The 288358-nt window shown below is 43.1% G+C and overlaps 1 protein-coding gene across 1 annotated transcript; it reads right to left on the minus strand.

The window, feature by feature from the left end:
• Positions 1–7244: 7244 nt before the first annotated feature.
• On the minus strand, positions 7245–191612 carry vat1l (vesicle amine transport 1-like). Its single transcript, XM_072279203.1, has 9 exons — positions 191317–191612; positions 170277–170406; positions 167504–167719; positions 110807–110949; positions 107168–107271; positions 106972–107027; positions 100830–101024; positions 21801–21884; positions 7245–8083 (listed from the first exon to the last, which is right to left on the minus strand). Exons 1-9 carry the CDS (start codon positions 191523–191525, stop codon positions 7985–7987), a joined length of 1236 nt encoding a protein of 411 aa, XP_072135304.1. The 5' UTR covers positions 191526–191612; the 3' UTR covers positions 7245–7984.
• Positions 191613–288358: the final 96746 nt, after the last annotated feature.

Raw genomic sequence — 288358 nt, forward strand, 5'->3', positions numbered from 1 at the left:
AGTCACAGTGGTCGGGTCTCTGGCACTGAGTCTGCTCTGTGACTCAGAAGGGAAGGGGGAGAACAGGCGTGCTCTGGTGATAAGGGGTTTTTAGTTAGGGATGGACAGGAGGTACTGTCGGCAAGAACAAGATTCCCGAATGGCATGTTGCTTCCCGGGATATCAAAGACCTAGTCCTCAGCATTCTTCAGTGTTAGGGTGACCAGCCAGAAGTCATGGTTCATGTAGGAACCAATGGCATAGGTAGGACGAGTAATAAGGTTCTGCAGAGGGAGTTCAGGGAGTTAGGTGCTAAGTTAAAGGGCAGGATCTCCTGGGTTGTGATCTCAGGATTGCTACCCATGCCACGTGCTAGTGAGAACTGAATTAGGAAGGTTATACAGTTTAATAGGTGGCTAAGGAGTTGGTGTAGAAAGGTGGGCATAAGGTGTTTGGATCTTTGGCTCTCTTCCAGGGAAGGTGAAACCTGTACAGAAGGGATGGTTTGCACTTGAACTGGAGGGGTCTAATATCTTAGCGGGAAGGTTTGTTAATGTTGCACGATGGGGTTTGAAACTAGATTTGCAAAGGGGATGAGAACCAGATTGCCAGAATAGTTCGTGAGATGGTTGTTGAGGCAGATGTTAGTAAGACCTCTGACAAAGTTATGAAGCAAAAGGTTGAGCATGATGCGACTACTATCCTATGCTGCGTATATTTCAATGCAAGAAGTATCATAGGAAAGCTGAATGATAGTGCTGAAGATGAGGTAGCTGGTTTACAAACAGAGGCAATGTGTAGTGAGGCTTCATTGTGACAAGCACAGAAACAGATCGGGCACTATGACCCGGGAAAAGAACCTACTCATTCACGTATAGACAGAGGAGGTGATTATCACACACCTTGGTTACAGTCAGGTTGACCTACAAACACCCAAGCGAATGAGTGTATAACCTGAGCTAAAATGTAGCAATAAATGAATCTGAACATCCCAACATTATCCTACAAAAGCATTTTAAAACATCAACAATAAATAGTGCTGGCCAGTCGGAATGCTGGGAGCAAGCCATCGACCAGGACCCCTCCCAGGAGCGCTACAGTATTGTATTTTTATTTACAAATTAGTTGTTTGTCAGTCCTTATTTAGATAATGAATAGTTTTTGTAAATTCGATTGTATTCTCTATTCCTTCTGTGAATGCCTGTCAGAGAATGAATCTCTAGGCAGTATATGGTAATATACATTCTGGAGTCTTTCCCCTTCCTTTTCAGTCCTGAAGAATGGTCTCAGCCCAAAACATTGACTGTTTGTTTATTTCCATAGATGCTGCCTGACCTGCTGATTTCCTCCAATGTTTGGTAATATATACTCACTTTGATAATAAATTTACTTTAAACTTTGCACGTGGACCAGTCCACATGTGACTCGGGATTCACGGACGTGGTTCTGACTCAGAACCACCACCCTGAAGTGATTCAGTGGGCCATTCAGTTGCGCCAAACGTCTGAGACAAGTGCCAGTGGTACATCCCACTGTACTCCCATGGTTCGAAAGGACAGCTCATCAGTGTCTTCCAAATAGTATCCTGTACCCAACATATCAATTCATTTACTGCTTCCAGAGAATATCAAATATTCATTAGCAAGAGTCACAGAACTTGATAGTGTGCCACTCCACCAGGTTCAGGAACGGCTACTTTCCTATAATCATGCCAGGCAGCATCTATGAAAAAGAGTAAACAGTCGACGTTTCAGGCTGAGACCATTCATCATGTTCTGATCATTTCTGTAGTTGCTGCCTGACCTGCTGAGTTCCTCCAGCATTTTGTGTGTGTTGCTTGGATTTCCAATGTCCACAGATTTTCTCATGTTTGAGTTCCTACAACGGTCATGTTGTTGAACCGACCTGAAAACCCCCAAGCGTAGCCCAGCAGTGGAACCTCTGGCACTACCATGGACCTGTCTCCAATTATGTTTTTGTTTGCAATAATGCTGTTTGGCACTGTTTCTCCACACTGTCTTGTAGTGAACACTGACAGTAAGTGAGCAGTTAACAGTTACCACCCTTCAACCATCAGCCTCCTGAACCAGTGTGCCTAACTTCACTCACCTCAACTCAGAACTGATTCCACAACCTATGGACTCTCGTCCAACAACTCTATGGCTTATGTTCTCAGTGTTATTTATGTATAATTTGTTATTGGTAGTAGTTGTACAATTTGCTTTTTGTATTGATGCAAAAAGCCTACCTGGACTCCATTTTGTCACCCATAGTTCAGTCCCTCCCCACCTACATCCGGGATACATCCCATGCCCTCATACATACATCCCCTGTAGTTTGTGGAATCAGTTCAGTGTTGAGATGAGTGAAGATATCAACACAGGCCCAGGAACGTGTTCGTCTGAAATGCACTTTCTCTGTAGCTTTTATACTTTATTTGCATTTTTTATTCTTTTACTTCAAAGCACAGTGCAATGATTTGATCTGTAGGGACAGCATGCAAGGCAAGCTTTTTATTCTACCTTGGTACATGTGAGAATTATAAACCAATACCAAAGCAATCTCCCGAAGAGCAGGAACAGCATTCATGTTTCCTCTCCAGCTTATCCAGAAAAGGTTTGAAGGGCAGTGACGTTGACGCAGAGCCCAGCCCCTCAGTGACCAGTGACAGTAGGACCTTGGACTGTTTAAATAAAAACCTACTGGAAGAACTCAGTGGGTCGATCAGCAGCTGTGGTTTATGGTGGCGATGGAGGGAGGGGGTGAGAGAAAGAACATGATGAGATAAGACCATAGACAAAGGAGCAAATTAGGCCATTCAGCCCATTGAATCTGCTCCACAATTCCATCATCACTGATTTATTACCCTGCTCAACATCATACTTCTGGCTTCTCCTTCTGAACTTTGACTCCCTAACTAATCAAGAACCCAGTTATGACCCAAAGCATCAACATTTCTTTTATCCCCACAGTTGCTGCTGGACACATTGATCACCCATCAGGTTGTTTCTTGCTCCAGTTTCGAGGATCCACAGTCTTCCACGTCTCCCTTAGACTGAGATCCTCGCCAATAGTGTCTTTGCAATGATCCTTCTTGTCTCAACAATCGTGTGTCAAATGTGTGTGAAGCATTGGCTGATGTACTTGCCGCACTGTCTGTTATTGTGCTTGTCGCAATAAAACCGGCAGCTGAGATATTCAAGCCCTTTTTGTCTGTCATCATGGACCGAATGCTTGTCACACTGGTGTCAGGAGTGGGATTACAAATTTACAGCAAGATTGAAGAGCTATAACGTTGGATGGAGTGCCTTAAGACCCAGGGGATATTCCGCAGTGTGCCTCTCCACCCCCCCCCCCCGCACCCCCGGACCAGGTCCCTGAAGACAGGATGCTGACCTGAGGGAGAACCTGGGAATTCACCATCATGCCTTCCCAGGGAATCCCGATGGGGTGAGTATACCCAGGAAACCCAACCTAGGGGACACGGCGGAGCACATCACCTGCCTCCCTCACAGCCTGCGCCGGGGAACCCAAGACAAAACAGCCATGGGAGGAAGGGCATTGTGGCAGGCACTACCAATGCCGCCAGAGAAAGCAGAGGAACAATGGGCCCCATCTATTAACATCATCTGGTCCACCCTGCAGCTCCCAGATACAATGGTACCAGCCAGCTGGAGCCTTACCTGGCGCAGGTCCAACTTGCCACGTGGCACAACGGGTGGAGCCCCACCGAGACAGCGGTACACGTTGCACGGCACAAGAGGGGGATGTCCTACTACCTAACGCTGGCTGAGCAGCGTGACTGCAGGGCCCTCGTAGCAATGCTGGAGCGGCACTTCAAGCAGAGGCCATCAGAGGAAGCAATGAGGAAAGAACTGAGTAGCGGGAGGCGCTGTGTGGGAGAAAACCTGGGGGCTCTCGCAACAGATCTCCACCATTGTGCTTAGCTTGACTACCCCCAGTTCCCTCCCGTGGCCCAGGAACAGCTTGCCCTCCATGCCTTTGTAGAGATGCTGACACCAGAGCACCCTTCGGCAGCACGTTCGCCTGACATCACCAGCATCGCAGGCTGAGATGGAGAGGGCAGAAGCAAGTATGGCCTCCCAAGACGTTTCAGTGTCACCCCGCAAGCCGCGAGCCGGGCTTGTGTTAACGAGGCAGAGGAGGAGGTTGAGAGACAGGCCTGACCAGCGTTGTGCCGACCCCGCCATGTGCCACAGAGCAATCTCTGCTACGGGTGAGGTGAGGCAGGCCAAGTGGCTCAGGACTGTCCAGCACCAGTGCCACATCACATCCCAGCGCAGCCATCGGGAAATGCAAAGCAGCAGCACCACCCAGGACCTCTCCGTTGTCGCGTCTCTGGGTGGGCCATTTGGATGAAGAGAAGGCTTACCACGTGAATGGTGTGGTGGGCCAGCCAACCCGCCTGGGTGGACGATGACGGCTGTCCAACTGGCGATGGTCGCCGGTGACTGTGTGGTGGTGAGATGGAAGAGGAGGCTGCGCATCGCAGTGGGGAGAAAGCACAGTGGAGCATGAGGTGTGACTGGCTGACATCAGGGAGTCCTGCATTACCGGCGGGACCTGGGGACAACACTCTACCTCGGCACTGAAGCCGTGGCTCTCCAACAACCACCGCTGGTATTAAAATGGCCCACCACAGTGCAGCACAGCGCCCCAGCGCAACGCAGCAGAACCAGGGGCAAGTGGCAGCCGGTGGCGAGGTAGACCTCCCCACCATTGACCAGCAGCCGCGCAGCGAGCAGGTGAGCGATCCCATGCTGGCCTGAATGAGGAGATGGCTGCCGGCCTGGGGAGCAGGTCTCCACACTCTGCTCCGAGAGACTAAAGCCTTGTACGCTCAGTGGGGCACGCTGCAGGCACATGATGCGTTGCTGTTCGGTGGTGGCAGCTTCCTGGCTGGTTCCCCGGTCTCCGCACCACAGTGCAATGGTCGGTGCATGGGCTCATGGGGGCTGGCCGTTTCAGGGTTGCAAAGACTTTGGGCAAGCTGTGTGAATGCTTCTTTTGGCCTCGGTGCAGGCAGGCTGTGGATTTGTTCGTGCACTGCTGAAATGCTTCCATGTCCCAGAAGGGCTCGTCTAGGGTGCCAATGCATCAGTACCTGCTGGAGCATGTAGGGGTGGACATCTTAGGCCCATTCCTCTGCACTGATGTTGGGAACTGGCCATGAATTACTTCACAAAGTGTCCAAAGGTGTACGCAGTCACAGACCAGAGCACAACCACCACCCATGAGGGACTCATGGGGGAGTTCTTCTGAGGAATTCCACAGGGACCAGGGGCACAACTTCGAGGCGCAGGTGTTTGGCGAGGTCTGTAGGCGTCTGGGAGTTACCAAAACACAGACCAGTCACAAACTGTTAGGCTGGTGAAGCACAGTAACCAGTCCCTGGCTACTCAGCTTGCCATCCTCATTAGCCAGCACCTGCCACAATTGGGATCGCAGTTGTGGGCATACCGGGCAGCAGTTCAGGAGAGCTCCAGGAGCGTGCCGGCTGTGCTCACGTTCAGGCGGGAGCTGCGCACGCTGGTGGATCTGGTGCTTAGTCCGTTCCCCCCCCCCCCCACCCCCCGAGCCAGAGATTCCTTGGGAGGCTGAGTTGGAGAACAGGCTCATGATGCTTGCAGCCAGGGACAGGACTTGACTGTGGGGGACGAGTGTGGGTCTATTGCCCCATCGGAAGAAGGGACTATCCCCCAGGCTGGGAAACCACCGGAAGGGGCTGGTGGAGGTGCTCGACCGCATCTCCGATGTGGCATACTGGGTGTGGTCGCCTTCTGTTACTTAGCGAAAGAAGTGCAGAAGATCTCAGGAGAATTAGCATCGTCATTATGTGCCATGCCATATGATGTGGGCGATCATGGCCTGTCCATGACCATGATTGTTCTTGGCAAATTTTTCTGCAGAAGTGGTTTGTTATTGCCTTCTTCCGGGCAGTGTCTTTACAAGATGGGTGACCCCAGCCATTATCAATACTCTTCAGGGACTATCCGTGGTTGCACCACCTGCTCCCGTGACTTCATGTGGCCCTGATCAGGGTGGGGGGGGGGTGGTGCTAAGCGGGTGCTACACCTTGTCCAAGGATACAGGTTTGCAGAGGAAAGGAGCGGCTTACACCTCCTTTGGGAGAGACATATGTCCACCCTGCCACTCAGGAGAATATGATAGTCAAAAAAGGTGAAGAGAGCATGGGGAACAAACCTAGATAAATGGGCGGCAATTTATGCTGAGTCTGAGGAGAGGGAAGTGGAGTGGGTGTAAGGTTGATGTTCTGTCATCATACTGTTGAAAGTTCGAGATGAACAGGTTGGATGAGGCAAAGAAATGAAGGAACAGAGATGAAAACAAAAGGGAAGATGCATTAGGTATTTTATTTCAGGTTATTTGTAACATTTCCCTCTGGCAATTTCAGATAATAACTGTGTGTTTCCTACATATAAATCCTCCACATTGGCATTTTGCTTCTTTATCTCTTCTTCTAGCTCCGTCTCAGTTATGAGCAGCAAGCAGGTTATATTAACTTGAAGAAAGTACAACTAAACCACTGTTCTTTCCTGGATTGAAGATCGGATAGCAGCGGTGATACAGTACTGTGCAAAGGTTTTAGGTACATTTATATAGCTAGGGTGCCTAAGACCTTTGCACACTACTGTATTTGTCAAAGTGGAATGGAGAGCGAGTTTGTAAATCTGGCGGGAGCAAATGATGTTGGGAACGGTGAGGATGAAGCACTGCGGGAGATGTGTGGGACAGGTGGCAGAGAAGGAATGCCAGGGGTGGGTGAGGCAGCATGGCTGCAGCCACACACAGCCTTGCAGCACCGGGCAAGGGATTTGGTTCTCTCTGGTGTTTCCTGCCCTCTCACCTTGCCCTCTCTCTCTTTTCCAAACACGATTCCCCTCTCCCTGAACCCTTCCCACTCTCAGTCCACAATAGAGACCCATATCAGAATCAGGTTTATCATCACTCATGTATATAATGAAATTTGTTTTTTTGCAGCAGCAGCAGTACAGTGCAATACATGAAGTTACTAGAGTATTGTGCAAAGGTCTTAGGCACCCTAGCTACATAATAAGACTGTTGCACTGTACTGCATAAGAATACTTATGGTCTCATAGAAGGAAGAAGAACATATAAGAAATAAGAGCAGGACTGGGCCATCTGGCCTGTCTCATATAGTACTTGCCAGTCACTTAAATCACCTCTGTAGAAAATCAAGTCGTCACTTTACTAGAGTTCAATTGCTAATTATTATTTTTTATTTTTTTGTCATTTTATGTAAACAATGTTTGATAGGCACAATATAACAAAAGCACTAATGCGACAAATACAACAAATGAACAAATTTAGACCTCCATTCACGTTATTTAGGCTCTGGAGCTGACATATAGACCTGCACTGTTTTCTCTTCCTCGATAAAGCAAGTTGAGAAGCGAATTCCTGTCACGTGTACTGGTAAAAGTTGCATGTCCGGAAATATTTAGTGCTGACTTACTGAACAGTTGCTGGTCAGTGTATATAGGAATAAATACAGGCACCAATAGGTTAACAGAATCATGCACAAGAAACTAAGAAAGAGAAAAGAAAAAAAGGTACTTGAGTGTAATAATGGGGACACAATAAAGACTGGAATAAATTCACAAAGAAAGGACAATTCCCGCTTTAAAATAAGTAGAAACATAACACTATGAATTTCTTGTTCGGAGGATCTTAACACAGAATGTTGGTCGTTAATACTGCAGTGGAAAGGATATGGCACTTTAGTAATTCAGGTCACTATGATTCAGCTTGTAGCTTGGCTGATTGCAGACGAACACAAATAAGCACAGTACGACAGCATTCGTTCGCTGGCGCATCAGGGACACTTCCTCAAATCATTCCTTCCTCCAGCGACCAACTGAAAAGAAATTAAACCACTTTGGGGTTGGGGGGTGTGGGAGGGGTTTCTCTTGGCCCTGCACCGGTCACCTCGGCCCGCTCCTTACTGGATGAAGGGCATGCGCTCCTTGTTGCCGTTGTCTCCCTCGTGATCTTCCTCCTCCTCACCCGCTTCACTTGTCTCCGTGCTGTCACTTGCCATCTGGAAGCAAGAAGAAGAGATTGTTTGTCCGTGCACAGTGAATCAGAATCAGGTTTATTATCACAGACATATGTCATGAAATTATTGCTTTTGGCAGCATTTCAGCACAGTATGTAAAAACCACAATAAGAAAGTAGATAGATCAATAAATAAATAGTGCAAAAACAGTAAAATAGTGAAGCTGTGTTCATCGGTTCATGGACCATTCAGAATCTGATGGTGGAAGGGAAGAAATGGTTTCTAAAACATTGTATGTGCATTGGTTGAGTTTTCTTTTATGAAGAGAACATTTATGATCTGATGTGTTGGAATTAGAGCCAATTGGATCTTATGAAAGAAACAGGATGGGTATTCGGGGGATGTTAATCTGCAGCACTGTGGGAAAGACGAGGAACTATCTTCAATAAATTGCTCTGCTTAGGGCTAGAATGCATTCAGTAGGTTCAGTGGCTCCTTTCTGTGCAATAATAATTCTGCTCTAGCTTAAAAGGCAATGAACAGCTTCCATTCTCTTTGCTGAACCTTCAACATTCTCATTTTAACAAGAACTTGCATTTATATAGCACACTTAAGTGTGGCAGAAACACTTCAAGGTGTTGATAGAAGGGTTATCAAAGAAAGGACAATCATCGCACAACTACAGAAAGAAATGTTCGGGGAGCTGAGCAAATCTCTGTTGAAGCAGCAGGTTTTAATTAGCAACAAAGAAATAAAGATTAGTGAAGGTATTCCAAAGCTGCGGGCCCCGGGTTTTGAAGGCATGGCCGTTACTGATGGAGCGATTCAAGGAGAATCCAAAGGGCAAACCTGGGGAAGTACAAAGTGTTGGGTGGCTGAAGGAGATGGCAGAGTTAGGGACCTGTATACAAGGATGAAAATGTCAAAACCTGACACAATGCCTGACTAGAACAGAGCCGAACTCAAGGAACACAGGAGGGATGGGTGTTGGGATCCTAGTGCATGTCGGGCTGATAAGAAGAGCTGGGCCCAATAGCGTGTCCAAAACTGCATGTCGCCCACGTCAATCTATGTCAATAGATTGTCTCTAATCTAAGACTCTGGATTAAATTATTACTTCGCAGTAAATAACTTTTCTTCCTGAATCTCTACACTTCTCCAGTTCCATAACACACCTACACTTCCAGTCTTTTACTCTCTACATTGCCATCAGTCATCACTCTACCTGCCATTGCCCTGAGCTCTGGAATTCCCTCTTTCATCCTTCTGCCTCATGCTGACTCCACAGACCTGCACCTTTGACCAAGGTTTTGGTCACTGACACGTGCCTCAATGGCAGGTCTTGTCTGATCACACTCACTCAACACTCCTTGGGACATTTTAGAAGTGCAATATAAATGTGTGTTTTAAGAATAAACAGCTTTACAGCCAGCTAGTTGTGCTGGCTGTAAAAAAATAAAAAATCCCTTTAGAACAGAGATAAGGAGTATTTCTTCAGCCAGACGGTGGCAGATCTGTGAAATTCGTTGCCGCAAATAGCTGTTGAATCATTGAATATGTCTAAAGAGGAGGTTGCTAGGATCTTGATTAGTATAGACATCAGAGGTTACAGGGAGAAAGCACAAGAATGGGGGTGAGAGGGAAAATAAATCAGCCTTAACGGATGGGCAGAGCAGACTTGATAGGCTGAACAACCTGATTCTGCTCCTATGTCTTATGGTCTGATGGAACAGAGACAGATTGAGGTGAGTATGCTCAATTGAGGTATCACTGTTGGCATGGTCTGGTTAGGGCCAGCATGAGATCCTAAATAATCCCATATAGCTGGGATTAAGCTTTGGCAATAAGATGTCCAATATCTACTTCACTATAGTCCTTCCTAAGACTATACCCCATCCTTCTCACTACTTTTCTTTTTCAATGTCTAGTTCCTATGTCTGCTCAAATCGTAACTTTTTCTCTGTGAGGCTGTGCACCCAGAGATCAAACGAGAACACAACAAGCATCAACCCAGAAGCAATATACAAGCTTCTGCAGTGAAATGAAAGAAATTCTTCAATTAAATCAACCATGAAGAAATGGTGTAATTATATATTAACAATATGAAATCACTTTTGTTCTGGTTAATTCAGCTTCATTTGAATCATTGCTATTATTACAAAATAATATAAGTTTATGAATAATGAGAGGAAACTAAAGTATAAAATGCCTGAGGCTCCCATGCAAATGTTGTGAAATGAACCTTATGAGGGATAGGACATGGGACTTTGTAAAGAAAATAAACTTAAATTAAATTTGTTTGCTTGTCAGGTGTAACACTTCTCTCTCCCTTCTTAGAGAGAGAGAGACTGAAATGTTGAACTGTTGGGTGAACAATGGTCTTTGATGGACTGCAGATCAAGGTCTCTCTTTGGGGGCTTTGCTTATGCTTGCATGGTGGGTCTTGGGGGTGCTATGCTTTCTGCTGGAATGGAGGTAAGGATTGATGCTTTTGCAGCAGCTTGTGTGTGGGAGCAGAGAGGGGTCTTTGGGGTTCTTACATTTTTTCTGTCATTCATTCTTTGGGGTTTTTCTTCAGTTTCGTGGATGTCTGCTGAGAGTAAGAATTTCAGGGTTCATATTGTAACGTTGTCTGATATTAAATGGAACCATTGGGACCTTATATTTCATTTCCAATTAGTTATTCATCGGGAACAGTTATCAGGGCTAGCATTTCGTAGCTCCCTTTAGTTATATGCAGCATGGTAGACTAGCCAGGATGGTACTGACCATGATCCTGATGTCTGGTTCTGTCTGTGTGGAGTCTGCAGGTTCTGCCTGTGACCAGGTGGGTTTCCTCTGGCTGCCTCTCACACACCAAAGACTTGTGGGTTGGTGGGTTAATTAGCAGCAGTGAGTTGCCCCTCGTTTGTAGGGGAGAGGTAGAATCTGGAGGGAGTTGCTGGGAATGAGGACGGCACAGATTCCAGGTAAAATCTATGGGGAATGTAGCAGATGGATCAAAATGGCTTCCTGGGAATATGGTAAGCAGTACGACCAGCAGCATCGTTTTACTACAAAGGTTCCCAACCTTTTTTTTTACACCACGGGCTCCAACCATTAACCAATGGACCCCGGGTTGGAAACTCCTGTCCTAGAGAGTAACTGGTAGTCACCCTCAGCACTGAGAGTCTGGAGTCACACGCAGACTACACCAGTCAAGGACAGCGAATCAATCAATTGGTTTCTAACAACAACCGGATGACCCCGATGACCTTTGTTATTGACACTGAAAGGACTGATTGGCTCAGTTTATTTAATTGATTATCAAGTATCTAAGCTGCTACGGTGATATTCAAACCTACACATCAAGATCATAATTACAGCGGGCAGTACGGTAGTGTAGCGGTTAGCAAAAAGCTATTAGAGCACCAACAATGGGGGTTCAATACCACTACTGTCTGTAAAGAGTTTGTATCTTCTCCTCATGACCTCTGGGTGCTCCGGTTTCTGCCCACAGTCCAAAGACATGTGACTTAGTAGGTCAATTGGCCACATAGAACATAGAATATTACAGGCCCCTTGGCCCATGATGTTGTACAGATTTCTTAACCTACTGATCAATATAAACCTTCCTTGCTACATAGACCTCCATTTTGGAGTCATAGAGTCATTGAACACTACAGAAACAGGCTCTTTGGCCCATCTAGTCCCCTCAAAATTTTGTATGCCTCCATCAGATCTCCCCTCTGTCTTCTAAATTGTAGGGATTAAGGTCCTAACCTATTCAACTTTTATGTGTGTTGCAAGGTCCTAATCTATTCAACTTTTCCCTATAGTTTAGATCCTCCAGTCCTGGCAAAGTCCTTGTAAATTTTCTCTGCACTCTTTCAATCTTATTTACATCTTTCCCGTAGGCAGGGGACCAAAACTGCACACAATATTCCAAATTGGGCCTCACCAACGTCTTATACAATCTTAGTATAACGTGCTAACTCCTGTATCCAGTACGTTGATTTATGAAGGCCAATGGGCCAAAAGCTTCCTTTATCACCCTTTATACCTGTGACGGCACTTTCAAGGAATTACGGATCTGTATTCCTAGATCTCTCTGCTCTACCGCACTCCTCAGTGCCTACCATTCATTGTGTAAGACTTACACTGGTCAGTTCTCCCATAATGCAATACATTACACTTGTCTGCATTAAATTCCATCTGGTATTTTTCAGCCCATTTTTCCAACTGGTCCAGATCCCACTTGCAAGCGTTGATGGTTTTCCTCGCTGTCCACTACACCCCCTGTCTTAGTGACATTTGTAAACTTTGCTGCTGCAGTTTGCTCCATTATCATCCAGATCACTGATATAGATGACAAACAGCAACAGACTCTATAGCACACCACTAGTCACGGGCCTCCAGTCCGAGAGGCAACAATCTACTACCACACTCTGGTTTCTCCTGTGAAGACAATGTCTAACCCAATTTAAGACCTCATCTTGAATGCCAAAAGATTTAACTTTCTTGACCAACCTCCCATGCAGGGATCTGTAGATAACACCCACCGCCTTGTCTTCATTAACTTTCCTGGTAACTTCCGAAAAACACTATAAGATTGATTAGACACTGCCTACCACACACAAAGCCCTATCCGGACTATCCCTAATCCCTCCCTGTCTATCTAAATACTTATATATCTGGTCTCCTACAATTCCTTCCAATAACTTTCCCACTACTGATGCCAGCCTTACCTGCCTATAGATTCCTGGCTTAACTTAATAGCCTTTCTTAAAAAGAGGGACAATGTTAGCTATCTTTCAGTCCTCTGGTACCTTGCCTGTCACTCAGGATGACTTAAGTACCTCCGCTAGGGCCTCTGCAATGTCTGCACTTGCCTCCCACAAGATCCGAGGGATTACCTTGTAAGGCCCTGGGGATTTATCCACCTGAGTTGCCTCAAGACAGCAAACTCCTCCTCCTCCTCTGTAATCTAAAATCACTTCTACTCTGCCTCACTTCTATAGACTCTGTGTCCATCTCCCAAGTAAATAGAGATGAAAATAATTCATTAAAGATCTCCCCCATCACTTTTGGCTCCATTGATAGATGACCATTCTGATTTTCCAAAGGACCAATTTTGTCCCTAACTATCCTTTTGCTCTTAATATACCTGTAGGATCCCCTTATGGTTCTCCTTCACCCTCTCTCACAAAAAAAATAGGACAAACCAAAGACTAACACTGACAAGACCACATAATTATAACATATAGTTACAGCAGTGCAAAGCAATACCATAATTTGATAAAGAGCGGACCATGGGCATGGTAAAAAAAAAAAAGTTTCAAAGTTCCGATCGACTCCCGATAGTCCCCGATAGCAGGCAGCAGAAGGGAGAAACTCCCTGCCATAAACCTCCAGGTGCCGACAACTGCCAATGCGTTGGAAGCACTCGACCACAGCTGACTCTGAGTCCGTCCGAAAACTTCGAGCCTCCGACCAGCGCTCCGACACCGAACACCACCTCTGCCGAGCACTTCGACCCCACCGCGGCCGCCGAGCAACAAGCAAAGCTGAGGACTCGGGGCCTTCTCCTCCGGAGATTCTGGAACACACAGTAGCAGCGGCAACGAAAAGGCATTTCAAAAGTTTCTCCAGATGTTCCTCCGTTCTCTCATGTCTGTCTCCATCAAATCAGGATTGTGCATGGCACCCTACTTGACAGATTACAGATATCATTCACTGGAGTGGCTGCTGTGCGCTGCGTTGCGCCGCCATTTTCTCCTCCTCCTCCAGATGTATACGTTAAAATGTTTCTCGCCATTTTGAATGTTTCCTTGCTATTCTGAAGGTTTTGCAACTTGGCCCCAGAGAAACGCTGTATCTACGTATGGTTTGAATGATAATTAAACTTGATTTGATTTGATTTTGAGTAGCAATCCTAAGATCACAACACTGGAAGTCCTGTCCTTTAACTTAGCACCTTAACTACATGACCTCACATTGCAGGACCTCGTCACCCTATATCATTGGTACCAATGTGGACCATGACTTCTAGCTACCCAACCCACCCCCCAGCCACTTTAGAATGCTGTGGACTCAATCTGAGATGTCCTTGACCCTGCTACCCAGGAGGCAACACACTATCTGTGAAGCTCCCATCAATCAACCCCCTGAACCTCCCGAATATTCAGGGTTCACCTGATTTCAGCTCCAGCTCTAAATAAATAAATAGTCAGCATCAAGAGAGAAATGAATGATTGTGACCCAGATATGAATCTAATTATCACAACATGAAATTAATTAACTATCTGCATAGTGCAATACCATAAGACCATAATACCATAAAATATAGGAGCAGAATTAGGCCATTTGGCCCATTGAGTCTGCTCCGCCATTTCATCAAGGCTGATCCAATTTCCTCTCAGCCCCAATCTCCTGCCTTCTCCCCATATCCCTTCATGCACTGACCAATCAAGAATCTATCAACCTCTGCCTTAAATACACACAAACTTTGCCTCCACAGCTGTCTGTGGCAATCTCTCCTCATTTCTATTCTAAAAGGATGCCACTCTGTTCTGAGGCTGTGTCCCCTGGTCTTAGACTCTCCCACTGTAGGAAACATCTTCTCCACATCCACTCTACCAAGGCCTTTAACCATTTGATAGGTTTCAATAGGACACCCCTCATTCTTCTGAATTTCGGTGAATACAGGCCCAGAGCCATCAAACACTCTTCGTATGATAAAACCATTCAATCCTGGTATTATTTTTGTGAACCTCCTTTGAACTCTCTACAGTTTCAGCACATCTTTTCTAAGATAAGCATCCCAAAACTACTCACAATACTCCAAGTGAGGCCTCACCTGTGCTTTATAAAGTCTCAACATTACACCCTTGCTTTTATAGTTTAGTCCTTTCAAAATAAGTACTAACATTGCATTTACCTTCCTCACTACAGACCTCAACTTGTAAATTAACTTTTATGGAATCCAGAGCACGGACTCCCAAATCCTCTTGCACATCGTTTTTTTGTATTTTCTCTCCATTTAGAAAATAGTCAGCCCTTTCATTTCTTCTCCCAAAGTGCATGACCATACACTTTCCAACACTGTATTCCATCTGCCATTTCTTTGCCAATTCTCCTAATCTGTCTAAGTCCTTCTGTAGCCTCTCTACTTCCTCAAAACTCCCTGTCCCTCCACCTATCTTCATATCGTCTGTAAACTTTGCAACAAAGCCATCAATTCCATCACCAAATCATTGACATATAATGTAAAAAGAATTGGTCCTAACACAGACCACTGTGGAACATCACTAGTCACTGGGTGCTGACCAAAAAATGCTCCCTTTATTCCCACTCTTTGCCACCTGCCAATCAGCCACTGCTTTATCCATACTAGAATCTCTCTTGTATCACCATGGGCTCCTAGCTTGTTGAGCAGCCTCATGTGTAGCACCTTGTCAAAGGCCTTCTGAAAATCCTAGTACACAACATCAACTGAATCTCCTTCGTTTATGCTGCTTGTTATTTCTTCAAAGAATTCCAACTGATTTGTCAGGCAAGATTTCCCTTAAGGAAATCGTGCTGATTTGCCCCTATTTTTTCATGTGCCTCCAAGTACCCTGAGACCACATTCTTAATAATGGACTCCAACATCTTTCCAACCACTGAGGTCAGCCTAAGTGACTATAGTTTCCTTTCTTCTGCCTCTATCCCTTCTTGAAGAGTGGACTGACATTTGCAATTTTCCAGTCTTCCAGAACCATTCCAGAATCTAGCGATTCTTGAAAGATCATTACTAATGCCCCCACGAACTCTTCAGCCACCTGGGGTGTACACCATCTGGTCCAGGTGACTTACCTACCTTTCGAATTTTCGATTTTCCCTATCCTTCTCTCTAGTTATGGTAATTTCACACATTTCACGCCTTCTGACTCCTAGAACTTCAGTGAAGACTGACGCAAAATACTTATTCACACTGTCCATCATTTTGTTTCCCTCATTACTACCTCTCCAGCATCATTTCCCAGTGGTCTGATATCCATTCTTGCCTCTCTTTTACACTAATGTATCTGCAGAAACTTTTTGTATCCTCTTTAATATTACTGGTTAGCTTTTTTTCTAATTCCATCCTTACCTTCTTAATGATTGTTTTTGTTGATTTCTGTTCATTATTAAAAGTTTCCCAATCTTCTAACTTTCCACTAATTTTTGTTCTATTATATGTCCTCTCTTTGGCTTTTATGGTAGCTTTGACTTCTCTTGTTAGCCATGGTTGTGCTATCTTCTTCCTCTTTGGGATGTACATACCCTGTGCCTTCAGAATTGCTTCCAGAAATTCAAAACTATTGTTGTTCTGCCATCATCCCTGCCAGTGTTCTTTTCCAATCAATTCTGGCTAATCCTCTCTCATGTCTCTGTAATTACCTTTACTCCACTGTATATACTGACACATCTGACTTAGCTTCTCATTCTCAAATTGCAGGGCAAAGTCGATCACGTTATGATCACTTTACTCCAAGGGTTTTTTTTTACCTTAAGCTCTCCAATCAATTCTGGTTCATTGCACAACACCCAATCCAGAATAGCTGATCCCCTAGTGGGCTCAACCATGAGCAGCTCTAAAAAGCAATCTCATAGGCACTCTAGAAATTCCCCTTCCAGCACCAACTTGATTTTCCCAATCTACCTGCATATTGAAGTCCCCCATGACTATTGTAACTTTGCCCTTTTGGCATACATGTTCCATCTTCCATTGCAATTTGTGGGCCACATCCTTACTACTGTTTGGGGGTTCGTATATAACTTTCATCAGGATCATTTTACCCTTGTAGTTTGTTACTTCTATCCACAGTGATTCAACACTTTCTGACCCTATGTTGCCTCTTTCTAATGATTTCATTTCATTTTTTATCAACAGAGCAACACTGCTCCATCTGCCTTCCTGCCTGTCCTTTTGATACAATGTGTATCCTTGGACTTTGAGCTCCCAGCTATAATCTTCTTTCAGCCATGATTCAGTGATGCCTACAACATCATACCTGCCAATCTGCAACTGTGCTGCAAGTTCATCTACCTTATTCCACGTACTGCACGCATTCAAATATAACACTTTCAGTCCTGTATTCTTCCTTTAAATTTTGTCCGCCTTTTACATTGCAACTCATCTTATTGACTGCAATTTTGCCCTGTCAACAGCCTCTCCTCACTGAACATTGCCTCTGTTTTTAAACCAGTTGCCTCATCTTCAGCACTATTATCTGCCTTTCCTACGATACCTCTTGAATTGAAATATAGGCAACTCAGGAGACTAATCGCACCATGCACAACCTTTTGACTTCTAACTTTGAAGTCTTATGAACACCTGCCTCCACAAATTCTCCACTAACTCTTCTGGCACCTTGGTTCCCATCCCCCTGCAAGCCTAGTTTAAACCCCGCCATGCAGCAATAACAAACCTTCCCGCTAGGATATTAGACCCCTCCAGTTCAGGTGCAAACCTTCCCTTTTGTAATGGTCCCACCTTTCCTGGAAGAGAGCCCAATGATCCAAAAATCTTATGCCTTCCCTCCTACACCAACTCTTTAGCCATGTATTAAACTGTATAAACTTCCTAGTTCTAGCCTCACTACCATGTGGCATGGGTAGCAATCCTGAGATCACAGCACGGGAGATCCTGTCCTTTAACTTAGCACCTAACTCCCTGAACTGCTTATGCAGAGCCTCGTGCTTTGTCCTACCCATGACATTGATACCTATGACTTCTGGCTGTACACCCTCCCACTTAATAGTGCTGAGGACTCGATTTGAGATACCCCAGACCCTGGCACCTAGGAGGCAACATGCCATCTGGGAATCTCGATCTTGCACACAGAACCTCCTGTCCACTCCCCTACCTAATGAACCCCTATCACCACAGCTCGCCTCTTCTTCCCCATTCCCTTCTGAGTCACAGAGACAGGCTCAGTGCCAAAGACCCGATCGCTGAGACTTTCCTCTTTTGGGTTAAACCCCCGCCCCTAACAGTATGAAAAGTGATACACCTGTGTTGTTGAGGGGGATGGCCACAAAGGTACTCTGCATTGACTTCCAACCCCTTTCCCCTTCCTGACTGTCACCCAGCCTCCTCAGTCTTACACCTCAGGTGTAACTATCTCTCTATACGTCCTATCTATCACCCCCTCCACCTCCCGAATGATCTGGAGTTCACCCAGTTTCACCTCCAACCCCTTAACGCAGATTGTTAGAAGCTGCAGCTGGATGCACTTCTCGCAGTTGTAGTCATCAGGGATACTGGAGGTCTTCCTGCCTTCCCACATCCCTCAAGAGGTGCATTCCACTATCCTGCCTGGCATCTTTACTGTCCTAGCTGAGCAGATATGAATACATCATTATATCTCTCTGTAGTTTATTTATCTGTTGGATGTGATGATACAGATAAAGAGGAGAGGAGGTTCTGCTACTAAGACTGGGGAGTTATTGCTGATTTCTAATTGCTTCCCTGAAGATACTTCCGTAAGATAATGGCCATAGGAGTAGAATTAGCCCATCCATCCCCATTGAATCTGCTCACAATTCAATTCCAGAATTTATTTAGTTAGGTGGTAGCAGGATTTCAACTTGGCACTGAAAATCAAATCAAATCAAATCAAGTCTTAATTATCATTCAAACCATGTATTGATACAGTTGAATGAGGCAGTGTTCCTCTGGAGCCATGGTTTATAACATACATTCAAAATAGCGAGAGAAAAGCATATATCATTATGCAAGAAAACATATGTATAATCCCTGTTCCAGAGCAACATGTCCCTGAGTACAGCACTGACGGGACAGGCCAGCTCCCAACCGAGCATGGACACCATGCTACACCACCAACAGTGCCTTCTCAGCTGGACTGCAGCAGCAGACAAGCCTGAGGCTTGAGGCCTAGTCCTTGCTACAACTGAGGCCACGCTGCTGCCTCATTGCCAGTCTCCCACCAAACAAGGGAAACAGACGTGTGGCATCTCACATTACTAATGTTCAACACGAGCTCGCGATTGCAAGAGAAACGTCCAAGGCAGTCACTTATGGTTACAATGTATGCTCTTGTCGCGCACCAACTCCGATGTCTCCAAGTATCAGGCAGCAGCACAGTCTGCACTCAGTTCAGCTCTACTGAACCCCTTCTGGCCTCTTTGCAGGTTCTCCTTCTCCAGCCTGTCCACTAGCTTCTCCTTCTCCAAACCAAGCGCTGACTTCTCTTTCTTTGAACTGAGGGCCAACTTCTCCCTCTCTAACGCCAAGCGCTGGCTTCTGAAGGAGATGTAATGATATAGCCTGTGTCTTTAAGGCCCTCCGTTGGTCGGGCCGACCATGGATGTTGCGTCCCAGCTGTCTATATGATACGAAAACCAGAGCAGTACAACATGGAGAGCAAGCTGCAGGCTCCCCCTCTACATACGGCTGATGAATCCAGAGGACTAGCAGAGACCGATACAGTTTGGCACCAGCATTGTCACAGGAGATACCAGTCAGCGTTGAACTCAATATAAGGGACTCCAGCTCCAGATTTTTTCTTGGGATTTACTCCTGAATTTTCCATGGGTTTCACTTCCGTGTGAGTGGGTATAGCCGCAAGGTGGCTGAGGTTTGAGAACGAAGTTTTCTTTCTCCTCAATGAGCTGCCAGCCATGGATGATGAGATCCATCTGCATGAAGAGACTGGTTTTAAGGTGCCAGTAACCCTCTTTTGCCCCTTCTCCATAAGATGTAGGAGCAGAATTAGGCCAGTTCAACCACAGAGTCTGCTTCACCATTCCATCAAGGCTGATTTATTATTCCTCACAACACCAAGTCTCCTACCTCCTTCCCATAACCTTTGAAGTCCTGCCTATTCAAGAATCTATCAACCTCTGCTTTAAATACACCCAAAGACTTAGCTTCCACAGCCATCTATGGCCATGACTTCCAGATTCACACCCTCTGGCTAAAGTAATTTCCTCCTATCTCTGGTGAAAATGGACATCCCTTTATTCTGTGGATATGCCCTCAGGTCCTAGACTCCCCCACTTTCCATATCTACTCTATTTTGGCCTTTTAATATTCAATGTTTCAATGAGATACCCCCTCAATCTTCTAAACTCCAGAGGGTACAGGCCCAGAGCCATCAAATGCTCCTCATACCATATGTTAACCCTTTCATTCCCAGAATCATTCTCGTGAACCTCCTCTGGACACTCTCCAATGCCAGCACATCTCTTCTTAGATTAGGAACCCAAAGCTGCTTACAATAATTCAACTGTGGTCTGGCCGATCAAGATGGTACGCTTCCAAATCTCGTCAAACCATTTCACTTACTCTATATGCTTGCTCTTTTTGTCCTGATTGTGCTTCAGTAACTGTTGGGGCCTGTGACGTGCAGTTTGGAATTCCATTGAATGTTCTCGCACTCTGCTGTCCCCAGGGAGGACAGAGAACATAAGCTGCCTCGTGGAGAAGGCCAGAGACAAGGCATGGGGGCCATAATCCACTCCATTTCAAAGCAACAAAGAAGATAGAAGTATCAAGGCAAATGCGGAAGAGGTCAGTGGTCATTCTCCGGTGGTCGACAGCCAAGTCAGCACAGCACTTGGACTCAGTGCTCAGACTCAACATGGCATTCACTCTTCATGCAGGGTCTGAGTTTGTGTGGCCACTCCACTCGATAGTGATGGGAGGATGTTTTCAAAATTCTGAGATTTATCTGATTATTGGACTGTAGTTTATTTTGGTTTGCTACAGTTCTCTGTGTTTTCTTTCTTGTTGCCGATTAGCGGGTAGGCAATGTGTTATTTTTTGTATGAGGGAGGGGTTGGGGACTTGCGATCTGATGTTCTTGTTGGTGTTTTACTGTGTGGGCAACCTGTTAGTTTTTGTGTGTGAGAGGGGTTGGGGGTTTGATGCTATTGCCACCGGGTTTTTTTGTGAGGATGGGGTTTGGGATTTGATGTTCAAGCTGCTGTTTTCCAGAAGGGTTATCTGTTAGTTTTTGTGCAAGGGAGGGGGTTGGGCATTTGGGGTTTGATGTTCCAGCTGCGGTTTTCTGTGTGGACAATCTGTTAGTTTTTTGTGCAAGGAAAAGGGTAGGGGGTTTGGGGTTTGTAAGTTTTGTTTCATTTTCTTTTATGTGCGGGTGGGGGGGTTGATGTCTTTTCTTTCAACACCTCCAATGGTTTTTCTGTATTTCATGGCTATCCGGAGAAGACGGATCTCAAAGTTGCACTATACATGCATACTTTGACAATAAAATGAACCTTTGAAACTTTGACCAATACCTTATAAAGCCTCTTGAGAGTTGTTCAAAAGGTTCAAAGGGACATTTATTATCAAAGTATGTATGTTGTACAATCCTAGGATTTGTCTTCTCCAGTCAGCCACAAAACAAAGAAAAAGCATGAATGTGTTCAAAGAAAAACATCAACCACCCTCCCACATCACACACAAATAAAAACAAATAACACAAATGATAAAATGAAAATCAAACCCTCTCTCCCATGTGAAAAAAAAATGCATAAGCAGCTCTGTACTTATCCATGTAAGGGAAGAACATTCCATCTCACATCTTGTAGTTGGTGGTAATGCACACAAATTTAGTTGCTTTCATTACCTAACGAGCTTACAATATGAAAGTTACTTTATCAGTATATTGGAATTAATCAACTCTTGTCAATAATTAAATGCTGATATGCTTATTGATTTTCCAGTTGCTTAGTATAACGTTGTCATTTTGACTTGAAGCTTTTAGAAACAAGAATCACTCACCAGTGGTGTTGGTGTTTTCTCGACATCCAGGATAAGTTTCCCTATGTTTCCTCTGTCATGGATTCTCTGCATAGCTTCCTTCACCTGCAAAACATGGATGGACCTGTGAGTCAGCATTAGAAATTGAATGCAGCGTTAGTGTTGTGTATGTGGCCATTTACACAACAATATCATGAATAAAAACGTTGGAGACTGGAGCTACGTTAACAGGGTTCTTTACTAACTGAAACCAAACTGAACACACACGTACAGATCAATACGCGCCTAGTAGTGCATGCTCAATACTATGTATTAGTACAACATAAAGTAGTCCTATATTATACAGTAGGTTATATGGTACACTTAGGAACTTCAGACACTCGATTCATTATCATACATCTCAAGGGACAAATGCTAGCATCAGCTCATCTCCAGCTAATTAATGTTCTACTGCACTATGCAGGGGAAAAACTTAGTTACCATGTCAGTTATGAAATAAACTATTTTGTTTATTTGTAAGAGGACAACCAGAGACTTCTTTTCCCAGGACAGAAATGGATAAAACAAGGGGGCATAACTTTAAGGTGATTGGGGGAAAGTATAGGGTCGATAACAGAGGTAAGCTTTTTTACAGAGAGTGATGCGTGCATCGAACATGCTCCAGAGGTTATGGTAGAGGCAGGTGCATTAGGGATATTTAAGAGACTCAGAAAGGCACATGGATGATTGAAAAATGGAGGGCTATGGAGCAGGTAAGATTAGATTGATCTTAGAATTAGTTAAAAGGTCAGCATGACTTCCGTTGTCTATCTTGGAAGCATTGGGAGTATATATGGCGGAATCAACAAGGATCAACAAGGCCAGAGTGGTTTTCAACATCTTTAGGGAAGTGTGGACATGCAAAGTCATAGCAAGGAAAACCAAAATCAGAATCTTCAACTCAAATGTTAAAACAGTGCTCTTATATGGCTCTGAAATCTGGAGAACAAAGAAGACACTACAAAAACTACAGGCTTTTATCAACCATTGCCTGAGAAGGATCCTAAACATCAGATGGACCGACAAAGCAACCATCCAGTTACTGTGAGAAAACACCAAGCAGGGATCCATAGAGATACAAATATGCAAACGGAAATGGAGGTGGATTGGCCACACCTTGAGAAAGCCAACCAACAAAATCTCCAGGCAGGCATTAAAATGGAATCTCCAAGGAAAGAGGAAAAAGGAACATCCAAAGAACACACGGAGGAGAGGCGTTGAGGCGGAAATTAGACAATGGGACACTCTTGGTTCATCCTTGAGTAATTGGCTCAGACCAGAGGACGATGGAGATGGGAGGTCATCAATGGCCAAAGGATATCCACTAGAAGCTAAGAGCCAACAGCAACAACAACATTGTGAGTCGAACAGACTGTACTGTGCTGCAATGTTCAATGTTCTATGCTCTGTAACAGCTTACATTCATAGAGTGCCTTTCATTTAACTGCAGCTGATGCTATCACTGTCCTGTCTGAGATGCTGTCAATGGAAGTTTATAAACCAAGACTCCACCTAATCTGTTTGAAGGAGATAAATCAATCCAAGATATCACCTTGAAGGAAAGCAGGGGAATTCTCCCTGGTGTCCTGACCAACAGTTATCCTTCAGTAATTATGATCCATGAATAGACTAATGTTTGATCATTGTTATACTTCAGTGGGATTTTGCTGTGTAAATGCTATTTACCAAGTGTGTTATATAGCAGCAGGTCTAGAGTTCAGAAAGCACTGCATCGGCTAGACAGAGTCTGGAGGTATGCTGAGTCTGCTTGTTGTGCAACAAATTGTTATTCATACTTTCTTCAGTTTTTTTTTCACCCCAGCTTTCCTCAAAGTGCTGAACAAGCAATAAATACACTCCATGGCCACAATGTAATATGTGGTTATTTGAGTTGTTGCCATCTTCCTGTCAGCTTGAAGCAGTCTGGCCATTCTCCTCTGACCTCTCTCATTAACAAGGTATTTTCATCTACGGATCGCACCGCTCTCTGTAAACTCTAGAGACTGTTGTGAGTGAAAATCCCAGGAGGTCAGCAGTTTCTGAGATTCTCAAACCATCCCAACCAGCACCAGAATCAGAATCAGGTTTATTATCACCGGCATGTGATGTGAAATTTGTTAACTTAGCAGCAGCAGTTCAATGCAATACATAATATAGAAGAAAAATAATAATAACAATGATAAATAAGTAAATCAATTACAGTAGATTGAATAGATTAAAAATTGTGCAAAAAAACAGAAATACTATATATATAAAGAAAGTGAGGTAGTGTCCAAGGGTTCAATGTACATATAGGAATCAGTTGGCAGAGGGGAAGAAACTGTCCCTGAATCACTGAGTGTGTGCCTTCAGGCTTCTGTACCTCCTACCTGATGGTAACAGTGAGAAAAGGCTCCTTTTCATTGACTACAGCTCTGCCTTTAATACTATCATTCCAAATAAACTGATTCCTAAGCTCCGGAACCTGGGCCTTAGCACTCAGATCTGCAGCTGGATCTTCAACTTCCTCACAGACAGGACCCAGGCTGTAAAAATAGGGGACAAGCTCTCCTCTACAATCACTCTGAGCACTGGTGCCCCACAAGGCTGTGTACTCAGCCCCCTGCTGTACTCACTGTACACCCATGATTGTGTAGCAAAGTTTCCATCAAACTCAATATATAAGTTTGCTGATGACACAATAATTGTAGGCCGTATCTCAGGTAATGACGAGTTTGAGTACAGAGAGGAAATTAAGAACCTGGTGGCATGGTACAAAGACAATAACCTATCCCTCAACGTCAGCAAGACGAAGGAATTGGTTGCTGACTTCAGAAGGAGTAGCGGACCGCACAACCCAATTTACATCGGTGGTGCGCAAGTGGAACAGTTCAAAAGCTTTAAGTTCATAAATGACCTGATTTGGTCCAACCAAGCAGAGTTCACTGCCAAGAAGGCCCACCAGCACCTTTACTTCCTGAGAAAACTAAAATAATTTGGCCTGTCCCCTAAAACCCTCACTAATTTTTATAGATGCTCCGTAGAAAGCATTCTTCTAGGGTGCATTACAACCTGGTATGGAAGTTGTCCTGTCCAAGACCGAAAGAAGCTGCAGAAGATCGTGAACGCGGCGCAGCACATCACACAAACCAATCTTCTGTCCGTGGACTCACTTTACACCGCACGCTGTCGGAGCAGTGCTGCCAGGATAATCAAGGACATGACCCACCCAGCCAACACACTTTTCGTCCCTCTTCCCTCCGGGAGAAGGCTTAGGACCTTGAAGACTCGTACGGCCAGATTTGGGAACAGCTTCTTTTCAACTGTGATAAGAATGCTGAACGGATCCTGACCCGGATCTGGGCCATACCCTCCAAATATCCAGACCTGCCTCTCGGTTTTTTTGCACTACCTTACTTTCCATTTTATATTTATGATTTATAATTTAAATTTTAATATTTACTAATTGTTACTATTTTAAATATTTTTAATATTTAATATTTGTAATCCAGGGAGTGGGAAGCGCAGAATCAAATATCGCTGTGATGATTGTGTATTCTAGTAGGAATTGTTTGGCGACAATAAAGTATAAAGTATAAAAGGGCATGCCCTGGGTGCTGGAGGTCCTCAGTAATGGACATTGCTTTTCTGAGACACCGTTTCAAGACACCGCTCCTTGAAGATGTCCTGGGTACCTTGGAGGCTAGTACCCAAGATGGAGCCGACTAAATTTACAGCTCTCTGCAGATTCTTTCGGTCTTGCACTGCAGCTCTCCCCCCCCCCCCCCCCCCCACAGTGATGCAGCCTGTCAGAATGCTCTCCGTGGTACATCTATAGAAGTTTTTGAGCGTACCTATTGACATACCAAACCATATCCTAATGAAGTATAGCCACTGTGTTGTCTTCTTTATAACTGCACCGATATGTTGGGACCAGGTTAGATCCTCAGGGATCTTGACACCCAGGAACTTGAAGCTGCTCACTCTCCCCACTTCTGATCCCTCAATGAGGATTGGTATGTGTTCCTTTGTCTTTCCCTTCCTGAAGTCCACAATCGGCTCTGTCGTCTTATTGACGTTGAGTGCCAGGTTGTTGCTGCAGCACCACTCCACTAGTTGGCATCTCTTGCTCCTGTACGCCCTCTTGTTACCACTGGAGATTCTACCAACAATGGCAAATTTACAGATGGTATTTGAACTATGCCTAGCCACACAATAATGGGTATATAGAGAGTAGAGCAATGGGCTAAGCACACACCCCTGAGGTGCACCAGTGTTGATCATCAGTGAGGAGGAGATGTTATCACCAATCTGCACAGATTGTGGTCTTGCGGTTAGGAAGTCAAGGATCCAATTGCAGAGGGAGGTACTGCAACTTCTCAATCAGGATTGTGGAAATGATGGTCAATTATAATAAACCTGATTCTAAGAAAGAAAACTAGTTTACCATTCACAGGAACGAGAATACATCCAGCTTCTGAATTCAATGATATAATAGGAGCTCATTTGTATGTACCGGTGTCCATAAGTTGAGTATCCATAACTCAGGGATGGCCTGTATCCTGAGTGGGTCAGTCAAGCCTTCACAGCCCCAAGTGATGTCATGATTAAACCTATATGTTACAGGAGAGGGGGAAGAAAAGTCTCCAACTCTTCGTTCTGATCCTTGCCAGAGACCATAAAATGAAGTCCTTTATAAATCCAGTTTACTTTTCATTTGATATTGGGTATGGAACAGGAATTTCATGCCATCTTCCTTTTCATTCTGTCAAAATTCAGCTCTACCAACAACAAGCAAGCAACAACCTGTGTTGGTTCTTTAGAACCCTGTAGCTGGCACATTTTGTGGAGAGCCCTTCAAATGCTGGCACATTCCCAGAGACCACTTGTCCTAACTTTTGAAGGACAGTGTTGGTTATTCAGCATCATTACTGTTGTGGTTACAGCTTGAAAGGATTATAGAGGCGGCACAGAATGAAGGTTCAGAGCACAATCGTTCTTACAGCACTGGTATGAATGGACCATTGATCTGGAGGTATGTGTTCGATTCTGAAGACACATTTAGATTTCAAGATTCAAATTTATTTATCAAATGTACATTGAAAGAAACAGTGAAATGTGTTGCTTGCATTAACAACCAAACTTAAATTTAAATTTAATACAAGATTTATTCGCAAAACTTGAATTTAAATTTACATATTTAAATAAATATGGTATTAAAAGTTTGAGACTGCATTGATGGGAACTTTCAGAAAACTCCTCCGGTCCTCTGATGTCTTTCAAAGACAACTCTTCCTCTCTCTACTAGACCAAAGGGCGGAGAAGGAAAATTAGGCCATTCGACCCATCATGTACACTGAACCATTCCATCATGCCTGATTTGTTACACTCTCAACCCCATTCTCCTGCCTTCTCCCTGTGACCTTTGACACCTTTACAAATTAAGAAATCCAGCTTGGCCTGCAGGTGACATCATACTTGGAGCAAAGTGGCTAAATTTCAGTCATAAACACGAGAAAGTCTGCAGATGCAGGAAATCCAAAGCAACACACACAAAACACTGGAGGAACTCAGCAGGTCAGGCAGCATCTATGGAAAAGGGGAAGCAGTTGACAATTCAGAAGAAGGATCTCGGCCCAAAATGTCAACTTCTTATTCATTTCAGAGATGCTGCCTGACCTGCTGAGTTCCCCCAGCATTTTGTTTGTGGTGCTTTGATTTTTAATTATCTCTTCAATCAATAAAGGATTTTCAATGCAATCTCAAGAATAGCTCCCACATCCTATGAATGAATAAACAGCTTGTTTCATCACATCCACTCCAGTTCTTTGGTTGAGCTCTCCAGTCCCAAAACTCTGATTACATCTTTTCCCTTGAAACTATATAAAAGGAAATCCATCAACTACCCCCATGTCCTGCTACTCAAAAATAGAGCATAGAACATAGAATATTACAGCACAGTACAGGACTCTACAATCAATCTAGTTCTTCCCTCCCACATAGCCCAAACAGTACAAAACAATTCTTTTATTGCAGAGCAGACAGCCTTGAGGCAGTAAAATCTCTTCAGAAACACTGGTGAAATGTTCTGATTTTTCGCAATTGATTGCCTGTATATGTGATACATGAACCTCAGCTTAACTTTAATTGATGCGTAAGGCAGGAAGCGTACAGAATCAGTTAATCAATCTCTTGCCCAACATCACCCTCAACTCACTCTCTTAACCGTAGCACCAGAAATGATCAAATTGGTTTCTTGGCAGCTTAGGTTAAAAATCAAGTTTTCTAAAGTTTGGATTTCTTGGTTTTCATTAATTTAAATCCTGACTGAAATGTTTAGCCTCAATTGGACAGATTCTGTCATTGATGGATGCGAGATTACAGTCCAGAGATGGATGTGATACTGTTCCACTCTCAGTCTCACAGTGAAGACTGCTCAGTAATACTAATGGAGAGGAGGTTCAAAGATAAAAGTAAATTTATTATCAAAGGACCATATACAACCTTGGACAATTACAGCAACTACAAGAAACACAATAGAATCAAGAAAAGACCACACTCAACAGAACAGACAGGTACCACAGGTTCCACACCACCAGGCTGAGGTTCAGAAACCGTTATTACTCTCCAAGCATCAGGATCCTGAAGCAGCATGGATAACTTCACTCACCCCAACACCAAACTGAATCCACAACCTTGAGACTCACGTTATTTTACACATTGGTTGTTTGTCAGTATTTGCTCATATATAGTTGTCCATAAACTCTATTGTTTTTCTTTATTTTTCTGTACATGTCTGCAGGAAAATAAATCTCAAGGTTGTGTATACTAATATTTGATAATAAATTTATTTTAAATTTATGACCAGTGCATGTTTCCAGAGATAGACATAGACCCACTCTTTCACATTCAGAACTTAGAAACATACAAAACCTACAGCACAATACAGGCCCTTTGGCCCACAAAATTATGCAAAATATGTCCCTACCTTAGAAATTACTAGGCTTACCCATAGCTCTCTATTTTTCTAAGCTCCATGTACCTATCTAAAAGTCTCTTAAAAGACCGTACTGTATCTGCCTCCACCACAGTTGCTGGCAGCCCATTCCACGCACTCACCACTCTTTGAGTAAAAAACTTACCCCTGACATCTCCTGTGCATCTACTCCCCAGCACCTTAAACCTGTGTCCTCTTGTGGCAACCATTTCAGCCCTGACTATCCACACAATCAATGCCTCTCATCATCTTAAACACCTCTATCAGGTCACCTCTCATCCTCCGTCACTCCAAGGAGAAAAGGCCAAGTTCACTCAACTTATTCTCATAAGGCATGCTCCCCAATCCAGGCAACATACTTCTAAATCTTCTCTGCACCCTTTCTATGGCTTTCACATCCTTCCTGTAGTGAGGCGACCAGAACTGAGCACAGTACTCCAAGTGGGGTCTGATCAGGGTCTTATATAGCTGCAACATTACCTCTTGGCTCCTAAACTTAATCCCACGATTAATGAAGGCCAATACAGTGTATGCCTTCTTAACCACAGAATGAACCTGCGCAGGTGTTTTGAGCATCCTATGGACTCAGACCCCAAGATCCTTCTGATCCTCCACACTGTCAAGAGTCTTACCATTAATACTATATTCTGCTATCATATTTGAGCTACCAAAATGAACCACTTCACACTTATCTGGGTTGAACTCCATCTGCCACTTCTCAGCCCAGTTTTGCATCCTATCAATGTCCCGTTGTAACCTCTGACAGCCCTCCACACTATCTACAACACCTCCAACCTTACTAACCCATCCCTCCACTTCCTCATCCAGGTCATTTATAAAAATCACAAAGAGTAAGGGTCCTAGAACAGATCCCGGAGACACTCCACTGGTCACCGACCTCCATGCAGCATATGACCCATCTACATCTACACTTTGCCTTCTGTGGGCAAGCCAGTTCTGGATACACAAAGCAACGTCCCCTTGGATCCCATGCCTCCTTACTTTCTCAATAAGCCTACGATCCTTACTTTCTCAATATGGCCATAACTTACTACGATGACACTACAGGAAAGTTGTACATAAGGTTGAAAGAGTACAAAGAAAATTGACAAAGATGTTGCCGGGTCTCGAGGACCTGAGTTATAAGGAAAGATTGAATATGTTAGGACTTTATTCCTTGGAAAATAGAAGATTGAGAGGAGATTGAATATGCAAAATTATGCGGGGTATAGACAGGGTAAATGCAAGCAGGCTTTTTCCATGAAGGTTGGGTGGGACTGCAACTAGAAGTCATGGGTTAAGGGTGAAAGGTGAAAAGTTTAAGGGGAACGAGGATTCAAACTTTCATTCAGAGGTTTATGAGAGAGTGGATTGAGCTGCCAGCACAAGTGGTGCATGCGAACTTGATTTCAACATTTAAAAGAAGTTTCGATAGGTACATGGATGGTCAGGGTATGGAGGGTTATGGTCCTGGTGCAGGTCAATGGAATAGACAGTTTAAATGGTTCAGCATGGACTAGATGAGCCGAAGGGCCTGGTTCAATGCTGTATTTTCCTATGACTCTATTACCACTGTCTAATCCAGCCACCATCAACATACTAGGAGTCACCACTTACTGAAGCAGCTACATTACTACTGTGGTTCCAGCAGCAAATAGGAAAGATTACAAATTAGCTTTATTTCTCACGTGCACATCAAAACAGCAAAACGTACGGTGAAAAGCATTGTTTGTATCCAGGACCAGCACTGTCTGAGGATGTGCTGGGGCAGCCTGCAAGTTTTGCCATGCTTCTGGCATCAACATAGCATAGCCATAACTTACTAACCTGGACATCTTTGGAATACGGGCAGAAGCTGGAGCACCTGGAGGAAAACCATGTGGTCATAGAGTGTACAAACTCCTTACAGACATCTGGCTTTGAAATGTGTTATACTAACCACTGCACTGCCATGCTTCCCTCTAGGAGATCAGGTACGTGGCAGTGAGCGACTCATCTCTTGACACACATTCAAGGCACAGGTAAGGAACGTGATGGATTATCGTCCACTTGTTCGGAAAACTGAAATTCTAACAATACTCAAGACCATCCAGGGCAGGACAATCCCTTCACTCCTACACCATTCAGTGTGAGAACATTTACTCCCTCCACTTAGACACACCATGACCTTGCTGTGCACTGTTTACGAAATCTACAGTAGTTATCAACAGAAGTAGCAGCTCTCAGAGTTATGACTTCAACATCAGTCACAGCAACGGCATCACGTGTATGGGAGCACCATCAGCCTGCAGGTTCCTATGCAAGTCACCCATCATTCTGCCCAGAAGCTGAAAGTCCCATATCACTAGGTTCAAGAACAGCCCCTTCTCTTCAACCACTCAGTTCTTGTACCAAACTGTACAACCCTCATCACTAAGTTAGGATACAAATACTACAATGCACTACAATGGACCTTCTCCAGCATAACAGTCAGTGTAATGCTTTACAGCACCGGCAATCCGGGTTCAGTTCACTCCACTGCCCATAAGGAGTTTGTGCTTTCTCCCCGTGACCGTGTGGGTTTCCTCCATTTGCTCCGGTTTCCTCCTGCTTTCCAAAGACTTACGGGTTGTGGGCATAGACGCAAGAGGTATTGCAAATGCTGGACATCTAGAGAAATACACACAACGTGCTGGAGGAGTTCAGCAGGTCAGGCAGCATCTATGGTTGGGAACAGACAGTTAACACTTCAGACTGAGACCCTTCAGCAGGACTGTGGACATGCTATGTTGGCACTGGAAGCGTGGTGACGCTTGCTGGCTACCGCCAGCACCTCCTCAGACTGTGTTGGTCAATGACGCAAACGACACATTTCACTGTATGTTCCAATGTGGCAAATAAAGCTGACATTTAATATTTAATCTTTCATTGTGATCTTTCTTGCACAATTTTGTTTAACTTACTAATTTATATTTTGAATGTTGAGTTTCTGGTGCTCTGTGCCTCTGATGTTACTGCAGATATGTTTTTCATTACAGCTGTGCAAATATTTACTTGTGCATATGACAATAGCGTCAATTTTGACTTTGAAAATAGGTCATCCGTCACTCATTATCATTGGGTCTAAATACTTGGACATCCACCCAAATGGTGGTACGACAGCAGCTCCTTTACCAGAAAGAATGCAGCAGTTCAAGAAGGTGATTCACACTACCTTCTCAAGAACAACTGTGAGGTCAATTAATGCTGGGCTCATTAGTGAGATCTCAAAATACTGAATAGGGGTTTCTTCTTCAATGTGTTGAGTTTTCCTACTGGTTCGTTCATCATCTCCTGATTAATCCATGGGTCTTGTACTCTGAGCTAAGCACATAGAACATTGAACACTATGACACGATATATGGCTAGAGTGCCTAAGACTTTGGCACAGTCAACGTGGAGTGGAGAGCAAGTTTGTACGTCAAGGGCAAAATATGTTGGGAATGGTGAGAATGGAGTGCCACGGGATGGGTGTGGCACAGGAGGTAGAGAATGAGTGCCATGAACAGGTGGTGGCGTAAGTGTAGACACATCCAGCCCTGAGATACCAGGCAAGATAATTTGATTCCAAATAATTAGTTATTGATCATTATAGAATGTTTCTTTGGTGCTTCCTGCTCCCTCCCCTCTCCCTTCCCCCTTTCCCAACCGTGATTATCTTCTCCCTGTCTCAGAAAACTCTCCCTGAAACACTCTCAGTCCACAGTAGAGAAACATATCAGAGTCAGGTTTATAATCACTCACATCCAGTATGTCATGACATTTTTTTTTGTGGCAGCAGTGCAGTGTAATACATAAAACTACTACAGTACCGTGCAAACATCCAAGGTACCCCAGCTATATATATGTGCCCAAGACTTTTGCATAGTACTCTGCATTGGAACATACTTTGAAATGCATCATTTACCAACAAATTAAATCAGCGAGGATTGTGCTGGTCTGCCATGCTTATTGCATCAACAGACCATGTCCACAACTCAATAACCCTAACCTGTACACCTTTGGAATAATCAAATGAGACCGGACCACCCAGATGAAACCCATGGGTCATGGGAAGAACATGCAGACTTCTTACAGACAGCAGAGAGAATTGAAACTAGATTGGTAGTGCCATAAAGCAATACCTTAACCACTTATTATAGTCAAGAATGATACGATGATATCTTTGAAGGTTGGGTAGGAAAATAAGTTGCCCACATTCCCCCAGAAAAGGGAGCTAACTCAAGGGCCACAGACCTACATTCATTTCTAAGACTTCCTCTCTTTTACTTTATATCCAAGCTTTGTTTCATTCACAAACTGCAGGTCCTTATAATTCTTCAGACCAGATCATTATGGTTTAGCTAAAAGAGAAGTGTTCCTAATATGACACAATATTCACACTAAAATAAACAAATCTGTTGTGCTGTAGTTGAACTCAAACTATTGTGGATAGCTTTTTGTCGCCTTGCTGTAGAAAAGATACAATTAAGCTGGAAAGAGTGCAGAGGAAATTTACAAGATGTTGCAAGGCTTTAACAGGCTGCAGTATGAGACACAGGAGCAGAATTAGACCATTCAGGATTCAATTCCTGCCACTGTCTGTAAGGAAGTCGTATATGCTCCCTGTGGCTGCGTGGTTCTCCTCTCGGTACTCCGGTTTCCTTCCACATTCCAAAAGATGTTCAGGGTAGGGTTGGTGAATTGTAGGCACGCTAAATTGGAGACGGAAGCATAGCAACACCCACAGACTACCCTCAATACAAATTCAGTCTTTGTTGGTTGTTGATGCAAAAAATGCATTCCACTGAATGTAATGATGTTTTGATGTTCATGTGACAAATAAAGATATTCCTTAATCTTTTAATTTTTAAACTTTAGTTTGGGCCATCTAGTCTGCTAGCCTAATGGAAAGACCATAAGACCCTAAGACCATAAGACAGAAGAGCAGAGCTAGGCAATTCGGCCCATTGAGTCTGCTCTGCTATTTCATCAATTTTCCTCTCAGCCCCAATCTCCTGCCTTCTCTCTGTATCCCTTCATGCTCTGACCAATCAACAACCTATCAACCTGTGCCTGAAATATACATAAAGAGTTGGCATCCACAGCTGCCTGTGGCAAAGAATTCCACAGATTCACCACTCTGTAGCTAAAAAAAATTCCTCCTCATCTTCATTCTAAAAGGACACTCCTCTATTCTAAGACTGTGTCCTCTGGTTTTAGACTCTCCCACCTTTGGGAATATCCTCTCCGCATCCACTCTATCCAAGCCTTTCACCATTCAAAAGGATTCAATGCGGTCACCCCTCATCCTTCTGAATTCTAGTGAGTACAGACCCAGAGCCATCAAACAATCTTCATATGACAAGGCATTCAATTTTATGAAAGAGGTTGAGCAATTTGGGACTGTATTCACTGGAGTGTAGGAGGTTGGAGGTGATCTTATTGAAATGTATAAAATCACAAGGGGCATAAAAATGGTGAATGTACTCAGTCTTTTTTCCCAGATTTGGGGAATTTAGAACTGGAGGTTTAAAGTTGAGAGGGGAGGGATTTAACAGGAACCTGAGGGGCAACATCTAAAAGACAGATGAATAGATAGGAAAGGTTTAGAGCATGGGTTTCCAACCTTTTTTTATGCCATGGACCAATACCATTCAGGAAGGGGTCCATGAACCCCAGGTTGGGAATCCATAGTTTAGAGGTATAGGGGCCAAACATGGGCAAATGGAACTAGAATGGATAGAAAACTTGGACCTGTGGTCTGAAGGTCCTGTTTCCACTTTGTATAACTCTATGGCTCAAAGCCATTAGGATGAAAATGAACATTGCAAGTCACAAGAGTAAGCTGAATTATCCCATCTTTTGGTAAACCATTATTTGAGAAATCTCTAATATTGGTCAGAGAGTTTGCTGATAATGAGCTATCTAATATTCAAGTGACCCAGTTTATTTAGTGAGCAAGGTGACTGGCAAGGCAGCAATAAATGAAGCAGGGATAATCATTAATGAAGTCATTAATTAAAGGGCTTTAAGCAGTATCCAATTATCTAAGCTTCAGGCAAACGTGTGGTGAGGGGACTCTCCCAATCCCCAGTTAGATAAACTGTTGTGAGTTCTATTGTATGCTAAATACAAAATAACATTTTATTAACCTAAACAATTAACCTACTGTTCCTAACACACAATCAGGGGATTCTTGGGATAGGACTATCAAAAATTTCTGGATTTTTGGAGTATTACTGCAAACAGAGCATTTGAAATGTAAATAGGGAAATGCAACAAGAGGGGCAGAGAGTTAATGATCTCAGGAGTTAATTAATATCACCACCACAGCCAAGTATCCATCAAGTCTGACAAAAGGTACTTTCATATTTGGCAAAGAAAAGACAACTCCTGCACAAGGATCTACTTCCTCTCATGTCTCCATGTGCCATTTCTCCACTCATATCTGCAACTGATCTACAGTGCATAAGGTGAGTTGAGCTTCTTTATGCAGAGGAGATACTCTCATATAGAAGGCTGAATTTGCTAGCTTATATGTCATACAGTGAAATTTTTCCCTCCCCCTCTTCTTCTATTCCCCACTCTGGTCTATCATCTCTTCTCACCTGTCACCTCCTCCTGCATCCACTCCTCCTTCCCTTTCTCCTATGTTGCACTCTTCTATCAGATGCTTTCCTCCCCGGCCCTTTATGTTTCCAACCCACCTGGCTTCATCTATCCGCTTCCCCTCCCCCCAATTTTTTTATTCTGGCATCTTCCCCCTTCCTTTCCAGTCGCAAAATGTGAACTGTTCTTTATTTCCATGGATGCTGAGTTCCTCCAGCATTTTGTGTGTGGTGCTTTGGATTTCCAGCATCCGCTCACTTTCTTGTGTTTATGTTATACAGCGAGATCAAAGTTCAAAGTACATTTATTATCAAAGTATATCAAAGTATCAAGGTAGCTTTGGGCCCCTTACGGGTGTGCTGACATTGGAGAGGGTTCAAAGGAGGTTCACAAAAATGATTCCTGAATTGAAAAGTTTGCCATTTGAGGAGAACTTGACTGCTCTGGGCCTCTATTCACTGTAATTAAGAATAATGAGGAGTGACCGCATTGAAACCTATTGAATGCTGAAAGGCCTCGATAGATATGAGGGATATGAGGAGAAGGCAGGAGCTTGGGGCTGAGAGGGAAAATAGATCAGCCATGATGAAATGGCGGAGCAGATTTGATGGGCCAAATGGCCTAATTCGGCTCCTATATCTTATCATCTTATGGTCTTATATGTCACCATATACAACCCTGAGATTAATTTTCTTGTGGGCATACACAATAAATCCATACTGGAGAGAGGAACATTCATTTTCAATTTCACCTGTTCTTGGAGGAGAATTTAAGCAAACAGATGGTTGTGTTTCATCATTTTCTTACCAAAATGTTCTAAAGTTATGTTTGAGATGCTTTTCAGACCACATTTAGAGTTATGTGAACAGTCCCATTTCTAAGAAAGGGTATTCTGACATTGAAAAGGATCCAGAGGATGTTAATGAGAATGATTTGAGGAATGAAAAGGTTACAAATGAGGAGTGTTTATGAGTCTGGGCCTTTAAAAGAAATGAAGGGGGATCTCATTTAAACCTCCTGAATATTGGGAGAGTCTAGGACCAGAGGACTCAGTCTCGGAATAGAAGGATTCCCTTTTAGAAAGAAATTAGGAGGAATTTCTTTAGGCAGAGGGCAGTGAATCACATTGCCACGGGTGGCTGTGGAGGGCCATTCAATGGGTATATTTAAAGTGGATGTTGATAGGTTCTTAATTAGTAAGGGCTTCAAAGGCTATGGAGAGAGGGTAGAAGAATGGGGTTGAGAAGAAAAATAAATTGGTCACAACCAAAAGGTGGACCAGAGTTGACGGCCCAAATGGCCTCATTCTGTTCCTACGTATAAAGGTATTATATTTTTTTAGATAGGCACGTAAACATGCGGGGATGCAGAAATATGGATCATGTGCGGGGAGAAGGGATTAGTTTCATTTGGTATCATGTTCAGCACAGACATTGAAAGACAAAGGCAAACACGAGGAAATCTGGAGATGCTGGAAATTCAAGCAACACACATCAAAGTTGCTGGTGAACGCAGCAGACCAGGCAGCATCTCTAGGAAGAGGTACAGTCGATGTTTCGGGCTGAGACCCTTCGTCAGGACTAACTGAAAGAAGAGCTAGTAAGAGATTTGAAAGTGGGAGGTGGAGGGGGAGATCCGAAATGATAGGAGAAGACATGAGGGGGAGGGATGGAGCCAAGAGCTGGACAGTTGATTGGCAAAAGGGATATGAGAGGATCATAGGACAGGAGGCCCAGGGAGAAAGAAAAGGGGGGGGGGGAACCCAGAGGATGGGCAAGGGGTATAGTGAGAGGGACAGAGGAAGAAAAAGGAGAGAGAGAAAAAGAATGTGTGTATATAAATAAATAACAGATGGGGTACGAGGGGGAGGTGGGGCATTAGCAGAAATTTGAGAAGTCAATGTTCATGCCATCAGGTTGGAGGCTACCCAGACGGAATATAAGGTGTTGTTCCTCCAACCTGAGTGTGGCCTGGTTCTGTGCTCTGCTGCTCTGTGTTCAACGTAAAATCATGTGACAACAATAAACCATTCTACCACTGGCCAGGGGCAATTCCCAGTTATCATTTAACCTATCAAACCCCATGACTTTGGCCTATAGGGGAAAACTGGAGCAAATGGAGGAAACCCACATGGTCACAGGGAGAACACGGAAACTCCACAAGGACAGCACCGAAGGTTAGGATTGAACCCAAATTGTTCCAGCTGTCAGTTTTACTGCTGTCACATGGTTCTGCCCTCAACCTGGGGTCCATGGACTCCTTGCTTAATGATATTGGCCTATGGCTTAGAAAAGGATGCGAACCCCTGCCCTAGAGAAAGGGATGTTCGGCATTCCATCAGAATCAGAAACAGGGTTAATATCACTGGCATGTGTCATGAAATTTGTTGTTTTGCGGCTGCAGTACATTGCAATACATAGTAGTAAAAGAAATCTAAATTACAATGAGTATATATAAAATAAATTAATTAAATAAGCAGTGCCAAAGGGAGGGGAAAACAAAATACTGAGGAAATGTTTATGGTTTCATTGTCCATTCAGAAATCCGATGGTGGAGGGGAAGAAGCTGTTCCTGAAACATTGAGTGTCTAACCTCAGGCTCCTGTACCTCCTCCTTGAAGGTAGTAATGAGAAGGGGGCATGTCCTGGGCAAGGCCTGTTCAGCAGAGTGCAACGGGTGGCATAATGGTGTAGCGGTTAGCATAATGCTTTACAGTGCTAGTGACCTGGGTTCGCCACCCACCACCGTCTGTAAGGAAGTTGTACGTTCTCACTGTGACCGTGTGGTTTCCTCCAACATTCCAGAGAAATATGGATTAGTAGGTTAATTGGTCACATTGGTGTAAGTGGACAGCAGAGGCTCATTGAGCTATTCTCTAAATAAATCAACACTGGTGCACATCAGGGATGTGTGCTTAGCCCACTACTCTACTCTCTGTACACCCATGACCGTGTGGTTAGGCTCAAATGTCATCTATAAGTTTGCTAACGATATAACTATTACTGGCAGAATTTCAGATGGTGATGAGAGGGCATACAGGAGCGAGATTGATCAGCTAGTTGAGTGGTGTCACAGCAACAACCTTGCACTCAAAGTCAGTAAGATCAAAGAACTGATTGTGGACTTCAGAGAGGGTAAGACGAGGGAACACACACCAGTCCTCATAGAAGGATCAGAAGTGGAAAGAGTGAGTGAATTCAAGTTCCTTGGTGTCAACATCTCTGAGGATCTATCCTGAACCCAACATATCGATGCAGCTACAGAGAAGGCCCGAGAGCAGTTATATTTCATTAGTGTTTTGAGGAGATTTAGTATGTCACCAAAGACACTCAAATTTCTACAGTTGTACCATGGAGAGCACTCTAACAGGCTACATCACTGTCTGGTATGGCGGGGGGGTGAGGGGTGTTGGTGTATTCTGGACAGGATCGAAATGTGCTGTTGAGAGTTGTAAACTGAGCTTCATCACAAGCATAAACCTGTATAGTATCCGGAACATCTTCAATGAGCAATGCCTCAAAAATGCGGCATTCGTCACTAAGTACCCCTTCACCCAAGACATACCCTCTTCTCATTGCTGCCATCAGGACGGAGGTATATAAGCACATATTCAATGATTCAGGAGCACCTTCTTCCCCACTGCCATCAGATTTTTGAATGGCCACTGAACCCATGAACACTACCCCACTATGTTTTTGCACTAATTTAGTTTAACTATTTAATATACACATACTTACTGTAATTCACAGTTATTTCCCAATTATTATGTATTGCATTGTACAGCTGCCGCAAAGACAACAGATTTCATGAAATATACCAGTGACATTAAACTTGATTCTGATTCTGAAGTAAATAACCCAATATTGACAGCCCAGCAGAAGATCCTTGAAAGAACTCAGCTCACAGCCACTCTGCACTGAAAACAACTAAACAGGAGCCTTTCAGTTTCTGGATATTTGACAGATTATTTCATGCTGCCTTATGAATATTATTACTTGAGACAGATGAGTTATTACACTACTCCAGCAGTCTAATTGCTTCTCGGAAAACAATGTGAGGATTAGCTCTGCTGCATGCTAAGTGAATATTACATTCACAGGAGCAACTTTTCCATTTCACTAATCCTGTAAACAATGGCAAATCTCATAAATCCACATTCTTTCACAGGACACGGAGGCAACGGAAACCTGAACTTTGTGATACATTTCCGGCAGAGATAAAGGGATCGAGGATCAACTTTATTCACCATGGACAGTTACATATCTGAGGAATTTGCTGTGGTGTGCTGTTGCGACATGCTACAGGAAGCAATACTCAACAATTATATATAAAAAAAATAAAAGAATTCTATAAAATAAATTACAGCATGGAACAGGCCCTTCTGGCACAACGCCCCTTGACCCACCTATTTAACCCTAACCTAATCACAGGACAATTTACAATGACCAACTAACCTACCAACCGGTATGTCTTTGGACTGTGGGAGGAAACCAGAGCACCAGAGGAAACTCTCACAGTCATCGGGAGAATGTACAAACTCCGTACAGATGGCACTGGAATTGAACTCTGAACTCCGAATGCCCCGAGTATAATAGCGTTGCGCAGACCGCTATGCTACTGCACAAGTACCGATATGGAATAACTGTGCAAAATACATTAATACTAGTATGTAGTTATAATGTAAATAGCATTATATAAAAGAGGCTTAAAGTGTTTACAGTGCAGTGCAGGGGGTGGGGGGCTAACTAGAATGATTGATCAGATAAATTGCCTGGGGGAGAAACGTTTAAGCATGAAGTTTTTGTTTTAATTGTCCTTTAGTGCCTTCCAGAAGGGAGTTCTTGGAAAAGGCTGTTTGCTAGGTGGGTGGTGTCCGCATTCATGTTTCCTACCCAGTTCTTTATCCTGGAAGCGTACAGCAGAGAAAGAATTGCTGGTTTTAAAAAGAAATCATTCAGCATATTAATCTGTTCCTGGCACTGTACTCAATGCCAGCTTTGAATGTTTTGCACATTGTGAAGCTAGGGGTCTTGGCAGTTGGTAGCTGACATTTGGAAGTTTTGCAATTGCTCCCACGAGAAAAGCTAAATTTGAAAGGAAAGTTGCCGGCAGTTGACAAAGTCCCAGATGGGAGACAAATCCAAAAGTCTCGGGCCCATGGGATTTGCAGCAAATTGGCAAAGTGGATTCATGATTGGCTTGACAATGGGAGAAAGCAGGTGATGGTAGAGAGTGATGTATTGTAGATGTATGCCTGTGTCTAGTAGATTGTATAGAGTAAGGGTGCTGGCCCTTACTCTTTGTCATGTACTGTGAATGATATGCATTAGGGTTTAGGAGAAATGATCACAAAATGTTGATGTGCAGCTGAAAGACCTCACTAATACCTCTACTTCCACAGAAGTAAAAGAAAATTGACTCATACCACTTTTTAGTGATGTACCATAAATAGGATTTTATTTGGATGCATAACGGCTTGGTACGGCAACTGCCCTGCATGTGACCGCAAGAAACTGCACAGAGTTGTGAGCACAGCTCAGCGCATCACGAAAACCAGCCTCCCATCTATGGACTCTGTCTATATCTCACTCACTACTTCAGTAAAGCAGGCAGTACAAGCAAAGTCCTAGACCTCACCCACTCCAGGCGGTCTCCCTTTTTCCTTCTCCCCTCCCCAATCGGGCAGAAGATACAAAAGCCTGAAAGGGTAGCTTCTGTCTCGTTTTTACAAGACAATCTACTCCATTATGATCTTGTACCTCATTGTTTACCTGCACTGCACTTTCTCTATAGCTGTTACATTTTATTCTGCATTCTGTTATTGTTTTACCTTGTTCCACCTCAATGCACCGTGTGGTGATTTGATCTGTTTGAACAGCATGCAAGATATGTAAACTTTTTGAGAGACTGCGCCTGTCTGCAAATGGAGTAGCAGCAATCTTGTGTTGCTCTTGGCTTTGTCTCTCTCCCCCTAGTTTAAACTTCGAATTTAAAATGTTTATTTGCTGATTTTTGAGGGGGAACAATATGTCTATGAGAAGTGGGAAGAACTTGTCTGAACCTAGTGATAAAGGTAATGGGAAAGGAAAGATGCCAAAGAAAAGATTTGATGAAATGCCACCATGGGCTGAAGATATTGTTCGGACACCGAATGCAATTAAAGATCAGAATGGGCCAATTAAAGGCCAACTGGAAAAGAATAGTAATGTAATGAAGTCATTTTTGGGAAAACTTAAAGACTTGGAAACTCAAATCATTACACACGAAGAGGAATTGAAGATAACTAAGCAAAAGTTGTTTGAAGCTACAACCCGTTTGGAAAGATATCAAAATAAGATTATAGACCTGGAAACTAGGTCTCGCCGAAGGAATATACGAATTGTTGGGCTGCAAGAAGGAGCTGAAGATGGAGATTTGACTGCTTACTTTGGAAAGCTTTTTCATACTTTACTTCCTACCATAGTATCACAGCCGCCTGCTATAGAAAGAGCACACAGAGCTTTTACTTCGAAATTTAAAGATCCAAATAAACCAAGATCTGTTTTGGTTTGTTTTCATCATTTTAAAATTAAAGATCAAATAATGCAACAGGCAAGAAAACAGAGAGTTTTTAAGGAATCTGAGCTCCATTTTTATGAAGATTATCCGAGGGAGGTAATGGAACAAAGATCAAGATTTGCTCTGGTAGTGAAACAGGCATTTGATAAGAAACTGTTTCCTTCTTTGCGTGACCCGACAAGAATTAAAGTATTTCCTCCTAACTCTCCTCGTACATTTTTTGATCCAAAAGCCACACTGGACTTTGTTCAAACTATACCAGCCACCGCCACCAATGCCGCTACCGAATGAACTATCTGAAAGGTTGTTTGGTTATCTGTATATTATTCGCATTTCGGAAAGAAGATATATGAAGGTTACTCGGATATTCCATTGAGAGACTCATAAAAGAAGATAAGGAGATTTGTTCATTATTGCATATTATTGGTTTTCTTTTGGAAAGAAGATCTATGGTTCAAGTTTGACTGTTTTTGTTACTCGGACATTCGACTGAGAAAAGAAGATAAAGTGATTTGTTTCTTTAACCTAATATCTGGTTTGATTTTTTTTTGTTTCTTTCTTAATTAACTAATTGGTAGTTTTTTTCCCCACTAATGGGGCTTCTTTTTATATATATATATATTTGGGAGGGTTTAATTACTTATGGTATTATGGTAAATAATGTTTTTTTTTCCTTGAGACATTGTAAGTGTTGTTTACTTCGATGTACTTGTGTTATTTTTGAATAATATAATAATAAAAAGATTTGAAAAGAAAGAAAGATATATAAACTTTTCAGTATATCTTAGTATATGCGCCAATAGTAAACCAATACCAATTTCAAACAACAAGAAGATTGGTGGAGTTTTTGACAGTTTTGCAAGTGCTGTCTTTGTGGTGTTTTCATGTTCTCCCTGTGATCTCATGGGTTTCCTCTGGGTGCTCTGGTTTCCTCCCATATGAACATGGGAACATGAGGGGAAACTTACTCTCTCAGTGGGTTGTGAGAGTGTGGAATGAGCTGCCAGTGCAAGTGGTGCATGCCAGCTCAATTTCAACATTTAAGAGAAGTTTGGATAGGTACAGTACATGGATGGCAGGGGTATGGAGGGCTATGGTCTGAGTGCAGGTTAATGGGAGTAGGCAGTTTCAATGGTTCAGCATGGACTAGATGGGCCAAAGGGCCTGTTTCTGTGCTGTACTTTTCTATGACTCCATTCCAAAGATGTAGGTTAATTATCCATTGTAACCTGCCATTCACTTCAATGAGATTCTCGGTGTCTTGTGTTCAAACATAAAGGATAAGGAAAGATTCTTCTTCAGTTACTTCATTTTAGTAATTTTAATTATAATTTTTTGAAGTATTTTAATTAACAAAGACGACAAAAAATTAAAAACTTAATTTTAGCAGTTTCCTACGTCTTTTAACATCAGAGGCATTTGAATATAGTTAAAATTTGAGCAAAGGCAAAACTCTGCTGTAGTCTGATGTCAAGTGTGTACAGGGAGTGGGGCCTGGAAGTACATCACCTGAGGCTGTGCCCTGCTGAGACGTCACCACTGATTCGAAGGTGAAGGAGGCTAATGAGGTTGCCTCTTGGCATCCATACCAATCAGATTCATAGAGAGACAGCACCAACACAAGCCCTCCGGGAACTAGAACCACATGGCTGCGTACTTTGCTCCCTGCTCTACTCACTATACGTCTTTAACTGTGTGGCTAAGCACAGCTCTGAAACCATATTCAACTCTCTGATGACATCTCTGTTGTCGGCCGAATCAATGGTGGTGATGATTCAGCATACAGGAGGGAGATTGGAAATTTTGCTCCTCATAACAACAACCTCTCATTCAATGCCAGAAAGACCAAGGAACTGATCGTAGACTTCAGGAGAGAGAAACCAGGGATCCATGAGCCATCAGAGGATGAGAGGTGGAGAGGGTTAGCAACTTTAAATTCCTGCCTGCTACTATTTCAGAGGATCTCTCTTGGACCCAGCCCTAAATGCAATTGCGAAGAAAGCACACCAGTGCACTTACCTCCTTAGGAGTCTGTGTAGATTCAGCATGACATATAAAACTTTGACGAACTTCTATAGATGAGTAGTGGAGAGTATATTGTCTGACTGCATCAATGCCTTTGAACAGAAAATCCTACAAAAAGTGGAGGGTTTGGCCCAGCACATCACAGATAAAGCTTTCCCGACCATTGCACACATCTACATGAAATGCTGACTTAAGAAAGCAGCATCCATCATCAGAGATTCCCACTGCCTAGGCAATGCTTTTTTCTCACTGCTGCCATCAGGAAGAGGTACAAGAGCCTCAGGAAATGCACCACCAAGTTCAAGAACAGTTACCACACCTCAACCATCAAGCTCTTGAACAAAGGGGATAACTACACTGACTTGCAACCAATGATCTCACTTCAAGGACTCTTTACCTTGATATCACATAGTCTCATTATTTATTACTATTTGGAGTCGCATAGTTTATTGTCTTCTGCACTCTGGTTGATCTTTCTTTGATCCCGTTATAGTTACTATTCTACAGATTTTCAGAGTATGCCCACAAGAAAATGAATCTCAGGGGTGTATATCCTGACATATATGCACTTTCACAGTAAAATTTACTTTGAACTTTGAACTTTTAGAGCTAGATGTCTAATGATAAAGGTGAAAGGTGAAGCACTTAAGGAGATCTTGAGGGGGTAATCCTTCATTCAGAGGGTGGTGCAAGTGTAAAATGAGCTTCCTGAGGAAGTGGTGGATATGGGTTCAATTGCAAGAGAAGTTTGAATAAGTAGATGGATGGCAGGGTTATGGCGGGCTATGGTCCAGGTGGGGGTGGATGGGACTAGGTAAAAGAACAGTTTGGCATGGACTTGATGGGCCAAAAGGACTGTTTCTGTGTTTTTGTGCTCTATGACTCTTTGACTAGATGACCAATCCCACACTGATCCCATTTTTTATTCTCCCTATATTCTCCCCAACACTGTCCCCCAGATCCTGCAACTCACCTGAACACCAGCAACAATTTAAAGTGGCCACCAACCTGGACATATTTAAGACATGGGAGGAGAGCAGAGCACTCATTATAACAAGGACCCACATCAGAGAGCAGCCGAGGTCAGGATCAAACCCAGTCTCTGGTGCTGCAAGTCATCAGCTCTACCAACTGCACCACTGTGACCTCCCGATTGGTGCAGGAGGACAAAGCCCAGGAAGATCTGGCTCATCTGGAAACGGGCGACACAGTAGCATAGTGCTTTAAAGTGCTAGCAATCCAGGTTCAATTCCTGCCATCTGCAAAGAGTTTGTACATTTTCCCCATGACCATGTGGGTTTCCTCAGGGTGCTCCGGTTTTTCTCCCACATCCCAAAGACGTACAGGTTAAGGTTAGTAAGTTGCGGGCATGCTATGCTGGCTTTAGAAGTATAGCAACGTTTGTAGGCTTCCCCAACCACCAGCCCCGGCACATCCTTGGACTGTGTTGGGCATGGGTGCAAAATGATGAATTTGATATAAATGTGACAAATAAAGCTAATCTTAATGTACCTAGCTTAATGGATAATGCCCTTACTGTATGCCTTGCTACCACACCATGCAAATAGAGTAACTGTTCTGCTGAGTTTACGCTACATGTCACAGTGCTATAGATGCACTAATACTTCCATCTATCAAAACTGCCTACTTCACTCAATGCTAAATTTGGTTCAGTGTTTATTCTAGTCAACCTAAACAATATTTGCCAAACACTTTTAACAGGAAGGTTACGGCCTTTTGAGTGTAAAGCCAGAAGTATCATTACTGGGAGAAGTAATGATGGGGTTGGATTGTGGTGACTATTCTATTTTGAGAACAAATGCGTTTAGCTCGGAGCTGCCTGGGTGCCTGCTGTATGCAGGCATAATCCAAAATAAAGGAACCCAATTAGCGATTACATTTCCATAACAGAGACAACTTTCCTCTGTAATTATAGAAATTACTACGGTCCTTTCCCAGGCACTTTTTATCACAGGCACTACAAGGCTAAAGCTCCACTGCTCAGTTATATTGAACATTTTGAATCATTGCGAGATGGATAGCAAAGTCAGAAAGTTGATACATTCTCAACACCAAAACAAAAATGGCTCGAAGAAGGAAAGCAGGAGGTTGCAACTGGGGTCTAGGAGGAACACCACCAATATTCAGAGCATACTTAAGAGGGACATTGGAATGCCTAAGCAAAGATGAACCACAGCAAGACTTCCCTTCTCTGGAATAGGTTTAAGAGTGAGACCAATGGATGTTCAGCCTTTAAGGGCATTGGTCAGACTACACTTGGAGTATTATCAGCAGCTTTGGGCCGCTTATCTAAGAAAGGATGCATTGGCATTAAAGAGGATCCAGAGGCAGTTCATGAGAATCTAGGGAATGAAAGGGTTAATTTATAAGGACAGTTTGATGGCTCGGGGCTTGTTCTTACTAGAGTTGAGGATGAGAGGGGTTCTCATTGAAACCTATCAAATATTGAAAGGCCTAGATAGAATGGACGTGGAAAGGATGTTTCCTGTAATGGGATAGTCTAGGTCCAGAGGACACAGCCTTAGAATAGGCATCCCCTTAGAACAGGGATGAGGAGGAAGTTCTTTAGCCAGAGAGTAGTCAATCTGTGGAATTTATTGCCACCGATGACGGTGGAGGCCAAGTCATTTGGTATATTAAAAGTGGAGTTTGATAGGCTCTTGATTTGTCAGGGTGTCAAAGGTTATGGGGAGAAAGCAGGAGAATGGAGCTGAGAGGGAAAATAAATCAGCCATGATGGAATGGTGGAGAAGATTCAACAGGCCAAATGGCCCAAATCTGTTTTTGTGCCTTATCTTCTCAATGACGGTGAGATTCTGCCCCTCACCTGTACACTGGAGCTGACCTGTAGCATACTGAACTGCACTCCTTGGGGATGTGGGCGGAAATTGAAGCATAATGTGTAACCTGTATATAGACAGCACCAGAGGTTAGGGTCAAACCATGGTCACTAGAGCTCAGAAGCAACAACTCTACCAGCTGCCCCATTGAGCCATCCTAATTCTGTAAATCAATCTAACTGCAGCAATGAACCATCTGCTGAAGAGACTCAGCCAGTCAACCAGCATCCGTGGGTAGAAGGGAACAAATGTCATTTAGGCTCAAATCTTTCCATCAGTCCTGATGCAGCATTTCAACCTAAAATGTCGACAGTTCCTTTCCCCCCCACAGATGCTGCTCAACTAACTGAGCTCCTCCAACACCTATAGCCTCAATCTACTTTCCTGTTTTATCCCTGCAGCCCCTGATTCTCTTATACGACCATTAGACAGAGAAGCAAAATTCAAACACTTGGCCCATCGAGTCTGTTCTACCATTCCATCATGGCTAATTTATTATCCCTCGCAACCCTGTACCTCAAACCTACTTTCTACATGTCATACTTTCCCCAGAAGGGAACTCAAATGTTCCACAAATCTTCAACCCTGCGCACTGCACCATTTCTTCAGCCACACATTCATCTGCCATATCACCAAATTCTTACCCTCCTCACTGGTACATGGCATAGGCAGGAATCCAGAGATTACCACCTTTGAAGTTCTGCTTTTCTGCTTTCTACTTAACTCACTGCATGATCTCTTTAGGACCTCTCCCTTTTCTTACTTACAGTACTTTGCAAAAATCTTAGGCACATATACTGTATATAGCTAGGTGCCTCAGAATTTTGCACAATACTGTATTTGTCAAGGTGGAGCGGAAAGAGAGTTTGTAAATCTGGCAGGAGCAAAGGATGTTGGGAATGGTGAGACTGGAGTGCCGTGGGAGAAGTATGGAACAGGTGGCAGAGAAGGTGTACCAGGGGTAGGGTGTGAGATGGATACAAACACCCCAGCTCTGAAACACCAGGCAAGGTCATTTGATTCCAAACAATTGGTTTATTGATCATTACAGAATATCTCTCTGGTGTTTCCCACTCCCTCCCCTCTCCCTTCCCCCTTTTCCCAACCATGATTCCCCTCTCCCTGCCCCCTTCCCACTCCCAGTACACAATAGAGACCCATATCAGAATCAAGTTTATCATCATTAACATATGTCATGATTTTGTTTTGTGGCAGCATTACAGTGCAATACATAAAATTACTAGAGTCATGTGTAAAGGTTTTAGGTGCCTTGGCTTTATATATGTGTGTGTAAGTCTTTTGGACAGTACTGTATGTTGTTCATACCACAATATCTGGCTGCCTCACCCTCCCAATTTAGAATGCTCTGGACCTGACCTAAGAGGTCCCTGAGCCAGCCTCAGTGCCAGAGACCTTGTCACTATTTTTTTTTTGCTGGTAGGTTGTCCCTTCCAACACTATTGAAAGTGGGATACTTGCTATTGAGGGGAATGGTACAGGGGTACTCTCCACTATCTATCTAACCCTGTCACAACCAGGGATTGTTTTTGAACAAAAAAGTAAAGATTATTTTTCAGTTAGTACATGGATTGTATTTTCTCGATGTAACTTCACATTACACTCAGTGACAACTCCTGACAGTCACCTGGCTACCTGCCTCCTGCAATTTAGGTGGGACTCCTCCCTGTAGCTCCTATCTATCAAATCCTCATTCCTCTGAATGATCCGTATCTGAAAGATAAAAATTACCTTTTTTTTAATCACATGTACATTGAAATATCGAAACATACAGTGAAAGGCATCTTTTGCATCGGCAGCCAACACGGTCCAAATATCTGCTTGGAGCAACCCACAAGTGTTGCTTGCTTCCAGCATCAACGTAGCATGGCCACAATTTACAAACCATAACCCGTAATCTTAGGAATGTAGGAGGAAACCAGAGCATCTGGTAGGAACCCACGTGGTCACAGGGTGAACTTACCAACTTCTTACAGACAGTGGCAGGAATTGAACCCCAGTCGCTAACCTGTGATTCTGTAAAGTGTTACATTCACTGCTATGCTACCGTGCCTCATGAATGACATGCAAAACAAAGTTTATCTCTGTACCTTAGAACTTACGACAATAATAAACCAATTACCAACTGTACCTCAGTGAAATTGCCTTATTTCTATTTATTTATTGAGATGCAGTGCAGAATAGGCCCTTCTGGCCCTACGAGCCACGCCATCCAGCAATCCCCGATTTAATCTGAGCCTAATCACGGGACAATTTACACTGATTAATTAACCTATAAACCGCCTCATCTTTGGACAGTGGGAGGAAGCTGGAGTACCTCACACGTCATGGGGAGAATGTAGAAGTAACTTACAGACAGCGATGAGAATTGAACCCAGGTCATTTGTACTATAGGCGGGAGGAGAGGATAGCGGCGCGATGCAGCGCATGCAGCTCTCTGGTGAAATGATATTGTATCTGTTAAATAGGGGCAGTGGACAATTCTAATTTGATGGAGACAGACCTGAGAAGCACAGAGGAACATCTGGAGAAATTTCTGAAATGCCCGGTTCACTGCCGCTGCTACTGTGCGATCGAGAATCTCCGGAGGGAAGGCCCCAAAATCCCCGGCATTGCCTGCTGCTGGCTACCAAGGCTGGGGTCGAAGCGTTCGGCAGAGATGGTGCTCGGTACTCAGTGTCGGAGAGCTGATCAGAGCTCGAAGTTTTCGGACGACTCAGAGTCGGACTGTGGTCAGGCATGGCAGGAAGAGTTTTCTTCCTTCTCCCGTCTGCGTGAGATGTGGAACTTTCGAGAGACTTCAAACTTTTTTGCTGTGCCGTGGCCTGTTCTTCATCAAATTATGGTATTGTTGCATTGTTGTAACTATATGTTATAATTATGTGGTTTTTATCAGTTTTTCAGTCTTGGTCTGGCCTGTGTTTCTGTGATATCACACTGGAGGAATATTGTATCATTTCTTAATGCATGCATTACTAAATGACAATAAAAGAGGACTGCGTGTTCTCATAGTCTAATCTAATCACTTTCTACTGTGCCGCCCCATTTTTCTAAATGTTATTTTTCTAAACCTCAGAATAAAGACTGTAGTAGTGGACAGTCTCTCCTGAGCCGGCCCATCCACTGGCAACCTTAGGCCTTCCTTCCTCTTCTCCTGACAATTATTTCCAAGCTATTTCGTCTGGGAAGTTTTCCCTTTAACGCCGGTTCCTCTCTATGAGTAATCTTGATGAAAGTCTGTTGGTTGCAGCGACGATCAAAGCATTGCACTTTGCTACTGTCCTGTGCCCACAGGCAGCAATGCATAAGCCAATTATTCCTGACAAATCCACCTGACATTGCGCACTTGGAATGACGCACGGCATTGCTGCTTCTGACTTGATGATTCTGTTGCCTTAAATCAGAGGGTGTGAGCAAAAGACTTCTGTTCCCTTGAATGCAAATGATTAAGTGGTAAGCTTATTGAGGTATTTAGGGAGCTGACAGGGTAGATTGAGAGAAGCCATTTCGTAAATACAGACTAAATGTGTGCAAATGATCAGCGATGGACGTTTCATTTGCCAGTGGAAAATGAATTCAGTAAAATGATAATAAGAGCCCTGCACCCTCTCTACCTCATTGTTAATATAAAAGCTTAAGAATCTAAACAGGAATGAACCAGTTAATCCCTCCAGTTTCTACTGCCTTTCAATAAGCATTATGGCTGATCCATCCCTGGTCTCAACACTATCTGTCCCAGGCTTCTCGATTCCATTGCACATAGACAGTAAAAGAATACAGGCCCTTTGGTCTGCATATGGAGCTAAACTAATTAGAAAGTAGCTAACATTGTTAAACTGGTCCTTTCTGTCTAGGTAAAAATGATCGAAGTCCAAAGTAAATTTATTATCATAGTACGTATATATAACCATGTTTATTCATTTGTTTATTGAGTAGCCCCTTCCAGCCCTTCAAGCCAAGCTGCTCAGCCATCCCCTGATTTATCCCTAGCTTAATCATGGGACAGTTTATAGTGACTAATTAACCTACGAACTGTGGGAGGAAACCAGAGCACCCGGAGGAAACCTATGCAGTCGGGGGAGAACGTACAAACTCCTTACAGGCAGCGGTGGGAATTGAGCCCCGTTCGCCAATACTGTAAGGCATTGTGCTAACCACTAACTCCCAGAGGCTGCAGCCACTGCACCAATTCGGCGTTGATGCGAGTGAAGCCAGACCAGAGGCCCAATGCCTGTAGGCCATAGCCACGGAGCCAGGTTCAGTGCCAATGATAAGGCTTCACAATCTACTTCACTATAGCTGTCCTTGGACCTTGTTGTATGCCTGCACTGCACTTTCTCTTTAATTCCGTCTTCAGATTTCTGAACAGGCCAGGAACACTACCTCACTTTTTACTCTCTTTTTGCACTACTTTTGTTTATATTCCTTATATTAAAAAAAAAGCATATAGTGATGTGCAGAGGTCTTAGGCACATATGTATAGCTAGGGTGCCTAAGACTTTTGCACAGTCCTGTATTTCTCAAAGGGGAGCAGAGAGAGAATACGTGAATCTGGCGGGAGGCTGAAGTACCGTGGGTTGGGTGTGGCACAGGTGGCAGGGAAGGAGTGCCAGGGGAAGGTGGGGGAGGGGCAACAGTGCAGACACACCCAGCCCTGAGACACCAGGCAATTAAGTTAATTCCAATCAATTGGTTTATTAATCATTACAGAATGTCTCACTGGTGCTTCCCGCTCCCTCTCCTCTCCATTCCCTCTCCTTTCCTCTTTTCCCCAACCATAATTTCCCTCTCTGCCCCCTTCCCACTCTCAGTCCACAGTAGAATATATCAGAAATCAGGTTTATCATCACCCACATATGTCATGAAATTTGATATTGTTTTGTGTTACCAGTGCAATGCATGAAATTACTACAGTACTGTGTAAAAGTCTTGTGCCTAAGTCTTTTGCACAGAACTGTATAGCAATTCTTCTATGCATTGCACTGTACTTATGCATCAAAACAAAAAATTTCATAACATACGTCAGTGATACTAAACCTGATTTTTATTCTGATTGTAACACTTTATTCTCGCATCATTTTCCCTTGTGTTACAGGTTGACCCTCACTAATCTGGCACCATTGGGATCTGAGGAGTGCCGGATTAGTGAAAATGCCAAATTACAGAAGAATCACATTAAGCAATAGCTAACCTTCACTAATCCGGCACCATTGGGACCTGAGAAGTGCCAGATTAGTGAAAATGCCAAATTACAGAAGGATCACATTAAGCATAATCAGTGCCGGATTATTGAAGGAACCGAATTACAGGTAGTCGGATTAGTGAAGGTCGACCTGTACCTCAATGCACTGACGTGGTGAAATGCAAGACAAAGATTTTCACAACTCTGTACAAACCAATTTACAAATCAAGTATTGATAAGATCACATTTAAAGAAGCTTTGGAAACTACTCTGTGAAATGACCATATGACCATAAAATATAGAAGCAGCATCAGGCCATTTGACCCATCGAGTCTGGTCCGACATTTCATCATAGCTGACCAATTTCCCTCTCAGCCCCAATCTCCTGCCTTCTCTCCATATCCCTTTATGACGACTAATCAAAAATCAATCAACCTCTGCCTTTATTATACCCAATAACTTGACCTCCACAGCAACCCATGGCAATTAATCCCACAGATTCAACATTCAAAAGCAGAAGCAGGGAAGAGAACTGCAAGATTTATTTATTTATTTATTTATAGAGATACAGTGTGGAATAGGCCCTTCTGGCCCCTCAAGCTACGCTGCCCAGCCACCTGCCGATGTAAATCTAGCCTAACTGTGGGACAATTTACAATGACCAAATAACCTACTACCCAGTTTGCCTTTGGACTGCAGGAGGAAACCAGAGCACCCGGAGAAAAACCACACAGTCACGGGGAGAACATTCAAACTTCTTACAGGCAGCTGCAGGAATTGAACCCGAGTCTCCTGTACTGTAAAGCATTATGCTAACCTCTACGCTACCGCATCACCCCATGGTTTACAACGATCATATCAAAACTCTGTAGGTATCAGAATCAGATTTAATATCACTGGCTTATGTCACAAAATTATAGAAAAGTAAGAAAAAATTAGGTCTTTTTTGATTTGACAAAGGACTCATGAGGGGTGATCCAATGAAGATCTTCAAAGTTATCGATGCTCTGAGTAGGTTAGGCAACATCTACGGAAAAGGAGTTAATATTTTGGGTCAAAGACCAAATGATGATGTTAGTTTGTTAGTTTAAAGTTGCAAGGAGTGTTGGGAAGGAATCGATAGGATAAAGGGAACACCCCTGATAGGGTGAGGCCAGTGTGGCCAGAATGACTGGGAACAGACTGGTTAAGAGAATAGTGAGAGAAGTTAGGAAGACTATGTAAAAGTTGTGAAGTGTGGGTCAGAATTGTTGCTGAAACCTCATGCTGTGTGACACCTCTCTGCCCCTTTATAAGGGAGAAAGAGAGTCTGTGGCATGTCAAATTGGTTGGGTGAATGATTAGTTTTTCTGTTCTGCAGATCATGGTCTTTCTTGGGAGCTTTAAGAACATAAGAACAAAGGAAATAGGAGCAGGAGTAGGCCCATCTGGCCCGTCGAGCCTGCCCTGCCATTCAATAATATCATGGCTGATCTGGCCATGGACTCATCTCCACCTACCTGCCTTTTCCCCATAACCCTTAATTCCCCTACTATGCAAATATCTATCCAACCTTGCCTCAAATATATTTACTGAGGTAGTTTCCACTGCTTCATTGGCAGAGAATTCCACAGATTCACCACTCTCTGGGAAAAGCAGTTCCTCCTCATATTCATCCTAAATCTACTACCCCGAATCTTGACGCTATGCCCCTTTGCTATTGCTTGCTTGGTGGGTGGAGGATGCCGATGCTTTTTTGCTGAAGTAAGTGGGGAGGGGGAGGGTTGATGCTTTGTTGGTGTGTGCGTGTGGGGGGGGGGAGAAGGGGGTTTTGGGGTTATATCATTTTTACTGTCACTCATTCTTTGGGGTACTCTTCTGTTTTCATGGATGTCTGTGAAGATCAAGAATTTCAGGTTGTATATTGTATACGTTCTCTGATATTAAATGGAACTATTGAACAATTGAAACCTGAACTTAAAAAGAAATGTGCATAATGCAGAGAACAAAACAAAGTAAGTATTATAACATTACTACAGAACTATCAGCTTCTAATATAAAGAGAAAGACTGAATTATCTGAAAGCATTAAATTTGATATTGAGTCTGGAAGGCTGCAACATTCCCAGATGGAAGGTGAAAAGCTGTTCCTCAAGCCTACATTGGGCCTGACAGACAACCACAAACAGACAGGTCAGAGTGGAACTGGGATGAAGAATTTTTACTGCAATTTTCCAGCCTTTGCAGCTTATTTTCATTTTCGATCTTTTAAATTTGTGAAGGTATTTGAAAGCTTTGTAGAGGAAGAATATTTCCACTTGTGAAGGAAATTGTAACAATAGGCTATCAACATAAGACATAGGGAATTCAGCAAAAACCTCTTTACCCAAAGAATGTGGAATAGACTGAAAGAAAGTGGTTAAGGTGAATATTATAGACGCATGTAATAGGGGGCTGCATGAGGGAGGAGGTGAATAGGAGTTTGTAGATTTACATGAGAATGACAACAGCAATGACCATCAACAAATCCTGCAAACAGTAATCATGTTTCACTCAACTCCCTCAGTTCCAGTAGGTGCAAGTATCATATAAACACTTTACTACAAAAACTGGGAAATATCTGACCTTAAACCATTGTAATCGTACAAGAAGAAGGTTGTCCTTGCTTTGGACCCAGCCAGACTGATGAACAAGTTGAAGATGGATGGGTGTTCACTCTGTTATGGAGGAAGATTGGGTGGGTTGGTTGCATTGACCTATCAGAAGTACCAATTGCAAATGTATTCCATTATCAAGGACCCCCATCATCCAGGCCATGCTCTTTTACCATTGCTGCATCAGGAAGGAGTCATAGGAATCTTAGGTCCTACATCACCTGATTCAAAGTTCAAAGTAATTTTATAATCTAAGTACATATATGTCCCCATCTGGGCTGGATACCTTCTGTGGATTCACCCACCTGATGGCTGCTCTCATGTCAGCCTCAGAGACTGAATTCACAGGGTTATCAGGAGCTATGGGAGTTTGTGAAGGTTCCTCCATGTTTTGATGGTCAAAGGAAGCACAGAAGGCAGTGAGATTATCTGAAAGTAAAGCCTTATTCAGGAATAGTTATCAGGCTCCTGAACCAATATGGGTAGCTTAACGCATCTCAACAATGAATTGATTCTACAACTTATGGACTCACTTTCAAGGGCTCTACTATGCAAGTTCTTAATAATATTTATTTATTTTGTATTTACACATCCTTGGCTTCTTTTGCATATTGGTTGTTTTTCAACTTTTTGTGTAGTTTTTCATTAATTTGACTGTATTTCTTTGTTCTACTGTGTTTTCCCACAAGAAAATGAATCTCAAGATAGTACTGTATGCAGTGATATATATATACTTTGATAGTAAATTTACTTCGAAATTTATTGTCAGATACCACCAGCAATAACTTGGATTCACATGATGCTGTTATATTACAGCCTTAAGGTATCCAACCTAAAGAAGATGGATGAGGAAGTTAGTTTGACAAAGCAATTTTGGGGTGGCATGGTACCTTATCAATTAGCGTAACACTACTGCAGTGCCAGTAACTGGGATTCAATTCCACTGTTGTCTGTAAGGAGTTTATGCATTTTCCCTGTGACCACATGGGTTTCCTCTGGATGCTTCAATTTCCTCCCACATTCCAAAGACATATGGGTTAGAAGGTTATTAGGTTACATGAGTAAGTTAGGCCAGAAGGGCCTATTACTGCATTCTATCTCTAAATAACTAACATTTAAAAGGGAAATGAGAGAAAGACATAAATTCCAAAGAATGAAGGCTCGAATTCTAAAGGCCTGGCTTCTAGTGGTAATGTGATGGAACTATAGTGGGGTATAATCAGGGCTAGATTTGAGGATCGGAAGGCTACACAGTTGAAACTCACCCCAACCTGAAGGCAGAATACAGGGTTAATGCCAGGATTCTTGGCAGTGTGGAGGAACAGAGAGATCATGGTGTCAACATCCATAGATCACTCAAAGTTGTCACGCAAGTTGATAACCTTGTTAAGAAGGCACATGGTGTGTTGGCCTTCATTAATCAGAGGAATGAGTTCAAAAGCCACAAGGTAATGTTATAGCTCCATAAACCTTGGTTAGACCACACTTGAAATATTGTGTTCATATCTGGTCACCTCACTATTGGAAGGACATAAAGGCTTCAGAGAGAGTGCAGAGGAAATTTAGCAGGATGCCACCTGGACCAAAGGGCATGTCTTATAATGATAGGTTGAGTGAGCTAGGCCCTTCCTCCTTTGAGTGAAAGAGAACGAGAGGTAACTTGATAAATATGTTCAAGATGATAAGAGGCACAGATAGAGAGGACAGCCAGTGACTTTTTCCTAGAGTGGGAATGGCTAATATAAGGGATATATTTATGGTGATTGGAGAAAAGTATAGGAGGGATGTCAGAGGAAGGTTTGTTACGCAGAGAGAAATGAGTGTGTGGAATGCCCTACCAAGAGCGGTGGCAAAAACAAATACATTAGGGGCATTTCAGAAACTCTCAGATTGGTGCGTGGGTGAGAGGAAATTGGAGGACTGTGTGGGAGGGAAGAATTAGATTGATCTTAGAGTCGGTCAGCACAACATCGTGGGCCAAAGAGCCTGCGCTGTGCTATAATATTCTATGATCTATTTTCAATGCTATGTTGAGGGTCAGGAGATAACTGGGACTAGAACAGTATGTGAGCTTGAGATATGTCAATACAGAGTAAGTGCAGAGAATGCAAAGAGACAAAATCACAGGCACATCTCCATTACAATCAATCAGCAATGAAATAAAATCATTAAGATGCTGATTGTAATTGATAATGAAGGAGGAGGATGTGCACCTCTTGAGCTAAATTACTTGATTCTGCATTGTGAATTCTGTGCCCTGCTTCAAAAATGATCACACACGCCTTAAGATACAGAGAAAAAATTTTGCTGGTTTGTCCTCAGAAGCAGTCAATGGGTTAGTGCAAGAAAGGCGAATAATGGCCTCTTCCCAGAGAGAAAGAAGAATCCTGGTGTCATGGAAACTGTTGTCATGGAGTCGCTGATGTTCATGCATTGAGCTCATCTGGATACAAAACAAGACCATTAAATGGTGGAGGTAGATGTTTTAATATTTCCCCAACTTGTAATCACTTCACAAATAAAATGTAAAGCATAATTTAAGAAAATAAGGTACAAGATTGAATTTGCCCATAACACTGGAATTCCCTCCCTATATCTCTCCACCTAATTCACCTTAAGATCTTTTCCTTAGTAAGCAGTAAGTGAGTATTCAACACCAGCCCCTCCCCCACTTCTTCCTCCACTAATATCTCCTATGTTGGTGATTTTTGTCTGATTATACATCTGTTAGCGGCCCAAGAACAGTTCGCTGGTCAAAGGCACTTCACAGTATTGTGCTGCTGGAGAAGGAAACAAGAAATAAAACCCAATCATTAAAAAGTAGCAGCAAAAATCACACTCAGTGGCCACTTCTTTATGTATCTCCTGTACCTAATAAAGTGGCCACTGAGGGTTTATTCATGGTCTTCTGCTGTTGTAGACCATCTACTTTAAAGTTCAATGTGTTGTGCATTCAGAGATGCTCCTGCACACCACTGTTGTAATGTGCGGTTATTTGAGTTACTGTCAACTTCCTGCCAGTTTGAACCAGTCTGGCCACTCTCCTCCGAGAAGAATTAGTCTACTTTTGTATATTGGTTGTTTGTCAGTCTTTATGTGAAGTTTTTCATTGATGCTATTTTATTTCTTTGTTCTACTGTAAATGCTCGCAAGAAAATGAATCTCAAGGTAGTACATGGTGACATATACGTACTTTTATAATAAATTTATTTTGACCTTTGAGATTTTATTACAAGACATCCATGTGTCCTTTCAGTCAAATAATCATTTTACACCTATCTGAGAACGTTAGATGTTGGATGGGAGAGTAGATTTGGAGCACCTGATCAGCTGTAATCATGGAGCTGGGCTATCAAGGCCAACTTCACATTGGGAGTTAGTCTCAATGTAAAATTTTGTCACATTAAGTGCAGAAATTTTGTCATATTACTCCCATCTAGTATCAGCAATGTTACTGATCAAAAACAATCTTAAACTAAGGTCCTATCTATGCACATTGTTCGATTCTGTAAGCTACACTTTGAGTTTTGTGTTCAGCTCTGGTTGCCTCATTCCAGGAAGGATGTGGAAGCCTCACAGAGGGTGCAGAGGAAATTTACCAGGACGCTGTTTTCAATTACAGGAAAGATTGAACAATCCCTTTGGAAAGAAGAAGAACGAGAGGAGACTTGATAGAGGTGTATAAGACGATAAGAGGCACAGACAGAGAGGAAAGACAGGGACTTTTTGCCAGGGTGACAATTGCTAATAAGAGGGCATTGTGTTAAAAAACCTACCTCTGACATTCCACGCCCCCGCATATTCTTCTCCATTCTCCTAATAATTACCACCCCCCCCGGTCATACATTCTATGCACCTACCACCCTGTTTAAATACTTACCCCTGACACTCCCCTTATGCTTTTCTACACAGTGGTGGGTGCATGGAATGCACTACCAGGAATTGGTGATAGTGGAAGCTACATTAGGGATATTTAAGATTCTCTTAGATAGGCACATGGATGATAGGAAAATGGAGGGCTATGTAGGAAGGAAGGGTTAGATTGATCTTTTATTTATTGAGATACAGTGTGAAATAGGCTCTTCCAGCCTTTTGAGCTGCACTGTGCAGCAACCCCCAATTGAATCCTAGCCTAATCACAGGACACTTTTACAATGACCAGTTAACCTACCAGCCAGTACATCTTTGGACTGGGAGGAAATGGGAGCACCCGGAGGAAACACACATGGTCACGGGGAGAACGTACAAAACTCTTTCTGAGCAGCGGCAGGAATTGAACCCGGGTCATTGATACTGCAAAGCATTGCATTAACCACTACACTAACGCGCCGCCCCATTTGGAGTAGGTTGAAAGGTCTCCACAACATTGTGGGCTGAATGGCCTGTACTGTGCTGTACTTGTGATGAGAGTCCTTGACAAGGATGGCTCGGACCCACGTGCTGGAGTATCTGAAGTGAGGATCGAGACATGGTATCAAACCGGATCGAAATGAGCACAAAACAAACGCAAGACGAAATCACTAGTAAGGCCTACGATCGAGCACTGAACCTATGTTCAGATGTTCCTTAAACACTCAATTCTTGGTGACCAAAACACGATCATCAATTAATGAAAATATTCTAAACACTTAAAGAGGCCGCACCAGCTATCCGTACTCCTGGAGATTAAAACATTTAAATCTCAGAAGCCAGGGTGGTTGGGAGCATTTCGTAACAGTATTAGACAAAAAAGACTGTAAGGCGTAGGAGCAGAATCAGTGGGAAGAACAGGAGAGGCATTCTGTAGTGATCAATACACCAATTGTTTGAAATCAAATGACCTTGCCTGGTGATTCAGGGCTGGGTGAGTCTGCCCACAAGATTGTAAGACGTAGGAGCGGAATTAGAGGGAAGCACCAGAGGATATTCTGTAATAATCAATAACTAGACTATTCAGCCCATCGAGTTTGCTCCATTATTCCATCATAGCTCCCTCTAAAGAACATACTGTTCTATGTTCATACTGTGCACCCGTGGCTGACAAGAGAAATTAGGGATAGTATCAATTCCAAGGAAGAAGCATACAAATTAGCCAGAGAAAGTGGCTCACCTGAGGACTGGGAGAAATTCAGAGTTCAGCAGAGGAGGATAAAGGGCTTAATTAGGAAGGGGAAAGAAGATTATGAGAGAAAACTGGCAGGGAACATAAAAACGGACTGTAAAAGCTTTTATAGATATGTAAAAAGGAAAAGACTGGTAAAGACAAATGTAGGTCCCCTGCAGACAGAAACGGGTGAATTGATTATGGGGAGCAAGGACATGGCAGACCAATTGAATAATTACTTTGGTTCTGTCTTCACTAAGGAGGACATAAATAATCTTCCAGAAATAGTAGGGGACAGAGGGTCCAGTGAGATGGAGGAACTGAGCGAAATACATGTTAGTAGGGAAGTGGTGTTAGGTAAATTGAAGGGATTGAAGGCAGATAAATCCCCAGGGCCAGATGGTCTGCATCCTAGAGTGCTTAAGGAAGTAGCCCAAGAAATAGTGGATGCATTAGTGATAATTTTTCAAAACTCGTTAGATTCTGGACTAGTTCCTGAAGATTGGAGGGTGGCTAATGTAACTCCACTTTTTAAAAAAGGAGGGAGAGAGAAACCGGGGAATTATAGACCGGTTAGCCGAACGTCGGTGGTGGGGAAACTGCTGGAGTCAGTTATCAAGGATGTGATAACAGCACATTTGGAAAGCGGTGAAATGATCGGACAAAGTCAGCATGGATTTGTGAAAGGAAAATCATGTCTGACGAATCTCATAGAATTTTTTGAGGATGTAACTAGTAGAGTGGATAGGGGAGAACCAGTGGATGTGGTATATTTGGATTTTCAAAAGGCTTTTGACAAGGTCCCACACAGGAGATTAGTGTGCAAACTTAAAGCACACGGTATTGGGGGTAAGGTATTGGTGTGGGTGGAGAGTTGGTTAGCAGACAGGAAGCAAAGAGTGGGAATAAACGGGACCTTTTCAGAATGGCAGGCGGTGACTAGTGGGGTACCGCAAGGCTCAGTGCTGGGACCCCAGTTGTTTACAATATATATTAATGACTTGGATGAGGGAATTAAATGCAGCATCTCCAAGTTTGCGGATGACACGAAGCTGGGTGGCAGTGTTAGCTGTGAGGAGAATGCTAAGAGGATGCAGGGTGACTTGGATAGGTTGGGTGAGTGGGCAAGTTCATGGCAGATGCAATTTAATGTGGATAAATGTGAAGTTATCCACTTTGGTGGCAAAAATAGGAAAACAGATTATTATCTGAATGGTGGCCGATTAGGAAAAAGGGAGGTGCAACGAGACCTGGGTGTCATTATACACCAGTCATTGAAAGTGGGCATGCAGGTACAGCAGACGGTGAAAAAGGCGAATGGTATGCTGGCATTTATAGCGAGAGGATTGGAGTACAGGAGCAGGGAGGTACTACTGCAGTTGTACAAGGCCTTGGTGAGACCACACCTGGAGTATTGTGTGCAGTTTTGGTCCCCTAATCTGAGGAAGGACATCCTTGCCATAGAGGGAGTACAAAGAAGGTTCACCAGATTGATTCCTGGGATGGCAGGACTTTCATATGAAGAAAGACTGGATGATCTGGGCTTGTACTCGTTGGAATTTAGAAGATTGAGGGGGGATCTGATTGAAACGTATAAGATCCTAAAGGGATTGGACAGGCTAGATGCAGGAAGATTGTTCCCGATGTTGGGGAAGTCCAGAACGAGGGGCCACAGTTTGAGGATAGAGGGGAAGCCTTTTAGGACCGAGATTAGGGAAAACTTCTTCACACAGAGAGTGGTGAATCTGTGGAATTCTCTGCCACAGGAAGCAGTTGAGGCCAGTTCATTGGCTATATTTAAGAGGGAGTTAGATATGGCCCTTGTGGCTACGGGGGTCAGGGGGTATGGAGGGAAGGCTGGGGCGGAGTTCTGAGTTGGATGATCAGCCATGATCATAATGAATGGCGGTGCAGGCTCGAAGGGCCAAATGGCCTACTCCTGCACCTATTTTCTATGTTTCTATGATAGGACTATTGCTCTAATAAGAGCTCTCCCTCTCTATTATTTATCTCCTGATCATGACGGATGATACATTGCATTTATGGGAGCTTGCTAATGTGCATTCTGGTTAGCATGTTTCCAACATCAGAACATTCATTATTTAGATTGATATATATCATTGGCTGTTAAGTACTTCTGGATGTCCTGTATTGTGATAATTATTATGAAATGCAAATCTTTTGCTTCATTTTTATTCTTTGCTTTGATCTGGGCAGACCAAAGGTTCTGAGCTAAAGGAAGGATGAAGATTGATTGGAATGAGTGGGAACAAGGCTGACCAGTTGATGAGTAATTAAAGAGCAAAACTCATTTCAGTGGAGTGGAATAAAGCCCATTTCTCTCCATTAATGAAACGTCATTTTCAGAACAGCTGTGCACTCTGCAGATCTCATTTGCGTGTCATCAACGACAGAGAAAGGCTTATATTTTGTTTAACAAGGAACTACACTCAGTGGCCACTTTATTAGGTACACCAGTACACCAGTTAATGCAAATATCTATTCAGCCAATCATGTGATAGCAACTCAACGCATAAGAGAATGCAGACATGATCAAGAGGTTCAGATGTTACTCAAAACTAACATTGTTATCTAAATGACTTTGACAATGGAATGATGTCGGTGCCAGATGGGTAGTTTGAGTACCTCAGAAACGGCTGATCTCCTCCAATTTTCACGCACAACAGTCTCTGCGTTTACAAAGAATGGTGTGAGAAACAAAAGTAAATCAGTAGGCAACAGTTCTGTGGGCGAAAGCACCTTGTTTATGAGAAAGGTCAGAGAGAATGGCCAGATGCGTTCAAACTGACTGGAGGGCAACAGTAACCTCAGTACCGTGCCTCCTGTACCTAATAAAGTGGCCGCTGAGTGGAGTTACTTATTTCAGAATCAGAATCAGATTTAATATCACTGACATAAAGTACAGTGCAGAAGTCATGGACACATATAGTATATAGCTAGTGTGCCTAAAGTGTTTGCACACTACTGTATTCGTCAACCTGGAGCGAAGAGTGAGTTTGTAAATCTGGTGGGAGAAAAGGATGTTGGGAATGGCGAGGGTGGAGAGGCACAGGTGACAGAGAAAGAGTGCCGGGTGGGTGGGGGGGTGTGGCAGGTGGAAGTGGCCCTGGTGCAAACACACCCAGCCCTGAGGCACCAGGCAAGCTCATGTGATTCCAAACAATTGGTTTATTGATCACTACAGAATGTCTCTCTGGTGCTTCCCGCTCCCTCCTCTCTCCCTTCCCCTTTTCCCAACCATGATTCCCCTCTCCATACCCCCTTCCCACTTTCAGTCCACAATAGAGACCCATATCAGAATCAGGTTTATCATCACGCACATTTGTCATGAAATTAGTTTTTTTGTGTGGCAGCAGTACAGTGCAATTACTACTGTACTGTGCAAAAGTCTTAGGCACCCTAGCTATATGTATGAGCTTAAGACTTTTGAACAGCATTATTTGCCATGAAATTTGTTGCTTTCATATATATATATAAAATGTGTGGGCATGTGGCCAAGTAGTTAAGGCATTCGACTAGTGACCTGAAGGTCATGAGTTCGAGCCCCAGGCGAGGCAGCGTGTTGTGTCCTTGAGCAAGGCACTTAACCACACAGTGGTCTGCGACAACACTAGTGCCAAGCTGTATCAGCCCTAGTGCCCTTCCCTGGGACAACATCGGTGTCGTGGAGGGGAGACTTGCAGCATGGGCAACTGTGCGATGCCTTTACGGTTTGGCGTTCAATCGCGGCATCCCCTCTAAGGAGTCAGTACATCCTCCCCATGGAATGGGTGGGTTTTCCCTGGGTGCTCCAGTTTTTTATATATATATATATATAAAAAGAATAGTGCAAAAAGAGAGCAAAAGTAGTGACAGAGTTCATGGATTGGTTGATTGTCCATTCAGAAATCTGATGGACCTACTTATATTTTGTTCAACAAGGAAATATGTTTCTTTTAGGACAAAACCTAAGCTTGTTGGTAAAAGTGAAGCTAGCCAGGTAATAAGTTTTCAGACCCAAGAAAATGATGTTAAGTGGCAGTAGGAACTTTGTGTTTTATTTTTAACACAGAGAAAATAATGGAAAGTGCTGTCAATAGCATTTGTAAAAAAACTTTCATCTTGTGATACTGTAAAATGCTTTGAAGTCAATAAATGCAGCCACTGTTAGGGGTAATAGCAGACAACTACAAAGAAAGCACCCACAATGAGCGATGTAACATCATTCAGATTATCTGTTTTTAGAGATCCAGGGATAAATACCATGATGTATGACATTAAAGAGAAAATCCCCCTCTAACAGTGAGGTGAATCTTTTGCATCAACTGATGAGAGCAAATAATGATTCAAAATGTAACCAGACAGTGCACCAGGTCTGTATTACACTATCACAAGGAAATGTGCAGATGCTGGAATTTCAAGCAACACACATAAAAGTTGCTGGTGAACGCAGCAGGCCAGGCAGCATCTATAGGAAGAGGTACAGTCGATGTTTCGGGCCGAGACCCTTCGTCAGGACTAACAGTTAGTATATATATTAGTAAATATATTACACTGTATCTACATGTTGTGCATAAATCCAAACAGAGACAATCAGAATCCATGTGCTCCAAGGCTGATTGCAGGTATTTATGTCACGACAGAGTTACTGGAATAAAATAGAGATAAAACAATGCTATAATGTGAAAGGGGCGAAGGGGTGGGGAGAGAGTAAGAGGAAGAGAGAGGGGACATGTAGGGAGAGACAGAGAGAGAGAAAGGGAAAGAGGAGACAAAGAGCAAGGGAGAGAATACTAGACAGAGAGAAAGAAAGAGGGGAGATGGAGAGAGAGACACACAGAGAGACTTAGAGAGAGAAGGGAAGGGGAGAGAGGGGAGGTAAGAAAAAAACGAGAGAAAGAGCAGGACACTGAGAGTGAGGGAGACATGGTAAGAGCAGACTGTATCCGTGCGATTCTTTTGCAAAAGGCAGCAGACTTGCTTATATTTTCATGATTTTTATCATGCAATCCCTCTTTTACATAAAACATTAAAGGCTATAATACCAGGATAGTGCCAATGCTTCACTCTCCATGACACTCATTAGCAGAGCTCTGACAGTTTAAGTCAAGCCCTGTCCTTTCGAATTATTGATGAAAACTTAACTCAAAGAGATTCACAAGTGCTCCCACACAGGAATACTGAATTTCTTTATCTTCTGAAGGTTGAATATATTCCCGTTCTGCCTGAAAACCAAAGCCTGCATCAGAAAATAAGGAGCAGGAGCCGGAGCAGGCCATTTGCTCCCTTGGCGCTACCTCATCACTGAACGAGACCATGACTGATTTGGCCCCTGGATTCAGTTCCACTTCCTCAGTTGATCTCCAGGATCTAAAAATCTTGCTCCCTTTGCCTTAAATGTGTTCAGTGATGTTGCAGTCATTGCTCCACCGAGCCAAGAGTTCCAAAGATCCAAAAAGGAAACAGATTTTTCATCAGCTCAGTTCTACACACCTCCCCCTCACCTTGTTCCAGATTGTCTGACTGGGGAAAAATCCTCAAGATAGGTCCCCAGTTAAATCCCCTCAGAAGCTTTCGTCTAAATGAGATCATCTCATGTCTCGAACCCCAGCTAGTTAAGACCTGGGAGATGTGCAGTTTTAGATGTACAGGTATGTGTGTGCATTAATAATAATAGTTGTACAGTATTTATTTTAATATCAGAACAGAATTGGAACTAGCTTGAATATTATTCATGATAAAGTATTAATATTTAGAACAGGACAACAGAGTACAGGCACTTCTGCCCACAATGTTGGGCCAACCCTTTAACCTACTCCAAGATCAATCTAACCATTCCCTGCCACACAGCCCCTCATTTTTCTTTCATCCATGTGCCTATGCAAGAGTCTCTAAAATGTCCCGAATGTATCTGCCTCTACCAATACCCCGGCAGTGTGTTCCACACACCTACCACTCTCTCTGTAAAAAACCTACCTCCGACATACCCCCTATACTTCCCTCCATTCACCTTAAAGGGTGCTGTGGTAGCGTAGCAGTAAGTGCGATGCCTTTACGGTTTGGAGTTCAATCGCGGCATCCTCTCTAAGGAGTCAGTACGTCCTCCCTGTGGAATAGGTGGGTTTTCCCTGGGTGCTCCAGTTTTCCCCCACAGTCCAAAGATCTACCAAGTAGGTTCATTGGTCCCATGATTAGGTTAGGGTTAAATTGTTCTGTCAGTACTCCCATGTAGAGCCGCTTGTTTCCATCTCTACATGGGAGTGTGCCATTCCTCCACACCTGAGTTCAGTCTTTGCCAGTGTTCTCCATGACAGAAGATGTTGAAGGAAGATAATCAGGAACAAAAAGGGCTACCAGTGCTGGACTCTGCTGAGTAAAGAGGTGATAATGGGATCCATGCAGCACACACAAAATGCTGGAGGAACTCAGCAGGCCAGGCAGCATCTATGGAAAAGAGTACAGTCAAAGTTTCAGGCCTTGACCCTTCAGCACCATTACGGGAGAGATGCATGGCAGATGGAAACAGAAACAGATAGTGGAGGAGAGGTGGACAATGGGAGTGAGTGAATGATGTGTGCAGTGGGTGGGTAGAACCAGAAGGGAGAAGGAGACAAAGACAGATGTTCACGTTCCTTTTCGGGCTCACATGAGATAGCCAGCCAGTAGACTACTCTTCAAAATGGAGAGTTGGAAGCCAGAACTTATTACACTCTGGAGAAGTGTTTTGAGTACAGTTAATCCCTAGAATAAAATTGCCTTGAAACCTTGACACATTGTCTAATGAGCTGTCAGACTTTAGGTTAAATTATGAATGAATGCAGCTCTTTAAAAGAAAAATATTAATACTCGTTAGTTCAGAGTTGTTAAAACTGTTAATACTAATCTACAAGCAAAGGACGTGCTCTCTTACTTGTATCATACACTGGATGATATCTCGCTAGGAAACTCTTATATTACAATAATGACTATACTTCAAAAATTAGAAGAACTCTCTACCCTGCTTTGTCATTCAGTAAAATTATAACTGATTTACCTCCAGTTTTTTGCCTACCCCACCTTCATTCTTGGTTTTTCATACAATCCAACTATCTGCCTCAGTAAATACACTTAATGACTCAGACTGTACAACCGAAGAGAATTTGAAAGATTAAAACTGAGGGAAGAAAAGCCTCCTCCTTACTGACTAAATAGGTGATTCTAATTATGAGATTATTTTTAGTTCCAAATGCCTCTTCAAAGGAAACATCCTGTCAGCATCCACCTCTTCAGTTACTCTCAGAATCATGCATGCTTCAAAAAGATCACCGTCCATTCTTACAAAATCCACAAAATTGACATTTTGTTTATTCCTTCCTCAAAGAACACATCCTTCTTCCCAGGCACATGTTCCCAAGAACTTCACTGGCGAATAAGCATTCAAAGGATGTGAACAAGGGCTTACACCAATGGAAGTTGTCAGAATTGTTGGATATTCATTTAAGTTTAAGAACAGAAGAACTGGATGGAATCAACACAGCAGTTTATGGCATAGTGATTGAGTTGGGGCGAGTGTTGGTGTGGGGTGGGAAAGTGTGAAGGCGTGGAGATGGGAGTGAGTGGTTAACATGGAGATAGGAATGGATATTCGAGGCATGATGGGGAAAGAGAGCGGGTAGGTATTAGCACTGAGAACTATTGTGGGTGGTCAGCCCGGAGACTGGAGTTGGTGGTTGAAGTGGGGACAGTTGGTTAGTTGTGTGGGTGCATGTTTGGAGTGGTAGTGGAGCAGAAGTGACTAAAGATAAAGGTTAGCTTTGTTTGTCACATATACATCAAAACATCAAAGAGCATTGTTTGCGTGAACGGCCAATGCTGTCTGAGGAAGTTCTGGGGGAAGTATATCCATGCTTCCGGCATCAACATAGCATACCACATCTAACCTGCACATCTCTGGACGGTGGGAGGAAACTAGAACACCAGGAGGAAACCCAAGCGGTCACTGAGACACGTACAGACCGTAGCTGGATTTGAATGCTGGTCTCTGACGCTGTAAGGCGTTACACTAACCTCTGCCTTACTGTGTCACCCCATGAGTGCTTCAGGTTGGAATGAATGTTGAACTGGAGATCAGAGTAGTGTTTGACATTGAATGGGTAGGTGGTTGAGTTCAGGGCAGAAACTATTTGGGATAAGGTTGCGAATGGGTATTCGAGCGCATCTGAAATTGGGAAGACACAACTCTCAGTGGAGGAATCTGTCCAAGAGGGAGCTGCATTACGAGAGAACAATCTCTTCTGTGCCACAGTGAACAAGCAGCAGCTGCAAAAGGAGAGACTGTACAACCGTAAGACCCAACCGCTGACCACAGCCACCACTTACTCTTGCCCACACTGCACCAGAATATGTGGATCCTGGATCAGCCTCTACAGCCACCAGAGGATCCACCAGTAGACAACCCCTCAGGAGAACATCATACTGGCCACAGGTGTTCACACTACGACTAGAGTGTACGAGGGGCAATTGATATGTTCGTGGCCTAAGGTAGAAGGAGTCAATTTTGGAAAACCTAGCACATTTATTTTTCAACATAGTCCCCTCTCCTACACACTTAGTCCAGTGGTCGTGGAGCATACGGATCTTGGACCTCCAGACAGTGTCCACAGATGGGTAATTGATAAGTTCGTGGCCCACGGTAGAAGGAGCTGAGTTATACAGCTGTCGTTATATGCACATACAGGTCAACTCTTTGAGTGATTATGCAGAAAGTTTGAAGTTAATAACTCCTCTCCTTCTACCTAGGCCACAAACTTATCAATCACCCCTGATGAGGACACTTCCTGGAGTTCCAAGATCTGTATGCTCCACGACCACTGGACTAATTGTGTAAATTCAGTAGGAGACTATGTTGAAAAATAAATGTGCTAGGTTTTCTAAAATTGACTCCTTCTACCTTTGGCCATGAACTTATCAATCACCCCTCGTATGTGGGGGTGGGGGTGTCTCACAGCCTGTCTGTTTCACAGCACTTCCATTGACATTCAGAAGCCAAATGCAATAATGGACAGTTTAACTTACACTCAGTGGCTACTTTATTAGATACACCTGTACACCTGCTCATAATATCTAATCGGCCAAGCATGCCGCAGCAACTCAATGCATGAAAACATGCAGAAATGGTCAAAAGGTTCACTTGTTGTTCAGACTAACCATCAGAATGGGGAAGACATGTGATCTAAGTGGAATGGTTTTTAGTATTTCAGAAACTGCTGACCTCCTGGGATTTTCAAGCACACAGTCTGAGAATTTACAGAGATTGGTATGAAAAACAAAAAAAAACATCCAGGCAGAAGCAGTTCTGTAGGCAAAGATGCCTTATTAATTAAAACGGTCAGAGGAGAATGGCCAGACTGTTTCAGCTGATAGGAATGTGACAGTAACTTAAATAATTACGTGTTACAACAGTGTTTTGTAAAAGAATGCATAATACATCAAACCTTGAAGTAGATGGGCTACAGCTGCAGAAGACCATGAGTGTACATTCAGTGGCCACTTTATTAGGTACAGGGGGTATCTAATAAAGTGGCTACTGCTTGTAGTTACCAGCAGTTAACATTAAATATTACTCCCTGTTAATGCTTAGTGAAAATATAGATGTTCTCTGATTTGTACGGAAGCCTTGAAGCTTATAATTCCTTCAGCTCTTAAAGATAGTGGAATCAAAGGTTATGGGGAGAAGGCAGGAACTGGATACTGATTGTGGATGATCACCCATGATCACAGTGAATGGTGGTGCTGGCTCAAAGGGCTGAATGGCCTACTCCTGCACCTATTGTCTATTGTCACTCTGTCAACTTGCAACTGAATGTGATTGTGTTAACATAACAATTTTTCATTCATTCAGTGTTTTCTGGCAAAAATTTCAACAATTATTTCAGCATCACTTGACTGAATTTGCCCATGAACATCGAATGAGAATAACTGTTCTGGAGACCATCAGTATTACCTGCAACTTCCTGACCAATCAAGATTATCTACTGAACTCCAAATCAATGAGGCTAATTCACAAGGTGCAGGCTTGTGTGTTCATTCACTCATTTAGAGTTAGAGCACATACTGAGGAGAACAATCACAGGGTGGTTTGGACATTTAGGATTCAGATGCAGAGACAATTATTGACCGAGAATCAGCAGAATTTTCCAAAGCAGAAGACAGATTGATGGATTTTTGAACAGGAACAGAACCTGGGGATATGGGGATTAAGCAGCTGATTGGATTTGCAGCAAAGCAGCATTCATGATCTTTCTGAATGGTGAAAACAAGACATTGAATGCACTAATCCCACTCCCATTTCCTTAGGCTGGATTTTCTGCCCAGCTGATACTGAGGATATCTGTGTGGTGTCTGCGTGTTCTACCAGTGACCCTGTGGGCTTACCTGAGCTGCTACATCCTCCCTGTAGGCAGGTTAACTGGCCGATGCACACCCAGGGGCCACTTAATTCAGTACACCTGTACACCAGCTCATTAATGCAAATACCTAATCAGTGAATCATGTGGCAGCAACTCAATACATAAATGCATACAGACATGGTAAAGAGGCTCAGTTGTTGTTCAGAACAAACATCAGAATGGGGAAGAAATATGATCAAAGTGACTTTGACCGCAGAATGATTGTTGATGCCTTACGGCACAGTTTGACTAGCTCAGAAACTGCTGATCTCCTGTGATATTCACACGCAACAGTCTCCAGTTTACAGAGGATGGTGTGATAAACAAAAAAAAAAACTCCAGTGAGCAGCAATTCTGGAGACAAAAACACCTTGTAAATCTGAGAGGTCAGAGTGAGAATGGCCAGATTGGTTCAAGCTATCATGAAGCAGACAGTAATTCAGATAACCACCCATGGCAACAGTGGTGTGCAGAACAACATCTCTGAATGCACTTAGTGTTGAACCTTTACGTGGCAGGGCTAAAGAAGCAGTAGACCGCACAGGATCCACTCCTTTACCTAATAAAATGGCCTCCGAATGTCTGCATATAGCAACTAATTGTACATTGTATTTAATGGAATTGCTTTATATTTAAATTCATTGCATTTTTTTTGTTTTTATTGTGTTCTTTATGCTTATTGTGTTTTTTAATGCTGCATCAGAAACAGAGTTGCAATCATTTTGTTCTCCTTTTTACTCATGTACTGAGGAATGACCATAAGCAATCTTGTCAGTAATACCACAAGAATATCAGATATACTGTGGGAGCAGAATTAAACACCACTTGGCCCATTGAGTCTGCTCTGCCATTCAAATATGGCTGATTTTATTTTGCTTCATCCCTATTCTCTTTCCTTCTCCTCATAACCCTAAATGGCCTCGCCAATGAAGAACCTATCCATCACTACCTTAAATATTTAGGCTCCACATCCAGTACCTTCTGCGGCAACAAATTCTACAGTCTACAGATTCTCCACTTTTTGGCTGAAGAATTTCCTCCTCATTTCAGCTCTAAAGGGGTGTGTCTTTATTCTGAAGCTGCCCTCTCATATCCTAGCGTCTCCAACTCAAAGTTCAAAAATTCAAAGTAAATTTATTATCAAAGTACATACAGTATACGTCACCATATACAACCCTGAAATTAATTTTCCTGTGGGCATACTCAGCAAATCTATGGTGTTCTCTTACTAACTCTTCCTTCAGTTAGTCCTGACGAAGGGTCTCGGCCTGAAACGTCGACTGTACCTCTTCCTAGAGATGCTGCCTGGCCTGCTGCGTTCACCAGCAACTTTGATGTGCGTTGTAACTATAACAGGATCAATGAAAGATCATCCAGAGTGCAGAAAATAACAAACTCTACAAATGCAAATATAAATAAATATCAATAAATATTGAGGACATGAGATAATTAAATAAAGAGTCCTTAAAATTAGATTATTAGTTGTGGGAATATTTCAATGATGGAGCAAGTAAGTGTAGTTATCCCCTTTTACTCAAAAGTCATAGAAAAGTACAGCACATACACAGGCACTTTGGCCCATCTAGTCCATGCCTAAACTGTTTAAATAGCCTGATGGTTGAGGGGCAAAAACCGCACTTTAGGAGTCATAATATCTATATTTCATTAGGAGTCATTATGTCTATATTTCTTTAGCAGTTTGAGGAAATTTGGTATATTACCAAATACATGCAACTTTCTAAAGAGAGCTTTCTAACTAGCTGCATCACCATCTGGTATGGAGGGAGGGGCACTGGTCAGGATTGAAATGAGTTGCAGAAAGTTGTAAATTTAGCTAGTTTCATCATAGGCACTAACCTCCCTAGCATCCAGGACAACTTCAAGGAGTGGTGCCTCCAAAAGATGACAGCCATCATTAATGACCCCCATCACCCCGGACATGCCCTCTTCTCATTGCTACCATTGGGGAGGAGTATAGGAGCCTGAAGAAAAAGCTTCTTCCCCTCTGCCATCGGATTATATACTGCTACTGCGCAATCATGACATATGCCAGCGATATTAAACCTGATTCAGATTCTGGTCATGGAAACATCCTCATCCAACCAGAACCAAGCAGGTCCCATCCACCACCAACTCTCCTCTGAATGGTGGAACTTGTCCTCACTCTCAGTAAATTCTCCTTCGGCTCCTCCCACTTCCTTCCAACAAAAAGGGTAGCCAGCTATGCCTAGCTTTTTGTTGGCTACATGGAACAGTCTATGTTCCAAGCCTACACTGGTATCACTCCACAACATTTCCTAGGCTACGTCGACAACTAGATTGGTGCTGCTTCTTGCACCCATGTGGAGCTCATTGACTTCATCAACTTTGCCTCCCACTCTTCCCTCAGATTTACCTGGTCCATCTCCGACACCTCCCTCCCCTTTCCCGATCTCTCTCTGTCTCTATCTTTGGAGACAGTATATCTACCGATATCCTTTATAAACCCACCACTCTCCAAGCTAACTGCAATATACCTCTTCCCACCCTGGGTCTTGTAAAACTGCCATCCCCTTCTTTCAATTCCTGTCTCTGCCGCATCTGCTCCCAGGATGAGGCTTTTCATTCCAGAAGTAAGGAATAGTCCTCTTTCTTCAAAGAAACGGGTTTCCCTTCCTCCACCATCAATGCTCCCCATCAACCCCATCACTTGTATTTTGTGCATGTCTGCGCTCACTACATCCTCCTGCCATCCCATCACCCTCCGTGTCCAGCATGTAATTCTCCGTAACTTCCACCATCCCCAATGGGATCTCACCACCAAGCACATCCTTTCCTCCCCCCACTTTCTTTTTCTGCAGGGATCGCTCCCTAAGCAACTCCTTTGTCCATTCGTCCCTGCACTTCCTCCCTCACTACGATTTAGGGCCCCAAACAGTCCTTCCAGATGAGACGACACTTCACCTGTGAGTCTGTTGGGGTCATATACTGTGTTCGGTGCTCATCGTGTGGCCTCCTGTATATTGGTGAGTCCCAACATAGATTGGGAGACCGTTTTGCCGAGCACTTGCGCTATGTCCACCAGAAGAAACGGGATCTCCCAGTGGCCAACCATTTTAATTCCACTTCCCATTCCTATTCCAACATATCAGTCCATGGTCTCCTCTACTGCCGGGTTGAGGCCACACTCAGATTGGAGGAGCAGCATCTTTATTCCGGCTGGGTAGCCTCCAACCTGCTGGCATGAACATTGATTTCTCAAACTTCATTGAACCCCCCCCCCACCCCCTTCACCATTCCCCAATCCCATCTCCCTCTCACCTTATTTCCTTACCTCCCTCTGGTACTCCTCCTTCTTCCCTTTCTTCCAGATTCCAATCAGATTTCCCCTTCTCCAGCCTTCTCTTTCACTAATCAACTTCCCAGCTCTTTACATCACCTGTCCCCGCTCTCAGATTCATATATCACCTACTACCTTGTATTTCTTTATCCCTGCCCCCCCCCCCACTTTCTTACTCTGAATTCTAATCTTTTTTCTCTAGTCCTGATGAAGGGTCTCTTGTTGACGCCCGAAGCATCAACTGTACTCTTTTCCATTGATGCTGCTTGGCCTGCTGAGTTCCTCCAGCATTTTGTGTGTGTTGCTTTGGATTTCCAGCATCTGCAGATTTTCTCTTGTTTGTGATTGAACATCCTCTCCAATATCTGCTCTATCTAGGCCTTTTAATATTTGGTAGGCTTCAATGAGATTCATTATCATCCTCTGATCTGCACTGAGTACAGGCCCAGAGCCATCAATCTCACCTCATAAAGTATGTTTATGAAATGCAAATAGTTCATACAAGGAGAAGTGAAAATGGTATTGATTATGGTTAAAAGGATATGCCAAGTATATCAGCCAACATTTCACACACATTTGACACACTATTGCTGAGAACAGAAAGATCTTTGCAAAGGCACTGTGGGCAAGGATCTCATCTAAGGGAGAAGGGACCATGGAACCCATAAAATGGGACAAGAAACAAAATGATGGATGATCAATGTGTCCAGCAGCAACTGTGGGGATAAAAGAAATGTTGGTGTTTTGGGTCATAACTAGGTTCTTGATTAGTCAGGGTGTTAAAGTTTATAAGGAGAAGCCAGAAATATGGTGTTGAGCAGGGTAATAAATCAGTCATGATGGAATTGTGGAGCATCTTCAATGGGCTGAATGGCCTAATTTGCTCCTTTGTCTATGGTCTTATCTCATCATGTTCTTTCTCTCACCCCCTCCCTCCATCACAAACCAGAGCTACTGCTCGACCCACTGAGTTCTTCCAGGAGATTTTTATTTAAACAGTCCAAGGCCCTACTGTCACTGGTCACTGAGGGGCTGGGCTCTGTGTCAACGTCACTGCCTTTCAAACCTTTTCTGGATAAGCTTGAGAGGAAACATGAATGCTGTTCCTGCTCTTCGGGAGATTGCTTTGGTATTGGTTTATAATTCTCACGTGTACCAAGATAGAATAAAAAGCTTGCCTTGCATGCTGTCCCTACAGATCAAATCATTGCACTGTGCTTTGAAGTAAAGCAATAAAGAAATGCAAATAAAGTATAAAAGCTACAGAGAAAGTGCATTTCTGACAAACACGTTCCTGGGCCTGTGTTGATATCTTCACTCATCTCAACACTGAACTGATTCCACAAACCACAAACACACATCAAAGTTCCTGGTGAACACAGCAGGCCAGGCAGCATCTCTAGGAAGAGGTACAGTCGACGTTTCGGGCCGAGACGCTTCGTCAGGACTCTTTACAACTCCTGTTCTCGGTATTACCGTTCAATCGTCATGCTCTTCAACCAACGTGGATAATTTCACACATCTCAACACTGAACTGTTTCCACAAACTACAGGTTCACTTTCAAGGACTCTTTACAATTCCTGTTCTCATTATTATTTATTTACTTAATTCCACAATTCGTCTTCTTTTGTTCATTGGTCAGTCTTTGTGTGTTGCTTTTCATTGATTCTACTGTATTTCTTTATTTTCCTGTAAATACCTGCAGGAAAATGAATTTCAAGGTGGTATAGTGCTGTGCAAAAGTCATACATATTGCTCGGCTGCTGAAGACTTTTGCACAGTCACTGTATTTGTCAACATGGTGCGGAGAGCGAGTTTGTCAATCTGGCAGGAGCAAAGGATGCTGGGAATAGGCGAGGGCAGAGCACAGTAAGAGGAACGTGGGTCAGGTGGCAGAGAGGGAGAGGCAGAGGTTGGGGGTGGGGGGGGGGGGTCGCACGGGTGCAGACACTTCCAAACCTGAGACACCAGGCAAGGTTATTTGATTCCAAATATTTTTTTTATTGGTCATTACAGAAAGTCTCTCTGTTGCTTCCCACTCCCTCCCCTCTCCCTTTCCCTTTTCCCAACCATGATTCCCCTCTCCCTGCCCCTTTCCCACGCTCAGTCCACAGTAGAAACCCATATCAGAATCAGGTTTATCATCACTCACATACGTCATTAATTTTGTGGGTTTTGTTTGCAGCAGTACAGTGCAATACATAAAATAACTACAGTACTTTGAAAAAGTCTTAGGCACCCTAGCTACTGTATATATGTGTGCCTGAGACTTTTGCACAGTACCGTACACAGTGACATATGCCTACTTTGATAATGAACTTAGTTTGACTTTGAAATAGGACTTGCTAAGAGGGGCATCTCAGTCAGCATGAACTAGTTGGGCTGAAGGGCCTGTTCCTGTGGCTATTGGAAAAACATGGCTTTCATGGTGACAACGTGTCCTTAATTGTTTCATTATCAATAAAATAAAATGCAGCCAACATTTCCCATTAGAGGAAAAACTAACAGTTAACAGTTAACAGTTAACAGTTCAAGTACTTTTGGTGTTGATCAAGAAATTAAAGAAATGCCAGGCAGATGTTCCATAAGTGCTGTGGAATGAGGATGAACATTTATGTTTGTTAAAATAAATGGTTTAATTATTGATGAGGCTGTAATGATTGTTTTAGTACATACTTGCAGTTATGAAGTTCGATCTGAAGTCCCACCAGAGCAAATTGTGCAACTGAATTCATTAGAAGTGATTATTGTGCTCCAACACCATGAAATTGAAATGTTGAAAGCTAGGTGATTTGTGCTGAAAAATACACCCAATTGCAAACTTCCTTCAGGGAAGGAACACTGTCCTCAACCCCTCCCCCCTTCACCATGTGGCATACACCTGACTCCAGCTCGACACTCACTGGCTGGTTCCGAGCACACTCCAATCGATTAGGAACTGGAATTCAATTCCGGCTCAAGAACAAATAAAAGGTGTATCGGTACTGAGGTGAAAATGCATACAGAAGTTTGACTTGCATCATAAAGCTGTCCCTTGTCATTTTACAAGGAGTAATTAAAATCTGGCAACTCTCACAAAGGTATTATTTATCTCTTCATTCAGAACAAGCTCAATTTTACAGGTTTTCAGCCTGTTGTGTGACTGAGATGTTGGGATTGCATCTCCACCCATGATACAGTACAAATGATTCTGGATACAAGTGAGTGGTCAGTCATAGTAAGGTACACATTATAGCCCATGTTCTCTTCCTGCTGCTACCATCAGGAAGGAGATTCAGGAGTCTTAAGTCCCACACTACCAAGTTCAGGAACTGTTATTACCCTTCAACAATCACGTTCCTGAACCAGTGTAGATAATTTTAATCACCCCAATGCTGAGCTGATCACTGAACATGACCTATGGACTCATTTTCAAAGACTCTACAACTCGTGTTCTTAGTATTATTTGTTTGCTTATTTATTTATTGTATTGGCCTAGAATGTCTTCTTTTGCAAATTGGTTGCTTGTCAGTCTTTGTGTGTAGTTTTTATTGATTCTATTGTATTTCTTTATTCTACTGTATATGGCTGCTACATAATGAATCTCAGTGTAGTACATAGTGACATATGCATACTTTGATGATAAATTAACCTTGAACTTTAATCTTGCTGGCTGAAAGAGGAGCAATGAGGACCTACCACGACATCATTTTCTTATTGCTATGTGTTGTCACTCACAGCCTTTCTTTAAAGCAGTGTTATGGAAATGTCTACTTCCACTGGAGAGAAAAGACAGGGCTATATTTATCGCTGGGTTGTCCCCTTGTGTCGGTTGTTCAAGATCATCGACTAGGACTCGAACTTACAAGCCTCCGAATGGAAGGAGAAAGGGTCCTGCACAGTGAGCCACAGGTAATATTGGAATGTTGGGGAGAGTCAGGAAACTCAGGCAGAGCATTCACAAATGCAAAGACCAGGGACAAATACAATATTTTCTGAGGTGGTTCTACATAACAGCAGGAAAATGCATACGAGATATATAAACTGAGAGTACTGGAAACAATCAACAGGTCAGTCAGCAACTGTGGAGAGAGTAGCAGAATTAGTGTTCAAGGAACAGGAAGGTCTGATGATTATTCAGGACAGGTATGGAGACAAAGGAAGTGTTACTGCCCTTGTTCAATTACACCAGGACCTAGCAGCCTGTGTGTGTAGGATGGTGGGGGTGGGGGGAGGACCTGCAGGGAGGGCCTGAGCAAGCCGAGGTGGTGAGGGCCTCTTTCAATCTGGAAGATCAAAGTTCAAGTAAATTTATAATCAAATTATAAACTATCAAAAGGCAGGAGGAGAAGATGGCAGCGTGACACAGCTCGCAGCGGCCACTCTGGTGATGATGTCTGTCATTTGTCAAGTAGGGTGCCGTGCACAATCCTGATTTGATGGAGATGGATGCGAGAGCACGGAGGAACATCTGGTGGAACTTCTGAAATGCCTGCTTCGCTGCTGCTGCTACTGTGTGGTCCAGAATCTCCGGAGGAGAAGGGCCGAGTCCTCGGCTTTGCTTGTTGCTCAGCGGCCGGGGCGGGGTCGAAGCGCTAGGCAGAGGATGGTGCTCGGAGAGGTTGTGTCGGAGGGGCTGGTCGGAAGCTCGAAGTTTTCGGACGGATTCAGAGTCCACTGCGATCGGGTGCTTCCAATGGTGCTGCATTGGCAAGTTGGCGGCGCTTGGAGGTTCATGGCAAGGAGAGTTTTTCCCTTCTGCTGCCTACGTGAGATGATGAGTCCATCGGGACTTTGAGACATATTCTTACCGTGCCCATGGTCTGCTCTTTATCAAATGATGATATTGCTTTGCACTGTTGTAACTATATGTTATAATTATGTGGTTTTGTCAGTTTTAGTTTTGGTTTGTCCTGTGTTTTCTTGTGATATCATTCTGGAGGAACGTTGTATCACTTTTTAATGCATGCATTTCTAAATGACAATAAACGAGGACTGAGTGTCCTCATAATCTAACGTAATCTAAAAAAATTACATATTGTTTCTGTCACCAAGTACAACCCTGAGATTCAATTTCTTGCAGGTATTCACAATAGAACAAAGAAATCCAATGGTAAAATGAGAAACTACACACAAACTGAGGAGCAACCAATGTGCAAAGGAAAACAAACTGCAAGTACAAAAAAAATACATTAATAAGTAAATAAATAATACTGAGAACATGAGGTGTAGAAAGTGAGCCCATAGGTTTTGGAATCAGTTCAGTATTGTGGTGGATGAAGTTGTCCACACTGGTTCAGGAGCCTGATGGTTGCAGGGTTCCTGAACCTGGTGGTGTGCAATCTAAAGCTCTCGTACCTCCTTCCTGATGGTAGCAGTGAGGAAAGAGCATGGCCAGAATGGTGGGGGTCCTTGATGATAGGTGCTGCTTTCTCGTGGCAATAATGCTTGTTGATGTGTTCATCACGTGGGGTGAGCTTTTCCTTCCCACCATTGTAACCAGAAACACAAACTACAGGCATTTCTGAACCCACCTAGCTATCAATATACTTCTATACTCATTGTTATTTTGTTCACCACTCTGTCAGTGTTATTTGGTCTGTGCACTTAATATATTGAGCTGGCCTACTCATTTACATAGTTGTGGGGAGTGCTTCTATTGGAGGCCAGGAATCTCCATTCAGAGGACAAGGGATGAGAAGATAACAGATGATTTATACAAAAACCTATTTTCAAGCCACCCAGTGGCTGGATCTCTGAGATGAGGAGATCTTCTAGCAGGTTTACTTTTAAGCCATAACAAAATTCATTCCAGGTTACCAGGAAATTAAGGCGGCAAATGATATTACAGTTGCTGGAAACTACAAAAAAACTATAGAACTCTTGAGGAACTCAACAGATCAGTCAGTATCTGTGGAGGCAAAAGGTGTAAGTTGACATTTTGGGTCAAGACCCAAAATTGGGACTAAGAGGGATGAGGAAAGATTGCTAGTACATAGTGGTGCAAGGGGTGGAGTGGGATGGGAAGTGACTGGCACAGAGGTTGGGTGGTGATAGGTGGAACCAGATCAGGAGCGGATGATGGACAGGTGGAAGTGGTGTGAAGGGATGGGAAAGGTGAAGAAAGGGGGAGGAAACCTGGATGCATGTGCAGGTATGTTGCAGGAGATGTAGGTGACAGTAGACAACGTTTCAGAAGTTCCAGAGTTAATTTATTATCAAAGTACGTGTAATCCTCTACATACTATATTGAGATTCATTTTCTTGCAGGCATTCACAGTAGAACAAAGAAATACAATAGAATGAATGAAAAACTGCACACAAAGACTGACTAATAACCAATATGCAAAAGAAAACAAACTATGCAAAATAAATAAATAACACTGAGAACATGAATTGTAGCGTCTTTGAAAGTGAGTCAGTGAAATCAGTTCAGAATTGAGGTGAGTGAAATTATCCACACTGGTTCAGGAGCCTGATGGTGGTAGGGTAATAAATGTTCCTGAACCTGATGGTGTGGGACCTAAGGCAAATGCGGGAGGTGGAGGAAATGTCAATGAAATAACCAGCACTGCTGGTGATCCCCTCTCACACACACTCATCTGGCCACTTAGTTTTCTTCTCCCTTTCCCATCCCCTCCCACCATCTGGTTTGAGCAAAAGATCCATGGGAGATTGATTTTTATTTGCAGGAGGTTCAGGGTCAGTAACTTGATACCTGGAGAGATGGGGGAAAGAAAATCAGGTGGGTTTTTCACAGGGAGTTAGATGGACATGAGGAGGAATCATTTACAAGACCACTGCAAAAGAGTCGAGTTGTCCTGCCATGAGCTAGAATAGTCTCAATGGGCCAAATGATCTCCTGCACCATAACAGTTCTACGGTTGACATATACTGCAGATAAAAAAATAGCATCTTACTTAAATAGAGCAACTGATGGAAGGTAAAACAGGTTGTCAAACTCATCACCAATTTATGCCAGAATCAGAGATAAATTTAAACTTCAAAATTCTTTCCTGCATAGTTTTATTTTTGTGGTATGTGTTAAAGTAACATTAATAATGATGGTTGTGTATTGGATTTGTTCCACTGTTAACTGTGCTGAGTTCCCAATCAGGGCAACATCCAGCCAGCATTTTAGCTCACTGAGTCAGAGCAGATCATTAAACACCAACTCATACTAGTCCTCTACTACTCCCTTTTTAAAGAGATAAAGGGAAAAGATTAGTTTTGTTTATCATATGTACATCAAAAGATACAGTGAAATGTGTTGTTTGTGCCAATGACCAACACAGTCCAAGGGTATGCTCACAAATGTTGCTATGCTTCCAGTGCCAACATCATGGCTTTCCTTGGGGTGCTCCCGTTTCCTCTCACAGTCCGAAGACTGTTGGTTGGTTAATTGGTCATTGTAAATTGTCCCTTGATTAGGCTGGGGTGAAAATGGGGGTTGCTGGGTAGCACAGCTTGAAGGGCTGGAAGGGCCTATTCCGAGCCACATCTCAATAAATAAATAGTATACCCAAAATTGACTAATCCTTGGTAACCAGTATATCTTTTGAATGTGGGAGGAAGTCAAGCACCTGGAGAAAATCCACATAGTCAAGGGGAGAACATACAAACGGCGGTGGGAATTGAACCCTGATCGCTTTATACAAGCTGCCATTTTATTCTGTTCTTCATTTTCATCGGTTCCACCACACACCTACACACTGGGGCTAAAATGGATAACTAACCTACCCACCTACAGGTCTTTGGGATACGCAAGGAAATTGGAACAAGCCTGGAAGAAACACGCATGGTCGCAGGGAGGAAGGGCTAACTGCACACAGACAGTACCTGAAATCAGGATTGATGCAGCTAGGTCACTGGAGCTGTAGAATAGCAGTTCTATGAGCTGCATCATTATGGGAGCTTGTGAGTTAGTCCGCTACGGGGTGGCCTACTGTAATGCGAAAGCAGATTTGAGGATCCAGTGAGTGACTGCGAATGGGTACATTAACTATATATTTATAAATGAACAATTACACTTCTTACCTTTCACCCTTAATCCATGACTTCTGGTTGTAGCCATACCCAACCTAAATGGAAAAAGCCTGCTTGTATTTATTCTATCCATATCCTCCATAATTTAGTATACCTCCATCAAATCTCCTCTCAGTCTTCTACTTTCTAAGGACCAAAATCCTAACCTATTTAATTTTTCCTATAACACATCCTCCAGACCCGGCAACATCCTTGTAGATTTTCTCTGTACTCTTTCAATCCTACTTACATCTTTCCTGTAGGTAGGTGATCAAATTTGCACACATCCTATACAACCTACGTGCTGTGCTCAATACAATGATTTATGATGGCCAATGTGATAGAAGCTTTCTTTATGACCCTATCTACCAGTGACACCACTTTCAACAAATTATGTATCTATATTCCCAGATCCCTCTGTTCTACTGCATTCCTCAGTGCCCTACCATTCACTGTGTAAGTCACCCTTTACCTTAATGGGTACTACATTAAATCCCTGCAAATTATCCCCAATCTATGTATACAACGCTCTTTCTCAATGGTCCTTCAGCGTTGGTCATGACTTCAGTCTGAAGCGACCCCTGGAGGTGAAAGAAAATGACTTAGCCTCCCACACGTGCTTTTCTTATAACCCAGAGGCACCTGGAACCGGAAATTGGTGCCGTTGCATGCAAACCAACCAATGGGAAAAAGTGGCCACATCTTTTAAACGACTAACATGGCGGAAGCAGCTTCTGACCGGCAAATAAGCCAACCCCCACATGACACCTTCCTATTCTTAATAATTGTTATATGGATTATATGGCATTAGCTTCTTCATTGGAATTATCTTCTTTCATCCTCAAAGTTTTGACAAGGCTGACAGGTTCACCATCCCTGAATGTCCTTGAACTGAGAACTTGCGAGGCCAGTTCAGAGGCTGATTAAATGTCATGCACATTGCTGGAAGGCAGCCAAGGCAACAAGATGCAAGGTTCTTCACATGAAAGACTTACTGTAAGTGTCAGTGATCTTAATTACAATACAGTAATTTCGCAGTCACCTTCACTGAACCTAGTTCTTTATTCCTACCATATTTAATTTAAATGTCCCAGCTGAGACTGAACAAATTAAATTTAGACTCTGCCTTCTGGAAATAAGCCTGGTAGATTAACTACTATACTACTTTAAAGTAAAGGGACAGGCTATTTAGTTCAACGGTGCTAGTCCTTATACCGAAGACTAACCTCCTTCTGCCCTTCCTCGTCTAAGCTCATTCCTTGTCTTTACTCCTTAATGTCCTTTCCAAATTTCCCCTGAAATCCCAGTCTGCCTGAACCCTCAACATCTGCTCGAGGAGGAATCCAGTCTGCGTGATGCCACAATGTCTGTTGGAGGTGGAATCCTAGTCTGCCTCATACCTCAACGTCTACTCAAGGTAGAATCCTGGTCTTCCTGATCCCGCAACGTCTGCTCAAGGCAGAATCCCAGTCTGTCTGATGCCCCAACATCTGTTTGAGGTGGAATCCCAGTCTGTGTGATGCCCCAATGTCTGTTGAAGGTGGAATCCCAGTCTGCCTGATTCCTCAACATCTGCTGGAGGTGGAATCCCAGTCTGCCTGATTCCTCAACATCTGCTCAAGTTGGAATCCAGTCTACCTGTTGCCCCAACTTCTGCTCGAGGTAGAATCCCAGTCTTCCTTACACCCCAACGTCTGCTTGAGGTGGAATCCCAGTCTTCCTGATGCCCCAACATCTGTTCGAGGTGGAATCCAAGTTGGCCTTATCCCTCAGCGTCCGCTTGAGGTTGAACCCCAGTCAGCCTGTTCTGCTCTCAACATCTCCTTGAGGTGGAACCCAAATCTGCATGATGCCTCAACATCTGCTCGAAGTGGTGAGTTCCACATTCCCACTATCCACAGACAAAGCAATTTTACCTTTATAGTTTTATCATCAACTGCCTTATAGTTATTACTCATGGTTTTGGACACTTCCTATAGGTGGATGCATATCTAAATCATCCCCACAAAATCTTACATCCAGAAACTCGTTTCTGGCCAAGACTTGAGTAGTTGAATTATTGGGAAAAGCTGAATCGGTTAGGACATTATCCCTGGAGCGTAGGAGAATGAGGGGAGTGTTAGATGCAGTCCTGATCTCCACAAGAAGAATTTAAAGAGACTACTGCAGAGATTCATCAGGATGTGGCCTGGGATGGAGCATTTTACTCCTGAAGAAAGAATGAATGGATCAGATTTATACACCATGAAGCGTGAAGTGGGATAAAAAAATTGTGATAGGCATAGTTAAGTTTGAAAGTAGGAAATCTTTCCACATGACTAAATCTCGAAGTCCTGGTTTAGGATAAGAGGAGTTTAGAGGGAGGCTGAGGAAGAGTTTTTCATTTTCAGCGAATGGTTCCAATCTGGAAAGCACAGCTTGAGAGGCTGGGAGAGGTAGGTCATCTCACAATATTCTTGGATTATTTAAAGAAGATTAAGTACCAAGTGCTGGTAAGTGAGTTAGCCCAGATGAGTACTTGGTGGTTAGTGTGGATATGGTGGACTGTTGGGACTGTCTCTGTGCTGAGAATCGAGGATCCACTCGCCCTCTGTTCACTGTATCCGGGTGTAACAAGTGATGGCAGGTCTGCTATGGATGTTTGAGTTGCACTCAAAAGGATTTGAATTTCTGTGATGCACATCCCACCAGCCTCAAAGACAGCTTCTATCACACTGCTATCAGAGACTTGAAAATACCTCTTGTAGGAACAAAATTGATTTGTGACCTCTCAAACTACCTTATTATGATCTTTCACTTTATTGTTGTACTGCACTGTACTTTTTTGGTAGCTTTTAACTTTATTTTGCATTGTAATTGTTTTACCTTATTCTAGCTCAATGTACTGTGTCACATTGGATCTGTATAAAGATAAAGATTAGTTTTCTTTGTAACATGTACATCAAAACATTGAACCATACAGTGAAATACATAGTTTGTGTCTATGATCAACACAGTCCGAGGAGGTGCTGGGACCAGCCCACATGTGTTCTGCGTTTCTGGCACCAATATAGCATGCCCACAACTTACTAACCCATACTAATCTGTATGCCTTTGGAATACGGGGGGAAACCGAAGCACCCAGTCATGGTATGTACAAATTGAACCTCAGTAACTGGCATTGTAAAGCTTTTCGCTAACTGCTACAGTACCATTACACAAGGGTATGCAGGACTGTGTATCAGTGTATCTTGGTACAGGTGACAATACAATACAATATGTTTTGTATAGTTACACTGATTCAGCAAACTGTGCCATATCAAACCAGAGTAACTCAGTGCTTAAATCAGCATGCTTCTTAAATTGTTAGTGTTTCAAGATTGTAATGCAGCAGCACCCAGGAGACTGGAGCAGGAGTAAGTCTCACAGTCCCCTGAGCCCACTCCGCTTACCAGTTAGACAACTGTAAATCCTGAGTTACGACCATACTTCTCTGCCTAATTCTTCAGCACTCTAACACCCATCGATCTCAGCCTTGAGAATAATCAATGGCCGAGCACCTGCAGTGAGAGACTCTGAACAGAATATAAATGGTTCTGATGCTCTCATTCAGTATTCTAAAAAGAATATCAAAGTGGTGCCAAGAATAACCCTTTTCAGAAGTCCACCCCCAATGAAATCCATCAACATCCAACAAGACGGGGTTTCACTTTAGAGACTAGTCGGATAAAAATACCAGGGTTGGGGGTAATCGTTTTCCCAGATACTCACAGCTGTGCTAAACCTCTCATTAAGTTGGCACTCCATGAAACAGAAGATGAGAAGATAAGCCATTCAGCCCATCAAATTAGCTCCATCATTCAATCATAGATGATTTTTTTAACTCCATTCTCCTGTCTTCTCCACAAAGCCCTTAACCCCCCCTTCCAATCAAAAACCAATTAATTTCTTCCTTAAATGCCCCCAGTGAATTGACCTCCACAGCTGTACATGGCAACAAATTGCACAGATTCATCACACTCTAGCTGAAGAAATTCTGCCTCATCTCAATTTAAATGGATGTCCCTTTATTCTGAGGCTGTGCCCTCAGGTCCAAGACTCTCCTGCTAATGGAAACATCCTCCCTGTGTCTGATCAGTCCAGGTCCTTTAGTATTTAGTAGACTTCATCGAGATCTGTCCTCCTCCTTCTGAACTCCATGTAGAATCAAGAACTCCCTTCTCTTATTCATAGTAATATTGTATCTCTTCAAAATAAGTCTACAAGACATCGGAGTAGAACTAAGCCATTTGGCCCTTTAAGTCTGCTCCACCATCACAAAATGGCTGAATTATTATCCCTCTCAAACCCATTCTTCTGCCATCTTCCCATAACCTTTCACACAATTACTGATCAAGATCATATTAGCCTCCAGTTTAAATATACCCAATGACTTGGTATTCACTGCCGTCTGTGGCGATGAATTCTACAGATACACCACCCATTGACTGAAGAAATTCCACCTAAGACCATAAGAGCATAAGATATAGGAGCAGAAGTAGGCCATTTGGCCCATTGAGCCTGCTCTGCCATTCAATCATGGGCTGATCCAATTCTTCCAGTCATCCTCACTCCCCTGCCTTCTCCCCATACCCTTTGATGCCCTAGCTAATCAAGAATCTATCTCTGACTTAACTGCACCCAATGACTTGGTCTCCACAGCCACTCATGGCAACAAATTCCACAGATTTAACACCCTCTGACTAAAGTAATTTCTCTGCATCTTTGTTCCAAATGGACATCCTTCAATCCTGAAGTCGTGCCCTCTTGTCCTAGACTCCACTACCATGGGAAATAACATTGCTATATCTAATCTGTTCAGGCCTTTTAACATTCAGAATGTTTCTATAAGATCCCCCCTCATTCTCCTGAACTCCAGGGAATATAGCCCAAGAGCTGCTAGACATTCTCAGACGGTAACCCTTTCATTCCAGGAATAATTCTTGTGAATCATCTCTGAACCCTCTGCAATGTCAATATATTCATTCTAAAATAAGGAGTCCAAAACTGCACACAATACTCCAAGTGTGGTCTCACGAGTGCCTTATAGAGCCTCAACATCGCATCCCTGTTCTTATATTCTATACCTCTAGAAATGAATACCAATATTGCATTTGCCTTATTCACCACCGACTCAACCTGGAGGTTAACCTTTAGAGTATTCTGCACAAGGACTCCCAAGTCCCTTTGCATCTCTGCATTTGAATTCTCTCCCCATCTAAATAATCATCTGCCCGTTTATTTCTTCCACCAAAGTGCATGACCATACACTTTCCAACATTGTATTTCATTTGCCACTTCTTTGCCCACTCTCCTAAACTACCTGCCTCTTTGCAGGTTCTCCGTTTCCTCAATGCTACCCGCTCCTCCACCTATCTTTGTATCATCGGCAAATTTAGCCACAAATCCATTAGACCCATAGTCCAAATCATTGAAGTACATCGTAAAAAGCAGCGGTCCCAACACCGACCCCTGTGGAACTCCACTGGTAACCGGCAGCCAGCCAGAATAGGATCCCTTTATTCCCACTCTCTGTTTTCTGCTGATCAGCCAATGCTCCGCTCATGCTAGTAACTCCCCTGTAATTCCATGGGATCTTATCTTGCTAAGCAGCCTCATGTGCGGCACCTTGTCGAAGGCCTTCTGAAAATCCAAGTACCTGTCTGCTACATCTCTTTTGTCTACCCTGCTTGTAATTTCCTCAAAAAATTACAGTAGATTAGTCAGGCAGAATTTTCCTTTCAGGAAACCATGCTGGCTTTGGCCTATCTTGTCCTGTGCCTCCAGGTACTCTGTAATCTCATCCCTAACAATCGATTCCAACACCTTCCCAACCACTGATGTCAGGCTAACAGGTCTATAGGTTCCTTTCTGCTGCTTCCCACCCTTCTTAAATAGCAAAGTAACATTTGCAATTTTCCAGTCATCCAGTACAATGCCAGAATCTATCGATTCTTGAAAGATCATTGTTAATGCCTCCACAATCTCTCCGGCTACTTCCTTCAGAACCCAAGAGTGCATTCCATCAGGTCCAGGAGATTTATCCACCCTCAGATCATTAAGCTTCCTGAGCACCTTCTCATCTCTGTTCTAAAAGGACACACACACAAACACTTCAACTTTTAAAGTTCAAATACATTTATTATCGAAGTATGTATACTATATAGAACCTTGAGATTCATCTCCTTACAGACAGCCACAAAACAAAGAAACCCAACAGAACCCTTTAAAAAAAAAAGACCATCAGTCACTCAATGTACAGAAATAAAACGAATCGTGCACCGTCACTCACGGCCAATCCAGGAGCCCATCAGTTGTAGGCCACAACCTCAGTTCAGAACACCAGCCCGTCATGTTCCTCCAGCTCCCCCACTCTGACATTTCCAAATAACAGGAATTCTGCTGATGCTGGAAACTCAAGCAACACACATCAAAGTTGCTGGTGAACGCAGCAGGCCAAGCAGGATCTCTAGGAAGAGGTACAGTCAACGTTTCAGGCCGAGACCCTTCATCAGGACTAACTGAAGGAAGAGTTAGTCAGAGATTTGAAAGTGGGAGGGGGAGGGGGAGATCCAAAATGATAGGAGAAGACAGGAGGGGGAGGGATGGAGCCAAGAGCTAGACAGGTGATTGGCAAAGGGGATATGAGAGGATCACGGGACAGGAGGCCCAGGGAGAAGGAAAAGGAGGGGGACCCAGAGGATGGGCAAGGGGTATAGTCAGAGGGACAGAGGAAGAAAAAGGAGAATGAGAGAAACCCTTTTCCTTCTCCCTGGGCCTCCTGTCCCATGATCCTCTCATATCCCCTTTGCCAATTACCTGTCCAGCTCTTGGCTCCATCCCTCCCCTTCCTGTCTTCTCCTATCATTTTGGATCTTCCCCTCCCCCTTTCAAATCTCTTACTAACCCTTCCTTCAGTTAGTCCTGACGAAGGGTCTCGGCCTGAAACGTCGACTGTACCTCTTCCTAGAGATGCTGCTTGGCCTGCTGGGTTCACCAGCAACTTTGGTGTGTGTTGCTGACATTTCCAATCTGGCCCGGAGCTTAAAACAGCCAAACAGCAGGTCGTTTCCCGCTCTCAGACCTGGGCTCTGCATCTTGGTTACACTCTTGGGTCCAGGAGAGTGCAGCATTCCCTCAGAACAGTACTACAGTATCTGCCTGGATTACAGTACATTTACAGAACCTCACTAGGGTTTGAATTAATTACCTTCTTCCTGAGGTGTAAGATTGCTGACATCAGCATGTCAGATGGAGTTTATTGCACACTGTTGCGAAATGAAAATGATAAACAGTAAGAACATTCAGAAATGAAAGCTATGAGGAGAGAGTCTGTATATAATGAAAGTGAGTATGTTCATTCTTTTATTTTAGCAGAGTGGATAGATAGTGTTCAAATTCTCAAGAGGTGAATATACATCAGTCTGCCAAAAATCATTGCAGACTTGAACCCTGGAGTATTCTGCCCACATCTGGAAATATACTTACAATCCTTGAGGCCTCTTTAAGTTTCCCTTCCAATGCAATTCACAATACCTCTGGTCCCTGCACACGGCACAATCGCCTCCTTTACCAGCGTCGATGGTTTCACACTGAGAAAATTGCTTCGGTGTGAAGTCTTATTTTAACTTAACTCATTTCTCTTCAGTTGCAAAATTGTAACAGGTAGCCATTTTGAAAGAACTATGCCAATCAGCCTACTTAATTTGAGCAAGTCTGCTGAAACCTTAATCCCAGTGCGATCTTAATTCATGCCAACGTACACAGCTCAACTTGGATAAACACTTTTTGCAATAACGAACACCTTCCTTTATTAATATGCTCCTTCTGCTGCTCTACCATTCACAAGGAAAGAATAAGGATCACAATCTGTGTAGCAGCGTGCAGCACTTGAAAACGCAACCAAATTTCTGACAGCGCCAAATTTTGACAAGGATTATGAGACCATAAAATGATAAGACATAGGTGCAGAATTAGGCCATTCAGCCCATCAAGTCTGCTCTGCCATTTCATCATGGCTGCTCCATTTCCCTCTTAACCACTTTCTCCCACCTTCTCACCATGACCTTTAACACCCTGACTAATCAAGAACCAATCAATCTTTGCCTTAATTATACCCAATCACTTGGCCTCCACAGCCCCCTGTGGCACAGAATTCCAGATTCACTACTCTCCAGCTAAATAAATTTCTCCTCATCTCTGCTTGAAAGGCACATCCTTCTATTCTGACACTGTGCCTGCCCTCTGGTCTAAGACTCTACCATTATTGCAATCATCCTCTCCACATCACTCTATCTAGACTTTTCAACATTCGGTATGTTTCAATGCGATTTCCACCCCCCCCCCCACCTTCCCACCTTTTTTCAAAACTCCAGCGAGTACAGGCCAAAAACCACCAAATGCTCCTTGATGTTAATCCTTTCACTCCCAGAATTTTTCTCAGAAACCTCCTCTGGACCCTCTCCAGTGCCAACACATCGTTTCTTACATATGGATTCCAAACTGCTCACAAAATCCCAAGTGGGTCTGGCCAATGCCTTATAAAGCCTCAGCATTACATCCTTCCATTTTTACACTGAGGTTACAAGGTGCACTGCAGAAATGTTGGTTTCTTCTTTGAGTGAACCTGCCACAGATTAATGTAAAGCACTTGTAAACTGGGCATTCAGATAGCTATACAGCCAGTAGACACTTCATTATATATCTCTTCTTGCTGTAGCCCATCCTCTTCAAGGTTCAACATCTTGTGCATTCAGAGATGCTCTTCGGTACAGTACTGTTGTAATGCATGGACACATGGTTATTTGAGTTACTATCCTATCCTTTGGTCTTAATAGTCACATACTTACAAATTCTGGTTGCACTGTTTCAACAATTCAAACTAACCGATCAGGAAGTTCAGAACCAACCAATCAAGATCAAGCATTAAGCCCCTCTCAGTCCAGGGGGTATATAAGGAGGTGCCTCTAGGGGGATTTGTTGCTTGATTAGCTTGTGCCTGAGGAAGATTGTTAGTTTACTGTTGAAATGTTGCGATCAGTATCTGTAAGTATGTGATTGTCAAGGCCAAAGGATAGTATGGATAGATCTGGTAACCAGTCACAAAGCTTCCACAGTCAGTTACTTGAGTCACTGCCAGCTTGAACCAGTCTGGCCATTCTCCTCTAGTCTCTTTCACCCACAGAACTGCTATTCACTGGAGGGTTCTTTTTCCCTCACCATTCTCTGTAAATTCTCTGGACTGTTAACAGCATTTTCTCAGATATTCAAACTACCCCATCTAGCATCAACTATCATTCCATGGTCAAATCATTTGTATCGCTTTTTTTTTAACACATTCTGATGTTTGAGCTGAGCTGTTTGACCATTTCTGCATGCTTTTATACATTGAGTTGCTGCCACTTAATTGACAGATTAGATACTTGCATTAACGAGGTGTACATGTGTAACTAATATAGCTGCAGAATGTATATTTAAGTATCATCATTTAACATTTAATTGCGCCTAGTCAAGAATATCACACTGCGCTCCTTCCTCCACAAGGCAAGTCACCCTCTAACAACAACATTTTGCATTGATATGTCACTTTAAATTATGTTAAAGGACAGTAAAATACTCTAGTATTTCAGAGCAGAAATAAAAAAGATCTATCACAGGTGTGATAAAGCAAAGCAGAAAGGGAGATCCAGTCTAATCCTAATGCCCGTTTGCAATTCCACCTTTTCCTGACCTTGTTCAAGTGATCTCTAGCATTGATTTATTTTTTCTCCTCTGCTGAGCCCTGATATCAGAGCTAAATATTCATGTTTCCTGTGGCCTCTGCTTCCTTGCCTGCTCTTGTCTCTCCACATTCTGGCAAAAGACCGCTGTGTGCCTTGCCCTTTTTTAATTTATAAAGACATTCACCCCTGGCTTCCCTCATCAGTATCTGCCTGGGAGCATCACTGATATCAAACACACACTGCACCAGGCTGTTCCATAAGATGAGTATATTTGTAGATTGACCACCCTTCACTTGGAACAATCTTTTAATTGCTCTTGTCTTCTATCCCATCATACACTGTGTCCACTTTATTAGATACTTCCTGTACCTAATAAAGTGGCCACAGAGTGTACAGTGTCTCTACATGTTCATAGTTTCCTGCTGCTGTAACCCATCCAATTCTAGGTTTGGCGAGTTGTGCATTCAAGGATGCTCTTCTGCACACAACTGTTGTAACATTTGAGTTACTGACACCTTCCTGTCAGCTTGAAACGGTCTGGCCATTCTCATCTGACCTCTCTCATCAACAAAGCATTTTCGCCCACAAAACCGCTGCTCAATGGATGTTTTGTTTTTGTTTTTGTTTTTTGCACCATTGTCTATAAACTCTAGAGACTGTTCTGTGTGAAAATCCCAAGGGAACAGCAGTTTCTGAGACACTCAAACCACCCCACATGGCCCCAACAATCATTCCAAGATTAAATTCACTTAGATCACATTTCTTCCCTATTAAGATGCTTGATCTGATTAACAACTGAATATCTTGACCATGTCTGCATGCTTTTCTGCATTGGGTTGCTGTCACATTGGGCTGATTAGATATTTGCATTAATCAGCAGGGGTACAGGTGTACCTAATAAAGTGGACACTAACTGTAGACCTCTCTTTGATTCTCTCTCCACTTCCTGCCGTTTATCAGCAATGATAAACTTGCTGTATGCTTATTTCAGACTGCATGAGATTTCATGTACGTTTGTACATAAAAGCAACACCAGGGTAGGAATAGGCTCTGTTATATTTTGTAACACCAAATACAAAGTATAAAAACTAATTGAAAAGAAGCACTGAGCCAAGCTAACTCCTGTACATTCTTAGTTTTTCTTTTAGGGAGACACACACACTTATGACATGGTGGCATGATGATGTATGCCATTCACATACTTTTATATATAAGCCATAAGGAATTACGTAAACAACAAAAAATGCTTAATCAAACAAAAATTACAATATCAAAATTAGAATCAGGTTTATTATCACCAGCACGTGACATGAAATTTGTTAACTTAGCAGTAGCAGTTCAATGCAGTACATAATCTAGCAGAGAGAAAAAAATAAATAAAATAATAATAATAATAAATAAACAAGTAAATCAATTATATATATTGAATAGATTACAAAAAATGTGCAAAAACAGAAATACTGTATATTAAAAAAAAGTGAGGTAGTGCCTAAGGATTCAATATCCATTTAGGAATCGGATGGCAGAGTGGAAGAAGCTGTTCCTGAATCATTGAGTGTGTGCCTTCAGGCTTCTGTACCTCCTACCTGATGGTAACAGTGAGAAAAGGGCATGCCTTGAGTGCTGGAGGTCTTTAATAATGGATGCTGCCTTCCTGAGACATCCCTCCCTAAAGATGACCTGGGTACTTTGTAGGCTCGTGCCCAAGATGGAGCTGACTAGATTTACAACCTTCTGCAGCTTCTTTCAGTCCTGTGCAGTAGCCCCTCCATACCAGACAGTGATGCAGCCTGTCAGAATGCTCTCCAAGGTATAACTATAGAAGTTTTTGAGTGTATTTGTTGACATACCAAGTCTCTTCAAACTCCTAATAAAGTATAGCCGCTGTCTTGCCTTCTTTATAACTACATCAGTATGTTGGGACCAGGTTAGATCCTCAGGGATCTAGAATGTAGTATATATTCATATACTACTGAAATATTAAATACATAGCAGCCGCCCCTACATAGGAACACACCTCTCGACACTACCAAGGCTGTCCATCATCTACAACAGCACACGGAATCCTGGAGGAACTCAGCAGGTCGGGCAGCATCTAGGGAGGGGTATAAACAATTCCCATTTTTCAGGGTGAGACCCTTCATTCTGACTGAAAAGGATGGGTGTAGAATCCACAAGAAGATGGGGGAGTGGAGTAGTACACTCTGGTGGGTGATAGGTGAAAGCAGGTGAGGGGGAAAATTCCTTCTGCAACTATTTACCTCTTATCTACCACCTCCCAGCTTCTTACTTCATTTCTCTTGCCCATCCATCCACCTTCTCCCTCATCTGGTGTCACCTACATTATCACCTTGTACTCCCTCCTCTCCCCCACCTTATTGCAGATTTTGCCACCTTTCTTTCCAGTCCCTTACGGAGGGTCTTAGCCCAAAATGTTGACTGCTTATTCCCTCCGTAGGTGTTTCCTGACGTGCTGAGTGCCTCTAGTGCCACTTTGAGTGTGAAACTCCACCCTTGCTCAACGAACCTGGTCACTGAATTGACGCACACCAGGAACCAACTCCAAGTGTTGGGTTACAGCTGAGTGTGGACTGACTTTGGGCTGGCTGGTATCGGCTCAGTTTTATGAGGTAACATACACTCAGTGGCAACTTTATTAAATATGTCATCATCATGTGCCATGTCATATGACATTGCCACCATGGTCTATGACTGTGATTGTTCTTGGAACAACAGGAACTGCTGACCTCCTAGTTTTTGTCAACCCATAGCATTCTCTAGAGTTTACAGAGAACGGTGCATTAAAAAAAACAAAAAACTTCCAGTGAGCAGCAGTTAACGAGAGAAGTGAGAGGAAAATAGGCAGACTAGTTCAAGCTGACAGGAAGGTGAAAGTAACTCAGATAACCACACATTACAACTGTGGTGTGCAGAAGAGCATCTCTGAATGCACAACACATCAAGCCCTGCAGTGGATTGTCTACAGTAGCAGAAGATTATGAATATGCACTGTGTCCACTCTATTACGTATAAGAGGTCCCTAATAAAGTGGCCATTCAGTGTACTCCCATTCATCCATTCTAATCTCATGAATAAACCAAGGTACTGAAAAATTCTGGAGCATTGTTGTAGTCAGGTATTTTTAGAAGGAATGCTTAGTTGGGGATGAACCAAAATTCACAAAATTAATGAAAGTTCCATGCCAGCACGCTGTAGGAAATCCCTCATTACTTGTTTATACAAATGCAAACTTCTCTACAGATCTCAGTAATACCACCCTCAATTTGTAAGTCGACCCATACATATTGAAGCCGGCCGGTGGTGAAATTGCATCCGCACCGGACTGCGAGCCAAGTGGACCTAGCTCCAAATCTGTTCAGCTCCTTGCACGCTTTCCATCTGAGAATCGAGCTAGCACTTCGGCCTTGTAAAAACAGACAAATACTAAAGAAACGGCAAGGTTTCCCACCCAATGTGCCACAAGGAACACCACCATACATATTAAGGATGGTACCTCTGTATCTGTTCCATCTCCAACAATCTCTACAAGTGGTACACATCAAATTCTCTAAACTCTCAGGATCTTGATAAATCTCAACATTTCTACACCTTTGTTGTGCTAATGGATGAAAATCAAGCATTCCTATATCAGACAAAACAGTCCTATAGTGGGCCAATAGGATGGAGTCAATGCAGGACATTGCATCAAATTGTCATGGATTACAAAGCAACAAGAATTCAGGCAGAAGTAGTGACTTGCAAGGGAACTGTGGACAGAATTGATCACCTGTGTGGAGTCAGAGGGAAGAATATGAAGAGATGTCATAGGTCATCGCTAAGGATTAAAGTTCATTTTCACTTTTAAATCTTATTAATTATTATTGAAAATCAACAAAAAATACATTAAGGTAGTCAAATCAACATATCAATAAATGCAATAAGAGTTAAACTATCAAATAACTGATTAACCAAGCTAGACAGTATACCAATAAAAGAAGAAAAAACAAAATGTCAAAACTATTTTTTTTTGGAAAAAAGAAAAAGTTGTATGACATTCTGAATGCAATGGAATCTTTATCAGTTCATCATATTTAACTTTGTTTTATTTTTAAGATTCAAGATTGTTTACTGTCATTTCCTGTCCGCAAGAGTAAAGGAGAATGAAATAACTGTTACTCCAGATCTGATGCAGGACAATAAAAAGTACAATAAGATAATAAAAATAAAATATATAATAAGTACTGTATAAATACGTAAGTTAACTTCTGTACATAGATTGATTGTATGTCCATAAAATGATGCTAGGCAGTGGAGTGTCTGTATATGAAGTGACATATAGGAATTGATAAAGTTGTGGTGGTTGGGGTGTGGAGGGGTGGATTAGTGGCTGGAAGTGTTGATCAGCCTTACTGCTTGGGGTAAGTAACTGTTTTTGAGTCCAGTGGTTTGAGCATGGTTGCTATGTAACCTCCTCCCTGATGAGAATGGGACAAATAGTTCATGAGCAGTGTTGGTGGGACCCTTCATGATGTAAGTGGCCCCTTTCCGGCACCTTTCTGTGCATATGTTCTTGATCCAACCATGCAGGTGCCGGTGATGTGATGACAGTTTTGACTACCCGTCGCAGAGCCTTCCTGTAAACCACACGCAGTTTCCGTACAGTGCAGTGATGCAGCTTGGTAAGATGCTCCGTATTGCACATCTGTATAGATGAGTATAGTTCACCTTTCTACAGCCTTATCAGAAAATAGAGGTGTTGACAGATCCGGCATGGTAACACCCATTAACCAATTAATATACTAACCCGTACATCATCGGAATGTGAGAGGAAATTGGAGTACCCAAAGAAAATTTGCACAGTCACAGGGAGAACATAAAAGTTCCTTACAGTCAGCGGCAGAATTGAACCCAGGTCACTATGATTATAGTAATGTTATGTTAACCGTTACACTACCGTGTGCTGAGATAATTTATAGGTCCTCAGTCAAAGTCACTGAAAAACATTAGCAACGCTTAAACCCTCAGGCCTGGTCCAGTGGGATTCCATTAATCCATGCTGCCTCAACTCAAATACAGATCCTAGTTATAACAGTCTTTTATTTTTCCCTGTAATATAGATCCAATTAATGCATTCACCCTTGATTCCACACTATTCTTTCATATTTTATTCATTCATGGGAGGTGAATGTTGTGAGCGATACCATTTGCCCCTGGATTGTGAAGGCAGAAAAAACATCTACAGTGATGGTATTGGAGTTTCCCCACAGCCACACAAGAGTCAGAATCAGGTTTATTATCACCGGCAAGTGTTGTGAAATTTGTTAACAGTTCATTGCAATATACTATAAATTATAATAACAAATATGAAAGCAAGAATGCAATGGTGAATCTTTATAAAGCACTAGTGAGGCCTCACGGAGAATTGTGAGGGGTTTTGAGCCCCTCATCTTAGAAAGGATATTCTGAAACTGGGGAGGTGTCAAAGGAAATTCACGAAAGTGATTCCAGGATTGAATGGTTATCAATCACAATTGTGATTGATAGCTGTCTGGGCCTGTATTCACTGGAATTTAGAAGAGTAAGAGGTGATCTCATTGAAACCTATTGAATGGTGAAAGGCCTCTATAGAGTGGATGTGGAGAGGATGATTCCTATGGTGGGAGTGTCTAAGACCAGAGGACACAGCCTCAAAACAGAGGGGCATCCTTTCAGAATAGAGGCAAAGAGGAATTGCTTTAAACTGAGAGTGATGTATCTGTGGAATTCGTTGCTACAGGCAGCTGTGGAGGCCAAGTCTTTATGTATATTTAAGGTAGAGGTTGATAGATCCTTGATTGGTCAGGGAGGTTGGGTCTGAGTGGAAAAATGGATCAGTTATGATGAAATGGTGGAGCAGACTCGATGGGCAACTGGCCTAATTCTGCTTCTATATCTTATGGTCTTAAAGTCTAAATATAAGAAGTGCAAAAAGAGAACAAAATAGTGAGACAGTGTTCACGGCTTCATCTGATGTCCGAAGGGAAGAGTTGTTCCTAAAAGGATGACTGTGTGGCTTCATGCTCCTGTAGCTCCCCACTGATGGCAGCAATAAGAAACAGGCATGTCCTGGATGTGGGGGGTGGGGGGGGGAGTGGTTCTTAATGATCTTAATGATCGATACTGACTTTCTGAGGCACCGCCTTTTGAAAAGCTCATGCAAGCTTGATTTGATTTAATTAACTGGACAACATATCGATGCAGTTATAAAGAAGGCAAGACAGCGGCTATACTTCATGAGGAGGAAAGAGATTTGGCACGTCAACAAATACACTCAAAAACTTCAATAGATGTACCGTGGAGAGCACTCTGACAGGCTGCATCACTGTCTGGTATGGGGGGGGGAGGGGCTACTGCACAGGACCGTAAGTAGCTGTACAGGGTTGTAAATCTAGTCAGCTCCATCTTGGGCACTAGCTACAAAGTACCCAGGACATCCTCGGGGAGCGGGTTCTCAGAAAGGCAGTGTCCATTATTAAGGACCCCTAGTACCCAGGGCATGCCCTTTTCTCACTGTAACCATCAGGTAGGAGGTACAGAAGCCTGAAGGTACACACTCAGTGATTCAGGAACAGCTTCTTCCCCTCTGCTATTCGATTCCTAAATGGATTTTGGACACTACCTCGCTTTTTTTTTTAAATATACAGTATTTCTGATTTTTGCATGTTTTTAAATCTATTCAATATATGTATACTATAATTGATTTATTTTTTTTTAAATTTTATTTTTTTTCTCTCTTCTACATTATGTATTGCATTGAACTGCTGCTGCTAAGTTAACAAATTTCTCGTCACATGTCGGTGATATTAAACCTGATTCTGATTCTGAAGGTTATTAAATTGCTTTTGTGGGATTGAAATTCATGTCCATGGATAAATAGAGCCGAATTCTAGCTGGTAGACCTCATCTCTGCCTCAAGGGTTTGCCGTAGACCCTTGACAAGGCTTCATCAGCATCCGCATATTCAAAAGGAGATAATTTCTTTTATCACCTTCTTTCCTCCAATTTTGTTGCCTTCAGTTTGATGAATGGTGTTAAATTCTTTGCTTCGTATTTCATTGATGAATATTTACTTCACACCAACTGGCAAGCAATTTTCAAGGTATAGAGAGTGAAATGTTTGCCTACTTGTGATTCAATAATGTGAGATTGAATGCCGCCCCAATTTATTCCCATGATGGAAACCCATAATGACATGGAGTGCTGTCGCAGGAAAGCAGCAACCATCATCAAAGACACCCCCCGCCCACCATCCTGGCCATGCTCTCTTCTCATTGCTACCATCAGGAAGGAGGTGCAGGAGCCTCAAAACCCATAGCACTGGGATCAGGAACAGTTATTACCTCTCAACCATCAGGCTCTTGAACCAGAGGGGATAACTTCACTCAACTTCTACAAGACAAATCTCAAGGTTGTATACTGTATGCATACTTCAATAATAAATTTACTTTGATCTTCACTTGCCCCATCACTGAAATGTTCCCACAACCTATGGACTCACTTTCAAGGATTCCACATCCCATGTTCCTGATACGGTTGCTTATTTATTTTTATTTTCCTCTTTTTGAATTTGCACAATTTGTTGTCTTTTGCACACTGGTGTTTGTTGTTAGGTACAGTGATTCTGTTGTGTTTCTTTGTATTTACTGTGTATTCTCACAAGAAAATAACTCTCCAGGTTGTATATGGTGACATATAGTATATAATTTCCTTTGAACTTTTAACTAAAGAAGAAGCTGTGCAAATTACAACTGAACAAGTGTTAAAACGGTGAGCTAACTGAACTGTGCACAGGCACTTTGTACAGACTTTCAAGTGTTAAAACTCACTAACGCAACAGTCAAGTTGATAAGCCAACGGAGAAGTGTGCAGGCATAGACCAGTCACCCAGGCTGAACATGGCTCTTCAAAGCCCAGCTCTGTACAACCTTTCTGTTTGTGCCTGGAAACCAAGGTCACCGAGCATACCAAGACAAGATAAAGATGCAAACCAAGGGTTCTGGGACAACACTTACTATTGGATAGTTATTTTACTAATTCGCAACTATTATTGACCTTTAACACTCGGATTTAATTGCCTATTAACGCCTGAAATACAGTATCTATTATGATTGGTACTTAAATTTGCAAATGATGGATTCAGAAGTGCACAAGGCATAAAGTCAATTTCAGCATAAAAATGGCATTTCATTGTTCAAACTTCAGAGCAGTGTGGTGATGGGGACCAGGCTGTTCTCTTTGTACATGGGCAAATACAGTATGATTGAGGAATGAGTGCAAGTTGTCAGAGTCGAGTTAACCGGGCGAGGACAGAGGCAGCAAGATGAAGGTGACGGTCAACATAAGCAAGGAACCAGCAAGCACAGGCTGGGAAACACCTGCATCAGTGCCTTAGACATCGTCACTGGTATTTGTACAATGGCCCCAGTAGAGGCAAAATCCAATCAATATTTAGCTCAATGTTGCAAAGATTTATCATTCATCAAAATGTAAGTACAATTGATGCTCCAGTCACTCATGTCTGTAAACCACCTTTCACGGTTCACCACAGCACTACAGCTCTCTGTTGCAAAGTGAGGAAGATGAACACCTCCCTATTCACCAGGATCTCACTGACATAAGATCATTAGACACAGGAGCAGAAATAGGCCATTCGTCCCATTGAATCTGCTCCCCCGTTCCATCATGGCTGATTTATTATCCATCTCAACCCCCATTCTCCTGACTTCTCCCCTTAACCGTTGACGCCCTGACAAATCAAGACCTATCGAGCTCCACTTTAGATATACTCAATGACTTAGCCTCCAAGCCATCCATGCTAATGAATTTCATGGATTCACCACCTTCGTGCAACATTGAGCCTAAATACACCCAATGACCTGGCCTCCACAGCTGCCGGTGGTCACAAATTCACCACCCTCTGGCTAAAGAAATTTCTCTGCATCTCTGTTTTAAATGGACGCCACCTCTATCCTGAGGCTGTGCCCTCTCATCCTAGACTCGTCCACCATGGGAAGCATCCTTTCCACATCTACTCTGTCTGGACCTTTCAACATTCGAAAGGCTTCAATGAGCTACCCCCCTCCCCCATCCTTCTAAATACCAGCGAGTACAGACCCAGAGCCATCAAACATTCTTTGTGTGATAACCCTTTCATTCCTGGAATCATCCTTGTGAACTGCCTCTGGACCCTCTCCTCATTACATAAAAATGTCCTCTTCTCATTGCTACTATCAGCGAGGAGGTACAGGAGCCTACTTAAATATTTTAGGAACAGCTTTTTCCCCTCCACTATCGGATTTCTGAATGGTCCATAATTCCATGGACACTACCTTCGTTCTCTTTTTGCACTACTTAATTACTTCTTTAAATATTTTTAAAATTGTAATTTGTAGTATATTTTATGTATTACACTGTACTGCTACCACAAAGCAACATATTTCACGACATACATCAGTGGTAATTAACCTGATTCTGAACTATCATTTATAATTCTCCATAACAACTCGGGCTGTGCTGTAACTAAAACAGTGTCCTTACCTCTTCCAGAGCCCATAGCGAATCGACCAAGGGTCTGATCTTTTTTTGGTTGTACAGGGATATCAGCTTATCCATCACCGCTTTCACCTTGGCCCCTCGGTTTTGCTTGAAGAGAAGGTTAAGTAAAGAAAACCCGGCAATGACTTTGTTCTCTTCGTAAAGCTTTATGGGGTTCACCTTCTCAACCTGCCACCACTGCAAAGAGAAGATTTCATTCTCGTTATGTCCGTTTCGAAGCCATCCGCCTGTATCTGCCTGGATTTCTTGAAATATCTCCTTTTACATTGCTTGTTTACCTATTTGCTCTCTCTTTGCACAGCTTAGTTATTTGTATGTATTTCTTATTATAACCTAGTGATTTTTATGTATTACACTGTACTGCTGTCAAAAAACAACAAAGTTCACGAAATACTGAATGTCAGTGACAATAAACCTGATTCTGATTCTGCTTTTGATTTTGTTTCTAATCCAACATGGCTACCGTCTAATGAGATCCATCCCAGTACAAAAGGTCTACGATTTAACAAGCACAGCCTTACCACAGTTATGAGTTTCTGGTAATAACCTAGCCATTATTTAAATGGCATGGTATAACAAAAACAGTGACACCTTAATGAGATATAAGTATACTATTGCTACAAATAGGATAGGACACAGTTATGACTTAATTTTTACAGGACTAGTACAGCCATGATTTAACATAGAAGCGACAACATAGCTATGATTTAATGACTTCCAGAAATGATGTGGCTCTGATGTAATGAGTGTGGTTAAGCATGGCAATGATTTAGTGAATCCAAGCGTACTAACGTGTGGTCCTGACAAGCTGAGCCAAGGTTTTGGGGATGAATGTCAACAGGGAACATAATATCATGGGCTGCATTTTGTGTGTTAAGCAAAGTCAGGGTTGAAACTCCTATACTCATGGAATACACAGGACTGAAACAGGCCACTCGGCTCATCCAGTCTATCCTGGTCCTTGTTCTCCACATGACCTCTCACTCTCCTGATCCATCTCTTCCTAGCAGCAGATTTTTATTCTGTTCAAATTTGCCACCAAAACTGTGACTTCCATGTAAATGCACGTTTGTGTTTTGCCCCACCACACAAAACACATCCCTCAGATCTCTTACAAAATTTCCCCTCTCACCTTAAACCTCTAGCCTCCAGTTTCAGCCTTGCCCCCGCCGTGGACTCTATCTATACTTCCTGCTGCCTCAGTAAAGCTGCCAGCATAGTCAAAGACCCCACTCACCCCACACATTCTCTCTTTTCCCCTCTACCATCAGGCAGAATACATAAAAGCCTAAAGACACATACTACCAGACTGAAGGACAGCTTCTATCCCAAACTTTTATTAGTATCTTGAATGGGCCTCTTCTACAAGAAGGTGGACTCTAGGTGGAATCTACCTTGTTATGACCCTGTACCTTATGGTTTACCTGCACTGCACTCTTTTGGTAGTTTTTATACTTTATTCTGCATTGTTATTGTTTTACCTTTTTCCAGCTTAATGCACTATATAATGATTTGATCTGTACTAACAATATGCAAGACAAGATTTTCACTGTTTCTTGGTACATATGACAATCACAAACTGGAATTTGGAATGCTTTGAGCAAGTAAAAGGCCTTGAGAGTAGATAATAACGAAAAGCATGCTCGTATGGGGATGGAAACGATCATGTTCAGGAGCAGGCACTAACTGCTATCTTCCCCATAACAAAATACTCAGGTAGCAACTGGTGTTCAGAGGCAGAGATAAAGACACAAAGAGTGAGAGAGAGGGGGAGAGAGACAGAGAAAAAGTCAGAGAAATAGAGAGAGGAAAAGAGAGACAAAGAGAAAAAGCGAAACAGAAGCAAAGACTAGAACAGACTGTCAGTCCCTCCGGCACTGTTTAGATTGGTTGCTAAGTATTATTTTGTTTCCTTCACTACCTCATTAATCATTTTTCTTTTTTCTGCATTTTAATCTTTATATTACTCTCATCAAGTCATCTCATATAAACCTTTAATATGTGTACAGTGTCCCCTTTGTCTGTGGATATCTCTTGCAGCTGAATCATGAAAGAACAAAAAATCAATTTCAAAGCATTTTTATTACATACCCATTCTAACCTCTCTGTCTTTGGTCCTATACGCTGGAAGAAAAGCACCTTATCTTCTGACTGGCCATCTAGCTCAACCATTTCATATGAACACACATCTCAGCTTTGATTCATACACTTCAACCATTCCTTTTCTTTTTCTTCATAAATAGCATTTGTCTGCTCCGATGCGTGCCTCTCCCACACACACTTCCGTAACTCACAGGTCCATGCCTGTCAGAGTCGGCATGCACCAACACCAACTGTGAGATCAGAGTTTCACTGATGCCCACTCCTTCACAGACCTTCCCCTTCATTATCTCCGACCCTCGCTGTAATTTAAAACTTCCACTTCCGGCTCTAGCCTGGTCCCGACACAAGGTCAGCGACCTGAAACAGTTGCTCTGTCTCCTGTTTTTCTGCTGACTTCATTATTTTATATCTTACAGATGCTCTGCCCCAGTAAAACTCTGCGCAATACAATTCAAAATGGGCCAAACAGAGAGCAAATGAAGGATTTTGATATGCTCTGATACTTCACCACACAAATGCTGCAAATCTCCGGTAATGTAGCAATGGAGTTTAATGATTAGCATTTTGTTATTCCACTGCACTTGAATATCAGAATTATTGCAGTTTCCTGTGCATCATTGTCTTTATTCAGCATTACCCCTGCTCATTGGATGTGATTTTTTTAAAATTGGGCGAGCATCTCCAACAATTATATTGGAGAGGGTCCCAAAAGGTTCATGATAATGATCCCAGGAATGAAAGGGTTAATATACGCGGAGCATTTGATGGCTCTGGGCCTGTACTCGCTGAACTTTACAAGGAGTGGGGGGGAATCTTATAGAAATTTATCTTCTGTTGAAAGGCCTAGAGAGAGTGAACATAGGGAGGATGTTTTCTAGAGCGGGGGAATGGAGGAACAAAGACCACGCCCTCAGAATACGAGGGAGTCCCTTTAAAAGAGTGATGAGGAGGAATTTCTTTAGCTAGACTTACTCACCTATCACCTGTCAACTTGTACTTCTTCCCTCTCTCCCATCTTCTTATTCTAGCCTCTGCCCCCTTCATTTCCAGTCCTGATGAAGGGTCTCAGCCCAAAACATCGACTGTTTATTCCCCTCTGCAGATGCTGCCTGACCTGCTGAGTTCCTCCAGAATTTTGTGTGTGTTATCTTCAGTTATTTGGAAGCCCCAACAATGTTGGGTGCTTAGAGCGGGAAGCTTAGATGTGTTTACTTGGAAGTGAAAGGAACAGAAAGAAGTGATAGAATTTAGGGCTCTGCTGTAATCTAGTGGTTAGATTCCCGGACTAACAGCAATATCACTGGACTAGCAATGGTTTGCATCGTTCCACGGCAGTGAAGGATCTCAAACTCCGGTTTAAAGAGGTTAGGGGAAGGGGTGGAGCAAGAGCTGGCAAGCGATAAGTTGGTGCAGCTGAGGAGGGTTCGATGGAAGAGGGGAGTGTAGAAATAGCGACAGATATCGGAGGAGTCTCGGCCCAAACCGTCGACTGCTCATTTCCCTCCATATTTGCTACCAGACTTGCTGAGTTCCTCCAGCATGTTGTGGGGTGTTGCTGGTGAATGGGAGGCTTTTCAATGGAGCTAAGAAAGGGCAGCAGATGATGTTATCTGATGAGAGAGGAAGACGGAACATGGAACCAAATAAAGGAGGCTGATACAGTGGGGAGAGTGGACCCAGTGGGAGGGTTTTGTGGGTGATCAGCAGATGGAGTGGGTGGAGAAGGTCAAACACATGCTATGTCCGTGCCATAATGTGTGGTGACACTTGCGGGCTAACCCAGTACATCCTTGGAACGTGTTGGTTGTTAATGCGTGTATGTTTTGATGTATCTTTGATAAATAAATCTGAATCTGAAACAGGGTTGTGGGCTCTGTGAAGCAAGGTGGGTGTCAAAGGAACTGAACAAATTAAGAGGAGAGAAAAAAGAGAGAGAGGGACCAGGTAACGTGATATTTTTTCTCTCATTCTAATCTCCTAATTTCTACTCTCACCTCCTCCATTTGCCAATCACCACTCCTCACGTGGAACTACCTATCATCTGCCAGCTCTTGCCTGACCCTTTGGCCTAACCTCTTTATATCAACGATGTCTTTTCTTTTTTTCCAGTCTAAACTGAGGGCCTCGATACAGAACATGTTGCCCGAGCTATTGAGTTTTTTTTTTTGGCAAGGTAGGCTGACACCTTTCTCCGGCCTACTCCAGGATCCGGCAACGTAGTCAATTCTTAACTACCCCATACTTACTAGGTAGCCAGGGATGGTCAATAGATGCCAGCATTGTCAACCATTTCCACATTCTGTGACTGAATACATGCTCTGAGAGGTAGGATGAGATTAATATGGAGGACAAATTTTATCCCATGATAAAATGGCGGAGCAGACTCGATGGGCCAAATGGCCGACTTCTGCTCCTTTGTCTTATGGTTTTATGGACAAACACCAGCAGAAAGCAGATGGGCTGAATGGATTACCTTTGGGCTGTAAAGTTGGATACAACCTTACAAAATTTGGAGAGTTGATCATTGCTTCTGTCATCTCTCAGCCAATCCAGTGCCATTTCAGAAAGAAACCTGTCCAGAATGTAAGTGGAGGAGGACATGAAGGTCGAACAGATTACAGTTGCTATGTTTTGAACAAAACAGTGAATTTATTTTTAATATAACAAGATAGGGAAAGAAAGAGTAACAAGAAATCTAGGAGAGGAATGTTGCAAGATGAGCATCATCTGAGGGGAAGGAAAGGAATTTTTGACATTCCAGGTCAAAATCTTTCACACTCCCTCACAGACATTGCCCAGCCCACTGAGATCCTCCAGCAGATTGTTTGTTGCTCCAGATTCCGACATCCCGCAGTCTGTTGTGTGTCCACCTGGAGAGAAAGAAGTGGGAAGTGGAATCATAGTAGGACTACCTCAAAATAACCAGGTTGTGATGGAGTAGATACAGAGCTGACATTTCCCCTGATGTCTAAAAGTCTTCTCAAAATCAACAGCTGATGATTCAGGAAGAGTGATGAGAAGGAATATCTTCACCTCAGTGAGCCTTTGTAATCGTCCACCCAGCCGAAGGCTGAGCCACTGAACCCACTCAAGACTGATCAACAGGCTTTTAAATGTTAAGAGAATTAGAACATATGGGTCCATACAGGAAAAGGGAGCTTAGGTGTGAAAAGATAAAGCCATGATCTTACTGAATAACAGAGGAGCAGGGACCTCCTCCTGCTCCCATTCCACACATCATGTTTTGTACTACAGGCGATGGTCAGTACTATGATTTTTTTCGCGTGGTTTGCAAACATTTTCAGAGTTATGATATGTATCTAAGGAGGCAACGCCAAAGAAAAAGGAGTTCCCAATATCTGTCCGTGTTTCAGGTCCAGTCTAACCATTGCTGAGTCCTGTACCAAACTGTAATCTTTGACAAAATGTCAGCACCTTTTCTAGAGTTAAATTTGTTCATTGATATTATTCAGAGATAGAGCGCAGAGCTGGCCCTTTCAGCCCAATGAGCTGTGCACCCTGGCAGTGCACCTATTTAACACGAGCTTAATTGACCAACTAACCTACTAACCCATACGTCTTTGGAGCATAGAAGGAAACCCACGCAGTTCATGGGGAGAATGTAAAAACTCCTTACAGACAGCACTGGAATTTAAGTCTGAACTCTGGATCTCCCTGAGGTGTAAGAGCATCGCACTAACTGCTATGCTACTTTGGCGCCCAATGTGTACCTAGTGAACCAATGGCAAAGAGAAAGAGTTCCCCAATATCACTCAGTTTTGCAGATCAAGTCGAAAGCATTGTTGAGTTATCCACAAAATCCTGATGCAAGGCCAGCGTTAAATGTCACACTTCACAGCACAGTGGAATAAGAAAATGTTTAAGGGGTATTTAGGGGGTGTTTATCTACTGCAGTCGAACAGCTAAAATACAAGCACAAAGCAACACAGCGCACAGACAGATGCACATGATGCACAGCATGCTAATATCTAACTTACTCGATGGTTTTCTTTTTACTTACTGATTTTGCAAAGCTGAAGAAGCTTTTAGTCTCCCCGGTAACCATATTTGATGAGCCTAGAAGTTGGTGAATACACTTTTGTGATGCTTGCAATGGCTCAAACAGTCTTTAACATTAACATAATGGCACAAACTGTTTAATATTTAGATTTTGCACTTCTCAAACACGCCAGTGCTTTTGGAGTGGTAGAACTTACCGTACAAGATGTAAGTGCCGAGAGGTTTCAAGAGGCCAAGTCCCTTACCGGTATTTTCACCACATAAGCAGTCCAGGACAATATCCACTCCATCTGGAGAGATCCTGAAGATGAACCAAAGATGGATCACATTCCAAGGCATTCTTTAACATCCCAATCTACCTCGTTGTGGCCCTTGCACCTTATTGGTCCACCTGCCCCGCACTCTCTCTAGTCAGCACATCACACAAAAGATGTGGAGGATGAGGAGAGGATGTAGTCCTAGTCAGCACATCACACAAAAGATGTGGAGGATGAGGAGAGGATGTGGAAGAGCCACCAGGAGAGAGATGTCAGAGCCAGTGTGCTCCACCGGGGGCAGTGTGGCACAGCATCCAGTCTGGAGTCAGTGCTGCCCCCAAGTGTTCAGTTGGCAGAAGTCAAGCTGTACTGAGTTTGACTGCAGATTTCTGCAGCATTCATGGACTCAGGGTCTGGACTGCTTTTTTTTTGCTTGGCTGTTTTTTTATTGATATCTTACATGTGCTTGCTATCTTGTATGTGCTATGCATAGTTTGTACTGTGTGTGACTGTTGGTAATGTGTTTTGCACCTTGGCCTCGGACTAATGCTGTCTCATTTGGCTATATTCATGGGCATTCATATATGGTTGAATGATAATTAAACTTGAAGTGAACTGAATTGAAGAGGTTCACCAGGGTGTTGCCTGGATTAGAGACAATTAGCAATAACAATATTTGAGGCAGATTTGTATTGTCTTCTCTGTAGTGTTAGAGGCTATAGGGCAACTTGATAGAAGTATACAAATAATAAGAAGCATAGATAGGATAGTTGGGTGGCGGGGTGGAGATACATCTCTTACAAAGGAAGTGTAAGGCTCTCCGTCCCTCTGCTAGCCTGCAGGTCACCCCTCGTGTAGTAACCACATAGCTCTCAAGGAGGAAATGTCTCATACTAGAATATATAGATTCAAGATGAGAAGGAGAAGGTTTGAAGGAAATGTGCAAAGTTTTTTAAACTGAGTAGAAGCTTCCTGTATTGCCCTGCCAGGTGGGATGATGAAAGCAGATACAACAGCAAGGTTTAAGTGGCATTCGGACAGACACATAAAAAGACAGAGAATGGAGGGATATAGACCATGTGCAGGCAGATGGAATTAGCGCAGACTGGCATAATCATCAGCACAGACGTTGCAGGCCAAAGAGCCCAATCCTGCACTGTACAGTTCTGTTCTGCATAGACCTCAGACCCTCAGGTTTATGAACTCCTGTCACACTGCAGGCTGACTAAAGACAGTCTCCACACAACTGCAGTTTGAAAGGTTCAAACAAACTCAAAGTGCAAAGTATTTTGACAAGGTTTTTTCACACTTTTTATCAGTATCAATCACTGATTCTGTATCTTTTATCTCCATGTGTTTCCACACCAGAATGTTTACAAGGTTAGCTGGCTAAATGTACATGTGCGGCTTCAGAATAGTATTAAAATTAAACTCTATCTTTCTGGGTAGGGGTCTATTGTTATCGGAGAAGATCTGTATTTCCCTTGGCCGTAGCTGTAAATCCCACTCCTGGGGTGCAAGTTATTCATCGCTTAGTTTCAGATTGGTTTGAAGAAAATATTGAAAATATGTGAAGAACTATCCCATGATTTATTTGACCAATATTACACATCTGTGTTTGCTCTGGAACTGTGCAAACAGATGTTTTTATATTTTTAAGCACTGAACTAGAAACCCTTTAAAGATTGACACAGGAAGAAGCCACTGAGACCATAGTGCCCATGTTAACCAAGAAGAGAGTATTCAAGACTAATCCCAAATTACACTGGTCGTATTGATATGGGTTATATTAAAGCTACTTTTGAAATACAACTGATACACCTTTCAGTTGTGGATTCCTGACCAGCAAACTATCCTCATGAGAAAATTTTTTTCCTCAGTTCCCCTTAAATCCATCCACTCATTACCTTAAATCTATGCTCCCAGTTTTTGCCCTCTCTGCTAAGGGAAATAGACCCTCCATTCTATCAAAGCCTTCCACAACTTTTACCATGAGCCCACACACAGAGAAATCTACAGCGGTCAATTAATCTATCAGCATATCTTTCAGATGCGTGAGGAAAACTGGAGTACAACTAACAGGGAGAACATGCAAACTCCACACAGACAGCACTAGAGGTCAAGATTGAACCTATATCCCTAGAAATTAGGGCATGGTCACCATCACTGTTATGTGCCATGTTCGATGACGTGTGCAATCATGGTCTTTCCATGACCATGATTGTTCTTGGCAAATTTTTGTACAGAAGTGGTTTGCCATTGCCTTCTTCTGGGCAGTGTCTTTACAAGATGGGTGACCCCAGCCATTATCAATACTCTTCAGAGATTGTCTGTCTGGTGTCAGTGGTTGCATAAGCAGGACTTCTGATATGCACCAGTTGCTCATACGACCATCCACCATCTGCTCTCATGGCTTCACGTGACCCCGATTCTGGGGGCGGGGCGGGGGGTGGTGAGGGAGGTGAGAGACAAAGTAGATGCTACATCTGCTACATCTTGCCCAAGGGTGAGCTGCCGACTAGTGGAGGTAAGGAGTGCTTAACACTCCTTTGGTAGAGACATATCTACATATCTCTACCCCACCACCACCTTCTCCAAGCCATTCCTTAAAAGATGAACTTTTGATCTCCAAGTCTGTCTCATCATGGGCACGGCAGCGTAGTGAAATTCCTGAAGGGCAGATCAATAAACTGGAGATACAAGTTTAAATACGATCGAGGGAGCTGCAGAATTTAAATTCAGACTAATATAACCTGCCATTGTTTTCTTGAACCAACCCGAAAAGCTAAAAAGTTACTTCACACTATATTTATTTTTCTTTCTCTCAGCTTGCACTGGTATTGTTATGTTGTTTTCTTTTCCAACTGTGTAAGTGCTGTGTAACACATGTAAAGTTATGTTCACTTATGTTTGCAACGTACTGTGCTGCTGAGGCAAAAAGCTGATTTTCAAGGAATTTCTTCCCTGCCAATAACAATAAATTTGAACTCAAATGAGTTTTTTTTCCAAGGACAACTTGTTTCAGTAACAGGACTTATTATTGTCCTGTTGGTAGAGGAAGTGGCCTTCATTATGTTAGGAAAACAAGTTGGGCAGGCCCTGGTGCTCAATGGTCTGCTCAGACTCACTGGGCCAAATTGTACCTCTCTATGACTCTAGTACCCTGACTGGCCAAGTGGGGCTTCATAATGCTTCAATGACTCTAAACTTCCATCTGGATGGCCCTGGGAACTACTCAATCTGAGGGCAATTAGGGAAGGGCAGTAAGCATTGACTCCAAGAGCAAACTCCATATCCAATGAATGAAAGAAATCGCTTCTGTTGCAAACTGTGGTTGATGAGATGACCTCTCACTGGGTGGTTGTCACATATGTACCGTAAGCGCCTCTCAAACTGGGGCTCCCTCATTGTAACTCCAAGTGGGAATCTGGCTAAGGACAGGAATCATTACCACAATCCGTCCCATGCCAAACCACTTAGCCCCGAGCTGAACATAAAGCTTTTCCCAATAGGCCCAGCCTTGGTAGAGAAATGCTGTTGAGGATTTCTTCAACGGCTTCCCCACTTGAGTTGCCTTACCTTTTTACATCCTGCACATAATCAGCATTCCTGTCAATGAAATGAGTTATGGTGTCCTTGATGGCCTCGTGCTTGAACGAGGAGGCAGTTCCAAACACTGTCACATCTGGAATGGTGGAGCAGAGCTGAGCCACAGCTTGACCCTGAAACAAACGCAGTCAGATCACACTTCAGTTGGGTTATCGTCCAAAAGCTGGAAGTCAAAGGGAGCAAACATTCCCCAAAGCACGGATCCAGCCTCAGAACCAGTCAATGGTTAAATTCAGGGTGCTCAGCAGCCTTGTGCCAGCAGCTGTATCCAGTGAGCTCAATGAAACATACATCAGTGATAATCTCAGAGGTCCGAGCACAGGATCAGAACAATACCATAGTCCAACAAAGGGACAGGGCACCATTCGAAATGGCATCCTTCAGAGGACAGAGTAAGCTAAGTCCCATCCACTCTATCAGGGAGATAGCGATGTGCTAGTGGCAAAAGTCACCAGGTAGAGCAGGGCATTGTCAGAAAGTATGGTATCATGGTGCATAGCATAATGTTTTATAGTACCAGTGACCCGGATTCAATTACTACCACTGTCTGCGAGGAGTTTGTATGTTCTCCCTGTGACTGCCCGTAGGTTTCCTCCTCGTCCTCTGGTTCCCTCCCAAAGGTCAAAGACGTACCAGTTGGTAGGCTAATTGCTCATTGTAAATTGGACCATGATTAGGCTAGGGTTAAATAGGTGAGTTGTTGGGCGGTATGGCTCAAAGGGCTGGAAGGGCCTATTCCACGTTGTATCTCAATAAGCCTGGGCCAATATGTTGTCTATATTGCACAAGTCCTATGAGTTGTGCAAGACGTTGGTGAGACCACACTTGGAGTATAGCGCACAGCTTTGGTCACCCTGTTATGGGAAAGACATCAGCAAACTGGAAGGAGAGCAGAGAAGATTTGTGGTTGGATGTTGCCTGGGCTCGAGGGCCTGAGCTACAGGGAGAAGTTGGGCAGGGAAGGACTTCATCCCGTGGAACATAGGAGATTGAAGCGTAGCAGTGGTTTTGAGGTACAAATGTGGGCAAATGGGACTAGCTTGGTGGGCACTATGATTGGCATGGACATCGGGCTGAGGGCATGTTTCATTCAGTATTTATCTTTTCGACTCCAAGATGAGAGTGGATCCCTTTTACTCACTGATGCTAACCACAATAAATCTGAGACATCATGTTCAAAGACCCAAGTGTTTTTTTTTGGTTTGCTCCTACACAGCTACACATTGGCTCAGGTATGCTGCATGTTAAACAACCAGCACGCATCAACCAATTCACACTTTTTGCAAAGGAGTGGATGGAACTGCCAAGTTCTACCGAGTACTGGGCCCTGGGGACTGCTTGCAATAAAGCTAGGACTGCATGCTTAACGCACCCAAATACCTTTCATTGGCTTCTCCACTACAGGTACTGAGTTGGCTGTGTGACTCCGACTGTGTGGCTGAGCGTGGATCAGATTCCATCTATAAATTTGCTGATGATACAACCATTATCGGAAGAATCTCCGATGTAGACAAGAGTGCATACAGGAGTGAGATATACAAGCAAGTGGAGTGGTGTCAGAGCAACAATCTTGAACTCAATGTCAGTAAGACCAAAGAGCTGATTGTGGACTTCAGGAAGGATGAGGGAACACGAACCAATCCTCATAGAGGCATCATAAGTGGAGAGAGTGAGCAATTTCATGTTCCTGGGTGTGAAGATTTCTGGGGATCTAACCTGGTCCCAACAAATCAATGCAGCTATAAAGGTGGCAAGGCAGCGGCTATAGTTCATTAGGTGTTTGAGGAGGTTTGGTTTGTCACCTAAACCACTCAAAAAATTTCTACAGGTGTACCATGGACAGCATTCTGACAGGCTGCATCACTATCTGGTAAGGGGAGGGGGCTACTGCACAGGATCAAAAGAAGCTACAGAAAGTTGCAAAATCAGTCAGCTCCATCTTGGGTACTAGCCTCCGTAGTATCCGAGACATCTCAGAAAGGCGGGGTCCATCATTAAGGACCCCCATCACCCAGGACATGCTTTCTTCTCATTGTTACCATCAGCAAGGAGGTACAGAAGCCAGAAGGCACACACTCAACGATTCAGGAACAGTTTCCTCCCCACTGCCATCCAATTCCTAAATGGACATTGAACCCATAAACACTACCTCACTTTTATTAGCAGCACACATAAAAGTTGCTGGAGAATGCAGCAGGCCAGGCAGCATCTCTAGGAAGAGGTACAGTCAACGTTTTGGGCCGAGACCCTTCGTCAGGACTAACTGAAAGAAGTCCTTCTTTCTTTTCAAGAAAGGAGGGAGAGAGAAAACAGGGAATTATAGACCGGTTAGCCTAACGTCAGTGGTGGGAAAGATGCTGGAATCAATTATAAAAGATGAAATTACAACACATTTGGATAGCAGTAACAGGATAGGTCCGAGTCAGCATCGATTTATAAAGGGGAAATCATGCTTGACTAATTTTCTGGAATTTTTTGAGGATGCAACTATGAAAATGGACAAGGGAGAGCCAGTGGATGTAGTGTACCTGGACTTTCAGAGAGCCTTTGATAAAGTCCCGCATAGGAGATTAGTGGGCAAAACTAGGGCACAAGGTATTGGGGGCAGAGTACTGACATGGATTGAAAATTGGCTGGCTGACAGGAAGCAAAGAGTAGCGATTAACGGGTCACTTTCGGAATGGCAGGTGGTGACCAATGGGGTACCGCGGGGTTCAGTGCTGGGACCACAGCTGTTTACAATATACATTAATGATTTAGATGAAGGAATTAAAAGTAACATTAGCAAATTTGCAAATTAGCAAAGCTGGGTGGCAGCATGAAATGTGAGGAGGATGTTATGAGAATGCAGGGTGACTTGGACAGGCTGGGTGAGTGGGCGGATGCATGGCAGATGCAGTTTAATGTGGATAATTGTGATGTTATCCACTTTGGTGGTAAGAACAGGAAGGCAGATTATTATCTAAATGGAGTCAAGTTAGGAAAAGGGGAAGTACAATGAGATCTAGATGTTCTTGTACATCAGTCACTGAAAGCAAGCATGCAGGTACAGCAGGCAGAGAAGAAAGCTAATGGCATGCTGGCCTTCATAACAAGGAGAATTGAGTATAGGAGCAAAGAGGTCCTTCTGCAGCTGTACAGGGCCCTGGTGAGACCACACCTGGAGTACTGTGTGCAGTTTTGGTCTCCAAATTTGAGGAAGGACATTCTTGCTATTGAGGGAGTGCAGTGTGGGTTCACAAGATTAATTCCCGGTATGGCGGGACTGTCATATGCTGAAAGATTGGAGCGACTGGGCTTGTATACACTGGAATTTAGAAGGATGAGAGGGGATCTGATTGAAACATATAAAGTTATTAAGGGATTGGACACGCTGGAGGCAGGAATCATGTTCCCGCTGATGGGTGAGTCCAGAACCAGAGGCCACAGTTTAAGAATTAGGGTTAGGCCATCTAGAACGGAGTTGGGGAAAAACTTTCTCACCCAGAGAGTGGTGGATATGTGGAATGCTCTGCCCCAGAAGGCAGTGGAGGCCAAGTCTCTGGATGCTTTCAAGAAAGAGATGGATAGAGCTCTTAAAGATAGCGGAATCAAAGGTTATGGGGATAAGGCAGGAACTGGATATTGATTGTGGATGATCAGCCATGATCACAGTGAATGGCGATGCTGGCTCGAAGGGCCTAATGGCCTACTCCTGCACTTATTGTCTATTGTCTATATGCTGGTGATATTAAACTTGATACCCCCACCACCACCTGAAAGGATTTTGTACATTCTCCCCATCGCCATGTGGGTCCTTCCGGGATCTCCCATGCACCAAAGATGTATGAATAGAGTTAACGAGTTGTGGGCATGCAATGGTAGTGTTGGAAGCATGGTGACACTCGTTGGCTGCCCAGCATAATCCTCGCAAATTTGATTTGATGCAAACAACACATTTCACTGTATGTTTCAATGTACATGTGATAAATAAAGATAATTCCACCCATCTTGATGGTTGGGTTGGGTCATACAAGTTGGGAGGTGCAGACAGAGTAACTTGGTGAATCAATCGCATCTTCTCTTGTGCATATTTGTTGGGGAAAATTAACGTATTCAGAGATGGCATAGTAGCCTAGCGGATAGCGAAATTCTATTACAGTATCAGCAAACCAGGTTCAACTCTGTCACTGTCTTTAAGGAGCTAGTACTTTATATTGACCATGTAAGTTTCCACTGGGTGCTCTGGTTTCCTCCCACGTTCCAAAGACGTACAGATTAGCAGGTTAATTGGTCACATGGTTGTAAATGGATAGCACAGGCTGGTTGGTCCAGACCAGCCTAGCACCATGCTGTATTTCTAAATAATATTAATTATATTGGTGCTCCATTCAGGGCCTCAAACAGACCTTCCAGGTGAGGCAAAACTTAACCTACGAATCTCCTGGGGTCATCTATTGTATCCAGTGACCCCAAAGTGGTGAGAACCATCATAACTTGAGGGATCACTTCATCGAGCACCTCCACGCTATCAGCTACAAGGTGGACTTCCCAGTGGCCGAACATTTTAAGTCCTATTCCCCTTCCCGTTCCAACATGTCTGTCCTGGGCTTCCTCTTGTGCCAAGATGAGGCCACCTTCAGGGTGGAGGAGCAACACCTCATATTCTGTCTGGGTACCCTACAACCTGATGGGATGAATATCAATTTCCAATTCCAGTAAATAAGTTCCTCTATTCCCCACTGAGATCTTTAACTTTTTCCCACCTGTCTATCACCTGCATCCCCTCCTCCTCCCCTTTCTGCTACTGTCCACTCTTCTCTCCTATCAGACTCTTTCTCCTCCAGCCCTTGACCTTTCCCACTCACCTGGCTTCACCTATCAGCTTCCAGCCAACCTCTTTTCCCTCCCCACAGCTTTTTATTCTGGCATCTTTCCCTTTGCTTCTCAGCTCTGAAGAAGGCCTCAGCCCGAAATGTTGACTGTTTATTCACTTCCATGGATTCTGCCTGACCTACTGAGTTCCTCCAGCATTTTGTGTGTGTGTGTGTTGTGCTGGATTTCCAGCATCAATGGACTTACTCGTGTTTATAAAATAAATACGATGGTGGATGGGTGTCAATCAAGCAAGCTTTGTCCCAGATAGTGCTAGACTTCAGAAAAGTTGTTGGAACCACACTCGTCCAGGCAAGTGAGGAGTATTTCATCAAAATCCTCACTGGGCCTGGTAGATCGTGGAAGAAACTTCTAGTGCCAGGTGGTGAATCATTCTCTGTAGGATACCCAGCATTTCAACTTCGGTTGTCACCTTGTGATAGGTGTTAATTAACAGCATGGAAAATTAGCATTCAGAAGTATAAAGTCTCAATTAAAAAGATTTAAAGATTGCCTCATTTTGTCACATGTACATCGAAACATACAGTGAAATGTGTCGTTTGCATCATTGACCAACTCTGTCCGAAAATGTGCTGTGGGAGGGGGCAGCCCACAAAGGTCACCACGCTTCCAGCGCCAACAAAGAATGCCCGCAACTTACAAACCCTAACTAGAGCATCTTTGGAATGTGGGAGGAAACCGGAGCACCTGGAAGAAACACTCAAAGTCATAGGGAGAATGTACAAACATGGGGTGGCATTGTAGCGTTGTGGTTAGCACAACACTTTACAGTTCAGGCCACCGGAGCACAATTCTTGCCGCTACTTGTAAGGAGTTTGTACATTCCCCCCATGACCGCGTGGGTTTCCTCCGGTTGCTCCAGTTTCCTCCCACAATCCAAAGACATACCAGTTGGTAGATTAACTGATCATTGTAAAATTGTCCCGTGATTAGACTAGCATTAAGTCAGGAGTTGCTGGGCGGCACAACTCACAAGACTGGAAGGGCCTACTCCACGCTATATCTCAATAAAAAATTACTTTTTAAAAACTCACGACAGACAGCACCAGGAGATCTTTTTCATTAGATTTTTAAAATATAAAATTTAAAGAAAAAAATTGTTTTCCAACTCCTTTCTCTCCATCTAATAATGACTTGCATCTTTTTATTCGCACCTTCAAATTGAATTCGCCCAGTTTACGTAACTCTCAGACATATATATATATGCAGACAATGGAGGAATATAGCTGTGAGGACATCTTCAGGAGGCAGTACCTACAGAAGGACCCTTGCCATCCAGTACATGCCATCTTCTCATTACCTTCAAAGAGAGGCTGCAGCAGCTTGAACTCTTAACGTTTTAAGAACAGCTTCTTCCCCTCTGCCGCCAGATTTCTGATTGGTCCATTACTCTTTTCCATCTCCGACCCCCCCATCCTCACCACATTGTACAGAGGTTGTATTGAGAACATCCTGAGTATCACTGCCTGGTTCGAAAATTCCACCACCTCAGATCGCAAGACCCTACAGCGGATAGTGAGGTCAGTTGAGAAAATCATCAGTGTCTCTCTTCCCGCTATTACAGGCAGTTACACCACACGCTGCATCCGTAAAGCAAACAGCATTATGAAGGACCCCACGCACCCCTCATACAAACTCTACTCCCTCCTGTCATCTGGCAAAAGGCACCGAAGCATTCGGGCTGTCACGACCAGACTATGTAACAGTTTCTTCCCCCAAGCCATCAGACTCCTCAATACCCAGAACCTGAACTGACACCAACCTACGGCTCTCTACTGGGCCTATTGTCTTGTTTATTATTTATTGGAATGCCAGCACTGTTTTGTGCACTTTATGCAGTACTGGGAAGGTCTGTAGTCTAGTGTAGTTTTTGTGTTGTTTTACGTAGTTCAGTGTAGTTTTTGTATTGTTCATGTAGCACCATGGTCCTGAAAAACGTTGTTTAATTTTTACTGTGTACTGTACCAGCAGTTACAGTCGAAATGACGATTAAAAAAGTGACTTGAAGTGACTTGATTATTTTTTTGTAACTTATAGTAGTCTTGCTCTGTACTGCTGCCACCAAACATAATAAACCAGATAATAAACTGGATTCTGATTCTGACAACATTGTGGACCGAAGAGCCTGCCTACTATTTTAGGCTCCATGTCCGCCTTTGTGTAAGAAACTTATGATTCATGTAATCCGATTGCTTTGAGAGATACCCAGCTGCTTTCCTGATTCATTCTGCCCCGTGCCCCTCGCTGCAGTGGCTGAGAGCTCAATGCACAAGTACAGAAACAGCCTGCCAATGGTACCGATGGTGAAGGGAAATCAAATAATTGCAGATATTGGAAATCTGATACAAAAACAGATTGTTGCAGGTAATACTCAGCAGGTCAGGCAGAAAGAGGAATAGCAAACGCTTCAGTTGAAGATACATCATCAAAACTCAGAACTAGAGAAAACAGGCCCTTCTGCCTCCACAAGCCACCTATTTAACCTTAGCCTAGTAACAGGACAATTTACAATGACCAATTAACTGACTAACCAGTACGTCTTTGGACTGTGGAAGGAAAGCAGAACACTTGTAAGAAACCCACCCGCTCACAGGAAGAATATACAAACTCCTTGCAGAGGATGCTGGGATTGAACTCTGAACTCCGACGCTTTGGGCTGTAGTAAGGTCTTTTCTGTGGTAGGGTGATGCCAGGAATGTCACTTTCTCTGGCTGTTAAAGAAAGGCAGTTAAAGAAGGCGAGAAAGAAAAATGTAAAAGCTGTGAAATGCAGATCAGGGCTGTAGAAAATACCCAGCAGACTGGTCCGTCTCGGTGGAGAATGACACATAGGAGCAGCTTTAGGCTATTCTCCCCATCAAGTGTGCTCCCCGATTCCATCATGGCTGATTTATTATCCCACTCAACCCCATTCTCCTGCCTTCTCCCTGTAATCTTTGATGCCTGACTTATCAAGAACCTATCAACTTCCACTTTAAATATACCCAATGACCTGGCTGCCACAGCCATCTGTAGCAATAAATTCCACAGATTCACTACTCTCTAGTTCAAGAAATTCCTCCTCATCTCTGTTCTAAATGGACCTCCCTCTATTTTGAGACTGTGCCCTGTGGTCCAAAACTCCTCCACTATAGGAAACATCGTCTCCACATCCACTCTACCTAGGCCTTTCAATATTCAATAGGTTTCAATGAGATCCCTCATTAATTATCTAAACTCCAGTGAGTCTGGGCTCAGACACATCAAACACTCCACATGTGTTAACCTGTTTCATTCTTGGAATCATTCTTGTGAACCTCTTCTGGACCCTCTCCAATGCCAACATATTTTTTCTTAGATAAAGGTCCCAAAACTGCTCATAATACTTTAAGTGCAGTCTGACAAATGTCTTATAAAATCTCAGCATTGCATCCTTGCTTTTATGTTCTAGTCCTCTTGAAATGAATGCTAACATTGCATTTGCCTTCCTTACCACTGACTCAACCTGCAAGTTAATCTTTAGGGTGTTCTGCACAGGGATTCCCAAGTCCCTTTGCATCTCAGATTTTTGGATTTTCTCCCCCTTTAGAAAATAGACCGCACATTTATTTCTTCTACCAAAGTGCATGACCATGTATTTTGCAACATTTTATTTCTTGCCCATTCACCTAATTTGCCAAAGTCCCTTTGCAGACACTGTGCTTCCTCAACACTACCCGCCCCTCCACCTGTTTTTATATCACCTGAAAACTTGGCCACAAAGCCATCAATTCCATCAAGTAAAATCATTGACATATAACATGAAAGGAAGCGGTCCTTACACAGATCCCTGCGGAACACCACTAGTCACTGACAGACAGCCAGAAAAGGCTCACTTTATTCCCACTCTTTACCTCCTGCCGGTCAGCCAATTTTATATCCATGCTGGTATCTTTCCTGTAATACCATTGGCTCAGAAACTGTTATTAACCTGCAGAATAACCAGCAAGCTCATGAACCAGTGTGGATAACTTAATTCACCTCAACACTGAAGTGACTCCAGAACCTAGGGACGCACTCTCAAGGACTCTGCAACTCACGTTCCTGGTATTATATATAATTTTTTTTATCATTTGCACAATTTGTCTTCTTTTACACATCGGCTGTTTGTCAAGTCTCTGTTACGGCTAGTTTTCATACGTCCTATTGTATTTCTTCATTTTTTTGTAAATGTCAACAAGGAAATAAATCTCACGTTGACATATACATACATACTGTACTTTGATAATGAATTTACTTTGAACTTTGAAATATTAAATAATTTCAAGTGGGTAATCAGTTTTCTTTGAAAATCATTTTGAAAATTCCATCACATTTATAAGTTGCTGTTATAGTACAGCAATTGGTGGGACCACTCTAGAGAATATTGTCTCCTTATTTAAAAAAGGATATACTTGTACTGGAGGTGGTTCACTAGTTTGATTTCTAGGTTTTTTTAAAAGAAAATGGCGGCATGATGCAGCACGCAGCGGCCACTCCAGTGATGAATATCTGTTATTTGTTAAGTAGGATGCCGTGCACAATCCTGATTTGATGGAGACGGACGTGAGAAGCACGGAGAAACATCTGGTGAAACTTCTGAAATGCCTGTTTCGCTGCCACTGCTACTGTGCGATCCAGAATCTCCGGAGGGGAAGGCCCCGAATCCTCAGCTTTGCCTGTTGCTTGGCAGGGTCGAAGCGCTCGGCAGAGATGGTACTCGGTGCTCGGTGTTGGAGGTCTGGTCGGAGGCTCGAAGTTTTCAGACAGACTCAGAGCTGGCTGTGGTCGGGTGCTTCCAGGGTGCTGCATCGGCAAGTTCGTGGCGCTGGAGGTTCATGGCAGGGAGAGTTTTTCTTCCTTCTACCGTCTGCATGAGGTGATGGGGCTATTGGGACTTTGAGACATTTTTTAACCGTGCCCATGGTCTGCTCTTTATCAAATTACGGTATTGCTTTGCACTGTTGTAACTGTATGTTATAATTATGTGGTTTTTGTCAGTTTTAGTCTTGGTCTGTCTTGTGTTTCTGTGATATCATACTGAAGGAACATTGTATCATTTCTTAATGCATGCATTACTAAATGACAATAAAAGAGGACTAGGTGTCCTCATAATCTAATTTGTTTTTTTTTAGATAAAGCACAGAGAAGGTCCTTCTTGCAAGAACCCAAGTTTAATCCTAAAGTAATCATGGGACAATTTACAATGAGAAATTAACCTACAAACTGGTAGGTCTTTGCACAGTGGGAGGAAACTGGAGCACCTGGAGGAAACGCACATGGTCACGGGGTACAAAGTCCTTACAGTCAGCAACAGGAATTGAACCCAGTTCACCTGTACCGTAAAGCATTGTACAAACCACTGCGCCACCATGCCGCCCCGGGTTGAAAAAGGTTGTTTTATGAGGAAAGGCAGAAAACCACTGATCACTTTTGTTAAGAAGAACAAGAGGCAATCTTCATTTAAGAACAGTTAAGATTCTGAAGGAATACTCATGCTGCCTAAGGAATTCTGTGGGTCAGGGAGAATCTGTGGAGGGAAAGACTTGATGCAAGGTTTCGACCTGAAACATCAACAAACCCTTTCCCCACTTGACCCACTGAGTTTCTCCAGCAGAGTGTTTAATGGTCCAAATTCCAGGACCTACAGTCTCTTGCATCTCAGTGGGGCCTTGACAAGGTGGCTCCCAAGAGATATTCCGTGAATAGGAACTCTAGAACTAGCGGAATTAAAATAAATGCAGGTGAGAGGGAATTTAATTTCCCAAAGGGGTATGAACATCTGGAATTCTGTACCATGGAAAACTGTGGAGACCAAATCATTAAATGTTTTATAAAGAATTTTGAATATTTAATACCTAAATATTAAGCAGAAATTTAGTCTTTTGGCAAGGGTTATTGAGAAAAGCTGGAAAGCTGAGCTGAGACAATGTTGAAGTTAGAATAAATAATGCATCCCATCTCTTGGTCAATTCCCCTAAGTCATCTCTCTTGTCCTGTCTGTTCAGTTTATTATAGATGCTAGACATTTTTCAGATTGTTCCATCATTTGCACAGTCATATGCCTACAAGGAAACCAGAAAGTATCAATTCCATGTAAGTATGGACTTTACCTCAAAAACTGATCATCTCGGAAGCAATCAAAAGGCAAGACATGATACATAACAGCTTTAACATGGCTGATCTGATGAAACAAACAAGATACCAGAAGGACTAAAGAGGTTAGGAAGCATCTGGGAGAAATGGACAGTCAACATTTTAAGGTACATTGGAATGATGTACACTGGAGTGTGTCACATCACAATAAGCTGTTATGCAGAAATGTATCACAAGTAGCACAACATACTTGCATCACCACACCTCCCTCCTTCTCAGCAGCTGAACTTCACTCAAATCTTCAATGGAAGTACTTAGTTGACTATCCAGTTCTGCTATTGCAAATTATCTTTTAATAGTGTAATGAGTTCACACAGCAGAAACCTAGAGTTTATGGCAATGGAATTCCCCATGTTTCTGATGCCCCAGAGCAACCACAGGGTCACCACAGGTTGAAAGGCGTGCCCATTCCCAGAGGAGAGGCAGCTGTGCACACACACACACACACACACACACACACACACTGTTGCTGCATGCATTCGAAGCCAGTAGCTTGTACGTCAGATGGATGCAACGTGGCATGGAGCGCAGTGGGGGGAGGGTGGTTAGGAAGCGGTGCATTCCATTGTCTCACAGGCATTCCTGCTCATGCTCACTGGAGCAATAGTAAATCGGCTACCCAATTCCCAGTCGAGGCCAGCTCAGGAAGCTAGCATCAAAGCCCTGGAATCTCACTGATGTCACAGAGGGAGCAATGCACAACCTAGAAATGAAACCAATGAAAGCTAAGATGAATCAAACATAATGAATTGTTTCATCTTTTGTCTGTTCAAGAAGAAATGGGTCCATGGACCCAAGAGGTACTGTCGATGCTGGAAATCTAGAACAAAACACACCATGTGATGGAGGAGCTCAGCACGCCAAGCAGCATCTATGGAGGGGAATTAAGAGTCGACGTTTTGGGAAGATACCCTTCATCAGGACTGCATAGGATTTTTTTTACAGCAGCCAACTTAAAGGCATAAGGATTCAAAAGAGGTTCACCGCTCCATCCTCAAGCATGTTTAGGGAAGTGCCTCTAAATGAAAGCTTTGTCAGTGACACTCACTTCCCCCAAAAGAATAAACAAGTGTAAGAAAAGCAAATACTACCAGCAATTCACAACTAGCATCTTTCATGTGAAGTACCATATCCTCTAGCACAGTGGTTCCCAACATAGGTGATATCGCCCCCTTGGGAGTTTGTAAAGGGTGGGGGGGGACAATAAAGATAAAGGGAGGGCGTGGGGGTGCTCGATAGCAAGGTGGAGCAGCTTAATTTTAAAAAATAATTAATCATAAACATTTATCCTCGGAGCCTCATAATTAATTACAATGATCATGTAATCAGCTCATCTTTTCCTAAACTACTGTTCGCTTAGATTTTGCTCAAAGCATCTTATCATTGTTGGAAAGCAACGTGACATTTCATTATTTAGCACGACATGAGAAATCTGGACTGAAGAAATCGTGTTCTTTTGAGGCCCAGACTGGGCATTTTTGGGGCAAAGTTCAGAACCTGCCCTTTCTAATGATCTTGACCACATTTCTCTGGTCCCGGGGTTCCTGGCCAAGGGTCAACGGACCCCTTAGACAATGGATAAAAAACGTTGGAAGCCATGCTCTAGCCCATGCTCTAGTCCAAAAGAGATATCGCTGCCCCACTTTACGTACCTTTAGGCAAAGAATCAGGTTTTCCGTGACCTACGATGATGTCATAACCTTCCCCTTTATTTATTGCAGCATTTGAGATCAGACTTAGACCAAAAGACATAGGAGCTGAATTAGGCCATTCAGCCCATCGAGTCCGCTCCACCATTCCATCACGGCTGATCCCGGATCCCACTCAACCCCATACACCTGCCTTCTGGCCATATCCTTTGATGCCCTGACCGATCAGGAAACTATCAACTTCTGCCTTAAATATATCATTGAATTGGCCTCCACCGCAGTCTGTGGCAAAGCATTCCAGAGATACACCACTCACTGGCTAAAAAAATTCCTCCTTACCTCTGTTCTAAAAGGTCACCCCTCAATTTTGAGGCTGTGTATTGTAGTTCTGGGTACACCCACCAGAGGAAACATCCTCTCCACATTCACCCTTCAACATTTAGTAGGTTTCAATAAGATCACCACGCATTCTTCTAAATTCTAGTGAGTACAGGCCCAAAGCAGCCAAACGCTCCTCAGAGGGAGAGAATTCAAAAATGCAGAGATGCAAAAGGACTTGGGAGTCCTTGTGCAGGATACCCTAAAGGTTAACCTCCAGGTTGAGTTGGTGGTGAAGAAGGCAAATGCAATGTTGGCATTCGTTTCTAGAGGTATAGAATATAAGAGCAGGGACGTGATGTTGAGGTTCTGTAAGGCACTCGTGAGACCACACTTGGAGCATCGTGTGCAGTTTTGGGCTCCTTATTTTAGAAAGGATATACTGACATTGCAGAGGGTTCAGAGAAGATTCATGAGAATGATTCTAGAAATGAAAGGGTTACCATATGAGGAACATCTGGCAGCTCTTGGGTTGTATTCTCTGGAGTTTAGGAGAATGAGGGGGGATCTCATAGAAACAGTCCGAACAGATTAGATATGGCAAACTATTTCCTATGGTATGGGGAGTCTAGGACAAGAGGGCATGACTTTAGGATTGAAGGACGTCATTTTAGAACAGAGATGTCGAGAAGTTACTCTAATCAGAGGGTGGTAAATCTATGGAATTTGTTGCCATGAGCGGCTGTGGAGGCCGAGTCATTGGGTGTATTTGAGGAAGAGATAGAGAGGTTCTTGATTAGCCAGGGCATCAAAGGATGTGAGGTGAAGGCAGGTGAGTGGGGATGACTGGAAGAATTGGATCAGCCCATAATTGAACGGAGGAGAAGACTCGATGGGTCAAATCGCCTACTGCTGCTCCTATATCTTATGATCTTATAGTCTTATATATTAACACCTTCGTTCCCGGAATCATTCTTGTAAACCTCCTCTGGACTCTCTCCAAAGACAACACATCCTTTCTGCGATATGGGGCACAAAACTGTTGACAACACTCCAAGTGTAGCCTGACCAGTATCTTAGAAAGTCTCAGCATTATCTTTATATTCTATTCCCCTTGAAATAAATGCCAACATTGCATTTGTCTTCTTTGCCACAGACTCAACCTGTAATTAAACTTCAGGGAGTCTTGCACGAGGACTCCCAAGTCCCTCTGCAATTCTGATATTTGAATCTTCTCCCCATTTAGATAATATTCCACAATAGTGTTCCTTTTACAAAATGCATCATTGTACATTTCCCAAACTGTATTCCATCTGCCACTTTTTTGTCCATTCTTCCAATTTGTCTAAGTCCTGCTGCAATCGCATTGCTTCCTCAGCACTGCCTTCTCCTCCACCTATCATCATATCATCCAGAAACTTTGCCACAAAGCCATTAATTCCATTATCCAAATCATTGACAAACAATGTGAAATACTGACCCCTGGAAAACTCCACTAGTCACTGGCAGCCAATCAGAAAAGAACCCCTTTATTCCCACTCGCTGCCTCCTGCATGTCAGCCATTCCTGTGGTAGACCTGAGGAGAGCTAAGGTACCGGTGACCCCTGTATCCATTCAGGGGGTCAGTGTGGACATGGTGGAGGATTACAAATACCTGGGATACAAGTTGACAATAAACTGGACTGGTCAAAGAACACTGAGGCTGTCTACAAGAAGAGTCAGAGCCGTCTCTATTTCCTGAGGAGACTGAGGTCCTTTAACATCTGCCGGACGATGTTGAGGATGTTCTACGAGTCTGTGGTGGCCAGTGCTATCATGTTTGCTGTTGTGTGCTGGGGCAGCAGGCTAAGAGTAGCAGACACCAACAGAATCAACAAACTCATTCGTAAGGTCAGTGATGTTGTGGGGATGGAACTGGACTCTCTCACGGTGGTGTCTGAAAAGAGGATGCTGTCCAAGTTGCATGCCATCTTGGACAATGTCTCCCATCCACTACATAACGTACTGGGTGGGCACAGGAGTACATTCAGCCAGAGACTCATTCCACCGAGATGCAACACAGAGCTTCATAGGAAGTCATTCCTGCCTGTGGCCATCAAACTTTACAACTCCTCCCTTGGAGGGTCAGACACCCTGAGCCAATAGGCGGGTCCTGGACTTATTTCCTGGCATAATTTACATATTACTATTTAACTATTTATGGTTTTATTACTATTTATTATATATGGTGCAACTGTAACAAAAATCAATTTCCCCCGGGATCAATAAAGTATGACTATGACTATGACTATTCCGTTATCCATGCCAGTATCTTTTTCTGTAACGCCATTGGATTTTATCATGGTAAGCAGCTTCATGTGTGGCACCTTATCAAATGCCTTTTGAAAATCCAAGTAAATGATATCTACTGCCTCTCCTTTGTCCACCCTGCTTGTTACTTCCTCGAAGGACTCCAACAGATTTGTCAGGCAAGATTTCCCTTCACAGAAACCATGCAGACTTAGACTTATTTTATCATTAGTCTCCAAGTACCCCAAATCCTCATCCTTAATAATAGACTTCAACACTTTCCCAACCACTGAGGTTAGGCTAACTGGCCTATAATTTCCTCTCCTTTATCTTCCACCCTTCTTAAAGAGTGGAGTGCCATTTGCAATTTTCCAGTCCTCCGGGACATGCCAGAATCACGTGATTCTTGAAAGATCATAACCAATGCATCCGTTATCTCTTCAGGAACCTCTCTCAGGACTCCAGGAGGTAGTCCAATTGGTCCTGGTGACTTATCCACCTTAAGACCTTTCAGTTTGCCTGGCACTTTTTCCTTTGCAATAGCAATGGCACTCACTCCTGCTCCCTGACACTCACAGATCTCTGGCACACTGCTAGTGTCTTCCACATTGAAGACAAAGGTTTCAAAGGTACATTTAATGTCAGAGAAATGTATATGATATACATCCTGAAATGCTTTTTCTTCACAACCATCCACGAAAACAGAGGAGTGCCCCCAAAGAATGAATGACAGTAAAATCTTAGAACCCCCATGTCCCCCCCAGCCCCCCTCCCTCCCGTAGGTGGCAGCAAGCAATGATCCCCCCTCCCCCCATCGGCAAAAAAAAGCATCAGCACCCACCACCGAGCACTCAAACGTGCAGCAAAGCAATAGCAAGGACACAGATTTGCAGTAACCAAAGACTACTCGTTCACCCGGTATTCAACATACCACAGGCTCTCTCTCTCTCCCTAATAAAGGGAGAAAGAGGTGTCGCTGTTTCACAGCGAGAGGGGAGACATAACAAACAAATTGCAGGTTTAAAATGTTAAAAGTCCGTTGTACCGCTTTTTTTTGCAGATGCAAAGTACCTACTAAGTTCACCTGCCATTTCTTTGCCTCCATTAGTACCTCACTTGCAATATTTTCCAGTGGTCCAATATCAACTCTCACCGCCCTTTTACTCTTTATATAACTCAACAAAAATAGTATCTGCTTTATATTATTGGCTATTCTGCCTTCAAATTTCATCTTTTCCGTTCTTATAGCTTTTTAGTTGTCTTTTGTTGGATTTCAAAAGCTTCCCAATCATCCAACTTCCCACTCACTTTTGCTATCTTATATGCCCTTTCATTGGCTTTAATGCAGTCCTTAACTTCCCTTGTCAGCTGTGGTTGCCTATCCCTGCCATTTGAGAACAACTTCTTCTCTGGGACATATCTACCCTGCGCCTTGTGAGCTATTCCCAGAAACTTCATCCATCTCTGGTTTGCTGTCACCCCCACCAGTATTCCCTCCAATCTACCTGGGCAAGCTCCTCTCTCATGCCTCTGTAATTCCCTTCATTCTATTGTGATGCTGATACATGTGACATGCTTCTCCCTCTCAAATAGCAGTTTGAATTCAATCAAATTATGATCAATGCCTCCTGTGGTTCCTTTACATTAAGCTCCCTAATAAGATCTGGGTTATTACACAACACCCAATCTAAGATAGCTTTTCCCTGAATAGGCTCAAGCACAAGCTGCTCTAAAAAGCCATCTCATAGGCATTCAACAAATTCACTCTCTTGTGACTTAATCACCAGGCGATTGACTGTGGTCATTAATCCATAATGAAAATGGCAGAAGCAAACCAAATGAAAAGAATTGTAAACAGCACAGTGTGGAGTACCTGAAATATGGATTTATATCAGCACCAAGCAACCAATAGCAGCCAATGTGTCTGTTGTGGGAAAAATATTTTTTCAAATAAGGTAATGAAACCATCCAGGCTTCTTGAACATTTGAAGAGAATACAATCTGATAAACCAAGCAAGAGTTTTACTTATTTTCAGGCACTTTGACAAAACTTTCAGAAATGGAAAACACTTCAAAACATTTTTGCCAACAATTCACAACACAGCAGTGATGGTTTGCGTGCTTCATACAACATTACATTTCTCATTGCTAAATCTGGAAAGCCCCATGCAATTGGAGAAAAGCTGTTTCTGCCCGCATTAAGGAAGATTCTGAGTACAATTTTGCACAAGACACCAGATCAAATAATTAAAGTGATTCCACTCAGTGCAACTCTGTTCAAGGACAAGTAGATGAAATATCTGAGAATGTGGAAGACACATTGTTGAAACATACTTAGGACAACAGAATTTGCTCTGCAGTTAGGGGAGTCAGTTTTGCCAGGCAACAAATCTTGCTTCATGGTTTTGTTCACTTCATAAAAGATGAAACCATGCTTCAATAGTTGTTATTTGTAAGGGGACTAGAAACAGAAATGAAGGAGGAGTTGATATTTCAGGTTGTTAAAGAAGGACATTCCACTTACCAATGTTCTTGCTTATGCAATAGATGGTGCACCATCATTGACAGGATGCCACTGTGCAGTTGTTACATTCTTGAAAAAAAACCTGTACTTAGCCTATTTACCATTCACTGTATAATTCACAGACATCTTGTTGCAAAAAATCTAAATGATCAATTACACAAATTATTAAATACTGTTATCACAATGGTAAATAAAAGGTCCTCATGCAGACTCTTAGCCTGAAATGTCAGCTGTTTACTCTTTTCCATAGATGCTGCCTGGCCTGCAGAGTTCCTCCAGCATTTTGTGTGTGTTGCTTTGGACTTCCAGCATCTCCAGATGCTTTCTGTTTGTGAAATAAAATTTAGCTCCATGCTCTCAATTCTCGACTATGTAGAGAGCTTTGTATTGCTGGTTCTCAAAAGGAAACTGCCAGAGACGCTTTTATGTGCTCTTTGAAACTATGATAAAATTCTTTGAAGACTTTAGTGCTTCATTCTGTAATCTACTCAAGAATATTAGGCATAACATTGCTTATTCGTCAGAATTATTTGCAAAGTTTAATGAAATCAATTTTCAATTGCAAGGAAATTTTGTGAATCTTATCAAAGTCAAATCAGTTATCTCCACACTTTCGTCCAAGTTAACCCTATTTACATGCAACATTGGCCATCGCAACCTTTTCCAATGTCAAAACCTCTCTAAGTTGGAAGAGAAAGAAAGAAGACCGGTTGATGATCTTCAGTTATACTGTGCCCACCTAGGTGATCAGCATAAAGACATTTCTCAATCCAAATTCCAGATTGGGTAATAAATCCATTCCCGACCACCTGTAATGAGGAATTAACAGGAAGGATGGAGGAAGAACTGATCTCACTACAAAATGACTGTGCTGAAGCAAAGGTTCAAAAAATAATCTCAAGACTTCTGACTGCAGAAAAGAATCTCTGAATGGTATCCTGCACTGTGGAAACAGGACAAGGTGTCCTTTATTGCCTTTCCAACATCATATTAAGTGGAGCAGGGTTTCAGTGCAGTCGCCCAACTTCTTTCAAAGCAATGAAACAGTGCGCGAATTACTGAACAGGGGGATTTGAGACTCCTTGAGTGACAATCAGCCTGATGTTGAGAAGCCGATATCACTGTACTCTCCATCCATCTCACTGAAAAGTGAAAAATGGCAATGAAGTAGTGAAGAACTATGCTACTAATATATGCTCTAAAATTGTTGAGAATTGTTTTTACTGTAATCAAAGAAATAATTTTATTTTTAGCTTCAAATAGATTTGAAAACTTTTTGCAATTGTCAGTCACTGCTTTGAATTTACAGTTCTTGTTTTTTTTCACTATGCACCATACATCAACATGCTTTATAGTTCTTATTTAATGACTCGAAAGGGACAAGGGGGCACTTTGGCCCAAAAAAGTTTGAGAACCACCATCCTAGCAGATAAATGCTCGGCCAAATAGTTCTCAATTCTCTTTGAAAGTCTTGAGGAGAAGAAGTTGGGCTATTAACTACAAAACTTTATGGAAGAGTAGAGTTTTTGTGGCAAGGTTGCATCGCAGTTAGGACAACGCTATTGCAGCACCAGTGACCTGAGTTCAATTCACAACACTGCCTGTAAGGAGTTTGTGTGTATGTTCTCTCTGTAACCACATAGGTTTCCTCTGGATGCTCTGGTTCTCCTCCCTCCCGAAGGCGGGAGGAGAAGATGGCGGCGCGACCCAGCGTGTGCAGCTCTCCAGTGAAATTATATCGTATTTGTAAGTAGGATGCTGAGCACAATTCTGATTTGATGGAGACAGACGTGAGAAGCACGGAGGAATGTCTAGAGAAACTTCTGAAATGCCCAGTTCGCTGCCGCTGCTACTGTGCGATCAAGAATCTCCAGAGGGAAGGCCCCAAAATCCTCGGCTTTGCCTGCTGCTGGCGGCCGGGGCTAGGGTCGAAGCGCTCAACAGAGATGGTGCTCGGTGCTCGGTGCTCGGTGTCGGAGGGCTGGTCGGAGGCTCGAAGTTTTTGGACGACTCAGAGTCAGACTGTGGTCGGGCATGGTAGGGAGAGTTTTCTTCCTTCTCCCGTCTGCGTGAGATGTGGGACTTTTGCGAGACTTAGAACTTTTTTTTACCATGCCCATGGCCTGTTCTTCATCAAGTTATGGTATTGCTTGCACTGTTGTAACTATATGTTATAATTATGTGGTTTTTGTTAGTTTTTCAGTCTTGGTCTGTCCTGTGTTTCTGTGATATCACACCAGAGAAATATTGTATCAACTCTTAATGCATGCATTACGAAATGACAGTAAAAGAGGACTGCGTGTCCTCATAATCTAATATTCCAAAGATGTACAGATTAGCAGGTTAATTGGGTGGCTCAGGCTTTTTGGGCTGAGTAGGCCTGTTATTGTGCTTGTATCTCTAAATAAGTGCGGGAGAAGCAAGAGCAATGGTGGATGTCAGAGAGGAAAGGCTGCCAGGCTTCAGTGCATGAGTTTCAGAGCAGTTTCTGTCAGAGTGTGCCAGACCCAACCACGGGATTTGGTTCTCTATAGCAAATGGATTCCACAGCAACAGCTGCAGGGAGAGACTGCCTGGAAATAAGACTGATAAAAGAGAAGGTGGATTAAAGACAGAAACAAGGAATAAACTCCTTCATCAGTTCAAAACAGAATGCCTTCAGGTTTCTGCGGCAGGCAAATTAATATTCTTCTTATATCAATGTTCCACACTGATTTCCCCTCATCATACACACCTCCTTGAATTACTGACTTATCGATCACATGCTTAAGCTCGGGGCCTCAGCGTTCAGAGTTCAATTCCGGCCCCGTCTGTAAGCGGTTTGTGCATTCCGCCCATGATCTCATGGGTTTCCTCCAGGTACACCAGTTTCCTCCCACAGTCCAAAGACATACCAGTTAGTAGGTTAACTGGCCATTGTAAATTGTTCTGTGATTAGGATAGGGTTAATTAGGTGGGTCGCTGATCGTGCGGCTTGTGGGCCGGAAGGGTCTGTTCAGCATAAATAGATAGATGTCTCAGTCACCACTGCACAGACTGAGGGCTCAAGACCATTCAGCCCACAAAGCAATGCAAGCATACATAATCACTGCATGCATAATCTGAAGGAAAAAGAGATTAGCTTTATTTGACAAATGTACATCAAAACATCGAAACATACAATACAGTGGAATGCATCGCATGCTTCAACGACCAACACAGTGCAAGGATTGTGCTCGGGGCAGGCAGCCTATAAGTGTCACCACGGCGGGAATTGAACCCAGATCAATGATCACTGGCAGTGCAAGTGTTAGGCTAAGCACTATGCTACCGTACTGTCATATTGCAGCCCTCAATCTCATCTCCTGCCTCCTACTTCTAAGATCACTCCCAGCATCACTTGGCATTTTTTGTTCCTTGGCCCATCTCTCGTCTCGTCTTTGAGCTTTTCTCTTGCTCCTGTCTCTCTCTCTCTCACCCCCACTGTCTGGCACAGAAAAACCAAATTAAATTGGAAAATTACTCTCTTTGCATCTCAGGACATTCAAGGCGAGGATGTCTAACAGCAGACTACTCAGATGTGGAATGAATAATAAAAAGTCTGATATGACACAGGGCTTTAGATCTGCCCGGCTTTGGAGACAAAATTTAATGAGCTTATTAAGCTCCTAAATTCTGAACTCCTAAAACATTGGAGATGCTGAGTTTTATTGTCAGTTATTGCATACTTTAAGGATTTAGAATTTATATTCAGTATTTAAGCATTTTTAATCCATATTAATCTCAACAAGCCAAACAGAGAGAGCTTTTTATTCAGCTATAGAATGGTCACTGACCTGAAACATTAATCTGATTTTTCGCAACCCACACAAAATGCTGAAGGAACTCAGCAGGTCAGGCAACATCTATGGAGGGAAATGAACAGTTGATGCTTCTAGCTGAGACCCTTCATCAGGACTGGCAAGGAAGGGGGCAGAAGGCAGAATAAGATGGTGGGGGGGAAGGAGAGGAGTAAAAGATGGCATGTGATAGGTGAGACCAGGAGGGCGACTGGGGGAGGGGAATGAAGTGTAATTGTGTCATGCCAACCGCTATAAAACAAGAAGGAGCAGTGGTGAAAACAGAGGGGACTAGTTGCCAGAAGTTAGCAAAATCAGTGTTCATGCCATTAGGCATCATGTTATTAGAGGAGACATGTTCTTCTGTCCATACTGTTGCACTCCTTAAAGTCCCTTCACTCTCAAACAGGGTCTCACCCCCAATCCCATGAGCTCTTTGGTTTAAAGAGTTTACTTCCCTCTCCCAGCCTCCTGTTGTTCTGTCATGGATGTCACTCAGTGACCCAACAGCTGCGTCTGCTCCTGGAACTGGTCTGTCCCATCGCTGTACACCCCTACCTTGCAACACCTCACCGTCTCCAGTTAGCAGACAAGCACAATCCCATATCCCAACACGGGCAGCAGACTGTGTTTAAAACAACACCTGTAATGGAACAAAATGTCACCAGAGTGACAATCACCATCAGCGCCAGTGCACCACAGAACTGTGTGCTTAGGCTCGCTACTCTTCCTGCTTTAATAATAAATTTACTTTGAGCTTTGAAAGCTGACATGGGAGAGGTGAAGCTGAGGGGTGCCATGGTTCTCAGAGTAATCAGAAGGGAAAAAGCTCGAATAGTGGGGAGTGGGGAACGTGCTGTGTTTGGTAGGTTAAGACATTTAAGTTCCTGTACAAATAGGGGTCAACGTTCTTTGCACACATGTAGTGTAGACAAGTAAATATAAACTCATCCCCAGATTCCTTCTGTTTGGGAAAGCAGCCAACAGAATCAAAGGCCCCTCACACCCCTGACATTCTCTCTTCTCCCCGCTGTCATTGGGTAGAAGATACAAAATCTCATACCCCAGGCTCAAGGACAGGGCCTCTGCTGTCATAAGAGGATCACTCTTACAATAAAGACAAACTCCTGATTTTACAATCTAACTCGTTAAGGCCCTTGTACCTTATTTGTCTACCTTCACTGTACTTGCATGGTAAATGTAGCACTGCATTCAGTAGTTACATTAGTAGCTTCACCTCTACTCATTACTGCAAATATCTAATCAGTCAATCATGTGGCAGCAACTCAACGCACAAAAGCATGCAGACATGGTCCAGAGGTTCAGCTGTTGTTCAGACCAAACATCGGAATAGGGAAGAACACAACAGTCTCAAGAGTTTACTAGAATAGTGCAAAAAAACAAAATATATCCAGAGGGCATCACTTCTGTGGGTGAAAATGCCCTGTTGGTCAGAGAATGGCCAGACTGGTTCAAGCTGACAGAAAAGTGACAGGAACTCAAATAAACATGTGTAACAACAGTGGTGTGCAGAAGAGCATCGGTTCACACACAACACATTGAACCCTGTAGTGGATGGGCTACAGCAGCAGAAGACCACGAACATGCACTCACTCGCCACTTTATTGGGTATCTTATAACGTGGCCACTGAGTGAATAGTCCGCATTCTGTCATTGGTTTCTCTTTGTACTTCCCCAACATACAACTGTGTAGAACGCTTTATTTGTTTATTGAGATACATCACAGATTAGGCCCTTCTAGCCCTTTGAGCTGTGCTGTCCAGCAATGCCCAAGTTAACCCTAGCCTAATCACAGGACAATTTACAATCACCAATTAACCTACCAACCAGTACGTCTTTGGACTGAGGGAGGAAACCGGAGCACCCGGAGGAAACACACACAGTCACTGGGAGAACGGTCAAACTCCTTACAGGCAGCGGTGTGAATTGTACCTAGGTTTTTGGTATTGTAAGGCGTTGTTCTAACCACTAAGTTACCATGATCTGTCCGGATGACATTCAAACAAAAGCCTTTCACTGTATCTGGGTGCATGTGACACATACTGTATAACCCTGTTACTCACTGTCCTGGAGGTATTTGTGAAGAGATGTCAGATATAAACCAGAAACAGCTCTTGAGAACCTTCACAGTTGAATCGTCAGTGGCAATCGGACACAGAGAATAATCCTGAGCAAGCAGGCTTTCAGAATATCTTAACAGAAGAGAGGAGCAAAACTCTGAGGCAGCATTCACTAGCATACACAATTCAGTTTTAGATTTATTTATCCCATGTAAATCAAAACATAAAGCGAAATGCGTCATTTGTGTTAACAGCCAACACATCCAAAGGTTTGATGGGCAGCCCGCAAATGTCGCCACACGTTCCAACGTCAGCAGAAAATACCCACAATACTCGGCAGGACAATAAAAGACAATAAACAGAACATAACAAGCAACAACAGCGAAATGAGCCTCGTTCCACCCACCCACCCAAGCATATACACAGCCCTCTACGCCCAGGGCAGGCCATCTTCAACCTCCAGACTCCAGCGGACTGGAACCTGCAGCAACTTATGACCTACTGCAGGACCTCAGCAGGTCAAGTAGAATCTGGGTGGGTGGGGGGCAGGAATTGTTCAGGCTTCGGGATTGAAACCCTGCGTCAGGACTGAGAGTGGGGAGGGGAAATGGGCAATACAAAGAAAAGAAGGGTGGTGGCGCTTAAGTGACGTACCTGAACTACCCTAATGGAGTGCAGATTCACATTATCGCGCAGAAACAACCCCCCCACAAGTTCCATGCAAGAGCATATAATTAGAAATATCCATTAAGACCATAAGACATAGGAGCAGAATTAGGTCATTCAGCCCATCTAGTCTGCACTGCTATTCCATCATGGCTGATTTATTATCCCTCTCGACTCCATTCTCATGCTTTCTCCCCATAACCTTTGACACCCTTACTAATTAAGGACCCATCAACCTCTGCTTTAAATATGCCCAATGACCTCCACAGCCATTTGTGAGAATGAATTCCATGAATTCACCACCCTCAGGCTAAAGAAATTCCTCCTCATCTCTTTTATAAAAGGATGTGCTTCTATTCCAAGTGCTCCCAACCTCTTATGTGCCATGGACCCCAACATAAACCACTACCTGTTCTATGCTGAGGCTGCGCTCTCTGGTCCTAGACTCCCCCAATATAGAAAACATCCTCCCCACGTCCGCAATTCTCCAGGTGCAGTCTGACCATTGCCGTATAAAGCCTCAGTATTACATCACTGGACATATTCTAATTCTCTCGACACTCATCCTCTCATTAAGATGTCGGTCAGATTTCAGTTCCTCATTACAAGACGCTTCCTGGCTTGAGAGCTTTGTAGGAGCAAGGTGACAAACAGCACTCCATTCTCGGTTAATTAAGGGTATGCTGAAATTCTGCACTCAGGAGTGATAAAGCAGCTAGGGAGGGAAATGGAAATATAATTGGCATTCCTTCATCAACGCAGGGTCTAAATCCTGAAAATCCCCACTCAACAGTCTATCTGCTCCCGTACTGATTTTTCTTCAACTGTGTCTTTGTCTTTTTTGTACTGTCTTGCTTTTTTGTAGTGTTTTATCTCCCATTTTATGTATAATTTATATTCTGTGTGTTGTTCAAAGTTCAAAGCAAATTTATTATCAAAGCACGTATATTCCACCTTATACTACCCTGAAATTCATTTTCTTGCTGGCATTTACAGGAAAACAAAGAAATGCAACAGAACCTATGAAAAACAATACATGAACGAACTATACCCAGGTGCCTAAGATACTGCCGCAAACAAGTGCTTCTCATGTTGTACCGCATCATACTAGTGCACATGGCACTAAACTCCACTTGACTTGATGCTCTTTCTTTCAGACTTTCCACTGAAACCAACTACTTGTGGCACGGGGGCTTCTGTGGTTTGGGGCAGGAAAAAAAAACTTACCATCCAGATCAGACTCTCTTCTTGCTTTTGTTATCACGCAGGAAGTGCAGAAGCCTGAAGGCCCACATCACCAGGTTCAGGAACGTTAGTTACCTGCAACCATCAGGTTCTTGAACAAGACTTGGCAATCCTAAACCTATCTCAGCAATGGAAAACCACAGAACCTCTCTTCAACTTCAAACAATATTTTTGTACTGTTGTGTTGTTTTGCCCAGTCTTTTTCTTCATCGTGAAGAATGCATGTTTTATGTATCATTTCTGTTATGTGTTGCCTGTACAATGTGCCTGCGATGCTGACACAAAACAAGTTATTCATTGTACTACACTCACTATAACAGTGCCCATGACAATAAACATGACACCCGATTGTTCGGACATTTCTTAAGACTGACTACTTGTGGGAACAACGTGGCAGAGAGGCTTCTGTGGTCCGGGGCAGAAGATCCTCACCATCTTCAACCGCGGAAGGTGGGGTAACAAGTGCCATCCTCACCAACAAATCCCACCATCCCGCAAGAGAATGAGGAAGCACTGAAAGAGCATTCGACCCAAAGAGGGGAGAAAAGCTGATAGCAGGAGGCAGCTGGCTTTGACAGGAGAGATAAACAATAATCTACAAAAGCAGCAACAGAAGGCGCCAGAATTGAACTCCAAACTCTGGAACACCCTGAGATTTAATAGCGTTGCGCTAACTGCTATGCTAGCGATGCACCCGCTATCTGTATCAGTCTCACAAAGCCACAGGGTGAGGTTATCCCACCTGTGGTTCTGTGGAATGCTCTGCCTCAGAAGGCAGTGGAGGCCAATCCTCTGGATTCTTTCAAGAAAGAGTTAGATAGAGCTCTTAAAGATAGCGGAGTGAAGGGATATGGGGAGAAGGCAGGAAAAGAGTACTGATTGTGGATGATCAGCCATGATCACAGTGAATGGCGGTGCTGGCTGGAAGGGCTGAATGGCCTACTCCTGCACCTATTGTCTATTGTCTCTCTGCCTCTCACTCACAGGAATTTTTAGTGACTAACCTCACACTATATCCGACATCCCGAATAACCAGGATTACCGGCACTCCTTGCTCCCTTTCTCCTTCAGTATCGATGCCAGAAAGCATCCTGCTGATGAGCACTGAAATCTGACCAACATCTTCATGGATAACTCCAAATAGAAGCCAGCTTGCTTGCTTGTTTTATTTACTTATCTACCTACCTACAGTGGTGATAGAAAGTTTGTGAACCCTTCAGAATTTTCTCTATTTCTGCATAAATATGATCTAAAATGTAATCAGATCACCATGTAAGTCCTAAAACTAGATAAAGAACCCAATTAAATAAATGGCACAAAAAACATTATACTTCTTCATTTATTTATTGAGAAAAATGATCCAATATTACATGTATTTGTTAGAAAAAGTATGCAAACCTTTGCTTTCAGTAACTGGTGTGACCCCCTTGTACAGCAATAATTTTTCAACCAAACATTTCTGGCAACTGTTGATCAGTCCCGCATATTGGGCTGGAGGATTTTTAGGCCATTCCTCCATTAAAAAAAACATTTCAATTCATCAATATTTCTGGGATACTTGGTATGAACAGCCCTCTTCAAGTCATGCGACAGCATCTCTATTCGGTTAAGATCTGGACTCTGACTTGGCCATTTCAAAACATGAATTTTCTTCTTTTTTAAACCATTCTGTTGCTGATTTACTCTTGTGTTTCGGATCATTGTCTTGTTGCATGATCCAACTTCTATTAAGCTTCATGTGATGGACCGCTACCCTGACATTCTCCCGTAAAATGTCTTGATGAAATTTTTAATTAATCATTCCCTCAACAATTGCAAGCTGTCCAAGCCCTGGGGCAGCAAAGCAGCCCCAAACCACAATACTCCTCCTACCATGTTTCACAGTTGGGTTTTGGTGTTGGTGTGTAGAGCCCTTTTTCCTCCAAACATAGCAGTGTGCATTTCTGCTAAAGATATCAACTTTTGTCTCATCTGTCCATTGAAAATCGTCCCAGAAGCATTGTGGCACATCCAGGTGGTCTTTGCAAACTTGAAATGGGCAGCACTGTTTTTTTTGGAGAGCAGTGGTTTCCTTTATGGTGTCCTTCCATGAACACCATTCTCGTTCGGTGCTTTTCTTATGGACACATGAACGGAGATTCTAACAAGCTCTAGAGATTTCTGCAGGTTTTTTGCTGTTCTCCTTGGGTTCTTTTTTCACCTCCTTCAGCACTGCACATTGTGCTGTTTGTGTGATCTTTGCAGGACGCCCACTCCAAGGGAGAGAGGCAACAGGGCTGAATTTCCTCCATTTGTAGACAATTTCTCTTTCTGTGGACTGATCAGCACTCAAGTCTTTAGAAATGCCTTTGTGGCCTTTTCCAGCATCATGCATCTCTACAATTCTTCTTCTAAGGTCCTCTGAAAGTTGTTTTGATCGAGGCATGGTGCACATGAAGAGATCTTTCTTGAGAAGTGCAGGCTCTGTCAATAACCTGACTTTGTGCGTCTTATTTAAAAGGGCAGGATACCTCTCTAACCCACACCTCCAATCTCATCTCATTGATTAGAACACCTGACTCCAAATAGCTTTTGTAGAAGGCATCGTCCCAGAGGTTTACATACTTCTTGTGAACCTAGACTATGTTTGTTTAAATGGTGTACTAAGTATTGATGAGAAGTACAATAATTTATGTGTTATTAGTTTAGGCAGGTTGTGTTTGTCTATTATTGTTAGATGAAGATCAGACAACATTTTATAAGTAATTAATGCAGAAAACCATAAAGTGTTCACAAACTTTTTCTTGCAACTGTATCTTCATTAATTAATTTATTTACTGATTGAGATACAGCACAGAATTGGCCCTTCTGGCCCTTCGAGCTGCATTGCCTGCCAAATTCCTGATTTAACCCTAACCTACTCACGGGACAATTTACAATGACCAGTTAACCTACCAACTGGTACGTCTTTGGACTGTGGGAGGAAAATTAAGCACCTGGAAGAGAACGTACGGACTCCTTACAGACGGCGGTGGGAATTGAACCTTCATTGCTGGTTTTGTAAAGCACTGTGCTAACCACTACACTACCGTGCCACCTCTTGCCAGGGATCGGGAGAGGATTTGTTTAAGTGCGGTAAAATTGAGGCAATTGGGTTAATTTGGAATTAGACAGGGAAATCCTGACCTGAAAAACATCACTGCACCTCCAGTGTTTCAACATAGGACATAAAACAGTATGACACAGGAACAGGCCCTTCAGCCCACAATCAGTGCTGACCCTGATGCCAAATAAAACTAAGCTTACCTGCCTACTACAGTCCAGACTCCTCTATTCCCTGCACGTTCAAGTGCTTGTTGAAATTCATCTTAAACGTCACCATTATCTCTGCTTCCACCACAGTTTCTGGCATCACATTCCAGGCATCCAACACACTTACCCTATACAACTTCTTTCAATTTTCTCCCTGTCATCTTCAATCTACGTCCTTTAATAGTTGACATTTCTACTCTGGGAAAAAGACTCTGACTGTCTACTCTATCAATGCCTCTCTAAATTCTATAAATTGGACCATAAGATATTCGCCATAGACCATTCAGTCAAATTCTTGACAATTATCAGGTCTGCTCCACCATTCCATCATGGCTGAATATTATCCCTTTCAACCCCATTTTCTTGCCTTGTTCCCATAATCCTTGATGCCTTTACTAATCAAGGACCTATCAATGTCTGCTTTAAAAATACCCAATGAATTTGCCTCCGCAGACATCGATGGCAAAGTATCCCAGGACTCACCACCCTCTGGCTAAAGAAATTCCTCCTCATCTCTGTTCTAAAGAGGTATCCCTCTATACTGAGGATGTTCCCTCTGGTCCTAGAAACTCCCACTATTGGAAACATCCTCTGCACATTCACACTATCTAGGCTTTTCAATATTTGGTAGATCTTTTATCAGGTGTCCCCTCACCTTCCAACGCAACCAAAGTTTGTCCAACCAGATCCTATAATTTTTACTCTCTAATCCAGGCAGCATCCTGGTGACCCTCTGCTATGCCCTTTCCAAAACCTCCACACGTTTTTTGTAATGTAGTGACCAGAACTGCACACAATGTCAAATGCAGCTGAACCAAAGTTTTATTAAACTGCAATGTAACTTGCTAACTCTTATACTCAATACCCCAGAGTAGTAAAGGCATGAATGCCATATGCCTTCTTTACCACCGTATCTACTTGTGTTGTTTCGGGGAGCTATGGACTTAGAGAGCTCTGTATATCAATGCTCCTTAGGATGCCGACATTAACTGTATACTTCCCTCTTATCTTTGCCCTCCCAAAGCACAATATCTCAACATTTGCTTGGACTAAATTCCATATGCTATGTCTCTGCCCAAATCTACAACTGGTCCACATTCAGTGACCACTTGATTAGATACACCTGTACACCTGCTCATTAATGCAAATATCTAATCAGCCAATCACGTGGCAGCAACTCACATGCAGACATGGTCAAGAGGTTCACCTGTTATTCAGACCAAACTTCCGAACGGGGCAGAAATGTGACCTAAGTGATCTGATCATGGAATGATTGTGGTTGCCTGATGGAGTGGTTTGTGTATCTCAGAAACTGCTGATCTCTTAGGATTTTCACACACAACAGTCTCTAGAGTTAACACAGAATGGTGTGTAAAACAAAAAAAAATCCAGTGAGTAACAGTTCTGTGGGTGAAAACACCTCGTTAATGAGAGAGCTCAGAGGAAAATGGCCAGGCTGACAGGAAGGCGATAGCAACTCAAATATACGTTACAAGAATAGTGTGCATAAAAGCATTTCTGAACGCACAACACATTGAACCTTGAGGTGGATGGGCCAGAGAAGCAGCAGACCAATAATATTCACTCAGTGGATGCTGTATTAGATACTTCCTGTACCTAATAAAGTGCCCACCGAGTGTATATCCTGCCGTATTCTTCGAGAACCTTTCTCACTTTTCACAACTCCACTGGTTGTTGTGGGAGGGAGGACTTTCAGCACATGTACTGCTGCTGTTCCAGAAAGCAACTGAAAGGCAATGCATGGGCAGCCATGTCCCACAAATGAACTTTTATAAATCACTCAGTGATGGAGGTGTCCCTGTGACAGTTCTGATGCAGCATCTAAACCCAAAATGCCATTGATTCCTTTCTGCCCACAGATGCTGCTTGACCAGCTGAGTTCCTTCAGGACACCACAAACACAACGGATTCTGCAGATGCTGGAAATCCAGAGCAATACTGGAGAATAAAGGATCTCAGCCCGAAGTGTCGACTGTCTATTCTTCTCCATAATTGCTTCCTGAGTTACTGAGTTCCTCCAGCTTTTTGTGGATGTTGCTTTTGTAGCCCCCCTGGCCAGACTCAGGGTCGCTCGGCTTGCTGTCGTCTAGGTAAACAGCCCTCGGCCCCGCCAAACTGGGTAATCAGTTTGTGTGGTTGCTGTGTGATGTACTCCACCCCACCCAAATAACAGACAATGCACCAGATACAATTAAATGATTTACAGTGTATAGGTATTACTGGAACTATATAATTAATAGAGAATAAAATATAAAAGGAAAATAAAAGGTACCACACTTATCAAAGTGCAATCTCTTCGTGCACAAACAGTTGGAGCTCAGGACCCCTCTTCTTCACCCTGCGACCCCTCGGACCACCTCGACCGGCCGCCTGGGACCAACAACGGTGGTCAGCCAGACACTCCACACGAGTCCGTCTCCGTCTCCTCTCCTCGTCCGACCCCGTTAGCGGACTCACAGCACCTGGTCCATCCTCTGTCTCTCTCTCCTGCCTTCTGCCCCAAAACCCCGCACATACAATATCTTACAGACACACCAAAAACATAACAACTATCCTAACTGGTTCATAACATCTTCTTATCAGTAACGTGATTCAAACAAACTGCTAGCGGGAGGACTTTCTCAGCATTTAACATAACAAAGAAGCCTTTTCAATTATAACATAACAAAGAAGCCATTTTAATTAGACTACGCTGTGACATAAAAAATAGAAACCCCTTACACTTTGATTTCCTCCAGCAGATAATTTGTTGGTCCCTGTATAAGTCTTGTGAGGCTAAGACTACGCACTGGTCTTACTCATGTTTGTCTGGATGTTAATTTCGAGGACCACTTGTTATGGCATATTCTGGAGTTAGAGTGCATAGCAAATATTAACTTCAGCAACCAAGTTTCGGACCTGAAAATGGATTGAATTCAAAGCACAGCTTGAAACAGTAAATTGCAATCCAGGAAACACTCATTTAACTGCATATGTCATAAATGTATACAACACCCCACTGCATGAATAGGGTTCAGAGACCACAGTAACTAACACTTATTTTGGGTGTGTCGGTGAGAAGATCCATGCATTTGAAAACCACATGTATTTGAAATATCTCTCTATCTCTCTCACACTTACACACGCCATTCACAGAACACCAGAATTAAGCTTCAGAAAATACAAAACGATGCCATCTTGCCCATCATATCAATAATAAGCCACTTGTTTTGGGTTATTGATTCTAAACAAGTTTCCTCCAACTTTCCTAAGACCGTCATTTTGCTTCAGTACAAGTACGTTTCTAAATCCCAGTCATATGAATCATTACCTTTGGCTTAGAAATGCGTACAAGGAGTTAAGCTTAATTTAAGTCTCTTGAGCTTTTTTGTCCAACAGTATCAGCCAACCCTTTGTACTCACAAAACCAATTCAATTGAAGCTGATGGAAGTGAGCGTGAGGAGATGGGCCACAAATTGGGCCGATCTCTCCCAATAAGATAAATCCAAGAGGACGTACATGAGAAACTTACTTATTATAATGACATGTATCAGAAGTACTGCATAGGCAGTGCCTACAGCATTGTCAAAAACCCCCTCCCATCCTTCTCACAATCCTCTTGACTTCCTGCCACCAAGCAGAGGTACCACAGAATAGGAACCAGAATTGTCAGACTGATTAACAGCTTCTTCCCCCAGGCTGTAGATTTAATACTCTGCTACCACTCTGCACACATGTACACCCTGTCTGAATCTCCTGCTGCCACACCCCCCCTACACCACCCCTACTCCCCAACTCACAGACACACTCTTATTCTGCACTAGTCATTTACTGCTGTTTCACATATATATATTACGGCTTGTTTTATTATACAAATAGCCTCAAATAGCCTCCTCTTATACAGCCAAGTCCACGTGCCTGTGAGGCTGTTACAATCAAGTTGTTCATGTCTCTTTTTTTCCTTTTCAAGGTGGCTGGGCTCCTGTCAGAGTCCCTGACCTACAACCGCGTTCAAATGACATTCTTCAAGGCGGTGGGTTCCCGCTCTTGTAACTCGCCAAGCGGTCTGCTTTTCAAGATCTCCAGGAGCGGCTTGGAGGACGTGTGCCTTCGGGGTGCAGCCCTGTGGACCACACGATTCCTCACTCTTGCCACCGACTGAAGCGTCGCGGGAGACCAAAACATCAAGACAGTGGGCGCAGCTGTCAGAGGCCTCTGCACTCAAGCGATCTCTCTCTCTCTCGATGGAGAGAGAGAGTCTGCAGGCTCTCGAGTCGGGGAACTTGAATAAGCGACTGTAACATTAAAACAGCAAGCAATTGGCCTCCCCTCTCACTGTTGCAGGAGCGATATCTCTCTCTCCCTCGCTAGTGAGAAAGAGAGTCTGTCTGAGATGTCCAAGTGTTGGCATGGACAGTAGTCTTTGATGGACTCTGGATCATGGTATCACGGTCTCTGACAGCTTTGCTATGGCTTGCGTGGTGGGTGGCGGAGTGGGTTAGATTAGATTCGATTAGATTATGAGGACACGCAGTCCTCTTTTATTGTCATTTAGTAATGCATGCATTAAGAAATGATACAATATTCCTCCAGTGTGATATCACAGAAACACAGTACAGACCAAGACTGAAAAACTAACAAAAACCACATAATTATAACATATAGTTACAACAGTGCAACAATACCATAACTTGATGAAGAACAGGCCATGGGCACAGTAAAAAAGTTCAAAGTCTCTTGAAAGTCCCACATCTCACACAGACGGGAGAAGGAAGAAAACTCTCCTTGCCATGCCCGACCACAGTCCGACTCTGAGTCGTCCGAAAACTTCGAGCCTCTGATCAGCCCTCTGACACCGAGTACCGAGCACCATCTCTGCCGCACGCTTCGACCTCAGCCTCGGTTGCCGGCAGCAGGCAAAGCCGGGGATTTTGGGGCCTTCCCTCCGGAGATTCTCGATCGCATAGTAGCAGTGGCAGCGAACCTGGCATCTCAGAAATTTCTCCAGATGTTCCTCTGCTTCTCACGTCTGCCTCCATCAGATCAGAATTGTGCACGGCATCCTACTTACAAATAGAATATCATTTCACCGGAGAGCTGCGCGCGCTGCGTTGCGCTACCATCTTCTTCTCCCGCCCCTGCGTGGGAGGGGGGAGGGGTCTTTGGAGTTCTAATGTCTTTCTATCATTCATTCTTAGGGATTTTTTTCTCCCTGTTTTGTGGATGTCTATGAAGAGTATGATTTCAGGTTGTATGCTGTATACATTTTGTAATATTAAATTGAACCATTCAACCATTGACAACCAAGTCCGGCTCCTGGCCTTAACATGTGGCTCAGCTACAAAGCCCGGCGCAGCCGTTTCTACTGACAGGAAAAGGGGAAAAGGGTGGGTTACTGGCAGCTTAAAACCAGTCACTTAAGGCAGATGGGGGCTCGTCAGCCCTGGTTGGCAGCTCATCAAGAAGGAAAACTCCAATCTCAAAATTCCACTGCCGGGCACTCATGCAGAAGGCTTCAGGAGTAAACCCTGAGGAAAAATCCAGAGCTGGAGACCCTAGGGCAGGCAGTCCTACATTGAGTTCAACGCTGACTGGCAACTCCTGCGACCCCGCTGGTGCCAAACTATTTCGGTCTCTGCCGTTCCTTTGGATTCATCAGCTGCGTGGAGAGAAGGAGCCTTCTGCATGGGCAACAGCTTGCTCTCCATATCGTACTGCCCTGGCTTATGTACAGACTTACATATCACATCCACAGCTGGCACGCAACATCCATGCTCGACTCCGAACAACAAAGGGCCTCAACATTATACTGTCCTACGTTAACACGCACCTCGCATATATCAGCCTGTCGCCATATCACTCAGAGACTTGTCCTAATCTTATCTCAGAACTGTAACTATGTGTGTTGTGTGTGACTGTATAGACTGTGTTTCTCACCTTGGTCCCAGAGGTACGATGTTTCACCTAGCTGTGTACATGTGTATGGTTGAAGGTCAATAGACTGGAACTGCTGCCACAAATTGCTTGAAAAAGCCGTCACCCTTAAGGGGAATCCAGATAAGCTCATAAGTGAGGAAGGAATGGAAGATATGTGGGGTGAAGAGAAGCGGAGAAGATCCATGTGAAGTACAAATGTCAAGATAGACCTATAGGGTCAAAGACCCTTTTCAATTTCACAAATTTCATCACGTACGCCAGTGATCTTAAACCTGCTTCTGATTCTGAGGTATGGGTTCAATGTAATTTGGTCATGTTTCAACAGATTGGTACGTTGAAGTTACTCTTTGTCCTAATAACCCAATCATACCACACTTGGAGTGTTATATGTCCTCCTGGTTGGCCAGCCATAGGAAGGAAGTTATTAAACTGAAAAGGCTACGAAAAAATGGATGTCACCAGAACGGGAGGGCTTGAGAAGCTAGATTGGTTGGGACTGTCCGGAAAGCGTATGAGGTTCAGGAGTGACCTTTATAAAATCACTCAAGTCCACATGCCTGTGAGGCTGTTACAATCAAGTTGTTCATTGTACCTGTACCTCTCTGCACTTGTGCCCATGGCAATAAGCTTGACTTGACGTCACAGTGAGGCCTGGCAGCATAACAATCAGCACAAACACTCTACAGACCAGCGATTGCGGTTCATTCTCCTTGTGATCAAGTGGATTTCCTCCGGGTGCTCCAGCTTCCTCCCACATACGTGTTAGGGTTAGGAAGTTGAGGGCACGCTATGTTGGAGCCAGAAGTCTTGTGACACTTGCCACCAGTACACCCTTGGACAAAATACGTACTTCTCTGTACATTTTGTCGCACACATGACAAATAAAACATCTTTAATCTTTGCTTATCGTTGTATCATTAACTACCTCAGCAACCTTACAGCTGGTGCCTTCAAAGGCTCATTAATTAACAAAGCACGTATCTGTATACAGCTCTGAAATTTGTCTTCTCCTGATAGCCAAGAAACAAGAAGGAACTTGAAAGTCATTCAGAGAGAAACATTAAACCCCCGCACAAAAAGGAACAGCACCCTGACCATCAGCCCCCAAACCCCCTCCTCCCACACAAAATGAAACAGGAACATTGACTATCCCCCCAAAACAACCCCTCTCCCACACAAAAATACTAACAGAACATCAATCCCCATACACCCTCCCCTTGCACAACAAAACGGAAAAGGAACAGGTGATAAAAAACACAGAATATAAAAACCACTAGTCTGAAAATGTCCCCAGTCCATAAGCGCAATAGTCCAATCCATAAACACAGAACCACAATACCATCCTACGATATCACCGACATTCATCAAAAGAAAAGGCCACTGTACAAGGTAGAGAGGCCTACTGCTTGCCAGGCAGTGATAGGCCACTCACAGATTCCTTCCGCATTCACCTCAATGTCTCAGTTTTCCTCGACGCTTTAATCGGCAATTAATGGATGCTTTAACCAGCGAAATCAGCTCATGCCCCATCTTGAAGTTTCTCCACGCTAAGGCCATCTGAGTATGCACTCGCTTCCTGGAATCTTCTCGGAGCCAATAAAGCACTGGGTTACTCAAACAATCTCCAAACTCTAAATCACAGGCTCTAACGGTCCCAGAAACATATTTAAGGTGAAAAGCAGATGCAAGGGAAGCAAAAAGGACTTTTTCATGAGCCACCTGGAAGATGTCAGCAAGGGAGTGATGTATGCTGGCCCCAGCACTGATCCCTATGGCGAACCATTTGTTAGCTCTTGCCAACAAGTCAAACACAACTTCCTTTTCACAAAACCATGAACTTGCCTGAGCAGCTTAGCACTTGCTATCAACGCCTTCAATAATAGCTTCAAATATCTTTTTCTTATGTCGAGTGTTAAATAACTTGGCCTGCAGCTTCCTGCTTTCAAAGTGCCTTTCTGAATAAAGGAGTTATAGTTTCCCATTTTTAATGGACCTTAAAAATGGACATTTTTAAGAGGAGATTTGATAGAGGTATATAAAATTATGATGGCTATAAATAGAGTGAATGCAAGCAGGCGTTTTCCACTGAGGCAAGGGGAGAAAAAAACCAGAGGACTTGGGTTAAGGGTGAAGGGGGAAAAGTCTAAAGGGAATATTAGGGGGGGCTTCTTCACACAGAGAGTGGCAGGAGCGCGGTATGTGCTGCCAGATGAGGCGGTAAATGTGGGTTCTTTTTTAACATTTAAGAATAAATTGGACAGATACATGAATGGGAGGGGTATGGAGGGATATGTTCCATGAGCAGGTCAGTGGGACTAGGCAGAAAATGGTTCAGCACAGCCAAGAAGGGCCAAAAGTTATATTATGGTTAAATGGTTATATATCTGTTCCGCACCCCTCCCATGGCACTCCACCCTCACCATTCTCAACATCCTTTGCTTCTGCCAGATTTGCTGTCTGCTCCATGTTGACAAATACAGTAGCATGCAAATGTCTTAGGCACCCTAGCTATATATATGTGACTAAGGCTTTTGCACAGTACTGTAGCTATACAAGATGGGATGAGATCTGTCTGTCTGGTTGGGTTAAGTTCAACTTCAAGTTCAAGTTTAATTGTCACTCAACCACTCACATGTATACAGCTAAACAAAACAGTATTCCTCCGGTGTCAAGGTGACAAACACAGTATTTACGGTCACACACAGCACAGCAGAGCACCAATAGTTACAATATCATATACAGTCACAAAAATAATGCTTGCCCAAGTCCCTTAGTGGCATCGCCTGAAGATTGATGGTGCATGGAATATTCTCTTGGAGCCATGTTTCTGACAGAACAAGCGCACAGCATTTCCTCATCTTGCAGTGGGTCAGGTAGAGGTGAAAGCAATCCACCTTGTCTCGCATGGGTCTGTCGACGAAGACAATCTAGCTTTTCTTCAAGGGACCAAATACTGGAGAGCAGCACTAATGGTAGAACCGACCTGCAGGAACCAGCCCTGACCCAGCACAGATCCCTTCAAGTCTGATTTTATTTTGATGTAGGAACTTTAGAGGGAAAGTTGTAATCAACCGATCAGTGGTACTGGGCATATAGTTGGAGATCAGCTGAAGATTAAAGATCTGTTGGACTCTATCTGCTGAAGCAAGTGAAACACTTGTTTTGATTTTTGAAACTTCTCCTGGTTTAGAGAAACCATAGAAAAACTACAGCACAGAAACAGGCCATCTCGGCCCTTCTAGTCTGTGCCGAACTCTTACTTTCACCTAGTCCAACTGACCTGCACTCAGCCCATAGCCCTCCATTCCTCTCCTGTCCATATAGCTATCCAATTTAACTTTAAATGACAACATCAAACCTGCCTCAACCACTTCTGCTGGAAGCTCGTTCCACACAGCTACCACTCACTGAGTAAAGAAGTTCCCCCTCATGTTACCCCTAAACTTTTGCCCTTTAACTCTCAACTCATGTCCTCTTGTTTGAATCTCCCCCGCTCTCAATGGAAAAAGCCTGTCCACGTCAATTCTATCTATCCCCCTCATAATTTTAAGTACCTCTATCAAGTCCCCCCTCAACCTTCTATGCTCCAAAGAATAAAGACCCAACTTGTTCAATCTTTCTCTGTAACCTAGGAGATGAAACCTAGGTAACATTCTAGTAAATCTTCTCTGCACTCTCTCAATTTTGTTGACATCTTTCCTATAATTCGGTGACCAGAACTGTACACAATACTCCAAATTTGGCCTCACCAATGCCTTGTACAATTTCAACATTACATCCCAACTCCTTTTCTCAATGCTCTGATTTATAAAGGCCAGCATACCAAAAGCTTTCTTCACCACCCTATCCACATGAGATTCCGCTTTCAGGGAACTATGCACCATTATTCCTAGATCCCTCTGTTCTACTGCATTCTTCACTGCCCTACCATTTACCATGTATGTCCTATTTTGATTAGTCCTACCAAGAGATGATAGAGAAGGAGTGCCAAGGGCTGGGTGCAGACATACCCAGCCCTGAGACATTAGGCAAGGTCATTTGATTCCTAATAATTGGTTTATTGATCATTACAGAATGTCTTTCTGGTGCTTCCTGCTCCCTCCCCTCTCCTCTTTTCCCAACCATGATTTTCCTCTCCCTTCCCCCTTCCCACTCTCAGTCCAGAATTGAGACCCATATCAGAACCAGGTTTATCATCACTCACATAAGTCATGAAATTTGTTTTTTTTTCTCTCTGTAGCAGCAGTACAGTGCAATACATAAAATTACTGCAGTACTGTGCAGAAGTCTGAGGCACTCTAGCTATATGTATATATGTGCCTATGACTTTTGCACAGTACTGTCTGTGTCCATCACACACTTCATTACTTCTTCAAACACTTATTTAGTGTCTGTTCAAATGTATCTGTACTGTTCATCCTCAGGGACTAAGATCCACCTTCTCCCAACACTCTGCGAATTCTTTATTCGATTTTTTTTGTACCTCTCTTTTAGCGGGAGCCTCTAGTCTTACCCGGCTGTGTAACTTGAAAACCCACAAAGGAAAGATGGATTTCCTGAAACATCACCCCATTTCTCTTAGCCACAAGAGATGCAGATGCTGGAAATCTTGAGCAACACACACAAAATGCTGGAGGGACTCAGTCTGTCAGGCAGCATCTATGTGAAAGAGTACAGTCAACATTTTGGGCTGAAATCATTCATCAGGACTGTACTTTTTCACCTTTACTTCACCTCACAGATGCTGGCTGACCAGCTGCTTTTTTCTCTCTTTTATTGAAGTTTCCAACAACTTCAGATTTTTTATCCCCACTTAGGAGTATTGTTTGATTCACTGCAGCTTCGTACAAAATACAAAGTCCAAAGTAAATTTATTATCAAAGTACATGCAGTATATGTCACCATATCCAACTCTGAGATTCATCTTCTTGTGGGCATACACAGTAAATCCAAGAAACACAATAGTAGCAATGAAATACCACACCCAAGTGACAAACAACCAATGTGCAAAAGACAACAAACTATGCAAAACAACAAAGAAAAATAAATAAATAAGCAATAATTATCAAGTACTTGAAATGCAGAGATCTTGAAAGTGGGTCGATAGATGTGGGTACAGTTCAGTGATTGAGTAAGTGAAGTTGAGTAAAGTTATCCTCTCTGGTTCAAAAGCCTGATGATTGAGAGGTCATAACTGTTTCTGAACCTGATGGTGTGAGTCCTAAGGCTCCAGTGCCTTCTTCCCAATGGCAGCAGCAGGAAGAGAGCATGGCCTGGGTGGTGGCAGTGCTTGATGATGGATGCTGCTTTCCTGCAGCAGCGCTCTGTGTAGATGTACTCAATGGTGGGGAGGACTTTACCCATGATTCTTCTGTTCAAAAGACTTCTTTTTGCAGAAATGTCCATTTTGAGAAAGTTCTGCTTCTCGAAAGTCAGAGACAGAAACAGTTTTCAGCTTCTCTCTCCACAGCTGCTCCCTGACCTGCTGAGTATTTCCAGAATTTTCTACTCCATTTCAGCAACTGAAGTCCATGCTTGTAACAGAACTGAATGGCTGTACTCTAGGTCATCTATCAGAATCTCAACGAACTTAACCGGGAGATACAAGAGATGGCAGATATTGGAATCTAAACCAACAAACAGGCTGTTAGAGGAACTCAGCAGGCCAGGCAGCATCTATGGGGAAAAAGTACCGTCCACATTTCAGGCCAAGGCCTTTAAGTCTCAGTCCGAAATGTCATCTGTACTTTTTTCCATAGATGCTGCCTGACTTGCAGAGTTCCTCCAGCATTTTGTGTGTGTTGTGATTTGGGGATTTCCAGCAACTGCAGATTTTCTCTTGTTTGTGTTGGAGGAACTCAGTGGATTGAGCAGCATCTGCAGAGGAAGAATGAGTTGTCGACAGTTTGGGTCGAGAAACCAGCACCAGGCCCTGTCCTAGATATTGCCTACAGCTCTGTAGCTCACAGCTTTTGTTTGTCACTTTGTATTCTCTCTCCCTAACTGCCCTCATTAACCAGAAGGTTTCATCAACAGCTGATCACCATGGTAACCCCGGCCTCTGCAATACCTCCTTTGTCTTGTCCATTGTACCCCAATGCACCCTCTGCACCTCAAAACTAACTTATCTTCTCCATTTCCCAGGACTTCAACTTGAAATTTTAACTCTAACATATTATTGACTTCAGGAGAAGGAAACCATAGGCCCATGAGCCTGTCCTCATTTCAGGATCAGAGGTGGTGAGCAACTTTAAATTCCTCAGTGTTATCATTTCAGAGGACCTGCCCTGGTGGACTTAAGAAGAAATCATGGTGGTGCCTCTATTTCCTTAGAAGTCTGCACAGATTCAGCATGACATCTCAAACTTTGGCAAACTTAGATAGAATTGTGGTGGAGAGAATATTGACTGGCTGCATCACAGCCTGGTATGGAAACATTAAACCTCTTGAATGGAGAGTCCAACAAAAAGTAGTGAATATGGTCCAGTCCATCATGGGAAAAACCCTCCTCACCATTGAGCACATCTACATGAAGGGTTGTCAGAGGAAATCGGCATCCATCATTTGGGCCCACACCACCCAGGTCATGCTCTCTTCTCGCATCAGGAAGAACGCATTGAAGCCTCAAGACTCACACCACCAGGTTCAGGGACAGTTATTACCCCTCAGCCATCAGGCTCTTAAACCAAAGGGGATAACTTCACTCAATTTCACTTGCCCCATCATTGAAATGTTCCCATAACCAATGGACTTACTTTCAAGGTCCCTTTATCTCATGTTCTTGATATTTATTGCTTATTTATTTATTATTATTATTTCTTTTGTATTTGCAGTTTGCTGTCTTTGGCACACTGGGTGAACACCCAAAATGGTGCAGTTTTTTATTGATTTTATTATGGTTATTATTCTATTGATGACTTATTGAGTATGCCTGCAAGAAAATGAATCTCAGGGTTGTATATGGTGACATATATGTACTTTGATAATAAATTGACTTCAAACTTTGAGCTTCTGTTTCTCTTTCCACTGCACCTGACCTGCTGAGTATTTCCAGCATTTATTTTATTACACATAAAAGTTGCGCATGTTTATGCATGAACATTAGCACATTAAGGAATTTATACAAGAATTTTGAAAACCTGGGTCTTAAATTGTAGGAATTAAGGCAGCCAAATGATGCACAGAAAATTCCCACAATATCAGCAAACCTTGCATTTGTACAGCAGCTATCAAATCATTTTCAGAATATCCCGAAGTGCTTAACTGCCAGCTGAATACCTATGACACCTAGACACTGTTGTAGGGAACAATCTAGACTGGTCTCTTGCTCCAAAATTCATCCCTGGTCAATTGCACTGAAGTGTAACCTGGAGAACAACAGCATCTGTTGGGACAATCAGATCAAGCTGGGTGGCTCTTTGTCAAATATCATAGGTATGGCTAAATAGTCTCCTTCTGTGTCATAGCTTCTGTGATGCAGCAACATCAAAGTGTTTCTTTTCATTGGCTGATCGGCACAGTAAGCATTACTGACAGATTAAATATTGTGGGCTCACACAGAAAGCCACAAGTACTGGATAGGAATACGGCACAGAAACAATCAATTCTCCATTGCAGGTCCCTGCAAGGGTCTAATGTTGAGACTTTATAAAGCACTGGCGAGGCCTCACTTGGAGTATTGTGAGCAGTTTTGGGCCCTTTATCTTAGAAAGGATGTGCTGAAACTGGAGAGGGTTCAAAGGAGGTTCACAAAAATGATTCCAGGATTGAATGGCTTGTTAAATGAAGCGTTTGATGGCTCTGGGCCTATATTCACTTGAATTCAAAATAATTCAAGTGAATATAGGCCCATTCAATATGTTTCAATTTAGTGGCCCCAGAATTGAAACATATTGAATGGTGTAAGGCCTTGATTGAGTGGATGTGGAGAGGATATTTTCTATAATGAGATTGTCTAAGACCAGGGGGCACAGCCTCAGAATAGAGGGGTGTCTATTGAGAACAGAGATGAGGAGGAATTTCTTTAGCCAGAGGGTGGTGAATCTGTGGAATTCTTTGCCACAGGCAGCTGTGGAGGCCAAGTCTTTATACATATTTGAGGCAGAGGTTGATAGATCCTTGACTGGTCAGGGCATGAAGGGATACGGGGAGAATGCAGGAAATTGGGGATGAGAACAAAGTTGGATCAGCCATGATGTAATGGCTGACCAGACTCGATGGGCCAAATGGCCTAACTCTGCTTCTCTATCTTTCTTTTGTAATTTATTTTTTGTTGAAGTTCATCATCAAACAAATCTATCTTATGGTCTTATGGTGTACAAAGTACTTTAAGCTTTAAGATTATCTTTATTTGTCACATGTACATCGAAACATGCACTGAAAATCCTCGATGGCATCGACAACCAATTAGGTCCAAGGACGTGCTCGGGGCAGCCCGCAAGTGTCACCACGCTTCCAGTGCCAACATCGTGCCCCCAACTTACTAACGCTAACCTGTATGTCTTTTCAGATGTGGGAGGATTCCTGTGCACCCAGAGGTAACCCATACAATCATAGGAAGTATATACAAGCTCCTTATAGAGAACAGTGGGAATTGAAGCCAAATTGGTGATCATTAACGCAGTAAAGCATTGCACTAACTGCTATGATGTTGTGGTGCCCTATTGTACTGTGCTGTATGGTTGCTTGTAATTCTTCAAAATTTAACTCCAGTGACTTTGGGGACATTGTAGTGTCATGTGTGACGCCAAGCAGAGCTGCCGGACGGATGATCCTAATGAGGGAGATAACGGAAGACAATGGAGAAACATTCAAAATGCTAATAAGAGAGAAGAGAGAGGTTAACGAGAAAGAAACACAATTCAGATATTGACAGACCGTTTGCTTTGAACCTGAACTGTTTGAAGTTTGATGGACAGGTGATACCCCAGCAGGGGGATAAAAAGAGCAGGTTTGCTAAGGCATGACATGCCATGAGACCCTGGAAAGAGCAGTGTGCCCCCACAAGTTGGTCGGAGTTTGGAGGACCGGTTCACGGGAATTGGTCGGAGGCTCACAGGGTGTAAAGGTACGATCGGTGGGAACCTGGGGTGTGTGTCCGCCCTTGCCTGGGTGCCCGGTTCACCACGGAAGAACGATCGTATCCGGAATGGAGGGGTCACAGTCGGTGACCACAGCGGGATCAGAAGACATCAAAAGGTCTGCTCGAAACCAACTGCATATCTCTCTCTCTCTCTCTCTCTCTCTCTCTCTCTCTCTCTCTCTCTCTCTCTCTCTCTCTCTCCCCCCCCACACACACACACAACGGTACAACAACAGCGATTACTTCGAACTGCCCTAAACTGAACTGAACTCTGCTTCACTTAAGACTGATCATTTTACCCCTAGACTGCGATAGAGCTTGGTTGATTCCGATTACCCTATTTCTGTGTATATGTGTGTATTATCATTGCTAACCTGTTACATTTATATCCTTGCGATTAGTGTACTGTATTACTTATTTCTTTAATAAAACTTTATTAGTTCCCAGTAATCACAGACTCCAACGAGCGTTCCACTTCTGCCGGTCTGGCAACCCAGTTACGGGGTATGTAACATAAGATTGTATTGACTCTACCATTGACTGGAATTAATACCACCAAACAAGGATGAATTTCTAAGCAATTAGTCTTTTTTTAAAAATATTGCCAGATGGGAGATAAATACTGGGGAAATTCTTCAAAAGGATCCTGAGTCTTTTACATCGATCTTACAGGACAGATGGAGCTGTAGTTGAACATCTGCTTCTGCAGACAACTCCTACACAAGTGAGAAAGCATTGGTTTCATTTTCTGGAGAGAGGTTTAAACCCACAACCCCCAAGCTCAGTGTACCTCCATTCAGTCACATTTGACACTGCAGAATAAATTTCGATCCTCCAGCAGATCAGTACAAAGGTCAAATTTCAGCTGTCATTCCAGTAGTGGTGGTCAGGCAAGATGCTCAGCTATCTGTTAGACACAAGTCACCCAACAAACCCTTTTGCCTAAGTTCAGGCTCCATCGGCCAATCAAGCTACCGGGATCCCAATTTACATCCGTGATTACCTTTCACAGAAAGTAATGTGTATATGGAATGAACCGCCAAAGGACGTGGTCGAGGCGAGTATCTTCATCATCATCATCATGTACCGTGCCCTATGATGTGGGCAATCATGGTCTTGGCAAAGTTTTCTGCAGAAGTGGTTTGTCACTTGGGTATAATTACAACATTTAAAAGGCACTTAGACATTGTGCGACTCATAATTAGCCTCTGAAGTGCATCGACAGGAAAGGTTTCGAGGTATATGGGCCGAACGCAAGCACCACCTCAGAAAGGCACCTCTGTCAGTAAAAAAGGATGAGTCGGCCAAAGGGCCAATTTCCATGTAGTGTAACTCCATGACTATCCTTCCACATGGTCATATGATCTTTTGACATCTTGACCTCAGGAAGAGGCCTCAGGCTCCTTCACGGCTGCTGTAAAATCGAAATTCACTTAAATAGATGTACTCAAGAGATTCTGCAGGCGCAGGAAATCCAGGGGAACACACACAAAATGCTGGAGGAAGTCAGCAGGTCAGACAACGTCTATGGGGAAGTTTAAACAGTCAACATTTCAGGCCGTTCATCAGGATTTTGTTATATATTGGAAAAAAAAACAAGTAGATTTGGAATGGACTTCTTCTGCGTTAGGTGGACTTTTGACCTCACAATCTACTTTGTAATGACCTCGCACTTTATTGTCTACCTGCACTGCACTGTTTCTGTAGCTTTACATTTTATTCGGCGTTGTTATGCTTTGCTTTGTTCCACCTCAATGCATTGTGTAATGATTTGATCGGTACGAGCTGGAAACAAGACAAACTTTTCACTGTATCTTGGTAAATGAGACAATAATAACCCAAAACCAATAGCAACTGTTGGAAAATCCCATCTTGATCACTGACACCCTTTAAGGAAGGAAATGTTTATCCACTCTGACCCCCCTGTGACCCCAGATCCATGGTATTATCATTGACTCATAATTGTCCTCTGAAGTGGCCCAGAAACTACTTAGTTGTACTGAAGTGTTATATAGGGCATCAAAGTTATGGGGAGAAGGCACAGGAATGGTGCTGAGAGGGAAATGGATCAGCCATGATGAAATGGCGGAGCAGACTCGATGGGCTGAATGGCCTAATTCGGCTCCTATGTCTTATGGTCTTACGCACTCTGAAAGCACCTTCACCTTCACAGGTCCTCCCTAGGTTACAAACCCCTGACTTATGTGCACCCTATAAATATGAAGGAGCATTGTGTATAAGATGATGAGAGGCATTGATCGTGTGGATAGTCATAGGCTTCTTCCTGGGGCTGGAATGGTTAGCACAAGAGGGCACAGTTTTAAGGTGCTTGGAAGCATGTACAGAGGAGATGTCAGGGGTAGGTTTTTTTTTTACACAGAGAGTGGTGAGTGTGTGGAATGGGCTGCCGGCAACGGTTAGGGTTAGGGTTAGGGTTAGGATACGATAGGGTCTTTTAAGAAACTCCTGGACAGGTACATGGAGCTCAGAAGAATAGAGAGCTATGGCTAACCCTAGGTAATTTCTCAGGTAGGGACATGTTCGGCACAGCTTTGTGGGCCGAAGGGCCTGTATTGCGCTGTAGGTTTTCTATGTTTCTATGTTTCATTTGCAAGACTGGCTGGATGGGTTTGCTGGCTGCTGCTGGCATCTTCATCTGGGTGGAAATGGAACACTTATGTGAGCCACCTCTCCCCATCCCCAACCAAGAACAATCTGAGCACTGAGCCGACTCACTCACTCACTGAGTCAGAGAGGTGGGCTGGTTACCTCCCTTCCCCCTTACTGCAGTTTCTGTGATCCTCTCCCACACACTGTTGCTCATTTTCGACCTCCAGTCTGGGTTGCGAACAGTTCTCAGTCCGGGTAGCAACAGTAGTTCAAAAAGCCTTTCAGCAGCACTGTCTGATGGGTATCAAGTTCAAAGTTGAATGTACATTTATTATCAAATCATACATACCATATACAACCTTAAGGTAATTTAAATTTTGCACATGAACAATTCATGATTTTGCAGAGCAATATTACAATTGGCTATTATATCTTCACTTTATGTCATTGCCAAGTAAGGCATCATCTATCCAGTTAGCAGGTTTGACAGCTTCAGACAAATTCACTGAGGATTTTTGAAAGGCTCTAGACAACTTAAAAGTATCATGCCTGTGACTGCAGTGCAAGCTGAGGAGGAGACAGGAGGCTGTCCTTTCAATTGCAGAAGTTGCCAATCATGCAAAAGATCTCAGCAAACCAGGCTGCAGGCTTGTGCTGGAGCTTTGTGCTTTGGTCTCCCTTCACGCGAGCAGCTTGGCAAAGTGCATGCATCCTCCTAGTGCTGCGTCAAACAATTCTTCCACACAGTAACTGGGTTCTCACACCACGTGGAGTCACAGAGCACAGAAACAGGCCCAACTCGTCCATACTGACCAAGATGTCTATGTACGTTAGACCCATTTACCAGGATATGACCCGTAAGCAACTCCTATCCATGTACCTGCCAGGTGTCTTTTAAATGTTGTGAATGTACCTATAGGACCAGAAGATATAGGAGCACAACTTGGCCATTCATCCCATCGAGTCTGCTCCACCATTCCATTATGACTGACCTATTATCCCTCTCAACCTTACTCTCCTGGCTTTTGACCTTTGATGCCCTGACTAATCAAGAGCCTATCAACATCCACTTTAAATATACCCAATGATTTGGCCTCCACAGCCATCTGTGGCAATGAATTCCACAGTTTCTCCACTAATCAACCCGGTGTGTGGAAACATTTTCCTCTCAGATTCTTATTACATCTCTCCCTTGTCACCCCAAACGTATGCCCCCTAGTCACAGGAGATTCCAAAGATGCTGGAGAGGGTTAACAGCTTTAAATTCCGGGGCGTTAAAATATTTTATGATCTGTCCAGGACACAGCACACAGAGACAATCAAGAGAAAAGCATACCCCTTGCCTTTATATTATTAGGTTATCATTAAGGAGGCTTGCCTTATCATTGAACGCTATAACAGGCTTCTACAAATCCACTGTTGACAATATCCTGACTGGTTGCATTATGGCCTGGTACAGCAATTCAAATGCAAAGGTTACAGAAGAATCTGCTGCGAGTAGTGCACACTGACCAGTTTATCACAGACACATCCCTCCTGGCCATTGGTAGTATCTAGAGGAGGCACTGACTCCATCATCAAAGATCCCCACCATCCCGGCCATGACATCTTTTCACGGCTACTACCCGGCCAGGAGGTACAGAAGCCTGAGGTCCCACATCACCAGGTTCAAGCACAGCTACTTTCCTCTAGCCACTTGGTTCATGAACCAGCTGGCAAAGACCTAAACATTGCGGTTTAGCAACAAGGTGACCACTTTGAGCACTTTGCACTAAAATGGCCTTTTTGTTCTAATTGTGTTTTTTCTTGTAAAAATCAGGTATAATTTAGGTATTATTTATGTTGTATTTGTGAATGCCCCTATGTGATGCTTGTGCCTGTGATGCTGCTGCCAAGAGGATTTCCATTGCATCTGTGCATACATCTACTTGTGCAAATGACGATAAACTCCACTTTGACATTCTCATAAATCTCTTCTGCACTCTTTTCAGCTTAATGACATTTTTCCTACAGCACAGTGACTAAAATTGAACACAATATTTCAATTGTGGCCTCACCAGTGGAAGAGTCAAAGTCAGAGAGAACTATTGCACAGAAACAGGCCATTCGCCCATCTAGTTCATGCTGAACTATTATCCTGCCTATTCCCATCGACCCTTCTGGACCATAGCCCTCCTTCTATGTACTTATCCAATTATCTCATAAATATTGTAATCAATGTGATGACACTTCCAAGGAATTATGGATTTGTATTTGCAGATCCCTATGTTCTTAAGCACTCCTCAGTGCCCTACCATTCACTGTGTAAGACCTACACTGGCTTGTTCTCCCAAAGTGCAACTCCTCACACTTATCTGCATTAAACTACATAATTTTTCAGCCAAGCCAGATCCTACTGAAATCTTTGATAGACTTCCCCACTGTCCATTATGCCCACAATCCTGGTGTTATCTGCAAATTTGCTCATCCAGTTTACCACATTATCATTCAAATCATTATATAAATGATAAACAATAATGGACCCAGCACAGATCACTGCAGCACTCCACTGGTCACAGGACTCCAGTCAGTGAAGCCACCATTTACTACCACTCTCTGGCTTCTCCCGCTTAGCCAATGTTGAATCCAATTTACTAGTTCATCCTGAACGTCAAGCAATAGAACCTTCTGGACCAGCCTCCCATGTGGGATCCTGTCAGAGGCTTTGTTGAAGTCCATGTAGACAACGTTCACTGCCTTCCCTTTATCAACTTTACTGGCAGCCTTCTCGAAAAACTCTATAAGATTAATTAAACACAACCTATCATGTCTAATACCTTGAATGAAACTGAGAAGTCATCTTCCTACAGCATCTATTGAAAGTTGTAGATCATTACAATGATGGAGACAAAGCAAAGTCAACCATGGACAGCTCTCTGTCCCTGCACGAGATCCTCCTATGCAGTCAGCAGGTAGTTAAGTGTCCGCCTCTTACTCAAACCCCTCCCCCAAATAAATAAACAAGTCAATGCCTGGCTATAAGGAGGCAAAGAAACTTTATTCTGTCATGTATTTTGTTGCAATTTCAAAGAAGGGACACTAGTGGCTGTATTTCACCAGAAGTTTGAGGAGCATTCATATGTCACTAAAGGCTCTAACCAATTTCTACAGATGCACCATGGAGAGCATTCTAACTTAAGAGCATCACCATCTGGTACGGAGGGGCCACTGCACAGGATCAAAAAAAGAGTTGTAAACTTTGCCAGCTCCATCATGGACACTGGCCTCCCCACCATTGAGGACATCTTCAAAAGGCAATGCCTCAAAAAGGAGGCATCCATTCATCAAGGACCCCCATCACCCCAGACATGCCCTCACCCAGGACACCTCCATGTGGTGTGCTGTAGTGATCCGTGCTGGGTCCGTTATTCTTTATCATCTATATTAATGATTTGAATAATAATATGGTAAACTGGTTGAGCAAGTTTGCAGATGACACCAAGATCGCGGGCAAAATGAACAGTGGGTAAGGCTATCAAAGCTTTCATGAGAGAGGAGGTACAGGAGCCTGAAAACACACACTCAGCATTTTAGGAACAGCTTTTTTCATGAATGAATGAATGACATCTAAAACTTTGACAGACTTCTATAGATGTGTAGTGGAGGCTGTATTGACTGGCTACATCACGGCCTGGTATGGAAACACCAATGGCTTTGAAATAAAAAACCTATAAAAGGTAGTGGATTCAGCCCAGTACATCATGGGTAAAACCCTCCCAACCATTGAGCACAGCTACATGAAGCTACATGAATAAGCTACATGAGCTTATTTCCATCTGGCATAATTTACATATTATTATTTAATTATTTATGGTTTTATATTGCTATATTTATACTCTATTCTTGGTTGGTGCAACTGTAACGAAACCCAGTTTCCCTTGGGATCAATGAAGTATGACTATGACTATGAAACGCTGTTGCAGGAAAGCAGCACCCATCATCAAAAATCCTCACCACCCAGGTGATGCTCTCTTCTCACTGCTGCCATCAGGTAGAAGAAACAAGTGCCTCAGGACTCGCACCACCAGATTCAAGAACAGTTATTTCTCCTCATCCAGCAGGCTCTTGAACAAAAGGGAATGCTACACTCATCTATTGAGATGTTCCCACAACCACTGATCTCACTTCCGTGCTCCCGTTACTTATTGCCGTTTACTTATATTTGCATTTGCACAGCTTGTTGTTTCCTATGCTCTACTTGATCTTTCATTGATCCCGTTATAGGTACTATTCTATAGATTTGCCATGTATGCCTGCAGGAAAACGTAACCCAGGACTGCATGTGGTGACACATTTGTATTCTGATAATAATATTCACTTTGAACTCTTTCCCTCCACCATCAGATTCCTGAATGGACAATGAACTCATGAAAAGTACCTCATTATTTTATTCCCTTTTAGCACAAGTTATTTAATTTAATTTGTAGGTACTGTACATTTCATATTTCTTATTATAACTTATAGAATTTTGGATCCATTTCACTACACTGCTGCTGCAAGACAACCAATTTCATGACACACCTGTATGCCAGTGATTCTGAAAACAAATGGTTATTCATTCTCAGAGTGTGGGTGTTGCTCACAAAGCTTAACATTACTTGACATTCAGTGGGTTGCCGGGGCATTTCAGTGAGCGGTTTACTGATGATTCTTGAGTGTAAGTGGAGTTACAAAACAGATCAGACAGGGTTGATTCCCTTCCCAGAGGACCCAAGTGAACCAGAAGAGTTTTAACTGTTACATAGGATAATGCACAGGCCAAGACGGGAACAGGAATGGAAACTCAACCAAAAAGTTTGCATTCCTGAGAAGAGTCTACCTCTTTCAATATTAAGTAGAAAACCAAAAGGGATATGGCTTGAGGAAGGGTCAGTCTCGATGAAGGATTTCAGCCTGAAACATCGATTGCTTATTGACCTCCATAGATGCTGCCCAACCTGTTTAGTTCCTCCAGCATTTTAACGGTGTTTCTCTGGATTTTCAGCATCTGCAGAATCTCCTGTGTTTATGGGTTGATGAAGAGAGTTCTTCATTTCATGTATTGTTACCTTTTCCCGACGAAATAATTTTGGTGCTGGACATCAGCCTCACAATGGCAGTCTTAAGATTTTTGATGATTTGCTTTATTTGTCACATGTATATTGAAACAGGGTGAAATACATCATTTGCGTCATTGACCAACACAGTTTGAGATATGCTGGGGCAGCCTACAAGTGGCCCTACCCTTCCAGTGCATGCCCACAACTTACTAACTTTAACCCGCATGTCTTTGGACTGTGGGACCAAAGTCGGAGCACCTGGTAGAAATCGACACGTTCACGGGGAGAACATACAAAGCCCTTACAGACAGTAGCAGGAACTGAAACTGGATCTTACAGCTGGTATTATAAGGCGTTTCACTCATCACTACACTATTGTCCCTCCCTTTTTTATGTCCATGACCAATGGGCAGTATCAAATACAGATGACACTCTCACATGTCACTCACACAGTGGAAGACGCTAGTAATTCAGTATGATATTTACATTCCTTTTATCAATTATTATTTCCATCTGCAGCTGTTACTTGACTAATTGTGGATGACAGCTGCCCAGGAACTAATATCAATCCCCTCTAGAGTTCAGTTTGGAGCTTCAAAGCCAGCACTGAGGAAAGATCGAGGCATTTAACCAGTCTGTTCAAGTTTGAGCTTTGGGTCCAGTGACAGGAGAACAGTGCATCAAATTATGTCCCGTGGTACAATATGATGAACTCTTAACCTCACAGTCTATCTCATTAAAGATTTGCACCTCATTGTCTGACTGCACTGCACTTTCCCCCATAACTGTAATACGACTTTCCATTATTCAATACACTGCTATAATGGTCTGTATGAATCGCAAGCAAAAACAAAGGTTTTCATTGTAACTTGGTAATGTGACAATAATAAACCAGCTTACCAATTTAAATTCAAACCTTTTGTGCTGCATATTTTTAAGTGCACAGTTTGAGGAATGAAAGATCTGCATGGTATTTCATTTCAGCCTGGTCCAGCATAGAGTACAAAGTGCCGTGCACTGTGCCTCCGGGATTCAGCTAGCTTGAATTCTATTAACTTGTTTGCGATATAATTTAAGCCAAAGTTCAACGTACTGCACTTGCTCGCAGATGCAATTCCGATCAAAAGATTCTTACAGTTTCAGAAATCATTCAACCCACCTTACCTCTACTGGATCTTTGAATGAGTTGTCAAATTGGTCCCACAAGGCCTCCCCTTTCCCCCAGTATTTTCAAGTATCTTTTGTTCAATTATTTTTCCATTTCCCTTTTGATATTAAATCCGATTCCACTCCACTATACAGATCACAACGTACTCATCATCGTCATCATTACATGCGGTATCCACAAGTCTATACGACCATATGATATAGGAGCAGAATTAGGCCATTTGACCCATAGAGTCTGCTCCACCATTTCATCATGGCTGATCTATTTTTCCTCGCAGCGCCAGTATCCTTTCTTCCCCCTGTATCCTTTCATGCCCTAACCAATCAAGAATCTATCACCCTCCGCCTTAAATATGCATAAAGACTTGGCCTCCACGGCTGCCTGTGGCAACGAATTCCACAGATTCACCACTCTCTTGGTAAAGAAATTCCTCCTCGTCTCTGTTCTAAAACGATGTCGTTCCATTTTTGAGGCTGTGTCCTCAGGTCTAAGATACTCCCATCAAAGGAAATATCCTCACCACATCCACTCTATCAAGGCCTTTCACCATTCAATAGGTTTCAATGAGGTCATCTCTCATTCTTTTAAATTCCAGTGAATACAGGGCCGGAGCCATTAAATGCTCTTCATATGACAAATCATTCAATCCCACAATCATTTCCATGAATCTCCTTTGAACCCTCTCCTGTTTCAGAACATCATTTCTAAGGGGCCCAAAACTGCTCACAATACTCCAAGTGCAGCCTCACCATTGCTTCATAAACTTCCAACATTATATCTTTGCTTTTAAATTCTAGTCCTCTTGAAATGAGTGATAACATTAGATTTGCCTTCCTTACCACAGACTCAACCTGCAAATTAACCTTAATTAAGCAAACCCTGCACAAGGATTCCCAAATCCCTTTGTGACTCAGATTTTTGTATCTTATCTGCATTTAGAAAATAGTCATCCCTTTCATTTCTTCTACCAAAGTGCATGACCATACACTTCCTAACACTGTATTCCATCTGGCACTTCTTCGTCCATTCTCCTAATCTATCTAAGTCCTTCCGTAGCCTATTTTCTCAAAACTACCTGCCCCTATCTTCATATCATCTGCAAACTTTGCAAAAAAAAAAGCCATCAATTCCTTCATCCAAATCATTGACACATAACATATAAAAAATTGTCCCAACACAGACCCACCACTAGTTACCAGCAGCCAGCCAGAAAAGGCCCCCTTTATTCTATTCCCACTCTTTGCCACCTGCCAATCAGCCACTGCTTTATCCATGCTAGAATCTTTTCTGTAATACCACGGGCTCGTAGCTTGTTTAGTAGCCTCACATATGGCACCTTGTCAAAGGCCTTCTGAAAATCCTAGTACACAACATCAACTGATTCTCCTCTGTCTATCCCACTTGTTATTTCTTGAAAAAATTCTATCAGATTTGTCAGGCAAGATTTTCCTTTGAGGAAGCCATGCTGACTACAACCTATTTTACCATGTGTCACATGATGTGGGTGATCATGATCTTTCTATGACCATGCTTGCTCTTAGCAAATTTTTCTACAGAAGTGGTTTGCCATTGCCTTCTCCTGGGCTTTCTGTGTCCTTACAAGACAGGTGAACCCAGCCATTATCAATACTCTTCAAAGATTGTCTGTCTGGTGTCAGTGGTCACATAACCAGGACTTGTGATATACCCCAGCTGCTCATACGACCATCTAACATCTGTTCCCATGGCTTCACATGACCCTGATCGGCTGGTGGGTGTGGGGGGGGTGCTAAGCAGGTGCGAAACCTTGCCCAAGGATGACCTGCAGGCTAGTAGAGGGAAGAAGTGCTTTACATCTCCATTAGTAGAGACTTTATTAGGTACACCTGTACATTATCTATTCAGCCAATTATGTGGCAGCAACTCAGTGCATAAAAGCACGGTCAAGAGGTTCAGTTGCTGTTCACACCAGGTAGAATGGGGAAGAAATGTGATCCAAGTAACTCTAACCGTGGAACGACTACTGACACCAGATGGGGTGGTTTGAGTATTTCAGAAACTGCTAATCTCCTTGGATTTTCACACACAATTGACTCTCGAGCTTACAGAGAATAGTGCAGAAAACAAAAAACATCCAATGTGCAGCAGTTCTGTGGGCAAAAACACCTGTTAGTGAGAGGTCAGAGGAGAATGGCCAGACTGTTTCAAGCTGACAGGAAGGCGAGTGTAGCTCAAATACCCACGTGTTACAGCAGCGATGTGCAGAATAGTATCCCTGAACAGAAAACATGATGAACATTGAAGTGGATGGGCTACAGCAGCAGAAGACCACAAACATACACTAAGTGTCCACTTTACCAGGTACAGGGTGTACCTAATAAAATGGCCATTGAGAATAAATACTCTTACTGTTTTGAATATGTTAGTTTAATGAGTCATTAAGCTTCTCTGCTCTGAGCAGTGCAATTCCAATTTTCCCAATCGCTCCATTATTATTGAAATCCTGCACTATTGGAATCATCCTTAAGTAAATCCCCATGCTTTCCCACTTCTAGTAGAGTTCCATACACTTAGGAAACTCGTTAGTGATTTACATCGCATACAGTTTTAGACCATAAGGCACAGGAACAGAATTCGGCCATTCAGCCCATCGAGTCTGCACCACTATTCCATCATGGCTGACTTATTATCCCTCTCAACCCCATTCTCCTGCCTTCTCCCCATAACCTTGACACCTCTACTAATCAAGAACCTATCAACTTCCGTTTTAAATATTCTCAATGCCTTGGTCTCTGCAGCTATCTGTGGCAATGAATTCCACAGATTCACCACCCTCTGGCTAAAGGAATTCTTACTCATCTCTGTTCTAAATTCTTTCTATTCCAATGGTTTCCCAACCATTTTTATGTCATGGACCCCCTACCATTAATCAAGGTTGGGAACCCCTGTTCTATTCTGAGGCTGTGCCTTCTGGTCCTAGACTCTCCCACGACTGGATGCATCCTCTCCATATATACACTAGCAATGCCTTTCAACATTTGACAGGTATATTTTCAATCCATCATAGAAACAGCACAAATAAACACGGAGGAAGAGTGGGTGAGAAGGTTATATCCTGATACACATAACCTCTCACACAGCCACCAGCACTGATAATTATGTACCCCCTAGGAAACCATTTTCAGAGATCAAACACAATGCATTGCTCCACACCCTACCACATTTGGGGTCACTGACTCGAGGAGAATTTCTTGCCACAGGGAGTGGAGGGAATTTGGGCACACAGCCTGGGGAGCTGGTGGAGGCAGATACTCCCACACATTGAAGAAGCATTTACACAGCACTTGAAATAGAAATGTGCGGACCTAAATGAGATTGGTGTTGATGACTGGAGCAGTCAGCATGGGTGAGGTTGGTCCATTACACTGGAAGCAAGATGTGAAAATATTCTTGTAGCACAAAGCAATCAGTTTTGATTTCTGGTCAGAAGCCTTCAGATCCCTGATATGTTCTGTTGTGTATTTTATATTTCAACAATATTTGAGCAATCTCACATATATATGGCTTGGTTAAGCATTTCTGTTCATTTAAGTAATTAATTATGGTGTATATGTAAAAATACATTAATTATATACATCATCACGCCTCGCTTAAAGTAAACCTAAAGTTAGGCTCGCATTTTCAGACTTCCGTCTCTTCCTTTGAATTAGTTTCACGTTTTGAAGTTGCAAAACACTTAACACATTCCCCTCTTGGTATTCACTACACTTGGACCAACAGAGCTGATATTTGCAAATGGAAATTTGTATTGATTGGTGCTATTTTACATCATTCAGCAAGGTCAGAGGGATCAAATGGCAGCGCAAATCAGTGAAGAGCTCTGAAAAAAAAGGTAATAATTACCACTCCTCCACCAGCTGAGTGCACCAGAACCGACATTCCTTGTCGAAGGTTCGCCACCTCAAACAACATCATGTAGGCAGTCACAAAGTTCATGGGGAAGGCTGCTGCCTCGGCAAACCCCATGTCATCCGGGATCTTGTAGACAAACTCCACCGGAGTGCAGACCACCTCTCCCCAGGCACCGTAGTTGACAAAGGCCATGACCCTGTCTCCGATCTGAAACAGGGAGAAGAGTTAACAAGCAGGAGAGCCCACGAGACCTTTCTATCCCTGTAACTGAAGCATAAGCATGGTTGCATTCTCTTCTAATTCCCCTAAACTTTTCCTTTTGTTTCCACTGACTCCAATTGATACAAAATCCTACCCTCAATGTGCATAAGAAATGGCAATGATATTACATTTCAACATCGAACATAGAACAATGCAGAGCAGTACAGGCCCCTCAGCCCACAATGTAGTGCTGACCCTTTAACATACTCCAAGATCAATCTAACAATCTGGGACATCAATCTCCCCTCCTACATAGCCCTCCGGTTTTCTTTCATCCATGTGTCTAGCTAAGATTCTAATGTTCCTAATGGATCTGCCTCTACCACCACCCCTGGTAGTGCATTCCACATACCTACCACCTACTGTGTAAAAAAAACGACCTCTGACACCACTCCTGTACTTTTCTCCAATCAACTTAAAGTTATATCTAAAATATTAGCTATTTCCAGTCTGGGAAAAACAACACAAAAGCACTCATTTAATAGAGCAGCTTTTAAGACAGAACCTCCAAAGTGATTTGAGGGGTATATTTCACACACAGAGGATGTAGGGTGTATGGAATATGCCAGAGGAGAAGAGATGGGTATCATAGTAACATTTAAAAGAAATTCAGGCAGGTACATGAATAGGAAAGGTTTAGAGGGAGAGGACCAAATGCAGGCAAGTGGGATGAGAACAAGTAGGAACCTAGGTTCACATGGATGAGTTGACGAAAGGGCCTGTTTCTTTCCTGTATAACTCCATGAATCTATAATGAATCTAGCAATTGTTGTAAAGTAGGAAATGTTGTGATCAACCTGATCATAATAAGCTCACACAAAAGCAGAGGGATAATGATCAAAGGAACAGTGATTGGAAATGTAAGTTGAAAGATACACAGTCAGATTTACTATCACTGACTTAGACTATGTGAAATTTGTTGTTTTGGAAGTTAGATCTAAAACAGCGGAATGATTATAATAGAAGTAGTGAGTGGGTTTGCAGTGAGCAGCTTGCAACAAGTTCCCAAGCTCCAGCACCACGGAATTTCTCTAATTTATGAAAATGAATCAATGGTGCAAATAAACCGGAAGAGGAATAGTGAGGTAGTGTTCATAGGTTCATGGACCATTCAGAAATCTGAAGGCAGAGGGGAAGAAACTGTTTCTGAATCACTGAGTGTGGGTCTTCAGGCTCCTGTACCTCCTCTCTGATGGTAGTAATGCTCGAGATGTCAGGGAGCATGCCCACTGACATGTGTAATGCCGACAATCACACGAGAGCAGAGATATCAAAAGATCAGCAACTGCAGCGCTCTCACCTCGGTCCAGATTCTGTTCTCATTTTGGTTAGGATGATTTAAGTGCCAGGCCAGACTGAAGTGGTCAGGGTGTCCATGTTGGAGGTGAGGGATGGTTTGCTTTGCTTCGGCTCACTGCTTCACGGGGTTTGCTCGTCTCTGTGCTGGACTGGGGCTGCGGCCTGCAGCAAATGGATCTGGATCGGCTGCAGTGATTCCTGGTGTTGTGAACTTCAGTCCTGAATGCTGTTTGCTTGTTTTATTGTTTGCATGATTTGTTTTTTTCCCCTCTCAGCACACTATGTGTCTGACAGTCTTCTTTTGTTTTTAATGAGTTCTACAGGGCTCTTTGTTTGTGGCTGCCGGTAGGAAGACAAATCTCATGGTCGTCTAAAATATACATAATTTGATGATAAATATACTTTGAACTTTGAATAGGGAGCACAGTTTTTGACATTGAGGCAATGTTTCCATAAAGTGGTGGATGCAGTCCACTCCAGCAAGGCAAAGCCCTCCCCATGATTGAGTACATTTACATGGAACACTCCCACAAGATCCATCATCAAAGACCACCCCCATCCAACCCATGTCTTCTTCTCACTACGACCATCAGGCAGGAGGTATAGGAGCCTTAGTTCCCACACCGCCAGGCTCAGGAACAGTTACTACCCTTCAACAATCAGGCTCCTGAAGCAGCATGGATAACTTCAATCACCCCACCCTGAACTGATTGTACAACTAGCAGACTCATTTTCAAAGACTCTTTACATCTCATATTCACAGTTTTATATTTTTTTATTTGCAGTTTGCCTTTTTTTGCCTGTTGGTTTCTTGTCAATCTTTGTTTATGTATTTTTTTTTGTAAATTCTATTGTATTTCTTTTTTCCCCTGTTAATTCCTGCAGGAAAATGAATCTGAAGGTACTATATGATAACATATACAAACTTTGATAATAAACTTACTTTGAAATTTGACTTTGAATTTAGAGTCAATGTAATCTAACTATTTAGTGCTTGGGACTAGGTAGAAGATCAGGTTAGCATGAACTAGATGGGCAGAAGGACCTGTTTTTTGTGCTGTAGTACTCTACAATGCTATAAAGATGAAATGATCATTGTTGGTCAGACATATGTATGTAGAAAAAGGAGAACATTTGGGAATTTAAGAAGGTAGGTCCAAACTTCAACAAATGCAACAGTGGTTGACAACAATACTATACCAACCTCAAAACCTTTTGCGCCATCTCCCAGCCCCTCCACAATGCCCGAGCATTCGAAGCCAGGAACCAGAGGAGTCTTTGGTGGATTGTCTATATTGCCTTGGCGAACCATCAAGTCAATGAAGTTCAAACCACTGGAAAGAGATAAATTGTCAATTTAGATTTGCATGTAGAAACTTTTAACATTGGCATGTTGTTTCAAAAGGAATTGGATGGACCAATAGACAGGCATTCACCCAAGCTTTCTGACAGCACTACGTTAGTAAAAATATAGAACGTGTAGAAACTTGTAAATGGATATTGAAGGATAGTGATTGGGGAATACGGACAAATGGAATTCAATGCATCGAAAGATAGATTAGAGTACTTTCTGAATGTTGCTTGCTGAGCAAATGAACTGAATAAAACAGGAATAACCAGAAGCTAATGGACAGGCACCAAAAGGCATTTAAGAAGCTAATAGAAAGTTGGACTTTATCTCAAGGGAGCTGAGTCCAAACTGATTGAACAGGTTGTTATGCAGGTTGTATGGAATCCTGGCTATACCATTTCAAGGGAGGATGTATTGATCTTCGAAAAGCCACCTTAGAAAGATGATAGCATTAAAATTGCAATTACACAGGAAGCTTGAATAGACTAGGCTTGTGTTTCCTTTAAATAAATGATATTAAAATGTGATCTAATCTAGGTATTGAAGATGTTCAGGGGATTTGATGCTCAAAGTTCAAGGTTCAAGGTGAATTTATGACTACCCTATACTACCCTGAGATTTATTTTCTTGTAGACATTCACTGTAGAAGGAATAGAATGAAATCAATGAAAAACTACACACAAATACTGACAAACAACAAATGTGCAAAAGAATACAAACTTTACAAATGCAAAACAAATTGTAATAATAATAATAAATATATAATGCTGAGAACATGTTGCAGAGTCCTTGTAAGTGAATCTGTAGGTTGTGGAATCAGTTTAGTGCTGTGGTAAGTGAAGTTTTCCACGCTGATTCAGGGACCTGATGTTTGATGGTATAATGAAATACTCTTGGTGCTCGAACCTTGGGATAGGAGCCAGGTTCCTCAGGAATGATATCAAGGTGAATCTCTTTACACAAAGCCATGAGGTAATATTGCAGCTCTCTAAAACCCTAGTTAAACTACATTTGGAATAAATACTGTGTTCAGTTTTGGATGCCTCAGTATAGGAAGGACGTGGAAGATTTGGAGAGGGCACACTGGAGATTTAGAGGGTACGTCTTATGAAGATAGATAGAGTGAACTAGGGCTTTTCTCTTTGGAGGAAATGAAAATGAGAAGTGACTTGATAGAAGTGTACAAGATGATAAAAGACATAGATTGAATGGACAGCCAGATACTTTTTCCCAGGGTGTGAATGGCTAACACAAGGAGGCATAATTTAGAGGTGATTGGAAGAAAGTATAGGAGGGATGTCAGAAGTGTTATTTACACAGAGAGTGGTGAGTACGTGGAACACCATGCCAAGGGTGACAGTAGAGGTAAATACATTAGAATCATTAAAGAAACTCTTAAAGAGGCTCATTGATGTTAGAAAAGTGGGAGGGAAGGGCTAGATTGATCTTGGAATGGGTTACCTTGTTGGCTAAAGGACCTGTACCGTGCTGCAGGGTTCTATATCTACCAGTGGAGCTTCATGGAAAAACCAGGAAAGTGATTACTATCTGAATGACGAGGGTTGTGACAGGAGGGGGTGCAGTCGGATCTGGATGACCTCGTGTACTGGTCAATAAAAGTAAGCATGCAGGTCCAATAACTGGTTAAGTGGCAAATGATACATTGGCCTTCATAATGTGTGCAATCGGTCTCACTGCAATTGTACAGGTCCATAGTAAAACCACAGCTTGAATACTGAGTGCCTTCTGCACTCAATGCCTCAGCTGATGAAGGCAAACATACAATACCCCTTCCTTACTGCCCTGTCTCCCTGTGTCACCACTTTCAGGGAACTATGTACTTGCACCCCTAAGTCTCACTGTTGCGAGTCACAGAGTTTTACAGGATAGAACCATGCCTTTCCGCCCATCAAGTCTATGCCAACCAAGATGTCCAACCAAATCCCACTTGCCAGCATTTGGCCCATAACCTTCCAAACCCTTTCCTATCCTTGCATCTGTCTTTCACAAGTCATGATTGTACCCCACCTCAACCTCTTCCTGTGGCAGCGCATTCCACAAATACATATTTTTTAAATGGTGCCCCATTTTTAATGGTCCTCTTAAATCTTTCTGTTCTCATTTTAAACCTATGCCCTCTAGTTCTTGATTCCCCAACCCTGAGAAAAAGAATGAATGCTTTCACTATATCTATGCCCCTCGTGATTGTATATATTTAATCCCTTGCTCCAACAAAACATCAGAACTGATTTAAGATTAATGGTTTAGCAGCTAGTGTAATGCTATGACAGTACCAGTGATCAGGATTCAACTCCTTCCAATGTCAATAAGGAGTCTTGTACATTCTTCTCATGACTATGTGGGCTTCCCCTGAGTGCTCCAGTTTCCTCTCACATTCCAAAGACACACGGGTTTAGGATTAGCAAGTTGCAGGCTTCATTTGTAAGTTATGGCGCTGGAAGCTTGGCAACCCTTGCAGGCTGCCCCCCCCCCAGTACATCCTCAGACTGTGTTGGTCATTGACGCAAACAATGCATTTCACTGTACTGTGCCCACTTTATAAGGTGCACCAGCTTGTTGATGCAAATATCTAATCAGCCGATCATGTCGCAGCAACTTAATGTAGAAAAGCAAGCAGATATGGCCACGAGGTTCAGTTTAATTGTTCAGACTAAACATTGGAATATGGAAGAAATGTGATCTAAGTGACATTGGCTGTGGAATGATTGTGGTGCCAGATGGGGTGGTTTAAGTATCTCAGAAATTGATGATCTCCTGAGATTTCCATGCACAGAAGTCTCTAGAGTTTACAGAGAATAGTGCAAAAGCAAAAAAGATCCAATGAGCAGTAGTTCGGTAAGCAAAAACGCCAGAGGTCAGAGGAGAAGGGCCAGACTGGTTCAAGCTGACAGGAAGGCAACAGTAATTCAAATAATCATGCACTACAGCAGTAGTGTACAGACGTGCATCTCTGAATGCACAACACATTGAACCTTGAAGCAGATGGACCAGAGCAGTAGAAGGCCATGAACATACACTCAGTGGCCATTCTATTCTAATAAAGTAGCCAATGAGTGTATATTCCAATGTACATGTGACAAATGAAGCTAATCTTTAATCTTTTAGAATTATCTGGGGGACAATTACATCAACCAATGAATTTGCTTTCCAGTTGTGTGCAGAATAGTGCACCTAAAGATAAACACTTTGGGTAAAACCTTTGCTTTCATGCTTTTAAATGCGAAGACATTTAAAATTAAATGTATCTGAAATAATGAACTTGCATACAAGACATCGATATATATTCAAATTATTCACACTTGTCAAAGTGTGACAAGCAAAGGGCAGCACAGTTAACTAGTGGTTAACGCAAAGTTCTGACAGCGCTGGCCGCTCAGGGTTCAATTCCACAACTGTCTGCAAGGAGTTTGACGTTCTCGCCATGACCACATGGCTTCCCTCCCACACTCCAAAGACCCAGTTAGTAGGTGAATTTGGATTTAATTGGGCAGCGTGGCCTCATTCCTCCAGAAGGGCCTGTTACTGTACTATTTAATGTTTCCGATTAAATGTGTTTTCTGGGATTACACCCAGTGTAGCATGGTTAAAAAGGAAAATAAAATCACATCACATCAAATTTACATAGTCATGTCCAAAGTGAATATAGTAGTGCAGTTTATAATGGAATTACTAAAGAGAGAACAGGACGTACAGCTTTGAAATAAAGAATAAATTAAGCCAGTACATTTTGATCCGATTATTCTCAGTCTCTCTCCCAGCAAGGGGATAGTGCAGACTTTCACATCGTGTTCTATAATGAACACCAGGACTTTCTTACTGTGTGTCCCTGAAATGCATTGCATTTGTTCATTGGAGATGCAAGAGAGTTACTTACCTGTGTATCATGCAAATTATGAGCTAAATTAAGATGTGGTTAAACTCTTCTTGTACTTGGTGGCCATCTTATAAGGTAACCATATGGGTATATCCAGAAATTTTCCATAGACTGCACACTTCAAAAATCATAATGGGAGCAGAGGAGGTCTTCAAAAGCTTTGCCATGGGTGGGATTGTTCAGTTCTTTCCTTCAACTCACCACTTTACCTCACTGCCGGCAACGGTAGAGGCTGTTACAATATGGACATTTAAGAAACCGATGGATGTAAAAAAAATTGAGTATCATGGGCTGTGTAGGAGGAAAGAGATAGATTGACTGTGCTGGAGGTCCACAATAATGTGGGACGAAGGGCCTGTACCGTGGAAATGGTGCTGGAATGTGTGGCAAAACTTATGGGCTGTCAAATCTGTATCTGAATCAGAATCTGTGCTGTACTGTCATCTGTAACACATACAAAACACTGGAGGAACTCAGCAGGCCAGGCAGCATTTATGAAAAGGAATAAACTTATACTTATACTTTATACTTATACTGTCACCAAACAATTGATACTAGAACGTACAATCATCATAGCGATATTTGATTCTGCGCTTCCCGCTCCCTGGATTACATCCAATGTTTCAGGCAGAAATCCTTCACCTGGAAAGGAAGAGGGCAGAAGCCATAATATTCCCCTTTTCTTACCAGTCCAGATGAAGGGTCTTGGCCCAAAACGTCTATTCCTTTCCATAGATGTTGCCTGACCTGCTGAGTTACTCTGGACTTCCAGCATCTGCAGAATCTCTTGTGTTTATGATGGCAGTAGAGGAGACCATGGATAGACATATCTGAATGGGAATGGGAAGCAGAGTTGAAGTGGGTGGCTACCAGGAGATCCATACATGGCCTCCTCTACTGCCATGATGAGGCTAAACTCAGGTTGGAGGAGCAACACCTCATATACTGTCTAGGTAGTCTCCAGCCCCTTGGTATGAACATAGAATTCTCCAACTTCCGGTAATTCCCTCCCCCTCCCTTCCTCTATCCCTATTTTCACATCACCTCCCTCATAGTTCCGCCTCCTTCTACTACTTCGCATTGTTCTCCTGCCAATCACCTCCCTGCTTCCCCTCCCCCACCCCTTTGTCTTTAAAATTACTGTTTTTTTCAACTACCAGCATTCTTCAAACCCTCCCCAAAGTTCTTCCTTCAGTCCTGACGAAGGGTTTCAGCCCGAAACGTCGACTAATCTTTTCAACTGATGCTGACTGACCTGCTGAGTTCCTCCAGCGCATTGTGAGTGTTCCTTTGACAACAGCATCTGCAGATTATTTTGTGATTTCAAAACAAACCCCTTTCAGTTGAACAGAGCTGTCAGTCCCCTGCTTTACAACAAGTCATGGATGTTTGGTTCAAGTATATTAACTCTCTCCAAAATAATATCACTGCAACACATGTTATTTCATTTTATTTAGAGATACAGCATAGAATAAGCTTTCTCAGTCCTTCGAGTCACACAGCCCAGCAACCCTTGACAACCCACATTTAACCCTAATATAATCACAGGACAATTTAAAATGAGCAATTAACCCACCCAATAGATCTTGGAGGGATTCCGTGGACCCGGAGGAAACTCATGCACACCACAGAGAGAATATGCAGAGACTCCTCACAGACGAGGCTGAGACTGAACTTCAAAATCCAACACCCCGAGTTGTGGGTGTCACAAATTTCTCTTAACAATTCTAGACAACCTCAATAAGTTAGACCCTCCGCCATCTAATTTTGTCGGACACGACCACTATCTGCTCTGTGGTATAATTATAGCACCTCATAAATAATAAAGTGTATGAACAGAACAGAAGAAGAGAAGTGAAAGTTGCTGTCTGTTCCTGGCTGCTTGCTTTTGCTACACCCACCAGAAAGCAGATATTCCACCTGATTATTTAAAATGGAGACAAGGAGCGGGTCACATCTTCAGCAATGATTGTGAAATTACGTTTTCCATCCTGCCACAACCAATTTTCCTCAGTGTTGTATGTAGTGGCATGTATGTACTCTGATAATAAATATTACTTTGATCTTTGAACTTTGCTTAATCATACAGCCCAGAAACGTGCCCTTCAGACTGTCTGGTTTCTGCTGACCATCGAGGACCTGTTTACCTATTCTCCCCAGATCTTGCGCAGCTGCCCCCAGATTCTGCCACCCAATTACACACTGGGAATGTTTGAGAGTGGCCAACGAACCTACTAAAGCAACACACACAAAATGCTGAAGAAACTAAGTGAGTCAGGCAGCATCTATGGAGGGGATTGCACAGTTGATGTTTTGGTCTGAGATCCTTCATCAGGACTGCCGAAGGGCACCCCAGTAGCGTAGTGGTTAGCATGACACTACTATACATCAGGGTGTTCCCGAGTTCGAGTTTAATTCCAGCGTCGTTTAGTAAGAAGTCTCGGTACGTCCTCACCACAGAATATGGGGATTTTCTCAGGTCTTCTAGTTTCCTCCTTCAGCCCACAGTCCAACGGTGTACCAGTTAGGTTAATTAGTCATTGTAAATTGTCCCACGATTAGATTAGGGTTAATCAGATTTGTCAGCAGGGGTTGCTGGGGTGGTGTGGCTCAAAGGGCCGTGATAGCCTACTTCACACTGTCACACTAACTAACTAACCATAGATAGATAGACAGGCAGACGGACAAGATGTAAACTGTTGATTTCCCTTCATAGATGCTGCATGGCTTGCTGTGTGCCTCCAGTATTCTATGTGCATTGCTCAAGATTCCCAACATCTACTGAATCTCTTGCGTAACACATTAATGTGCAGCTTTTAGATGAGGGAGGAACCCGGAGCGCTCAGAAGAAACCTAGAGACAGTGAGAACATGCGAACTCCACACAAATAACACTGGAGTCAGATTGAACCCAGGTTGTGTCACAGAGCTGTGGCCAGTATTGAAACAGGCCCTTTGGTTCAATGCATTTATGCGAACCAAGTTCCCTTCCAGAGACAGTCTTATTTGCTTGCTTTTGACCCACACGTACCTGTCTAAATGTCTCTTAACCACTGTACTTATCCCCACCACTAAACCCATCTTCAGACTATAAGGCATAGGAGAAAATTAGGCCATTTGGCTTATTGAGTCTGTTCCACCAATCGATCATGACTTATTTATTTTCCCTCTCAACCCCATTCTCCTGCCTTCTCCTCGCAATCTTTGATGTCCTTACTAATCGAGAGCCTATCAACCTTTGCTTTAAATATATCCGATGACTTGGCCTGTCGCTGGCAATAAATTCCACAGATTCACCACACTCTGGCTCAGACTTAGCGTCCTGATGAAGGGCTTTAGCCCAAAGCATTGACTCTTTATCCTCTCCATACAGGCTGCCTGACCTGTTGAGTTCTTCCAGCATTTTGAGTGTGTTGCTCTGGATTTCCAGCATCTGCAGAATCTCTTGTGTTCATGAGGTAATACTGATGGTTCATTCTCCGTTCAGAAATCTGATGGTGGAGAGGAAGCTGCTATTCCTAAGATGTTGACTGTGTGTCTTCAGGCTCCTACACTTCCTCTTTGAAGGTAGTAATGAGAAGTGGGATTGTCTTCAGTGATGAGTGCCCTAAATGACAGATGCTGCCTTTTTCAGGCATCACCTTTTGGAGGCGTGCTGGACGCTGGGGAGGCTAGTGCCCATGATGGAGCTGGCTGAGTTTACAACTTACTGCAGCTCTTTCTGATCCTGGGCGGTGGCTCCTCCATACCAGACAGTGATGCAACCAGTTAGAATGCTTTGTAGAAATCTATAGAAATTTGCTAGTCTTTGATAACCTCAAGATTTCAATGTACTTACTTTTCTTTATTTCCCCCCCCCCAATGTACTTACATTTGGAAGTTAGATTTAGCATCGATGCCGCAAAGACAACAAATTTCATGACATATGCTGGTGGTATTAAACCTGATTCTGATCTGTCTAAATGGCAGGCAAACAAAACCTTTTCACTGTATCTCGGTACATGTGACAATAAACCAATACTGATACCTCTACAGATATCTGATCACAGAAACAATCAGTCAGTGCAGTGCAGTACTGAAGGCACACATACAAAAGCATTTCACCAAAGCAAAGAAATAGCCCCTTCAGGCCATCTAGTCCATTCAAACTATTAATCTGCCTAGTCCCATCAACCATAGCCCTCCATGCACCTCCCATCCATGTATCTATCCAATTTCCTTTAAATACTGAAATTGAACCAGCACCACCACTTCCACTGGCAGCTCGTTCCACACTCACCAGCCTCTGAGTGAAGAAGATCCCCCTCATGTTCCTCCTAGACATTTCACCTTTCACCCTTAACCTATGACCTTGAGTTTCAGTCCGACCCACCCAACTTCAGTGGAAAAAAACGGCTTTATTTACCCTATATATACCTTTAATAATTTTGTACACCTCTATCAAATCTCACCTCATTCTCCTACGGATTAGGAAATGTGATGATTATAATGAATACAGATATCTGACTACAGGAATAGCCTGTCAATGCAGTGCGGTACTGAAGGAACAGCACTATCAGAGGCATTATTGCTTGGAAAAGTTGAAGGCCCTTCTACTTCTCAGGTGGATACTGAAGACTGCATTGCCCCAGACCAAGCAAGAGAGTTTTCTCCAAGTGAAAACCAAAAAGAAAACTGCAGATGACAGAAATTAGATTATGATTATCAGATTATGAGGAAACGCAGTCCTCTTTTATTGTCATTTAGTCATGCATGCATTAAGAAATGATACAATTTGTTCCTCCAGAATGATATCACAGAAACACAAGACAAACCAAGACTAAAAAAAACTGACAAAATCCACAATTATAACATATAGTTACAATAGTGCAAAGCAATACCATAATTTGATGAAGAACAGACCATGGGCACGGTAAAAAAAAAAGATAATCTATGATCTAAAGATCTAAGATCTAAAAAAAAATCTGAGATAAAAGCAGAAAAAGCTAGAAATTGTTAGCAAGTAGGCCATGTCTATGGGGGAGGGGAGAAGAAGCAGAGCTGAAAAATAATCTTTAACATGAGACTTTGACTCTGTTTCTCTTTCCACAGATGCAGCACAATTTGTTGAGTATTTCCAGCATTTTCTGCCTTTGAGTTTTCCCCCAGTGTCTCAGCTGGTATGTATCTCACAGTTAAAGTCACCAAATAAAAAGCTGTTCTTTATTTCATTGTTATTTTTTGGAGGGGGAGGCCTGCTCCATACAAACTCTCTGCTGCATACCAAGAGTGGTCTCAACTCAAACCTCCAATGGAATGATCATCGGACTCAATGTTTAATTATAGGTCGTACACACAAAATGCTGGATGAACTCAGCAGGCCAGGCAGCATCTATGGAAAAGAGCAAACAGGCAACATTTCGGGCTGAAACCCCTCGACAGGACACTTTTAAGTCTTTAATTTTGTTTCCTCTCAGCTTCATACCGTACAAATGGATGCTTCTTCTTGTACTCCCGTGTTGCCACAGGTGTCAAGCCCATGCTCTGCAAAGTTAAAACTGGCAGATGCCACTATTAAGACCGACAAATACCACGCTCTATTCTGTATTCTGGGTTAAAGAAGGGTGCAAGGGTATAAAAGTGAACAGGAAGACCAGCAAAAACAAGTTGACATTGGAATTCCATTCAACACTGAATATAGAACATAAAACAGTAGAGCCACATCACACCCATCAGCCCACAATGTTGTGCTGGCTTTCTAATCTGCTCAAAGATCAAACTAACCTTAACTCTTGCCTCCCACATAGCTCCACACACAAAATGCTGAAGGAATTCAACAGGCCAGGCACCATATGGACACGAGTTTAGTCGGCCCTTCGAGCCGAGACTGCTCATCAGTCCTGATGAAGGGTCTCGGCCCGAAACGCCTACTATTTACTCTTTAAGATTACTCTCCCTTCTATTAGCCATTTCTGCCCTAGGAAAACGTCTCTGGCCATCCACTCAATCTCTACCTTAAATTTCAAAGCAAATTTATTATCAAAGTATATATACGTCACCGTATAAAATCCTGAGAGTCATTTTTGTAAGGTATTCACAGTAGAACAAAAAAATACACCTTATCATCTTGTTCACCTCTATCAAGTCAATTTTCATCCTCAAGTATGTCAGACCGATAGATGCTTTGGAGACACCTACATCCATTTGCCCATCATTGCCCACCTCTCCTCATCCCACCTATCACCTACCAACACCTGTCTCATCCCTCCCCCCCCCCACCTCCTTACACTGACTATCTCCTTTCTGCAGGCTCAGCCCTGCAGCAGCGTCACGCTCCAAAATGTCAACTGTCCCTTTGATGCTCTACCTGCTGAATTACTCCAAAGGTTTATGCCTTAGCTAATGGATTTTTGTTGGTTAACTTATGTCAAGGAATACGAAAATGAAGCTGGTGAAGAGAGTTAGGGTTTAAACTGCCACGGATGAATTGGCTAACCTGGAAGAGATAACAGGCCTTGTCCTAATCCTGATCCAAGGAATCCACTGAATAAATTCAAAAATTATAGCAGGCGAAGTGTTAAAATTTTAATCAGGAGTGAAATAAGGAAGTTTGTAATAATCAGGAAATATCTTCCTTAAAAATGCAACAAATTGAAAATTTCAAAACTATGATTTTTATTACTGGTGTCAAGGAATATGAAATAAAGGCTACTAAATTGATAGAGTCTGATCATGTTCTATCGCACATGACTTATCACATTGAAACATACCTGATACTGAAAGGCCTGGATTGTATGGACATGGATAGGATGTTTCCATTAGATCAAGAGCTCTGAGGTAATGTTGCAGCTCTAGAAAACCCTAGTTAGACCACATTCGGAATGTTGTAATCAGTTCTGGTCGCCTCATTATAGGAAGGATGTGGAAACTTCAGAGAGGCGGCAAAGGAGATTTACCAGGATGCTGCCTGGATTAGAGAGCATGTCATATGAGGAAAGGCTGAGCAAGCTTGGGCTTCTCTCTTTGGAGCAAAGGAGGGTGTGAGGTGACTTGATAGAGGTGTACAAGATGATAAAAGGCATAGATCATGTGAATAGCCAGAGACATTTTTCCCCAGGGCAGAAATCAGAAATAAGATTGGGCATAATTTTAAGGAATTGGAGCAGAGTATCGGAAGGACATCAGAGGTAATCTATTTTTTACACAGAGAGTGGTGGGTACATGGAATTCCCGGCCGGGGTGATGGTAGAGGCAGATACCTTAGAGACATGTACATTGCTGTGCAAAAGTCTTAGGCACATATATATAGCTAGGGTACCTAAGACCTTTGCACAGTCCTGTATTTATGAAGCGGAGAGTGAGTTAGTAAATCTAGCAGGAGCAAAGGAAGTTGGGAATGGTGAGGCTGTGGGCAGGCAGCAAAGAACATGTGCCAGGGGTTTGGGGGGGTGTGGGGGAGGTTAGCGAGGATGCAAACCCACCAAGCCCTGAGAAACCAAGCAAGGTAATTTGATTCCAAACAATTGGTTTACTGACCATCACAGAATGTCTTTCTAGTGCTTCCTGCTCCCTCCCCTCTTCCCAACCATGATTCCCTTCTCCCTGCCCCTTTCCCACTCTCAGTCCACAATAGAGACCCATATCAGAAACAGGTTTATCATCACTCACATATGTCATAAAACTTGTTTTTTTTTGTGGCAACAGTACAGTGCTATACACAGAATTACTACAGTACTGTGCAAAAATCTTAGGCACCCTCACACTTCGATAGGTACATATGTGGATGATAGAAAAATGGAGGACTATGCAGGAGAGAATGGTTAAATGGTTGACACTATGTCGTGGGCCAACGTGCCTGTACTGTGCTGTAATAGCCTATGGTCTAGTGGGAGAGTCTCAGATGCAAAGCCACAGCCTTAGAATATAGGGATCTCTTTAGAACAGAGATGAGGAGGAATCTCTTCAGTCACAGGGTGTTGAGTCTGTGGAATTCATTGCCACAACGGGCTGCGGAGGCCAAGTCTTCAGGTGTATTTAAGGCAGATTGATTGACTCTATGTTGGTAGGGGGTGTAACATCTGTGGGGAGTAGGTAGAAATAAGGAGTTGGAAAAAAAAAGACACTCCATTGAGCAAATGGCCTAATTCTGCTCCTATATCTTATAGTCTATAACTAAATGTTTGAATAGGCTCAACAGCCTCTTATTCTTGTCTTGATTTTGAGATCTTATACAACCTGCAGTCAGCTCCGAACACACACTGTACAGTGATGAATGAAGCAGATTCATTATTACTGCTGTCACTCCAGACTTGCCTCAACATTGAAGCCAACAAAACAGAGTCCATTACTTGTTAACTTCAAACAACCACTCATCAGACTGATCACAGTGCTGCTCAGAATTTGGAAGTATTCTTGCTTTAATGAAAGATAGAGAAAATTAAAAAATAGGTTTAATAATTACATCTGTGCCCAAGATCTGCAATGTTATTCCCTTGAGCGAATTCATTACAACGAGGATTTTAAAAAATAGAAAAGGTACACTTTTGATTCAATAGAACATGTCAGCATGTTACAGTTCGAGAAAAAAATAAGATCTCTTTTGACATTAGTGTTGAAAACATTAAGCAAGAACTCTGATAGAGATGTTCAATCACTTGAAAGGTTATGACTGGGTAAATAACAATAAGTTGATTTGACTGGTCAGGAAAATAGTACAGAGACAACACAGATTTAGGATAATTACGAAAAAAGTTAAGGGGAGATTGGGTTGTTGGTTAAATCATGCAATTCCCTGCTGCAAGCTGTTGCTGAAAGGGCAGCAATAAATTACATTTGGAAGGAATTAGATGATTTCTTACAGGAGAGGGAAATTAAATGTGAGGAAGAGGAGTTGAACTAAAGCAAAGCGTTAGTCATAATTCATGGATTAAATGGCATATTAAACATTGTAACAACATTAATACTTTCCAAATTCCCAATTTGATGTCCCAGAATTATTAGAGAAACAATTAGGTTATTAGGTACACTTGTACACCTGCTCTTCAATACAAATATTTATCAGCCAATCATGTGCCAGCAACTCAATGTATAAAAGCATGCTGACATGGTCAAGAGATTCCGTTGTTGTTCAGACCAAACATTGGAATGTAGAAGAAATGTGATCTAAGTGACCTTGACTGCGAAATGATTTTTGGTGCCTGATGAGGTGGTTTGAGTATCTCAGGATATGCTGATCTCCTGGAATTTTCATGAGCAACAGTTTCTCGCGTTTACAGAGAATGGTATGAAAAGCAAAAAAAAACACAGTGAGCGGTAGTTCTGTTGACAAAAATGCCTTGTTAATGAGAGGACTGAGGAGAATGGCCAGACTGGTTTAAGCAGACAGGAAGGCGTCAGTAACTCAAGTAACCATGCTTTAGAACAGTGGTGTGCAGAAGAGCATCCGAACACGTCGAACCTCGGAGTGGGTGGGTTACAACAGCAGAAGGCCATGAACATACACTCAGTAGCCACTTTATAAAGTACAGAAGGTACCTAATAAAGTGGCCACTGAGTGCAGATCCTGGACAACACCAACACCTACATCAGGATGCTGTTCATCGACTATAGCTCAGCACTTAATACCATCATTCCCACAATCCTGATTGAGAAGTTGCAGAACCTGGCCCTCTACATCTCCCTCTGCAATTGGACCCTCGACTTCCTAACCAGAAGACCAAAATCTATGTGGATTGGTGTTAACATATCCTCCTCACTGACGATCAACACTGGAGTACTCCGGATTAATAAATAATAATATAATAAATAAATAAATGTGTGTAAATGAAATAAATAAGCCCAGTGGCCACACATTTTAATTCCATATCCCATTTCCATTCTGATATGTCTATCCACGGCCTCCTCTACTGTAAAGATGAAGCCACACTCAGGTTGGAGGAACAACACCTTATATTCCATCTGGGTAACCTCCAACCTGATGGCATGAACATTGACTTCTCAAACTTCTGCTAATACCCCACCTCCCTCTCGTACCCCATCTGTTATTTATTTATATACACACATTCTTTTTCTCTCTGTCCTTTTTCTCCCTCTGACCCTCTCACTATACCCCTTGCCCATCCTCTGGGCTTTTTCCCCCCTCCCCCTTTTCTTTCTCCCTAGGCCTCCTGTCCCATGATCCTCTCGTATCCCTTTTGCCAATCACCTGTCCAGCTCTTGGCTCCATCCCTCCCCCTCCTGTCTTCTCCTATCACTTTGGATCTCCCCCTCCCCCTCCCCCTCCCACTTTCAAATCTCTTACTAGCTCTTCTTTCAATTAGTCCTGACGAAGGGTCTCGGCCCGAAACATCGACTGTACCTCTTCCTAGAGATGCTGCCTGGCCTGCTGCATTCACCAGCAATTTTTATGTGTGTTGCTTGAACTTCCAGCATCTGCAGATTTCCTCGTGTTTGCGTCTTTGAGGATCTAACCTGGTCCCAATATATCTATGTAGTTATAAAGAAGGCAAGACAGCGGCTATACTTTATCAGGTGTTTGAAGAGATTTGGCATGTCAACAAATACACTGACAAACTTCTACAGTTGTGCCATGAAGAGCATTCTGACAGGTTGCATCACTATCTGGTATGGAGAGGCTACTAAACAGGACTGAAAGTAGCTGCAGAAGGTTGTAAATATAGTCAGCTGCATCTTGGGTACTATCCTACAAAGTACCCAGGACATCTTTAGGGAGCGGTGTCTCAGAAAGGCAGCATCCATTACTAAAGACCTCCAGCACCCAGGGCATGCCGTCTTCTCACTGTTACCATCAGGTAGGAGGTACAGAAGCCTGAAGGCACACACTCAGCGATTCAGGAACAGCTTCTTCTCCTTTGCCATCTGATTCCTAAATGGGTATTGAATCTTTGGACACTACCTCGCTTTTTTTTAAATTTTCTTTTTAATGTACAGTATTTCTGCTTTTGCATTTTTTTTAATCTATTCAATATACGTAATTGATTTACTTGTTTATTTATTATTATTTTTATTTTTTCTCTGTTAGATTATGTATTGCATTGAACTGCTGCTGTTAAATTAACAAATTTCACGTTGCCTGCCAGTGATAACAAACCTGATTCTGATTCTGATTCTGAAATGTATCTCTGCTGTTACTCAGACCCTTATCCACACCTTCCCGTCTCTTGAGTTGGCGATTCCGAAGCTCTCTTGGTTAACCATCCATAGAGTCATAAAGCACTACAGCAAAACAAAAGGCCCTTCAGCCCATCCAGTCTGTGCCAAACTGTTATTCTGCCTAGTCCCGTTGATTGACATTTGGACCACATTTCTGATTCTGAAATGTTTAAGGGGAACATGGGAGGGAACTCCTTCACTCAGAGGTGATGAGAGTGTGAAGCAAACTGCCAGCAAAAATGGTGGATGCAGGGTCAATTGCAACGCTTATGAGAAGTTTGGATAGGCACAGAAATGGGCAAAGTACGGAGGTCTATGGCCCATGTGCAAGTTGATGGGATTAAGCAGAATAACCGTTTGGCATAGATTAGATGGGCCGAAGGGCTTGTTTCTGTACTATAGAGTTCTATGATGCTACAATTCTAGAGCAATATGTTCGTCTGAGATCTCACATTAGATGTCTACCATCTTGGCAAGGTTTTAGTCAACAACTTCAGTAACACCTCACGCGCCTTACTGTTCACCTTCCTGCTCAGACGCTATTTGGCCTACTTGCTTTGAGAACCTGCATGTTTTCTTTAAATTTCAGGTATCCAGCAGCAATATTTTGCTCTCAACCAATCGCATGCTCAGTATATTTCTTTAATTGATGAGGGAAGAGTGGGTTAGGGAGCAGATTTAGTTCAGTAATGTACCAATGACAAGTTTCAAGTTCTCTTTCTGGCATTTCTCATTCTGCCTTTACTGCTCTAAGCCTGTACTACTCCCTGCTACTATTGATGGTGAGGACCTGGATGTGGTGAGGGCCTACAAGTACTTGGGATGCAACTGGATGACAGACTTGAGTGGAGCACTAACACAGAGGCTGTGTACAAGAAGGGCCAGAGTCGCCTCTACTTCCTGAGGAGACTGAGGTCCTTTGGAGCATGCAGGACTCTTTCACATGCTCTACCAGTCTGTCGCCACCAGTACAATCCTCTTTGTGGTGGTGTGCTGGGGCAATGGCATCAACCCAGGTGATGTCAACCAACTCAATAAACTGATTAGAAAGGCTGGCTCTGTTATAGGAGTCAAGCTGGACACACTAGAGTCTGTAGTAGAACAAAGGACCCTACGGAAAATCCTGGCAATTTTGGACAATATTATTCACCCTCTGTATGCTACCTTAGCTGAATAGAGAAGCACTTTTAGTAATAGACTAAGAGAACTGTACTGCTCCAAGGAATGCTATATGAGATTATTCTTCCCCTTGGCCATTAGATGCTATAATGAATCAACCTTTCGCCAGGGGAGTGATGACCCCCTCCTTTTGGACTGTTCGAGGTAACTTATTTTTTATTCTTTCTTACTTCTCTTCTAATATTTGCGTATTTGTATATTTGGGCACTTGTAATGTTTCTGTTACACTGTAATTTCCTTTGGGATCAATAAAGAATCTATCTGCTTATCTATCTTTACCTTTCACCTCCTCAGGACAACCCAACTTTCCTTACAGCCATTAAAACACTTCAGAAGAATGTTCACTGTTGTAGGAGACTTGCCAGCCTGTCTGTGCACAGGAAGCTCCTGTGCACAGGCAGCCATGCAAAAAAAACATCAAATAATTTGACATATAAGACCATAAGCCCAGAAGATATAGGAGCAGAATTAGGCCATTTGGCCCATTGGGTCTGCTCTGCCATTTCATCATGGCTGATCCAATTTTCCTCTCAGCCCCAACCTCCTGCCTTCTCCCCATTTCCCTTCATGCCCTGACCAATCAAGAATCTATCCATATCTGCCTTAAATATACATAAAGACTTGGCCTCCACAGCTGCCTGTGATGAAAGATTGCACATATTGTCTGTGGTCATAGGACAAATATTGGCCAAGACTTGAGAAAGAATTTACTCTCTCATCAACTACTTTCTTTGATCCAAATGAGGAGAAAAGGCCCCAGCTTAACAACCATATGAATGCACAAAACACCACAAAGAATACATTGATTGAAAGACAAATGCTGTTCAGCACATAGGGGATTAAAAATAAAACCTAAAAATTTTCAGAACAGTGCCACGGAAACTTTTAAGACCATAGATATAGGAGCAGAATTGAGCTATTCAGTCCATCAAGCCTGCTCCACCACTTGTCCATAGTTGATTTATTTTCAACCCTCTTCTGCCATCTTCTCTCCTTTAACCCTTAACTCTTATATCATAAATTTTATGTCCCTTTTGCTGAAAGGCCTGGATAAAATGGACATGGAAGGGATGTTTCCATTAGCAGGAGAATCTAGGATCTGAGAGCCCAGCCTCAGAATAAAGGGAATTGTGTGAAAACATGGTAAGTTTTAGGAGTTAGTTAGTTAGTTATTTATTTATTGAGATACAGCACAGAATAGGCCCTTCTGGCCCTTCGAGTAATGCCACCCATCAATCACCCAATTTAATCCTAGCCTTATCCAGGACAATTTATAACAACCAACTGGTATGTCTTTGCACTGTGGGGGGAAACAGAAGCACCCAGAGGAAATCCATGCAGTCACAGGTACAAACTCCTTACAGGCAGTGGCGGGAATCGAACCCAGGTCGCCTGTACTGTAAAGCTTTGTGCCAACCACTACGCCACTGTGCCACCTAGGCTTACAAGGGTAATTGAAAAAAAGGAGGAAATTCTTCAGGCAGCAGATAGAGAATCTGCAGAATCCATTTCGACGGGGAGTTCTGAAGGCCAGGTCATTGGTATTCAGGGCAGACATTTATAGGTTCTTGAGTGCTAAGGGAGGGAGGAGTTCAGGGTTCATTAGATTATTAGACATAGAGCAGAATTAGACGATTTGTCCCATTCACTCTGCTCCATGGCCTCTCAGCCCCATTCTCCTGTCTTCTCCCCACAATCTTTGATGCAGTTACTAATCAAGGACCTATCAAACTCTGCTTTAAATATACCCAGTGACTTCACCACCACAGCTCTCTATGGCAACGAATTCCACAGATTCGCCACCTTCTGGCTGAAGAGATACCTCCTCATCTCTGTTCTAAAGGGACATCCTTCAGTTCTGGGGGTGCACCTTATGGTTCGAGACTACCCATTATAGAAAACATCCTCTCCACATGCACCCTATCTAGGCCTCTCAATATTCGATAGGTTTCAACGAGACTCCCCCCTCATTCTACAGGACCAGCATCAAATGCTCCTCATACCTCAAACGCTTCATTCTCAGGGTCATTCCTGTGAACCTCCTCTGGACCCTCTCCAATGTCAGTATATGCTCCGAGATATGGGGCGCAAAACTGCTCATTATACCCCCACATTATGGGAAGAAGGCAGGGGAATGGTGTTGAGAAATAAAATCAGTCAAGATTGAATGGGGGAGCAGAGTCGATGGGCTGAATGACCTTATTCTGCTCGTATATCGCACCCTCATCGAAAGAGCAGACACGTCTTTGCTTCACGGCTCATTCCAATGAAGGAACTTCTTACAATGCATATCGCCTCCAGTTCCGCACGCAAGGTGCTGGAGGTCAGGCAGAATCCATGGAGAGGATTAAACAGTTGACGTGTTGAGCTGAGAGCCTTCATCAGAACTGATGAAGTTCTCTCCCTCAGTACTGCACGCTGGTTGGTGTCTGGAATATAAAGGGACACATACGAGCAGACACGTACACACGTGACAAATAGACAGCTACAAACACACTGATGCAATCTGGTATTATCACTTATGTACTCAGTCTCAGAAAAATACATCCTTTAAACACTTAATCCACCTCATGTTTACTTTAAATACAAACTACCTCATGTTTTCACACAGTTACGTGTCGCTCTAACTTGTGTTTCTTTCAGCCTAAAGACTCATGCGCCATTCCTCCCCTCCCCTCCTCCTTTCCCATCATTTGGAAGCAATTTCAACAGCTTACAAAACAGCAGGTCAGGCAGGAAGGGAATAAGCAGTCCACATTTCATCAAGACCCACCCGAAACGTCGACTGTTTATTCTTCTCCATAGGCACCGCCTGACCTGTTGAGTTCCTCCAGCATTTCGTGTGCGTGTTACCCGGGGTCTCCAGCATCTGCAGAATCTCTTGTGTTTATGATCAACAGCTTAAATAACAAAACTGCAGGCGGATATTTTCAATTAAATTAACTGGAAAAGCTCAGTATAAAAGTTCAAATCTTGCTTGTCAAAAAGGATTTTTACTACAATTTAACCCTGTTAAAGCCTCACAATAATTTCCTGTCTGTGTTCTTTCCTCCCCAGGTGAAAGATCTCCCATTCCAGTCAGTGGTGAATTGATTGATGGTGCGGTGTAATCTCCGAGCTCGGGGCTTGCTGATGGCTCTCTTGCCGGGTTTGAAACAGGACAGCTCATTGATTAGGATCTGAATTAATCACTCTATTAGTCAACACGGACTCAGTATATTAAAAAAAAGAACCGCTCGGGAGAATGAGAGCAAGAAAGCTGATAAAGGGCAGTGACAAATACACAATTAGAGTGAATGAATCATTTATATTAACAAGGATCTAAGCTTTTTATTTATATTTCTATAAATGAGCATCAAACAGCATATCATAGCGGCTTAAAGTATAATTGCTCCGCTAAGCGTTTCACAACAGTAAATAAATAACTTGTTTTATTCTTCTACACAGAGTTTTGACATACATGGTGTGTCATTTTCCTTAAGGGAGCTGGTATAGCAACTGCACAGAATATAATGTAGCACGTAATCAAATGCACATAGTGCTGAATACATATCCACAAATAGTATATGTATTATACTATTTAGATCACATTCAGGATATCGATGAGCATGTAGTCATACTGATGAACGGATATAGGTACACACTGGATATTAATTGTGACTCTTGTAGACGATTACACAGTTTATCAATAACATGCCAGGCTAAAATCAACAGGATAGAACAGGCTCAAAGGACCAAATTGTATTTCTATACCTTATGGTCTCCTCCAAGAGCCCAGTCATGGTTTGGAGGCTTGTGTGCCTCGATGACCCAGAGAATCATGCCGGCTGGAGTCAGGGCTTTACGCTTTGGTTCTTGGTAGGGTCACCCATGCCAAACAGGTCAAAGGGTAGAGGCCAGACTAGGAGTCGTCCACTGGTCCTCCAGGTTCGGGGGTTCAGCTCAGGGCTAACAACCCTGACTGGTCAAACAAAACTGTCACAGAATCCTACTACATCTGAGTGTTACGGTATTCCTCCTGAGTCTTCATGACTTGCATGACTGACAGTAGTGAAAACTGAGAGCAAGCTACTGACATGATGAAGGAAGCCCAGAACACCACCAGAGATGGAGGACCCTCACTGCGGCCCTAAACACCAGCAAGTAATCTACTGGGCTAAAATTTTACATGGGATTTTATAAATATAAAAGATGCTAACTGACTCTAAGCAAACGCAACCTGGAGATGTAGAACGTATAGGACGGTGGATGTGGATGGTTGGAATGCGTAAGATGTCTATCATCAGAGACAGATGATAAAGGTATAGGATGTCCCGCGTCCGATAAGTGCAGACTCATGATCAATGTACAAACGCAGACTCGTGGTCAATGTATTGGACCTGCTGGGAGATGGTCAGCGAATAGGATGTCCTCTTTAGTAAGTGCAGATTGATGGCGAAAGCCTTGGTTGCTCCCTGTGTACATATGAAAGATGCTACTGGTTCAGGACGCTGTCACACATATACCTAGAGACTCTCTCTTTCTTTCTTCCTTTCTCTCTCTCTCTCTCTCTCTCTCTCTCACACACACACACACACACACACACACACACACACACACACACAAACACACACACTCACACGCACACAAAGTGCAACAACACAGATTAGACAGAACACTGCTACTTAACCAGGCCTTCACTCGGATCTTCACCTCCCCCTCCTGGGGTTCGGGCATCGCTTTCCTGTTCACCCTGAGCTTGTTCAGCCCCCCGAAGCCGGCCAGGATGACGGCTCGGATCTCTTTGGTGTCTCCCAGCCCGCTGCCCCTCTCTTTGCCCGCATCTTTCTCGATCATGTGCTCCGTCTCCTCGCTCTTGTCCAGCCCTTCGTTAGCCATAAAGCAGAGTGGCGGAGATTGCCCAAAACACAGGGGGTGGAGGGCGGGGTGGGGAGAGGGTGCTGGCTGTGTCTCTGCTGCAGACGGTGTGAGTCTACTCTGAACTTGAGCATCGATTGAAACCTAGCGCTGGCGCAGACAGGCAGACCCAGTCGTAATGCGCAGTATATAACACGCGACCAGAAGCTTCTGTCGTCGCTGTGAAGGTGATCTGTATACAGCGGAGAACCATATTCAACATAGAATGGGCTGTGGCAAGCAGATTCTGACTTAACGTGCACTAATGTAATTATAGTTTTTTGTTCATTTTTGTCGTATGTTTGTTAGAATTTGTGCAGTATTAACTTCAGTAATTCATGTTTGTAATATACCCCGGGGCTGCTGCACAAAATCAAATTTTCAATGCAGCGTTCATCCATTTTCACGCCCTGTGCATGTATGCCCACAACAATAAACTTGAACTTGACAATTCGGAGGTTCTATTACATTGATTGAGAGGTCTCAGCCCAAAACGTCTACTCCTTATTTCATTCTATAGACAATGCCTGACTTGCTGAGTTTCTCCAATATTTTCTGTGTGTGTTGCTCTGGATTTCCAGCATCTGCAGAATCTCTTGTGTTTATGTTTCATTTACATTGTGTGTCTGATGCCTGTGTGCCATGTAATTGTGCATATGTCAATAAACTTGACTTTAACTTTGACTTTGAAACTTAGCTTGAACAAATATGCGGTAATAATAAGGTACAACGATGGAATCACAAAGCAGGCTCACCATTATCTCTACTTCCTTAGAAGCTGAAGGAGATCTACTTAGTTACTTACTGCCTGTTATGTTGCTGGCATTTAGGGCAGCAATGAAGGTCCTCCATCTCTGTCTGTCCCTGGCCATATTCTGTATTGTGCCCCAGGTGTGGTTCAGGGTCCTCATTTCTGCCTCTGTGCTATGGTGCCAAGTTGCTTTTGGTACCCCGCATCTCCTCTTCCCTTCAGAGGTCCAAAGAAGTGCTGCCTTGATGATGGAGCTGGCTTCCCTTCTCAGCATGTGCCCAACCCATCTCCAGCGGTTCCTCCTGATGATTGTGACCATGTCCTCTCGATGATGCTGAAGGAGTAGGGTGTGGTTTGACATTCGGCATGCACCAAATATCTATCTTCCACAGATGGACTGTTGAAGGTGTCGCGACTGGCTCCGTCATCGTCTGGTATGGTCACTAAGACAACTATGCTGATGCAAAAAGCATTATATGAGGTCATTCTTACCCTCACCCATTAGGCTCTACGATGATTCAACCTATAGTCGGGGATGTGGTGACCCCCTCCTCTTAGACTGTTTGAGGTATCTTATTTTTTATTCATTTTTTATTTCTCTTCTAATATTTGTATATCTGTCCACTGGCAATGCTACAGTGACACTGTAATTTCCTCTGAGATCAATAAAGAATCTATCTAACTATCTACCTATTCTGAAGCAGAAGACCACAAGAGGCTGCAGACAGTAGTGGACATAGCCCAGGCTATCACAAGGACAGCCCTCCCCACCTCAGGAAGGTGGTGTCTACCATCAAGGGCGATCCCAACCTTCTAGGTCATGGTCTGGGCCTCTACTCACTGGAATTCAGGAGAATGAGGAGTGACCTCATTGAAACCTATTGAATGTTGAAGGCTTTGATGGAGCGGATGTGAAGAGTATGTTTCTTATGGTGGGGAAGTCTAAGACCAGAGAACACAGCTCAGAGTGGAGGAATTTCCTATTAGAAAGGAGATTAGGAGGAACTTCTTTAGCAAGAAAGTGGTGAATCTGTGGAATTCATTGCCACAGGCAGCTCTGGTGGCCAAGTCATTGGGTATATTTAAGGCAGACGTTGATAGGTTCTTGATTAGTCAGGGCATGAAGGGATACAGGGAGAAAACAGGAGATTAGGACTGAGACGGCAAATGGATCAGCCCATGATTGAATGGTGGAGCAGACTCAATGGGCCAAATGGCCTAGTTCTGTTCCTATATCTTATGGTCAGACTCTCTTCTTGCTGCTATTGTCCGGCTGGAGGTATAGAAACTTAATTTCCCATATCATCATGATCAGAAGCAGTTACTTTCCTACAGCCATAATGTTCCTGAACTGACCACCTCTTGCACCATCATGGACTTGTCTCTGATTGTGGCTTTTTTTCTTTTTTTTATCTAAAGTCTTGATTTTGACAATCTTTTGTTTCACCATGGATTTAATTTATATATAATTTATGTACATTTTTATTGTGTTTGTTGTCTGTACCAATACGTCTGTGATGCTGCTGTGAATAAGTTTTTTATTGTACCTGTATCTCTCTGTACTTGTGCATAAGACAACAAACTCAAATTGAATGCTTGTTATTTGCCCAGATAACTGCAGCGTCAACCCTATGCCTGATAAACATTCCACTCGATTGGCATCTCCTCCATTGTTGAGTGTGAAGACTCAATGTTCTAGGAGCCCTCAACATCAGATTTCTGAATGGTCTATAAACTCATGAAAACCACCTCACTTTTCCTGTTTTGTACTAATTCTTATTGTATCTATTATTGTAACTTACAGTTTTTTGTCTTGCACTGTACTACTGCCACAAAAGAACTAATTTTGTGATGATGTTTCTGTGATTCTGATTGGTTCCTCACCCTGGAAAGCTGTTGAAAAAGAGGAATACGCCACCAACTTTAAAGAGAAGACCTTGCCATCAATAACCATAGGACCATAAGCATTCAGTACTTTGCAAAAAGGTAGGCTAGGGTGCCTAAGGCTTTTGCACAGTGCTGTAGTAATTTTATGTATTGCACTGTACTGCTGCAAAGAAAAAAACAAATTTCATGACATGTATGAGTGATGATAAACCTCATTCTGATATGGGTCTCTATGGTAGACTGAGAGAGGGAAAGAGGCAGGGGTAGAGGAATCATGGTTGGGAAAAGGGAAGGGGGGGGGGAGGAAATGATAAGCACCAGAGAGACGTTCTTTCATGATCAATAAACCAAAGTTCCTGTACAGTAGAGCAAACACAAGGCTCTGAATGGCCTATATCACCTTCTACTTCAACAGAGGAAGTTCCAAGCAGTCATTTCCAACAGCTGAAGGATGCCAAATCAGAGGAGAATTACTTCAGGACAAGAGATTGTCTGTTTCAAGTATGACAAGAGGAGAGATTTCCTTAGAACTCTCTCTTTAAAACTTTGGATTTCCCTACTTCCAGTGGCTTAGTTACTGGATGCAGTGGAGACTGGTCACTAAACCAGCCTGGGAATGTGGTAATTAGGCTGAAACATGGATGAGGCATCGAATCAGCCTTGATTTTACTAAATGGCGAGGTGAACCTGATGGGCACAGGACCTGCACTTGCTTTTCTTCTTAGATTCTCTGATCTTTCATTTACTCTCAAATTTCCTACACACTCTTCCTCATCCTCTCTGTTGAAATTCCTTCAGGATTTTCCCAAACTCCTTCCCTGCTGCTGAAGTCTCAGATGCCCCCTGTTACCTCCTGTATTAGCCAATCCAGTACTCTTCCCTCTGGCCATTCTGCTTCAAGCCATCAATTTATATCCACCCAAAATTTTGTGATACATTCCTTTAATGCAATAAAACATCACACAGTTATTTGTTAGATGGACAATCGAACTAAATTTGACACTATTTCACACATGGAGAAAGCAGGTTGGAATTGATCTATCTACACCAGAAGGTAGAGGGTGGTAGGGTGAAGATATATCTCTACCAAAGGAGATGCAAGATGCTCCTTCCATCCGCTAGCCTATAGTTCACCCTTGAGCAAGGTGTAGCACCTGCTTAGCCCAGGATCAGGGTCACACAAAGCCATGGGAGCAGGTGGTTGCTGGTCATATGAGCAGCTTGTGCATATCACAAGTTCTGGTATTGTGACTATTGATGCCAGGCAGACAGTCTCTGAAGTGTTTTGGTAACAACCGTCTTGTAAAGACATTGCCCAGAAGGAGCCAGTGGCAAACCACTTCTGTAGAAAAGTTTTACCAAGAACAATCATGGTCATGGAAAGACCATGACTGCCCATGTCATACAACACCTCTCATAATGAGAAGACTCCAAAAGACGTAGGTTTGACCAGACTTCTCTGTGTGTGGGTAAAAGCAAATTGCACAGAATTATAATCAGATATTCAACTTTATTTCAGCATAGATGAATTTTGGAACTAGGCCATTTACTGGTTTGGGATATTCCTGTTCAGTGTTGTGTTGGCTGAGTACAAACTACAGGAACATTCCCAGTGAAAAATTCCTAAGCAAACAAGATTATGAGGGTTATAGACAGATGTATAGCAGGCCTTTTCCACTGAGGTTGGGTGAGACTGAAACTAGAGGTCATGGGTTAAGGGTGAAAGGTAAAATTTCTGAGGGGAACATGAGGGGGAAATTCTTCACACACAGGGTGGCAGGAGTATGAAATGTGCTGCCAGTGGAAGTTGTGGGTGCAGGTTCGATTTCAGCATTTAGCAGAAATTTGGATAGGTACATGGATGGGCGAGGTGTGGAGGTCAATGGTCTGGGTGTAGGTCAATGGGACTAGGCAGATTAATAGTTCGGCATGGACTACACAGGCTGAAGGTCGTTTTTCTGTGTTGTAGGGTACTGTAACTCTATGACTGCAGATCCAGGGATTTAGTAATTACAACTGTGCCAAGGTTCCTATATTCCTGAATGTGAATCATCGACTCATGCATCATGTTAATGACGATAATGGGAGAGCCAGATTTAGCTGCAGTGCCTGTTGCAATCAGATACTAGTCGTCTGAGCTCTCACACCCTTGCCACTTAGTAACTGTGGTGGAGTGAGAGCGGTGCTGGAGCCTTCGAGAATTGGGCAAGAGAAACTGGGGAATAGATATTCATTGAAATATATTTCAAAGACAAATATAAAATAAAGTACATAAGTGAGATAGATATTTTATTCAGTGTCAACTGTTTTATGTTTCGATCATATCATTCAAATTGTGATGCTTCCCATTTTATCTCTCTGCTTTTGCTTAATGTGAATATTTTAATTATTCAGTGGTCTTTTCTCACAAGCGAGGTTATGTTGTCATGTCACACCAACTGTGTTCAGCAGAAAAAGTGACACAAACTGTGGTCAGGCAGCAAATGCTGCAAAAAAGTTAATATTCCAATTAAATGTGCAGAAATAACAGTACTCGTGGTTCTTGACCAGTCCACTTGTTTGAATGTATCTCTGCTAAATGTATCTGTATCAACCTGCAAAGCTATGATGAAATACATGTGGCTTTCATCCAGCACTGGAGAATACATTATGTGAGCGGGGATGTCTAGTGTAAATGCTTCTTCCTGGTGACCGTTGGATTTGTTCTGCATAATCTTCCAGCCAGATTCTTAAACCACACTGAAATATTCTCCATCGAAAGTGGGTAGGTTTAACTGGAATGGCAGTCAAGAACAAAGTCCTAACTAAGGTTTGTCTTTAGGTTTATATATGTACTAATGTATCTGTTATCTATCTTTTCGTTCCTCCCTTTCTTTCTTCATTTCTTTCTTCCTTCCTTCATTTCTTTCTTCCTTATTTCCTTTCTTCATTTCTTCCTTCCTTCCTCCCTCCTCTTTCTTTCTTTCCTTCCTTGTAAATTCTTGAATTTCTAAGTCTTGGGGATATTGGACCCAATTACAACAAAGTCAAAAAACCAACTTGAATCAAACATCGCCTTTAATGTGATGAAGTGCTTCACTGAATTATAACATTGTTTCAGGATGGATTATTGGATCCATTGGATTTATTGGATTAATTGAGTATGCCCACAAGGAAGTGTATCTCAGGGTTATATATGATGACATGCATGTATTTTGATAATAAATTTACTTTGAACTTTGAACATTGAATGGGTGAATTTTATTCCGCCCTGGCCTACGTGAACAAAATGTGTACACAGATAAAGTACAGTAGTTGTGCAGAGGTTTGCCTGTTCTCTCCCTGCTCACTGCCATCTTAACTGAGTCCTAATGTTCAAATATAAGAATATGAGAAAACAGAATATTATAAATATAAGATATAGGTATATAATGTATTTATAACACTAGAAAATAAAAAAAAATGAATAAGGAGCCACAGCCTCTCAAGATTCAAAATTCATGACTGTTGAATGTCATTTCCAGAGCACAAGTGTAAAGGAGAATGAAATAACTGTAACTCGGAATCCAAGGCAGCATAAAAAATACACAAGATAAAGAACACAAAATAAAAATATACAATAAATATAAGTACGTAAGAATATATAGATTATGTACATAGATTGATTGTATGTCCATTGAATGTCTTGAGGCTCAAGAGTGTCTGTACACAAGGTGACTGACAGGAAATGATAAAGTAGTGGTTGGTGATGGGGTTTGTGGAGGGGTGGGTTAGTGGGTGGAGGTGTTGACCAACCTTACTGCTTGGGGAAATTAACTATTGTTGAGTGTGGTGGTCCTGGTGTTTCACTGATGGAAGTGGGACAAACAGTCCATGAGAAGGGGGGTGGGGTAGGACCCTTCTTGATGTTACTGGCCTTTTTCTGGCACATTTCAATATATATGTCCTTGATGGCAGGTACCTGGTGCCTTTAGTGTGTTCAGCAGTGTTGACAACCCATTGTAGGCCCTTCCTGCCCACCTCAGGGCTCGAACCTGGCTCACCATCCAATATGATCATGTCTGATCTATCCCCAGCACGCTTCACTTTCTGTGCTAGTTCCCAATTGCACTTGTTTCCCTGATCATTCAAAAATATATCTTCAACAATCTTGACTCCAGAACACTCCAGGTTAGAAAATGCCAGGAGGTCACCACCCTTTTTCCCCCAGAAGTTCCAACACACATATTAAATGACTATTTCCTAATTTTCACAGGGAGTGGTTATTATTCAGTTATGAAACTAGAAAATATTTACCTGTACGCTGCCTGCACTTGGAGCCTGAGTTACAAGGCAAGCTTCTGTAGACTAGGACGTTACTCCCTTGAATGGAGGAGAATTGGGAGTGGCCTGATAGAGGTGTAAAAGAACACGAGGGGCCATAGACAGGTTTTTCCCCAGGGAGGAGGTGCTAAAACCAAGAATGCATGAAATTTAAGGTCAGAGGTGAGAGATTTAAAAGGGACATCAGGGCAGGTGCTTCTTGCAAAATATTGTGCATATTTAGAACCAGCTGCCAGGAATTAGCAGTGTTTATTTATTTATTCATTCAATTCATTCAGTCATTGAGGTAGAGCATGGAACAGGCCCATCCAGCACTTCGAGCCGTTCCACCCAACAATCCCCTGATCTAATCCTAGCTTAATCACAGGACAATTTACGATGACCATTTAACCTTCCTGTCATAATGGGGGGCTCTGGGAGCAGACCCAGACACTGAAGAACAAGGAACAGGACTAGGACTAGAGTTAAGCAAGAGAAGTGGGGAAGAAAGGATGCTGGACATGACACAGGCCCTGGACAAGACAAGGATATGGGGCCTGGGCTAGGACTTGACAAGGATAGCAGAACCAGGACATGGAACTTGGAACTAGGAGCCTGGGCTTGGACTCCGAGCCAGAGACTGGACAAGGACCCAGAACCTGGGTCTCGACTCGGGCTCGGACCCCGGAACTAGGCAAGGACATGACGTGGTTACAGGACTGGACATGGCTTGGGTTCTTCACGGCTTGGGTTTCTTTGAGGCTTGGGTATGGACTCTGAGCCAGAGACTGGGAAAGGACCCAGAACCTGGGATGTGACTTGGGCTCAGACTCCAGAACTAGGTGAGGACAAGACGTAGCTACAGGACGAGGAGAGGCAACAGGACGGGATGTGAGACTCCTGGACAGGACAAGGGAACCCCAGCACAGGACAAGGGATCCCCAGCACCAGGCTGGGCAAAGTACTCCTGGGCTGGATGAGACACACGGACAAGATGAGAACACAAAGCCATGGCTCGGACAGGGCAAGGTTCTTGGATCATGGCTAGCACTGGACGAAACTCCAAAGCCTTGACTTGGTCGAGGGAGAGGCATGAATGCAGGGCCTTGGTCGAGAGGGAGGCAGAAACATGGAACACAGAGCCAGGACTCCTCCTTGGGTACAGGACGTAGGGCCGGGACTCATTACACAGAATGCAGAATACGACAAGACGGTTCCCAACACAAGGCAGCAGCAGACAACTGGATCTACCTAGTGAAGGCATGGACACAGACAGTTCCCAGCACTAAGTAGCAGCAAACTGCTGGACCTACCTAGTGAAGGCGTGGATACAGACGGTTTCCAATACTAGGTAGCGGCAAACGGCCAGACCTACCTAGAAAAGGCAAGGACACAAAGACAGATCCCAACACTAGGTAGCAGCAAACAGCCAGACCTACCTAGTGAAGGAATGGGCACAGAGACAGTTCAAAACAATGGTAGACAGTTCTTTATCTTGCTCCGGCGATGGAACTTGACAGCAGTGCAGGCAAGGTTTACAGGCGAGGCGAGGCGAGGCAACAGAAGGAAGAGGAAGGGGAGGGATACAGACAGAGGGTATGGACAGGAACAATCCAGCAGCCAGAGGCTGAATCCTGAAGTTATTTATGAAACCAGCCCAACAAGAATCAGCTGCCTCAACAGAAACTGGGGAAAACGAGAAAACCTGGATTAAGGAACATGGACTGGTCTGTGAACCAGAATGCGGATTTCACAGACCGGACCATAACACTACCAAGCGCTACATCTTTGGACTGTGGGAGGAAACCAACATAGTCACGGGGAGAACGTACAAACTCCATATTGGCAGCGGCAGAAATTGAGGCAGGGTCACTTGTATCATAAAGCATTGTGCCACCATGCCCTTAAAAGCCAACTAGGTAGGTATACACGTCCAAGAGGATCACAACCTTGTCATGGTTTGAAGGCTTGCTTGTCTCAAAGACCCAGAGAGTTATGTTGGCTGGAGTCAAGATTCTAGGGTCACCGAACCTCCAGGGTCAGCTCAGGGGCTAACAACCCTGACTGGTAAAACAAAACTGTTATGGAAACACCAATGAAGGATCCTTTTCCATCTGTGTGCAATAGTATTCCTGAGTCTCCACCCAGAGCTTGCATGGCTGACAGTAGTGAAAACGGCTGACAGTAGTGAAAACCAAGAGGAAGCTACTGGCATGATGAAGGAAGCCCTAAATGCCAGCAGCGAAATAGGCAGCAGGTAAGTAGGTAGATAGGTACATAAATAGGAGAGATTTAGAAGGCTATAGGACAAACACATGCAGATGGGACTAACTCACTGGCCAACATGAGTTTACTGATGACTGTATGACTCTCTTTAGTTATGTGGATAGGGAAGATTTAGAAGGATATGGGCCAAGCACAGGCAACAGAACTAGCTTGGCTGGACATCTTGGCCTGCGTGGACCAGTTGGGTCAAAGGGCCAGTTTCTGTGCTGTATGACTCAATGACTTTCTCTAGTTATGTGGACAGGAAAGGTTCAGAAGAGTATGGGCCAAACATGGACAAGAGCAATTAGTTTGTCTGAGCATCTTTGAGCCAAGGGGCCGGTTTCTCTGCTGTATGACTTAATGACTATGAACTACTTCCTACTATTCAAGATTCTCCCACTAGTGGAAATGTTTTAATCTGCACCCTATAGACTTTACATGTTCTAGAAACATAGAAAGATAGAAAACCAACAGCACAATACGGGCCCTTCGGCCCACAATGCTATGCCAAACATGTACTTACTTTAGAAATTACCTAGGGTTACCCATAGCCCTCTATTTTTCTAAGCTCCATATACCTAGCCAAGAGTCTCTTAGAGACCATATTGTATCCGCCTCCAACACCATCACCGGCAGCCCATTCCATGCACTCACCAACCTGTGTAAAAAACTTACCCGTGACATCTTCTCTGCTCCTTTTCATTGACTACAGCTCTGCCTTTAATACCATCATTCCTAATAAACTGATTCCTAAGCTCCGGAACCTGGGCCTTAGCATTCGGATCTGCAGCTGGATCTTCAACTTCCTCACAGACAGGACCCAGGCTGTAAAAATAGGGGACAAGCTCTCCTCTACAATCACTCTGAGCACCGGTGCCCCACAAGGCTGTGTACTCAGCCCCCCGCTGTACTCACTGTACCCCCATGATTTTGTAGCCAAGTTTCCATCAAACTCAATATACAAGTTTGCTGATGACACAACCATTGTAGGCCGTATCTCGGGTAATGATGAGTTTGAGTACAGAGAGGAAATTAAGAATCTGGTGGCATGGTGTGAAGACAATAACCTATCCCTCAACGTCAGCAAGACGAAGGAATTGGTTGTTGACTTCACAAGGAGTAGCGGACCGCACAACCCAATTTACATTGGTGGTGCACAAGTGGAACGGGTCAAAAGCTTTAAGTTCCTTGGGGTCAATATCACAAATGACCTGACTTGGTCCAACCAAGCAGAGTCCACTGCCAAGGAGGCCCACCAGTGCCTTTACTTCCAAAGAAAACTAAAGAAATTTGGCCTGTCCCCTAAAACCCTCACTAATTTTTATAGATGCACCGTAGAAAGCACTCTTCAAGGGTGCATCACAACCTGGTATGGAAGTTGTCCTGTCCAAGACCGGAAGAAGCTGCAGAAGTTTGTGAACACAGCCCAGCACATCACACAAACCAATCTTCCATCGTTGGACTCACTTTACACCGCACGCTGTCGGAGCAGTGCTGCCAGGATAATCAAGGACACGACCCACCCAGCCAACACACTTTTGATCCCTCTTCCCTCCGGGAGAAGGCTCAGGAGCTTGAAGACTCGTACGGCCAGATTTGGGAACAGCTTCTTTCCAACTGTGATAAGACTGCTGAACGGATCCTGACCCGGATCTGGGCCGTACTCTCCAAATATCCGGACCTGCCTCTTGGTTTTTTTGCACTACCTTACTTTCCATTTTTCTATTTTCTATTTATGATTTATAACTTAAATTTTTAATATTTACTAATTTTTACTATTTTTAATATTTAATATTTGTAACCAGGGAGCGAAAAGCGCAGAATCAAATATCACTGTGATGATTGTACGTTCTAGTGTCAATTGTTTGGCGACAATAAAGTATAAAGTATTCTCTAAAGTATTCTCCAAATTACCTACTTCCAAGCACCTTAAAACTGTGCCCTCCCGTGTTAGCCATTTCAGCCCTGGGAAAAAGCCTCTGACTATCAACACGATCAATGCCTCTCATCATCTTATACACCTCCATCAGGTCACCTCTCATCCTTCATTGCTCCAAGGAGAAAAGGCCGAGTGCACTCAACCTATTCTCATAAGGCAAGCTCCCCAATCCAGGCAATATCCTTGTAAATCTCCTCTGCACCATTTCTATAGTTTCCACATCCTTCCTGTAGTGAGGTGACCGGAACTGAGCACAGTACTCCAAGTGGGGGCTGACCAGGGTCCTATATAGCTGCAACATTACCTCTCGGCTCTTGAACTCCATCCTACGATTGATGAAGGCCAATACACCGTATGCTGCCTTAACCACAGAGTTAACCTACACAGCTGCTTTGAGCGTCCTATGGACTCAGAACCCAGGATCCCTCTGATCCTCCACACTGCCAAGAGTCTTACCATTAATACTACATTCTGCCATCATATTTGACTACCTAACTGAACCACCTCACAGTTATCTGGGTTGAACTCCATCTGCCACTTCTCAGCCCAGTTTTGCATCCTATCGATGTTCTGCTGTAACCTCTGACAGCCCTCCACACTATCCACAACATCCCCAACCTTTGTCTCATCAGCAAATTTACTAACCCGTCTCTTCACTTCCTTATGCAGGTCATTTATGAAAATCACAAAGAGAAGGAATCCCAGAACAGATCCCTAAGGCACACCACTAGTCACCAACCTCAATGCAAAATATGACCCATCTTTGCCTTCTGTGGACAAGCCAGTTCTGGATCGACAAAGCAATGTCCCCTTGGATCCCATGACTCCTTACATTCTCAATAAGCCTTGCATGGGGTACCTTATCAAATGTCTTGCTGAAATCCATATACACTACATCTACTGCTCTTACCTTCATCAATGCATTTAGTCACATCCTCATAAAATTCAACCAGGCTCGTAAGGCATGACCTGCCTCTGACAAGGCCATGCTGACTATTCCTAATCATATTATGCCTCTCCAAATGTTCATAAATCCTGCCTGTCAGGATCTTCTCCATCAACTTACCAACCACTGAAGTAAGACTTGATAAAGGGCCAAGAACTAGTTTCAAGAACATTTACTATCCCACAACCATTAGGCTCTTGAACACTCACTTGCCCATCCACTGAGATGTTCCCACAATCAATGGACCAACTTTAATGGCTCTTTATCTTGTTATTTCATTATCTTATTATTTCTTACTATTTATTTATATTTGCATTTGCACAGTTTGTTGTCGTCTGCACTCTAGCTGATCTTTCATTGATCCTGTTTTAGTTAATATTCGATAGATTTGCTGAGTATGCCCAAATGAAATGAATTTCAGCATTGTATGTGGTGTACTTTGATAATGAATTTACTTTCAACTTCGAACTTTAACCAGCCACCATTGTGCTAAACTCAAAGTTCAAAGTTCAAAGTACATTTATTATCAAGGTATGTATGCAATATACAACCCTGAAATTTGTCTTCCCATAGACAGCCATAAAACAAAGAAGCACCATGGAACCCATTCAAGGAAAACATCAAACAACCAAAGGGCAAAAAAAGAACAAATTACTCAAACAACAAAAATGAGTGAGGAACACAGATTATAAACCATCAAATGACACAGTCATTGAAACAATCTCAGAATGTTCAGTTTAGTTCAGTTCAATTCGATTTAATAATATGTTGTTTGTTGACTTCAGGTTGCAGGGTCAGACCACCCCAAGCAAAATCGCACAAAATAGTAATAAAAAATGAAGTAACCAGAAACACATCATAACATCAACCACAGAGTCCAATCCACAATCTGCATCCATTAAACCTTGTCCAAGACCCAACACTCTGGCACCTTCCTCTGCGAGAATGTGAGTGGGAGAGAGAGAGAGAGACCAGTCAAACCCATGCAGATGGAGCTGAACACACTCTCACTTTCCTCGTTGATTTCAGTCCTGCTTGGTGTTTTAATTGGTGAGATCGGCAAGAAAAAGAGACGATCATAGGCCTGTGCCCCGTCTCCAGGCCGCACCCTCCACTCAAAACCTCACCAAACTCCCTCAGAGACAGCAAAGTGTCAGGTCACTCAATTGGCCCAAAAACACACCATCAAAATGTAACTCGTAGGCTCCGAGCTTAGTAGCAGAATTATATTTGAAAGAAGAAGAAGTAAAAGAAATAGTTTGGTGAACTGTCTGAAGGACGTTGCCTTTGGTTGTGTTGTTCACTGCGCTAACTTCTTCAGACGATCCTTCAAAGAATATAATAAAAATCTGAGGTGCTATGGGACTTGGGAGTCCTCATGAAAATGCAATGTTAGCATTCATTTTGAAAGGACTAGAAAATAAAAGTAAAGATGTAATTCTCAGGCTTTATAAGGCACTGGTGAGACCTCACTTAGAGCATCATGAGCAGTTTTGGGCACCTCATCTAATAAAGGATATGCTCACATTGGAATGCGTTCAGAGAAGGTTCAAGAATGAGTCTAGAATGAAAAGGTTATCATATGAGGACCAGTTGATGGTTCTGGGCCTGTACTCACTGGAATTCAGAAGAATGGGGTGGGTGGGGTGGGGGGAATCTCATTGAAGCCTATCGAATTTTGAAAGGCCTAAATAGAGTGGATGTGGAGAGGATATTTCCTATAATGGGGCAGTCTAGGACCAGAGGGCACAGCTTCAGAATTGAGGGACATCCATTTAGAATGGAGGTGAGAAGGATTTTTTTAGCCAGAGAGTCATGAATCTGTGGATTTCATTGCCACATATAGCTGTGGAGGCCAAGTCACTGGGTATATCTAAGGCAGAGGTTGATAGATTCTTGAATAGTCAGTGTAAGAAAGGTTACGGAGAGAAGGCAGATTAGGGCTGAGGGGAAATGAATCAGCCAGGATGGAATGGCGGAGCAGACCAAATAGGTCAAATGGCCAAATTCTGTTCTTATATCTTATGGTCATGTGGACCTGAGAGCTGCCTGCCTAATTCCATCAACAGCCTCATTAATATATGCAGATCAAGCTTCTGGAATTTCACCAGGACCTGACTAGCTTTCTGAGTCATCACTATTGGCACCTGCTCAATGAAATTTGGCAGAAAACATCTTCTGAAGTGAATAAGGCACTTCTCCTCGTGAGCACAAGCAGAGCATAAATTGTTGAGGTTCTGTTGCCTGAGGCTTTCTGCTTTCCCATCTGTAAAATAGCTCTTCCCCCCACACCCATGTGAATCTGCCCCAAAATAGAGATTGTGAATCTTCTGATTATCATCTTCCAAAGTTTAAGGAGTTCTGGAACTTTTCCTGTCTATCAGATGGTAACGAGGAAAATGTGATCCTAGTATTTAAGAAAGGAGGGGAAACAACAAGAAACTATCGATACCAAATATCAGTAGTAGAAAAAAATACAGGGATCGATAAAGAATAATGTTGTAATCAAGCACCTTCAATGTTTTATGACAGAATTGACCAGAGAAATGAAGGAATCAAGTGGAGCTGGCGCAAATTAATGAATGGAAAATTTACTGGCATCCTTTGAGGATATGGCTTGCAGTAGATAAGGGGAACTAGTAGAAGTGACATATTTGGGTTTTCAGAAAGGATCCACAAGATCACAGAGAGAAGGTTATTCAAATAAAAATGTTGGGATACAATGCATTGAGTATAATATACTGGCACAGATTGAGAACTAGCCATTGGACAGAAAGCAAATTGTGGGAACATGCAGATCGTTCTCAAATTGTGATTGGTGAAACACCTCAGGAATCAGTGCTTATGATCAGCTGATTATGATTTATAAGCTGGGTTTAAATGGAGCAGCCATTATTGGAGTGAACCAGGATTTGAGTGGGAGGCTTTGGCTCAACAGGAGAGGCCAAGGGTGCTGAGTCATCTGCAATAATTGATTTGATTGTGGAACTTAAGCTTGAGAAGTTAGAAGCAAAGATGTAACAAGCTAGACGAGAAGAGGAAGGCAGCATGGTAACTAAGACAGTGCTCCTGTAAGATATGAAAATGCAGGATACTTAACAGTTTCCCTGATGAGTTCATCTGAGGGAAGTGCCATACGGGACATGTACTGCTCCTGTGCTATACTGTTATATGTTCTACGTTCAAGGTCAACGATTTGTCTGAGCGAACCAAATGGCATATTCCCAAGTCTGATGGTGACACAAAACTGAGTAGGTCTCTGAGTACAGAGGAGGATGTAAAAGGGCTTCAAGTTAAGTGAGTGGGAAAGAATGCGGAAGATGGAAAATAACGTGAAAAAACTGATGTCATTGTTTCAGTACAAAACTGAAGAGCAGAGTACTTTTTAACTGGTGAGCTATAATCTTCATGTTCAAAGGGACCAAGGTATCCTTGTTAATTAAGTCACTGAAGACCGATATGCAGGTGCAGGAGGTGATTAGGAAGGTGAATGGTATTTTGGCCTTTACTATCAGAAGATTTCAAAGCAAGTATTAAGAAATCTAACAGAAATTATATCAGGCTTTGGTGGGACTACACCTGGAATATTATGTATACTTATGATCTACATACAAAAAGACGTACTTCTAATTCAGGGAGAGCCATGAAGATTCACTCAGTTGATTCCAGGGCTGATTGTTTTACCATATAAAGTGAGACTGAGTGAACTCATCCAAATTTCTCTTGAGTTTAGAAGAACAGAATGAGGTCTGGAGGACATTTTGCACTTGGCCTCACCCTGGAAGCCAAGGAGGACAAGGTTAGTGTGGAAATGGGGAGGGTATGAGAATTTTCCACAACTAATTAACAATTAAACCGCAAAATTTTCCTGCAAAATTCCTGTTGATTGTGTTTCCAAGATCTAAGCATTGCTGGTAGGGCCAGTATTTTTTGCTCATACATATTGCCTCTCAAAAATTGGGATGAGCTATCTCTTGAATTGCCACCGTTCTTCTGCTGAAGGTCCTTCCACTGGTCCACTGGTAGGGTAGGAAGTTCCAGGATTCAGACCTAGGGGTGATACATTTCCAAGTCAGGATGATGGGTGACTTGAGGTGGAATCCATAGGTTGAAGCATTCCTCATTGATTTGCTGCCCTTGTCCTTTGGTGTTGGACATCACAGGCTTGGAAGATGGTGTTGGAGAAGCCTGTACAAGGAACCACAGTGCATTTTGTTCATGGTACGTACGACAGCCACTGTGTTCAGCGGTGATGGAGGGAATGTATAGTTAGGGTGATAGATAGATGACCTGTTTGGTGTCAAGCTTCTTGACAGATATGGGTATCACACTCATCTGAGCAAGTAGAAAGTATTCCTTCAAATCCCTAAGGAGCTTGGAAGATGATGGAAAAGCTTTGGGATGTCAGAAAGGGGCTCATTTACTGCATGATATCCAATCTCCAAACCTCTCTTGTAGCCACAGCAACTTTATTGCGGGTCTCATTCAGTTTTTGGTCAATGGCATTCCCCTGGAAATTATAATGGGAGACTCAGTGATAGTAATGGCATTGAATATATAATATTGATATAATAGATATGATAGTGGCCAAAGGACATAGGGTAATGGATGAACTGAAGGAAATTTATATTAGGCAGGAAATGGTGTGGATAGACTGTTGGGTCTGAAGGCTGATAAGTCCCTGGGACCTGATAATCTGCATCCCAGGGTACTTAAAGAGGTGGCTTTAGAAAGCGTGGACGCATTGGTAATCATTTTCTAATGTTCTGTAGATTCAGGATCAGTTCCTGTGGATTGGAGGGTAGCTAATGTTGTCCCTCTCTTCAAGAAGGGAGGAAGAGAGAAAACGGAATTATAGACCGGTTAGCCTGATGTCGGTGGTGGGAAAGATGCTGGAGTCAATTATAAAAGATGAAATTACGACACATCTGGATAGCAGTAACAGGATCGGTCCGAGTCAGCATGGATTTATGAGGGGGAAATCGTGCTTGACTAATCTTCTGGAATTTTTTGAGGATGTAACTATGAAAATGGACAAGGGAGAGCCAGTGGATGTAGTGTATCTGGACTTTCAGAAAGCCTTTGATAAAAGTCCCACATAGGAGATTAGTAGGCAAATTTAGGGCACATGGTATTGGGGACAGAGTACTGACATGGATTGAAAATTGGCTGGTTGACAGAAAGCAAAGAGTAGTGATTAACAGGTCCCTTTCGGAATGGCAGGTGGTGACCAGTGGGGTACCACAGGGTTCAGTGCTGGGACCACAGCTGTTTACAATATATATTAATAATTTAGATGAGGGAATTAAAAGTAACATTAGCAAATTTGCCAATGACACAAAGCTGGGTGACAGTGTGAAATGTGAAGAGGATGTTATGAGAATGCAGGGTGAGTTGGACAGGCTGGGTGAGTGGGCTGATGCATGGCAGATGCAGTTTAATGTGGATAAATGTGAGGTTATCCACTTTGGTGGTAAGAACAGGAAGGCAGATTATTATCTGCATGGAGTCAAGTTAAGAAAAGAGGAAGTACAACGAGATCTAGGTGTTCTTGTATATCAGTCACTGAAAGCAAGCACGCAAGTACAGCAGGCAGTGAAGAAAGCTAATGGCATGCTGGCCTTCATAACAAGGGGAGTTGAGTATAAGAGCAAAGAGGTCCTTCTGCAGCTGTACAGAGCCCTGGTGAGACCACACCTGGACTACTGTGTGCAGTTTTGGTCTCCAAATTTGAGGAAGGAGATTCTTGCTATTGAGGGAGTGCAGCGTAGATTCACAAGGTTAATTCCCGGGATGGCAGGACTGTCATATGTCAAAAGATTGGAGCAACTGGGCTTGTATAGTCTGGAATTTAGAAGGCTGACAGGGGATCTTATTGAAACATATAAGATTATTAAGGGATTGGACACGCTGCAGGCAGGAAGCATGTTCCCGCTGATGGGTGAGTCCAGAGCCAGAGGCCACAGTTTAAGGATAAGGGGTAGGCCATTTAGAACGGAGTTGAGGAAAAACTTTTTCACCCAGAGAGTGGTGGATATATGGAATGCTCTGCTCCAGAAGGCTGTGGAGGCCAAGTCTCTGGATGCTTTCAAGAAAGAGATGGATAGAGCTCTTAAAGATAGTGGAATCAAAGGTTATGGGGATAAGGCAGGAACTGGATACTGATAGTGGATGATCAGCCATGATCACAGTGAATGGCAGTGCTGGCTCGAAGAGCCAAATGGCCTACTCCTGCACCTATTGTCTATTGTCTATTGAATGTCAAGGATAGTTGTTTATACTCACCTCCTTGGTGCCTCTCCTCCTTCCCTTTCTTCCATCATTCTCTATCCTATCCTATCAGATTCCTTTTTCTTCAGTCCTTCACTGTTTTCACCTATCACCTGCAAGCTTCTTTCATCCTCCTTCCCTACCCACCCACTCCCCTGGTCTAACCTATGACCTGCCAGCTTCTTTCATCCTCCTTCCCTACCCACCCCCTCCCGCTGAACCTGGTCTAACCCATCACCTGCCAGCTTGTATTCCACCTCCTCCCCCTTCCTTTCCATTTCTGATGAAGGGTCTTGGCCTGAAATATTGACTGCTTGCTCTCCTCCATATACGCTGCCTGACTTGCTGGGTTTCTCCAGCGTCTTGTGTGTATTGCTCTTGTGTTTCAACGTTCTCATGTTGGAGAGGGTCATTGCCTGGAATTTTATGGCCTGAATTACCTGTGGCTTATATACCATGGCCTGAACATTGTCTCAGGTGTGCTTCCTGCAAGCTTGGGTTGTTCCATTTGCAGAGGAGTTGTCAATGGGATTGAACATTCTGCAGAATCCCTAATACTGAACTTGTTACAATGATATCTTTTAATTTTATGTCTGAGATCAAAGATTTTTTAAAATTAATTGACGTACCTAATGTTGGAGAGGCCACGTTTGGAACATTGTGTTCAGTTTCCTGACGGGGCTGAAGAGAACAGATCTTTGTGCATCAGTACTCACAACTTTCTACAGAGGCAGAGTTGAGAGCATCCTAACATGCTTCATCGCTGTGTGGTGCCGAAGCTGCACTCCGGCAGACAGGAGGCCTCGACAAAAGGTCGTTTAAGCTGCCCAGTGCATCACCAGCACCAGCCTGCCCGCTGTCAAGGAAAAAGGCTAGCAATATCTTAAAGGATCCTCTCCCCACCCTGCTTAAGGACTGTTTGTCCTCTTCCATCAGGGAAGGGGCTACGGAGCATCCACCATACTCAAAAGCAGTTACTTCCCCCAGTCCATTCAGCAGATCAATACCTCCACTCATTAGCCAGCTCAGTACTGAAGAATGACAATAAATAATCTTGAATCTTGTTCGCCCTGTCAAATGAAAGATACCATTAAGCTGGAAAAATTGCAAATGAGATTTAAGAAAATGCTGCCAGAAATTAAGGGCCTAAGTTGTGGGGAGATGTTGAGCAGATTGGAGGTTAGGGAACTGAGGTGTGACGTTAGGAAAATGCGGGTGGCACTGCAGTGTAGTAGTGTAACGCTGTTACAGAGCCAGTGACCTGAGTTCAATTCCTTCCACTGTCTGTAAGGAGTTTGTATGCTCTCTGAATGGGCTTCCTCAGAGTGCTCCAGTTTCCTCCTACTTTCCAAGGACATACAGTATGGGTTGGTAAGTTAATTGGAGACATAGGTGTAATTGGGCAGCCCAAGCTCCTTGGAGCAGAGGGGCCTGTTACCGTGCTGTATCTTAATCTAAAATGAGATAAATAAAGATCTCATAAGGGTGTATAAAACTATGAGGGGTATCGACAGGGTGAATATGCAGTCTTTTTGCCCAGTGTTGTGGAATCGAGATCTAGATGGCATAAGATTTAAGGTGAGAGAGGAGAGGTTTAATAGGAACCAGGAAGAGAATGTTTTCACCAGGAGAGTATATGGAATGAGCTGCCAGAGGAAGTGGGTAAGGCAGGTACATTAACAACACTTAAAAGGATCTTGAACAAACACAGAAATAAGAAATTCTTACAGGGATATGGACCAAATGCAGCTAAATGGGACTAGTTTAGATGTCACCCTGAATTGACATGGACTAATAGGGCCAGTTTTGGAACATGGTGCTGTATGACTCTATAACTATATAATACCAGCCCAGAATGGGGACGTAGACTTCGACCACAATTCAGATGTCACTGAATGGCACAACAGGTAAGAAGAGCTGAGAGATGTCCTCTGGTTACCATGTTCCTGGATCTGTGACGAGGGTCACTTTGCATGGATTAATTGGACTGAGTGTTTTTTTTCTGTAAACACTTTGTGTTAACTTCCTCCATCCATGTCTGATGTTGGCAAAGAGGAAAACACAAGAGAAAGAAAGCTGCAGTCACCACCAGGGGAAAAGAAAATAAAGCCTGCCAAATTATTCCCTGTCTGGAGGCAAGCACAACCCACACTACAGAGTTCCATGCTCGCAGACCCACTGGTTTGCTTTGGTTTTATACACTGGTATATCTCTCTCTCCAAGTAATGACTTCACCTAATGAAATCAGCTTCATGATGTTCTTTGTGGTTTATTTCATTTATCATGCGTTAACAACGACAGCTCATTTTTATCTACAAAGAATGCTTTATGGTGTTCTGATATGACAATATCACAGTTACTAAACTGGACTAGTAATTCAGAAAACTGGAATATTAATCACAACTACAAGAATTCAAATTCAATTTAAGGATCAAGGATCAACTTTATACATTTTAACCTATTAGGAATTTGACATGGTGTTCTGACACAACATGCAACAAAACACAACATTCAACAATTCAGAATAAAGAATTATATTAAAATAAAGGTAGAAGTATGCATAGGGAATAAAATATGTATAAATTCATAAATACCAGTATGCATTCAGACCATAAGACATAGGAGCAGAATGGGGCCATTCAGCCCAGCAAGTCTGTTCTGCCATTTCTTCATGGCTGATATGTTACCATTTATTCACAATGTAAACAGCATTATAAAATATGGCTTAAAGTGTTTCCAGTCAGTGTGGTGATGTGGGTAAGGGGTAGAGGGGGGTTGCTATTATGGTTGATCAGATTAACTGCCTCCTCCCAGAGGATCATAACCTTGTCATGGTTTGCAGGCTTGCATACCTCTATGACCTGGAGAGCTATGTTGGCTGGAGTCAGGGCTTTACACTGTGGCTCTTGGTAGGGTCACCCATGCCAAACAGGTCAAAGGGTAGAGGCCAGACTAAGAGTTGTCCACCAGTCTTTCTAGTTTGGAGGTTCAGCTCAGGGCTAACAACCTTGACTGGTCCAACAAAATTGTTACTGAAACAACAATGAAGAGTTTCTCTACATCTGAGTGTGATGGTATTCCTACGTCTCCAGCTGGGACTTGCATGACAGTAGTGAAAACAGAGAGGAAGCCACTGACATGATGAAGGAAGACCTGAACTCCAATAGGATGGAGGACCGTCATTGCTGCCGTAAATGTCAACAGTGTAATGGGCAATAAATTCAGATTAACTGCCTGGGGGAAGAAACTTTTAAGATGGTGCGCTTTTCTTGTGCTAATAGCCCTGTAATGCTATTTTATAATGGCACACATTTATTAATGCTTACAAAGTAACTTTTGACCAACATGGGACAGATGGTATAAATGGTCTCAAAGCACAGAGGGATTCCATTTCTGTCTAACTAATTATCTTCATCCAATGACCTTTAAAGCTTTAAAACAATTTCCACATAAATGAGAATACAATAAAGATTTTTTTATCAAGAAAATAGTCCATCTTTCTTGAAAAGAATGTAAAATTTAAAATAGAGAAGTACTGTGAATGTGCAATTAGATGCTGTGCGGATGAGCTCCTCAGGTTTAAAGTTACCACATGTGTTTCCATGGTACCCTGGAACCAAGGGTCATTTATAAAGTACACTATAAAAGATAATTCATATGGCTGAATTACTGGTATCAAAGATATTTTGATTTGATTTTGCACAGGCTGGGTGTGAGATAATCTTTTGTGTCTCCCCTCAGGTGTTTGAAATCCAGAAACAAGCATCAGCAATATTGTGTCTCGTCAAATGCAACACCAGTTTAAATGACAATACCTTTCACTTCTCCAAGGGCACAAATTGATATCAATGCCTTTGCATTATTTTACACAGTGCGCCTTTTAGAAAATGAAACTGCTCAATTTTTTAATTAGTCGTGGATAAGATTCAAGATTTAGGATTATTTATTGTCATTCTTCAATACACAAGCGTAAAGCAGAACAAAAAGATTGTTCCTCCGGATCTGACGCAGCATAAAAAAAACACAATAAGCATAAAGGACACAATAAAAGTAAATATAAATGCAATCCTATAAAACACATATGACCCTATAAATCCTATAAAACGATGCAATTACACATGTATCTGTAAACTGTGTCATTTATTTTAAATACGTCACATATTTTGAGACTTTTATTTTTGTGGCTGCTAACACTTTGCATTTGTGGGATTTTACAGAGAACTTGTAATGCTAAAGTGCCTCATAAATAAGATAGCCCAATCCTACAGCCTGCAGATGCTTTTCTCTGTCTTTGCTGATGCAGAAATGTTCCTGAACGTAAGCACAAATGCCTGTCTCCTAGTGACCAACACTTAGGAGTCTGGCAAATCAAATCATTTTCTTTCCCCAGTTAGTTTGAAAGACCATTATGCTATCAGCAACCGAAAGGGTTTTCAAACCATGTGACCTTAGAGATAGCTTTTTTTTTCTTTTTTTTTCAGATGGGAACATAAGAGATAAAGGCAGATACATTAAAGGCTACGAACATGGAAATGGGACCTCAACCAAAACATCATCCAAACATTTGCCTCCATAGCTGATGTTTGATCCACTAAATTCTTACAGGAGTTCACTTTTTTTTGTTGCAGGATTGCCTCATTCAGTCCATCAAGTCTGTCTTGCAGCTCGATAAATATCACTGCTGATTCAGGTTCACTTCGGGAATTGCATTATGTTGAGGTACTGGCAAGAGAATGCTTAGTGACGCCAAATTTAGAGTAATCTGTGCAATTATGGTCAACTGCCTACGAGAAAAATATCAAAAGCTTGAAAGAGTGCAGAGGCAATTTACAAGGATTTTGCTGGGACTTGCAGACCTGAATTCTAGCCACAAGAAAATCTGCAGATGCTATTATAGCTATATAAGACCCCACTAGGAGTACTGTGTTCGGTTCTGGTCACCTCATTACAGGAAGGATATGGATACTATAGAGAGAGTGCAGAGGAGATTTACAAAAATGTTGCCTGGATTGGAGGGCGTACCATATGAGAATAGGTTGAGTGAAATTGGCCTTTTCTCCTTGGAGTGACGGAGGATTAGAGGTGACCTGATAGAGGTGTATAAGATGATGAGAGGCATTGATCGTGTGGATAGCCAGAGGCTTTTTCCCAGGGCTGAAATGGCTAACATGATGGGGCATAGTTTTAAGGTGCTTCGAAGTAGGTATTGAGGGGATGGCAGGGGTACGATTTTCACACAGAGAGTGGTGGGTGTGTGGAATGGGCTGCCAGCGACGGTGGTGGAAGCAGATACAATAGGATCTTTTAAAAGCCTCTTAGATAGGTACATGGAGCTTAGAAAAATAGAGGACTATGTGCTAGGGAAATTCTAGGCAGTTTCTAGTGTAGGTTACATGGTCAGCACAACATTGTGGGCCGAAGGGCCTGTAATGTGCTGTAAATTTCTATGTTCTCTATTCTATGAAATCCAGAGCAATGCACACAAAATGCTGGAGGAACTCAGCAGCAGGCAACATCTATGGAAAAGAGTAGACAGTCGATGTTTCAGGCCGAGACCCTTCTTCACCTTTTCCATAGATGCTGCCTGACCTGCTGAGTTCCTCCAGCGTTCTCTACGTGCCGCTGAGTTATGGGAAAAGGTTGAATAGGTTAGAATTTTAGCCCCTGAGGTGCAGGAGAATGAGCAGAGATCTTATCAAAATTATGAGGGCTGTAAACAGGGTGAATGAATGTAGATATTTTCCCCTTAGGTTGGGTGACACTGGAAATAGAGATCATAGGTCAAGGGTGAAAGGTGAAAATTTCAAGAGAACCTGAGGGGAAACTTCTTCACTCAGATGTTGGCATGAGTGTAGAATGGGCTGCCAGCAGAAGTGGTGGATGTGGGTTTGATCACAGTATATAAATTTGAAGAAGTACATGGATGGGAGGGATGTGAAGGTCTACAGTCTAGGTGCCGTTCGAAGGCACCAGGCAAAAGATCAGTTCAACATGGTTTCGATGGGCAGAAAGGCCTTTTGTGATCTAGCCCTTTTTAGCATCAAAGCCTATGTTCCCACCCAGTTCAAACAAAGAACAAATGACATGGTAGGTTTTTCCTTCATCCCACCATACCTGCACTAACTATGAAATCAATCTAACTAATTCTATCTGCCCCCACATCATCTGCAGTATATCCCTCCCTTTCTTGCCTGTTCATGTGTCTGCACAACAGCCTTGTGGTGGTTGTCCATTGTGTCCAACGATGACAGGAAACTTTGTAGAGTGGAAAACCGTTGCACTGACACAGTTCCACTCTCTCAACCTCGAAAGTCCAAGTCCGGTGGTACGAATAAGTATCACAAACTGGGGCCTTTCTTGGTTGCAGTAAATGGCCATGACATCTTCTGTGCCTTGTCGTGCCTTTCGGTCTCCATGGAGCCCAGCAGGGCCACCCTCCTGGCCATTGGATCTCACTGTAGATCTCATCCGCCCAGTGCGCGGGAGCTGACTTTGTATGCTAGGCCGCCGAATTTAGCCCACCTGTCGAAGCTGTGTACGGGAGGCATGGCCGCTGTCACATACAAACAGCTACTTGGAGACACAGGTAGAGTTGAGTGTTCGGTAGGGATCCAAAGTAATTCAGCTGCTCCAGAATGGGCACAACAACCCCCTTCATCAGTGGTGCTACCCCTCCCTGGACACCACCACAACAGCCTCTTAAATGTCACTTATATACATTTGCTTCCTTCACTGCAGGATGTTCTAGTAACCCACCACTCTCTATGTAAAAAAAAACTTTCCTTGCACATCCTCTAAGCTTTGCCCCTCATACTTCAAAGCTATGCTCTCTAGTATTTGGGGAAAATACTTTCATTATCTACCCTATCCAGGCTTCCATAATTTTAAATATTCCTCTCAGGTTTTGCATTCCATTCATGTCCTAAGCTCTACCAATCGCAGTCTTGACTGTAAAGAACAAAAAATACTGAAAAGCTCAACAGGTTGGGCAGCATCTGTGGAGAGAGAGAAAACAATTAAAGAATACAAGGTCTCCATCAGGTTGGAGGCTACCCAGATAGAATGTTACTCCTCCACCCTGAGGGTGGCCTCGTCATGGCCCAAAAATACAAGAGCACAAGAGTAAGCCCCAGACTCCTCAAACCTGCCTCACCATTCACTATGACTATTGTGATCTATACTGGTCTCACCCCTCCTTCAATACCAGTTCTCCCTAAACTAACATCAGAACTGAGAAAGAGAGTAAACAAGTAACAGTGAAGATGGAGGAGGGTGATGGTTGGAACAAAGAGTATCTGTCTTAGAATAATAGGCAATCTGTTTATTAATATCACCTGTACTGAGAAAAATATTGTTTTGTGCATTGTCCATATAGATTATTTCACCGCATCAGGATATTGAGGTAGCACAAGGGAAAACAAGATCAGAATTCAGAGTAAGTACACAGAAAGTGCAGTACAGGTAATTGGTAATGGGTTTATTATTGTCACAAGTATTGAGGTACAATGAAAAGCTTTATTTTGCAAGCCATCCAGACAGATCATTTCACAACAACAGCGCATTGAGGTAATGGAAGGCAAAACAATAACAGAATACAGAATGAAGTGATTCAGAGTGCAATGCTGGCAGACAATAAATTACTAGGGCTATAACAAGCTAGTCCAAATCCATAGATCTCTAAGAGTTGTCATGTAAGTACGTAGGGTGGTTAAGAGGGTGTACGGTGTTTTGGCCTTCATTAATCAGGGGATTGAGTTCAACAGGCACAATGTAATGTTGCAGCTCTGGTTAGACCACACTTGTAGTATTGTGTTCAGTTCTGGCAACCTCATTGTAGTACGTACCGTATGTCGAATCCTTAAAGAGCTTGCAGAGGAGATTTAAAAGAATGTTGCTTTCATTAGAGAACGTGTCATATGAGAAAAGGTTGAGTGAGTTTGGACTTTTCTCTCTGGAGTGAGCTTGATAGAGGTCTATATGATTATAAGAGGCATATCAGAGAATGTCCTTTTAAGGTGAATAGGTTTAGAGATGTCAGGGGTCATTTTTTTTTCAATATTCAGAGTGCGATAAGTGACTGGAATGCAATGCCAGAGGCAGTGGTAGTGACAGATGCATTAGGGACATCTAAGAGATTCTTAGATAGACACACAAATGAAAGTAAAATGGAGGATTATGGGCTATGTAGGAGGGAAGGGTTAGATTGATCTTGGAGTAGGTTAAAAGATTAGCAAAATGTCGTGGGTGAAAGGGGCCCATACTGTGCTTGAATGTCCTATGTCTCTGTGTCTCTATAGTTCTATTGTTCCAGGATTCCAGTTTCTGACCTGCCTTTCTAGCCTTATTTTTGTCTATTCCCTTATTTGCTTAAGACATAAAGAGGCCATTCAGTCCATCACATCTATGCCATCTCACAAGCTAATCTCATTCCCCCACTAATTTTCCCAGTAATCTCTTCTCTCTATATCCCCAGAACCTGCCACTTAGTAGCACAATAGGGACAATTTACAGAGGCCAATTAACTGATTAAACGACAGATCTCTGGAATGAACCCAGAAACATCTAACACAGGTGGATGAGTGCCAGCAAAGGACCCATAGCTGGCAAGTTATAACAGAAGTAGGCAACAGTCTGATCCAAGTATAGTGAAGTTTAGTGGATAGATAAGTAGGCATGTCACTGGAGATAAAGAGAAGTGGGTGAATACACTGACAGATAGATAAATGGAAATTAGGAAAGACACTACAATCATCATTCATACCAGTGATGTAGAATGTACAGTATAAAGATTAAAATAACCTTCAGTAAAACGAAGATTAACAGTGATTAATGGAAAGAAAATCAAGCCAAGTTCAAGTTTACTTGCATTCAACCTTGTACAGTACATGTATACAGCTAAAAGAAACATCATTTCTCTGAGACCAAGGTGCAAAATGCAATACATATCTTTACATTGTGCAGTCCCTCACTGAGTCTATTATGGTTACTATTCTATTATGGATTTCTTGAGTATGCCCGCAAGAAATGAATCTTGGGGTAGCATATGGTGACATATATGTGCTTTGATAATAAATTTACTTTGAACTTTGATATAGCTACGATCCAGCGCATACAGTCACAAATAATGTTAGCACGAGTCCCTGAGTGGCCTGGCCTGGCCTGAGGACTGACAGGTTGGCATAAAATGTGAGGTGTCCGTTTATGTAAGACAGTATAAAGTTATAATATATTATAATAAAACATGCATAAATATGTGAAACAGCAGCAATAACAAATGAAAAGTGACCCAGTGAAAGATGAGAGTGTGCGTGTGCGTGTGCGTGTGCATGAGTGTGTGTGTGAGAGAGAGCTGGGGAGTGGTGAGGGGGTCAGTCAGCAGAGCATTGAGACAGAGTGCAGGGCGTACATATGCACTGGGTTCTAAAAGAAAGACTTCTCCAAAGATTATCTTCTTCTTCTTCTTCTTCTTCTTCTTTCCGTCACCCCTACAGGGGCATAGGCCAGCAACAGCAGCTCACCAGAGTCACCAGAGTCACCAGAGTCCTCTGTCCTGGACAAAGGGTTAATCGTTCCTGTGGCTTCTTGCATTCACCACATACAGTACATCTTCTCAGCAAAAATCCTCCCTCTCACAGGAATGAGGTCTTTGGAGCTTCTGTTAGGGTTTCTCTAGCTCTGGGTTTCTAGCCCCATGCCCAAACCTCTTTGTTTCGCAGCTGGGCTTGTGACCGTCCGTGGCAGAGTTAAAAATTAATTTCACTCCCCAACTGATTTTCAATCATTCGACTGAATGTTTTTTCCAGCGAAGTATTCACAGAGGTTGTGGTGTTTGGAGGAGCTGAAGCCTCTGTCACTCTCTGTCAGATGATGATGATAATTGATTTAAATGTATGTCTGAGACACTTGTCTTTTAACAATGCTAGCCAAACATTCTTGTGCAATCTCGGGCTCCGGTAACTGAATTTAGCCTTCTAAATTACTGCACAATGTGAAACCTAAGTAATGCCTTGCCGTAACCCCCAGACACATCTCAAGTTATTTTAATGTAATACTGACTGCTTTTCTGAAACCACCCAAGACAGCCAACATCACTTGGAATTTCATTTAACATAGATTCAGCGACCAAGTATTAATGTTAAATATAAGTATTTCATAATGACTCCGATCTCTCACTAATTTGACAAAATATCAAACTGTCTTGCAAATTGAGTACAGACCATCACCAGGTAATGGATAGGGGTTTCTTTTCACAAATCTCCATCAGATGATTGCATGATTAAGTTGGAAAATACTCAAAATCACTTGACATGATAATCACACCTCCACAGTATTGTAACGTATGATATCAAAAGACATCAGACAAATGAAAAAGGACAATTATTATAAGGAGAGAGAGAGAGAGAGAGAGAGAGAATTTGCCTCTTTTTTGGACTACTTACTTATTGCTGACACAAAACAACAAATTTCACAACATATGCCAATGATACTAAACCTGATTCTGATTCAAATTCATATGTATAGGCATCCTTAAATTAGATGTTTCTAACCCAAGAATGGATTGTAATTACATAGCAGGAGATCACTAAGCCATATGTGTTCATAAGTGACGATTACACCTGATCAGATAGCCTCTGAGTCAGGGCATAGAGGGTTCAAGTCCCATTCAGGTAGCTTGAGCATAAAAGTTCAGTGGACATTCCAGAGGTACTGTAAAAGGACCCATACTTCATGTGAGGCATCAAAGCAAGGCACCGTTCCTTTTCCCTCAGGTATTGATGGAGGAATTGATGAGGCTGACATTTAGTTACTTATAGAACCATAGAAACCACAGCACAGAAACAGGCCTTTTGGCCCTTCTTGGCTGTGCCAAACCATTTTCTGCCTAGTCCCACTGACCTGCACACAGACCATATCTTTCCATACACCTCCCATCCATGTATCTGTCCAATGTATTCTTAAATGTTAAAAAAGAACCCACATTTACCACCTCGTCTGGCAGCTCATTCCATACTCCCACCACTCTCTGTGTGAAGAAGCCCCCCCTAATGTTCCCTTTAAACTTTTCCCCCCTCACCCTTAACCCATGTCCTCTGGTTTTTTTCTTCCCTTGCCTCAGTGGAAAAAGCCTGCTTGCATTCACTCTATCTATACCCATCATAATTTTATATACCTCTATCAAATCTCCCCTCATTCTTCTACACTCTAGGGAATAAAGTCCTAACCTATTCAACCTTTCTCTGTAACTGAGTTTCTCAAGTCCCGGCAACATCCTTGTAAACCTTCTCTGCACTCTTTCAACCTTATTTATATCCTTCCTGTAATTTGGTGACCAAAACTGAACACAATACTCCAGATTCGGCCTCACCAATGCCTTATACAACCTCATCATAACATTCCAGCTCTTATACTCAATACTTCGGTTAACAAAGGCCAATGTACCAAAAGCTCTCTTTACGACCCTATCTACCTGTGACGACACTTTTAGGGAGTTTTGTATCTGTATTCCCAGATCCCTCTGTTCCACTGCACTCCTCAGTGCCTTACCATTAACCCTGTATGTTCTACCTTGGTTTGTCCTTCCAACGTGCAATATCTCACACTTGTCAGTATTAAACTCCATCTGCCATTTTTCAGCCCATTTTTCCAGCTGGTCCAAGTCCCTCTGCAGGCTCTGAAAACCTTCCTCACTGTCTACTACACCTCCAATCTTTGTATCATCAGCAAACTTGCTGATCCAATTTACCACATTATCATCCAGATCATTGATATAGATGACAAATAACAATGGACCCAGCACTGATCCCTGTGGCACACCACTAGTCACAGGCCTCCACTCAGAGAAGCAATTCTCTACCACCACTCTCTGGCTTCTTCCGTCGAGCCAATGTCTAATCCAATTTACCACCTCTCCATGTACACCTAGCAACTGAATTTTCCTAACTAACCTCCCATGCGGGACCTTGTCAAAGGCCTTACTGAAGTCCATGTAGACAATATCCACTGCCTTCCCTTCATCCACTTTCCTGGTAACCTCCTCGAAAAACTCCAACAGATTGGTCAAACATGACCTACCACGCACAAAGCCATGTTGACTCTCCCTAATAAGCCCCTGTCTATCCAAATGCTTGTAGATTCTGTCTCTTAGTACTCCCTCCAATAACTTACCTACTACTGACGTTAAACTCACCGGCCTATGATTTCCCGGATTACTTTTCGATCCTTCTTTAAACAACGGAACAACATGAGCCACTCTCCAATCCTCCGGCACTTCACCCGTAGACAGTGACATTTTAAATATTTCTGCCAGGGCCCCTGCAATTTCAACGCTAGTCTCCTTCAAGGTCCGAGGGAACACTCTGTCAGGTCCCGGGGATTTATCCACTTTAATGTTCCTCAAGACAGCAAGCACCTCCTCCTTTTTAATCTGTACAGTTTCCATGATCTCACTACTTGATTCCCTCAATTCCATAGATTTCATGCCAGCTTCCTTAGTAAATACAGACGCAAAAAGCCTATTTAAGATCTCCCCCATTTCCTTTGGTTCCGCACAAAGCCAACCACTCTGATCTTCAAGAGGACCAATTTTATCCCTTACAATCCTTTTGCTCTTAATATACTTGTAAAAGCTCTTTGGATTATCCTTCACTTTGACTGCCAAGGCAACCTCATGTCTTCTTTTAGCCCTCCTGATTTCTTTCTTAAGTATTTTCTTGCACTTCTTATACTCCTCAAGCACTTGATTTACCCCCTGTTTCCTATACATTTCATACAACTCCCTCTTCTTCTTTATCAGAGTTGCAATATTCCTTGAGAACCTAGGTTCCTTATTCCTATTCAATTTGCCTTTAATCCTGACAGGAACATACAAACTCTGCACTCTCAAAATTTCCCCTTTGAAGGCTTCCCACCTACCAATCACATCTTTGCCAGAGAACAACCTGTCCCAATCCATGCTTTTTAGATCCTTTCTCATTTCTTCAAATTTGGCCTTCTTCCAGTTCAGAACCTCAGCCCTAGGACCAGATCTATCCTTGTCCATGATCAAATTGAAACTAATGGTGTTATGATCACTGGAACCAAAGTGCTCCCCTACACAGACTTCTGTCACTTGCCCTAATTTGTTACCTAACAGGAGATCCAATATTGCATCCCCTCTAGTTGGTCCCTCTATATATTGATTTAGAAAACTTTCCTGAACACATTTTACAAACTCTAAACCATCTAGATCCCTAACAGTATGGGAGTCCCAATCAATGTATGGAAAATTAAAATCCCCTACCACCACAACTTCATGTTTCCTGCAGTTGTCTGCTATCTCTCTGCAGATTTGCTCTTCCATGTCTCGTTGACTATTGGGTGGTCTGTAATACAATCCCACTAATGTGGCCATACCTTTCCTGTTTCTCAGCTCCACCCATAAGGACTCAGTAGACAAGCCCTCTAATCTGTCCTGCCTGAGCACTGCTGTAATATTTTCCCTAACAAGCAATGCTACTCCCCCACCTTTCATTCCTCTGCCTCCATCACATCTGAAACATCGGAACCCTGGAATATTAAGCTGCCAGTCCTGCCCCTCCTGTAGCCAAGTTTCACTAATTGCTACAACATCATAATTCCACGTGTCAATCCACGCCCTCAACTCATCTGCCTTCCCCGCAATACTCCTAGCATTGAAATATATACACCTCAGAAGATTTTTACCACCACTCACAACCTTTCCATCAGCGGATTTGCTTAAACTTTCAACATCATTTATTTTCACCCCAGCCACACTGTCAGCTCTGGCACTCTGGTTCCCATCCCCCTGCAAATCTAGTTTAAAGCCTCCCCAATAGCACTAACAAGCCTCCCTGAAAGGATATTGGTCCCCCTGTGGTTCAAGTGTAACCCGTCTCTCTTGTACATGTCCCACCTGCCCCAGAAGAGGTCCCAATGATCCTGAAATCTGAAACCCTGCCCCATACACCAGTTCCTCAGCCACTTGTTCCTCCTCCAGAGCATCCTATTCCTACCCTCACTGGCACCTAGCACAGGTAGCAATCCTGAGATTACCACCCTTGAGCTCCTGCTTTTCAACTTCCTACCAAGCTCTCTATACTCACTCTCCAGGACCTCCTCACTCTTCTTTGCTATGTCATTGGTACCGATGTGCACCACGACATCTGGCTGGTCACCCTCCCACTTCAGAAGGTCATGCCATCGATCAGAGACATCCTTGACCCTGGCACCCGGGAGGCAACAAACCATCCTGGATTCTCTGTCACGACCACAGAACCTTCTTTCTGCACTCCTAACTATCGAGTCCCCTATCACTACCGCCCTCCTCTTTTCCCCCCTCTCTTCTGCACTGCAGAGCCAGATTCAGTGCCAGAGATCTGGCTACTGCAGCTAGTCCCAGGTAAGTCATCCCCCCCGCCAACAGTATCCAATGTGGTATACTTGTTGTTGAGGGGAATGGCCACAGGGGAACCCTGCTCTGCCTGCCCTTTCCTCTTCCCTCGCCTGACAGTGACACAATTTCCTGTCCTCTGCTCCTTTGGCGTAACTACCTCCCTGTAGCTACTATCTATAATCTCCTCATTTTCCCGAATGATCCGCAGATCATCCAGCTCCTGCTCCAGTTCCCTAACGCGGTTTGTTAGGAGCTGCAGCTGAATGCACTTCTTGCAGGTGTCGTTGTCAGGGACATCGGAGGGCTCCCTGACTTCCCACATCCTGCAAGAGGAGCATTCCAACATCCTGCCTGGCATTCTCTCTACGCTAGACAATCTGAACAAAAAAAAACTTACCAGAACCTACCCTGGCCTGCGCCTGTTCTCGCCGAAGCCTATTTGAGCCAAAGCCGTCCCACTCTGACTCAGTCCACTCCGACGATGGCCGCTGTATATGGTGGTCTGCTTTTTAAACCTTGGCGCGCTACATCACGTGCCTGCGCAGTGCAGATCCTTCCCCCCGAGCAGTTCTTTTAAAAAAAAACGACTTTTTCGACCCGAAATTCTTCTGCTCACTTCTTCAGCTACTTGCTTCGACTGAAACAAGAACCGTTGAAATTTTCCCTTTTTAAACCTTGGCGCGCTACGTCACGCGCCTGTGCAGTGCAGACCCTTCTCCCCGAGCAGTTCTTCTAAAAAAAAGCGACTTTTTCGACCCGAAATTCTTCCGCTCACTTCTTCAGCTACTTGCTTCGACTGAAAAATTATGTATGGTTGTTCTTGAGAACGTGGTGATGAGTCATCTACCTAATCTACTGCACTCCATGAGTAATGACACTCCAACAGTGCAATTCAGTAGAGAATTGAACAATTTGCACCCAGTGGCTAGAAGAGTGACAGCTTATACTCACATCAAGATAGAGTATCAGTTAGGTCAAGTTCCAGTTTATGGCCATAGGCATATACATATATGCAGGGAAGATAAGTTTATGGCCATAGGCATATACATATATGCAGGGAAGATAAGCCATGAAGTTAACTTATTGCAGTCGCAACATAGTACAGTACCAGATAAGGACAAATATAAGTGAAAATAAACTTCAACTAGTGCAAAGATATTAAGATAGTTTTTCAGATGTTCTTATTTGTCACATGTACATCGAAATATAAAGTGAAATGCATTTTTTTCATCAATCACCAACACAGTCTAATCTGCAAGTGTCATCGTGCTTCCCGGTGCCAACACAGCATGTCGACAATTTACTAACCCTAATCCCTGCATCTTTGGAATGTGAGAGGGAACCAGGGCCCCTGGAGGAACCCTGTGTGGTCATGTGGAGAACGTACAGACTCCTTACAGAGAGCAGTGGTAAGTGAACCCGGGTTGCTGGTGCTCTGAAGTATTACGCCGACGGTTAACGCTAAACGGATCTTCTGGAGGGTGAAGTTCACGAGTGTCAGAAGTATTAACAAAGGCTTGACTTGTTTTGTTGGTAATAACAGTCATAAGACCTTGTTCACCATCTGCCTTTCCCAATTTTAATTTTTCTGCATCAGGATTTATTGACTAAGCACTCTAGTAACTCTAAATCCAGGGTGCTTCGTGGCAATAAATCAGATTGTTATTGTTCTCAAGGTTTGGCCAACTTGAAAGTGGATTGCAACCATTTTTATGACTGTGATTTGGCTCCAGAAATTATATATCGGCCTTCCATGGGCTCTTTATCATCTATTTTTAACATAAGACTTCTGTGTTAGCCATTCCTTCCTTAAAGCAATGACACATGGTGACTACTTTGGGTACTGTAAGTGTGTATTCAGACAAGCCTGTCCCCACTTCCCAATCCCACAGGACTATCGCCAAGGAAGAAGAGGTGCACTGAGTGCACCTTCAACCCACTTGCCGAACTGATCAAGATAAAAAAAAGAATCTTGTACTTTCCCAGCCTATGTAACAAATGAACTCTTCTCGAGCTTCTAGCCGGGTATGGGTATCAATTTTAACTGATGTTTCGCTGACAATCTCTGCCAGCTTCATCAGAGATGATGCCTAGGCATGACTAGTCCGGTGATATTTATACCTCCATCGTCCATCCCTTCTGATTGGTTAGTCCTGTCCTGTCCTGTCCTGCCCATACTGCACCAACAGCTGCCACTGGGCTATAAATGTGCAGGAGCAATGTGTGGTTAAGTGCCTTGCTCAAGAATACAACATGCTGCCTCAGCTGAGGCTTGAACTCGCGACCTTCAGGTCACTAGTCCAACGCCTTAACTACTTGGCCACGCGCCATCACCCTCATCCAATCAGGATTCTGCTGTCCCACCTTGTTTACAATCAAATTCCAGGTCTTACTTAGAGTGAGATCTTTGTCTTTATTAAAATACTTTTCCTCTAGTTTTATCAAGATCAGTTCAAGAAAGTAACTTCTCTGGGGCAACCAGGGGTTGACAATAAATTATGGCTTTGCAAGTGATGTCCAGAAATCTCGAAGAAAGCAAAATTGAATTTGTTTACAGCTGTGCAGAGAAAAATCAGAATCAAAATTATTAGCATAAGACATACAAGTAGGAGCAGAATTAGGCCATTCAGCCCAACAAGTCTATTCTGCCATTCCATCATGGCTGATTTATTATCTCTCTCAATCCCATTCTTCTGTGTTCTCTCTGTAACCTTTGATACCCTGACTAATCAAGAACCGATCAACCTCTACTTTAAATACACTCAATGACTTGGCCTCCACAGCTGTCTGTGGCAATAAATTTCACAGATTTAGTGCCCTCTGCCTAAAATTCCTCCTCATTTCTGCACTAAAAGGGTCATCCTTGAAATCTGAGGCTGTGCTCTCTTGTCCTAGGCTCCCCAACTATAGGAAACATACTCTACACACCCACTCTACTTAGGCCTTTCAATATTCGATAGATTTCAATGAGACCGATGCAGCCCAGAAGGGAAGTTGGCCTCTACAGTCACCAACCTGAGGATTCTTCTTCCCTCCTGATCTTCACAGCCATCGCATCACACAATGCAAATATATAAAAATCTATAATTCACAGAAGGAATTAAGTAGTGCAAAAAAGTAGATGAATCCTAAAATACTCTGGAGAAGGTTTCCAATCATTCTAATTTGTACAGCTATTTACTTTTGGAAATGCGTTGACCTTCAGGATGAAGCAGTTAACAAAGGACTCTTCACTGAATTTTCTCCATTTTCTTTTCCTGCTTGATAGGTTTCTGTTATGAGATAGGAATGGGCACAGATTATCCGTTCAGATGGGACAGCGAATCTGGCCCAATCCAGGGGTACAAAATACCCAACAGGAGTGACCTGAGGGCTGTTGAGAGCTCTGTTCCATTCTTAACCCAGAGCTGTGAGGCCTCAGCTCCGCTGACTATGCCATGGGGCCTCCAAAATTACTACAGCAATTGGTTGTAATGATCCTTCACTTCAATAAGACACTGACATTCATTGGCCATTTGTTTTGGAGGCAGCCACAGATGACCATTTCACCACACACAGCAAGTGGAGGAACTCAGCAAGTCAGGCAGCATCTATAGAGAAGAATAAACAGTCAACATTTTGGGTCGAGATTCTTCATCAGGACTGGATAGGAAGGGTATCAAAGCCAGAATAAGAAGGTGAGAAGAGGGGAAGGAATGCAAGCTGACAGGTCAGACTAGGTGAGGTGGAGGATGGGTAGGGGAGGGGGAATGAAGTAAGAAGCTGGGAGGTGATGGGTCAGAGAGGTAAAGGGCTGAAGAAGGTGGAATTTAATAGGAGAAGACAGTGGGCCATGGAAGAAAGGGAAGGAGAATTAATGGGACGTGATGGACAGGTGAGGAGAAGAGAAGGAGTAAGAAACTAATCAGAATGGGGAATGGAGAAAGAGAAAAGGAGGTGGGGGGAGAGATCACCATAAGGTAGAGAAATTGGTATTTATGGCATCAGGTTGGAGGCTACTCAGACAGAACATGAGGTGCTGCCCCTCCATTCTGAGCTTGATCTCATTGCAGCAGTAGAGGAGTCCACGAACATGTCAGAATGGGAAGTCAAATATAAATGTGTAGCCATCAGCAGATCATGCCTTTTGTAGCAGACAAGAACAAAGGTGCTTGATGAAGCAGTCACCCAGTCTGCATCAGATCTCACCAACGTAGTGGACGCCGTACCGGGAGCACCGTATACAGTAGACGACACCAACAGACTCACAGGTGAAGTGACACCTGCGAGAACTGACTAGGGTCCTGAATGATGGTGAGGGAAGAGGTGTAGGGCAGGTGGGGCGCTCGGCCTGCTTGCAGGGAGGAGTGCCGGGAGGGAGATCAGTGGTGAAGGACAAGTGGACAAGGGAGTCACATATAGAGCGATCCTTTCAGAAAACAGAGATGGAGTGGGGGGGTGGAAGAGTGCTAAGTGGTAGGACCCCACTGGTCTCGCATAATGGTTCCCTGGTATGAAAAGACTGACTTTTAACATCACAATCTACCTTGCACCTTATTATCTACCTGCACTGCACTTACCCTGCGGATGTTACGCTTTACTCTGGATTGTTATTGTTTAACCTTGTTCTATCTCAATGTAAACAACAGGAATTCTGCAGATGCTGGAAATTCAAGCAAGAGATTTGAAAGTGGGAGGGGGAGGGGAAGGGGGAGATCCAAAATGATAGGAGAAGACAGGAGGGGGAGGGATGGAGCCAAGAGCTGGACAGGTGATTGGCAAAGGGGATATGAGAGGATCATGGGACAGGAGGCCCAGGGAGAAAGACGGGGGGGGGGGGAACCCAGAGGATGGGCAAGGGATATAGTCAGAGGGACAGAGGGAGAAAAGGGAGAGTGAGAGAAAGAATGTGTGTATAAAAATAAATAACAGATGGGGTACGAGGGGGAGGTGGGGCATTAGCGGAAGTTAGAGAAGTCGATGTTCGTGCCATCAGGTTGGAGGCAACCCAGACGGAATATAAGGTGCTGTTCCTCCAACCAGACGGAATACCTCTTCCTAGAGATGCTGCCTGGCCTGCTGCGTTAACCAGCAACTTTGATGTGTGTTGCTTCTATCTCAATGTAATGGTTTGATCAATTTGAACAACATGTAAGTTTTTCACGTGACAATAATAAACCCATTGCAATATCAATTCCTGATTAAGGTACCAATTTGTTGGTTGTCAGGTTTAGGGAGTTCCGGGACCAATTCTCTGTAATAGCATACATTACATTTTTATACACATTTGATTCCCTAAAGTTGGTGGATTTTTAATTAGCAACTGTGATTCCCAGATGAAATTCAAGTTGAATGAAAAGTGTGTTTTATTTATCAGTTTAGCTCATGAGTATTCCAGAAGAAAATCCAATTATCACAAAAGTCCTGAATATTGTCATTGGGGAATATATTATTTTGTTGGCCTTATAAAACTTTGATTAGGCTACACTTGAATATTCTGTGTCACCCCGTTACAGGGAGGATGTGGGGGTTCTGGAGAGGGTACAGGGATATTCACCATAATACTGCCTAGAATAAAAAGTATTCATTAAAAGGAGACATTGGACAGCCTTGGATTGTTTTCTCTAAAGAGTCAAAGGCTGAGGGGGTGACCAGATAGAAGTATATAAAATTATGAGAGTCGTAAATTGGGTAGATGATTAAGGTCTCTCCCCTAGGGTGAAAATATCAAATACCAGCAACCATAGGTTTATGGTGAGAGGTGGAAAGGTTTTTGAGGTAAGCTTTTCTTTGTGCAGAGACTGGTATGTGTCGTGAAAGTGATTTCAGGGGAGATGGTGAAAGCATAAGAGAATTAAGAAGATTAAAGAGACAAGAGATTCTGCAGACGCTGGAAGTTCAGATCAACACACACAAAATGCTGGTGGAACTCAGCAGCTCAGGCAGCATCTATGGGAGTGAATAAACAGTCCTAAATAAAAGAGTCTCAGCTTGAAACATCAACTGTCTATTCATTTTCATAGATGCTGCCTGAGCTGCTGAGCTCCTCCAGCATTTTGTGTGTGTTACTAAGATTAGCCTTATTTGTCATACTTATATCCAAACATCAAAACATGCAGTGAAATGCATTGTTTACATCAAATCAAATCAGCAGACATTGTACTGGGGCAGCCCACAAATGTCGCTATGCTTCCTGTGCCAAGGTAGAATGCCCACACCTGACGAAACCTAACCTTGCGTCTTTAGAATGTGGCAGGAAACCGGAGCACCTGGAGGAAGCCCACGCAGTCAAGGGGAGAACGCACAAACTCCTTACAAACAAAAGCGGGAATTGAATCCCAGTCGGTGGTCTCTGTTGCTGTAAAGCGATTTGCTAACCACTACACTTAAGAGACCTTTAGACGGGCAGGGAATGGAGAGACATGGATCATGTGCAGACAGATGGGATCAGATTGTACTGACATCATGGTCGGTAGAGAGAGCAAAGGGAAAGGAGCCTGTTCCTAAAATGTATTAGTTTATATTTTTGTTCTGCGTTTATAAGAATCATCAGTAATCAGTAGTCAGTAAATCTGATGGAAAGAATAATAATTGAAGTTTTTTAGATAAATCATTTTCTTTTTCCTACATCACAAAATTGGGATGATTAAACATTCATAGCTAGAACCATCACAGAGTTAGTCATGAAGTCAAGCAACACAGTCCATTATAAAACAATAAGACATAGGATTGAATTAGGCCATTCAGCCCATCAAGCCTGGTCCACCATTCCAGCATGTCTGATTTATTATCCTTCTCAACCCCATTCTCCTGTAACCTTTGTTGCCCTAACTAATCAAGAACCTCCATTTTATGTGCCTGCTATAATAAACCCTTTTAGCAGCACTTAATCTGCAGCATCCAATGCCTTGACAATTCAAGTGCTCATATAAATACTTCTTATCTAAAGTGAATTCCTGTTTCTACCACTCCCTCAGGCAGTGACTTCCAACCGCCCTTTGGGTGATAAAGTTCTCCCTCAGATCTTCCCTTAATCTCTTACATTTTCCCCTCAGTCTATGCCATCCAATTCTAAGCACCTCTGTTAAAGGGAGAAAGATTCCTATCATCCATCTCAGACACAAGATAATATACCTGTCAAAACCTTCGGATATTGCCAAGAGGGGAGAAAGAGAGAGGCACTGAGTGGGTCAATAGTTCACTGACTTTAATGTGAACTGTTGCAGATTTTAAAGGAAAAGAAAATTAAACGCGAGGCCAACAGAACTGTTAAGTAAAACTCTCAAACTGAAAGCTAAATGCCAACACTGCAGGTTGAAAGCAATAGCTAAATAATAAATGAATACTGCTCCTCTACAGCATCAGTCCAATGATAGTCCTCTTTCCCTGACAAGGACAAGGGAAAGCAAGGAGAGTAAACGTTGCTGTGCTTTTGGTCAAGTCTCGACAGAACTATCTCCATAGATGCTGCCTGACCTGCTGAGTTCCTCCAGCATTTTGTGTGTGTCATCCTTGAACTGTGTTAGCCAATTACATAAATGGCATGTTTCAATGTATGTGTGACAAATCAAAATAATATCTTTAAGATGTTGAGTCCATTAATAAATAATGTTTCATGGTATTTGGAAGTACATGATAAAATAGGCTAAAGTCAGCATGGTTTCCTTATAGGGAGACCTTGCATGACCAATCTGTTGGAATTCTTTGAGGAAATAATAGGCAGAATAGACAAATAGGAGTCAGTGGATGGTGTTTACTTAGATTTTAAGAAAGCCTTTGGCAAGGTGCTGCACATGAGGCTGCTAAACAAGATAAGGGTCTATGGTATTGTATTACAGGAAAGATGCTGGCATAGATAGAAGATTGGGTGATTGGGTGAAGCAAAGAGTGGGAATGAAGGGGGCCTGTTCTGGTTGGCTGCTGGTGACCAGTGGTATTCTTCAGGCGTTGGTGTCAGGTTCATTACTTTTCATGTTATATCTTGATGATCTGGATAATGGAATTGATGGTTTTGTGGCCAAGTTTGCAGATGATACAAAGACAGGTGGAGAGGCAGCTAGTGTAGAGGAAGCAGGGAGTCTGCAAAAGGGTTTAGACAGATTAGAAGAATGGGCAAAAAATAAGGCAGATAGAATACAGTGCTGGGAAGTGTATGGCCATGCAATTGGGTGAAAGGAAGAAAAATGTAGACTATTTTCTAAGCAGGGAGAAATTTCGGAAATTGGATGTGTAAGGGGATTTGGGAGTCCTAGTGCAGGAGTCCCTAAAGGGAACTTGCAGGTTGATTCAGTAGTAAGGAAAGTAAATCCCATGTAAGCCTTAATGTTGTGAGAACTAGAAAATAAAAGCATGGATGGAACGCTAAGACTTCCTAAAACATTGGTCAGACCGCATTGGAGTACTGTGAGCAGTTTTGAGCCCCATATCTTAGAAATGATGTGCTGGCATTGGAGAGGGTCCAGAGAAGGTTTACAAGAACAATCTCAGGAATGAAGGTGTTCACTTATGAGGAGTGTTCGATGGCTTTGGGCCTGCGCTCGCTGGAGTTTAGAAGAATAACGGGGAAATCTCATTGAAGCCTACTGAATATTGAAAGACCTAGATAGAATGGACGTGGAGAGGATTTTTCCAAAAGTGGGGATGTCTAGAACTAGAAGACATAGCCTCAGAATAGAAGAAGGTCCTTTAAGAATAAGAATTTGAAGAGGAATTTATTTAGCCAGAGGGTGGTGAATCTGTAGAATTTATTACCACATTCATCTGTGGAGGCCAAGACACTAGATATACTTAAAGTGGAGGTTGATAGGTTTTCAATTAGAGTGTGCATCAAAGGCAACAGGGAGAAGGCAGGAGAAGTGGGTTGAGAGGGAAAACACATCAGTCATGCTTGTATTGTGGAAACAGACTTGATGGGCCAAATGCCTAGTCCTGCACTTACATTATTTCACATAGTCTTATGGTCTTAAACATCCTCTGTTCATTTGAGGCCAAAATATTATTAGCCTACATTTCAAACAACATTGGACAGAATAGCATCACTATATTCAAACAGTATCTCATATAACATAACCAACATTATCAGTCAGAATTTGAATAATCATTGGTTTGTATTAAAACCACTTGCAGATAAAATTATATACTTAAGAACCAAATTATTATTGTAATTTAAAAGGATCAACTCATTTATATGGATCTTTTCTGCACTTGTCAACAAGGCAGACGTGTCAAGAGAAGGGGAATTATGCACTTGACTTTCACAGTATTATCCTATTTCATTATAATGAATATTCTGGGGTTGTGCTTCAGCTTTTTGTATTCTTTGTTCCTTTCACTGTCTTTGTCTCCCACTTCTGTCAAGAAGCTCAGGATTCAAGATGAGGTAGTAAATTGGATTAGACAGTAGAAGTCAGAGAGTGGTAGTAGATGTTTGCCCGAAATATTGCAGAATACTGGTAGCTCAGGTTGGCTATTTGGAAGTTTAGTTGAATGCCGAGCTTGGCAAAAGGCTTGTAGGCATTTCAGAGTCTTCTACTGCTAAACTATTGACAGTGTCTTGAACCAGCCAACCAGATCACAACGTCTAATCAATATCTATTCAGACCCTGGAGGAGTATATAAGCCGACAGTCTGAGGAGACAACACATTCAACTGCGCACTGATGATGGCTTCTCGAATGGAGTCGAAACGTCTGAAACATTTTGCCAAGCTCGGCGACCAACCAAACTTCCAGACGTTTGGGTTTGCCTCTCTGACTGGAAGCCTGTGAATACAGTGAGGCGCCACAGGGGTCGGTACTGGGTCTGTTGTTGTTTGTCATTTATATCAATGATTTGGAAGATAATGTGGTTAACTGGATCAGCAAATTTGCAGATAACATCAAGATTGGGGGTGTATTGAACAGCGAGGAAGAGTAACAGAGCTTGCAGTGGGATCTAGAAGAGCTAGAAAAATGGGCTAAAAATGGCACAAGGAATTTAATGCAGACGAGTGCCTAAAAAGACCAAGCTAACGTCTGAACGACTGCCGTCCTGTCGTGCTCACCTCAATAATAAGCAAATGTTTTGAGAAGCTGGTCAAGGACTAAATCTGCAGCTTGCTACCACCCACACCGGGACCCCCTACAATTTGCCTACTGACACAGCTGGTTGACAGATGACACAATGGCCACAGCTCTACGCACCATCCTCACACATCTGGAGAAGAGGGATGCTTATGTGAGAATGCTGTCCTTGGACTACAGTTCAGCATTCAACACCATAATTCCCTCCAGGCTCGACAAGAAACTCAGAGGCCTTGGCCTTCATCCTGCTCTGTGTAGCTGGATCCTGGACTTCCTGTCAGCTCGCCGGCAGATGGTAAGAATGGGCTTCTTCACCTCTGCCACTCTGACCCTCAACACAGATGCCCCTCCTTTACTCTCCGTATACCCATGACTGTGTCACCAGCACAGCTCCAATCGACTAATTAAATTTGCTGGGAACACAACACTGATTGGCCGAATATCAAATAATAATGAGGCAGCCTATAGAGAAGAAGTCATCACCCTGAAACAGAGGTGTCAAGAAAACAACTTTTCCCTCAATGTTGCAAAAACAAAGGAGCTGGTTGTGGACTACAGGAGGAATGGAGACTGGCTAACCCCTTTTGACATCAATGGATCTGGGGTTGAGAGGGTGAACAGCTTTAAGTTCCTCAGCATAAACATCACTGAGGATCTCACGTGGTCTGTACGTACCGGCTGTGCGGTGAAAAAGGCACAACAGTGCCTCTTTCACCTCATACAATTGAAGGAGTTTGGTATGGGCTCCCAGCTCCTAAGAGCTTTCTATAGGGGCACAACTGAGAGCATCCTGACTGGCTGCATCACTGCCTGGTATGGAAACTGTACTTCCCTCAATCACAGGGCCCTGCAGAGAGTGGTGCGGACAGCCCAGCGCATCTGTATACCTTATACTTTATTGTCGTCAAACGTACAACCATCATAGATGTGAACTTAAACAACAGGAATTCTGCTGGAAATTCAAGCAACACACATAAAAGTTGCTGGTGAACGCAGCAGGCCAGGCAGCATCTCTAGGAAGAGGTGCAGTCGACGTTTCAGGCCGAGACCCTTCGTCAGGACTAACTGAAGGAAGAGTGAGTAAGGGATTTGAAAGTTGGAGGGGGAGGGGGAGATCCAAAATGATAGGAGAAGACAGGAGGGGGAGGGATGGAGCCAAGAGCTGGACAGATGATAGGCAAAAGGGATACGAGAGGATCATGGGACAGGAGGTCCAGGAAGAAAGATGGGGGGGGAACCCAGAGGATGGGCAAGGGGTATATTCAGAGGGACAGAGGGAGAAAAAGGAGAGTGAGAGAAAGAATGTGTGTATAAAAATAAGTAACAGATGGGGTACGAGGGGGAGGTGGGGCCTTAGCGGAAGTTAGTGAAGTCGATGTTCATGCCATCAGGTTGGAGGCTACCCAGACGGAATATAAGGTGTTGTTCCTCCAACCTGAGTGTGGCTTCATCTTTACAGTAGAGGAGGCCGTGGATAGACATGTCTGAATAGGAATGGGATGTGGAACTAAAATGTGTGGCCACTGGGAGATCCTGCTTTCTCTGGTGGACAGAGCGTAGATGTTCAGCAAAGCGGTCTCCCAGTCTACGTCGGGTCCACCAATATATAAAAGGCCACATCGGGAGCACCGGATGCAGTATATCACCCCAGTCGACTCACAGGTAAAGTGTTGCCTCACCTGGAAGGACTGTTTGGGGCCCTGAATGGTGGTAAGGGAGGAAGTGTAAGGGCATGTGTAGCACTTGTTCCGCTTACACGGATAAGTGCCAGGAGGGAGATCAGTGGGGAGGGATGGAGGGGACGAATGGACAAGGGAGTTGCGTAGGGAGCGATCCCTGCGGAATGCAGAGAGAGGCGGGGAGGGAAAGATGTGCTTAGTGGTGGGATCCCGTTGGAGGTGGCGGAAGTTACGGGGAATAATATGTTGGACCCGGAGGCTGGTGGGGTGGTAGGTGAGGACCAGGGGAACCCTATTCCTAGTGGGGTGGCGGGAGGATGGAGTGAGAGCAGATGTACGTGAAATGGGGGAGATGCGTTTAAGAGCAGAGTTGATAGTGGAGGAAGGGAAGCCCCTTTCTTTAAAAAAGGAAGACATCTCCCTCGTCCTAGAATAAAAAGCCTCATAGATGCGTTTAAGAGCAGAGTTGATAATGGAGGAATGGAAGCCAGGACTTCCCACTTAGATGTGAACTTCCCACTTTTCAGGACATTTACAAAGACAGGTGTGTAAAAAGGGCCCAAAGGATCATTAGGGACCCGAATCACCACAACCACAAATTGTTCCAGGTGCTACCATCTGGGAAACAGTATCGCAGCATAAAAGCCAGGACCAACAGGCTCCAGGGCTTCTTCCACCAGGCCATCAGACTGATTAACTCATGCTGACTCAACTGAATTCCTATATTATGTTGTCTATCCTGTTGTATATAACATTTATTATAAAATACTATAAATTGCACATTGCACATTTAGACAGAGATGTAATGTAAAGATTTTTACTCCTCATGTATATGAAAGATGTAAGTACTGCAATAAAGTCAATTTAATTCAATTCAAGTGTTGCACATCAGTAGGACCAACCAGGGTTGGTCTTATGCAGTGAGCAACAGGGCATGATGGAGTGTTGTAGAAAAAAGGGATCTGAGAATACAGGCCCATAATTCATTGAAAGTGGTGTCACAGATAGATAGGGTTGTAAAGAAAGCTTTTGGCACTGGATTTTAACTTCATAACGCGAAGTAGTGAGTACAGGAAATGGAATGTTATTTTGAAGTAGTATAAGATGTCAGTGAGGCCTAATTTGGAGCACTGTGTGCAGATTTGGTTACCTACCTACATGAAAGATGTAAACAAGGTTGAAAGAGCACAGACAAAATTTGCAAGGATGTTGCAGAAACTGAAGGACTTAAATTATAAGGAAAGATTGAATAGACCATAAGACCATAAGATATAGGAGCAAAATTTGGCCATTTGGCCCATTGAGTCTGCTCCACCATTTCATCATGACCAATCTATTTTCCCTCTTAGCCTCAATCTCCTGCCTTCTTCCCATATCCCTTCATGCCCTGACCAATCAAGAACCTATCAACCTCTGCCTTAAATATACATAAAGAGTCCCACAGCTTACCGTGGCAACGAATTCCACAGATTCACCACCCTCTGGCTAAAGAAATGCACTTGTCTGCATTAAATTCCATATCCTCATCTCCATTCTAAAAGGTGGCTCCTCTATTCTGAGGCTGTGCCCTCAGGTCTTACACTGTCTCACCATAGGAAACATACTCCCCACATCCACTCTATCAAGGCCTTTCACCATTCGATAGGCTTCAATTTCCCTTCTATGTGATAGTGAAATTCTAGGCAGTTTCTAGAGTAGTTTACATGGTTGGCACAACATTGTGGGCTGAAAAGCCTGTATAATGTGCCGTAGATTTCTATGTTCAATTTGGTCACCCCTCATTCTTATGAATTCCAGCGAATACAGGCCCAGAGCCATCAAATATTCTTCATATGACAAGCCATTCAATCCTGGAATCTTTTGAATCCTCTCCTGTTTCAGCACGTCCTTTCTAAGATAAGGGGCCCAAAACTGTTCACAATACTCCAACTGAGACCTCACCAGTGCTTTATAAAGTCTCAACATTACAGCCTTGCTTTTATATTCTTGTCCTCTTGAAATGAATTCTAACATTGCATTTGCCTTCCTCACCACAGACTCCACCTGCAAATAAACCTTTAGGGAGTCCTGCACAAGGACACCCAAGTCCCTATGCACCTCAGATTTTTGTATTTTCATTCCATTTAAAAATAGTCAGCTTTTTCATTTCTTCTACCAAGGTGCATGACCATACATTTCCTGACTCTGTATTCCATCTACCACTTCTCTTCATTCTACTAATCTGACTAAATTCTTCTGTAGTTTCTCTATTTTCTCAAAGCTACCTGCCTTCACCTGTCACCTGTCTTCATATCATCTGACATATAACATAAAAAGAATTGGTCCCAACACAGACCCCTGTGGAAAGCCACTAGTCACCAGCAGCTGACCAGAAAAGGCTCTATTTATTCCCACTCTCTGTCTCCTGCCAATCATCCAATGCTTTATCCATGCTAGCATCTTTCCTGTAATACCATAGGCTCTTAACTTGTTAAGCAACCTCATGTGTGGTACCTTGTCAAGAACCTTCTGAAAATCCAAGTACACAACATAAACCATTTTTTCTTTGTCTATCCTGTTTGTTATTTCTTCAAAGAATTCCAACAGATTTGTCAGGCATAATTTTCCCTTGAGGAAACCATGCTGACTTCAGCCTATTTTATCACAAACCTCCAAGAACCCCGAAACCACATCTTCAACAATCGGCTCTAACATCTTCCCAACCACTGAGGTCGGATTAACTGGCCTATAATTTCCTTTCTTCTGCCCCTCTCCCTTTTTGAAGAGTGGAGTGGCATTTGCAATTTTCCAGTCTTCCAAAACCATTCCAGAATCTAGTGCTTCTTGAAAGATCATTAGTAATGCCTCCACAATCTCTTCAGCCACCTCTTTCAGGACCCTTGGGTGTACACCATTTGGTCCAGTTGACTTATCTACCTTTAGACCTTTCAGTTTCCCAAGAGCCTTCTCCCTAGTAATGGTTCACCTCACAATTTTCATGACTCCTGACACCTGGAACTTCCAACATAATGCTAATATCTTCCACTGTGAAGACTGATACAAAATACTTATTCAGTTTGCCTGCCATTTCCATGTCCCCCATTATTACTTTTCTAGCATCATTTTCCAGCAGTCTAATATTTACTCTTGTCTCTCTTTTACACTTCACGTATCTGAAGAACTATTGGTATCCTCTTTAATATTATTGGTTAGCTTACTTTAGTATCTCATCTTTACCTTCTTAATGACTTATTTAGTTGCCTTGGGTTGTTTTTTTTTTTGAAAGCTTCCCAATCCTCTGACTTCCCACTAATTTTTTTCTCTTGTCAGCGACGGTTGTGTCATCTTGCCATTAAAATACTTCTTCCTCTCTATTCCTTGGATTTTAGTCCTTGGAATGTAGAAGATTGATGGGAGATTTGATAGAGGTATTCAAAATTATCAGGGGTATAGACAGGATAGATACAAGCAGGCTTTTTCCACTGAGGTGGGGGGAGGGAACTACAACTACAGGTCATAGGTTAAGGATAAAAGGTGAAAAGTTTAAGGAGAACATGAGGGGAAACTTTTTCATTTAGAGGGTTGTGAGAGTGTGGAACAAGCTGCCAGCACAAGTGGTGTATGTGAGCTTGATTTCGAAGTTTAGAGAAGTTTGGATAAGTACATGGATGGTAGGGGTATGGAGGGCTATGGTCCCAGTGCAGTTTGATGGGAGTAGGCAGTTTAAGTGGATTGGCGTGGACTAGATGGGCTGAAGGGTGTGTTGCCGTGCTGTGCATTTCTATGAATATGACTCTATCTAGGAACCTCTTAAATGTCTCTATTGTATTTGCCACCACCACCCATTGCAGCAAATTGCAGGCACCCAGCTCTCTATGTAAAAATTTTGTCTCACTCATCTTCTTTCAACCTCCCCTACCCCCAGCCTCACTTTAAGTGCATGCTCATTTGCCCTCTATTATTGACCTTTCTACCCTGGTGGATAAAAATTTTACCTTATCTTGTCCTCTCACAACTTTATAGACATCTATCAGGTCTCACCTCAGCTTCAGGCACTTTAGAGAAAACTATCGCCAATTTGTACAACCTTTCCTTCTAGCACCTAATCCTGGTTAACCTCTTCTTCACCATCTCCATAAGCTTCAAATTCTTCCTATAATGGGGTGACCAGAAGTGAATCCAATAATCCAGGTGCAGACTATCCAGAGGTCTATAAAGCTGCAATATAACTTCATGACACTTGGACTCAATGCCCTGACTAATAAAAGAGATAGGGGTAGGTTTAGGGTTAAGTTGACACTGATTTAGGAGAGTGTTTCACCACCACCTTCTCAAGGGCAACCATGGATGGTCAATAAATACAAACCTTGCTGCCAATGCCCATGTCCAGTAGTGTTGGCATGAAGGGCTTGTGGGCAGTTGATAAGCTAAACTTTTTGTGAAATCTGGCCCACTGCTCACCAGAAAATGGGCTACTGTAGTATTAGATTGGATTATGAGAACACCCAGTCCTCTTTTATTGCCATTTAGAAATGCATACATGCATTAAGAAATGATACAACGTTAGTGCTGCTGTCTCAGAGACCCAGATCAAATCCTGACCTTGGGTGCTCTTCGTGTTGAGTTTGGTAAATTGGTGAATTGGTTGATTGTTGTCGCGTGTCCCAATGTACAATGGAAAGCTTTGTTTTGCATGTCATCCGGACAGATTACTTCATTACAATGGTGCATTGAGGTAGTAGAGGGAAAGTTGTGACAGAATGCAGAATAAAGCGTGACAGTTAGAGAGAACGTGCAGTGCAGATAGACAGTGAGGTGTAACGCCAGAATGATACAGACTGTGAGGTCAAAGACTCTATCTTATCATACTAAGAGACCATTCAATAGTCTTTAATAGAGTTTGCTATTTTTCACTATGACCTTGTGCTTTTCTAATAGGTTAACTGATTTAATCCCACATTCAAACGAGATAAGGATAGCTAAATGAAACCCTGTGGAAATAGAATGGAGCTTTGACCTGTGAACCATCAGGAGATCAGGAGGGAATTTCACTCAGGTTCGCTGACTGAGTATAAAAGGCAGGAAGTCACAGCAGTTTTTTGGAGCTTTGACCAGCAGCCGATCACCGTTTGGGATTGATTAGCAAGAACAGATTAAGGGAAGGCAGGGGCAAGTGGTGCAACCATCATCACAGTAGCCACCGTCAGAGTGGACAGAGTAAGAGTGGAGATTCTGAGGCTCTAGCTCCTCGAGGCTTCAGAGGAGGCAAAAAGGAATAGCTGTAGGTAGAGCCCCCTTCTCCCATTGCACTTGATCAGCTAGGAACAGTAGAGATGCCAGGCAGGATAGTTGAATGCTCTTCTGGTGAGATGTGAGAAGGCAGGGAGACCTTCTGATGACTACAACTGCGAGAAGTGCATCCAGCTACAGGCTCTAAAAATCCGTGTCAGGGAGTTGGAGCTGGAACTGGATGAACTCCAGATCATTCAGCAGGCTGAAGGGATGATAGAGAGGACATGTAGAGAGGTAGTTATACACAAGGTGCAGGATACAGGAAACTGGGTAACAGTCAGAAAGGAGAAAGGGTGTCAAGGAGCCAGTACAGAGTAACCCTGTGGCCAACCCCCTCAACAGGTACATCAATCTGGATTCTGCTGGGGGGAATGACCTAGCAGAGGAAAGTAACAGTGGTTGTGTCTCTGGCTCAGTGGCTCAGAAGGGAAGGGGAGAGAAGAGGTATGTAGGGGTGACAGGGAATTCTTTAATTAGGGGAACAGACAGGAGGTTCTGTGGGCAAGAATAAGATTCCCAAATGGTATGTTGTCATCTGAATGCCAAGGTCTGGGACATCTCAGATCGAGTCCTCAGCATTCTTAAATGGGAGGGTGAACAGTCGTGGTCCATGTAGGTACCAATGACATGGGCAGGAAGAGTGACAAGGTTTTGCAAAGGGAGTTCAGGGAGTTAGTTGCTAAGTTAAAGGGAAGGACCCTCCAAGGTTTATTTATCTCAGGACTGTCACCTGTGCAACATGCTAGTGAGGCCAGAATTAGGAAGAATATCCAGTTTAACATCTGGCTAAGAAGTTGGTGTAGGAGGGAGGGCTTAAGATTTTTAGATCATTGAGCTCTCTTCCAGGGAAGGTGGGACCCGTGACAAACATACAGAAGAGATGGTTTGTACCTGAACTGGAGGGGAATGAATATCCTAGCACAAAGGTTTGCTAATGCTGCATTGTGAGGTTTAAATAGAGTTAGAGAGGGATGCAAACCAGTGTGCCAAAACAGTTAGTGGAGAGGTTGTGGAGATGGATGTTGGTGAGAACTCAGAAGAAGTCAGGAATCAAAATATTGAGCATTGTGCAACTAGTGTCCTGAGATGCATATATTTCAGGGCAAGAAGTATTGTACTAAAGGTTGATGAGCTCAGGGCATGAATCAACACCTGGAAATATGACATTATAGCCATTAGAGAGACCTGGTTGCAGGAAGGGCAGGACTGGAAGCTCAATAGTTCAGGGTTCTGTTGTTTTAGACATGACAGCAGGAGGGATTAAAGGAGGAGGGATGGTGTTACTACTCAAGGAAAATGTCATGATATTTCTCTGTCAGGACAGACTAGAGAACTGTTCTAGTAGGCATTATGGGTGGAACTGAGACATTAGAAATCTACGACCACATTAATGGGGCTATATTACAGACGACCCAACAGTCCTAGTGATTGAGAGGAAAAAAATTGTCGAGAGATCACAGACTATTGCAAGAAACGTAAGGTTGTTATAGTAGGTGCTTGAGAAAGGTCAGATGGCAGAAGTTGTGTAGGAAACACTTTATATCTCATGACCACAATGCCACTGGATTCAAAGTAAATATGCAAAAAGATAGATCTGGCCTGCTGGCTGAGATTTTAAATAGGAGAAAGGCCAACTTTGATGGCATCAGAAATGATCTGGCGAGCGTGGATTGGGACAGGCTGTTCTCTGGCAAAGATGTCCTTGGTAAGTGGGAGGCCTTCAAAAGTGGAATTTGGGGAGTACAAAGCTTTTATGTGCTTGTCAGAATGAAAAGATAAAGGTAACAAGTGTGGGGAACCTTAGTTTTCAAGAGATATTGAGGCCCTGGTTTAGAGAAAAAGGAGGTGCATTGCAGGTATAGGCAAATAGGAATAAATTATGTACTTATGGAGTATAAGAAATGCAAGAAAGAAATCAGGAGGGCTGAAAGAAGGCATGAATTTGCTCTAGCAGACAAGGTGAAAGAGCCCTGGATCCTACAAGAATGTTAAGAGCAGAATGGATACTAGGGACAAGATTGTTCATCTGGAAGATCAGAATCATAATACATGTGTGGAGCCAAAACAGATGGAGGAGACCGTAAATAACTTTTTGCATCTGTACTTGCTCAGAAGATGGACATGGAATCTATAGAAGTGAGGCAAAGCAGAATCAAATTCATGGACCCTGTACAGATCACAGAGGAGGAGGTGTTTGCATTTCTGAGGCAAATCAGGGTGGATAAATCCCCAGGGCCTGACAAGGTGTTCCCACGGATCCTACGGGAGGCAAGTGCAGAAACTCTTAGGGCCCTAGCCGAGATACTTAAATTATCCTTAGTGACAGGAGGGGTATCAGAGGACTGGAGGATAGCCAACGTTGTTCCACTGTTTAAGAAAGTTTCTAAACAGAAACAGGAAATTACAGGCCAGTGAGTCTGACATCAGTTGTGGGAAAGTTATTGGAAGGTATTCTACAGGACCGGATATTTAAGTATTTGTATAGACATGGACTGATTAAGGGTAGTCAGCATGGCTTTGTGCATGGTAGGTCATGTCTAACCAATCTTACAGAGTTTTTTGAGGAAGTTACCGGGAATGTGGATGAAGGCAAGGCAGCGGATATTGTCTACATGGACTTTAGCAAGGCATTTGATAAGGTCCTACATGGGAGGCTGGTCAAGAAGGTTCATTCGCTTGGCATTCAAGATGAGGTACTCAATTGGATTAGACATTGGCTTTGTGGGAGAAGCCGGAGAGTGATAGTAGATGGTTCCCTCTATTGTGGTTGCATCTATATCAGTGACCTAGATGATAATGAGGTTATCAACAAATTTGCAGATGACACCAAGATTGGAGGCGTAGTGGACAGCAAGGAAAGCTATCATGGCTTGCAGAGGGATCAGCACCAGCTGGAAAAATGGGCAGAAAAATTCCAGATGGAATTTAATTCAGACAAATGCAAGGTTTTGAACTTCAGTAGGATCAACCAGGGTAGGTCTTACACAGTGAACAGTAGGGCACTGAGGATTTTGGTAGAACAAAGGGATCCAGAAATACAGATCCATAATTCATAGAAAGTGGCATCACACATAGATAGAGCCATAAAGAAAGCTTTTGGCACAATAGCCCTCATAAATCAATATATTGAGTACAAGTGATGGGATTGTGCGCAGTTTTAGTCACCTACCTATAGGAAGGTGCATTTGAAAGAGTACAGAAAAAATTTACAAGGATCTTGCCGGGTCTGGAGGACCTGAGTTATAAGGAAAGGTTGAATAGGTTACGACTGTATTCCTTAGAGCATAGAAGATTGAGAGGAGATTTGACAGAGGTATACAAAATTATGAGAGGCATAGATAGGGTAAATGCAAGCAGGCTTTCTCCATTGAGATTGGGTGGGACAACAACCAGAGGTCATATCTTAAGGGTGAAAGGTGCGAAGTTTAAAGGGAACATGAGGGGAAACGTCTTCACTCAGAGGGTCATGGGAGTGTGGAATAAGCTGCCAGCAGAAGTGCTCCATTCGAGCTCGATATCAACGGTTAAGTGAAGTTTGAATAGGTACGTGGATGGTAGGGGGATGGAGGGCTATGGTCTCGGTGCAGGTCGATGGAAGTAGGCAGTCTAAATGGTTTGGCATGGACTAGGTGGGCTGGATGGCTTGCTTCTACGCTGTACTCCTCGATGACTTATTCTCTATGAGTGATTTCTGTTCCCACAGAGGCGATCTGGCCTGCTGAGTATAGCACATAGAACAGTGACTGTGCATGTCCTTTGGCCCACAATGTTGTGCAGAACCCTTTACCTGCTCCAGGATCAATCTAGACATTCCCTCCCACACAGCCTTTCATTTTTCTTTCACCCATATGACATTTTCAAGTTCAAGTTTATTGTCATTCACCCATACACGTGTACACAGCTGAACAAAGCAGCATTCCTCCTGCGCCAAGGTGCAAAACACAGCACATACGGTCACATACAGTGACATAGCACATAGCACGTATCTGATGGCGGAGGGGAAGGAGCTGTTCCTGAATCATTGAGTGTGTGTCTTTAGGCTCCTGTACCTTCTCCCTGACAGTTACATAAAAAATTAGCAACACTTGTAGCATTTTCTGTTTTCACTATGTTACTAACTAAATTGGCTTCTGTAAATCAATCCTAAATTGCAAAAGGGGAGGTGATGGAATATGTGTGAATACATTAATGGGAAAAAAGGTGGAGGAATGGTCTCATTAGAATTGTTCTGCTGGGATCTGACGCAGAATCTGTACGCCAAATGTTCTCCTTCATGTCACAATGAGTAAGTAACATCATGTCGGGTCGACTGTCTGACAAACTCAATAATTGACAATCCAATAAAGGAATCTGGAAACTACCCAGCTTCCTCCATTTTTAGCTCTAAGTCGCTATCAGGGAGACATTTCTAAAGGTTTATTACTCTGGAAGATATATTTGTAATTAGTTAAGCACACTGTTCTAATTTCTGATGGGACTGATTATACCTGAACTATAAAATACTTTATCCCGATGGCTACAAATTTTCTTCATTCTCCTGATAATTAACAACCCTAGGGACTACATTACAGTGTCACAGTGCTGCAGGGCTGCTTTGAGTCATTCATTCAACAAGTCACAGATTAAAGCATTAGTCTTGATGTATGAAATGGACAGGCACTCCAGTGAGGTACTGAGGGAGTACTGACTTGCGAGTCATAAAGTCACGGAGTCATATGGAGCAGAGCATGGGCTCTTCAGCCCACCAGGTTCATGCTGACCTTTTTGCCCATTTACCAAAAACCTTACTTGACTGCATCCTTCTGTGGCTCACCTCTCTACATGCCTGTCCAAATGCCACTTAAACAAAGCAGTTTCCACCATCAAGGATCCCACCATTCGGGACACACTCTCTTCAGAATCAGAATCAGGTTTAACATCACCAGCATATGTCATGAAATTTGTTATTATGATGCAGTTCATTGCAATACATAATAATGAAGACTAAATTACAGTAAGAAGTTTATATATTTTTTGTTAAATTTTAATAAGTAATGCAAAAAGAGAAAAAAAAGTAGAGAGGTAGTACTCATGGGCTCAAGATCCATTCAGAAATCTGATGGCGGAGGGGAAGGAGCTGTTCCTGAATCATTGAGTGTGTGTCTTCAGGCTCCTGTACCTTCTCCCTGATGGTATCAATGAGAAGAGGGTATGACCTGGCTGGTGAGGGTCCTTAATGATGGATGTCACTTTTCTGAAGCAACACTCCTTGAAGATGTATACAAAATGCTGGAGGAGCTCAGCAGGTCAGGAAGCATTAGTGGAGGGGAATAAACATTTGACATTTTGGGCCAAGACCTTTTATCAGGACTAAATGATTTTATTTTTTTAATTTAGAAATACGGCACAGTATCTGGCCTTCCCAGCCCAAAGAGCCCATGTTAGCAATTACACCCATATGACGAATTAGCCAACTAACCCATACATGCTTGTAATGTGGGAGGAAACCAGAGCACTCCAAGGAAACCCCGAGAACGTAAAAAACTCCTCATAAGCAGCAAAGACAAGAAAATCTGCGGATGCTGGAAATTCAAGCAAAACACACAAAATGCTGGTGGAACGCAGCAGTCTAGGCAGCATCTATAGGAAGAAGTGCAGTCGACATTTCGGGTCGAGACCCTTTGTCAGGACTAATGGAAAAAAGAGATAGTAAGAGATTTGAAAGTGGGAGGGGGAGGGGGAGACCTGAAATGATAGGAGAAGACAGGAGGGGGAGGGATGGAGCCAAGAGCTGGGAAGTTGATTGGCAAAAGGGATAAGGCTGGAGAAGGGGGAGTAACATAGGACAGAAGGCCTAGGGAGAAAGAAAGGGAGAGGGGAGCACCAGAGGAAGATGGAGAACAGGCAAGGAGTTATTGTAAGAGGAAAAGAGAGAGAAAAAAATAAATAATAAATAAATAATTTAGGAGTGGGGTAAGAAGGGGAGGAGGGGCATTAACGGAAGTTAGAGAAATCAGTGTTCATTCAATCAGGTTGGAAGCTACCCAAACAGAATATAACGTGTTGTTCCTCCAACCTGAGTGTTGCTTCATCTCGACAGTAGAGGAGGCCATGGATTAACATATCGGAATGGGAATGGGACGTGGAATTAAAATGTGTGGCCACTGGGAGATCCTGCTTCCTCTGGCGAACAGAACGTAGATGTTCAGCAAAGCAGTCTCCCAATCTGTGTCGGGTCTGTGGCCTTCTATATATTGGTGAGACCCAATGCAGACTGGGAGACCGCTTCGCTGAACACCTACGCTCTGTCCACCAGAGGAAGCAGGATCTCCCAGTGGCCACACATTTTAATTCCATGTCCCATTCCCATTCCGATATGTCATTCCATGGCCTCCTCTACTGTCGAGATGAAGCCACACTCAGGTTGGAGGAACAACACCTTATATTCTGTCTGGGTAGCCTCCAACCTGATGGCACGAACATTGATTTCTCTAACTTCCACTAATACCCTTCCTCCCCTTCTTAACCCACCCCTAAATTTATTTTTATTTTTTTTCTCTCTTTCCCTCTCACAATAACTCCTTGCCTGTTCTCCATCTTCCTCTGGTGCTCCCCTCTCCCTTTCTTTCTTCCAAGGCCTTCCGTCCTATGATCCTCCCCCTTCTCCAGCCTTGTATCCCTTTTGCCAATCAAATTCCCAGCTCTTGGCTCCATCCCTCCCCCTCCTGTCTTCTCCTATCATTTCAGGTCTCCCCCTGCCCCTCCCACTTTCAAATCTCTTACTATCTCTTTTTTCCATTAGCCCTGATGAAGGGTCTCGACCCGAGACGTCGACTGCACTTCTTCTTAGAGATGCTGCCTGGCCTGCTGCGTTCACCAGCATTTTGTGCGTGGTCCTCAAACAGCAGTTGAACCCAGGTTGCTGGCACTGTACTCTAACTGCCACGCTACCGTGGCATCAAGGCTGAGAACTTTCAGCTCAAAACATCAGTGGTTTATTCCCCTCTATAGAATTCCTCCAGCATTTTGTGTGTGTTCTTTGTGTATTGCTCTATTGCTCAATATTTCCAGCATCTGCAGGATCTCTTGTGTTGCCAAATCACTCTTGCTCACTGCATTGGGTAAGCCACCAGTGGAATTACTTAGAGGAGGTTGAGACAGTCCTGATGCCAGGTTTTGGCCTGAAATTTTAACAGTTCCTCTCCCTCCACAGACGCAGATGTAGCTCAATCCAATGAGTTCCTTCAGCGCATTGTTTGTTTCTCCAGATTCCATCACCTGTGGTCCCTTGTGGGTCCTTGCTCTGTAGTGGAGATGGGCAAAGTATCAATCAGATATTTGATAAATACCCAAGGGGGAATAATCTGTAGGACTTGAAGGGCAGCTGAATGGGGCTGAATTAGTCTCCAAGGAGCTTGCATGAATTGATGGGTCAAATGGCCTCCACCCTATGTTGTATTAATTGTATGATAGCATTTCTCTATGGGTAGGTCATCCAACCCTTGCTGTGTTTACAACTACATCCAGTGCCACTTTATTAGTTAACTCCCGTACCTAATAAAGTGGCCACTGAGTGTATGTTCATGGGTTTTAGCTGCTGCAGCCCATCCACTTCAAAGTTCAACATGTTGTGCATTCAGGGATGTTCTTCTGCAAACCAATGTCGTAATGCATGGTTATCTGAGGTACTGTTGCCTTCCTGTCAGCTTGAACCAATCTGGCCATTCTCCTCTGGCCTCTCTAATTAACAAAGTGTTTTCACCCACAGAACTGCCTGTCACTCAATGTTTTTTTTTCGTTTCTCACACCATTCTCTGTAATCTTTAGATTTGGTTGTGCGTGAAAATCCCAGATCAGCAGTTCCTGAGATACTCAAACTACCCTGTCCGGCACCAACAACCATTCCATGGTCAATGTAATTAGATCACACTTCTTCCCCATTCTGATATTTGGTCTGAACAATAACTGAACCTGGTGACCATGTCTGCATACTTATATGCATTGAGTTGCTGCCATATGATTGGCCGATTAGATATTTGCATTAACGCGCAGATGTGCCGGTGTACCTAATAACGTGGCCACTGAATGTATTTTCTAAAAATAATCCAAATTAGGTCAGAATTACTAAAATTAAATATCATATTATTTTGTTTCAGGAAGTACAAGATTTCCTGTTGAAAGTGCCTGTGTTTTCTGGACAACCACATAATAAATTGCAAGGTACAAATGCATTAACGTAGCAGTGACTGGATCATCTCAGTGAAGACAAGGAAGAAGCCTAATGGCTCCATTGTGCTTTTGATGATGAGACGTCAATAAGGAAAGATACTTATTGCATTGGGCTGATCAGTGACTAATCAACCTCCCTAGACATACATGGCATGTCTGTGCAGTAGTATTGCTAATGGCTTTTGCTTTATCTTCCAGACCACTGCATCTGCTTATTTTATAGGGATGACATACAAAAGGAATGGAAGGATACCATTTTCATCTCCACTGCAAAGTGCCAGAATTCATATTCTCTCCCTTAAAGACCATTAGACAAAGGAACAGATTTAGGCCCTTCAGCCTATTGAATCAGCCATTTGATCATGGCTGATTAATTAACCCTCTCAACCCTATCTTCTTGCCTTATCCCAGTAGTCTTTGACACCCTTACTAACTGAGAACCTGTCAACCTCTGCTTTTAATATACCCAATGGCTTGCTTACACAGTAATTTGTGGCAATGAATTCCACAGATTCACCACCCGCTGGCTGAAGTAACTCTTAACCTCAGTAACAACTGGACTTCCCTCTGTTTTCGGGCTGTGCTCTCTGGTCCTTGACTCTCCCACTATTGGAAACAATGTCTCCACATCTACTTTATCAAGGTTTTTCAATATTTATTAGGTTTCAATGAGATCCTCCTTTCATTCCTCTGAACTCCAGGCCCTGGGCCATCAAACAGTCCTCACAAATTAATGCTTTCATTCCTAGGGTAATTCTTGTAAACCGTCTCTGGACTCTTTCGAATGCCTGAAAATCCTTTCTTTGATATGGGGCCCAAAACTGCTCACAATGTGATCTGACCTAAGCTTTATAAAACATCCTTGCTCTTCTATTCTAGTTCTCTTGAAATGAATGCTACTACTGAAGTTGCCTTCCTTACTACCAACTCAGCCAACATGTTATACTTTAGGGAACCCTGCACCAGCACTCCCAAAGCCCTTTTACACCTCCAGCTTCTGAATTCTTCACCATGACGAGAATGACATCATGGTATATGTTTTCATGAATTTGTGCTGGATTTACGATGGAAATGTTTCAATTGATACACAGATCTAATGGAGAGTTTGATTGCTCTGGGCTTGTACTTGCTGGAGCTTAGAAGAATGAGAGGCATGGGGTGGGCTCATTGAAACCTGTCAAATATTGAAAGATCCCGAAGAAGGGTCTTGGCCCAAAACACCAACTGTTTACTCATTTCCATAGATGCTGCCTGACCAGCTGAATTCCCCCAGCATTTTGTGAATATTCAAGGGCCTAGATAGAGTGGATGTGGAGAGGATGTTTTCTATAATGGGCGAGTCTAGGACATGAGGGCACAGTCACAGAATACAATGACACTCGTTTAGAACAGATATTCAAAAGAATTTCTTTAGCCAGAGGATGATGAATCTGTGAAGCTGATTGCCACAGATGGTTGTGGAGGCCAAGCAATTTGGCGTATTTAAAGCGGAGGTTGACAGGTTCTTGATTAGTATGGGGATCAAAGATTATGGAGAGAAGACATGGGAAATGGGATTGAGAAGGAGAATAAATCAGCCATGATCGGATGGCGAAGCAGACCAGATGGGCTGAATGGCCAAATTCTGCTCCTATATTGTGTGGTCTTGAAGCTCAGATCCAAGCCCACAATAAGCAGGTTCCAAATTCATGACAGAAACTACAGTAAAGAGATCACACCTCTTGAAGGACTACTTGCTCTGCAAAAGAAAACCCTGGTGGAAGATAGCTGCATAGTATGATCTGTGTGCAGCAGTCAGCCCTACAGAGAAGTGATCTGTGAGTGTGATTGATGGGCAAATTATCAAACTGTCTCCAGTGTACCCAGGATATGGGTAGAACTATAAGTAACCACTAAATCTGTCCGCAGCACAATAAACTAAGCAAAACTTTGCAAGTTTTTTTTTACTAGAACTTAACTGTTGTGCCAAAACACAAAGTCCTCACTAACTACAATGTATTAATGCACAGAATTCCTATGTGAGGCCTTCCGTTTGTCAAGGTTGATTGTGGATGTTGCACTCTAGCTGTCGACATGATACACAAGGCAGGGCAGTGTGATATGGAGAGCAAGCTGTTGCCCATGCAGCAGGCTCCTCCTCTCCATGCAGCTGATGAATCCAAAGGAACAGACACAGGTACAGTTTGGCACCAGTGGCGTCGCAGGAGTTGCCGAGCAGCACTGAACTCAATGTACGACTGCCTTACAGACTCCGGACTGGATTTTTCCTAGAGCCGTGAGTGGGTATAGCCCCAAGACACCAGAGGCTTGAGATCATAGTTTCCCTTCTCCTAGATGAACCGGCAACCATGGCTGACGAGCCCCATCTGCCCGAAACGACTGGTTTTATGGTGGCAGTAATCCAACTTTTCTCCTTCTCCTGTCGGTAGGAATGGTTGTGCTGGGCTTAGTAGCTAAGTCACACGTGAAGACCAGGAGCTGGACGTTGTCAGAGGCCATTTGTGATGCATGGCCTTGGGAGTATTTAATAGGTAGTGGGAGCTTATCCCCACTGCGGCTGCATTAGACCCTTTGCAGTTCGCTGATCACTCAAATCGACCCACTGATGATGCAATAGCCTCTGCCCTCCACACTATCCTGTCCCACCTGGAAAATGGGGTCTCATATGCCAGACAGCTGTTTATAGGCTTCAGTTCAGTGTTCAGCACCATCATACCCCGGAAACAGGTGGGGAAACTGTCCTCGCTGGGTCTCAACACTTCCCTCTGCATTTGGATAGTGGATTTCTTAACAGTAAGGCCACAGTCAGTTTGTATGGGCAGCAATGTCTTTCATCCCAGTACACTGAGCTCTGGTGCTCCGCAAGGCTGTGTGCACGGCCTGCTACTGTTCACACTGCTGACGCATTATTGTGTGCAAAATCCGGCTCAAACCATGCCATCAAGTTGGTGGATGAGACAACAGTAGTTGGCCTTATCAAGAATGATGATGAGACGGACTATAGAGATAAATATTGTAAGGTACGGAATAGATTAACCAGTGACACTTCGAATATGATGTGGCAGGAGTTCAAAAGCCTAATGGCCTGGAGGAGAAACTGTTTCTCATCCAAACTGTACTGAGTGGCTGATGGATTGGTGTGAGAAGAACAACCTAAGCCTGAATGTGGAGAAGACACAGGAAATCATTGTGGACTTCAGGAAAGTGCAGATGAACCATCCCCCTCTATGATACATGACTCCTCTGTAGAGAAAGATAAGCACACCAAGTTCCTGGGAATTCACATCACAGATGACCTCACCTGGTCCCTTAACATCACCTTCCTGAATAAGAAGGCACAACAATGCCTCCAGTTCCGAAGAAGATTCAGACAAGCAGGGTCCCCAACTCCTATCTTAACTGCATTTTCCAGGAGCACCATTGAGAGCCTCCTGACAAGTTGCATCTCCATCGGGTGTGGGAGTAGCCGAGCATCGGACCAGAAGTCCCTACAAAGGACTGTGAGATCAGATGAGAGGATCATAGGGGTCCCCCTACCATCTATCGGGGGCATTTATCAGCCGCGCTGCATACGCAGGGCCCTTAGTATTATTAGGAGTCCCACCCATTCATCCAACATCCTCTTTGACTTTCTACCATCATGCAGGAGACTATGACGGATAAAAACAAGTACAGTCAGGATGAAAAACAGTTTCTTCCCCCAGGCCATTAGGCTTTTGAACTCCCTTACGCATCATATTCAAAGTGTCACTGGTTAATCTGTTCCGTACCTTACAATATTTAATATTAATGCACTTTAGTGATTCATCTGTAGATTTTATCCTTACCTTCATAAGTTTTGTGTGTTATGTGTGTCATGTGTACTACTGTGCTTTACACTTTGGTTTGAAGAAACGTTGCCCCATTTCTAAGTTGCCGGTGAAAGCAGCAGGCCGGGCAGCATCTCTAGGAAGAGGTACAGTCGACGTTTCAGGCCGAGACCCTTCGTCAGGACTAACTGAAAGAAGAGCTAGTAAGAGATTTGAAAGTGGGAGGGGGAGGGGGCGATCCAAAATGATAGGAGAAGACAGGAGGGGGAGGGATGGAGCCAAGAGCTGGACAGGTGATTGGCAAAAGGGATATGAGAGGATCATGGGACAGGAGGCCCAGGGAGAAGGAAAAGGGGGTGGGGGGGGGAACCCAGAGGATGGGCAAGGGGTATAGTCAGAGGGACAGAGGGAGAAAAAGGAGAGAGAGAGAGAGAGAGAAAGAATGTGTGTATATAAATAAATAAATAATGTATGGGGTACGAGGGCGAGGTGAGACATTAGTGGAAGTTTGAGAAGTCAATGTTCATGCTATCAGGTTGGAGGCCTCAAACTTCCGCTAATGCCCCACCTCCCCGTCATACACCATCCGTTATTTATTTATATACACACATTCTTTCTCTCTCTCTCCTTTTTCTCCGTCTGTCCCTCTCACTATACCCCTTGCCCATCCTCTGGGTTTTTCCCCCCCTCCCCCTTTTCTTTCTCCCTGGGCCTCCTGTCCCATGGTCCTCTCATACCCCTTTTGCCTATCACCTGTCCAGCTCTAGGCTCCATCCCTCCCCCTCCTGTCTTCTCCTATCATTTTGGATCTCCCTCTCCCCCTCCCACTTTCAAATCTCTTACTAGCTCTTCTTTCAGTTAGTCCTGACGAAGGGTCTCGGCCTGAAACGTCGACTGCACCTCTTCCTAGAGATGCTGCCTGGCCTGCTGCGTTCACCAGCAACTTTGATGTGTGTTGCTTGAATTTCCAGCATCTGCAGATTTCCTGGTGTTTGCCCCATTTCTATATGCATTACATGATTATATATGTTGTATACATGTATATAGTTAAACGACAATAAATTTTATTTGACTTGACTATACCCCACCCCCAGCTATGACAACCTTAAGGACTTCCTAGAGATAATGAAAAAAAAGTACCTTAAAGCTGTCTCCCTTGTGTCCAACATCACCCCCAAATAAGCATAACTATTCCCAACAATGTTCCAAAAGCAGTAACATGTATTACTAAAGATCTGATAAAGCTTAATAGAATACAAGGACATTCCTTTTGAACAGAGATGAGGAATTTCTCTAGACAGAGAGTTGTGAAGTTGTGGAATTCATTGCCACAGACATGTACATGGCCTATTAGCGGCGTCAACAGAGCTTTACCAAGAGGGATTTCTTGCAGGTCGGCGGAGGTTATTTAAAAAGGGAGCTTCAAGAGCATTTGCCCATTGTATGTGGCCTATCAGTGCCTATGATCAGAGGACGAAACGTGAGTTAGATAGAAGGGAAGGTTCAGGCATAAAAGGGAGACACTGCCTAGCAGAGCGATCATTAATGGAGTGATCTGAGGGAGAGTGTTTGGGCTTTGGCTCATTCGGGCTTCGGCGATAACGAGTACCCCTGTGGCTGTCCCTCTTAACAATAAGTACTCCTGTTTGAGTACTGTTGGGGGTGACAGGCAATCTGGGGGAAGCAACAGTGGCCGTAATAGGGGACTCTATAGTTAGGGGGTCAGACAGGTGATTCTGTGGACGCAGGAAAGAAATATGTATGATAGTTTGCCTCCAAGGTGCCAGGGTCCAGTATGTTTCTGACAGCGTCCACAATATCCTGAAGTGGGAAGGTGAACAGCCAGACATCGTGGTACATATTGGTACCAACAACATAGGTAGGAAAAGAGAGGAGGTCCCAAAAACAAGTAATCATGGGATTACTGCCTGTGCCACACGACAGTGAGTATACGAATAGAGTGAAGTGGATGATAAATGTGCGACTGAAGGATTGGAGCAGGGGGCAGGGATTCCGATTTCTGGATCATTGGGACCTTTTTTGGGACAGGTGCGATCTGTACAAAAAGGACGGGTTGCACTTGAATCCGAGGGGGACCAACATCCTGGCAGGGAGGTTTGCTAAGGCTATTGGGGAGAGTTTAAACGAGAATTGCTGGGTGGTGGGAACTGAACTGAAGAGATGGACGAAGGAATGGTTGGCTCACAAACGAAGAAAGCTTGTAGACGGTGTGAGAGGGAGGATAGGCAGGTGATAGAGAAGGGACACACTCAGTGCAACAGTTTGTGATGTGTCTATTTTAATGCAAAAAGCATCATGAACAAAGTGGATGAGCTTACAGCGTGGTTCAGTACTTGGAACTATGATGTTGTGGCCATTACAGAAACTTGGATGGCTCAGGGGCAGGAATGGTTACTTAGAGTGCCAGGCTTTAGATGTTTCAGAAAGGACAGGGAGGGAGGCAAAAGAGGTAGGGGCGTAGCACTGTTGATCAGAGATAGTGTCATGGCTGCAGAAAAGGAGGAAGTCATGGAGGGAATGTCTATGGAGTCTCTATGGGTGGAAGTAAGGAACAGGAAGGGGTCAATAACTCTACTGTGTGTTTTTTATAGACCACTCAATAGTAACAGGGACATCGAGGAGCAGATAGGAAGACAGATTCTGGAAAGTTATAATAATAACAGAATTGTTGTGGTGGGAGATTATAATTTCCCCAATATTCACTGGCATCCCCCTAGACCAAGGGGTTTAGATGGGGTGGAGTTTGTTATGTGTGTTCAGGAAGGTTTCCTGACACAATATATAGATAAGTCTACAAGAGGAGAGGCTGTACTTTTTCTGGTATTGGGAAATGAACCTGGTCAGGTGTCATGTCTCTTAGAGGGAGAGCATTTTGGAGATAGTGATCACAATTCTATCTCCTTTACCATAGCATTGGAGAGGGATAGGAACAGACAAGTTAAGAAAGCGTTTAATTGGAGTTAAGGGAAATATGGAGCTATCAGGCAGGAACTTGGAAGCATAAATTGGGAACAGATGTTCTCAGGGAAATGTACAGCAGAAGTGTGGCAAATGTTCAGGGGATATTTGAAAGGCGTTCTGCATAGATATGTTCCAATGAGACAGGGAAAGGATGGTAGAGTACAGGAACCATGATGTACGAAGGCTGTTGTAAATCTAGTCAAGAAGAAATGAAAACCTTACAAAAGGTCCAAAAAACTAGGTAATGATAGAGATCTAGAAGATTACAAGGCTTGCAGGAAGGAGCTTAAGAATGAAATTAGGAGAGCCAGAAGGGGCCATGAGAAGGCCTTGGCAAGCAGGATTAAAGAAAACCCCAAGACAATCTACAAGTATGTGAAGAGCAAGGGGATAAGACATGAGAGAATAGGACCAATCAAGTTTGACAGTGGAAAAGTGTGTATAGAATCGGGGGGAGATAGCAGAGGTGCTTAATGAATACCTTGCTTCAGTATTCACTACGGAAAAGGAACTTGGCGATTGTAGGGATGACTTACCGCAGAGTGAAAAGCTTGAGCACATAGACATAAAGAGGATGTGCTGGAGCTTTTGGAAAGCATCAAGTTGCATACGTCTCCAGGACCAGACGAGATGCACCCCAGGCTATTGTGGGAGGCGAGGGAGGAGAATGCTGAGCTTCTGGCAATGATCTTTGCATCATCAATGGGGATGGGAGAGTTTCCGCAGGATTGGAGCGTTGCAGATGTTGGTCCCTTATTCAAGAAAGGGAGAGAGATAGCCCAGGAAATTATAGACCAGTGGGTCTTACTTCAGTAGTTGCTAAACTGATGGAAAAGATCTCGAGAGGCAAGATTTATGAACATTTGGAGAGGCATAATATGATTAAGAATAGTCAGCATGGCTTTGTCAAAGGCAGGTTGTGCCTTATGAGCCTGATTGAATTTTTTGAGGAAGTGACTAAACATGTTGATGAAGATAGAGCCGTAGATGTAGTGTATATGGATTTTAGCAAGGCATTTGATAAGTTACCTCATGCAAGGCTTATTGAGAGAGTAAGGAGGCATGGGATCCTTAGGTGTCCTTGTTTTGTGGATCCAGAATTGGCTTGCCCACAGAAGGCAAAGAGTAGTTGTAGACGGGTAATATTCTGCATGGAGGTTAGTGACCAGTGGGGTGTCTCTCGGCTCTGTTCTGGGACCCCTTCTCCTCATGATTTTTATAATGACCTGGATGAAGAAGTGGAGGGATGGGTTAGTAAATTTGCTGATGACATAAAGTTTGAGGGTGTTGTGGATAGTGTGGAGGGTTGTCAGAGGTTACAGTGGGACATCGATAGAATGCAAAACTGGGCTGAGAAGTGGCAGATGGAGTTCAACCCAAATAATAATTAGTTGGTTCATTTTGGTAGGTCAAATATGATGGCAGAATATAGTATTAATGGTTAGAATCTTGGCAGTGTGGAGGATCAGAGGGATCTTGGGGTCTGAGCCCATAGGGCACTCAAAGCTGCTATGCAGGTTGACCCTGTGGTTAAGAAGCCATACGGTGCATTGGCCTTCATCAACCATGGGATTGAATTTAAGAGTGGAGAGATAATGTTACAGGACCCTGGTCAGACCCCACTTGGAGTACTGTGCTCAGTTCTGGTTACCTTACTACAGAAAGGATGTGGAAACTATAGGATGCATGAAGAGGAGATTTACAAGAATACTGCCTGGATTGGGGAATGAACTCAGCCTTTTCTCCTTGGAGCGATGGAGGATGAGAGGTGACCTGATTGGGGTGTATAAGATGACGAGAGGCATTGATCATGTGAATAGTTAGTGGCTTTTTCCCAGAGCTGAAATGGCTAACACGAGAGGGCACAGTTTTAAGGTGCTTGGAAGTAAGTAGAGGAGATATCAGGGTAAGTTTTTTACGCAGAGAGTGGTGAGTGCATGGAATGGACTGCCAGAGACGGTGATGGAGGTGGGTACGATAGGGTCTTTTAAGAGACTCCTGGAAAGGTACATGGAGCTTAGAAAAATAGAGGGTAAACCGAGGTAATTTCTAAAGTAAGTACATGTTTGACACAGCATTGTGGGCCAAAGGTCCTTTATTGTGCTATAGATTTTCTATGTTTCTATGTTTCTATGTAGACAGCTGAGGAGGCCAAGTAACTGGCATATTTAAAGCGGAGATTGATAGGGTCTTGATTAGTCAGGGTGTCAAAGGTTTCAGGGAGAAAGCAGGACAATGGGTTTATGGGAGAGAATAAATCAGTCATAATGGAATAGTAGAGCAGAATCGATGAGCTAAATGGATTAATTCTACTCCTATGTCTTATAGTCTTAAAAAGGAATAACTTGCATTTTCAGCCACATTTATCTCCCCTACCTGGGACTATCTGCCTATAATTTTACACCCCTCCTCAGTACATCAGTCATCTTGAACTCCTGTTTTACCACTTCCTGCCTGTTCTTTAGACTGATATCTTGCCTCTCCACTCTCGGTCCTGATACAGGTTTTGGCTTGAAATGTCAACAATTCCTTTCCTCCCGCAGTTGAAACTGAGAAAGCAACAAAATACTTTGTTAGTTACACTTTTCTGGTGAACGATCACCACAAACAATAACCTGTAACTTCCCTTTCGACTTGGAGGTGATTCGATGTGGTAGGATGCAAGGCAAGGCAATGGGCCTGTTGCCAAGAGTGAGGGAAAACCCAAAATTCTATCGATTTAAGTGCTGGGCTGAATTGGATATGTTGGGTAGAGGCCGAACCTAGGCCTCAGAGCATATCAAAGCGATGTCTGGATGATGATATAAGCACTAAGCCAAATTGGAAATGTCGGGTATAGGCCAAGTTGAGGCTGTGGGATCCAGGTTCCAGAGTGTGTCGAAGTGACAGCACCCAATGTTTGGATGACAATTTAAGCACCGGGTCAGATTGAAAAGGTCAGGATGAGGGACAGGCCGGTTCATCTCACTGCTCCGCAGTGTTTACTCGACGCTGCCCTGAACTGAGGCTATAAACGTATCTGTGAATGGACTTCTGTTCTTTACACTATCTACTTGCTTTATGCTTGCATGTTTTTTTTTTCCCCTTTGTATATTGAGAGTTTGACGGTCTTTTTCTCTCTGGTTGCTGATCTCAATACATGAAGACCAAGAGGGACACTGTTTTAACTGGGACACCACGGAGGTTCTGACGCAGGCATGAGAATTTTTAGAAGTGTGGTTCTCTTCTGATAAACATATTGAAATAAACGCCATCTATGAACCTTTATGAGCCAAGGAAACGCGAGCCAGTAGAATTCAAAGATCAACTGAAGGGGATGCCAATCAGGCCCATATAAATGCGAGCATTCCCAGAGAGAAACGCCAACAAATATGCAGTGAGGATGTCACCTTGTCTGATGATGAAGCAGCTTCAAGCTAATTGCCAAGCTCGGCAAACACCACAACATCAATAGATAGACACTAACTGAAGCTCCTTCAAAATAGATGTCTCACCCTTAATATCATAAAAATATCTTCCATTGCAACAAACTACCACCTGCGTGTCTAATTACAGGAGCAAACAGAGCCTAACCACTCATCCTTGCACCTGTTTCCCACTTTTCAGCTCAATTAACATTAACTGACACCTAAACATTACTTACCTCATTTGGCTTAATATTGATTGACATCAAAACTAAATTAACCTTAAAATCATTAAAATAATTCAAAGGAAGACACAGGAGACTGAAATAAAGGTCTAACTTTGAGTTTACTTTAAGTGAGGCACGCACGTATCACAGAGTAGCAGACATCCCATCCTGCAAAAACTCATTTCAGGGAGGTAGTACCATCAATTTGCGGAAGACTCCCGGAACTTCCAGGAGAGGTGGGATACCTGTAATAGAGTAGCTCCTTAGCAGCTGGCCAGCTAGTTTAAATAATGTTAGCTATGCTAATGAACGAATGACACCTGTTAAACTCACCTCAATATGTCTCTTACAGTCTTAACCCACCATGGGCAATAGAAAAGTCACTGTTGCAAACAGTGCAGCAAGAAACACTGTCATTATTTTGACCCCTATTAGGCAGGTGTACACTTTAGGGTAGTCTGGGGTGACGTACATTTTATATTTTCTTTTTTTGGAACATTCTGCAATGGCGTGTGCTCTCTCTCTCGCTCTCTCATGGTCACTCTCGCACTCGCGTGCTCTCGCTTGCTTGCTCTCACTCTCTCTTGCGCACTCTCCCTCTCGTTCACTCGCTCTCAAAAAAATTGATTTCCGTGATATTGTATATAATTTGCGGGCATCAGGGAGCCACTATTAGTATGCAGGAGACTCCCGGAACTTCTGGGAGAGGTGGGATGTCTGTAGTAGCGTGCTGAGGTATGCAATTCTCATATTTATACATATAACCCGTAATGAATTATTTTATCTAAACAAGAATACTTAATCAACCATATTATTCATATATTAAATGTTCAGTAAACCTCAGTTTCATCTGCCTGCACACCTCCCACACACCACATGGCCAACACTCCCAACAACATCAGTAGTCTTTTGGAAGACCTACTTCTCTTCTACTTTGCATGAGAATCTTGTCTCCTAATTTTAACCTATCTGTAAGTTTTATTATGTCACAACAAGCCTCTCTCCACCGTAGTTTCTCAGTGCATACTTATTTAACCTATTTAATGTTTTGACATGGTAGTGTGTGGTTCAAAGTTCAAAGTAAATTTATGATCAAACTACCCTGAGATTCATTTTCTTGCGGGCATTCACAGTAAAACAAAGAAATCCAATACAAAGACTGACAAGCAACCATTGTGCAAAGGAAGACAAACGTCGCAAATATAAATAAATAAATACTGTACTGTGGAAGCAGGTTTTGGTGAGTGAGGCAGAAACACTGATTAAAAATAGGTGTATTATTAATGTATTTACAAACAGTAATAGATTCGAGCAAACATTTATGTTTCCCTCAAGTTGCACAAACTACAAAACTAAGTATTCAACAAACAGATACTTAACTAAAAGCATGTGCGGAGCAAGCCTTCCCAAAGGCTCTGTGCGGCATACCTTAGACGAAGGAGAGAGAGCAAACCCCTCATATGCATTACTCCTATACCCCCAAAGTGCTTGAAACCAGACACTACGTGCCGCGGTGCACAAACCAACCAACGGGAAGAGTGGCACATTTTAAAATACACCAATCAACAAAAGACACGGCAGAAGTGGCTTTCAACTGGCAAATAAGCCACAACCCCACACAATAAACACTGAGAACATGAATTGTAGAGTACTTGGAAGTAAATCCATTGATTATGGAATCAGCTCGGTGTTGTGGTGAGTGAAGTTATCCACCCTGATTCAGGAGCCTGATGGTTGTAGGGTAATAACTGTTCCTGAACCTGGTGGTGTGGGACATAAGGCTCCTGTACCTTCTTCCTGAAGGCAGCAGAAAGAAGAGTGCGTGGCCTGGATGGTGGGGGCCCTTGATAATGGATGCTGCATTCTTGTGGCAGTGTTCCTCGTAGAAGTGCTCACTAGTGCACACTTTGCCTGTGATGGACACAAAGATGTCAGTTGCGAGATTGGCGTTCACTTCCCACTGCTGTCTGTGAGGAGTTTGAATGACCTTCCATTGACAGTAGGGGTTTCCTTCAGCTGCTCCAATTTCCTCCAACATTCCAAGGATGTAAAGTTAGGGTTGGTAAGTTGTGAGCATGTTTTGCTGGCGCCGGGAGCATGGTGACACTTGTGGGCTGTCCCCAGTACATCCTCTGACTGTGTTGGTTGTTGACACAGATGACACATTTCACTGTATGTTTTGTTGCACATGTGACAGATAAAGCTAATCTTTAATCTGAAAGAGAGGAGAGAGAGCAGCGCGCCTCCGGTGAAAAATGATATTGTATCTGTTAAATAGGGGCCGTGGACAATTCTGATTTGATGGAGAATGGACGTGAAAGCACAGAAGAACATCTGGAGAAATTTCTGAAACGCTCGTTCGCTGCTGTCGTTACTGCGTAGTCGGGAATCTTTCGGAGGGTAGGCCTCAAAATCCCCGGCTTTGCCTGCTGTTGGCGACTGAAATTGAGGTCGAGTCGTTCAGACGGGGATGGCGCTCAGTACTCTGTGTCGGAGAGCTGATCAGAGCTCGAAGTTTTCGGATGACTCAGAGTCGGACTGTGGTCGGGCATGGCAGGGAGAGTTTTTCTTCCTTCTCCCGTCTACGTGAGATGTGGGACATTTGAGAGACTTTGAACTTTTACTGTGCTCATGGGCTTCTTCATCAAGTATTGTTACACTGTTGTAACTATATGTTATAATTATGTGGTTTTGTCAGTTTTTTCAGTTTTGGTCTGTCCTGTGTTTTGTGATATCACACCGGAGGAAATATTGTATCATTTCTTAATGCATGCATTATTAAATGACAATAAAAGAGGACTGCGTGTCTTCATAATCTAAAGTATTAAGTAAATCAGCAATTCATTCCTAGAGCAGCACACGCAAAATGCAGGAGGAACTCAGCAGGCCGTGCAGCATCAATGGAAATGAATAAACAGTCAACATTTTGGACTGAGACTCTTCATCAGGACTGGAAAAGAAGGGAGAAGATTCCAGAATAGGGAGGGGAGGAAGTACTTGCTAGAAGTTGATAGGTTAGGGCCAAGTGGGTGGGGCTGGAAATTGTAGTTTACTGTTCCAATCAATGATGCTCTCAGTGCTCAAAATGAGAAGGTAGAGAGAGCGTTTACTCACACGAGGGAGCAGCAAGGAAGGTGATAGGTGGAAAAGATAAAGGACTGGAGTAGAAGGAATCTGATAGGAGAGGAGAGTGGACCAGAGAAGAAAGAGAAGGAGGAGGGGCACTAGGAGAGGTGATCGGCAGTTGTGGAGAAGAGAAGAAATAAGAGAGCAGCTAGAGTGGGGAATTGATGAAGAGGGCAGGAGGAAGGGGAAAAATTGCCAGTAGCTGGAGAAATCGATGTTCGTGCCATCAGGTCAGAAGCTACCCAAATGGACTATGAGGAGCAGCTCCTCCAACCCAAGAGTGGCCTCATCATGGCAGAAGAGGCAGCCATGCGTTTTGACATGTCAAAGTGGGAATGGGAGTCATAGATTCTAACTCATTCATAGACTCATAGATACATAGAGTCACACAGCACAAAAACACGTTCCTGCTGACCAAGTTGTCTGTTATGATAAACTAATTGTTTCTCTGCAGTACATTCTATGCATAACTTGCAGCAATCAGTGAAAATCCAAAGTATTTATTCTGTATGTAATACTTATTGTACTCACCAACGGGTTCCTTAGGTTGTCATATCTAGGGGTGGTAGTGGGGATAAGCTTCCTCTACCTATAAAGTGCTCCAAATAGCGAGCACCTCTAACAGCCTCTGACGGCCAAGTCCAACTCTTGGCCTTCATGTGTGGCTTAGCTACTAGGCCCAGTGGATTTGTGTCTACCAACAAGAGAAGGGCCAAAGGCCTCAACAACAGCTGTTTCAGTCGGGGGGGGGGGGGGGACTCGTCAGCCTTGGACGGCAGCCGGCCAAGGAAAACAAAAACTCTGATTTTAAACCTCCGCTGCCTTGCAACCGTACCCACCCACGGGAGAGGCTTCGGGGGTAAATCCCGAGGAAGAAATCCGGAGCCGGAGTCCCTGAGGCAGTTTGAAGTTGTTTACAACTTCACTCTGGCAGCCTCTGCGACAACACCGGTGCCAAGCTGTATTGGCACTTGCCCTTCCCTTGGACTACATCAGTGATGTGGAGAGGGGGAACCCGCTGCATGGGCAACAGCCATTCTTCAAATCTTTCCGCCCAGGACTGCGCCCACCAGAGGCAAAATCCCATGATCCCCTGGGATCGGCGGCTGGCTACTACTCACCAGCAGAACTAAAAATTGATACATTTTAATACAACATAAAACATAAATAAATAGGAAGCTAGCTAAATCACTAATGACAAAATTATATGCCAGCAAAAATAGTATCTTTCCAAAGAAGTTAAATTGCTTTCCAAAAAACCTCTTGTACCTAACATTGAAAGAAAATGAGCTGTTAAACATGCAGAGATTTTCAATGCTATTCTTTGACTCATTACATTCCTGTCACCTCAGCATTGACAGATCAGGAGAATCATGACATTATCTGACTTCTCTCCCCTTCAAAAAGGGAGCTTAAGCCATACACCCACAGGAACTGAGCTGCTCCCTAGTGTGAGCCAAGGCTCTCTCTACCTTTTCATCTTGATCATTGATTTGAAAAATAAACTGAAATTAACCAACTGAATTGTTACTCTAAATCACCAAAAATACCTTAAGCACCAAGCATATAAATAAATCTTTAATAAAATTGCTACTCTAATGTATATAAATGATACAAAGGAATTATTTGGTAGCCTCCAAACTGATGTCATGAATATCAATTTCTCCTTCTGGCAAAATATTTTCCCTGCCTCTCAACTCTTCTTTTATTTCCCATTCTGACCTTTTACCTCTTCTCCCCCTGCATATCACCTCTCCCTGGGGACCCTCCCTCTTCATTTTCCCCTGACTGAATAGACAGAGGAAGTGGCGGTTGGCCCACAAATCAAGAAAGCTTGCAGACGGTGAGAGGGAGGATAGGCAGGTGATAGAGAAAGGATGTGCTCAGACTGCTGGTGCGAGCTGTGTCTATTTTAATGCAAGGAGTATCATGAACAAAGCGGGTGAGTTTAGGGCATGGATAAGTACTTGGAGCTATGATGTTGTGGCCATTACAGAGACTTGGTGCGTGGCCAAGCGGATAAGGTGTCGGTCTAGTGATCTGAAGGTCGCTAGTTCAAGCCTCAGCTAAGGCAGTGTGTTGCGTCCTAGAGCAAGGCACTTAACCACACATTGCTCTGCGACGACACTAGTGCCAAGCTGTATCAGCCATAGTGCCCTTCCCTTGGACAATATCAGTGGCGTGGAGAGGGGAGACTTGCATGGGCAACTGCCGGTCTTCCATACAACCTTGCCCAGGCCTGTGCCCTGGAAACCCTCCAAGGCGCAAATCCATGGTCTCCTGAGACTAACAGATGCCTATATACAGAGACTTGGATGACTCAGAGGCAGAAATGACTACTTACAGTGCCAGAATTCAGATGTTTCAGAAAGGACAGGGATGGAGGCAAAAGAGATGGGGGCATGGCACTGCTGATCAGAGATAATGTCACAGCTGCAGAAAAGGAGGAAGTCATGGAGGGATTGTCTACTGAGTCTCTGTGGGTGGAAGTTAGAAATAGGAAGGGGTCAATAACTCTACTAGGTGTTTTTTTATAGACCATCCAATAGTAACAGGATATCAAGGAGCAGATAGGGAGATAAATTCTGGAATGGTGCAATAATAATAGGGTTGTCGTGATGGGAGATTTTAATTTCCCCAATATTGATTGGCATCTCCCTAGACCAAGGGGTTTAGATGGGGTGAAGTTTGTTAGGTATGTTCAGGAAGGTTTCCTGACACAATATGTAGATAAGCCTACAAGGGGAGAGGCTGTACTTGATCTGGTATTGGGAAATGAACCTGGTCAGGTGTCAGGTCTCTCAGTGGGAGAGCATTTTGGAGATAGTGATCACAGTTCCATCTCTCTTACCATAGCATTGGAGAGGGATAGGAACACACAAGTTAGGAAAGCATTTAATTGGAGTAAGGGGAAATATGAAGCTATTAGGCAGGAACTTGGAAGCATATATTGGGAACAGATTTTCTCAGGGAAATGTACAGAAGAAATGTGGCAAATGTTCAGGGGATACTTACATGAAGTTCTGCATAGGTACATTCCAATGAGACACGGAAAGGACGGAAGGGTACAGGAACAATGATGTACAAAGGCTGTTGTAAATCTAGTCAGGAAGAAAAGAAGAGCTTACGAAAGGTTCAAAAAATTAGGTAATGATACAGATCTAGAAGGTTATAAGGCTAGCAGGAAAGAACTTAAGAATGAAATAAGGAGAGCCAGAAGTGGTCATGAGAAGGCCTTGGCAAGCAAGATTAAGGAAAACCCCAAGGGATTCTACAAGTATGTGAAGAGCAAGAGGATAAGATGTGAGAGAATAGGACCAATCAAGTGTGACAGTGAAAAAGTGTATATGGAACCGGAGGAGATAGCAGAGGTACTTAATAAATACTTTGCTTCAGTATGCACTTCAGAAAAGGACTTTGGCAATTGCAGGGATAACTTACAGTGGACTGTAAAGCTTGAGAATGTAGGTATTAAGAAAGAGGATGTGTTGGAGTTTTTGGAAAGCATCAAATTGGATAAGTCACTGGGACTGGATGAGATATACCCAGGCTACCGTGGGAGGTGAGGGAGGAGATTGCTGAGCCTCTGGCAATGATCTTTGCATCATCAATGGGGATGGGAGAGGTTCTGGAGGATTGGAGGGTTGCAGATGTTGTTCCTTTATTCAAGAAAGGGAGTAGAGATAGCCCAGGAAAATATAGGCCAGTGAGTCTTACCTCAGTTGTTGGTAAGTTCACTGTGATCATGGCTGATCATCCACAATCAGTATCCAGTTCCTGCCTTATCCCCATAACCTTTGATTCCACTATCTTTAAGAACTCTATCCATCTCTTTCTTGAAAGCATCCAGAGACTTGGCCTCCACAGCCTACTGGGGCAGAGCATTCCATATATCCACCACTCTCTGGGTGAAAAAGTTTTTCCTCAACTCAGTTCTAAATGGCCTTCCCCTTATTCTTAAACTGTGGCCTTTGGTTCTGGACGCACCCATCAGCAGGAACATGCTTCCTGCCTCCAGTGTGTCCAATCCTTTAATAATCTTTTTTGTTTCAATAAGATCCCCTCTCAGCCTTCTAAATTCCAGAGTATACAAGCCCAGTCGCTCCAATCTTTCGACATATGACAGTCCCGCCATCCCGGGAATTAACCTTGTGAATCTGCGCTGCACTCCCTCAATAGCAAGAATGTCCTTCCTCAAATTTGGAGACCAAAACTGCACACAGTACTCCAGGTGTGGTCTCACCAGGGCCCTGTACAGCGGCAGAAGGACCTCTTTGCTCTTATACTCAATTCCCCTTGTTATGAAGGCCAGCATGCCATTAGCTTTCTTCACTGCCTGCTGTACTTGCATGCTTGCTTTCAGTGACTGATATACAAGAACACCTAGATCTCGTTGTACTTCCCCTTTTCTTAACTTGACTCCATTTAGATAATAATCTGCCTTCCTGTTCTTACCACCAAAGTGGATAACCTCACATTTATCCACATTAAACTGCATCTGCCATGCATCTGCCCACTCACCCAGCCTGTCCAAGTCACCCTGCATTCTCATAACATCCTCCTCACATTTCACACTGCCACCCAGCTTTGTGTCATTGGCAAATTTGCTAATGTTACTTTTAATTCCCTCATCTAAATCATTAATATATATTGTAAACAGCAGATACTTAATGCAGATAATTGTGAGGTGTTGCACTTTAGGAGTACAAACCAGGGTAGGACTTACATGGTGAGCAGTTGGGCACGGAGAACTGTGGTAGAACAGAGAGGTCTGGGAATACAGATGCATTATTCCTTGAAAGTGGCATCTCAAGTAGATAGGACCACAAACAGCTTTTGGCACATTGGCCTTCATAAATCATAGTACTGAGTACAAGAATTGGGATGTTACATTGAAGTTGTATAAATCAAATCAAAATCAAATCAAATCAAGTTTAATTGTCATTCAAACCTTACATGGATACAACGGAATGAGACAGCGTTCCTCTGGGGCCAAAATGCAAAAACATCCACTCGCATTTAAAATAACGAGAAGGAAAAATAAAAGAACATTGTCATCTAAGAAAACATACTTTTAATCCAAGACCCTGAGCAACAAGTCCCGCAAATGGATGGTTCCCTGAAGTCCAGCCTGTAACTCCACTGATCCAACACTGAAGGGCAGTACCAACAGGACCGGGCACCGGGCACCGGGCACCTCCCCCGCCGCCAACCGAACCTGGAAGCCATGCTACAATGCAAGTCCAAGCTACAACCGAGGCCACACTGCTGCCTCATCGCCTGTCTGGCTATCAAACAAGGGAAACAAATCAGCAGCAATCAATATCCAACAGGGTCTTGTGACTGCGGAAGAAACGTCCAAGACGGTCACAAATACGACTCTGCTGAGGCATAAATAGGAGTAAATGGGAGTATTGTGTGCAGTTCTAGTCACCTACCTGCAGGAATGAGGGGAGGTTTGATTGAGGTATGCAAAATAATGAGGCGTACAGAAAGGTAAATGCCAGCAGACTATTTCCACTGAGGTTGGGTGAGACTAAGATTCACAATCATGGGAAAGGGTGAAAGGTGAACTTTTTAAGGGAAATATAAGGGGGAACTTCTTCACTCACAGTGTGGTGAGAAGGTGGAAGGAGCTGCTAACAAAAGCGGTGGATTGGGTTCGATTTCAATATTTAAGAGAAATTTGAACAGAGACTGGGAATTTGGAAATTTTGTACAACATTTTTTCATTTTTTTGCAGGCATTCACAGAAAATACAAGAAACACAATATATTAAATGAAAGAATGCCTCAACAGGACAGACAAACAACCAATGTGCAAAGAACAACAAACTGTTGAAATATAAAAAGTAAGTTCTAAGTATCAAAAACATGAGATGAAGAGTTATGAAATTGAGTCCATAGGTTGCGGGAACAGCTCTGTGATGGGGTGAGTGAAGTTATCCCCTCTGGTTCGAGAGCCTGATGGTTGAAGGTTAATAACTGTTCCTGAACCTGGTGGTGTGGGTCCTGAGGCTCCTGTACCTTCCTATACCATCTTCCTGATGGCAGCAGCATTTCGGATCTCCCCATCCCCCTCCAACTTTCAAATCTCTTACTAGCTCTTCTTTCAGTTAGCCCTGACGAAGGGTCTCGGCCCAAAACGTCGACTGTACCTCTTCCTAGAGATGCTGCCTGGCCTGCTGCGTTCACCAGCAACTTTTACATGTGTTGCAAGAAGAGAGCATGGCCTGGATGGCAGGCATCCCCGATAATGGATGCTGCTTTCCTGTGACAGCACTCTGTGTAGATGTGCTCAATGGTGGGGAGGGCCTTACCCATGATGGACCGGGCTGTATCCATTACTCTTGGTAGGGTTTTACATTCAAGCCAATTAGTATTTCTATACCAGGCCATGCGGCAACCAGTCAATATACTCTCCACCACGCATCTATAGACCCAGTGAGCTGAACGGCCTAATTCTGTTCCTATGTCTTATGGTGTTACGGTCTCTGTGGTCATAAGACACATGATTTTAAAATTCCTGAGAGCACAGTTACACAAAAGATCAAGTTACAGTTTTATCGATTCATAAGGAAATACAGCAATTATCACAACAAAACAGGGTGTATGACCCTGAACAGCTCTAATGATTTTCTCACGATGCATTGTGACATTAAATTTTAAGCAACAAACACATGGAGGTCTGTTTTTTGGCTGTGGACAGCAAAGAGCTCTTCACAGTTTTATTCTCTAAGCAAAGCCTTGATGCAAAGAACATCAAGGGTGCTCCACGAAGAGCTTTCAGCCAGCTCCCAGATCTTTACATTCAGGTTTAGATTATGAAGACACACAGTCCTCTTTTATTGTCATTTCGTTTACTGTTTAGTTCAGGTATACTACATATACACCAGTGTGCAATGAAATTCCTTGCTTGCGTGATGTTCACAGAGCGAATGGTGCACATAATGATAATAAGTACCACAATGACTACAGCCATAAGATTAGTGTACTGGTTAGCACAACACTTTACAGTGCAGGCGACCTGGGTTCAATTCCCACTGCTGTCTGTAAGGAGTGAGATTGCACGTTCTCCCCATCACTGAGTGGGTTTCTTCCCACAGTCCAAAGATGTACTGGTTCATAGGTGATTAAGCTAGGATTAAATCGGGAATTGCTGGGCAGCATGGTTCGAAGGACCTGAAGGACCTATTGTCAAAAAATAAGTAAACACACAAAATGCTGGAGAAACTCAGCAGGTCAGGCAGCATCCACAGAAATAAAAGTAACAGCCAACGTTTCAGGCCGACATCCTTCTTCGAGACTGGAAAGGAAGGGGGAAGATGCCAAAACAAAAAGGTGAGGGAGGGGAAGGAGTACAAGCTGGACGGTGATAGGTGAAGCCAGGTGGGAGGGAATGGTAAAGGGCTGGAGAGCAAGGAATCTGACAGAAGAGGAGAGTGGACCATCGGAGAAAGGGAAGGAGGAAGGGACCCGGGGGAAGTGATAGGCAGTAACAAAAAGGTAAAAGACCAGAGAGGGGAATAGAAGAAGAGGGAGGGGAGGGGAAAAAATTTACCAGAAGGAGAAAGTGATTGAAGAACTGCCAGTTGAAGGCATGGATCGAGTGGAGAATGAAACGTCGGAAAGGCCCATGACAGGTGGAGAGAGAGGCCCAGAGCTGTGGCAGAGAATGAGACAGGCCACCAGTTATCTTTGCACAGTGGAAAGAGCGGTGTGTAGAACTTGGAGAGAGAAGCAGTCAATCAAACACGAGTACCTGTATCCTCGGTGTATCTTCATTGTATCTGTATCTGTACCTTCGTTAGTCCTGACGAAGGGTCTCGGCCTGAAACGTCGACTGCACCTCTTCCTAGAGATGCTGCCTGGCCTGCTGCGTTCACCAGCAACTTTGATGTGTGTTGCTTGAATTTCCAGCATCTGCAGAATTCCTGTTATATCCTCGGTGGGTCATTATTTCATTATGACTAGGATTTGGAAAATGCTTCCTATCCTATTTACCTCAGCACATTACTGAACCAATCACTCATGCAGATGCACCCCATTCAACCGTTTCTTGCTCCGGTGAATGTCTCATCTCAGTTAGTCATGGTGTACATTACTTAGACCAATATTTCAGATAAAAACAGTCTGTCGGTGACAACTTAATTGATTCCACTGTCTTCTTTCCTTCATCGTTATTCCAACCAGCATGGCAGGCTCATTTCATTTCTCGGGTCCTACAGACTGGATGTGGTGTTGCTGACTTATCCAGAAATCGTTATCTCCATCAGTTCCAAACTCATCAGCACTGCCATGAAATATCAGTCTAATTTCATTTTTTTTAATTTAGGCAAGTGGAAGATAACCCCAGCTCATGTAAAAACATCTACAATTTCTGTGGCTGACCCAGAGTAAGACTGATGAGTCACTTCAGGGTTCCTCTTAAGACCATAAGACATAGGAGAAGAATTAAGCCTTTCAGCCCATTGAATCCACTCCGCCATTTCATCATGGCTGATCCCGGATCCCATTCAACCACATAGACCTGCTTTCTTTCCATATCCCTTGATGCCTCAACCTATCAGGAATCTGTCAACTTCTGCTTTAAACGTACTCACTGACTTGGCCTCTACCACCGTCTGTGACAGAGCATTCCTCAGATTCACCAGTCTTTGGCTAAAGAAAAGTCCTCCTTACTTCTGTTCTAAAAGGTCGCCCCTCAATTTTGAGACTGTGCCTACTAGTTCTGGATACCCCAAGGAATATCCTCTGTACACCCACTAGCCCTTTCAATATTCAGTAGGTTTCAATGAGATCCCCACACATTCTTCTAAATTCCAGTGAGTACAGGCCCAAAACTGCCAAATCCTCCACAAATGTTAACCCCTTCATTCCTGGAATCATCCTTGTGGACCTCCTCTGGGCTCTGTCCAATGAAAATACTTCCTTTCTGAGATAAGGGGCCCAGAACTGTTGACGATACCCCAAGTGCAGCCTGACTGGTGTCTTATAAAGCTTCAGCATTATCTTCTTGTTTTTATATTCAACTGCCCTTGAAATAAATGCCAACATTGCATTTGCATTCTTTACCACAGACTCAACCTATAAATTAACCTTCCGGGAGTCTTGCATGAGGACATCCAAATCCCTTTGCACCTCTGATGTTTGAATTTTCTCCCTATTTAGATAATAGTCTCCATTTCTCATACAATTGGAGGGTGCAATAGTTCGATCTAAAACCAGTGTATTATGCCTAAACAATGGAGACTACAATGGGATGAGGGAGGATTTGACTAGTGTAGACTAGGAACACAGACTATATGGTGGGACAGTTGAGCCACAGTTGAAGTCTTTCAAAGAGATTTTTCGCCATGCTCAAAAATGTATATTCCAGTTAAAAGCAAGGCAGTAAGGGTGGGGAGAGCCAGCCTTGGATAACTAAGGAAACAAAAGAAGGCATTGAACTAAAAGCTTGTGCATATGAAGTCACCAAGAGTAGTGGGAAACTGGAAGATCAGGAAAATTTTAAAAAGCAAAAAAGAACAACTAAACGAGCAACTAAAAAAAGGGAAGCTAGATTATGAAAATAAACTGGTATAAAATATAAAAACGGTTAGTGAAAGTTTTTATAAAGCGGAAAAGGGTGGCTAAATTGAATGTGGATCCCTTGGAGGATGAGAAGCAGGAATTGATATTGGGTAATGAGGAATTGGCAGAGGCTTTGAATGACTATTTTATGTCGGTCTTCACGGTGGAGGACACATCTAACATGCCAAAGATGCGATGGGAGGTGAGGACCTCAATAGCTATCATTAAAGAGGCAGTGCTGAGCAAACTTGTGGGCCTGAAGATAGATAAGTCTCCTGATTGTGATGGAACATATCCTAGGGTACTGTAAGAAATGGTAGAAGTTATAGTAGAGGTTTTGGTGATAATTTACCAAAATTCTCTGGAATCTGGGCAGGTCCTGGTGGAAGACAGCGAATGTCACACCACTGTTCAAAAAACGGATGTAGGCAAAAGGCAGGTAACTATAGGCCAGTTAGTTTAACATCAGTAGTTGGGAAAATGCTTGAAGCTATCATTAAATAAAAAATAGTAAGGCATCTGGAAAGAAATGGATCCATCAGGCAGATGCAGTATGGATTTAGCAAAGAGAGGTCCTGTTTGACAAATGTATTGGAATTCTTTGAGGATACAATGAGTGCAATGGACAGAGGGGAGCAGATGGATGTTAATTACTTGGATTTCCTGAAGGTATTCGATAAGGTGCCGCATAAAAGACTTATCCATAAGATAAGGATGCATAGAGTTGGGGGTGATGTATTAACATGGATAGAGGATTGGTTAACTAATAGAAAGCAGAGAGTGGGGATACATGGGTGTTACACTGGTGTGCAGCAGGGGTTGGTGCTGGGCCTGCAACTGTTCATGATATACATTAACGATCTGGAAGAGGTGACTGGGTGTAGTGTATCTAAGTTTGCTGAAGATACTAAATCGAGTGGAAAAACAAATTGTTTAATAGATATGGAGAATCTGCAGAGAGATATAGATAGGTTAAGTGAGTGGGCAAGGGTCTGGAAGATGGAGTACAATGTTGGTAAATACGAATTCATCCACTTTGGAAGGGAAAATGAAACAGCAGATTATTATTTAAATGGCAAAAATGGTAAATGTGCAGAGGGATTTGCAAGTGCTTGTGCAGACTATCAAGAAGGCAAATGGAATGTTGGCCTTCATTGCTAGAGGGATTGAATTTAAGAGCCCACTCTTACCACCTGCCAGCAATCTAATAGAAAGTCCAGGATCCAGCTGCACAAGGCAGGGTGAAGGCCGAGGTCTCTGAGCTTCTTGTTGAGCCTGGAGGAAATTATGGTGCTGAATGCTGAACTGTAGTCCAGTAACAGCAATCTCACATAAGCAGCTTCCCTCCAGATGTGTAGAGTTGTAGCTATTGCATCATCTGTCAATCAGCTGTTGTGGTAGGCGAATTGTATGGGACCCAGTGTGGGTGGTAGCATGCTGCAGATGTAGTATTTGACCAGCCCTTCAAAGCATTTGCTTATTATTGAGGTGAGTGTGACAGGCGCCAGTTGTTTAGACATGTTATCTTGGTCTTTTTAGGTATAGGAACAATGGTGGATCTTTTGAAGCAGGAGGGCACTCTATACTGGAAGAAAAGAGATTAAAAACATATGCAATTTTCCAGTCCTCTGGGACCATGCCAAAATCAAGTGATTCTTGAAAGCTCATGACCAATGCATCTATTATCTCTTCAACAACCTCTTTCATAACTCTGAGATGTAGTCCATCTGGTCCAGGTAACTTATCCACCTTTTCAGTTTGCCTGGCACATTTTGCTTTGTAATAGGAATGGCACTCGCTCCTGTTCCATGACACTTGTGGACCTATGGCATACATCTCATGTCTTCCACGGTAAAGACTGAAGTACCCATTAAGTTCTTTGTCCCCCATTACTACCTCACCAGCATCATTTTCCAGTGATCCAGTATCAACTCTCACCTCCCTTTAATTCTTTACATAACTGAAAAAAACTTCTGATATCTGTTTTATATTATTGGCTAGTTTGCCCTTATATTTCATCTTTTCCCTTCTCATAGCTTTTTAGTTGCCTTTTGTTGGATTTGAAAAGCTTCCCAATCATCCAACTTCCCACTCACTTTTGTTACATTATATACACTTTCCTTTGCTTTTATGCAGTCCTTAAATTACTTTTTCAGCCATGGTTGCCTACCCTGCCACTTGAAAACTTCTTCCTCTGTGGGACATATCTATCCTGCACCTTGTGAACTATTCCCAGAAACTTCAGCCACCTTTATACTGCTGTCATTCCTGCCAGTATCCTCCTCCAATCCACCTGGGCAAGCTCCTCTCTCATGCCTCTGTAATTCCCTTTATTACATTGCAATACTAATACGTCTGACTTATGCTTCTCCCTCTCAAAATGCAGAATGAATTCATTCATATTATGATCACTGCCTCCTAAGGTTTCCTTTGCGTTGAGCTGACTAATAAAATTGGGGGTTATTACACAACACCCAGTCTAAGATAGCCTTTCCCCCAGTAGGCTTGAGCACAAGCTACTCTAAAAAACTATCTCATAGGCATTCAACAAATTCCCTCTCTTGCGATCTGACACCAACCTGATTTTCCCAATCCCCTTGCATATTGACGTCCACCGTTACAATTGTGACATGTCCTTTCCAGCTCCTCTTGCAATCTCAACCCCACATCTTGGCTACTATTTGGAGGTCTATATATGATTCCCATATGGTTTTTTTACCCTTGCAGTTTCTTAACTCCTCCACAAAGATTCAACATTCTCTGGCCCTATGTCACCTCTTTCTAAAGATGTAATTCCATCTCATATCAATAGAGCCACACCACCACCTATGTCTTCCTGTCTGTCCTTTCAACACAAATTTTTCAAATGGAAGGACACTACCATGGCTGACAAGTGAAGTCAGAGCCAAAGTAAAAGCAAAAGAGAGGGCATACAAGGAAGCCAAAGTTAGTGGGAAGATAAAGGATTAGGGAGCTTTTAAAAACTTGCAGAAGGAAACTAAGAAGGTCATTCAGAAGGAAAAGATGAATTGTGAAAGGAAGCTACTGACTAATATCAAAGAAGATACTAAAAGCTTTTTTAAATATATAAAAGGTAAAAGAGAGTTGAGGGTAGGTCTAGAACTAATAGAAAATGTTGCTGGGTATATTGTAATGAGAGATGCAGAGATGGCAGAGGAACTGAATGTGTAATTTGCTTCAGTCTTCACAGTGGAAGACATCTGCAATATACCGGACATGCAAGAATGTCAGGAAAGTGAAGTGTGTGCAGTGAAAATTACGACTGAGAAGGTGCTCAGGAAGCTTAATGGTCTGAGGGTGGATAAATCTCCTGGACCTGATGGAATGCACCCTTGGGTTCTGAAGGAAGTAGCTAGAGAGATTGCAGGGGCATTAACGATGATCTTTCAAGAATTGATAGATTCTGGCATTGTACCGGATGACTGGAAAATTGCAAACGTTACTCCACTATTTAAGAAGGGTGGGAAGCAGCAGAAAGGAACCTATAGACCTGTTAGCCTGACATCAGTGGTTGGGAAGTTGTTGGAATCGATTGTTAGGGATGAGATTATAGAATACCTGGAGACACATGACAAGATAGGCCAAAGCCAGCACGGTTTCCTGAAAGGAAAATCCTGCCTGACTAACTTATTGCAATTTTTTTAGGAAATTACAAGCAGGGTAGTCAAAGGAGATGCAGTAGATGTAGTGTATGTGGATTTTCAGAAGGCCTTTGACAAGGTGCTGCACATGAGGCTGCTTAGCAAGGTAAGAGTCTATGGAGTGACAGGTGAGTTACTAGCATGGGTGGAGCATTGTTTGATCAACAGAAAAAGAGAGTGGGAATAAAGGGATCCTATTCCGGCAGGCTGTCGGTTACCAGCAGAGTTCCACAGGGGTCGGTTTTAGGACCACTACTTTTTACAATATATGTCAATGATTTGGACTATGGGATTAATGGATTTGTGGCTAAATTTGCTGATGATACAAAGATAGGTGGAGGAACAGGTAGTGTTGAGTAAACAGAGAACCTGCAGAAGGACTTAGATAGTTTAGGTGAATGGGCAAAGAAGTGGCAAATGAAATACAATGTTGGAAGGTGTATGGTCATGCACTTCGGTGGAAGAAATAAGTGGGCAGACTATTATTTAGATGGGGAGAGAATTCAAAATGCAAAGATGAAAAGGGACTTGGGAGTCCTTGTGCAGGATACCCTAAAGGTTAACCTTCAGGTTGAGTCGGTTGTGAATGCGGTGAATGCAATGTTGGCATTAATTTCTAGAGGTATAGAATATAAGAGCAGGGGTGTGATGTTGAGGCTCTATAAGGCACTTGTGAGACCACACTTGGAGTATTGTGTGCAGTTTGGAGCTCCTTATTTTAGAAAGGATATACTGACATTGGAGAGGGTTTAGAGAAGATTCACGAGAATGATTCCAGGAATGAGAGAGTTACCATATGAGGAACATCTGGCAGCTCTTGGGCTGTATTCCCTGGAGTTCAAGAGAATGAGGGGGGATCTCATAGAAACATTCCGAATGTTAAAAGGACTGAACAGATTAGATATAGCAAAGTTATTTCCCAAGGTAGCAGAGTCTAGGACAAGAGGGCACGACTTCAGGATTGAAGGACGTCCATTTACAACAGAGATGCGGAGAAATTACTTAGTCAGAGGATGGTAAATCTGTGGAATTTGTTGCCACGAGTGCCTGTGGAGGGCGAGTCGTTGGGTGCATTTAAGGCAGAGATAGAGAGGTTCTTGATTAGCCAGGGCATCAAAGGATATGGGGAGAAGGCAGGGGAGTGGGGATGACTGGAAGAATTGGATCAGCCCATGATTGAATGGCAGAGCAGACTTGATGGGCAGAATGGCCTACTTCTACTTCTATACATTATGGTCTTATGGTCTAATGGTCTTATATCCTTTTTTTGTTAAACTCTGAACTATGACCTTCTTTCAGCCACGACTCAGTGATGCCCACAACATCATACTGACCAATCTGTAATTGTGCCATGAGTTCATTCACCTTTTTCCAAATGCTACGTGCATTTAACTACAGCACCTTCAGTCCTGCATTCTTCGCCCTTATGAATTTTGCCTCTCTGGTACAACTTAACTCTTTACTCTGGCTGCAATTGTACCCAATCATTGGTTTGTCCTTGCTTACAGTCATATTACATAGTACACATCTACTTGTAAGTCTTCTAACTCATTTTCAGCTCTATCATACTGGTTCCCATCCCCTACCATTTTAGTTTTAACCACTCCCAACAGTTCTAGCAAACCTGCCCGCAAGAATATTGGTTCCCCTCAGAGTAACGTGTAACCTGTCTCTTTTTTACAGGTCACAACTGCCCCTGAAGAGGTCCCAATGATCCACAAATCTGAGTAACTGCGCCCTGCTTCAATTCTTCAGCCACGTATTTATCTTCCACCTTATTCTATTCCCATCCTAACTGCCGTGTGGCACAGGCAGTAATCCCAAGATTACCACCCTTGAAGTCCTGCTTCTCAGCTTCCTTCCTAACTCCCTATAATCTGCTTTCAGGAGCTCCTCCCTTTTTCAACCTATGTCATTGGTACCAATATGTACCATGACTTCTGGCTGCTCACCCTCCCTTTTCAGGATATTATGGACCCGTTCAGAAACATCACGGACTTTGGCACCTGGGAGGCAAACTACTATCCGTGCTTCTTTTTCACAACCATAGAATCACCAATCTGTCCCCCTAACTATACAATCTCCTATTACTGCTGCTATCCTCTTCAGTTTCCTGCCCTTCTGAGCCACAGGGCCAGAGGCACAACCTCTGCTGCTTTCCCCAGGTACATCTCCCCCTCCCACTCAACTGTACTCAGAATGGAGTACTTATCGTTGAGTGGGCTGTCCATAGGGTGCTCTCCACTATCTGACATTCTTCCCTCTCCTGACAGTCACCCATTTATTGGTCTCCTGTAGCCTTGATGTGACTACCTCCCTGTAGCTGCTGTCTATCATCTCTTCACTTTCCCTAACAAGCCACAGGTCATCAAGCTGCAGCTCCAGTTCCCTAACACTGTCTCTAAGGAACTGCATCTCAATGCCCCTGGCACAGATGTGGCCATCGGGAAGGCAGGAAGTCTCCTAGAAATCCCACATCTGACACCCAGAACAGAACATTGGCCCTGCAGACATACCCCCCTTTCTCTCAAGAGTTAATTCAGGAAAAAGTAAATAATAAATAAGAAATGAACTTACGTGCTTACTTTGACTCTGCCTGTTTTCGCCAAGGCCTTGTTGAACCAAAGCATTACTACTCTGACTCAGACTACTCCTACTCCAAGATGACTGCTCCACTAGGTGGTACCTCTCTTTTATAGACACTTGCTTTTTAAAGCTCTTCAACAGACCTGTGCGGAAACTCTGCTGTTGCATCTGCGCAGAAGTCCAATCAATGACACCCATCAAGGAACTTCCTACTTTTTAAAGCTCTTCGCCAGACTTCGCAGGAACACTTCTTTTGTGTCTGCACAGTACTCCAATCAACTCCTCCATGGCGACTATCCTCAAAATTTGAGAGACTGACTTTAGCATAACAATTTAATGGCTTTAAGGTTAGGTCTTGTGATGTCGGGCGGGTCACCTGTAAGACAGGCAAGAAAGGAATGGTTGGATTCCTGACCAGTCTATCGCAATCCATTTTAATGTTTTCAGTAGCTCATCTCATGGCTTTCACTTTCCTTTGGGTTTGCCAGTCCACTGTTGCAAACAACGCACCACCATGCCCATGATTACAATGAGAAGGTGGAAAATTTTGAGATAACAGCTATTCATTTAATCCAACACCTTCAGAGGCTGTTTAATAACATTTTGACAAGTTTGAGTGAAACTGCCCTGGGGAATACCCAGGGCTAAACTCATATGCCAAGAAGCAATATATTTTCTTGTCTCTCGAGGCTGTATCTCAAGATAGTATTAGACATGACTGACAGACCTTGTCATATTCTACACCTTGGAAGGAAATTAGTACTCTGCCATTCATTATATTTTACTTTTATACTCTTGATGTTGGCATGAAATAAAAGCTTGAAAACAATTATCTTGACTTCGTAGTGTTTACGTGACAATTTCTTATAAGTTATTTGGGAAGGCTGCAATATTCAAGTTCCAGCTGCTTATAATTCTGAAGTGAAAATAAGGTGTTCCATTCTTCCTGTCAGATTGAATGATAAGACCATAAGATATAGGAGCAGAATTAGGCCAGTTAGCCCATCGAGTTCTCTCCATGGCTGATTTATTATCCCTATCAACCCCACTCTCTTTCCTTCTCCCTGTATCCTTTGACACCCTCACTAATCAAGAATGCCCTCAAGAAAATGAATCTCAAGGTGACATATATGTGCTTTGATAATAAATTAACTTTGAAGTTTTAAACTTTGAACCTATTAACATCCACTTTAAATATATTTAATGATTTGGCCTCCACAGTCTTCCAAGACAATGAATTCCACAGATACACCACACTCTGTTCTAAAGGTATGTCCTACTATTCTAAGACTGTGCCCTCTGCTCCTAGACTCCCTGAATACCACTTAACATCCACTCTAAATAGACCTTTCAAGTCCTTTCAGTATTCAGTAGGTTTCAGTGAGATCCCCTCTCATTCTACTAAACTCCAGAGAGAATGGTCCAGAGCCACCAACTACACTCATACCTTAACCCACTTGTAGCCATCCTTTGGTGTGTTGGTTGTTAGCACAAACAACACATTTCACTCTATGTTTTGATATAAGTGTGATTTCAATCTGAATCTGAACCTAGCTATGAATCTAATTTCTTTGCTCTTAACCAATTTACTACAGCACTCATTGTGAAAGATTAAATCTATTTTTATGTGCATGTGCAAGGGACATTGTATGAGCATCCAAAATTGTGTGTATCTGTGTCTGTTTGTTTTCCTATATAAAACTTAGAACATACAGCATAGAACTGTTAAGCTCAAGGGCAGACCATGCAGCCCGCAACATCTGTGGAAGGATAGGCAATTGGAAAAGATATAGAAAATAAATGTGATCAACAAGTGAATTAACTCTGGACTGCTGATCATGGAATTTTGTGGAAGTTCAAAAGATGGCTCATAAGGCTGTCCATTAGTTGGATTAGTTAAATGCAGACACTATTTCTCCATTCAGTCCCAATATGGATATATTTGTCGGCGTATATGGACACAGCAAACGTCTTTGCATGGCAGTTTGTGATGTAGTTTCCATGATTTCTACAAACATATATTAATGGTAATCTTTCAGGCAAACCCATTCCCACTGATGCCTTTCATTTATTTGTTATGTTTCATGTTGTGTGACGTGGGGATTATGATTTCTCCATGACCAGGTTTGTTATTGGACAATTTTTCTACAGAAGTGCTTTGCCATTGCCTTCTTCTGGGCAGTATCTTTACAAGGTGGGTGATCCAGGCCGTGATCAATATTCTTCAGAGATTGTCTGCCTGGAGCCAGTGGTCGCATAACCAGGACTTGTGATATGCACCTGCTGGTCGTACGACCTTCCACCACCTGCTTCCATGGCTTCACATGACCCTGATCGAGGGGCAAAGCAGTGCTATACCTCCTATAAGAGGAATGCCTTCAGTAGAGACGTCTCTCCACCTTGCCACCCACTCATTGACATAATCTTGCTCTGAACTCTTTATGCTGTTGTTATGAGATGTAACTAAGCTGCATTGCCTCGCCAAACTGAATGGTTGACCCTTTGGAAATTTAAATAAGCTTAGCTATTTTTCTTTGTAATAAACTGGGAGATACACCTGTAAAACCAACAAGTCCCACAGAATGGCTGTGTCAGTCCTGGTAACCCCATCAGGAAAACAAGTTTATCTTACCTTACTACTGTGACTTCCTAATGAAGCCCCCATAATGGAACAAGATAGGACATCTGGTTGAGTGATGCGGCAACATCAACCTCTTGTTTAACATCAGTAAACCTAAAGAGCAAATCATTGACTTTGGGAAGGAGGAGACAGATAAACTAAGACCAGATCTACATTCATGTATTGGCAGTGGAGGGGGTCTGCAGCTTTGCATTTCTACATGTTATCATATCAGATCAGCTGCTCTGGGCACAGCACATCCATGCAATCACAAGGAAGGTGCACTGCATCTTTACAATCTTACAAGATAAAGGAGGGTCAACTTGTCACCAAACACTCTCGCAAATTTCTACAGACATACTTTTGAAGGATCCTGACTGGGAGGCATCACAGTCTGGTACAGCAATTAGACAATAGACAATAGACAATAGGTGCAGGAGTAGGCCATTTGGCCCTTCGAGCCAGCACCGCCATTCACTGTGATCATGGCTGATCATCCACAATTAGTGTCCAGTTCCTGCCTTATCCCCATAACCTTTGCTTCCGCTATCTTTAAGAGCTCTATCCATCTCTTTCTTGAAAGCATCCAGAGACTTGGCCTCCACAGCCTACTGGGGCAGAGCATTCCATATATCCACCACTCTCTGTGTGAAAAAGTTTTTCCTCAACTCTGTTCTAAATGGCCTACCCCTTATTCTTAAACTGTAGCCTCTGGTGCTGGACTCACCCATCAGCGGGAACATGCTTCCTGCCTCCAGCATGTCCAATCCCTTAATAATCTTATATGTTTCAATAGGATCCCCCTCTCAGCCTTCTAAATTCCAGAGCATACAAGCCCAGTCGCTCCAATCTTTTGACATATGACAGTCCCACCATCCCGGGAATTAAGCTTGTGAACCTATGCTGCACTCCCTCAATAGCAAGAATGTCCTTCCTCAAATTTGGAGACCAAAACTGCACAGAGTACTCCAGGTGTGGTCTCACCAGGGCCCTGTACAGCTGCAGAATGACCTCTTTGCTCTTATACTCAATTCCCCTTGTTATGAACGCCAGCATGCCATTAGCTTTTTTCACTGCCTGCTGTACTTGCATGCTTGCTTTCAGTGACTGATGCACAAGAACACCTAGATCTCGTTGTGCTTCCCCTTTTCCTAACTTGACTCCATTTAGATAATAATCTGCCTTCCCGTTCTTACCACCAAAGTGGATAACCTCACATTTATCCACATTAAACTGCATCTGCCATGCATCTACCCACTCACCCAGCCTGTCCAAGTCACCCTGCATTCTCATAACATCCTCCTCACATTTCACACTGCCACCCAGTTTTGTGTCATTGGCAAATTTGCTAATGTTACTTTTAATTCCCTCATCTAAATCATTAATACATATTGTAAACAGCTGTGGTCCCAGCACTGAACCCTGCGGTACCTCACTGGTCTCCGCCTGCCAATCCGAAAGGGACCCGTTAGTCGCTACTCTTTGTTTTCTGTCAGCCAGCCAATTTTCAATCCATGTCAGTACTCTGCCCCCAATACCATGTGCCCTAATTTTGCCCACTAATCTCCTATGTGGGACTTCATCAAAGGCTTTCTGAAAGTCCAGGTACACTACATCCTCTTGCTCTCCCTTGTCCATTTTCATAGTTACATCCTCAAAAAATTCCAGATTAGTCAAGCACGATTTCCCCTTCGTAAATCCATGCTGACTCGGACCAATCCTGTTACTGCTATCCAGATGTGTCGTAATTTCATCTTTTATAATTGACTCCAGCATCTTTCCCACCACTGATGTCAGGCTAACCGGTCTATAATTCCCTATTTCCTCTCTTTTACAGTACAGGAATGTAAGAAGCTGCAGAGAGTAGTGAACTCTGCCCAATTCGTCACGGGCACATCTCTCCTCACCATTGGCGACATCCACAGGAGGCATTGCCTTTCGAAAGTAACATCTATTATCAAAAATCTATTACCATCAGGGCCATGTCATCTTTTCACAGCTACCACTGGGCAGGCAGTACAGATGTCTGAAGTCCCACACCACCAGGTTCATGAACTGTTACTTCTCTTCAGCTATTCAATTCTTGAATAAACCAGCACAACCTCCTTGATCACCTTGCACAACAATGGACTTTGGTTTATTTGGTTCCAATAGTGTTCTTTCTTATATAATTTCTGTATAATTCAGGTTTTTAGAGGGCATGTCTCATGATGATAGGTTGACTGAACAAGGGCTATTCTTTTTGGGGAGAAGGAGGTTAAGAGTTTACTTGATAGCAGTGTATTCTTGATAAGAGGCATAGATTGAGTGGATAACTCAAAACTTTTTCCCAGGGTGGAAATAGTTAATATGAGTGGGCATAATTTTAAGATGATTGGAGAAAAGTATAGAGGAATATGTTAGAGGTAAGTTTTTTTTACACAGGCAGTACTGAGTGCATGGAATGCCCCTCAGGGGTGGTGGGAGAGGCAGATACATTAGGGACATTTAAGACAGTCTTAGATAGCCTCATGGATAATAGATAAATGGAGGGCAATGTAGGAGGGAAAGGTTAAGATTTATCGCAGGGTGGGTTAAAAGGTTGGCATGTTAAGGTGTTTTCTGGAGTTAGGATATTAGGCAAGTATTAATTTCACCAGCAACCAGTCTTCAGATTTGAATGTGGATTGCAGATCAGATTTAAAATGCAGCACAGAACAATTAAACCTCAGATGCTTGCATATGCATGCATGCAGCCTAGATTCAGTGGAAGTTAACTTTTATTTTGGGTGTCTGGAGTGTGGGTGTGAGGAAGGAGCTGTGTGAAAACCTTATGTAACTCAAAGAAAGCATTGTAACTATGGAATTGCCCTGCTGTTAACTATGATCTTTAGCATATAAAGATGTCATGTAATATTGGGTCAGGAGGCCTCTTCTTACAAGAGTGTCTCAATACGATGCTTGTTGCTCATTTTTGTTGAATAAGACACTTTTATGGCCACTAGCTTCAGTAACTTTGCTCATGTCACAACATTATGGGCTGAAGGGCCTGTACTGTGCTGAAACGTTCTATGTTTGTTTATTTATTTATTGAGGTACGACACAGAGTAGGCCTTCTGGCCCTTCAAACTGCACCACCCAGCAATCCCCCAATTTTAACTTAGCCTAATCATGGGACAATTTACAAAGACCAAATTACCTACCAACTGGTATGTCTTTGGACTGTGGGAGGAAACTAGAGCACTCAGAGGAAACACACGCGGTCACAGAGAGAATGTACAAACTCCTTACAGGTAGAGGCGGGAATTGAACCCAGGTCACTGGTACTGTAAAATGCTGTGTTAACCACTATGCTATCATGCCATTTTCTTATTCATGTTGTTTCAAATGCTATGTGCATGTGACTCTGCTGCAAGTAAGTTTTTCTTTACACCTGGGAATGCATGTACTTGTGCATATTATAGTAAATTTGACTGACTTTATACTGCATACTTCAAAATCTTATGGGAACAAGACTTAAGACCTCATGATTTACATGCTTCTACAGGGTGAGACTGGAAACTTTTAACTGGCAAATCCATTTTCTCTGTCTCTCCCTACTCTATAGTTGTGTTTAATGAAGATTAAAAATAATGGGGAACGGTGAAGTGGAGGTGAATGGATTACTGAGTTGCGGCTTTAGCAATTGGCAGTGCAAGTACCACTGTTCCTATTCTATTAAATAAAACATTCCAAACAGGATTTATGACACGTTGGCATTTTAATCAGCTTCACAAACAAATAGGTTTCTAATCTTCAGATCTGGCAAGCATCAACTTAACACAAAAAGATGCTTTTCTTCTATGTTGTGTAGGATTTAAAGTTGTGAATACAATTTATTTGACAGTAGAATACATTCTTGTTAGATTCATAGAGCACTATTGCTCAGAAACAGGCACTTCAGCCCACCTAATCTGTGCCATCCTAGTTTTCTGCCAATGTTCTTCAAGTCTTTCTGATCTATGTAACCATCCAAATTTCTCTTAAATATTACAATTGAACCTGCATCTACCACTTCCACTGGCAGCTTGTTCCACACCTTCACTACCCTCTGAATGAAGAAGTTTCCCCTTAGATTTCCCTTAAATATTTCACCTTTCACCCTTAACCTAGTTCTGATCTCATCCACCCTGAGGGGAAACAGCCTGCATACATTAACCCGATCTATACCCCTCATAATTTTGTGTACTCTACAAGATCTGCCTTCATTCTCCTGAGCTCCAGGATTGAAATCCTAACCTTCCTATCCCTGTAACTCAGGTCTTCGAGTCCCATCAACATCAGTGTTCATTGTCTCTGCAATCTTTAAAGCATATTGATAATTTTCCTGTAGGTAGTTGACCAGAATTGCACAAAATACTGCAAACTTGTCCTCATCAATGTCTTACACAACTTCAACATAACATCCCAACGGCTGTGCTCATTGCTCTGGTATATGAAGGCCAATGTGCCAAAAGCACTCTTTACAAACCTATCTACCTGTGATGACACTTTCAGGGAATTATGGATCTCTCTTCACAGATCCCTTTGGCATACCTCAGAGCCCTAACATTCCTTTTACAAGTCTTACATTGGTTTATCCAAAATGCAATACATAAAAATTACTGTAAGTTACAATAAATAATCAGTGCAAAAGAGGATTATCACAGTAGGTTATTATTAGTAGGTTAGTAGTTTATTATTGTTACTATTCTATAGACGTATTGAGTATGTCCACAAGTAAATGAATTTCAGGGTTGTATGTGGTGACATATAAGTACTCTAACAATAAGCTTACTTTGAACTTTCTGCCTGTAATTGAGCTGACTGAGATTACAACCCTCTGCGGATTCTTGTGATCCTCTGCATTTCAGGTGGTGATGCAACCATTCATAATGCTCAATACGGTGCATCTGCAGAAATTTACTGGAGTATTTGGTAACATACCAAATCTCCTCAAACTCCTAATGAGTTATAGCTGCCGCTGTGCTTTCATCATGATTGTATCAAAATGTTGGGCTCAGGGTAGATCATCTAAGGAGCTGTTGCCCAGGAACCTGAAGCTGCTCACCCTTTGCACTACTGATCCCTTGATGAGGACTTGTGTGTGTTCTCCTGACTTCCCCTTCTTGAAGTCCACAGTCAATTTCTTGCTCTTGCTGACATTGCGTGTAAGATTGTTGTTATGACATCACTCAACCAGTCGATCTATAATCCCTCCTGTATGCCTCCTTGTTGCCACCTGAGATTCTGCCAACTGTGGTGTCATCAGCAAATTTATAGATTGTGTTTGATACATATGTGGCTGAGATTTTACATCAGTGCCATTATCTACATTACCTCAACACCTCTTCCTCCCTCCAAATCCAAAAACATTAATGGATCTTGAACAAACATTTGTGATGTGGTGTCAAAGAATGAAGGGAGAAGACAGGAACAGGGTACTGGACAGGATGATTAGCCATGTTGGCGTTGATGGTAGAATAGACTTAAAGGGTTTGACACACAAAATGCTGGAGGAACTCAGCAGGCCAGGCAGCATCTATGGAAAAGAGTACAGTCGATGTTTCCGGCTAAGACCCTTCGGCAGGATCGTACTCTTTTCCATAGATGCTGCCTGGCCTGCTGAGTTCCTCCAGCATTTTGTGTGTGTTGGTTGGATTTCCAGCATCCGCAGATTTTCCTTGTTTGTCAAAGGGTTTGATACTGTTTCTATTTTCTCTGCTTTACTTCAGCTCAACAACATACAGAATATAGTGTCCCACTTAATAGACACCCCATCCACAACCATCCCATCTCTCAACCTCCACACAGTAGCAGCAGTTTGAACTATCTACAGGATGCACTGCAGCAACACGGCAGCGTTGTGGCTAATGTAAAGCTATTACAGTGCCAGCCACCCAGGTTCAATTCCCACTGCTGTCTGTAAGAAGTTTGTTGTCTTTTGCACAGTGGCTGAATGCCCAAGTTGGTGCGGTCTTTCATTATGGTTAATGGACAGGTTAACTGCTCACGTGAGTGTAGTTGGATGGTGCGAGTTCGTTAGGCCAGAAAAGCCTGTTACTGTGCTGTATCAATAAATAAAGAAAACTCACCATCACCCCAACTTGGAAACATATCACCATTCCTACACTGTCATAGAGTAATCATCCTGAAATTCCCTTCGTAATATCCTATACTGTCATAGAGTAATCATCCTGAAATTCCCTTCGTAATAGCACTGTGGGTTTACCCACCATGCAAGGACTGAAGTGACTCAAGAAGACAGCTCACTACCAACTTCTCAGGGACTACTAGTGGATGAACAATTAAATGCTGGCTCACCCTGCAAAGTCCACACCCCTCAAAGATAGATAATAAAAACTAAAGAACACAGAATATAGAACAGCACAAGAACAAGCAATTCGTCCCACATGTGCCAAGTGAATTAAGCTAATGATACATAATTCTTCTGCCTGCACATGGTCCATAATTGCCAATTTAATTACTCTGGCAAAACATTGTGGACTGAGGGGCCTGTTCATATGCCGTACTGTTCTGTGTTCTGGAGTGCATTCACCCTAAATTGAAGAGTTCTGTTCATTGTGAAGATTAGCTCTAACCCTGCAGGAAATTTGATTCAAGTGAGCTGCAACATGAAGTTCAAAGCACATTTATTATCAAAGTATGTATACTTCATACGACCTTGAGATTCGTCTCCTTAAAGGCAGCCACAAGACAAAGAAACCCAATAGAACCCATTAAAAAAAAGACCCCGTCAAACACCCAATGTGCAGAATAAAAACAAATCCTGCAAACAATAAAAATAAGCAAATGACTTTCAGAACTGAAGTTCACAAAATTGAGTCCATAGCCACAAAGTCTCAGGCAATCTAGGAGCCTGTTAGTTGCAGGCCATA

The sequence above is a fragment of the Mobula birostris genome, chromosome 15 (genome assembly GCF_030028105.1).
Source record: "Mobula birostris isolate sMobBir1 chromosome 15, sMobBir1.hap1, whole genome shotgun sequence".
Classification (NCBI taxonomy): Eukaryota; Metazoa; Chordata; class Chondrichthyes; order Myliobatiformes; family Myliobatidae; genus Mobula; species Mobula birostris.

Coding starts and splice junctions, on each gene's coding strand:
- vat1l (XM_072279203.1), bottom strand. CDS start 191,525: ATGGCTAACGAAGGGCTGGACAAGAGCGAGGAGACGGAGCACATGATC. Junction 107,272..110,806: donor TATGTGCAGGATGTAAAAAG/GTAAGGCAACTC, acceptor GTTCATCTTCAG/GATCTCTCCAGATGGAGTGG. Junction 101,025..106,971: donor TCTTCAGCTTTGCAAAATCA/GTAAGTAAAAAG, acceptor TTCTCTTTGCAG/TGGTGGCAGGTTGAGAAGGT.